General features: G+C 38.9%; 3 protein-coding genes across 9 annotated transcripts; 1 reads left to right on the top strand and 2 right to left on the bottom strand.

Annotated features, from left to right (window-relative positions):
• Positions 1 to 65410: 65410 nt before the first annotated feature.
• On the bottom strand, positions 65411 to 228784 carry LOC129178085 (protein diaphanous homolog 3-like). Of its 6 annotated transcripts, XM_054769847.1 has the most exons (30): positions 228611 to 228784; positions 228099 to 228243; positions 225314 to 225346; positions 224100 to 224282; positions 220903 to 221007; positions 219618 to 219748; positions 215625 to 215699; positions 213682 to 213751; positions 210344 to 210480; positions 210057 to 210162; positions 209100 to 209210; positions 208760 to 208878; positions 208429 to 208545; positions 205790 to 205908; positions 205596 to 205660; positions 203864 to 203968; positions 200225 to 200545; positions 197928 to 198042; positions 170391 to 170423; positions 168617 to 168712; positions 165478 to 165572; positions 164984 to 165085; positions 163138 to 163377; positions 156481 to 156610; positions 150512 to 150636; positions 147940 to 148104; positions 135394 to 135529; positions 122401 to 122496; positions 121872 to 121934; positions 65411 to 66849 (listed from the first exon to the last, which is right to left on the bottom strand). In XM_054769847.1, the coding sequence occupies exons 2-30, from the start codon at positions 228222 to 228224 to the stop codon at positions 66494 to 66496; spliced, it is 3675 nt and encodes a 1224-aa protein (XP_054625822.1). In that variant the 5' UTR covers positions 228225 to 228243; positions 228611 to 228784; the 3' UTR covers positions 65411 to 66493. The 6 variants fall into 6 exon arrangements, with proteins under 6 accessions (XP_054625822.1, XP_054625826.1, XP_054625824.1 ...); XM_054769851.1 differs by lacking the exon at positions 121872 to 121934; XM_054769849.1 differs by lacking the exon at positions 170391 to 170423.
• A 2543-nt stretch (positions 228785 to 231327) lies between these two features.
• tdrd3 (tudor domain containing 3) lies at positions 231328 to 261391 on the top strand. 2 transcript variants are annotated; one of them, XM_054771242.1, is made up of 14 exons: positions 231458 to 231522; positions 235538 to 235622; positions 236612 to 236717; positions 238135 to 238200; positions 239183 to 239340; positions 242247 to 242388; positions 242502 to 242573; positions 242901 to 243044; positions 243256 to 243396; positions 243857 to 244028; positions 245696 to 245821; positions 250606 to 251501; positions 254542 to 254667; positions 254833 to 261391. In XM_054771242.1, exons 5-14 carry the CDS (start codon positions 239216 to 239218, stop codon positions 254947 to 254949), a joined length of 2061 nt encoding a protein of 686 aa, XP_054627217.1. In that variant the 5' UTR covers positions 231458 to 231522; positions 235538 to 235622; positions 236612 to 236717; positions 238135 to 238200; positions 239183 to 239215; the 3' UTR covers positions 254950 to 261391. The 2 variants fall into 2 exon arrangements, with proteins under 2 accessions (XP_054627216.1, XP_054627217.1); XM_054771241.1 differs by lacking the exon at positions 236612 to 236717 and having other exon boundaries at positions 231328 to 231522.
• A 10476-nt stretch (positions 261392 to 271867) lies between these two features.
• On the bottom strand, positions 271868 to 279993 carry LOC129179068 (protocadherin-20). Its single transcript, XM_054771896.1, has 2 exons — positions 279845 to 279993; positions 271868 to 279696 (listed from the first exon to the last, which is right to left on the bottom strand). Exons 1-2 carry the CDS (start codon positions 279908 to 279910, stop codon positions 277078 to 277080), a joined length of 2685 nt encoding a protein of 894 aa, XP_054627871.1. The 5' UTR covers positions 279911 to 279993; the 3' UTR covers positions 271868 to 277077.
• Positions 279994 to 288358: the final 8365 nt, after the last annotated feature.

Raw genomic sequence — 288358 nt, 5'->3', positions numbered from 1 at the left:
AATTCTCTTTCATTTATTTTCCTGCTTTTCTACTTTTTCATATTCATCTTGTTCAGGTTTCCTGAATCACTGAGTTCTATGTATGTTTGCTCCGACTGTGGCTGTGTGATTGGCAACATTTACTGCCAGTTGGGGCCATCAACAACAGTACAGCGTGGCCAGGTTGAAAATGCATGACTCTGTAATTTGTCACACAGTTGTACAGTAGTCCCTCATTTATCGCGGTTAGTTGGTTCCAGACCCAACCGCGATAAGTGCATTTCTGTGAAGTTGAATTCCTGATATATAAATCAAATATTTTCGTAGTTAGAGCATGGAAAACCCGTGGACGACTTTCTACATAGTTTTTTTTTTTTTATATTAGAGCCCTCTGCTCATGAAATAACACCCACATAGTCACCTTTACACTTTTATTCCCCAATATAGTAGATATAATCTGAGAAAATAAGCCATTTAAGACATAAATAAGACTCATGCTCGTGTGTGTCTCAATAAATGCCTCCCGTGCGTGTGGACAGGATGTGATGTCGGGGATTGAGTTGGGTCTTAGCTGGAGTAAGTACGGCCACAGCAGTAGCTAGTGTTAATATGATGATGAGGATGATTATTATTGTTATTATTGTTCCTGTTGTGAAACAATTCAAACCGGCAACCAAAGCCTGTTGTTGGCAATCAAGTATGGTGCGTGTTACTAGTGACACCTAGTGGCGGTTCTTCAACGTCTTGTATTACCTTAAACTGTATTTGTATTTTAGTTCATTTAGGGCATTTTTATGCTTGAAGATGTTTAATTTAGGACAAGAATACCTATGTAAAATTTGCGTAAATATGCTGTTTTTGTAAAAAAAAAAAAAAACAATAGGCCGTATTCAACCACAAAACAGTGATCATTTATTAATTCATTCATTTTTGAAAAGCCGCAATAGAGTTAAGGAGCAATCTTCAAACCACAATGTAGCAAGGGACGACATTATGGTTACTTGTCAAGCCATTCTGAAGTTGTTTGTATTACAATCTGCACAATGAGAAGTGAGAGGGGGGAAATAATATTCTTGTGTGCTTGTGCAACAACAGCGATCAGCCTATTCTTCGTAATTGGAATTTCAACACCCTGCTACCAAATTGTGTGCCTCTAAAGGCTTTTTCTGTGAGCAGTCTTCAAGGTGCTGAATTTGAGAGCAAAATAATGTTTTAGAACTGCATGGCATCACAAAGAGATGAAAGTTACCCTTCTTAATGTAGTAAACAAAGTATCCAAAATATCCAAATGATTAGAAATACTTCTCCACATGACGCAGTAGCTAACAAGCCAGGTTTCTTGTAATCTCTGTTGGAACATCACTGTGTGTTTTGCATGTACGCTGGTACTATCACTTCCTCTTAAATTCCAAAAACAATGCATCAGGTGTGAATGTGAGTGTGAATGGTTTGTGTATATGTGTCCTGTGGTTGACTGCACAGTATTTGCACAACATTTGCACTTTCAAGTACAAACTGGACTGTTCAGGTTGCGATCGATTGAATGCCCTGACAATACAATGACATGGATGAATGAGAATATTCACAGGCATATTTCAGGTACTGTTATGAATATACGGTGTTTACACATATGAGATAATACGTACACATTCTCTACATCATGTCGGTAGTGTTTGCGGTCAACGTTGTATGCTGTTGACAAGACTTCGGCTTTGAGACACGGGTTCAAATCCAGTGTGAAGATTACTCTAGTCACCAGATCTTCAGAAGTTAACTAAATGTATTTAGAGAGAAATGTTGTACAAGAAAAGTGTATCACTCTTTACTCTTTTTCTGTTGGCGTAAACCATAACTTGTCCACCCTGTTACGCTATTTTATTGTTAAATAAGATTATTTTTTGTGCAAAGGTTAAAATGTGGTTTCTTTTTGTATTTTTTTTTATACATTAGGTTCATATAAAGACTCTAAATTGTCCATAGGTATGAATGTGAGTGTGAATGGTTGTTTGTCTATATGTGCCTTGCGATTGGCTGGCGACCAGTACCCTGGCTCTCGCCCGAAATCAGCTGGGATAGGCTCCAGCAAACCCCCGTGGCATAGAAAATGGATGGATGGATGGTTCATATACTTCCTTTAAAATTAATGATTAAAACAGCATGGACATATTTGTCAAGGAATAGTATGCTATCTGCAGAAGAAAAGGTGCTAGATGGCACAGCGTGCAGATCCTGAAAAATTGGGAAATTACCTAAATTAGGAGAAAGAATGGTTGGATTGTTGACTGCATTGTTAACTATAATGATGAACCTTACCCAGGAATCATATTGAATGTTGGAGATGACATCTAAGCAAAATGAATGCATAAGAACAAAGTCAAGTTTTACTGGCCAAGTCCAAAGGAGATAACCAGGTTGTGTGCCACACACGAGCACCACCACCTGTAAGCAAAAGATCTGTACAGTTAGACAAAAAGGTGTGGAAGTTAATAGAAAAGCAAAAGAGTTAACTATAAAAACACACTAGAACCTGTCTCAGATGTGTATGTTGGGTGTGCATTATTTTCTAGAAAAATTTAATGATAAATTAATTTCAAGGTGAGACTATGATAAAGTAAATAAATGACCTTTTCTTTTCTTTTAATGCATCAAAATGTATGGTTATACAGTGTGACCTGTATAACAGGTCGACACTGTTATACAGTGTTATACAATATGTCGACACTGTTACTGCTGTAGCCACCCAGTTACCCTTGTATTTTGTACATTAATTCCATAAAATGTAATAATATTTGTATTGTCTTTGTGGTCATTAACATGGTAAATGAATCGAACAACTGACAGCAGTTAAAAACATGGCATATGTCCACTGAATGTAATTTTTATTGCAAATGAAAAGTGTTGAATCTACATTTTGCTTTAAACATGCTTTTTTTCAAGATAATGGGTATTTGTTGATATTTTTACAAAATAGGGATATAGGTCTTCAAACATGTAAAAAGCATGATGACTATGCATTAAGAACACTTTTGAATAAAGATGAAAATGTGTCATAACAGGGTGGACATTTAGACTACGTTTCATGCCAAGAATTTGGTCATAATTATTAGAATTCAACATCCTGAGCTGGACCAATATAGTTTTCTTGTTGTAGAAAAATGTGTGCAAAGTAAAACTTTTTTAAAGTCGCAATGTAGAAATGGCACCTAATTGTAAGAATGACCCTGTTGGGAAAAATATTTTCTTGTATATAGTGCTTTTTTCACTCAGTCAGGGCAGTGAGCATAAAGGAATCACAGAAACAAGCAATAAAGTGCAAAATGACACAAGATCTCATATGCAGTCATGTGCTACTGTTAACAATTGTTGTTTTTTAGAGTGCTGAATCGAGAAATGAGTGGCACAGATGAGGGTCTCTGGCAGGGTTTGCATAGACAGCCTTTATCCTGATTTAGACCGACACTTTTGACTGTGGCATTTTTATTCTTTTAACGACTCTGGCCTGTAATTGAATCGTTTCCTCAAATGTGTCTCACAATTGGACATTTGCGAAGGAAGGGGATGGGTGAGGACGTCGAGACAAATGGGATTGATGGCAGGCTAGACTAAGGATGGCAAGATTGAAGGAAATGTAATTTATCATGGAGAACTCAACAAATAAACTATTTGCTGTGCGAGAGCAGTGAAGCAGTAAGCCGTAATCAACCCAGTCTGTGACCATTTTCATCCGATGTGGTATGACCTTAAAACATCAGTTCTTTAGAGCTGTATAGCAAAATAATGAGACATGCAATAAATTGTTTAGGAGGGTGATGGTGCGAAGTGTTAGTATTGTTAAAAGAACTGAAAGGGTAAGCACTGTACAGGGAGAAAAGCAACCAAATGTCAAACAACAAGATGCACTTTTTTTTCACTTTGGACATTTCCTCAAAGAATAACTTCTTCTCTAAGAGGGATGTTGTTTTGCCCCTGCTTGAAGCCGTTATTTGATACAATAAGAGTTTATTTTGAGGTTTTATTAGGGTCGGTCTATACAGTTGTCACTCAAAGAGCACTCCGAGAGGAATGCATAGTCAAAATGTATAACAGACAAAATTACTTTTCCTTTCAGTGTTGTTCAACATTGTTTTCAATATTTGAATGTGTATTGTAGTCATCAAAATTCTATAAATATATTCAGCATCGTGTCAGACACCAGGTTTTTAGCATAATGACATTCTTCTCCTCATATTGAGGTTCTCCATATTTTATACAGTGTTTCCAGAGTGTCAACAAATGTTTCACACTTTCACATTGGTCATTGAAAACCACTGACAATGCAATTTTTGCTCCGGCATTTATCTTAAAATAAACTTATATAATGGTAATAATGGTAATGGTAATGGTTTAATTTATCTGAACATGCATACATGCATTGGAATACATCAGATAACCCAATTCGTATACTCCTTGAAATGTGTTTTATGGAAATTATTTTTAGCCTTTTTTCAATAAAGAAATTGAGTTATGTACATGTTTGCCTTAAAGGGTTAAAAAAAAAAACAAAATAGAAAGAACATTTGTTATCGTAGCAACGAGAGTGTCATGTATGGTTCCGAGTAGCGTTTACCTGCTAGTTAGAGCCAGCCCAAGAAAGAAGAAGGTTTGCGGAACAGTGTTGGTGTTATTGAAATGTGAGGTGCATCTGTCTTTAAGGTATACAATGTATAAGGTGTCTTTGAGATATACTGTTTTTAAGACGCCATTAAAAAGCTGATTTGTGTGCATTGATTCTACAATACACAATCGTCCCTCACCACACTGTCTTTCCAATTGTGTGGTGTCACGGTTTTTCAAAAATATCTAAATGAATAAATCATGCTGTTTCATGGTTGAATTGGTTACTTTCTACTTCTATGTATCGAGGCTAATGTGACATTGTCTCAACATCTGAACATACTCAATACTATTTTTTGAGCATAGAATATTGAGGCGTGTCCTGTCATATTCGCAACATCGAATGATCATCTGTGTGTGTACACTGACGGTGCATAGATGATGATGATGATGCTACATTCTTTTACCAGTGATGTGGGTTTTTAAAAAGGCTTTTAATATTTTCAACATGCAGATACAGGTGTTGAAGGAAGGACATAAAGGAGGTTGGGGGTTATATTCCTAAAGTCGGCTTTGACTTTTGGCCCCCTGTGCGATTGTGTGCGAGTTTCGCAACTCTGCCATGGAGCCAGTGGCCGTACGCTCTAAAAAAAAAAGCCTTCAAGGTCCATAAGATACTTCCTGGTTGGGTTCATCAATGTCCAAAACTCTTTCAGGCAAATACTCTCACTTTCCCGAACTATATGAAGTATCACACCATTAATGCTTACTGTCAGATAAATAATAACTCTGTTCCCAGCTCTGAGTGCTCTCCTCCCAGCTGTGAACACTGGACATGACCGAATCATAAGATCAGCTCCAATGAAAGTCTTCTTGTCCCAACTTTTAAAAACCATTATGGGGAAAAGCCTCTTTTTCACTCCGTCACAAAAGTGTGGAATATTATTCCCTTCCACATTAGGACAATATGTTCTCACTCACAGTTCAAAAAGGTACACAGGAAGTTTCTGTTGGACAGCTTCTGCTGTGAGCACAGATAGACCTCTGCTGGAGCTCTGAAATGCTCACCTCACCAGCCATGAACCTCACCGCATGTCACTACCTTCATCAGCTTTCCTTTGTAGTGTAAAAAAAACTGCATGCCTGTCAGTCGAGGAAAGGGGTAAATCTGAAGTCATGATCTATTTCCACTGCTCCAATCATGTGTAGACATTCTCTTGTGGCTTTTATTTCATTTTCACCAAATGTTTTTCAAGGAGATCACTGTAAAGACATGGTTTTATTCACCTGATGATGCTTGTTTCCCTCTTTCCTTCCAGGTTTTAAAAAGTGTTTGACATTTCTTAACTCATTTTCATTCTGAAACTTTAAACACTGCATCGAATAGAGTTGAGGCCCTCACGTATTTGGCTTTTTAGGGGACAGGCAGTTCTAGAACCCTTCACTCACTGAAAGTCCACCAAAATCTTGCATGATGTTACGTACTTTGAAAACAAAGATCGTAGTTTTTACAAAGATTTAAATCATCACATCTTTCTCAAGAATTGTTCACTAGGTGTGGCTGAAGCATGAAGGCTGTACAAGAGGGTTGCACCTGTACTTTTTACGAATAACCATTACCCCGTGGACTTCTTCATCCACCGTCAGTGTAGCAACGGTTAGCACTTCTCTACCTTTAAATCCCGTAGCTCCTGACCTTAAGTGAACAAAAAGTTGTTGGAACAAAAAGTTGCCTGGTAAATTGTTTTGCCCTGTGGCTAATTATGACAATGACTGTTACATTATTAAGCAAAGATGCCATGATGAATGCTATTCTGTGTTATTTCCCTTAAATGAATGACTACACTTAAATGCCATTTTCACTGAAATATTTTAGTATTTTTCACCATAAAACGGAAAAAGCACACACGGAATGTCAGCAGAGCAAAGCTTCTGATGTATTTTCTCTTCAATACTGTACTGTTTATGTCATTTTGGCATGCTGTTGCTGTAATTGTAATGTTGGTCGATGTATTGTTCTTAGCTGAGTGCTTTGAACCCTATGACTTATACAGTGATGGTCACATTCGAATAGCACAACATATTGTATCCTTCAGAACACTCATTTTACGCTTCAGGTACACACCCTCATCATGGAAAACACACAAAGAAATGCATATGATGCGGCTTTCAAGTTAAAGCCGATCGATGTCACAACTTTTGCCCAAGTCTGCCAATGGATCCTGATAGCGTGGAGCAGTGTCAAAAAATCCACTATCCACTATGAAGAGGACAGCACATCTGAATCGGCTCAAGGGCTAATTTGCCTCGAGACGAAAGTGAACTGAGAGCGACAACAAAAGAGAAAGACAGATGACAACACAACAAAGTCTGTGACAAAGGAATTGTGGCTACTGTTTAACCAGCCATGTTACTCGGATTGTTGGGCACTATTTGGAAAATAGCATTTATTTAATCAAAAGTTAATCAAATCTTTCTGTGTAACATCCTTCTGTGTACTAAATATCCCATGTTACAACATGGACACGTACCTATATATGATATGTAGTATTCCGGTCACTAGGCAGCAGCAAAGACACAAAACATGGAGTCATTACCTTACATTATGTTACCTTAACACAGCAGAAGGTCATGAAGTCAACCAGCGGTACTGCAAGTGCCTCCTGTATGACATTTCATTGTCCAATTAGCAAGATGACATTACAGTACACTTACATTAAAAGACATTGCATAGGCTGGATGATAGGCGGGGCTTGCGCAGTAAGCCGGGAAGCCAAACTCACTGTGGCCTCATCTTAGGTTTCTTCCCTGTATTTGATCAGGAAATCCTCAAATGCAGCTAATTTTAATTAAGAAAATGTTAAAAACAATGGGAATCATACAGAAAATAGATTTACAATACAGTTCAATTGACAAATATTTTAGGTTATTATTTGTTTTTCATCGGAGCCTCACCCGACTCCTCAGACTGCATATCACTGATTCAAACTAAATACTAAAAACAAACTGGATCTTTTCAAATGAGGAAAAACTGATCATGCTTCTGTTTCCAGTTCACAGTTTTCTTCACCGTCCTAAGGGGAAATCTTTCCATTTTAATCCGGCTCTCAGTTCAAGTCTTCCTTGCAAACATAATTTGTTGCTTCAGTTCACTGGACCCTAAAGTTGCAATTCATCCTTGTAATTATCATTAGTCCATTTGGAAGGCCAAATTGTGAATGCAGTAGCGTGAGTGTTTCACATGTATTTTATAAGGGATGCCTTCTGCGCTGGTGCTGCTCGCTGCATGGTATGCACTGTATTTGCATGAATATGCACTGTGCCCGTGACAGGTCTGTGCACATGTGCTTACACCCAATGTGACTCAGATGGAGATGTGGTGAAAAGAGCTTACTGTATAGTATGTGGCCATTGGCAGTAGGATTCAGAATGTGCTGCAATGTCTTTGGATGTCTCAAGCACTGTGGTTTAAATTTACACAATTATCTTTGTTTAACATACCATTAAATTAAGCATTTGGTACCTCATTTACTTTAAAGGCACAACCCACCACTTGGAGTGTGCAGTCTATGACGCACTTGGGCAAATTACACCAGCAACTACAATATATAGTGGTCTGATTTCTTATTTTTTTGCATGTTTGTCACTCTTAAATGTTTCAGATCATCAAACAAATTTAAATATTTGTCAATGACAACACAACTGAACACAAAATGCATTTTTTAAATGACACTTTTTATTATTAAGGGAGAAAAACATCCAAACCTACATGGCCTTGTGTGAAAAAGTGATTGTCCCCTAAACCTTATAACTGGTTGTACCACCCTTAGCAGCAACAACTGCAATCAAGCGTTGGCGAGGAATTTTGGCTCACTCATCTTCGTAGAATTGTTGTAATTCACCAACGTTGGAGGGTTTTCCAGCATGAACTGCCTTTTTAAGGTCATGCCACAGCATCTCAATAGGATCCAGGTCAGGACTTTGACTAAACCACTCCAAAGTCTTCATTTTGTTTTTCTTCAGCCATTCAGAGGTGGGCCTGCTGGTGTGTTTTGGATCATTATCCTGCTGCAGAACCCAAGTTGGTTTCAGCTTTAGGTCACGAACAGATTGCCGGACATTCTCCTTCAAGATATTTTGGTAAACAGCAGAATTCATGGTTCCATTTATCACAGCAAGACTTCCCTTAATAATAAAACGTTTCATGTAAAAACTGCATTTTGTGTTCAGTTGTATTGTCACTGAATAACATTAAAATTTGTTTGATGAGCTGAAACATGGTGGCAAACACATTTTCACACCACTGTATAGTCAGCAAAAATAAACACAGATGTGCCTTGGTTGGCCACAATAAACGGCCACTCCAAAATGTGCAGTTTTACTGTACAATACTGGGGTTGTCCGAAAACCAGTCAGTATCTGGTGTGACCACCATTTGCCTCAAAGACCCTATACGTCCAACACAGAGCATCCCAAACATGCTCAATGGGTGACATGTTTGGTGAGTATGCTGCCCATGCAAGAACTGCGATGTTTTCAGCGTCCACGATTTGTGTACAGATCCTTGCAACATGTGGCTGTGCATTAATATGTTGTAACATGAAGTGATGGTCGTGGCTGAACGACACGACAGTTGGCCTTAGGATCTCGCCACAGTATCTCCTGCGCATTCAAAATGTCATAAAATAAAATACACCTGTGTTGCAGATCGAGTGGTGGCGGCAGGGTTATGGTATGGGCAGACGCATGTTATGGACATAAAACATAGGTGCATAAAACATAAAACTCATGTCCTTTTCTCCTCCTTTGTCAGCCATTGTGGCCATAACTTGGCTTGTTAAACAGACTTGCAACCAATCAGAGGATGCCGTTATTGTGGGCGCTGTGAGGTGAATCTGAAATCATACAGTTGCTAATAGTGTTTCTGTAAAAATAACATCCACATACAGTACTGGAAGCAGTGCATCCAAAAGACACGCTACAAGATGATGAAAGTAGACTGTTAAATTATTATATTATTATGGGACAAACACAAGAATTTAAGGTCAGTGCTGCGGATGGTGTTTAGGCCTGTAGAGAGGGCTTTGCCTGCCCTGACGGCACACCACTGTTTTAATGACTTGATCATTAAAACAGTTAATTGAGTCAACAGTTAACAGTTAATTCAGTCAAATATTTTTTGTCTTTTTTTCTGTAGTATGTAAACTCAGTGAGAAAGAATGCAATGTAAGTGGAGGTAAATTAATTCCTGTGTAAATTCAACCTCAATCTTGCAATGAAGTGAAGTGAAGCCACAGACCTTGCAATGATGCTGCACCTTGACAAAACAGAGCTTATGACTCCAAAATTACGTCTGGGAATAAAAGTGACTGCGATGATTGGGAATGAAAAAGAAATAGACAAAGAGAGAGTGGATTTACCAATTGTTAAGCTCTTAGAATGGTTAAAGTGTGTGTGTGTGTGTGTGTGTGTGTTACGGTCAGTTAATGGATGTCGTGACAGGGAACATGTCAGAATACAGTGTCTGTCAGAGACAACTAATTAGATCTCACTGTAAGGCTTTTCCCTCTTGTTCTCCTCTTGCCCTGTCATCCTCTCTTGCTCATTTCCTTCATTACCCAAAGTAATTTTATCCCAGTCTGATTTAGAGTAACACCCGTTATAAAACAGATAAGACAGCAACCTAATTATGAATATATTTGTATCCGGCTTTTAATCAGCACCTTTGTAATTACAGCAGCTAACCTGTTTTGTTGACAATTTCAAAATTCAATCAATGTAAACAAGCGCGGAGAAGGCGAAGAAGAACGAGATGTGCCTCGGTAAATAAATAAAATCGAGACACTCAAGTTTTAATTATGAAAAGGCACCAGCATGTGTCATTTAAAATGATGCAATCCAAGATTGTTGTGTTAATAAGACAGTGAAACACTCGTTGCATTTGCTCTTGGTTGTTTTGGACGGACATGCACTGCATATGAGCGTGCATGTGAAAGGGGAAGTGCGGGTTTAAGATGACCTGTATGAGCTGTCCATACACTGGTCCACTGGTCCACCACTGGACCAGTTCTGCAATAAAAGAACATCAATACACTCCTGATCAAAATCTTAAGACCAGTTGAAAAATTGCTAGAATTTGCATTTTGCACATTTGGATCTTAATGAGGTTTTAAGTAGAGCTACAATATGCAAAAGCAAGAAGGGGGAGTGAGACAAAAACATTTGGAACTTGTAATTTAAACAAAAAGCAAAACAAAACTGAAATAGGTTGTTTATCGCCTGATAAAAAATTTAAGACCACAGGCTATAAAAGCCAAAATCTGCTCAAAATTTTCATTTTCTGTCAGGCATTCACTCTGTCATTCCCTTCTGATGGCTAAAGCTAAGAAGCTTTCTCTTTTTGAACGTGGTCGGATTGTCGAGCTGCATAAGCAAGGCCTCTCACAGTGTACCATTGCTGCTGAGGTTGGGCGCAGTAAGACAGTCATTCTACATTTTCTGGAAAGGTCCTGAGCATTACGGAACAAAAAAGTCAAGTGATATAGACCCAAAAAAATCACACCTGCGCTGAGCCGGAGGATCCAATTGGCTGTCCATCAAGACACAGGGCGGTCTTTGACCCACATTAAGGCCCTTACTGGTGCCGCTTGCAGCGCAATAACCATCAGACGGCATCTGCGGGTAAAGGGTTTTAAAAAAAAAAACAAATTCAAAGTCCTCGTCTCCGTCAACGCCACAAAACTGCCCGTTTACACTTTGCCAGGGAGTATCAAACATGGGACATTGAAAGGTGGAAAACAGTTTTATTCTCTGATGAGAAAAAATGTAACCTTGACGATCCAGATGGCTTCCAACGTTACTGGCATGACAAGGAGATCCCACCTGAGATGTTTTATAGCTGGCACAGTGGAGGGGGGTCCATCATGATGCGGGGTCTTTTTCATTTAGTGGAACACTGGAGCTTCAGGTTGTGCAGGCTCGTCAAACGGCGGCTGGTTACGTGCAGATGTTGCAGCAGGCATCCCTCATGACTGAGGGCCCTCGTCTGTAGTTCACTGCAGTTCACAATGCTCGCTTGACTAAGGACTTCTTCAGGGAGAATAACGTCACTCTTTTGGACCATCCTGTATGTTCCCCTCATTTAAATCCCATAGAGAACATTTGGGGATGGATGGCAAGGAAAGTTTATAAAAATGGCCATCAGTTCCAGACAGTTGATGCCCTTGGTGAAGCCATCTTCACCACTTGGAGCAATGTTCCCACTAGCCTCCTGGAAACACTCACATCAAGCACGCCCAAACCAATTTTTGAAGTGATTAAAAAGAACAGTGGAGCTACTCATTACTGAGTCCTACTGAGAAACATTTTTTGTTCTGGTTTGGAAAGTTTTTTGTTATTTTTTGAGCGATGGTCTTAAACTTTTGATCAGCTGATAAACAATTTTAGTTTAATTGTTGTTTTCAATAAATTACTTTTTCAAAATGCTTTTTGTCTCACTCCCACTTCTTTTTTTTTTGTATATTGTAGCCCTACTTAAAACCTCATTAAGATCCAAATGTGCAAAATGCAAATTCTACCAATTTTTCAACTGGTCTTAAAATTTTGATCAGGAGTGTACATTTTTTCAGCATCTACACCATATTAGACCTGGTGCTGTTCGATTTGAGAAGTCTAAGTCCAGTGATGTTTGAAGTGGACCAGGTCTACTTTGGTTAGATGCTGAAAAAAAACACGAATGTGCCCTTATTGCATTTTCACATATACAATAAAGATGTCACAAATCAGAAACTGTTTTTATTCATTTTCAGGTTCTGTAGATTAATCTAGTACAGATTTGAGAAGTGTTGGTCCAGTGGTTTTTGAAGTGGACCAGGTTTACTATGGCCTCGATGCTGAATAACACATGAATGTGCCTCTATTGCATTTTCACTAATAGAAGAAAGGTTTCACAAATCAGAAACTATGTTTTATGAACCTTTAAAGGAAAACTGCACTTTTTTGGAATTTTTCCCATCATCCACAATCCGTGTGAACACACTTCTTGCTCTTTTCTGTGCGTTCTAAAGATATAAAAACTCATAAAAAGAGGCAGCTAAGAATGCACTGAACAGGACGCACCTTGAACAGGGCCTTTCTGAAAAAAACCCTCTAAAAAGCGCCAACAACGCCCCGTTTACATAATGTGACCTGCATATTAACCAAGCTACAGCAACAGTGTGGGACATAATCATAGATTTGTCAGAAGCAGGGTCAATATTTATTGTGATTACAAAATAAGCTGCATTTACTGCAGTAATAGACTTGTGATAAACAGTGATAGACTGAGTTTCCAGCATCCGCTGAAGCAAAATCAATAAATGATGACAGCTGCACAGCTTGAACAACATTTATGGCTTTAACTGCTCCACAGATTCTTTATTTGTTTTGTTTTGTTGATGTTGTGTATCTGCAAAACATTAGATTCACCATTCAGTCTGTTCTGGTGCACATCTTCCAGTCTTGGTGGTTTTATTATGCGTGGATATCCCCCAGTATAGCGCTGTATCAGAAATTCTGCCACTACAATGATAATGACACTCAGTTATGAATGACTGTAATTTACATCACAATTGAATGGTCTATTTTGTACTGCCGTTGTAGTTTTCAGTGGTGTACTACTGGACACCATATTTTGCTACTGTCACGTAGCTAAATTAATTAAATAAAAACCTCTCAGTATGATGCAGTGCAATTCTACACTACTGCAAACTACAACCACAATGACAAGTAATATTGGTAAAATTCCTACTTTTCCAGCAATGTCAAAAAGGGGGCATTTTAAAACAGTCTTTTGATAGAACACTTTAATTGGAATTGACTATGTTGTTACGTGCAGGTGTACCTAATATTCTGTCTATAGTTAGGTGATGAATTTTTGATGACCGAAAACCAGGACACACGGCCCGGTAAAGACATACTCAAATGATACTCAAATGAAGTTTACTTAAAGATGCCTTAGAATTTCAATTCATTTAAAGTATCTGTATAGACAGAAAATAAATATAATCATATTTAACTATAAATATTCAATATAATTCAATTAATTTAATTTGTGTTTTATATTTTTTTAAATAATATATTTTTAAAAATTAATTAATTTAATATAAATATGAATATTGAGATAATACTAATAATAAAATAAAAGCACGATCTATAACCAAAGACACAAATTCACATAAGCTTCTTAGAGGTTCCTCAACATGATAAACATATATATTTGATAAGTTTCAATGGTGCAAAAATAATTTTAAAATCTGAATGAAACAATGATAGAAATATTGTCTACAAAAATCAGCCTGTAAAAAAAAAATAGCTTACTCAACAAATAATTAAAAAATCAGAAGTAATATTGTCTAATTTAATGGCCTAATGAAAAACAATGAAAACCGGGACATTGTCATCACTTTCTAAAAAAAAAAAAAAAAAAAAAAAAAGGAACGTCCAGGTCAGGACATGTCCAGGCAAAAAAGGACATTTGGTCATCATAGGCTGTAGTAATTATTCAACATGTGTCAAAAATGTGTCAGAATGAGGTTCTAAAATGTACTGTATTCAAGTCAAATACAATTCAGGGGGGTTTAATTAGGGGATGAAATAAATAAATAAAATACTGCAGTTATGGACAGAAGAGCAATTTAGTCCAGTTGTGATGCATATTTTCTGGACTATAAGCTGCACTTTTTTTATATCGCTTGGCTGGTCCTGTGTCAAAATATATATATCATTTAACATGTGCTTCCTTGAAATTAAAGTGGGGTAAAGTTGAGGCGTGTCTGTTTTTTGGCAACACCGAGTGGTTATAATAATTCACTGAGTTGAGTTTATGACATAGCTATGCACACAAATTGAATGATACAGAGCATAGCAGACCAGACTACTTTTTTGGACGCAATACTTTCTAATATGCTTCTGCCTTGGAGACTGTGTCTTTAAGTAATGTGCAACTATAATGCTATGATACCTGTGTTGACTGAGAAATGTAGTGTTGTTTAATTAGGACACTAACTAGTTTGAAGAGTGTATGTGCTGTGTCAGCAGCCGCTGTCTAACTAAATACACATGAATGATTTTAAGTCTATTTGATTCATTTGTGAATACAAAAATGAAGTTTTGGCGTTAAAATACACTATAAAATACACAAAGTTTGAGAAGATTCTGACATTTATTTAACGTACGATTCTATTTTTTTTTAATATACTAATTTTGGCTTTAGTTTGTCTCCTTGTTTGTGTAAACATTGCCCACTCCCCATGGCTTCATCTTCTTCTCTTGTGAATTTAATGTTGTTAGGAGCGGCGATGATAGCTCGATCAAAAATAACAGTCCAGTGCAATTTCTTAATTTCTTCCACTTCTCCGAGTCCGGGTCGTGGTGGCAGCAGTCTCAATAGGGAAGTCCAGACTTCCCGGTCTCCAGACACTTCTTCCAGTCCCACCGTGAGGACACCAAGGCGTTCCCAGGCCAGCAGAAAGAGACATAACCCCTCCAGCGTGTCAGGGGAGGTGTCCGGGAAACATCCGGACTAGATGCTCAAGCCACCTTAAATGGCTCCTTTTCATGTGAAGGAGCAGCGGCTCTACTCTGATCCACTCCCAGATGACCGAGCTCCTCATCCTATCTTTTAGGGTGAGTCCAGCCACCCTACGGAGGAAACTCATTTCTGCCGTTTGTATCCACGATCTCGTTCTTTCTGTCACGATCCAAAGATCATGACCATAGGTAAGAGTGCAAACATAGGTTGATCAGTAAATTGAGAGCTTTGCCTTCTGGCTTTCAGCTCTCTCTTCACCACGACGGTCCGGTACAGCGACCACATTACTGCAGACGCTGCGCCGATCTGCCTGTCAACCTCACGCTCCTACCTTCCCTCACTCGTGAACGAGACCCCAAGATACTTGAACTCCTCTACTTGGGGCAGGACATCACTCCCAATCCAGAGGGTGAAATCCACCCTTTTCCTACTGAGAACCATGACCTCGGATTTGGAGGTGCTGAGTCTCCTCCCAGAAGCTTCACAGCCAGTTGCGAACCGCCCCAGTGAATGCTGAAGGTCACACACAGCCCGATGTGGCCATCAGGACCACATCGTCTGCGAATAGCAGAGACGAGATCCTAAGTCTCCCAAACTGGACTCCCCCGATGCTTTGGCTGCGCCTAGAAATGTTTTCCGTGAAAGTTATTAACAGAATTGGTGACACAAGGCAACCTTGGCGGACGCCAACGTTCACCAGAAACATTCACGACTTACTGCTGGCAATGCGGACCAGGCATTGCCAGCCTCATGCATGCATTCACCCAAGGTGAGCTATAAAATGGATGCAATGGACAGGCAAATAGAAGAATACCGTAGTTACTGTAGTGTGTGGACTGTCTAAGTACACTTTTAGTGTACACTTTAGATTTGTATTATTGTTATGTATTACTTTTATTACCGAATCACAGAAATCCAAGACTTCTCACATTTGAAAGTGTGTATGTGTGCATGTGTGTTTCTATTTGCATAACATACTTGACAGTACCACACAGTGAAATGAAATTGTGATTGCTTTAATTGGTCAATTTCAGACTGACAAAATCCCTGTCATGTCTTTGTGGCCTTCAAAAAATCAGACCAGTGGCAACAGCCTGAAGCATCAGAAATCACTGATCACACATTTCTCACGGGTCACCCTACTGCATCACCTCAGGCAATGTTGAAAATATCATTGGAGTGAGAAGGTCTGAAGACAAGATAGAGTGACACGCTTTGCTATTTGCTGACTGTCCTTGTGGCCTGCAGCTATAAGTTCTCATGAGAGGACAATGACATTGTGACAACCAATGAGAGTGGTACACGCTTCTGTGGGTATTTGTCTAATTGTCTGCATGGGGTGAAGTCTATTGCCCTCTGAGGTTGACTTGATGCCATTTGATCATGTATTTCATTTTTACTTGACATTATCTATCTGCTCGACTTCTTTGACTATTGCATTCTTTTCATTTGTTTTGCTCAATCACTCATTAATGACGGCTCATTAACTGAAGATGGCTCTAAACATTTGGGATCATCCACTCCTATAGGAATAACCTGGAGATTGGTGAAGCTCATTGAACCTGCTAAGTGTATGTGGTGGGTTCTAGTCAGACTCAGGCCAAGTCACGGGTGAATGCTCAAGCGGTGTTTATTGTCACAATCCAGAAGTGCAAAACATAGAAAACAGTGAAAAAAAAGAACAAAAATGTCCAAAAATATTTACAAGTCTATATATTTACAGATGAGCCAGGGAAAAAAATGGTTTAGCAAAGGAGTACTGCAATGATTAGCTACTTTAAAAAAAATGCATCAGCAGTTTCTTTAGTATTAAAAAAAAATGTTTAGCAAAATAACAGGCATAATGGGCCAAATATACAGCTAAAATAAATAATAAATCAAAGCAAACAATAAAAAAGTCCTTTTGAGGCATTTGAAAAACGTATGAACCGCATGACGTGTGAAACTTGCATATTTAAACACCCTGGAAACGTTGCTATGGTTTAGGCCGGGGAACAGAGCGGCAGCGGCAAGTGTGTGTGTGTGTGTGTATGTGTGTGAGATATAGGCAATTGAAGACAAAATACTCCCAAATGTGCACCCTTGGTGTATTTTATAAGCGGGAAAGAGGGGGAAAAGACATTGCATGTGTTTGTAGGGTAATGAATAGGGTAGCGACACGGTGGGGAAAACTTGCGAGTAAAATGAGTTTCGAGTGTGCGTGCATGTTCGTGTGCGGATAAATGTAGAGCCGGTAACTACCGTGCTCTGTCACAGTGTACGGCCGTTATCTCTGACGGGTTGCAGAAAAGCAAATTCCTGCTTAAATTGTGTTGGTAGATCAGTACAGGAAGGGTTCATGTTGGTGTTCATGTTACTGTTCATGCCTTTACAGAAAAATAAATGTTTTGCTATTAACAATTCTTGGTGTTTCCATCTGTTTCGACATCAATAATTTGAACGGGGAGGGGCACAGTGCACAATGAGCTGACATGCACAGGGAAAGACAGGATGGATTTGTTAACATTGCAAGCCAAAGGTGGCTATTTTTGTTATTTGTGAACTGCAGCATTGTCCTGTTGAAAAATCCATCAGGTCCATCAGGACCATCCAGGTTACATTTTTTCTCATCAGAGAATACAATTTTCTTCTACTCTTCAATGTCCCATGTTTGGTGCTCTCTTGCAAATTCCAAACAGGCAATTTTGTGGTGTTGAAGGAGACGTGGCCTTTGAAGAGGGTTTTCCTTCTTAAAACCCTTCTCTCGCAGATTCCGTCTGATGGTTATTGGACTGCACTCAGCACCAGCAACAATCTTCATTCAAACTGAGGATTGTCTTGACGGACAACCAATTGGATCTTCAGGGCCAGTGACATTTTATGGGGTCTACCACTTGACTTTTTTATTCTATAACCCTCAGGATCTTTGAAGACGTTTCAAATGACTATTTTACTGTGTCCAACCTCATCAGCAATGGCACGCTCCGAGAGGCCTTGCTTATGCAGCTCAACAATCCAACCGCGTTCAAAGAAAGAAAGCTTCATTGCCTTTGCCATCAAGAGATCATGGCAGTGTGAATAACTGACAGAAAATGACATTGAATCCACAATTTGGCTATATTCTGGCTTTTAAAGGCTGTGGTCTTAAAATTTTGATCAGCTGATGAACAGCCTATTTCACTTTAATTGTTGCATGCAATAAATTGCTCAATCAAAACATTTTTTATCTCATTCCCATCTCTTCTTTGTGCATTTTCCATTTGGAAACTTAACTCAATGTGATCAAAGCTTAGAAATTGCAGTTGTAAACCGCAATCCAGCACCAAGCTGCTGCATCATCTCGAGAGCAACCGTATTCTGTCAGTAGACGTGCATTTGCTGCAGAACACAACAAAATACTATGCCAACTGTCACAACAAGGACATATGCAAAACATTGTAATGTGCTGTATCTTTGCCATGGCTGGCCTATTTCTGGCACCAGCTGGCCATAATAAACAGGTGCAGAAAAGGGCTCCCTGCACTGCTGCAGGCAGTGTTTTGGTTCGGTGGGATGTTGCAGCATTGGTGAAAAACTGTCTCAGGTCTTCTTCGACACCTATTTCTAGCTGTTGATTGTTACTTGTGAATTTACTTACCGTTTGAGCTTTTATCAACTTCAATTGCAAAGTTCTGATGTTTTTTTTTGGCCTTGTTTGCCACTCTGTAGTGGTTTTGCCACTTTCCTATCGCTGATTTATTCACCTCAGCAACACACACATTTTGACATGTGCAAGATCACACAGGAAGCCAGGAAAGATAGTGATTTGCGGCAAACTCCTTTTTTTATGTTTTGGCCAAGCCTTTCCAGAAGTGTGTTTTTTGATATCTCTTTTTTATTAAATCAGTGTGCCTGGTTAACGCTAACAGGAAACACTTATGTTTTTGTGGGGGTTTTTAAATACAGTAAATCATTGTTTAACTAAGATTAAAATGAGACACAGAGGAGATACTTATCAGTTACATATGCGCACACAGTGCAAAAACTGAAATCTAAGCAAGATGAAATATGTGAAATCAAGGTTAAAAAAGTTATTTTTGACAAAAAAAAACATGTATCTTGCCAAGCAATTTACCATTTACTAATTTAAGTAATAGATACTCAAATCTGAAATATATTTCATAAACTAAGGAAAATTGACTGAGTTTGCATGTTGTTTCGTGCGTGGGGTTTCTCCAGGTACTCCTTCCTCCCACATTCCACAAACATGAAGGTGTGAGTGTGAATGGTGGTGTGTTTACATGTGTCCTGTGATTGGCTGGAGACCAAACCAGTGTGTACCCCGCCACTCGCTCGAAGTTAGCTGGAATAGGCTCCGGCTTACCCGTGATGCTAAAGAGGACAAGTGGAACAGAAAATGGATGGATGGAAAATAACCAAAATAGTCTGCCATCAGAAGAAGACAATTTGACTTTGCAAAACAAGTATAATGTTGTTCATCTGTTAGCAGATTATTATAACAATTACATTTAATTCTATATTTGTTATATCTTGTTTGCTAAGTCTTCTCAGTCAAGTATTGCAGTGCACATAATGGTTTGCTTAACAGTTTTACTATTAGATGACACAGTGCCACTTGCTGCTCTGGCATGATGTGGTGCTGAAGTGGAGACAGTTATTGTATTTATTTATATATGCAGTTATTTTGATGAGCGAAAAGGTGACAAACCACACAACTGGCGACTGCTCACAGCTTTCAAAGTGCTACCATTTGAACACAAAAAACACTTCTGGAGAGGAAGCAGTTCACTATACTGACCATGAAATGTTGTTACAGGTTCATCTCTCATCCAGCCTGAATCATTTATACCCATGAAAATACAACACAAATTACCGTATGTTTGGCCGTGTGAGATTTCCTAGAAAAACTCAATTATCTACTGGATGTGTTCTGTTGTGAGATGATGGGAGTAAATACATATTTTTTTTAGCTATAATACAGAGTACAGTACTGTGCATTTCTGAGGCACATGTTGTTTTATTATAGTAATGACTATAATAACGTATCAGTCACTTTATTAGAATACAATAACAAACACTATAAACAGGAGAAAATTAGACAATAATAAATTATTTTGTACACTACACTTATTACATAATTTCTACAATTTACTGTTGTAATATGTTAAAATGGCACAATGAATACTGTTAAAAATGTAAAAAATACAAAGGCTAGTGGTGGTCAACGACTTTTGCATAGTCCCTAACAAAACTCAACCCACTAATTCAGTCCAAAAAAAACCAAAAAACCCTGTATCATTAAAAGAATCATGCAAACAGGGGAGAACACGCTAACTAAAAAAACGTACCGTAAATTCCGGTGTATAAGCCGCACCCACAAAATTTAGAGGAAAAAACAGATTAGTTCTTATATAATCCCCACCGGTGGTGTATAAGACGCACGTGTCCACATCATAAAGTGGCATATTGTGGCGTGCAGCAGTCCATGAGGACCAATCATGACCTATGAAAAAACTCACGACGAGGTTGTCAACCCACTGGAAATTGCAGGAGGTCATTAGTCAATAGAACAGTCTGACTCACAGTGTCATCTTACAAACAACATTCAACTTACCACACGGCAATTAACACGCAAACGTTATATCTTAGAAATATTGAAACATGTAAAATGGGATATTTAGTGCACAGAAACAGTTTTTAAACTTTTCATACAACACAACACATCATCAATAGGTTAAAACTAACCTGTCTCACAGCTCACGTTCCCTATTATTGGGTGAAAAATCCAACGCTTGGTGAATCCGGGTCAGAATGGAACAGCGTCTTAATTCCGTTTAGACGTTGTCGGCGCTGTATCTGTCGGTGAGCTGTGTCCTCCTTCAAATGCCGGTAGTCCTACGCTAAGCAGCCATGTCTCCTTGTCTTGACAGCCAAATTAATTGCCATCCATCTTCTATGCCACTTATCCTCAAATCTATTGCCTTTAACATGAAAGCGGCATCAATTTCATTTCTTTGTGTATGTTATATGATGGAAGCTTGTCACTACCGGGTTGTCACGGCGAATGTGCACAACTCATCTACATTTCGGTACAGTAGGTGGCGGCATGCACCTAAACGTTGGTTGCGACCCGCCATAAACAAGAAGAAGAAGAAGAAGAAGGTCAGCGGCTATGCCGTGTACGCCTGTGGCATTACGTATTGCCTAAAGTTTACATAGGGTCACTTGTGAAATTGAGATGTATCTAGATATTTGTATCTAGAAATTGTATCTAGATATTTATTTATCGTTTTGTTCGATATTGTTTTATATGTATATTTATAGTGTCTGTTTTTCTGTTTATATACGTCAGCGCATATGACGTGTACACCTGTGGTGCTACACACATTGCGTAAATGAAATTGATATGGATAGATACATACTTTATTCATCTCCAAGAGAACAAAACGGCATTTTGTTTTGTTTTATATGCTTTGTTGTATTTGTATTTCTATTTTTGTGTAGTACACGTGAGCAGATATGACGTGTATGCCTGTGGCGCTACGTACATTACTTGCATAGTGCGTGGATCCCTACGTGGATTCTCCTGGTTCCAGGTACGTCTCCACTTTTATTTTACATTTCCTTTTTGTTTTCATTCAAAATAACAGACTTTGTAGTCTTGGCAGTATATTTATGGTGTCTAGTGAATAATTCCAAATCCAACAATGTTTTATATTTGTTTTTAGTGTAAACTGTGCTTGATGTTGCTTACTCAAGTGTGTCCAACCATAGCAAACGCGGAGAATGGTGGCTGCTCGGTGTGTGTTGGTTGTTTCCTGAACTTTTTGTTGCCCTTATGTTGGACTGTCTTAGTAATAGTGTTTTTTGAATGACATATTTAAACAATTAGTAGTAGTTCTGAGGTATAGTAGATGTCACAAGACTAGAACATGACCACACCAAGCATCATGGGAAATGTAGAGGCTTATACACCGGAATTTACGGTACACATTGTGAAGAGCACAAAAGAATTAGAAGGAAAATTAGTATGAAGGCCCTGGGTTCCGTTTTTCTGCTCCATATAGTTTTGACAGCTTTGACCTCTTCATGAGGCTCATATTGGCCACGTTGCAATCTAACCTTCATGAGATGCCACTTCTTTCTCTTATCACCATGACAGATGCTGAAAGCCTTCCGCTGTTCCTGCCATTCATCTTACAAAGTATTCTGTTCTAAACTAATTCTTCATGCTACAAGTTGAAATACTCTTTCCATGCGGCCGTGCTAACTGCACTTCTGTGTCACCATAGTCACTTCCCTTTGTAAGTGTGGATGCAATCTCAAAGTAGAGCAAGGACACACTAAAGGGATTACACTTCACAATTGTCCCCAGGAGCACATAGGGATCCCCTTGGTGTCGTTCCCAAAAAAAAACATTGCCATTGGAAAGGACAAATGATTAAGTTTATAGAGGTGCCACCAGAAATCTGCCCGATTAGATTGGAACATGGAGGAACATACTTTCAAGACTTGAATGTCATGTATTTCAGTGCAATAGCTGCACTACTAAAACTTGTACCTACATATTGAACAATTGGAATCAATACATGGCACAACAAATCACGTAGAAGCTGCACTGCAATACTGAACAATCAATGAAACCGACTGTCCTCAGTGCTTGTTATTTATGCCAAGCCTTGGTCACTGACATGATTACTTTTATTCAACACCATTGGGTTTGTGCTTCAAATGCATTCCACTCAACACTTTTGGACAAGCACCAACAGACCACTAGCTACTTTTGAAAGGTTTAGAAACTATTCCGTTATCTATTTAGTTGTACTCATATACTACCAGTGGCAGGTGGTGCATTTGGTACCTTCAGTGGGGACTTAAGCAACAAAATCCACCTCTTAATGCCATCACTATCCTGTCACTATGATACAAAGCATCAATAATATACAAAAATGCAATATGACAATGTGTGGCATTACTGAATAAGGAATGAATACCATTATTACGAAGGCAAGAAAGCAGTTAATAATTTATCTTCAAATACATCATCTCTGGTTACGAGCGGTGATGAATTTTTTTCAGTGCTCCAGGAACGCTACAGCAAAGTTCGGGCGGTGTGACCAGGGGGGAAAACAATCCAAACTTAAGAAAACTAAACAAAACAAAAATATATATAGATATATATTTAAAAAACCTACAAAAAATAGTCCGTCAGAGTGTTTCCTTTCGGTCACTGTTGCTGGTCCCAAGTCCCCAGCATCCATTACAATTACACGCACATGTGTTGCGGTTAATTATGCAAATTAGACTGTGATTTAGCAACTTTTAGGACAGCCACTTACGACAGCTACTTTCCATACTTAGGACTTGGTGGACGAGAGTTTTTAAAATATCCGTGTTCGTGTGGAAATGACCTTAGTGTGTCTGACAGCAGAAGACTCTTCAGCTTGATTTCATCGCTTGAGGCAAAAGCTGTCTGAATTTTATCAAAATGTCCCAAAATGTCCACAGATCAAGCAATCCCCAACATGTTATTCGTATATGAAGACTCTATTTTGGCAGCATTAAGACTGCAAACAGTTGGTAGCTTTAATGCAAGCGTGTCTCTGCAAGTGGATGTCTTCCTTACTGTACAAAGCCCAGTCAGCTTATTGTTACAAATAAAAGCCTTTCTCGTCTGTTGTTTGACCACTAAGGTCAAGGTTCATGGTGAAAACACTGCCCGTTGAAAAATTGTAGAGCAATGCGGCTAAGTCAGCCTTCATATCGTCATCTCTTGCTTCAATTGAATCATCAATCAAACTCAATAGAAACGCAAGCAGAATTCTCCCAGAATACTGTGCTGTCTCTTGTGATACACATATGTTGTAGCTACATTTTGGTTAGAAATAGTGGGGAAAAAACATTCTCATAATGTTTAAATACCCCACAACTGGTAGGTTAGCAGTATCAATCTTTACATCATTGAATGTGCTGACAACAAAATCACATAAATTATTATTATTATTATTATTATTGGAGGTGTCTTGCTGTCCACCTGTTGTCATTCCATTTGCACAACAGCAGGTGAAATTGATTGTCAATCTGTCAATCTGTGATGCAGTTTGATTTCACACAAGTGTGATTGACATTGTGACTGATTAAGTGTTCCCTTTATGTTTTTGAGCAGTATGTTGGTGAGAACAGGTAACACAAACCGCCCTGACAAATTTGGTGAGTGAACCACTGAAAGAAGAATAACTGGCGTCCTTGTGAGGAGTAGGCGTAACTATGTAATTCAATAATATGTCAGATTATTGAGGCATAATTGGATTGTACCTTGGCTCAGAGTGCCCCCAATGGGAACTTGGCTTGGAAGCACACTATCAATCGCAAGCTCAGCTATGTCTAATAATACCACAGCAACCTCTGCGAGTAGTTTGGCAAAATTTAAGTTCAACTTTTTTTTCAAAATGTCACTGCATAGAGAGTGATGGTTTAAATGTCATTCCTCTGACCTTTGTGGTTTCTTTGGGATTAGTTGATTTACATGTGGTGGTTTGTTTTTGAGTCAAGAGCATATGCAGTGAGGCGACACTTTTTTTAATTAAAAAAAAATAAAGATTTTTTGTTCATGACTGATATTTTAATCTAGACAAACTGCTTGACTCATAAACTGAATATACAAACCAAATCCTTTGACAACTATCACGTTTAGATTTTTTCACAAAGAAGAATCTTACACACTCCTGATCAAATTTTCAGACCAGTTGAAAAACTGCAGGAATTCAAATTGTATAAAATATAAAATACTGTAAATCTAGGGATGAGCGAGTACACCACTATCTGTATCTGTATCTGTTCACCCGTCTAAATGATCTGTATCCATATCTGTACTCTCGGTGGGTGGGGCATAAAACGGAAGTGGGCGTGGCTTAGCTAGAAATGGGTGGGGCTTAAATTGGTACATTATTTTAAGTCTGAAATTGACATGGATTGATCAGAAGTTGCTATATTTATTGTTTATTATTCAACTATATGTGTAGTGTGTATGTGTGGAAGTGATCTGAAAGACTTCATTATTTAATTATTTTTTTCGTGATCTGTGTGAAGTTGGTGATTCATGCAAACATCCAGTGATGGCACACAGGGAAATAGTCGATCTGCCTTGTTCAATGTAGTTTTCTCAAAAGCACCAACTGACTTTATATCGGCAGCCAAATCAGAAGCAAGCGGACAGGGGGAAAAAAAACACACAGGCGTAGAAAGCCAGAAAGCCAAAAATGTGAACACAAAACAGGTTTTTATAGTTTTACAATTATAGTTTTACAACAATAATAGCAGAAAGGAGATACAAATTAATGGAGTGGATATTGAAAAAGAGGAAGAATATAAATTCCTGGGGGTTATAATAGACGAAAATATGAGTTGGAAATCTCATATTAAATATATACAACAAAAGGTGGCGAGAAATATCTCTATATTGAATAAAGCAAAATATGTTCTGGATCAAAAATCACTCCACACTCTGTACTGTTCCTTAGTATTACCATATCTAACGTATTGTGTGGAGATGTGGGGTAATAATTACAAAAGCAATCTTCACTCACTCACTGTACTGCAAAAAAGATCTGTGAGGATAATTCATAATGCCAAGTATAGAGAACATACAAACCCTTTATTTTTAAAATCACAGATATTAAAATTTGCATATTTAGTAAACTTTCAAACCGCCAGAATAATGCATAAAGTTAATAATAACTCGTTACCAAAAAACCTCAAACAGTATTTCTCAATCAGAGAGGAGAAATATGATCTTAGAGGAAAATTAAACTTAAATCATTTATACGCGAGAACTACGCTGAAAACCCACAGCATTTCCGTGTGTGGAATTAAATTATGGAACAGATTGAGTAAGGAACTCAAACAATGTACAGAGATGACCACATTCAAAAAACAATACAAGCAGTTGATGTTTGCTAAATACAAGGCAGAAGAGTCTTGATCATCACAATGATCTGTCAGGCTCGTTAACGCAGAAAGTGTTGTATTAGATGTGGAATAGACGGCGGGTAGGATTAAATAAGCTTTGCTTCTTCCTACTCCTTTTGGACATGTGGAACTGTCAAAGAATGATTCATGAGATGTATTCCATTGTAACCTTCATGTTCAAATAAACTAATACCAAACCAAACCAAACCAATACAAAAAGCATATAAATACATATAAATAATGAATAGAAAAGATAAATTAACATTTAAGGTTACTTTTGCCTTCACTGAGGACGTGATTGTTGGTATGACTGTTCCCAAAGACACGTGGCAGCAAGATCAACACCGACACCACCTTCCCTTTTTGCCACAAGTTATTTCGTGAATTTAAAAGTGTTTCTCACCTCAGTAACCTAAAATGGAGCCAAAGAAAGTTGCAAATGACAGCATTTGATAAAGAAGATAAAACACTCTAACCGAAGTTCCACCGTACATTAGTTATGATGGAAATAATGCAAATACTTCTTGCAGTGAGAAAAGCAGGTTATATGTTTTTGGTAGTTCATCTTCAAATTGAAAAGAGAGCAAAGAAGAAACATTTAAATAAATTTTAATTTCAGCTTGCCATCAAGCTGCAATTCCCTGAGAAGTGTGTGTGCGTGTGTGTTTTATTTTATAAGGATTTTTTTATTTTATGAGAAAAAGAAAATATGCTAATCACAAAACAGTGTTAGTGGTGCTCAGATAAAATGGTGTTAGTTTGAGACTTGGTCCAGACAAGTAAATAACAATTAATAAAATTACTGTGAGTCAAGGTTCTGATGGTGGAGAATTGGCAATTGTGTGAATTGTGTGTGCTGCACACTACTAACTTGTTAAGGCTGCTTTGTGAAAAGTTGTGCACATTTCTAAAAATAAAACTCCCTAAGGTGTTTGTTTCTCTGTGATTGCTTTACATCACAGCACACAAGGTTCACAGGGACTTCTGGCAATATCTATCAGAGATCTGTTCAGTGTGTTTGCGGATCTTATAATGATCCTATACCACTGTGAATAAATTTGTATAATGTGGTGAGGAAATACAAAGCCGCATTATTCTTGATTTTGATCAAGCTCCACAGTTGAGAACTGCGTAAGACTGAATCATTTTATTGTTGAATAAATGACCTTTTTGAGTGACACTTATCACTGATGTGTCAAACACAAAGGCCTAACCTTTCACAAAGCTGTTATCCGCAGGGTGTGAGGATATGACAACAGGATACTGGTGATCTATGTTGTTGTTCTCTTTATTCATTCATTACCGACTGCAGTAGGTGTGATGTACACTCCAGTAACGCACATCAATCCATTCAATATCAAAACCTGTTCGTTCACTTGCACTGGCCACTTATTTTATACACACACAATTTTCCCATCTTAAAATACATGTGTGTGCGTATTGTTAGATATTATAATTATACTTTTCGGTTCAGTCTAGTAGCGTCCCATAGGCATAGGCGTCTTTCATGACAACCCCACTCGCAAAGCACAACTAGAGTTGCACAACACTCACAGATAACTGATGGAAAAATACACAATAGATACGTTGTTGTCACTCACACAAGCTTAAGTTTCACTTCCACATAAACTTTCCGTTCCTAAAGGGGCAGAGCAACTACTACTATAACTACTACAGACTATGTATGCTTTTATTCTGGGCTCTTCCACAATCTTCCTCGTTGGTGATGGGCTCCAGCACTGGAATCAAATGTATTGCTATTTTTTTTTCAATACAATTCGAAAACCTTTTAAATTGCGTTATCATCGACTACTTCTCCAATACCACTGTGGTCCAAAAAATCGGTAAGAAAGGCTAAAATGAAGAACTAGCCTTTGCAGTATGTAATTTGTCCACGATTCATGTCTTCCATACACCATGGACAGACAGTGATAAAGACACTCCAACAATGTGCTCCTGTTTGGCATTTGATTTATTTTTCTATTGGTCTCCACCTATTCTGCCTAGCAATATAAACAGCCAACATAATTATAGCAATTTTGTTGATCCCGCTGCTGGATAACTACAATTTCACAGTTGTGGAGTTTTAAAATGAAAGAAATTATTTGTGTTTTCTGTGCGAATGATAACGTTATGAGCTCCCTCTTGCTACTGGTGTCTGCTACAATAAAATCAAAAGTATTGTTGTTCAGACTTAGTGCAACAAGCTCTCACAGATAATCAGGATGGTTTGAAAGTTGTATACGCTTGCTTAAAAAGGAATTATTTGAACTCTAACAACAGCTAAACAAAAAAGTAATGAGAGAATCTCGGCTGGTAGAATGCTGGAAACATCACATGCAAATCATCTTAATACTTCAAGAGTTTTCAATCACTGCGAGTGGAAAAACCCATCTGATTTTGAATGATCTCCAAACCGAGGTTGAAGGTCAAATAGTTAGTATTCCTTTTACGTGCTCCAACATACACACATTTCAACCAATCTACTTTGAACTTTCAGTGATTATGCCTTTAAATTTGAAAGTATACCAGACCCCAGAATATCAAGGTATCAGGTCAGATGTTAGATCATATGTTCTTGTCAGTTCTCTGCAGTCAACAATTTTTTAACCAGTCTTCTTTAATATTCAGTGTTAATTTATAAGAATTTTTTTTTTTTTAGCTGATTCACACTTAAGGTAGCTGCATGGGGCAGAGGTCATATCAGTACATATTTTCCCAAATCTGAAAAAACGTCTTAGGAATTACACCGTATCATCTGCCACAATAATTTTGACTGTTTTTCTACTACACTATAATAATTGAAAACTAGTGTTTAAAATAGTTGTCCAGGGAAAATCTGCTGCTTGCTCTAAAATTGATGAGACGGGGGGAGAAGTTCTTTGACATTGATGAGAGATGCAATCAAATCAATACAACCTGAACGGATGGCTTCCAGAGAAATGACTATTCATGCTAATATGTCTGTTAATATAGAAGGCAACATAGGAGGGGAGGGGTGATCTCCAGAGGTGGAAGAAAGTCAGTGATTTGAAAGTCTCAAGTGAAGTCTCAAGTAAAGATGTGCAAGTCCAAGTCATGACAAGACAGGTGGAGTCAAGCCTGAAGTCAGAGGCTTGAAAGTTTTGAGTCCTCACAAGTCATAAACACTGTTTAGAGTTTACCAAATAAAATGATATTTTAACAATGTAACAATCTATTAAATTTGATAAATACAATCAATGCATTTTGAATTGTTTTATTTTTTTTTTAAATAAGACGAGTATGACAAGATTTAGTCACAGAAAAAGAGTGCTGACATTGCATTCAGGATTTAGTCAGTGCACAGAAATGTAATCCACACCCTCGATGTTTGTTCTTAAACCTGATTAGACATTACTAGATACATTCAATGAGGCAGAGTCTGTGGGAAAATCTGTTGTCATGCTGGAAATGACATAATAAGTATCACGTTAGTTGAACACTTTGAATGGGGTCACATTTTACTCAACACACTGAAAATGTATTTTCAAGTCATCACACTTAGGTCCTATTCAAGTCCCGAATCAATGATGTCAAAGTCCAAGCTGAACTGCAAGTTTTTGATGATATTCTCAACTCAAGTCCAAAGTCATCAAAATTGTGACTCGAAACCGGTACGAGTCCAAGTCGAGTGACTCAAGTTCTTACCTGTGGTGATCTTCTCCTGTGTGGGACAGTGGTGTTGAAGGGTAGACTCACATGCCCAGACACCCAAGGCTATTTGAATCAGGTGATCAGCATGTGGAGGACTTCTACACAAGGATTCTGTTAGAAAATAACATTATAGAACATCATATGTTAGCACACGAGGGAGACTAAAGGTATCATAAGACGGGACACATAAAGCGCATTGCATTTACTACAAGGAATCATTTTACACGTGCAAATATAGCACATTTTTCAAACAATAGTAGACCAAGAAGTGTTTAGTGGCTGCATTTGACCACCACGTGGCTCCACGTATACAACTTTCCACACAATACAAAACAGTATAATTATATGACTTACTGGCTTTACATTTGGCTTTAAAATACAAGCTTGTTGGTTTGAATGTTTTTTGCTATTACACACCAACAGGAATATTAAAATACTCAGTAAAACTTCATCATGCAATTGTGCAGTCAAAACTCAGGCCAGCATGCCAAAATATGCACACAGCCTGAAGCTTTTCCTGAGGGCTTGGCACTAGCATCAGGAAAGAGTGTCATGCAACATAATGTGCCTTTTTTGTGCTCCAGGATGGTGCACATTTTGGAACGCTTGCTGTCTCTTTTTCAGCATAGGAAAAATACGATAAAGAGTTGAAGAGTCTGAGCGACTGACAGAGTGGCAGCAGGTCACAGTAGCTCCTGAGATTTCCACCCTTTTATGGTACTCTTGGTGTGTTCTTTAAACTTTGTCTTAATTTCCCTGAACTCACTAGCCATATACCGCTCATCATGGTTTTTGGACGGTTTTGTGTGTTCAAATGACTTTTCTTCTGTTTTTCTGGCCTTTTCGTGTTTGGCTGCATTCATTTGAGCAGTCGGCCTTTTATTTATACACGTGAGCAGCTGCTTGCACTGGCCAATCAACCTGTCCTGTGTGGAGTGTGGCATGATATCCCCGTGGAACTACGGAGAAAGAGGGGCCGGGGATGCCGCGCTGGTGCAAATTTAAGCCCGCGGTCCCATTACTTCTCATGGGGAATGTGAAGTCCTTGTGTACGCTCGTTCAGACCCAGAGGGAATACGCTGTGAGCAGCTTTACGGACTCTTGGCTGCACAGACGTCCGGGACCACAGCACATCAATACCCGGCTTCAAGACCTTACGGGCGGATAGAAACACGCTTCTGAGTGGTAAGAAGAAAGGCAGCGGGTTTGCTACTTTGGTGAATGAGTGGTGGTGCAATTCCGGACATATTACTGTTACGGAGTGTGTCTGTATGGCAGACATTGAACTTTTGGCTGTGGCAATGTGCCCTTATTACCTGCCAAGGGAGTTTACTTCTGTGATCTTCATCGGCGTTTATGTCCCTCCCTCAGCGGACAAGGCTGCAGAGTGTGATACGATGCCAAACACCCACAGGCCCTCCTCATTTCTGGCGATTTTAATCATGTAACTTTGGACACTTTTAGCCACTTTTCACCAATTTGTGCTTTGCACAACCCAGGCCCATAAAACTCTGGACCTTCTATATGCTAATTCAAAGGATGTATACAGTGCCACTGCGCTGCCCCCCCGGGACGGTCAGATCACAACCTGGTGCTACTAACACCTCAGTATGTTCCTGCTGTGAGGAGACAGCCTGTCTTGCCTAGGACAGTTAGGAGGTGGAGCCAGGAGGCCAGCCAGACTCTAACAGGACTGCTTAGAGACCACCAACTGTGTCGTGTTACTGTAATGTTTGGTGAGTCATACGAGCACCAGATTTGATCGCAAAAACAACAGGCTTGCATTGTCTCAAACAGGCACAATAATCCCGCATAAAAAAATCCTGATTAAAAAAAATGGGCTATTGAGGTAATTACTTTAAAAGCAATCTTCACTCACTAAATGTACTGCAAAAAAGATCAGTGAGGATAATCCATAATGCCGTGTACAAGTCCCTTATTTTTAAAATCACAAATCACAAAATTTGCTGCTTTGGTAAATGTTCAAACCGCTAAAATAATGCATAAAGCTAACAATAACCTGCTACCCAAAAATGTCATACAATACGTTTCTACAAGAGAGGAGGAATATAATATTAGTGGAAAAATTCAACTTGAAACACTTGCAAACAACGCTAAAAACCCACAACATTTCAGTATGTGGAATTAAAGTATGGAAAGGATTGAGTAAGGAACTCAAACAATGCACCAAGATGAGCGAATTCAAGAAACAATACAAGCAGTTGATGTATGCAAAATACAAAGAAGAAGAGTATTGGACTTGTTTTGTTATGCTTGTCTCTATTTATTATTATATTTATTGTGAAAACATCTTAATAATTACATCATCATATTGTTACATTACCTTCTCATTCTTCTATGTATTAAAAAATCACATATGGAATATAAGAAGTTAATAAATGTACTGCATAAGATGTGGAACAGATGGGGGGTAGGATTAAATAAGCTTTGCTTCTTCCTACTCCTTTTGGACATGTGGAACTGTAAATTTAATTATGTGATGTATTCCATTGTAACTTGTATACATGTTCAAATAAAATTAAACCATTACCATATTGTTGCGGCCGTAACCCACACCAAGCTAAAAATCAACTCCCCCCTGCCACTCAACTCTTCTAGGGAACATATTTACAGCAACACACACACAAGCATGACTATTATTTATATCTTAAATGGCTTATTTAGTCGTATTATGTCTACAGTGTTGAATAATATGAGTGTAAAAGTGACTATAGGGGTGTTAGTTCATGTCTAGAGGGCTCTAATAATGTTAAAAAATGTATTTAGAATGTCATAAACAGGTTGTCTATGTTCTAATTATGAAAATATTCCATTTATAAATAAGAAATTCTATTATGGGGAATAAGGAGAAGTGAGCACACCACTATCTGTATCTGTATCTGTATCTGTATCTGTTCACCCATCTAAATTATCTGTATCCGTATCTGCACTCGGAGTGGGCGTATCATAAACCCAAGTGGGTGTGGCGTAATCGGAAATGGGTGAGGCTTAAATTGGTACATTATTTTAAGTCTGAAATTGACACGGATTGATCAGAAGTTCCTATATTTATATATTTATTATTCAGCTATATGTGTAGTGTGCATGTGTGGAAGTGATCTGTAAGACTTTATTATTTCATTATTTTTTAATGATCTGTGTGAAGTTGGTGATTCATGCAAACATCCAGTGATGGCAAACGGGGAAATAAACTCTCAGCCTTGTTCACTGTATTTTCTCAAAAGCACCGCATTCAGTACTACGAGCAAAATTTTTCAACTGACATTATATCACCAGCCAAATTAGAAGCAAAAAAACAAAAACACCAACTGTGACCGAAGCAACACAAGCCGTTTACAGCTCTGACTTGTCAAATGCATCGCGTACGTAACAAAAGAAGTTCGGCAAGTAACTTTAGATACAAGCTGAGCTGAGGAAAACCTAAAAAAACGGTACGGAGTGGAGGCAGTGACCAACGTGGCTTGAGCCGTTTTCAACTTTGTCTTGTCAAATGCACCGCGTACTCCTCTCTCTGGCTGTAGGGAGTCTGTATAGGGAGGGGCAGTTGCTGTGTGTGACTGGCCAATCACAGAGCGTGAAGAGTGAATACATAAGTAGTTACCCAATGAGGATTTTTCTTCATCACAATTGCGGATAATGACAAGCTGTACTCGTTTCATGCTTGTACCTTCAAAAATGCATTATCCGTAACGGATACTCGTCTAAAACTCATCCCTAGTGGGGACATTCACTTATCACGGTCAGATCTGGAACCAGTTGATTGTGATAAACAAGGGATTACTATTCTACTAAATATATAAAATTGATGCCCAACTGACCATAAGAGGGTTTTTTTTGCTTTTTTTCCCAGTCATACCAGATTTTCCAAACAGGGGAAAAGTTATAATCACCCTTGTTCTATTGCTTCTTTCAACGTTTTTTTTTTTTCTTCTCCAAGAATTTGTGACCTGGGTTTTGTGAAGGGCACAGAAAATCCACTCATCTGTTTTCTGTACCATTTATCCTGTTCAAAGTCACGGGTAAACTGGAGACTATTGCCACTGACTCATGGCGACAGTGAGTGAGAGGCGGTGTACACTGTGGTCAATCACACAGAGACGAATAAGCAGAGACCGTTCATACACACTTAAACACCTACAGATAATTAAGAGGTTTTAGTGCGTTGGTTCAGGGAAAGGGTCAAACATACAGTAATTACAGTGAGGCAGCATCCACTTATTATTTTGATTAAAAGGTTGGGCAATAACAAATGAGCGAGAGAGTTTATAATGCCCGATATTGTGCCCCCACCTTTACAAACGCTCCTAAACATGGTGTATGAGCACGGTTCTGTTACATCAATTCTATGGTTTCATACACAGACCAACCTACACACAAACGCATATAATCTTTCCCTTCCCCTTAGGATGACACTTGGAAGCTTGCAATGATGATCCTGTGCACTTCCACTCATGAAAAGGCGTCCAGTGGCTCAGCTCTGCATTTGGAATGGGAGGCAACACAGATGTTGCAGCTATTAATGATTCAGAAGCGGCTGTGTAGCATTCTGTGTTTGTGTGAATGGCTGGGTGGGCCCAAGAGACAAGTGTCCTCTTTTACCAATAGTTGTACTGTATGTCCCTATATGTGAATCTGTTATTTGTGTCGTTGTGCCACCAGTGGTGGGATGTTGTGCAGACATATACTAATAGATAAAAGAAAGGCATTAAATATTTAGCTGTAAGATTGGCAGATGGAGCTGCTGACCACTGGCTTCAATGCAAATATAGTACCAGATTGGTCCACAGGGCATTAAAAGTTTTATTAAATGATTAGAAGATAAAACAGGAAGTGAATTTCAAAAGCATCACTTAACTGTTGTAAAATGAGGAAATAATACTCACTGTGCAGCTGCTTTTGTCTTTCTTGGCCCACTCTGTATTTCACAAGGATATCACGTCAAAGCCCCCCAGCAGCATTCTCTCTTCAACTGATATCACCACTTAGGTTAGGAATTCTTGGTTCAGCATAGATTTGGGCAAGGATAAAACCCCTGGTCCAACTCAGAGCCCCCTCTCCTCGTGACCCGTGTCATTTGACAATGCTTGGCTATGCAACGACTTTTACAGCCATTGCTTGTGCCTCGTGGTAGGAGACAAAACAAAACAGAGGTCCACCCTCATGCTTATCCCGCTTATTTGGGGATTTTTTTGCTAAATTAAGATTTATGATTAATATTAGATAAAAAGTAATTGTTTTTTTGTTTTGTTTTTTTTATAAGCAACCATTTTATTACAGTATATCTTCTCAAGGGACAATACTTGACACTGGGGTATAACTTAGAGTAGTCAGTGCACAGCTTGGAAAACATTATTGATAAACTGTTCACTGAAAATGACTCAAATATGAACAAAAAATACATATTATAGAGAATAATTGCCGTTTTACCTGCAGAAAACAATGCAAAAATAATTTTATTGATGAACTTATCGTGGCATAGGCGAGGTCAAATTCAATGTGTGTTTCTCACCTTCTCTGTGAAATTGCCTTATTTTCTTTGGCCCCATGACGGGTTACATAGCAGTCACACACTATAAAAAATGCACAGAGAGTCACCAACGTGTAGCGTGCTTTGTTTGGCCACTTGATTTCGCAGAATGATACAGTTTGTTTAGTGAAATATTGTACAGTACTGCTGAGGTTCCCAAACTTTTTACAGTGGCGTACCTCTTCAAATATTTGAACTGAAGCCATGTACCCCCTTCTCCTGCACACTTAAAAAAACATACATCTTTTGATATTAATTAACTTGAAATATTGAACACAATTATTTGGTATTATATTTTAATGTAATTTTGGGTCAAAATTGCTTATTTTGCATGGTCACATTTTGGATAACGTTTCACATTAGCACTAATAAATAGATGAGTAATCATTCTACATATCTTTTATTCCAGTCTGATGTTGGAATTCATCCGTTTGAATTTGAGCGTCACTTTTTTTGTCCACTGACAATGGCTATGGTTTAAATCTACATAATAATTCATTACCAAATTGAAAGGGAAACATCACAATAAAGCAAAGTACAAAGTACAAACTTCTCTCCATAATGGCCAACTCTACTCACCCACTCCATCGGACAATAGAGGGGCAGCGGAGCTAATTTTCCAACAGACTCCTCCAGTTCCGTTCCCACAGTGAACGCTACAGGATTTCATTCATTCCACTCGCCATCCAGCTCTTCAATACCTCACCTGTCTTTAAAAGATAATTCACAACATTTTTGCGCTTTACTGTCTGTCCTTTCCTGCATAAATGTAAATTTATTTGTATTTACCATATTTTTACACTCTATTTGGAAATATGCAAATCTTGTTTATCTTATATTGTTTTTTATTTTATTCTATTTTATTCATATTGCACTACATTTTATTTAAGAGCGTTTGTCTTTTTCTTCTGCATTTGAGCTACTGTAACTAAGCAATGTCCGTTGTGAAACAGTAAAGTCTGTCTAAGTCTATCTTGAACCACTGTAGTGTGGTTTTGTCAAAATTCAAAGTTTGTTGAGATTGAGCAAATCAAAAGCCTTTTTCAAATCTAAAAACAATGCTGCAACTAATTGGCCTTTATCAACTGCTAATTTAGGTTCGATTGACAGTTCGATTGACAGTCTTAGCAGAATATTGTGGGCGGAAACCAAATTACAGGGGATGCAGTATGTGATGAAGTTTTAATGCAATGCAGTACTTAACTTTTTAACTTTAACATAAAGTGTTTTAGCTTTCCAGGACTACAAGTCACTTGTCAATAGGTAAAACAGGACTGAAGCCTTGAAGACCTGCTTGACCTACTTGGCGTAACCTGCCTGCTTCAGGTTTGGTCTCTGCGCCAGCTGTGACATGTCTATTGCTGTCATCTGGAATCATACAAGGTAAGGCAAAACAGACAGCGACGGGCTGCTCCCTACATATGCTTGTGCTCCTGCAGCTCACTTTGCGTAGGTGAGGATGGCATCTTCTAAGTGCTGCTTGTCTGTATACATCCCAGCTGCTTGGGAACATGGCGACCATATGCACAATCATGTTGACAGACAAGCAGCATTAACGGCAGGAGAGAGGCCACTCGGCTTTGCTCACATGGTCCGCTTTAGTTCCTGCAGAGTGAACAGCTTTAATTGCACTGTACGTACAGTCAACACATTCAGAAATGTGCACGAGTTAGAATGCATCCTCTCATTTCCTCCAGAGAACTGGGCTTCTTCATGAGGGATTTGTTTCTACTTGAACCCTTGAATACTTTCTTGTTCACTTGTAATCATCTTCTAGTCTTGTCAGTCAAAACCACTCAGATGTCTTTCTCTTTCTCGTGAGTGATTTTAATTCCCGACATACAAGTAATTGCCCACATGCAAGTTGGAAGCTGAAAAGAAAATCCACCAAAATATCCAAGACCCACAAATGATTTCTTTGTGTGAGTATATTTAAATCCCTCATATGTCAAAGAAACCAGAGCCTTTTGGGACTCAACACAGAAGCACAGTGCAAGATAAGAGTATTATGTTATTTCTGTCCTCTGTAAACTGCTTGTGTGCACTGAAAATATTCATCAATTGTATGTCAGGAAATGCTTTTGCTGCCCTTCAGTCTCACCCCAATCAATTGCTGTGTTTTACAGCACAACTATTGTACTTCCCTTATCTGGCATGACTTTTTCTCAAGAAAAGGAGAAGGGGCTCAGTAAATGAATCTTTTTTTTTATTTTTTTACTTTGCAGCAAGACAAAGCTTTCTTGCGTTAATTGGTGCTCCACTTACAGGGAATAAAGAAAGCGGCAGTCGCTGTGCTTCTCTTCATGCTTGTCACAGTAAAATTACTGAACTAGGATGTTTATAACTTAGTAGGAAAGCTCAATGAAGAATTCTTAAAAAGGGCATTTCAATCAAGAGAAGCAAACACATGCAGAAAGGCCAGGTAAAAGGTAAAAACAATTAGAATTTAATTCTGAATTCTGACTGAGTAAAAATCATCTTCCGAAATTAAAATCATTCTTACATTTAAAAACAGCATGGTGATTTATTCAATTACCGGAAATGAATGAGTTATATAAAATTTCACCAGTGGTGTCCTAAAAGGTAAATCAGTGTTTGTTTGTTTTTTAGCTTATTGGCTACATTAATGACTTATTGGGCAAACAAACACCGAATTATTCTTAAATAAAATTTTTCAAAATGACACCCAAGTGTTGTTGGCACATCTGCCTCACACCCAGCATGTTTTGGTCACGAATCTGGCTCGGACCTATCCTGAGTTTGTATGTTTTTTCCCTCTGCATGTGTGGGGTTTTTCTGGTTACTCTGGTTTCCTCAAAATCATGCATGCTAGATTAATTGGAGACTTTACATCACGGATGTCCAAATTTTTTTTTTTTTTTTAATCAGCCCTCGACACATTTAAAAATACAATTAACGAAGAAGACAAACAAAACCAACAAAAAAAGTGGAAAAAAAGAGTCATTTTACAAAATACACTCCTCATCAAAATTTTAAGATCAGTTGAAAAATTGCAAGAATTTACATTTTGCACTGTTGGATCTTAAAGAGGTTCAAAGTAGAACTTCAAACAGCAAAAAGAAGTCACGTGAGTGAGAAAGCATATTATTGCAATCAAGCATTAAAGTGAAATAGGCTGTTAATCAGCTGATCAAAAGTTTAAAACCACAGCTTTTAAAAGCCAAAATATTCGCAAAAATGTGGATTGTCATTTTCTGTCAGGTATTCATACTGTTCACGATCTCTTGATGGCAAAGGCAAAACAGCTTTCTCTCTTTGAACACAGTCGTATCGTTGAGCTGCGTAAGCAAGGCTTCTTGCAGCGTGCCATTGCTGCTGAGGTTGGACGCAGTAAGTCATTTGAAACGTCTTCAAAGATCTTGAAACAAGAAAGTAAAAAAATGTCACCGGTCTTGAGCCGGTGGATCCAATTGGCTATCCGTTAAGACACAGTACAATCCTCAGCCCAAATGAAGTTACCGGTACTGAGTGTAGTCGTAATAACCATCGGACACCATCTGCGAGAGAAGGGATTTAACAACAAAAAACATCTTCAAAGGCCTTGTCTTCTTCAACGCCCCAAAATTGCCCGTTTGGAATTTGCACGAGAACACCAAACATGGGACATTGAAAGGTGCAATAAAGTTTTATTCTCTGTGATAAAATGCAACCTTGACAGTCCTAATGGCGATACTGGCATGACAAGGAGATCCCACCTGAAGGCCCTCGTCTGTACTGACTGGCTTTTTCATCAGGACAATGCTGCAGTTGACAATGGCTGCTTCCACAGGAATAATCTCACTGTTTTGGATCATCCTGCATGTTCCCCTGATCTAAATCCAATTGAGAACATTTGGGGATGGATGGCAACTATAAAAATGGACATCAGTTCCAGACAGTGGATACCCTCCGTGAAGCCATCTTCACCACCTGGAGCAACCTTCCTGCTATCCTGGAAACACAGGCATCAAACGTGCCAAAACCAATTTGTAAAGGTGATTAACAAGAATGGCGCAGCTACTCATTGCTGACTCCTTTTTTTGAACATTTTATTTTTATTTTAGGGTGGGGCTTTTTTTTTTTTTAAACTATGGTCTTAAACTTTTGATCATCTGATGAACAGCCTATTTCAGTTGAACGGTTGTTTAATAATTGCATACTCCAAAACATTTTTTTGTCTCATTCCCATTTATTTATTTTTTTTGCATTTTGAAGGTCTGCTTAAAACCTCCTTAAGATTCAACATTGCAAAATGTAAGTTGTTGCAATGTTTCAACTGGTTTTTGATCAGAAGTGTATTAGAATAAAGTCACAATATTTAAGAGAAACGCGTTTGTTCTTTTTTAAATGTTGGAAAATTAAGTTGGGAAAATTTTTAATATTACGAAAACAAATATTCATGGAAACATGATGACGTCACCGGCGGTTGACTCTGTAGTTCCTCGCTAACTAACACAGTTACACCACCAAACACATTTTTATAGTGGTATATGCATAAAACACTTGTAAATGCATATACATAACAAATGAAAGGGATAAATGAACATTTTAGGTTAGTTTTAGCTTCATTGAAGACCTGAGACAAAGACACAATGTGGCAACAAGAGCAACACAGACACAATTTCTGTGTTTATGAGTTATTGAGTTACAGAGTTATTGAGTTATTTCTTGAATTCAGTAGTGTTTGTCACCTTCTTTATCAAAATCCTGGCACTTGCAACTTTCTTTGGCTCCATTTTGGGGTATTTTGCAGCCATGATGGATAAGAAAAGAGATCTGGAGGTGAGAAACATTATTGAATTCAAGAAAAACACTAAATATGGTGTCCATGTTAATTTCACTGCCACGTCATGTCTTTGGGAACATGTCTTCAGTGAATGTAATAATAAACTTAAATATTCATTTATTCCTTTCATTCATCATTTATATGCATTTTAAATTTTTTTCGGCATTTAAAACTAGAATTGTAAAACTATAAAAACGTGTTTTGTGTTATCATTTTTAGCTTTATGGAACAGATCAATTGGATTTACATTATTTTTTATGGGAAACATTTATTTGGTTAGTCTGACCTTCTGGAAAGGATTCATGACGCTAACCAAGGCACCGAGAAATGCTTTAGCAGGGATCAAAAATAAGGTTAGTGTGTAACAAATGTTGGCTTACGGCGGCTCTCTGTCGTCTGGGAGAGTTAACTTTTGAATGACATTTGTTTTTACAAGATGAGTAGATGTCAGTGAGTGTCAATTATGCGTTCAAGCTTGATTTAACTTCCCCCAAGTGGTAAAGAAATCAGTTAAGGCAAGGCAACAATTTGCATAGTTGGTTGAGCTGTGCCGAAACTAAAAAAATAAAACAGAAATCATCACACAGTCAAGATGATAAATTGCAGCATCGAAAAGCAATCAGAAAAAAGATGTGATAATGTTGTTGAGAGGATCACAATTACACATGCTGCTTTCTGACAGTGTTAATCAGAAGTGAGTTTTGTGGGGGTACATTTTTTTTTTTCACAGCTGTAATACTGAATAAAATTAGAACATGCAGGTGTACCTTGATTGGTCGGCAAGTGCTCTTTCAGAGGGGTCTTTAATAGCATGAAAGTCCAGTATTCATGTCGGGCCCTGTGGGTAGCTGTCAAAAAGGTCTGAGTGTAACTTCTGGCATTTGCAACAAAGTGCAAATCTATCACTGCTGGAGTTGTGAATGTACTTACATGCACACACCATCTTTCCACTCTCAGATAAGGCTAAAAGCATCCCTTAGCTGTGCCAGTGGTAGTGTAGTTCTTGAAATGGATGGGATGTTGGTACGATTTCAAACGAGTGGGAGACGGCCTGTTCCCAGAGCAAAGCAAGCGCTGACTCAGACACTCCAACCCTTGAGCACCATATCACACCAAGGCTTTATCTGCCAGAGGAAAAAAAATCAAGGAAACACATCAAAGTTGAGTCTCTGGAGCATTGGAGCTCACATGCTGGCAGCGGTATGGGCCCATCTATGCACACAAACACATTCATGGGAACGTTGATTGCTCATGAATACTCCATAACATGACTCATAATGAAAAATTATTAGGCCTCTCTATCACTGGCACTGTTCCAGCTGAACTTCGACTCAAACACACGTGTTGAGGCTTTGAGCATCTACAGTACAGGCTTGCCACGTGTTGTTTCATCTGACTTGACCTTCAGACCTGAGGGAGAATAAGAAGGCTTCCCCTGAATGTCAGTACCTTGCCTTCTTCTTTTAGTCATGAATGCCAGCTTTTCGAGGGGGGGCAAGCGCTCCTAACAGAAATGATTCAAAACCAAAAACATTCTAAGGGAAATGAAATGGCAAATTAAAAATGCTCAAAACACACAAAAACTCCCAAAACAGTTCCTTCCACAAGCCTGTATTTTCAGGAGAACCTTGGTTAGCATCATTAATCTGTTCCAGAAGGTCTAATGAAATCTAACACGTACACAAACTGAATCAATTCTTCCCATAGGCAATAATGTAAATCCAATGAATCCATTCCGGGCCCACCCAATAGGTTAACAAAAAAGGTATTTTCTAGACTGTAATTATAGTATTACATGCAGAAAGCAATGCAGAACTACTATAAACAACAAATGGAATGGACAAATGAACATTTAACATCACTTTTACCATTACTTAAGCAAACACAATGAGGACAAGAGAGGGGAGGGACGGAATGGAGTGTCACGGAGGTGGAGGACAACAACAACATCTCAAAGTGTTCCATGGTTTGTGAGCTTCCTTGAGTTTGTCTTTCTTCTTCAGGATGGAACTTGTTGATGCGGTCTTCCTGTATATCCTGGCGAGGACACCATCTTCAGACTTTGTGATGACTTCATAGTCAAACTGATGTCACTCGAAACTTGCTTTGGCGATATAGTGTCATGAACGGCGTGAGCCCGTGTTTGGATCCCAAGATGCAGAGAGCGAGACACAAAAGTACAAAGAAAAACTTTGTTACAACAAAAAGCACTCCACAGGGGGAAAACGGCATACAAAAGGATATAAAAGATAACAAAACTAAAATATGAAAGAAGTCAAAGATCCAACTAAGGACGCTGCAGAAAAACTAGCAGGAGATACAAAAAATACTAAGAACTAAAGGTGCTGCCGAGAACCAGGCAGGAAGCAGCGATTACAGAAAAATAACTAAAGGTGACCACTGCTGGAGAATACCAAGCAGGGAACTACGTACTTACTGTACATCTACGTGACCAGGAAGCAGGGAACAAGGAGATAAGCAAGACCGGAGTCGGTGAGCAGGTAAGCAAGGTTACAATCTGGCAACGAGGTAAGGCATGCCAGGAGTATAAGTAGTCCGGGCTGTGATTGGTAACAGGTGTGTAACTCCCGGCTCCGCCTCCGCAGCGAGAAGTGCACTGGAAGAGAGTGGCAGACAGGCGGCAGCAGAGCGGCAGTACAGAGCATGACACATAGGGGGTTATTTAGCAGTCGCAATAAAAAATAGAATACAAAATATTTTTGAAAACCCACGCATGCATGAACATGCAAACTCCACACAGCAATACCCAGGGGAGATTCAAACGCAGGTCTTCCAGATCTCCTGACTGTGTGGCCAACATGCTAACCACTCGGCCGTGTGGCCCCTCACTTTATGTGTGTTTGAGAATTTTGGATGACCTGTCAGTCAGCAGACTCTCAAAAAATTGCAATAAACACCCCCGTCATCTACAATCCACAACTACTGGTAACGTTACTGTGAGCCCAGTAACGTCCTAGAAACATCAGCGGCAGCTCTGCTGACTTGCAGTAAATGATCTCGCCAGACTAAAAATGCTTAATATGTTTTCATTTACGCTTTTACTGAGTATATTTCACACAATATGTTTGCACACCTTTCATAACTACTAGTATATTCATTGATCTCAAACATGCCTTTTATACAATAACTCCATTCTACTTAATAAACTAGAACGTCATGGCATAAGAAGGGTGACATGGAACAGTTTATCTCTAGTAATCTTGACATTGCATGCGGTGTCCCCCAGGTGTCCGTGTTGGGACCTAAGTTGTTTGTAATGTATATTAATGATATATTCAACATGTCTAAATTATTAAACTTATATTGTTTGCTGATGACACCAATATATTCTATAGTGGTGCCTATTTAAATGAACTTATCAATACTGTAAATGAAGAACTAAATATCATTAAAAAATGAACGGATATCAATAAATGATCATTAAATTTGAATAAAACGAAAGCTATGGTATTTGGGAATTATACAAGACATTCAAAGAAAAATAGATGGTGTCTAATTTGAAAAGCTTCTAGAAAATAAATTCTTAGGAGTATTAATCGATAATCTGTGATTGGCTGGCGACCAGTCCAGGGTGTAACCCACCTCTCGACCAAATTCAGCTGGGATAAGCTCCAGCATATCCGTGACCCTAGTGAGCATAAGTGGCATAGAAGATGGAAAGATGGATAATAGACAATGAACTGTCATGGAAAGGCCATATCAGACATTGATTATAATGCAGTTCACACATTATACTGCTCTTTGGTGCTCCCCTACATCTCCTATTGTGCTGAAGTGTGGGGAAGTAATTATCAATCAGGGTTCCTACAGATTTGACATTTTAAAATTCCAGACTTTTTCCAGACTCAGTAAATAGATGTGTATCAATAGAGATGCAACAGTTAATCGATGAATTGATAATTCATCAATTAACCAATTAATAGACACCAATGTTGGTATTCTATTAATTGTTTTTTTATTTAAAATCTAAATATCCTTTGATTTCAGCATCTCAAATTTGATTTAAAAAATATTTCCTGAGTTATCCATGAAAGCAGACCTATTATCTTTATGTTTTGGCAAAACAAGATATTCACACGTATCAGGTTTGACTTTGGAAAACAGTGACCATCATTTTTGCCTCTTTTCTGATATGTTGCGGACCAAAGCGCAAACTGTTTGTGTTTGGCTCATATTGATTTGGTCTGTCGAGGTCAGCTAGGTCTAGGTCTCTACCACCAAAGAGCCATTTTGCCTCCTCTTCCAGTGCAGAAAAAATAGTCTGGAGCTGCAAAACATGACACAGTTTATGAACTTTTAAAAGTTGTAATCTTTTTAAAATGTTGCCTGTTATAACAACAGAATTCAACTAACAGAAATACAGAGCGCACGCGTTGGCCAACTTTCAAATCATTTTAACACTGAACTATGTAGTTCTTTTTGAGTCATTCATATTTCTGATACATTTAAAGAAGAATGTAGCCAGGTTTAACATAAAACACCCATCAGAGTCCGCATATCTGCATATCAGTGCTGTCGGCTCAATGTCATTTATGTCACTTAAGTCGTCATAGGCAATTGAATATGCTTGCGCTGAATCAATCTAATCAATTTGCCTTGTGGTGATGTTTTTCTTTTGCGGATTTGCTGTTTCTCGAATTTTTTTAGTGGTTCATTTTTTTTTATTACAACGTATGAACGTTGTTACAGGCTGAGCCTGGACCTTTAAGAAGAATTGCATTGGGAAGTTGAGTGTCTCTCTTTCCTCTCCTGTCTGTCTGCACCACCCATTGTTTTCTGCGTCTGATTGGCTGTAGGTCATTGTCAATCAATCTCCTTTGTGCCGCCCTGCCGTGTTTCCTGTGTCATTGCTAGCTTGCTTGCTAGCTTGTAAATGAATGTTCGGTCCGAAGGCGGACTGCAACAGGAGTGACTTAATAATTTATTGTGTCCGACATGTAGGTTGGTCAGTAAAATTCAAACGTGTTTAAACAAGAGAGAAATGTGAGAAAATGTTATTGCCTATCTGAGAAAGGTGTATAAAGTTTATTGAGAGGTGTTTTAGAGCCTTAAAACATATATACTACTTGTACAAAAAATGAAGTCGCTACTTTGCGGATTTCACTTATTGCGGGCCATTTTGGGAACCTATCCCCCGCGGTAAACGAGGGAACACTGTACTGAGTGTAAGCGATCTGTAAGACTTTTATTTAATAATTTTTTTAATGATCTGTGTGAAGTTGGTGATTCATGCAAACATCCAATGATGGCAAACAGAGAAATAATCTGTCAGCCTTGATCACTGCAGTTTTCTCAAAAGCACAGCAATGAGCAAAGTTTTCCAACTGACTTTATATCACCAGCCAAATTAGAAGCAAGCAGACAAGCAGAAAAACACTGGCAGTGACCGGCGCAACACGAGCCATTTACAGCTCTGTCTTGTCCAATGCCCTGGGCATGTAACGAAACAAATTTGCCAAGTAACTTTAGATATGAGCTGAGTTGAGGAAAACTTAAAAAAAAAAAAAGAAAAAAAAAAACTTGTCCGGAGTGGAGGCAGTGACCAACGCGACACGAGCCGTTTTCAACTCTGTCTTGTTAAATGCACCGTGTATGTAATGAAAAAGGTCTACCAATTAGCTTTAAATATCATAAAAACTGAAATTGACAAAAATAGAGAACGTCAGCTGGAGTTGAGCCAAGCAAGCAGAGAGTCACTATCTGTATTGTGTCTGTGTGTGAAAGAGTGACAGCTGACAGGCATGGCTCCTCTGTATGGCTGTAACGAGTCTGCCTAGGGAGGGGCAGTCGCTGTGTGTGACTGGCCAATCACAGAGCGTGAAGAGTGAATACATAAGTAGTTACCCAATGAGGATTTTCTTTCATCACGATTACGGATAATGACGAGCTGTACTCATTTCATGCTCATACTCTGCAAAAATGCATTATCCATAACGGACACTCATCTAAAACGAGTATCAGGCTCATTGCACACTTCTACTCAAGGTGGGCTCTATAAACCACACACTGCGTGAATGTGTGCGTACGCCACTTTTTAGTCAGAATATTTTTGTCTGTACGCACATTTTGACTTTTAGTCAGAATTACATGCACATTTTTATAGATGAGACTCCAAATCTGCTGATCTGTTCCTAGATCACATACCCTTGTTGTGCGAGGGGGGCACTGAGGCATTGGGCGTGTTGATGTCTACATTTGGGTTTTGGGGTGGGTTGGGTTAGGCTTGCCTGTGGAGGAGGCGGTCTGGTTTTGCTTCACTCTGGGATTTTGCTCGGGGGCTCGATGTCCTTAGCTTTTTGTAAATAGTGATGAACACAGGAAGTGAGAAAAAGAAAAAGAAAAAAAATAGTGATTGCAGTGTTATGAAGAAGGGGTAGGATTAAATAAGCCCCGCTTTTTCCTACTCCTTTTCGGACATGTTGAACTGTGGCACTGTTGTATTCCTATGTAACTTTGTATGCATGTTCAAAATAAACAGAATCTGAACTGAACATTGCTTTGTGCACTGAGGCACAATCAAGGGCCACATACAACACAGTCTCTGCCTAAACAAGCCCATCTATCCAAAATAAGTGTCCAGTTTGTCCCAAATCTTGTTGGAAAACTGTTGGCAAGCTTGACATGCACATACATATTAATGAAGCGTTAAGACATTTATTCACCCTTATTTACATAGCAGAGCAGTGAGGCCCTAAATCAAAGGGATTTCAAAACACTTTACATGATTTTCGAATTAGATGAGACAAGCTGTTTATTTGTCTGGCTTGCTGTAGCTTTTGGCCCTAAACCTCATGCAAATCTTTATTCCTTCTTAAGGCAGACACATGAGTGTCCCCTTATACATGAAAGCAATTTGTTGAACATGTGTATTCAAAATTTAACACATACATGTGTGTGCATATGCATCAAAACCCATGAGCACATACATATACAAACATTATTAGACGTCATCATAATAATTTTGTACTTGGCTGTGCCTCACTCATATCTTTTTCGCCTGTCTGATTGTCTGTGATCTCCAGGGAGCGATGTGAACGTGGATGCTAACACAGAGGAGTCCTATTGGCACAAACATGTCAAAAAGATCTGCTTGAGTGAGCTCAGTTTTTTTTTTTTCATTCCTTCTATTTAGTATTCAAGCATATTGAGTCACACAGGATCTGCTGCGTACAAGCAGTGACATGCAGTCAGGGGAGGCAGGTCATGCAGAGCCTCTGTACTGTATTTTAAATGTATTTTCTGCATGAGACCAATCGATTTTAACATTTTCCTGAGAGAAAAAAAAAATGCTCAATTTGCTCATTTATATTGAAATTTGGCATCTTTGAGTAAACTTTGAGTATCATTTGAGTGTCTCATTGTTGTGCCGAGCGTCCTGGTTTTCCGTAATCAAAACACGGTCAACCTAAATTTGTGGCACAGTTTCTATGTATTTTTTATTTTCTCATTGTTGTCAAAGTGCAAAGTGTCAGAGTTTATTTTGGGCCGTTTAGTACAGAGGTCCCCAACCGCCCGTTGGCGGGGCTGAACCGGGCTGCAGAAAAATGCAGGGATTATGCATTTTCGGATTAAAGTGAAAAGTAACTACCGTAAATCACCGTGTATAAACCGCACTTTTTTTCCACTGGTAAGAAGCAAAAAATCGGGGTGCGGTTTATACACGATGACAGGTCTGTGACCAGACTCGATACGGGGAGAAATTGACTAGAAGCCCATTTTAGAATAGCCGTCTGTGGGTCAGACAGTTGCTTTGACTTTAGCGCCCTCTGCTGTAGAGTTGCTGAAAATGCTTGTGTATGCAATTTCTTTCTAACTTATCTGTCGGCTGTCTGTATTTTCACACAGTGAAACGATCTCTAGATACACTGAAGCTAACCTAAGCTTCCATTAAAACATTGCAGATGTTGTAAAATACGATACAACGTTGGAGTTTATTCAAATTCACACTGAAGCAATGCAGTGTTATGTGTTATGTACAATATGGATAACTGATCCGCATGCGCATGCGCAGAACACCGCTCTATCACCGCTCGCGTCACAGCTAAACCAACATTCGCTACCGTTAAATCAAGGCTAAAGCAAAGCCGGCTGCAGTGGTGCACCGCTAGGACAACGCTCGTGTTTTCTATTTTTTTTTCCCATTTTGTGTGCGGTGACGGGTGTTGTCAAAATTCGGCCCCCTCTTCCTACCATTCAAGGGACCCTGCAGCAAAGTTCGGGCGGTGGACCGGGCCAGTACCCTCTCAAAATGCCACGACGATCTGTCACCGTAGCGTTCAAACTCTCCGTCTGCCGGTATGCAGAAGAGTTTGGGAACCGGGTAGCAGGACGGCAGCACGGTGTGGACGAGTCAGTCATCCGGCGTTGGAGAGCGGACATCATCGGCAAGTTGACGGCAAACTTTTCTTACATGAATTCCATTGCAGATGAATTGATGGACGGCAGATTTCTCCTTTCTTCTTCTTTTTGAAATCGCTTAGTACCTTTACGCATGTTGATTTGAGATGAAAGAGTTGGCAAGCATTTATGAACTAAAATTTTTTTTTCCCCTGCCGTGAGCCTGAAAATGGGGGTGCAGTTAATACACGGGTGCGGTTTATACACGGTGATTTACGGTACCCAGGACTTTCTACAATGGCACTGAAGATGTTGTTGCCATTCCCCTCCCTTATGTTTAAAACACGTTGCGCCTGTCATACACACATTATCGTATCGATTCATTTTGTGGCTTTAATTTGATGTTGTTCCTTTCTTAATTTTTAATTCCATGTACTTTATCTATCCCGGTGGGGAAATTACCTTTATACTTTGTTGTACATTACATATTGCATGCATTACACCACACAAAGAACAATCCCCACACATTCAGGAAGGCTAGGATGACAAAGTGCTCAATGAGCTCAGTGCTCAATGAGCAGTTTAATGGTTTTACTCAAGGGCACCTCAACAGTGCTCAGAATGGAATCTGTCCAACAGCTAGTTCCTATGGCAACAAATTAATCCAATAAAGGAGTGCGTACTGTTACATACTAATTTGTAATATACCTGTGTGGTAAGCAGGTCAATTGCATCAAGAGACTTTGGAGGTTTATTTGAAAGAGTTTGAGAAACATTGCAGCGGAGCATAGCAGGTGGATGCACACAAACACTCACATCTGTTTGTGTGTGAAGCAAAGACATGCTTTGTTTGTTTGGATCCCACTGTGTCCACCCCACTCCAGCTCTGATGCAGCTGCCAGTTGGGCCACTCTAGACAATAAGTATCATTTCACAGTGCGAAGTACACTACAGAAACAATGGCTCAGGTTTCCAAATAATGCCAACAAAATGACGCTTTCATATACGATTTGGGAGACAAGGACACGTTGAATGTATGGCAAGATTCACTAGCTGCAGAGTGTGGATTTAATTTGCCTGTTGTACTGCAAACACTACAATGTGTGTAAGTGTGCATGGACGGCCAGATGTCCTGAGTGAAAGTGTGATGAGAAGGTTTTGCTTAGACCAAGCCTTATTTTCACTAAGCAATTTCAAAAATTGTAAAGGAAGAAGAATGTGTACCTTACCACTTTTTGGCACCCACCCAATGGGGGACCAATCTCAGCAGGGTGTTACCAAAGGAGTGGAACTAGACACTCTGTTGATTGGTCAACAGAGAATTGTTACCTGTGACTCTGAACTGAACTACCAATTTACAAAAACTTGGTGTAGAGCCTAGGTTCCACTCGAAAGCCTCATGTGAGCAGCCACAGCTGGTAGTACAGTGCAGAAGAAAGGTGACAGCATGAAGTCGTTCATTGTTCCGTGTGCATTAGATGAACAAATTTGATGACGTTGTGCATTAAAAGTGTTTGATCTTGAAGATATTGTGTGCTGGTCTTCTTACGTGCTGCTGTGACTAATTAGTGCGTTTTCTGAGCTGTATGAGTCTGTTATTTGTTTGTTGACAGGATGCACTGACTATGTTTGAAAGCCCCCAATTTTGCACGTGTAAGTAAATGTATGCTTTCACGAATAATGTGTCTTCTCCGGGCGTTGCGGCCACTTTGTTCGTCAGTCCTTGAACACACCATGTGTGACGCAGATTGAGACTTATGTGTATGACTTTCTCCGACGTGTATTTTCTATTCTTCCTTTCACCTCATCCTTGTTCACAAATGTTAATGCTGTGCTTAACTGCACAGAGGTGAGCTTTGATGATGTTAGCTCTGTGCTGATGTACATTTTTGCTTGGTGCATAATCTCATGCTATATATGCTCATATGTCCATTTGTCTCAGTAATAAGCTCGTATTGAATTTATTTCCTAATTGATTTCTGGAGGTTATGTGCCTTTGTTTTCATAATTATGTACAATGATTATATTTATGGTTAACAGTAGTTGCATTGTATTGATCCATGTTGTTGCAGACCAAAGCACAGCAAAAGAGCATAAAGATGACAATTTACCACAGCTTGTCACCACTTAAATACTCAATGCACACACACATACAACAAAATTCACTAAACAGAAGACAAAACTGCCAGGAGATATGTTACCCCTCTAAAACCTTTTTAAAAAAGTAGCCTACAGCAGCTGAAAAATAAGACACATGATTTTTAAATATAATGAATAATATGGGCCGCACGGTGGCTTAGTGGTTAGCACAGTCAGGAGATCGGGAAGATCTGGGTTCGAATCTCCGTTGGGCATCTCTGTGTGGAGTTTGCATGTTCTCCCCGTGCGTGCGTGGGTTTTCTCCGGGTACTCCGGTTTCCTCCCACATTCCAAAAACATGCATGTTAGGTTAATTGGTGACTAAATTGTCCATAGGTATGAATGTGAGAGTGAATGGTTGTTTGTCTATATGTGCCCTGTGATTGGCTGGTGACCAGTCCAGGGGGTACCCCGCCTCTTGCACATAAGTCAGCTGGGATAGACTCCAGCATAGCCCCGCAACCCTAATGAGGATAAGCGGCATAGAAAAAGGATGGATGGATGTCATGATATGTATTTAATAATCTATCAAAAGATGTTTCATTGTGTGGTTTATGTTTTTTTAAGTATATGACTTCCAGTCAGATGTCTGAAGGGGTACACAAAGGTGAAACGTTTGGGAACCACTGGTGTAGAGAGAAAATGTGTTTTGTCGTGACATCTGGGAAAGTTGGTAAGGACTTTTTAGTAGATTTAGTTTCTTTGTGCCGTGACCCAAAACTTCCATTTCAGGTCTGCCTTTCCCTTATATACACACCATTTGGACAGATTTATTGGGATACCTGATCTTGTCCCTACATCTAATCTGCAGAAGACAAACCAGACAATGTTTCCTCCTGTCCACTGTTCAGAGTTCCTATTTAAAATTTTCCCCATCTCTCAGTCGGTGTATCAGTCAGCACAGAAGTTAATGCCAGTGCTCTAATTTGAAGATATGCAGCTGTCTCCTCTTATTTGGGAGCCTGCTGGTGTGGGCTAAGGAAATCAAACAGGGCTGTTAAGTTGTTCCAGGAGCAGGCCACAATTGCTGGCAGTTTACCACAGCACTCATGCTGGCAGGAGTTGCCACAGGGTGTCTGATCCCCAGTGGTAGCACACACATGGAACCCTGCCACAGTCCTTAGCAGTGTATTACTGTTCTTTAGCACAGTCACTACGATTACGTGAACTAAAAAAAAAAAAAAAATCTGAAATAATGTATGAATTTAGATGAAACAATCTTTAGAAAACGTACGTGAGCGTAATTAGATCGTGTTTGCTCCTCACCTTCACTCTGTGGCTTATTGGGAGGAGGAAGTAGAAGAGGAAGGAGAATAAATAAAACAATAATAGGATTGCTGCAATTAGTTCCTGTCGCTTTCATAGGAGCAGATGCTTTAACATGCTGAAGAATTCAATCTTTATCCTTAATGATGGTCATGATACTCGAATGTTTAATACCAAAAGTGCTGCCAATACTGATTCGGTGTTTAATATGAATAATATGACATAATGACATGCAAAAAGTTAATTAAATCAGCGTTTTCAACTCTGTGTAGCTGTGAATGAGGCACACACTGAGGCACACACACACACCGCATCCCTGCAGCGGGATGCGACTAGACGTCATGTCATGTATTTAAAAGTGTGTTCTTTGAGAACATTCTGACATTTATTAAACAGCTTGGTTTTCATTGTACCCATATACTTAAAAATGACTTAATTTCAGCTTCTGTAGCTTTAGTTTGTTTCCTTGTTGGTAGAAACATTGTCCCCTCCCACCTGGCTTTGTCTTCTTCTCTTGTGAATTTAATGTTGTTAGGAGTGGCACCATGACACACCTAAAACAAAAAAGCTCCCTCCGATGATAGTTTGATCATAAATACTGGTAAATGGAAATATCCATTCATCCATCTTCTATGCCGCTTATCCTCGGAGTTATGCTGGAGCCTATCCCAGCTGACTTATGGGCGAGAGGCGGGGTACACCCTGGACTGGTCGCCAGCCAATTGCAGGGCGTAAATGCAACTAATATAATATATTTTTTTTCTTCTTCATGACGCATTTTTTGACTGATGCAACTTACACTCCGGAGCAACTTTGAGTGTGACGTTATCATTACAGTCTCTGTGGGATGTTGAATCTATAGCATGAAGACCAATGTTCCCTCTAAACTGCACGTGTTCGCAATTGCGCACTATTCTCGAGTTCTCTGCACACCGCAAGTCCATGCTGCGCACAAAATACAACCCAATCTGTAAATGAAATCGACATATAACAATTTATATCGTACCATTTTGCAATGCAACTCAGTGAGTGACAGGAAACAACAAGCGGTAACATAACACAGTGATGAACACTAGTGTCCAGCCAATGATAAGATCCTGTTTGCACGTACTTCCACAGCCAATCAATTCATTAACAGCGTGTTACGTAGTACATGCCGCTGTTTTGCAGGTTAGCGTGGAGCTAATGCCGCTTGCTAACCCTGTACACTAGGTCCCCAACTTACGAACACCCGACTAGCAAACACTCGCGGATACGAACACAATCCGACTGGTCTATATATTATTTTATTTTGCCTTGTAGTCGCTCAATCAGTATTTATACTGCTACTGTACATGCTTGACCAGTAGAGGGCACTGTGACACTGCTAATGCAGCCTTAAAGCTAATGGGACCAACAGAGGAAGAGTTAGATGCTGGGGAGATAAAGCTAAATGGAAAGCTAAATTGTACAACCCGGACAGAACGTGTGATTAAAGTTTATGAAGAGTTAATAGGCCTGCTTAATTCTACACCACCCATAGAACACTACCTCTTTTAGAAGAGTCTAACGACGACGACGATTTGTCCTTTTTCAATAACTCCTCCTCCAACTCCACCACGACGACGTATGCTCGACCACTCCTCTTCAAAGGTAAATAACATTTATCATTACGTATTATTATATCACTTTTATCATTGTTTTTTTCATTAATTATCCTCGTTTAATATTACTACTGCATCCAAACTCATATTTACATACATACGCATATACTGTATATGTATACACGTACATGTAGTACCTATATCATTGGTAATATTACCTTTTACCCGACTTAAGAACAATTCGACATAAGAACGGTCGTCTGGAACCAATTGTGTTCGTAAGTTGGGGACATAGTGTATTATGGCGAAACAAAAAGGTAGCGCAATTCACCAAGCCAAAGTAAAAAAAAAAAAAAAAAACGGTTCTTTTAAGGTGGACGGGCTGTCGGAGAGGCTCCGGCGTACCCCCGCAACCCTAGTGAGGATAAGGATGGCTGGATGGATGGATGGCTGAGTATGCGCAAACAGAAGAACAAGAGGTGAAATTGGGTGAGATTTTTTTTCATTTTTGAATGAGAAAGCGCTGCTTTCCAAAACATGCTGCAAAGCCAAAGTAGCAGGCAGTTTTCTGAGTGAAAAGTGTGGACTGAATGTGTGGCGTAACTGTGCATGTTTTACTGCCGTGCTTTTATTTTGATGTCCGGACGTACCGGATACAGGAAGTGTTACGCCAAATTTGTGTTGCTGAAGGGACCAAAACGTCGGTTGAGAGTTAATTTAATTTTTTTTTTAAATTTAGACAAAAGTAAACATATACAACAAACATGGCATCAATTTCCAGGACAAAATAGTGCCACAACAGGCTACTTTAAGTCAAATAAGCAAATTAAAGTATACCTATTTAACAATATAAATGGTAAACAAGAAAATCAATTGAAAATAAAATAATAAACTAGGGGTTTTCTACAAGATTCAGATCATTAATTGTAAGAGATCATGGCTTGTTTTGTCTGAGATGTGGAATAAGAAAGCTGGAATCCTCCTTGTCGTCTGTTTGAAACCACTCGTGTACCAAATAGGACAGAATGGAAGGTTTTGGACAGTGTGCACGTCTGATGCCGCTCAGAGAGGTCTTAGGAATGCTCAGGTCGTTTTTGTGTATGCTCGGATACTTGAAAAATTAGGGGGAACTTTGATGAAGACTGCATGCAGTTCTTAAGGCAAGGTACACTTGATAAAACGGCTGGTGAGTGTTGTTTTGCAGATGTCTTACAGGTTGAAGCTAAATACTGTATACAAGGCTGTATGCTTTAGGAATTTTCTTATGGACAAAATTCAGGTCTTGACTCAGGTGGGTTGTATGGCTTTGGATAGAAAACACGTCCTAAGGTTGTCTTTAACCAGATGCCTCACCAGTTTTAGGGACATATCGAATCCCACTGTGTGACGTTTAGGGTGTTTTAACTGTGCGTGAGCAGAGGCGCAATGCTCATTATGCAACCGTGCTTGCAGGGAGTGTGTACGGCGGCACTTCATCTTCATTTGTGCCACACACCGCTTTTCACCTGGCAAACTATTGTGTACATTTGCATAGTTTAAAAGAAGAAAAGCTGTTAACCGAGGTGCAACATATTTTCTCCCTTTTTAGGCTCATTAAACAGGATAAGGATTCTCCTGAGACTGAGGGTGTCCACAGTTTGTGCTTGCCCTGTCACTTTTTGCACCGCCATCGCCATGGTGATCAAAGGCAGATGTGCATGCTTGTGTTGTTGTTACAGTTGTCACTGCTACATTCCTTGGGAAATCTAATATGTACTGTAAAAACATAAGAAGAATTGTTATAGAATGAGAATCAGTTTTGGAAATAAAGAAAAACACTTGAATTTCCCTTATTGTAGCAAAATGTGACTGAAACTGAACTCTGACGATGCTGTTGTTCAAGACCATTTAGACATTACTGGAACATGTACAGCCGTGTAGCCACCACTGTGCACTTCATTTCTAAGTAGTTGCACATGTACTGTAATTGTTTACCGTGTGGGGTCCACTTTATTATGTTTTCCTCAGCTTGCCTCTATTTCGGTTTGTATCTAAAGTTACTTGGTAAACTTGTTTCGTAAAGTACGCGGTGCATTTGACAAGACAGCGCTGTGCAGGCTTGTGTTGCGTCTGTCACTTACGCAACTCAATTGGGGTAGCATGATCGCTTTTTTTCTTGAAATGTGTTTTTGTCTTATTTCATGAAGTCATCATAAAACAGGCGTGCTACCTCCAATATAAGAATTTTGTTAATTTTCAGTTGGCAGTACACAGACAGTGGTAACAGTAACCTGCATTGACTGGCCACAACATTAGGTACACCTGCACAAGAGCTGCATCAAACATTCTGCCTGTATGGCTATCATACTACATTATATACATAAGCATGGTAAAATATTACACCCTTCTCAATACGTTGCGGTATGCACGTTACAATCTTAAACTTGTTTCATAACGTACGTGGAGCATTTCACAAGACAGCTGGATACGGCTCGTGCGTCAGCCACTGCCGGGATTTATTTATTTTTTGTCTGCTACGTTAAAATTTGGCTGGTGATACAAAGTTGGAAAACTTTGCTTTGTACTGAACGCGGTGCTTTTGAGAAAACTACAGTGAACAAGGCTGACAGATTATTTCCCTGTTTGCCATCAGTGGATGTTTGCATGAACCACCAACTTCACACAGATCATTAAAAAATTATTAAATAATAAAGTTTTACAGATCACTTACACACATACACAGTCCACATATAGCTGAATAACAATAAATATAGCAACTTCTGATCAATCCAATCCATGTCAATTTCAGACTTGTACAGAATTAAGCTCCACCCATTTCTGGTTAAAGAACGCCCACTTCCGATTTATGCACATAACTTTAATAAAAAGAAACTATAAGTGTAGTTAAATCTTTTTAAAGTAGTAAAACAAATGACACGATTAGTGGTTCAGAATGTAGATTTGAAACACACAAGTATTGTTCTCTAAATTCTGTTTCTTGTTCATTGGCATTTGTTAGCCTGCACGGCCAGCAGCTCTTGAGGTGTACTGTATCCCTTCTCACCCGCTGCATGACACTGTGCAGGCCCTGAGATGCTCCTTACAGCCACAGTGCAGGGAAGGAGTGCTAACACATGTCATTCCTCCCCACAGACATAAGACTGTACCACACATACTTGTAATTATTGTTTTCTCTATATAATGTAATCTTTTTTCTGGTGTGCAAAATGTGTGCATTTTATTATTACATGTACAATAGACCAGTCCGACTTATTTGAAATCAGCGTCGCAACACAAGATAATTATCGTTTGTATGATAATTTCACCCACTGTACAATGTACGATCAATAATTCCAAGAATCCCATCATTTACGATAAGTTGACCGCTTCAGTGTTTGTTGTCAGCTAATAATTGTTTAGCTCAGCTACGTTAGCTATCATTGAATGTATAGCCTTAATAACAAAATCACTGCAAATTGGTGATCGCCTCTCGGAGACTGCTTTTGTGTGTGTGTATGTGCTACGGTAACCTACGTGAATACCAGGCAGCCGTAGTGACCAATCATCTTATTCAGGCTGAATGAAAATGTATGCCAAATATTATGCATTTTGACTCATATTTGTGAAGAATATAGACATTTTTTGTACAAGCTATTCTCGAAAACCACTATTGGTAACATATGCTAGCCAGAGGTGGTTTTCGTAGATTTTTTGGGTGAAAAAAAAGGAACCTTGAGCCAGTTGCAATTAGTCCCATGAATGGGGACAAAGTCGGAAAATATTTATGATACAGAACCATGATACATGATGATTAAGAAGATGGGTAAATATGATTGATATTCTTGTTTTCAAATGTTAGTTTATTTAATGGTAATTCTGCATTATAAGCTATACAGTGGACCATCGATTAGCGTATTTTTCAGTTTACTTAAAAGATTTAGCCTCAGTTCCGACACATTTTCAGTTGTCGGACAATATGGTGCACGGCGTTGTGTTATTAACACGCTGCGTGAGTCCAGCTGTGTTTGTAATGTATCTGTTCTTTTACAAAACGTGCCTTGTAGCGTGCTCTCAATATGGAAACCGGAACCAGAAGTCTGTGTCGCCCAGCTCTGTTGCCCATCAATGTCGTCATCACCGATTGACTTTGCAGAGCTGTTGCAAAATAATCCACAAGGGAACCACAGAAAGCATTTTGATAAAGAAGGTGAGAAACACTGCAGTCGTCTACAGGCGTTTATTTTTTTAATTTTTTATTAATTAATGACTGTTTTGTGGTTGACTATGGCCCATTATTGGTCAAAGTCAAGTAAAGTCATGTAGTATTCTGGTCACTAGGCGTCGTGACACAAAACATTGATGGCACATGACATTTCAAGTGAAATCCGCGAAGTAGACAACTTTACTGTTTGCAATTATTATGAATGTTTTAAGGCTGTAAAACCCCTCACGATACACTTTACATGTCCTCAAAATGATTTTGTGGATTTAAACTAATTTGAACGTTTTCATGACTAAAGCATTGCTACATTAAAGTACTAACTGCAACCTGCCGTGTAATGGTTATTATTAGTGGGGACGGAGCACGTGAGTCACCTCAAACACGTCCACTAATGAAAGAATGTTAAACGATGCTCTTTTGGGATGCAAATACAGTTAGTACCATGTTATGTAGTGTTTCTCGGGTCATCTACCATTGTCTATTTATCTGCTTATGGTGAAACTCATTAAACAACCACAAAGCCGGCAAGTAAAAAAAAAAACTCACAACAACAAAGAAACAAAACTTCACTAATATGTTGAGACAAGTGATGAATAAACACCTAAAGTTGGGTTTGCACAATGTCTGCTGTTTGAAGACTGAAGTGCCAAGTATATTGGGACACACAGGGCAGTTACTCAATATCGCGTGTGATTTTCATGTCATTGCCAAATGTCTGATACTTGTTTGAAGCATGGCTAGGGATTCATTTATTTTACTTTTATTTTTTGTCTTTGATACTTTTAACAATACCACATCACAAACATTACAGCGAGGCCGAGGAACAAAGAGGAAGAACTGAAGGAGGCCAAACATTTACTCTGGCGCAATACAATGCCGATCAAAGACGTGCAAGACACACACAAATACACTGTAACAGATGGAGGTAGCCCCGTCTCACTAGAGAGAAGGCACAAGGCAAACAGGAAGGCAGGAACCAGGGAGGGATAATAGCCGTGAATAATCAATTGTCAGTGGTTTTCAGCTTGATCTTTACACTACTCCGAGAACATGTCTTGTCCGAGTGACATCACTAGTTTACCGACCGTCTCGTTGTGGATATGAGCTACACGTTGAGGTTCCCCTGCTTCGGTGTTGGAAGATCAGTCAGATTCTAGCACCAAGTGATGCTCTTTGTTACGGCTCAGAAGTAAGAAAGAAAGAAAAAAAACATTTGGTTGTTAGAGACAGAACAGAGAAAGAAAGATACAAGTCATTCTCTCAGAAGTCCAATTTATTAGATGTTGGGTGCAAAAGTTTTGAAAAGAGCACAGGATTTTGGCATTGATGCACGGAGCAATTACACCAATTCGTCTTTCAAAGGAGTAAACACTGAGACATTGTCAGGAGACTACCTGCTGGGCGCTTGGATAAATGTTTTCGTGTTTTTAGGAATGTGGGAATCCTGTTTCCTTCAACTGATTTTAAAAATCCAAATAATTTGCTGTGCTTGAATATGAGCTAATGAAATGAGCAAAAAGACAACATTTGGTAGAAGTTTAAGATCTTGACAAAGAGTCAGGGGCAACAGGAGGCGCACACGTTTGTTGTTGTGATGTTCATTTGGAAGTGAAAGCATCGGATTGCACTACTGTCTTTATTTGCAAGTCACAGTGTTCGCTGTGTTGCCTAAAGCCAAGCAAGAAACATCACTGCGTGTGTGTTGTCCTGACGATAATGGCCATTTGAACCGTTCTATTGTTGAGATATGACAACCAGTTGGGGAAGCAAATGTTGATGGAAATAATTGAGGGTGCAGACTTGTCATCATGTGATCCGGAAGAAAGTCATTTGAATGATTGTCGCCTCCTGTACTGAATCTTCATGAATTTGAAGTATAGGACTATTTCTGACAGTGCCTACAGCCTTCTTAAGCAACAAAAAAACACAACACACACACACACGCACAAACACAAACAAGGCTTCTCCTGTTAAAAATATGTGAGTGAAATGGAAATAGGGATGACACATCACTGTTCAGAGTGGTGTGCAGTGCTTGTTCAAACTTTGCCACACACTAAATGATCAGACGTTTATTTCAAGACATGATTTTACAAAAGAGTTGGGTTTTGTCATTGTTGAGCAGTTACATTCATTTGCTTGACTTCTTCAGGATCTTTGTTAGCCTAATTTCTTTCAAACATACGTCAGATATTGGATATTCAGCACATTTTCACTACAGTGTTCATTTTTTATGAACTATTGTTCAATACCGTGGAACCTCGCTTGGCGCACGCCCCGGTTAGCATGTTTGCTGGTTTATGTTGAAAATTTATACCAGAATTTTACCTCTGTTTGCCTAAATTTTCCAGTTAGTGTACCATATGGGATATTATTAATACACTGCGTAAGTGCTACTGTATTCTTAATGTATTTTTATCACAAAATGTCCTTGTTGGTTGCCTGTAAGCTTGCTAATAAAAAGGAAACCGAAACCGGAAGTCAGCTCCATAGCCCTATGTCTATGATGTCATCAGTGATGGACTCTGTAGTTCTTTGCTAACTAACACAGTTGCACCACGCCAAGTCCCTTCTTTTGTAAACTTCTTCTATAAACTATAATCGCAAAACTATTAAACGTAACATTTTTGATTGGATTTATATGATTTCTTATGAAAAATTTGATCCACTTCGAGTGTATTTCTGTTTGGGTCGGGCCTTCTGGAATGGATTAATGACGCTAATCCTAATCAAGGTTCCACCATATAAATATTTGTGTATTGGCCAAATAAACATATAAACCAATATGTCCCTACCGTGATAAGTGAATTCCGACTGTGATGAGTGAATTTCTGCAAAGTAGGATTCCTTATTCCTCATATAAACAGGTTGTCTATGTTCTAATTATACAAAACCTGTTTACGACCTTCTAAATACGTTTTTTTTTAACATTATTAGAGCCCTCTATACATGAACTTACACCATTATAGCCACCTTTACATTTGTATTACCCAATATAGTAGGCATAATAAGAGTAAATAAGCCATTTAAGACATGAATAAAACCCGGGCTTGTGTGTGTTGCAGTACATGTGTTCCCTAGGGGAGCTGAGTGGCAGGCGGACAGGAAGTAATGTCAGGGATTCAGAGTTAAGTTTTAGCTTGACGTGGGTTACGGCTGCAACGATACAATCTATTTTTATTACGAATTTTTATGCCTGGTGTGAGATAATTCAAACCTGCGATAAAAGCCTGTTCTGGTAATCAAGTGTGGTGTGTGTGAACATTACAGTCACATTACTGACACCTAACAACCACTGCAGAATACGACATATCATTCACAGCAGCTTTGTATAACCTTTCTGAATACCTTAAATTCTAACGAGGTGCTTTGGTCATTCTCATTCCACCGTTTGTTTGTTTTTTGTCGTCTAACTCCTTCATTTTTCAACTGATTCAAACCAATCCAACATCAAATCGTTCAGCTCATGCGGAAATTGTTTGCTATCTGTTCAGATATTTCAAAACATTCTCAGATTTTCCAAAAATAAAAAAACTCCACAGCATCTCTTCCCATTGAAAATGTATGGACCATTTTTCAAACTTCCACCCTTGGTACATTTCTCAACCAATTCCAACCATTCCACCATGAAAGCATTCCGCTCAGTCAGGGTTTTCAAACTGACCATTTTTCAAACAGTTCAGCAAGTTCAGGATACTCAGGTTACCTATTTTTCAGATGACACATTTTTTCACAAAATTCTCTCTGTAAAAATGTATCAATTTGTTTCTGCAACCACATTTCTCAACCGATTCAAGCCATTCCAGCATCAAACACGTCAAGAACATGCAGGCTACCAATTTTTCTTTTTTTAATTACACATCACTTCTGCATTATTAGAAGATACTGTGAACCTTACTGCTAATCTACATTCTGCAGAATTTTCCTTTCTGGCATCCCCTGCATGATTTTAAATATTCAGAAAATCCTCTCGTTTTAGCAGTGAAAAGGTAGAAATGAGGGCCTCGGGGAGCTTATGAAGTGAACAGAAATATTGAGTTTTATGATAACTTTTGTTTGTGCACTGGAAAAGGGTTCTGGTAGCCTAAAGAGGAGCACACAGACCTGGACCTGAGAATTGGTCTCTAGAGTTCCAATCCAGCACTTTCGCCGACCACCTCTGTTTGACTCCTGTAAAAGGCAGTCCCAGTGTACACACGAAATCAGACAGCTATGGCTTCTGGGTTTGTGTGGACTCAAAAGTAAGAATCACACACAGGATTAGAAAAACTATGTGAACATTCGGGCAGCAGTAACCTTCCGAAGGGTTTTTAACAAGACAAATCATTCGTGTATGAATGTACTCTGTAGGACAAAGCGATGAATGTCTCTGCGTCCTTTCTGTTTTCAGCCTCCTCTGAAACAGTGACTGACACTATCTGCAGTAGATGACAAATGATTCTCCCAGAGGACTGGAAAATTCCAAGAATAAATTGTGGCGTAAAATTTCACAGTATGATGTGCAGAGGCTATTATAAATACAACTCCATGCTCACTCTTTGACTCAAGGGGAAAGAAATAGTGACAAATCTGATCTGCTTTGTACTTCGCACCTTCTGTAGAAATCCTCAGACGCTTTTTAACTTCATCTCCAATCAAAAAAGCCCAGATTGCAATCTGCTCCACAATATGTTTTGTTCCACTTTATTAGACCCATAGATAAACCTCATGGCTGGAACAGAGGCCTATGAGTAATGAAGGCTCCCTCGGTGTAACACAATCCAACTCCCGTATGCTCTCTGTCTCAATTTGCTGATTTTTTTTTTTGCAGTAAAATGGTCATCCAAACTCAAAGCAACAACCTGTACAGATGCTGTTGTAAAATTGAATAATTTGTCACATTTTGTTTTAAAATCATGAAGGCAGTATTTAAACCAGAGCCATCTGCCTGCAGGTACTGCATGTTCGTCAATCAGTATGCAATAAAGAAAAAACAGGAGTGTATTCTCACCTGACCTTATCTTTCCAATGGCTTGGTAAAGTTCAGTGCTGCAAAAAATAAAATAAAACAGATATTCATCACAACTGCGCATTACTTTTATGGATAAGCTCAAGTTCTATATGAATACATGTACCTTGCCAGCTCTTTTCGTTCACGATAGCGGTTTAAGTTAGTCGGATATTGTCTGAAGATTTTTTTTCTTTTAAATCAGTGTCTCTGAACCTCCTTACAGGGTACAAAGCCTCAAGGTTGAGTACTCAGGCCCTTTATGCATCACTCTTCTCCCCTTTTGTTGCTGTCTTTATCAAGAGGAAAAGCAAGTGTAAAATCCAACAGAAGATTCTTTTGTTGTACTTCCTTGGGTGGAAGGCGACATAACAATGTACTATATGTAGGCATGCTGATATTGGTTCACAAGAGTAAGTTTTTTTTCTGCCGATTATGATATCATCATAGCAACAAGCTTCCTATCTCAGTATGTCCGTGGTCTGGAATTATTTCTAGGTTTCGACTTCGGATGCAAAGACTGTAAAGGCCCGATCACACCGCCCGAACTTTGCTGTAGCGTCCCTGGAGCCGTGAAAAAATTCATCACCGCTCGTAGCCGCGCACAAAATGGGGAACCGCTCTCTAGTGGATGAGCAAATTTCATATAACTGAGGTCTGCACTCAACGGCTATTCCAAATGGGCTCCTGGTCCATTTTTCCCCGTATTTATAGCCAAATTCTGCCTAGTGGACCCAAGCGTCCATGAACTTGCGTCTAGCGGCGCCAAACTTTGACTGGCCGTTGTTGGAGCAGTGATGAACTTTGCCGTGGTGGAAAATTGCCCGCTCCTCACCGCTCGCAATATTTTGTGCAGCTCAAAACTTTTGGAGCGGTAGGAGGGCTCATCAGCGGTGGCCGAGGGTATACGGTGTTGCCTTAACGGGGGCCAACGTCTGTTAAAAGGCGGTGAACGATTACGAGCGGTGATTTTTTTTCACCGCTCCAGCAAAGTTCGGGCGGTGTGACCGGGGCTTAAAGTGCAGCAAGGGAGGAGTCAGGCGTCTTCCTTTGATATTACTAATCTCATATAACATCGATGGAAGACTCACACGAAGCCTGTGGTCATGTAGCAAAATAATAAGCGATGGGATTTGTGCTGAATGAGCCCAGAGTTTGATACTTTCAACTTTACTTTGTTCTTAAATTGTATAATTACCAGCATTATTTAATTAGAATCTTATTTGTCTAAGTATAAATTTCTGTTAGTCAAACCTTAATCTTAATTGTGGATAGAAGAAGAGCATGTTATTTTGCTGAGACATAATGTTTTTTCCCCCGCTATAACTTACATTGCACAGTATTAGTCTTATTTTGCATAGACAGTGTTTGTTTGTGAAATGTATCCGGTGGCATCTCAGTCAAAGGAGGATACTGTGCTGATTCATTACACGAGATGTGACCTGACAGGTCAGAGATTCAAGATAGTTTTCCCCCCAGTTTAAATCTGATGTGTTTTCGAAGTGTTCCTCTAATTTTTTTGAGCAGTGTATGTACAGACCTGATCAAAATCTTAAGACCAGTTGAAAAATTGTTGAATTTGAATTTTGCACATTTGGATTTAATTGAGGTTTTAAGTAGAGCTACAATATGAAAAAGCAAGGAGTGAGACAAAAAATTTGGAAAAAAAAAACCTGAAATAGGTTGTTTATCAGCTGATCAAAAGTCCACAGGCTATAAAAGTCAAAATCTGCTCAAAATTTTAATTTTCTGTCATTCACACTGTCATGCCCTCCTGATGGTTAAAGCTAAGAAGCTTTCTCTTTTTGAACGTGGTCGGATTGTCGAGCTGCATAAGCAAGTGTACCAGCGTACCATTGCTGCTGAGGTTCGGTGCAGTAAGACAGTCATTCTAAATTTTTTGAAAGATCCTGAGCATTATGGAATATCATACTGGCATGACAAGGAGATCCCACCTGAGATGTTTTCTACCCGGCACAGTGGAGGGGTCCATCATGATCTGGGGTGCTTTTTCATTCAGTGGAACACTGGAGCTTCAGGTGGTGCAGGGTCGTCAAACGGCGTCTGCTTACGTGCAGATGTTGCAGCGGGCATCCCTCATGACTGAGGGCCCTCATCTGTGTGGTAACAGCTGGGTTTTTCAACAGGACAACGCTGCAGTTCACAATGCTCGCTTGACCAAGGACTTCTTCAGGGAGAATAACATCACTCTTTTGGACCATCCTGCATGTTCCCCTCATTTAAATCCCTTAGAGAACATTTGGGGATGGATGGCAAGGGAAGTTTATAAAAATGGCCATCAGGTCCAGACAGTTGACGCCCTTCGTGAAGCCATCTTCACCACTTGGAGCAATGTTCCCACTAGCCTCCTGGAAACACTCGCATCAAGCATGCCTAAACCAATTTTTGAAGTGATTAACAAGAACGGTGGAGCTACTCATTACTGAGTCCTACTGAGAACATTTTTTGTTCTGGTTTGGAGAGTTTTGTTATTTTACGAGCGATGGTCTTAAACTTTTGATCAGCTGATAAACTATTTTAGTTTAATTGTTGTTTTCAATAAATGACTTTTTCAAAGTGCTTTTTGTCTCACTCCCCCTTCTTGTTTTTGCATATTGTAGCTCTACTTAAAACCTCATTAAGATCCAAATGTGCAAAATGCAAATTCTAGCAATTTTTCAACTGGTCTTAAGATTTTGCTCAGGAGTGTATTGTATTGCATGATTGTAGAGTGTTGCATAAAAAAAAGAAATGCAGACAACAATTAAAACATCTGTTATACAGCCAACTATTTTATTGCATATATAAAATAAAAGCAGCAATACAAGATCAGATGTGACGATGCAAAGCGTCAGTAGGAATATTGCACCCCAAAATAAGACTTAATAACTCAACTGTCTTTTGTTTGGATTCTTGATGATATTTTCACACAAACTGTACTGTTTTTGTATAAATACTACAGTTTAGTTCCACCAACATGTAGACGTCAAATGAACATTTAATAACGTCCCTTTAAAGTACTATCATTTAACAATAACCAGTAAAGTACAAAATACCTTATTTTGATAGAAAATACAATATGCAATATAATATAAGGAAAATATGATGCAAAGCTTGGAAAACAAAAAAGAGACAAAACCTCCAAAATGAATTCTTTAGCAATGTTAAAAGTAAACAAATGGTGTTTGATCTAATTAACACTACTAAATACAGCCTTTTCTCCTGAGAATTTAGTAGGACTTTATAGCGAAGCAGATGCTGTCATTAGAAGAAGACACAAACAACACATTTTAAGAATATATTATGACTATACTAATTAACACTGTGCTGGGGCCTTCCCCCCCCCCCATATGAACGGAGGAAGTGTAGTGACGTGTGGGTGGCTGTCGATCGATACAAGTGAAAAGCAGTGGAGTGCTTCATATTTTGTCTGATTTCCTACTAAATCCTTGTGAAAGCATGCTGACAAATACATGATGTCAAAAAGTATATGATAAATACCTTACAATACAATAAAAGCGGGACTCAGACATTTGTTTTAGAAAGTGCTTAGTAATTTTAGAGCGGTATTATACAAGATTCCATTGATTAATACGACAGCTACATTTTTTTATTTAATCCGTTTAATGACACCAATTCTTTGAGGTGAAGCGTTATTAGTTAATTGTGCCCGACTTGCCCCATTTTTCTTAAACTGGTACACTTTCAAACACAATATGCAAATGTGGTACAGCTTTAATACAAGTCTAATTCTATGTATTTATCAACGTTTGCTTCCTTAGATGATTGTAACCCATATTTTATGCTTACCTCCAAATGATTAAACAAATCTGTCAATCGCCATATACTTGATATCATTATTTACAAAGCCCTGAGTTTTGCCAACAGAGCCTCTACATCAGACTCCCCAGTGGTGCCACTGACCACAGCATCAGTGGAGCATGGCTGAGAGGCCGGAGGCTCCCCTTCAACCCTTTTGTCAATCTCTGTTGGTTTAGGGACGTCTTTCTCCAGTATCCTCTCTGTTTCTGGCCTGTTACTACGGCCTGGAGTATTCCTGTACCTGTGTGCTGACTCTGAACACACTGCAGCTTTGCCTCCAACTGGTGAAGCCGCATGGCCGTCAGACTCCTTGGTGGGCGGTGCCTTCACCCCCGTTGAACATGCATTTACATTCTGCCGAGAGCGAGACCTTTGTATAGGTGCCTTCTTGTTGTCTGTGAGGGGGGGAAAAAAGACACAAAGAAGTGAGCATGACTGTGCGACCAGGCGATGTGGAAATTTGTATGCGACAAGCTTGTTAGATGAATGGAAGCAAAGGGAGTTAATAAAATTACAAGCACAGAAAACATGAAATGAAAATTGTCAGTCTGTGGGAACCACACATGATGGAGCGACATGAATCATAGCAAAGAGAGGGGAGAGGCACTTAAGTAATGGGAAACAAAGTGAACACACACATCGATTTACCTTACACACTGTTCCTTGGGTTGAAAACACACAAACAAAACGTGGAAGCACACAATGCGTTTATAATACACACACTTGTGATAGATTTGCTGCAGCAGGCTCGTGGCTTACAGCCAACCCGTATGATGAAATGGATATGGCTGATCAACCATAACAGAAATTCAATAACATTGTATGTTGTCTTTTCTTAACCTTCAAGTCTCTTTCATTTTCCTCTTACATGGCCTCTCCTCACCAAAGCACAAGGCCCAGCTTGCCCCAACTTCACTGATTTCACTATCACCATCCATTCTCTTCATCAGGTTTTCTTCTGGAGTGGACTGCATCATCCTTCTTATTTACCACGCTCCTCCCGCTCTCTGCTACTGTCCTCTCCTCACTGCCCCCTCCCTTCTGCTTTCTGACTTACAACAGGCAGTCAGTGAAAGAAAGTGCTGGCCCAGATCAGACCTGCGTTCTGAATTATAATCCCTCTGAGTAGATCTTAGACTTCATCATCAGTATGTGCGTGCTGGCAGGAGAGGCTGAATCCATATTCATATGACCTTGATAGCGAGACAGTAAAGGTATAGTAGGAGCGCAGACACCACTGCACCACTTAGTTTCCTGAGCCTGAGATGTCTGGCAAACAGGAGTCAAACACATCGGAGCAGAACAGAACGAGCCGCTCTGTCAGCCAATCGGTAATGAGTTTGGAGCATGGCCAGTCAGTCATGACAGTGTGTTTTATGGGCACGTTGACGAATGACAAGGAACGTCCCTGAACACAAACTCTGACAAATAAATAAGGATAAAGAGAGACAAGTAGAGAGGGAGAGACAAGACAAGATAAAGCAAGCTGCAAAATTAAGCAAAGTAAGCCACGCGGTTGACTTTGGTTTTCAACCTAAAAACAGCAAGACACTGAAAATTTTAAAAAGGATCAAATTAATATACTGTGCCTCTGAAAAGTCAAGACTCATTCTCTGTCTGTTTGATCTACTCGCATAACTGCTGCCCTGCTTGCTGTGAGCAACACCTCATCAACACATACAGTATTTCTCACCTAACATACTTAGAGACAGAATTAATGTAAAAATTGGCTTTAGTGGTATCAAATTCATTTTTTTTTTTTGTGGCTGCGGACAGGAAGTGATGTCGTAGGTTCAGGATTGAGTTTCAGCTTGCCGTGGGTAATGGCAGCAACAGTAGCCTGTTTATTAAGGATTTTTTATTAGGGATTTTTGTGCCGGTTGTGAGATAATTCAAACTTGCAATAAAAGCCTGTTGCCCGATGATCAAGTTTGATGTGTGTGTCTCACCGTACATTACAGTAACATACTGACACCTACAGACCATTGCAGAATACAATGTACAATACTACATATCTTCAACGTCTTTGAATGCATCTTTTGAATGCCTTATATTTGTATTTTTAGTTAATTTAGCATTTTTAATGGTTGAAATTCTTCAAGGTTCAAAATACTGACTATCTATAACCTTGATGTACTGTGTCTGTATTAACACCTTCTTTTCATTTTCTTCTCAACTGTGAGCCTTAAAGTGGTGACAATCAAAGTGCTCTCAGGTTAACTTCCATCTCAAGCTACCTTTTGCTGACCTTGTTTAGAAGTCATTTGAAGACCAAGCTTCTCAGTGTATATATCTTTATGGATGCTGTAAAGTAAGCCTGAAAGATGTGAAGCATGAGTCATCTCCAGGCTGCTAAATCAATCCATGAGCTGACGCTACAAGTCAAGTGGAAGTTGTCGTCAGATAATTGCTTGGACCAAGATTTGAGGGTGTTTAACTGGGCACTTATTGAGGCATGCCTCTTATCAATAAAACAGTTTAATCATTTAGGGCTTCCCCTACATCTTAGTTCTACATTTGCCAAGGCACAGAAGAAGAGCAGGATATTTGGTAAGCCTCCTGATGATGCGCAATGAGGTACACGGGCTAGACTAGACCCCCTAATGACTTTCTTGAGATTTTTGGAGAATTGTATGCCTCCAACTTTGTGGGAACCGTTGCGGGAAGCAAGGCCCTTTTCAGTTTCAGCTTGACTGCACAAAGCAAGGTCTTTGTTGGCAAGCTTGAAAGAGTTTGGTGTGGAAGAACTTGGGAGTTATGACTTTCACCCAATGAAACACATTTGTGATGAACTACAACTCAGATCAGGCTATCTTGTCCAACACCAGTGACCTCTGACCTCTTATTATGTTCTGGATGAATAGACAAAGATTCCTGTAGACACAGTCCAACATCTTGTAGAAAGTCTTCCCAGAAGAGTGATTATACTTTACTTACTTGAATACATAAGGAGACAAAAAAATCTGACATGTGCCAAAAGAAGTCATTTTCACAAAAATGGTTGCAGCGGTGACCTCCATTTTGGGGTCAGTGATATCCATCTACATTCAGCATTATATGTCTGCATGTCCTGTAAATACCAGCTTTGAGCTTTAGTCATTTCCTTTGGCTTTGAGAGGTTCAGGTCAAATGCTGTAGTATCTGATAGTATCATCAGTTTTGTAAACTTTCAGTTGAATGTACCATCAAATAGGTGCTTGGTCTGTCTGTTGGCTTTTTATTTTTCTTGCATTTGGCTGACCGAGGGGTGTGCAATTGACAATTTAATTACTTTTCATACATTTTTATTTAACATAGCACAGAAAGGGTCTGACCATCACAAGAGCAGGTCAAATACTGATTGTTATGCATATTTATCCAAACACATACTATATATTAATTATCACATGGACTAGGCTATTTCATTATAATGCCTGTAAAAGCACAGGAGCATTACTTTTACGTTTTAAGTATGTATGTATTAGTTACTGTACATGTGTTTAATCCTACCTCTTCTCCATTACTATTGAAAAAAATCTTGGCTAATCTTAATATTCAAGATTTTAAAAACTGTATTTGATAACTTCTTAATTTGATAATTAATTCAACTGGCTTGTATTAGAATACAATATAGAAATGATTTTCATCAGAAACACTCTTCTTATCTTTTAACTGTAAAGCCTTGATGGTTCTTGCTTTGTTCATTTTTTTATGTGCTCCTCTCATTGCAATTACATGTATGGCTGCAACAGTATTCCAAGGGAAGTTTAAAAATTTCTGTGTTTCCTTTTTGTGATACACTTTTGAATCAAATCTCTTAAGACTGTCAGTCTTGTACTTGTACATGTATTTACTAAAAATGTGTGTAAAAAGTGTGTAGTTCAGCTGTATTGGATGTAAGGGTGTAATCATTCTTGGCCAAGGGTGTCCAAAGTTTAGCCTGGGGGCCATTTGCGACCTGTGGCTGATTTAAAAAAAAAAAAAAAATCAATTACATTTTAATATATCTATATAGACGAGGGCCTTCAGTCACGAGGGATGCCCCCTGCAACATCTCCACATAGCCAGTTGCCGTTTGACGCCCCTGCACAACCTGAAGCTCCATCTCCAATTTCAGTATACTTCCCCTCTTTTGGCACGATTAAAACAGGTGGTCCAGGGCACGGCATATATATATATATATATATATATATATATATATATATATATATATATATATATATATATATATATATATATATATATATATATATATACTGTATATGTATAGTAATATTAATATAAAAATGTTTAACATTATGACAAAAAAATGTAATGGCATAATGCTGTACAATGGCAAAAAAAATATTTTCACAATAACTTCCACAATAATTTTTGCAATAGTAGTAACAGAACAAGTAATGAAGTTGCAATTTTTGGAGAATTAAGATGGGGAAAAGTTGTGATTTAAAGAATAACCGTGTTATGCAAAAAATGGAAAAATGAGTGGTAGAAAAAAAGTAATAATGCACTTTTCCCCTAACAAAGCTGAGATGCAGGCAGTTTTTTCTTTAATACACTCCTGAACAAAATTTTAAGACCATTTGAAAAATTGCAAGGATTGCACTGTTGGATCCTAACGGGGTTCTAAGTAGAACTTAAAAATGCAAAAAGAAGAAATGGGAGCAAGACGGAAAAAAAACCCACCAACAAACTTCATCAGCTGATCAGGCGACGATAGCTCAAAAAGGAAAAACAAAACAAAACAAAAAAACTAAAATAGAAAAAGCATTTAAAAAAAATACGAGGGCCTTCAGTCACGACGGATGCCCCCTGCAACATCTCCACATAGCCAGTTGCCGTTTGACGCCCCTGCACAACCTGAAGCTCCATCTCCAATTTCAGTATACTTCCCCTCTTTTGGCACGATTAAAACAGGTGGTCCAGGGCACGGCATGATTGCATGCACATGCAAGCATATAGCATAGCTGGGTTGTAGGATGACTCTAATGTGATCACTTCTTGCAAGTTCTTAATCAGCTCTTATACTGACGCAGTATGTAGAATAGTAAATAATTACAGAAAAACGCTCCAAAAGGCTTAACAATAAGGTTTACATGCCTCATACGATACAGATGTAGAAATGTAAAAGGCACAGACATAAATATTTTTTCTTCTATCTGCAAATAGCTTCAGGGTGAAATTCACATTTTTCCCCTCATCAGATCATTTGGTCCATTTGCATTTGCCACTTCAAACACGATGCAGATGAGCCTTTCCTCTCATCACTCTCTCTCTCCTCATCTTTCCACTCTTATGAAGTTCGCAGTATTTGATCACTTAAAGAAGAGAGTTGTCAGACAAAAATATGCAGCTCTTCTAGTGAAATGACACAACTAGTTGAAGTTAGCGGGATCAAATGTACATTTACAGACACGGCATAGTACATACAAAGTACACACACCAAAGACCATGGCTGCTGTGTAGGTGGTCTTATAGTTCTAGAATTTCCGACTGTCTGTGAGGTTGCGAATGTGTACAGGCTGACTCCTGACTGGTGACTGGATGAGCAAGCAAGGAAAGCGAGGAAAGAATGGTGGAGTCGGGGAGTGGGTGTGGGTGAGAGAAGACGGCTGCATGTTGAGAAGACAGTTAAGTTTGCAGATATTATTTTGGCTTGGCTGCAGCAAACGGTAACCTTTTTGTGTCAATAAAGAGACTATTGATTGGCCACCTCTTTGTCATCTGCTTAACATCTAGGCAGACGCTACAGTATTCTAAATCTACAGAAAACATCACAATTGGGGAGATTTTTTAACTTCAGTCGGGATGTCGGCAGACAAGGGCAATTTCCACGAGTCATCCGCATAATTCAGGAGAATTGGCAGCTCTGTTGTGGATTGATGTAAAGGTAGGCATTCACATACAGAATAGCTAGGTTCAAACTGATAATTTCAAAAAGACATAAAAATTACTGTCTATTGAGTGTAGTGTGTGAAATACAGAATTATAAATTATATTTGCTAATCAGAGTCATTAAACGTATGTATGCTTTACTGGTTTCATACCCTTGTGTGCCAGAACTTCAGAGCAAATGACACAGAGGGTATTCAATGTTGTCCTTGGTCGCACATGCCAATAACTTACTGATGCAGACATACTCTACATGTGTCTCACATATAAAGCTGAGCAGAAATGGAAGAGGATGGTCTTCCTCCAAAAAACAAAATGGGTACTCTAGAGAATATGAAAGGGTTGTGCTGTATGTCCGTCAAGTCGTGTGCCCCTCAGTGAAGTCAAACCACTCTGAGCTGCAGTGAAGCATGACATTGCATTTGTACGCTTTGGTGCATTAAACAATGCCTCTAAAGTGAACCTGATTTCCCGCCACAAGTACGGCTGCCCTAGCCTGTTTTAATTTTTTTTCATAACGCATTTTCAAGAAAACAACATGGTCCACCCCTTCTAATATACTGCTAAAAAAAATTAGAGGAACACTTCGAAAACACATCAGATCTAAACTGGGGGAAAAATGATCTTGAATATCTTTCCGAATAATTGGGTGATGTATTAGTAACAAAATGATACCACATAATTTGATAGAAATGAAAATGATCACCCTATAGAGGGGGGAAATCAAAGACACCCCAAAAATGAAAGTGAAAAAATGATGCAGCAGACTGGTCCATTTTGTTAAAATGTCATTGTAGCATCTCAAAATGATTCTCAATAGTTTGTGTGGCCCCCACGTGCTTGTACGCATGCCTGACAACGTCGGGGCATGCTCCTAATGAGACTACGGATGGTGTCTGGGGGATCTCCTCCCAGATCTGGACCAGGGCATCAATGAGCTCCTGGACAGTCTGAGGAGCAACCTAGCGGCGCCGGATGGACCTAAACATAATGTCCCAGAGGTGTTCTATTGGGTTTAGGTCAGGTGAACGTGGGGGCCAGTCAATGGTATCAATTCCTTCATCCTCCAGGAACTACCTGCATACACTAGCCACATGAGGTCGGGCATTGTCGTGGACCAGGAGGAACCCAGGTCCCACTGCACCAGCGTAGGTTCTGACAATGGGTCCAAGGATTTCATCCCGGTACCTAATAGCAGTCAGGGTGCCATTATCTAACCTGTAGAGGTCTGTGCGTCCTTCCAGGGATATGCCTCCCCAGACCATCACTGACCCACCACCAAACCGGTCATGCTGAATGATGTTGCAGGCAGCATAACGTTCTCCACGGCATCTCCAGACCCTTTCACGTCTGTCGCATGTGCTCAGGTTGAACTTGCTCTCATCAGTGAAGAGCACAGGGCACCAGTGGTGTAGTTGCCAATTTTGGTGGTCTATGGCAAATGCCAATTGAGCTCTGCGGTGCTGGGCAGTGAGCACAGGGCCCACTACAGGACGTCGGGCCCTCAGGCCACCCTCATGGAGCCTGTTTCTGATTGTTTGGTCAGAAACACTGACACCAGTGGCCTGCTGGAGGTGATTTTGTAGGGCTCTGGCAGTGCTCATCCTGTTCCTCCTTGCACAAAGGAGCAGATACCAATCCTGCTGAGGGTTGAAGGACCTTCTATGGCCCTGTCCATCTCTCCTGGAGTAACTACCTGTCTCCTGAAATCTCCTCCATGCGTCCAGGTACCGCAGTGATGCCCTGGTCCAGATCTGGGAGGACATCCCACAGGACACCATCCGTAGTCTCATTAGGAGCATGCCCTGACCTTGTCAGGCATGTGTACAAGCACGTGGGGGCCACACAAACTATTGAGAATTATTTTGAGTTGCTACAATGACATTTTAGCCAAATGGACCTGTGTGCTGCATCATTTTTTCACTTTCATTTTTGATTTCCCCCCTCTATAGGGTGATCATTTTCATTTCTATCAAATTATGTGGCATCATTTTGTTACTAATACATCACCCACTTGTTATCAGGAAAGATATTCAAGATCATTTTCCCCCCAGTTTAGATCTGATGTGTTTTCGAAGTGTTCCTCTAATTTTTTTGAGCAGTGTATATATTTGTTGTCAAAAATGTTGCATTTTCAGTGGAACATGGCTACTGAGTGTGATGTGGATGGCTGTGCGTTGTGTATTACTGCCAGTGTTTGTGCCTGGATGTTGACTTATTGACATTGATTGGTTCACACATTTTCCTTTTTTGGGAGCTCATGTTGCTACCCTACACAATGTAACGTAAATATTAGGGCTGTCAAATGATTAAAAATGTAATCAGATTAATCACGGTTTTCAAATGAATTAATCATGATTAATGACCATGTCGCACTGTGTTACCTTATATTACCTTATCATTTTCTTCTGTATTTTAAACTAGCAAAGAGTACATATAATTTTTTAAAGATGTAGAAGTGTGAATTGTACTATGTGATGTATTCCAATGTAACTTGTATGCATGTTCAAAATAAAATAAAACCATTACCATTACCATTATTATGTCCGAAATATGCCCATTTTTACTGTATTTTATTGAAAGAAAGATAAATGACAGGGCAGGATTATATATATTTGTATGTATTAATAGCGCCAAATTAACTTGTGTGTTAATTAGGCAAAAAAATGTACGTAATTAATGAAATACATGTATATTAGTTACCGCTGTTAACGCGCTATTTTTGATGCCCAGTAAATATGTAACATTAATGTGTCCTAATAGTGTAATGGCTCCACTAATCAACATACAATTGCTATTGCAGTAAATGAATACATATGCAAAACAAATGTCAGAACCAGAATTAAAAAAACCAAAAAACATCAAATGCTTGACAATCATAGAGGTAACATCACAAGGAAATACTGACTCGCTGACCTTTGTGAAGGACATCTTCATTAAATAGTAGAAAAAAAAAAAAAACGTAGCTGGTAATTGCAACAATTTCCCAATGCCAAAATGTATTGTGTGTTTTCAAATATAGTAAGCAATAAAATGTTCAGTAGGTTTTCACTTGTATAGGGCGTTTCAAGTTACTCAAAGCAGTCGGACACTGTCCCGTCATTCAACTCCTGATGATGCAGCATCAGGAGCAACTGGGGCCTCGGTATCATGACAGTATAGTCACAGGTGGACTGAGGATCAAACCTTCAGGTTGGGAAATGACCACTCTACCACCTGAGCCGTAATGTTACAAATTATTTCATACAGACACACATCTGTCAGACACACCCGACAGATGGTGGTAGCAGCCATGGCTTTTACTCCTGCTTTAGTCTAATCATGTCTACACGCAGGGTAATAGACTGAGAATGTTTTCTCACAATGGGACAGAATCACTTCTAAGAGGTTCGATCTCGGCTTCCATCTCTTCCACAGACAGTTTCTTTTCACCCTTTGTAATAAACTTTGGCTGTTGCAATGATAAAATATTGTCAGTGTATTTTCTAGTCTTTTGTTTCAATTAAACATGTATTGGTTTCAGGCTATGTTACCTGCAGCTGTTTGTGTGGTTACGCAGGTATTTCACACAAACTGGGCTTTTCTTCAAAGCATATTTTCTATCAGTGTAGTACGTTTACATGTATTTGGTTGAAACCAGCTTTTTAAAATGCATGTATACACCTAAATTAGACTGTGTTCGACTAAACCAATTTCCTCTTGCTTGTGTACACTTTGATGGATCGACCATCGGTGCAGGCTTTCTACACATGCGCCAGTCTCCGTGGAGGATATGGCACCGCTGTTAACATTAAATTCACAAGAGAAGAAGCCGAAGGCAGAGGGAGGGGCACGTTTTACACCAACAAGGAGACACATTAACGATACAGAGCCTGCAATAAATCAATATTTTAAAAGTATACAGATAAAAGAACAACCTAACTGTATAAAAAAGTGACGGAATGTTTTCGAAGAACACTGTTTTAATACATGACATGACTCCTGAATGCATCCCGGTCAGTAGAAAACAGCCGTATTTTAACACCAAAACTGCATGTTGGTATTCACAATTGAATTCAAATAGACTGATAGACTGAAATTCTATCTAATGTCTGTATTTAGTTCGTCAGTGGTAATAATAATCAGAATGGTAGATAGAATGGTAGATAATGTAAAAACCATGTGAGAAAAACATTCACAACCAACATTCTTAATTTTACTTTATGTACTCAAGTAAGACAGCAATTCCAGTATAAAATAATTTAGACAAGAGATTTTTTTCCCCATTGAAAATGAATAGAGAACTCACATTTCTCAACTGATTCAGACCGCAGCCAAGACAGAATACTCAAATCATTTGGTAATTTATTTTTGTGCAAGCAGTTTTGGTTCCCTCAAATGCCACTCCTAAGCTGTATGTAGTGATAAGTCGATCGAGAATGTATCAACTCTAAGAGCCGGCTCTTTGAAATGAACGACCCTGCCTGTGTTGCTGGGAGCCGATTAGTTTTTGCTCTTCTTTTTTATTGATAAAGGCAAAAACTCCACCATTTGGTGGTTAGGATTAGGGCAAAGTCAAAATGAACTCAATCAGGACATTTAGCGTTCTTGGTACACTGTGGTATCATACTGTGTTAGCATGGTAGCAGTTAACATTGCTAGTATGCTAACATTAGCATAGTAAACTTTTTTGCTATTATAAGTATTAAAATACAAAGAAACATAGCGCTACCACGCTAGCTGTTGCATGCTAATGTTAGCATATTGATGTTAGCATAGCATCCTTTTTCGCTGTTTTTATAAGTACAGACTTACAGAAACTCTTAGTGCTATCATGCTAAGTGGTAGCATGTTAGCATTGCTCGCACCATAGTAGCATCTTCAGCCATTTTCATTGTTTTAACATTGTCAGACTGTTCAAATCCATGTGTTTCCAAGGAAACGACCACAGGAGCTCAAAGACACCTTATTCAGTCACCTCTATGAGCGCAAAGAAAACAGGAACGTGTGCAACAACCACCGCGGCACCTTTCTACTACCTTTCTGACACCACCAATCACCCTGCAACCTTTCACCACTACCAGAGATTCAATGATTTAGCCTCTAACAAATAACGTTTGGCTTTGAGGTGCCTCCATGACCATTGTTACAGGCGAATGGACTACTAACAAGGGTGATTCTAACCAAATGACTATCGTTGGCTGGCAGAAGTCTCACTCTACTCCATCTTAACGACTGTCGTTTTGCATCCCAAAAGAGTGAAACGATTCTTGGTTGTGGGCATGCTTCTACCTTAGAGCAGGGGTTCTCAAACAGGTTCAACCTAGGACCCACATTTTCCAATGGTCATTATGTTGCGATTCCGCTTTTATTTGAATCGGTGAAAATATATTTGTTGAATTATTTTTCTTCGATTAGGTCATCTGTTTAAAACATTAATACACATAATTACATCTTCAAAGTGCATTTGGAAGAATATATAAAGGCATTTTAGTAAGGAAATGACGAGGAACATAAATGCATACAAATAATGTATAAATTAAAATTAAATGTCAAAATGGCAGTAAATAAGACTAAGAAAGAAGATATTGCACTTATAACTGTGCAATGATTATAAACCAAACATGAAGATGATTCAAATATTGCTGAATTTTACCTTTAAAAAAAAACAAACAAGTCAGACATCAGTAGTATAATGCATATTTTAATGTAATGTATGACTAGCTGCCTGCGACCCCACCCAGAATGAATCCGCGACCCACTTTTAATCCACGACCCACCAGTTGAGAATCACTGCCTTAGAGGATAAATAGGGTCCGATGCCATCCCCTCAGACTAGAGCTTTCCTATCTAGTCGTTGAGCGTGAACTGATGAAGCCTTCACGGATGATGTGTGAAATGTCTTCTAAGACAATCAGTACAGCTGTACAGTACAGCTCAATTCAGTGCCCTGAGAACACAATGACCTGGGGTCTCATTTGTAAAAATGTGCGTGGAATTGTGACTAAAAGTTTCTATTTGCCAGAAACCCAAAATGTGTGTACTGACTAAAGTATCCACAGTTATAAAAAGTAGCGTATGCACACATTCACGCAATTTGTGGTTTATAGATTCCACCTTGAGCAGAAGTGTGCGTACGCCTCAAGTTACGCCCTTTTCATGCCTCCACCATAGAAGGTCAATGGAAAGTGACTCATGAATGTGGCGTCCATATTTAAAGAGCCTTGTTTGCATTGTTACTAGGCCTGTCACAATAACAAATTTTGCTGAACGATAATTGTCCCACAAATTATTGCCGATAAACGATATTATTGTCAACATTAAATTGAGACAATTTTTTTCATTAATGAAATAATAATATATGCCATAAGAATGCGAGTACACTGTATCAAAAGCAACTTTAATTTCTCAAGAGTATTTAACATTGTAATTGTAATGTCAAGAGCTTTTGAATAAAATAAATTAAACAAACAACATAATAAATTAAACAAACAAAAAAAACACCAAAAACCCCAATGAAAATAAAATAGACCCTCAGTCTTTTTGTGTCAATGCAGACTTCAGCTCATTTGCATATACACTTACCGGATTCACTTATAGCAACACTGTGTGTAATACGCTTTTTACGTTTAATAGGTGTAACGTTTTGTCGGAGTTTATACTTCGGGAATCAGCTGAAACATAAGATCTAATTGTCTTTGTCACAAACCTTTTCATGTCACAAAATAATGATGCGCAAACGGGAGAGAGAGGAGTAAAACATGCGTGCATGCACGTGTCAATATATTGAGGCCGGCAAAATTATCGTCTTCGTTTTTATTTATCGTGTGATTAAACGATTTATTGATTATTGTGACAGGCCTAATTGTTACGCTGGCCCTGTCATTCGTAACCACGGCTGGTGGGAAGGCGACGAGGACGAAGAAGCGGACTTTCACGGAAATGGAGGTGGAAATATTGGAAAACTATCATATTAGGAGGATACAGCAGTGGCATAACGTACAAAACAAACATTGAGTGACTGCACGTCCACTGTCATGGTTGTAAATGGAGCTGGGCGAACCAAGGCAAAAACAAACAAAAAAAAAGGTGTGTGGTCTGATATCAAGGCACACATTTCCATTTTTAGTGAACATGTGTCTACATTGTTTTCCTAATTGATGCCACGTTTTAGATTAATATAAGCTTAGCAAAATTAGTTTCATTCAAAGGTGGATGTAAAGAGTCAAAACAGGGATGTAGTTATGTCAAAAATTAATTGCTATAATTCCAGACAGGTATTTTCAAAATGTTTAACATTATGATGACATTAACACCATCAAAATATTACGTATATCATAGGTATTTTCTTAGGAACTAATGTTGTGTATTAGTTCAAAGCACAACAAAATAAAACCCCATCATTTGTGAAAAAGGAAACTAATCAGAGTAACTTTATGCCCATGGCCCTGACACTATCCACACAAATAAACGCTGTGGTAAGACAAATAAATGTTGCAATTGATGACATAATTGACATATTCAACAGAGAACTCTTATTTTTTGAGAAATTGTTCAAAGAAAAGGGAGAAACGGAGCACTGAGTACATATTAGCTCTGTGTCTTGTAAACTTAAACCCTACAGATTTATTTAATTGACAACTTGATGAAATAAAAAATAAAATAAAATGATGAAATGTTCAAGCGCTGTGTTTTTCATGTATCCTCTAGTCCGGATACTACACTCATGCGTAATGATGTTTATGATACTCTGGGTCTGATACCACAGCTATCAGTCTATTTGCAGTCACTATATGTTGACGAGCACATACTGTACAATATGGGATACTAGATTTGACTGATTAATGATATCCATCAGTGTCATGTAAAATAGCAATGCTATCCACAAATGATTTTAAGTCAATAACGGTGTGAAGTTTTCATGCAATGACGGATAAACATTTATTGGCTTCCATTGCGTGTTTATTCCTCACATATGACTTCACTTCACCATGTCTTCAAAAAGTGCGTATGCCAGCTGCAAAGGTGGTATACCGTGCGCACATTCTCACATCAGGTTGTTTTTATCGATGGCATACAAACGACATACACAACTTTTCGGCCCTGTTTTGTGCATACGCAATCTTTGTAGGTGAGACCCCAGGATGAATTAGAATATTCACAGGCATACTTCTTGTATGAATCAAAGATAATGTTTTGTGGAGATTGTAATGGACTTTGGGGGATTTGTCAGCACAGCAAATTGCCTTTTCTGTGTCAATTTAATGTGTCAGAAGCAGGCAGCAGTGCATGGCTGTTTGAGCTAACCATTGCTCTGCATTACAATATTTCTCATATTTCTCAATTTTTTTTTTCAATTTACTTCAGAAAAATCAAGAACGATATCTTCTACTTGGTGGTTTGTTCGGAGACAAGGTTGAAGGAAGGCTCTGAGGTTGTGAGAGAATTACCAGAGCGTTACAGTACTACCAATAAAAGAAAACAAACTGTGAGTCCCTGAAAGCAAGAAGGAAAGAGGAAACAAATGAGACGGAAGAAGGAAGAAGTGCAAAGTTGTTTGACAGAGAGAGAGTGCAAACTCTGTGTTGATGGAGACAGGCTGGTTACCAGATGGGTTTTGTCAGAAAGATAGGGGAACAGAGAATGAAATGCTGAAGAGATAAGGCCCGATGTGGCTGTCTGTAATGCGATATGGCAGATGCGATTTTATTTTTAGGACACAAGGCCCCAGAACGATAGGTTTTATAGGGCTTTGAGTGGGTTGATCTTTTTAAATATTCAACTTCAATGAAATATAGAGCATGACTCGAGGCCTTTTGGAATTCATAAGTCTGTTTGGCAGGACTGTCCTTGCATGTTGAGATCTGTCAAACACAACCACTCATCTGGCAGTAAAAACAATGGCAAAAAGAAACACTTGAGAGTGAACACATCAAGACAAAGGCTCAAAGACGTCTATATGAGGCTCACGTTTTTCACCGCTTTTCGATTGAAAAGGAGGGTATTGTGCATTTAAATTTTTAAATTTGAGGTACGGATGCTTCAACACGCCTATAATCATTTGTCTAAATTCAGTATGTTGTATGACACAGTACCTGAGAAAATAAGCACTGTACATCATATAGGCTAAATAAGAAAACAAATGTACCCACATCTTACTACACCTTGCTAAAAATACATTTTTGCATCAATGTAGTTAGTTAATGCAGCTGAATGAAACGTTTTTCATATTTATGTCCGAACATATTATGAGTGCGCCTCACTGTGCAAGGAGAACGGAGCAGAGAGGAGACAGAACATGAAGTTGTTCATTGCTCTGTGTGCATTATATGAACAAATACGTTTTCTGATTATTTTGTGAATTAAGAGTTTCATCTTCAAGATTTTATTAATATTGTTCCCATCCCCACACGGCGCAGCGTTGAAAACCTGTCACTGAGTGGGGATTCCCCTGAAAATGAGACTTTATCGTTGGTCTTACTTCGGATACTGCTTTATCATGACTGTTAAACTTTCCCCTTGGTATTAATTTAAAATGCAGACTTCAACCATAGCCATTGTGAGTGTACAAAAAAAATGGAGCTCAAAATAAACCAATTCATTCGGGAGGATGCCAACATCAGACTGGAACTAGAACTAGTATGCAATGTCAGAAGACACTGCGTGTGAATGTGCGAGAATAAACAGATGAAGGCGGGAAAAACAGAAATGAGCAGGAAAGGCGCAAGTGTTGTAGCAGAAGAGGCGAACGTGCTGAAACATAAAAAAGTGTTAAGATCAGTCTCTACTTATAAAAACGGCTAAAATGCTACAATGCTAATGTTAGCATGCTAACCTTAACATACAACACCCAGCATGGTAGCGCTAAGTGTCTGCATGTTTTAATACTTATGAAAATGTCAAAAAAGTTACTATGCTAAAATTAGCATGCTAACACCTGACATGATAGCACTCAGTGTTTATATAGGTTTCTACTCTAAAATGCTAAAATGCAACTATGTTAATATTAGCAATACTAACGTTAACATGATACACCTAGCAAGATAGCGCTAAGTGTCTGCCAATGTTGATGTTGGTCTTTCGCAGGTGAAGATGACCTTGACTTTTTCATGCTAAATAAGGAGTGGCGTGTGTGCAAAGATGGCTGATTAGGCCAATCCTTGCATGGAAGAGTCTGTTGCAGTGGGGGCAAGGGATGTGAGGGGGTAACTTACGTTGAGAGTTCAAACTGCCTGTTCTATACTGCCATCTCTGCTCTTTGCTACTGATGCGTCTCTGCTCAGCGTCGTACACACCACTATTCACAGTGGCTCGCCAGACAGAGAGCAGGTAGCGTGGAGAATATTATACTGCTTGAGGGACGCCTTCAGAGTGTCTTTGAAGCCCAGTTTTGAGCAGTTGGGCCAGGCTGGTGCAAGATTTCGGTCTTCTTGATAGAGACCGGCTTGGGAGTTGTTGCAGGCTTGGGAGAAGAAGTCCATGCTTTCCTGCATGTCAGACTGTGTGGTGGTGTTTAACGTGCAGTCGTTAGCGAAGACGAACTCTCGGGCCATGTCATAATGCACCTTTGTCTTTGCTAACAGTTTCTGCGGGTTCAGTAGTTTGCGGTTGGTACAATATCGTAAGCCGACGCTGATGTCCTTGTCATGACGTCGGTCAGCATAGCAGACAACAGATACAGGGCTAACATTTTCAACTTTCAACTTCTATGGCACTGATTGAAATCACGGAGGAAATTACTAATGCTATAGACCACAGAAAGTGTGCAGTTGCAGTATTTATGGATCTTACAAAAGCCTTCGATACAATTAATCACAATATTTTAACAACAAAATTAGAAAGTACAGAATCAGAGGATTAGTTTTGAATTGGGTTAAAAGTTACCTAGCAAACAGGAAGCAATTTGTAAAGCTAGGAGAATACACATCTGTGAGTTTGAATATCACGTGTGGAGTACCCCAGTTTGTATATCAACGACATTTGTAAAGTGACAAAGGACTTAAAGTTGGTATTATTTGCGGATGATACCACTGCCTTTTGTTCTGGAGAAAGCACGCAAGAGCTAATTAAAAAAGTCAAGGATGAAATGGTCATTTTAAAGACGTGGTTTGATAAAAACAGATTATCCTTGAACTTAAGGCAAACTAAAATAATGCTATTTGGAAATAGCAGAAAGGATACGTACGATCAAATACAAATAGATGGAGTGGATATTGAAAGAGTGAAAGAAAATACATTTCTGGGGATTATAATAGATGAAAAAATGAGTTGGAAATCTCACATCAAAAATATACAACAAAAGGTAGTGAGAAATACTTAGCTTGGTTTGGTTGAGTTTTATTTGAACATGCATGAAGGTTACAAGGAATACATCTCATGAATCATTTCACAGTTCCACATGTCCAAAAGGAGTTGGAAGAAGCAAAGTTGATTTAATCCTACCCCCCATCCATTCCACATCTTGTACAGTACATATTATTCACTTCCTGTATTCCATATAATATTTTTTATGTAATAATCAGTGTAATGATAAATAATAATAATGTACAGAGATGAGCACATTCAAAAAACAATACAAGCAGTCGATGTTTGGTAAATATAAGGCAGAAGAGTCTTGATTATTATACTTATTGTTCTGTCATGCTTGTTTTAATTTTTTATTATTATTGTATTATTACACTGATTATTATATGGAATAACATTACATGGAATGCAGGAAGTGAATAATATGTACTGCACAAGATGTGGAACGGAGGGGGTGGGAGGATTAAATAAACTTTGCTTCTTCCTACTCCTTTTGGACATGTGGAACTGTGAAATGATGATTCATGAGATGTATTCCATTGTAACCTGCATGCATGTTCAAATAAAATTAAACCAAACAAAACATTATGCTGAACAAGGTTGGAGCCAGCACGGAGCCCTGCTTTATTACATTTGTTACGGGGAACAGCTGACCATTGGAAAATGTGGGTCCCAGGTTGAGTCCGTTTGAGAACCCCTGCTCTAAGGGAGAAGCATGCCCAATCATTGAATCTCTGGTAGTGATGAAAGGATGCTGGGTGATTGCTGGTGTCAGAGACTTCCCCCTCAGTTCACAGATGGTTTGTCAACCTTGACGTAGATGGCACCCCTCAGTCCACTTTATAACCATCGGTCTTGTCTTATCTTATATAATACAGAACAGAAAGCCCTCACATTTGTCGCCTACTGACTGATTTAAAATGTGACTATTTTTTAAACGTGACAAACACATGCAGAAGCCTTTGGGCACAACCATTTACCAGTCAAAATTTGATCAAATCAAGACATATCAGAATTAAAGTGAAGACACAAGAGATGCTGCAGTAACTAAGGGCATGTTACATAAATAAATTCAAAACAAGCAACATAACTGCAGATGCAGATGCAGATGTAAAGAAAATGCACAACAACTGACACCTGAAATGTTGTTTTGTAGTTGCTCTAACACTGAGATATACACAACCGGTCAAAAGTTTTAGAACACTCCAATATCTCTGGAACCCCCGCCTCCTACATTTTTAAATATTAAAATGGTCTGTCTCTCTTCCATTGTTAATTCCCTTTTTTCTTGCCATTTTTGTAGCAACAAATTACATTCTCCAGTACAATGCTGTTCAATTGATGTTTGCGAGGGTATAGTACCTCAGTGTGTTCCAAACACTGTTTTTATGCGGACAGAGGAGGTAGTACATACTCCAGAACTTGGAACACCTGTCGGAATTTGTTGCACCAACTGCCAAGGCTTGATCAACCTCCATTTCTGCAGAACAGCTTTAAATTGTTGACCCATTTTGTGCTCCCAGAAACATGCTTTTGTGGATAATTCTGAAATATACATTATTTTTCTTTTTTGAGTAACTTTACCTTTTTTTCAACCTCTGGCACTTTACCACTTACCTTTGTACCATTTGAAGCTATTCATTCTCGACTCGAACAACTTGAATTTCAATAAATAACTGGAAAAATTGGGGTGTTCTAAAACTTTTGATCGGCAGTGTAATTTGACGCATGGGAACAACTATCTTTCCACTCTAACTCTATTATGCACCATAAGGGAAAACATTTGCTACTGTGTCTTTTGATAGACCAGTTATGCCCAGTTTGGTGTAGATCCAGAGTTCAGCAAAGTTGTCTCAGAAACACATAAGAGTTCACTGCCATATCACTGTAAGAGTCATGGCTGTGTCCCAATGAAACACTCAAGAGGACCACTGACATCTGCAAAAAGTGAGGAGATTAGAAAGCTGGAAAATAAGTCAAGTGCCAGGGTGGCATGGCTGAGTTTTGTTCCTGTCCTGGGGCTTCTCCTTACTCTCGCTCTTGTACAGGCCCAGCAATTAAAAATACATGCATCACTGGCCTGTGCAATCCTCTGAAGAACATATAATACAATATAAACACAAGAGACACACGGACATGGACATATCCACTCAGTACAATGTGTGTGAGCCTAAATGCTTATGCATTTACAACTGACAGCCAGCCAGATTTGTTCCATTCAACGACTGTTTAATCAATACGGTACACAAATAATGTGTAAAAAAAAAAAGGAGGTTGCACACATTATGGCTCTCGGGAACACATTAACCCAATCACCGCAAAGGGTATGGAGGTGTGTAAAGAGCGCTGCAGTTCCTCATGCACAAGATTTCAAGACAGCAAAACAAATATAACAAGACCAAGGACATTGATGATATTAGAGAATATATATGTTAATCAATCATACCAGTCTTACTCACAGTGTTTTTAAAGCAAGAGCTGAAAAAACCCCCATCACACAGCAATGTAAAAGGTAGATAACAACAGACAAGACACTACCAACGAATAATGCAGAATATGAGCTCTAAACATGTAACTATATAACAACTATTTACAAGAACAGTACAGCAAAGCACGCTGGGAAATAGGAAGCGCTGTTGTCAAAACCATATACCATATACCATATATAAACAGTCAAACTTGTCTATAGCGGCCACTAGAGGGAGTCTGCAAAAGTGGCCGCTATAGACAGGTTGGCGTCCAGTTTGAATATTGACCAGTAGAGGAAAAAAAAATTTAAAAGGGGGGGGGGGAATATAATAATGTTGACCAGTAGAGGGCACTGCGGACTGCGGATAAAAGTTGTACAGCACTACTAGGCTTGTTATTATCATGGTTCATGGTTTTAATAGTTCATGGTTTAATACAGCTTTGGTTCATCAGGAAGTGACGGGAAGTGACGGTGGGCATCCCAAGGAGGAGAGCTAGGCTCAGTGCTAGCTGTGAGTTTCGAGAGATTTGGGAAGTGTGTTTATGTTGGCGTAGATGTAAAGTCCTGCAGTGTTCTCCGCTGTTAATAAAGCGATTAAAGTGCATCGGCGACGTGAGTCTCTCCTTCCCCACAACAAGCGGCATTACAGTATTGACCAGTGCACATTGTCTTACACCAGGAAATAAACGGTGTCACTTGCTACAGGCATTGCCTGGACAGCTATGTAGTGCGACTTGTTTAACCTTTGCCTTGTGGGCAAGCAGGAAGGAGAGACGATGCTGAGAGATGTGTGTGTGTTCTGAGCTGCTGTCTGGTGGCCGCATTCAATAAATAAAGTTGGCAGAAGCAACAGGAGAAGTTTCCTTCTTTGCTTCGGAGCTGAATAACACTGACAAGTTAACAGACTAGTAGCGAACGGAAAAGAAGACATCTTTTTTTGTGTCGAATACAGAAGATGAGGACTTTGATGGATTTGTGGATGAGGATTGATCAAAAATAACGTCAGTACATTCTAAAATACTTCAATTAAGTACAACCGAACTCAGTTTTGCTTCCGCTGCCACATGCATGCTAGCGTATGTTTTTTTTTTTTTTTAGTGTAGCATCGCTGGGAGCACGTCCTGTTCCCAGCCTACTTTGCGGGAATGTTTTGGTGCAAATGCTCTTAAAGTTACATGTTTGACCAGGAAATAACAAGCTCAAAAGAAGATGGCTTTTTATGTGGAACAACTGACAGTTTGTGTGGATCTTGTGAATGATTGTGACTGAGCTAGGACTCAGTAATTAAAGTCTACACACGACGGCTTCATTGATTGAAAAACAAAACTTTTTCGTGCATGAAGCTTCTACTTGAGTCGGTAATTTGGCCGCTATATGCGGTCAGATATTGACCAAGGAAGACAAAATGGGTGGCCGCTGGCCGCGTTGGACAGGTCACTGCTATACACAGGGTCTATAACATGTAAATTTGCTGCGAGTCTATTATGCCACAAGTCGTGTTGCAGTGGCTGCTATAGGCAGGTGGCCGTTCTATAAAGGTGGCCGCTAAGACAGGTTTGACTGCATATTATATATATATATGTATATATATATATATATATGTATATATATATATATATATATATATATATATATATATATATATATATATATATATATATATGTATATATATATATATATATGTATATATATATATATATATATACACACACACACACTGTATATATATACACTCCTGAACTTGTAATGATTAAAAAAAAAACAACAAAAAAACTGAAATAGGTTGTTTATCCCTGATCAAAAGTTTAAGACCACATGCTATAAAAGCCAAAATATGCTCAAAATTGTCATTTTCTGTCATTCTCACTGTCATGCCCTCCTGACGGGTAAAGCTAAGAAGCTTTCTCTTTTTGAACGTGGTCGGATTGTTGAGCTGCATAAGCAAGGCCTCTCGCAGCGTACCATTGCTGCTGAGGTTGGGCGCAGTAAGACAGTCATTCTACATTTTTTGAAAGATCCTGAACATTATGGAACAAAAAAGTCAAATGGTAGAACCCCACCCCCCCAAAAAATCACACCTGCGCTGAGCCGGAGGATGCGATTGGCTGTCCATCAAGACTCAGGGCGGTCTTTGACCCAAATTAAGGTCCTTACTGGTGCCGACTGCAGCGCAATAACCATCAGACGACATCTGCGGGAAAAGGGTTTAATAAACAAAAAACAAATTCAAAGACCTCGCCTCTTTCAACGCCAAAAAACTGCATGTTTCGACTTTGCCAGGAGTATCAAACATGGGACAGTGAAAGGTGGAAAACAGTTTTATTCTCTGATGAGAAAAAATGCAACCTCGATGGTCCAGATGGCTTCCAACGTTACTGGCATGACAAGGAGATCCCACCTGAGATGTTTTCTACCCGGCACAGTGGAGGGGGGTCCATTATGATTTGGGGTGCTTTTTCCATTCAGTGGAACACTGGAGGTTCAGGTGGTGCCGGGTCATCAAACGGCAGCTGCTGATGTTGCAGATGTTGCAGCAGGCATCCCTCAAGACTGAGGGCCCTCGTCTGTGTGGTAACAGCTGGGTTTTTCAACAGGACAACGCTGCAGTTCACAATGCTCGCTTGACCAAGGACTTCTTCAGGGAGAATAACATCACTCTTTTGGACCATCCTGCATGTTCCCCTGATTTAAATCCCATAGAGAACATTTGGGGATGGATGGCAAGGGAAGTTTATAAAAATGGCCATCAGTTCCAGACAGTTGATGCCCTTGGTGAAGCCATCTTCACCACTTGGAGCAATGTTCCCACTAGCCTCCTGGAGACACTCGCATCAAGCATGCCTAAACAAATTTTTGGATGTGATTAACAAGAACGGTGGAGCTACTCATGACTGAGTCCTACTGAGAACATTTTGTTCTGGTTTGGAGGGTTTTTTGTTATTTTTTGAGCGATGGTCTTAAACTTTTGATCAGCGATAAACAGCCTATTTCAGTTTAATAGTTGTTTTCAATAAATTACTTTTTCAAAGTGCTTTTTGTCTGACTCCCCCTTCTTGCTTTTGCATATTGTAGCTGTACTTAAAACCTCATTAGGATCCAAATGTGCAAAATGCAAAGTCTAGCAATTTTTTAGCTGGTCTTCAGATTTTGACCAGGTCTGTATATACAAACATAGTGTTCTATGCATTGGACTGATAAATAGTGTCATAAGTAGTGCTTTCCCCCTAGTGAGAGAGACATCAATTGCTGGTGTGTACACTTCTGTTTGTGATGTCTGTTTGGTATGTATGATTAAATGAGAGAGTCAAATGGCAAAGGGAAATGGATGAAAGGGGGAGACAACATGCCTGAGATGCATACACAGTCTGCCAGCTTGGCTCTGAAGGACAGTGACCTTGTTTGCATGATTAGAAGAACCACTGGGGCATGATTGGCCTTGTTACATTTCTTTCCCCTGTTCCTCTTTCTTCCTGTCATGTTATATTTATCAATATTGCTTTGCTTTTCCCCTTTTATTTTTTCTAATTTGTGTTTTTTTGGACACAGTTCAGTTTATAATCAATTTACACATGGCAATTGCTCAATGGTATTTTCATTCCCATCCAGATCCCCGATAGAATAAACATTTTTGTATTGTGCCAGCAAGATTCTTCAAATATGTTAAGCAATCATTTGTGTAACCATTTAAGCATCCAGTGGATTAAATGAAATGATGGACTATACCAACATGTTTATGTCTTACAACCCCTTATAAATACAAACAATTATCAGACTGACAGAACTGTAAGAGGGGATAGACAATCTTATGGCAACTCGGCCTCTCACATTTTTTTAAAGATACAATAGAACAGGGCAAAAATAAAGGATTTGAGGGGAAAATACACTCTAATCTCTGCAGATTCCCTAGTCAAATCTCCTCGCCCTCTATTGCAGATCAGGTAAACTTAATTTAATTCTTGGCAACACTTGAGTCCAGACAACTCAAAGTTTAAACCAATATGACATTTAACACTTTTCTTTTTCTCCTAGCTCTCTTTTTGCACTGTTAGGCTTTTGAGACAATCCTTCACAAGAGTGTCTTCTAGTGGTCATTGGCTGCAGTTACTGATTGACAGGGACTCAACCCAACTGGCTGAGACAAGCAGCCACCTCACAGAGTCTGGGTTTTTCCTCAGGTTCCTTCCCTAGAAGAGGTTTTCCCTTGCCTCTGTTGCCAAGTGCTTGCTCATTTGGGTTCAGTTGGTTTTCTTTAATGTAGGAGCGCGACCTGCTCAAAATGTAAAAAGCCTTGTGATAAATTCTGTTGTGAATTGGCACTATGTAAACAAAGCTGGCTTGGCAATTTGATTCAGAACAGATAATTAGTATAATATTTCACAGTCTGCTATCATTTCAAAACATTTTTACACCAGAAACACAAAGCGTTCAAAAAGCAAATGGTACTTAGCATTTAAATAGATACCCTGATGTCATCCTCAATGCCGCTCACAGTTCCAAACGGGCATATTTGCCTTGTATATGGACATTGCTGAGATGCTGTGATTTATAAGCCAATGTCCATTCCATTTCCATTTTTGTTCAAATGCACAAACTCTACATGAGACTATAGTGATAGCAGACAAGACTTATCAAAGACATGAGGTATAAGACAATAATGATCCTATTAGACCTGTCACAATAACAAATTTTGCTGACAAAAATTGTCCTTAGCGATAATAATCGATAATCATTATTGACAACATTTTTTTAGACAATCTTTTGATTAATTATATGGCATAACAATGGGAGTACATCGTATCAAAAGCAATGAACTTTAATTTCTCAAGAGTATTTAACATTGTAATGGAATGTCAAGAGCTTTTAAATACATTCAACAAACACAACAAATTAAACAAAAAAAGACAAAAAAACTCAATGAAAATAAAATTGACTGAAAAAAAAAAAAACACTAATAAAAACCACACACACACAGGCAGTTGTGTAGTGTGTTGTTAAACTGTGGGGCCATATTTGAGCTTGAACACATATCTGTAGTTGTGGAATAAAATGCAATGTTTCTGATGTCCTTCAACACGTCTTCTTTCACTTGGTTATACAGTTAAGGAATTGCTGTTTGTGACATGTGCGCTCTTCCAGGCAATTTGTACTGTTTGTCAAACATTTCTAACATTTCCCAAAATGTTAGAAATGTCAACCGCATTGAAAGGTTGCATTTCTTTTGCAATGTAGCGAGCTACACTGTGAGCCATTTTGTTTATATTTACTTTGAAATTGGTTGTCGGGACGAAGGCTCTGCTGCACCTCCAGTGGTATTTTTTTCCTAGTTGGGAAAACTGAAAAGGATGGTTGTGTTTCAGGTGTGCATACAAGTTGGTATTCCAAGTCGTATTCCCCTTCTTCCTCATCACTACTTTTGAACAAATGGGACATATTAGTTCGTCGGTGTTCATGCGCTCACCTTGTTCATTCTGTTTAAAACCAAAATATTCCCACAAACGGGCTGTGGTATTCACCTCAGAACCCATCGCTTCTGTGCCTTCATTCAAGTTAGCGTATGGTGGCTCACAAGGCTAACTTGCTGCTAGCATCCACTCAGTAGTAGGCCCGCCTCCATAAACAGGCTGAATGAGAGGAGGGTCCACTCTCTCCGTTCATTCCAATATAGAACCAATGCACACAAACAAATGCAGAGTGAACCCTCTTGTCATCCAGCCTGTGTGGTTTAGAGAGACGTGCAAATGAAACACGCATGTATGCACATGTGAATTTATCAAGGCTGGCATAATTATTGACTTGTTTTTGTTTTTTTATCGTTTGATTAATCGATGGATCAATTATCGTGACAGGCCTAGATCCTATCAATTAATCAATTATAGTATTATTTCATTACTATTTGTATATAAAATACAGTGCAACCTTGGTTATTGTACACCCCGTTAGTGTATTTTTCGTGGTTTAAAATTGACTCGGTTTGCGTACATTTCCCAGTTAGTGTACAATATGGCGCACCACTTGACGTGTTATTAATACACTGTGTGAGTCCAATGTTAGCATAGAACCCAGAACCGGAAGTAATTGTCCCCCAGCTCCACCACCAATCTGACATCATCACTGGTTGACTCTGTAGTTCTTTGCTAACCAACATAGTTATGCCACAAGTCTCAGTTTTTTTTTTTTTTTTTGTTAATCATGGCTGCAGAATAACTCACAATGGAGCCAAAGCAAGTTGCAAGTTCCAGCACTTTGGTAAAGAAGGTGGGAAACACTATTGAATTCAAGAAAAAACTTACAGCAAAACATGAAGGTAGATATCTCCTCTTCTACTATTCCCTCCCTTATCGCTGTCTTTCCAAACAAAGGTCTTCAATCAAAGTAAAAGTGACGTTAAATGTTCATTTATCCCATATATTCCTAATTTATATGCATTTTGAATTGTTTTCGGCATGTAAAATTAGAATTGTAAAACTATAAAAAAAGTGTTTTGTGTCAACATTTGTGTTTGTCTGGAACAGATTAATTGGATTTGCATTATTTCTCATGGAAAATGTTAATTTGGTTAGAGTACGTCTCCGTTTGAGTGGGACCTTGTGAAATGCATTAATGACAGATGTTCACTGTATATATCTTTTTAATTAAAATAAAAAGGAAACCTACAGTGTTCCTCATTCCTCTTTTTTTTTCTTTCTTTCTTTTTTTTTTTTTTTAAACCCTGGCCACAGTGTTATATAAGGTCGAAACAAATTTGAAATTTCAGAACCTTTGCTTTGACGTGAGATGCCATTGAAAGAATCAGATTAAGACATTTTAAGGCCTGGGCCAAAATGCTGCTTGGCAAGTGCTTTCAACCATCATCTCTGTCAACATGGGAAAAAGATTGCAATGCATGACAACTATGTGAGACAACGTTCGTTTGAGAGAGGAGTGAGTGGGTGGTTTAGTGACAGAGATGCAATATCCGTGCCTTCATGGGAAACATGTCACGGATCAATGGTGGTGAGAAAAACAATAGTTCCCAGGCATATGTTTCTGAACCCACATTGTTCAACATTAAGAAAAGTCAGCAGAGGTAGAAAAGCTGTGGAGTCGATCCAAAAGCTAACAAGAGGTGGAGACAGTTTAGATAAACAGACGTGGAAGCATCACAGATAAGAGGCAACTGTTTTTTGTGAAATTAATTCATTGATTTTTTTTTATTTTTTTAGTTTGCCATATGCTCTCCTCCAAAACTACTGGACCAGTGAGGCCAATGCTTTTACTTTTGCTGTAAACTGAAAACACGTGGGTTTGACATCAGAACATGAATATGAAACACGAGATCAATATTTTAGCTTATATTTCTATCCCTTTTACGGTATCGTTGACCATTTTGGTCAATTCGCTAAATTTTCACTACATTTTTTGCTAAATCAAAGGCAAAGCATTACAAAAAAACCCCACTAGGGGTTAAAATGTCCCCGGACGTGTCTAAAATGTGCTGAACTTCAAAATGGCACCATGCTGACCTTTCTAACCCTTTGCTGCTGGGTGTTAATAAATTTGATGCTGAAACGTAGCAAATCTACCAAAATGGCAGCATAGACACCCATTATAATTCGTATTTTTTAATATACTGTAAACTTGATGTGTAAAAATGCATTTCCCGCGATTACCACATAAATCGTTTCAATTGAGGCTCGAATGACGTGTGCATGGCAAAAATGTGTGTTGAGAGTGTTTACACCCCTACACCATTATGGGGCACTAGATACTAACAAATGATTGTGCTCCGTTGCATTGGGCTGCAAGCCGGTTTATATTTCTGCAGGAAATATGGTCGTGATTGCTACTTGAGGCGTGTGTGTATGTGTGGGTGTTGCTGGCAAATTCCTTTAAAAAAAAAAAAAAGTGTTATCCTTTGAAAATTGTAGTCTGCGCGCATGCACGTCTCTGTTTATTTTTGAATGCGAGATCGACGGAAACGCTGGCTCAGCTTTCAACGGATGCATAAGTCACGTTGTTTGAATCTCAAACTCTAATTGATCCGTCAATAGTGTTATACTTTGAACTTGAATTTCTGATCCCCGATTGGTCAAGGACTCGGCATATAACTCTAGAGTAAGCACCCACTACAGTCCACATTGGAGCAATGGCGAGGTGGTTCAGTGAAGAGGAAGCCCGTGCGGCAATTTTGAATAGCAGCGATGATGTGATGGATAGCAGTGATGATGATGAAAGAGAATACGAATCGGAAACGCCAGAAGAGCAATCTTCCGTGGAGTCTTCTCTATATTGCCAGCCGGATGACGACCAAAAGTCTTCGGACTCAGAGGTCGACTCCGAAGAGGACGAAGATGGAGAGGATCTACAGCAATCCGACGGCGAGCAGCAGGGCAACGATGATCAGGTATGGATTTCAAAAAATAATCTGGCATCCAAGCAACGACGTGGCGGGGCATTTTGTCGCCCCTACGATCCCGGAACCTGGACCTACAATGTACGCTCTAGCCAGGGTAAGCGACATCGAGCCAGCTTTTGGATTGTTCATCAACAAAGAGATGCTTGAGAAAATTGTCCAAATGACAAACCTGCAAGGGCACAGGACCGTTACTAATTGGTGTACTCTTACCCTGCAAGAAGAGCTACGTGCATACATTGGACTTTTGATATTGGCTGGAGTGCATTGCTCGAGGCATGAGGCAACACAAAGTTTATGGAGCCGCCAAACCGGACGTGCAATGTTTGCAGATGCCATGTCCCTCCGCAGATTTTGTGACATAAACCGTATGTTGCGGTTTGATGACAAACTGAGAAGACCACAACGTCATCATGCAGACAAGCTGTCACCCATCGCGGACTTATGGAGCAGTTGGAACTTTCGTCAAAAGTGGGCATGCGCGTTGTGCTTGGACTGAGTGACTCTCTGAATGGTCACTCCATCACCACTGACAACTTTTTTACGTCAATCCCCCTGGCAAATAAACTCAAAAAAAGGAGAATTGCCCTTGTTGGGACTATCAGGAGGAACAAGCTGGAGCTTCCTGCAGAAATTACTCAAACCGCAGAAAGGGAGCACTACTCAAGCCTCTTTTGCTTCACAAGGGACCTGGCTCTTGTGTCATATATCCCCCAAAAAGGGAAAAATGTTCTTCTGCTGAGCACTGTACACAAAGAGGCAGAGGTAGAGGACATTGGGAAAAAACAAAAAAATTTGGGATTATAATAGATCCAAAGGAGCTGTGGACCGCTTGGACCAGGTAAGCACAAGTTTTGTCTTTGTCACAGTGTTTATCAAAGCTGTCATGTCATCTGATGTTTTGTGTGTGTGTTTTTGCTGGCATGTGGCTCCTATTCAACACGCCGGCGAGCACAAAGATGGCCAATGTGCCTGTTTTACCACCTTCTGGACGTCTCGGCCTACAATGCCTACGTGGTGTTTACTGGCATCAACCCGGGGTGGAAAAACAATAAACTTTACAAGAGACGGCTGTTTCTAGAGGAACTTGGCGCGGCACTCATCATGCCGGAGGTGAGTCGAAGAAGGCCAGCGAAGCCAGCAGAACCGATGTCGACTACAGAGTCAGTTGCAGCGCAGCCCACAGGTACCCGCAAAAGAAAGCAGTGTGGACTCTGCACAAGGACCCTAATTGCTTCAAACATTTGTGAGAATTGTGGTACACCCATGTGCCACAAGCGCATGAAGAAAATTTGCAAAAACTGTTAAAAAAAAAATAAAAAAGTGTTTTAAAGTGTTCATGTTTTTGTTGTTGTTTGTTTGTTCGTTCTGAAAAGTGTTTGTTGTTCTAGTTTATGTTGTTCTTATTCAGTATTGTTCAGTTTGGTGGTTACATAAAGTCTGTTAGTTATAAATTCTTCATAGTTGTTGTGACTTTTTGACCTTTTCAAAGTTATAATTACCTCGTATAATGTTTTTCACTTTCATAAATATATATATATATATATATATATATATATATATATATATATATATATATATATATATATATATATATATATATATATATATATAGTTATGGTCATAACACTATACTTTACTACTTTTATTGTACACAAAGGGCGGGGAGAAAAAAATATATATTTGTGTGTGTGTGTGTATATATATATATATATATATATATATATATATATATATATATATATATATATATATATATATATATATATATATATATATATATATATATCCAGCATAGTTGGTTTTGGTCATAGCACAATACTGCTTTTATTGTCCATAGAGGGCAAATAATGAAATAAAAAAATATGTGTATGGATAGCTCTGATGCCACTGAACATTTTGAGAAGTAAAAAAAATATTCAGAAATGACTTAGATATTACACTTCTAAAACATCTGCCATTTTGGTCAAATATCTACGTTTCAGGGTATTTGCCCCAAAAACTGCTATTGTCAAAAAATGGAAATGCAGAAGAAAATTATGTTGTTATTACTTTTTGACTTATTTAAGGCTGTAATTATGCCATATGAAATTTTTCAATTAAATTTTGTTTTACACATATATATATCTAGCATAGTTGGTTTTGGTCATAGCACAGTACTGCTTTTATTGTCCATAGAGGGCAAATAATGAAATTTAAAAAAAATAAATAAAAACAATATGTGTATGGATAGCTCTGATGCCACTGAACATTTTGAGTGGCTGGAAGTAAAAAAAAAAGATTTAGAAATGACTTAGATATTACACTTCTAAAACATCTGCCATTTTGGTAGACATTTGTATGTTTCGTCTTAATTTTTTTTTTGTAAGCACAAGGGTTTCTAGTTACAGGAGGGGAGATTACATAAAAAAAAAAAGTATAGCATGACTTTGACTTTGTAACTGTGGACCTTTCAACAAGAAATATAAATGGTATTACAATTGGACAATTTCATATCTGTTCTGTCAACATCACTTTTTTTTTTTCCATACTCAAAGTCAGAGAGGCTACCTGCCCCCTTCATTGAGTTTAATGGTTTTAGGGCTGGGCATATTTGGGTACCTCATGATACGTTACGTGACACATGACTCACGATAACAATAATATCTTATGGCGCGGTGTGTTGAAAAAGTCAATATCGGTCATGTTGTGTAACAAAAAAGTAAATTCAGCAATACCTTGGTTGCATTATTTTTAATGTGTTGAAGAGCTATTTTCTTCATAACCATATTCAATTCCACAAATTCATGTTTGTAACAAATGCTTACTATTTCAAAAATAAATATAAAAAAATAAAGGATCAGTACCGGATCGGATGCCAAAAAATGTGGATCGGGACATCCCAATTAAATATCGCGATAGATTGGTATATCACTACATTGTCACACTCCTATATGGTTTAGTAACTTTCAGTCAATACTCAACACACCAAACTTTGTCAAATCTTCTATTCCTCTCCTTTGAAGGATTTCTCGGCTGAACATGTGACAGGCAGTGTAAAACATCAATTTTAGCATACCTTTAGACATTAAGCAATTTTTATTTTGCCTTTTGTCTGCTACCAACACACACATAGTGTGTATACAAAGCAACAGAAGCAGCGATAGCCATGTGTCCACACAGCTAGTTCTGTGCCAAATGTTTAATGAACACTGGCGGCCAGGCTATCAAGAACGAACTAGCCAACACCACTGTCTGATTATCAGTTACAAACACAAATGGTGTTGCTATGATTTCCTGGCTCTACTGACGCAAGGGTATATATCGAGGGCTATTTTCTCAGCGTGGACTCACAGGGTGGGGAGATTGTGCTCTCTTTCCATCTGCTGAGAATGGCACCATTTTGGATTAAATACACATACTAGCGTAGTAGCAAAATAAATTAAAGCTGCCTTTCTAGGTAGGTATCACTTTACAAAATGCCAAGTAACAAAAGCTAAATGTATGAAACTGCGCATGCACGCACACACACCATGATAAAATGTTTGGTTTTGACTGTTTTTCATGTATTTTTTAAAGAAATGTAATTTCTTGTAAAGATTTCATTCTTAGTGTTAAAATGAAAAAAAGATAAGGAACCCAAGCAGTTCGGTAGCTGTTGCATGTACCAACAGGTAAATGATGAAATATGCTGCAAAATATATTGAATGCAGGCTTACTGGATTTTAAGGATTGTGCTCGGCTGTGACTTATTTATTTAAAACTGTTCAAACCCTCCCAGGTAGAGTGGTACAAAGATCTAGGAGAGAAATATGGATACCAAATTACAGTAAGAAGCAAAGACATAATGTTGCTAGTATCGCATACAGTTGCAGTGGGTATGGGTGTTAAAGACAAACACTTTGAGACAATGCTCTGTTAGTAACAAATCAGTTAGGTAGTCATTTTTAATACCATCACATCCCTGACCCTTAAAATTGGGTGCTCTACACATTGTGTGTATGAGCTTTCGTTGTTGTTTGCTTATTTTAAGTTATATACAGTGAATGCTAAGTCTCCTATAGTCGCTTGGTGTGTACCCTAGAAAAGCAAATAACCATCTGTACTTCCCAGCCTACAGTTATCATGTGTGGTAAAACATGGCCCCCGTGAAAACTCATTCGGGAACCTTGGTTTATAGTTCCAGCTATAATTCAAGATGTTATCCACATTTTCTGTTGACTGCCTATATAAGCTTTAATGCAAGGAACCAATACTTTGTCACATGAAATGACCACAATCGTAGATAAAATGCCAAATTAGTCATATTTTACACGTCTGCAGTCCACTTTTCCCCAAACCAAACACTTTTCCACATTTGAAATTAACTTTCAGCGAGTCATGTTTCTTTTATGTCTTAAAATTACATCATTAGCATAACTGTATATGCAAAATCTTATAATAAGAAACTTTAAATAGACAAACTGTACTAAACTGCTATTTAAAGGGTCCCTGACATGATTAAATAACTTTGCCTAAACATGTTATATACTGTTTGTAATTATGTTCGATTGTCCGATTTTTGAAAGCGAACGGTAAATTCGCAGAATTACATTTATAGTTCATGGCGGCAGCCATGACGAGCTAGCTCTCGCAGTTTTGCCTCATTTCCGGAAATGACGCCACCGGGGTACTATCACTCAGGTAAACAAACATAGCGACGTACGAGACAGAGGATGTTTACAGTGATTATAGTGAAGATTTCAGTGATGAGTCAATAGTTTGAGGAGGAAGAAACATTTGGAGATGAAATAGAGAACTTGGAGAACATGGACTTAAGCCTTAAAACAGAATGGTAAGTGTAAATTACTCTGAGGTTGCTAATCCTTCAGTTATTGTCTTAACCCTTTAAGCGGCAAAGTTGCATAATTGCGACAAGTAACATTGGTGAATTTAACAAGCCATTTCTGCAAATGCCTCATGTAGTTAATACTTTACACCAGGAGATTGCGGACATCTGTATACTATACAGTATACTCCCATCACGAACCCTGGGTCATACTGATGATTTTTCTAATTTACAGTATGCCTTTATCTCTAACCATTTTCAAGCTACAACCTTTTGAAATAGTAATGTCAAAACTGAAAAAAACTCTAGCTCCTAAAGTGTTATCGGCTTGTTAATGAGCGTAAAGGGGTTTTCATAGCCCGTTTGATTGTATATATGGATAAATGTTCGCCGCCACCCCCCACAGTGAACATATCGCTGTCAAAAGATGTTCAAATAACAACACTTATAATGCTTTGCAGCGTTGTCGCTATTCTGGTACAGTGTTTAGAAGACATTATGCAAAGAAGACAGGACTTACTCTGTTTTTCCGAAAGTTGGACGTAGTGCCATTCTTCCTTGCTTTGTGTGGAATACCATGCCTTTTCAAAATGTGTTTATACCGTACTTTCAAGCCAAATGCTTCTTGTAAAGGTGTTACTTCAAAGAAGTCATCAGTGAAATGATCACTGCAAAGAACAGAATACGAGGTGGGCATCTGTCTCTTGTTCTCTGCACTTGCTCCGTTCATTCTTAAACCTTAGTCTTTTGGAAAAGAAAACAAACTTACAGAATCACGCAACTATTTTCAACATGCAGCAGCATGAGGACTATTTTGATGAAAAATATACTGAACCAAGTCACCGATCTACCTCGACAAGTGCTTGTTTAGTCCGCTTAAGATGAGAGGTGTCATCCTGATGACATCACTTCCGGAAATGAGGCTGAGCTGCGAGCTACTTTGTCTAAATGTAATTTTTTTTTTTTAGGAATTTACCATTCGCTTTCACAAATCAAACAATGTAGAACATAATTACAAACAAGCAAAGTTGATGAATAATGTCAGGGACCCTTTAACCTAAAGGCTGACCTGGTAAAGTGGGGAATTAATACACTGTAAATGTACTGAACTGTGATATACTGCATCTGTGACTGTGAAGATATGATTTTAGATCCTTGAGTCTGAGTTTTTTTTTAAGAAGTGAGATTGCTCTTTAATGTATGACAAACGCCACAGTGTGAGATTATCAAGCGCTGCACTCCTCCTGCTGTTTTAATAAACTCTCATGAGATTCTGTCACAAAGCCCACACATTGTCACTTAAGTCATGCATATACAGTATATTTATTATGTAAAAAGCATATACAGCACTTTACCCATATTGATGGGTGACAAAAGACAGCGCAATTTAAAAGTATCTCACTCAGTTCTCTGGTCATCAAGAGCTAGAACAGAATCTGTGCGCTCCAGTATATCATAACATTGTTCTCAAGGGAGGAACACCATTCATTATTACAATACTGTATTGGGTTTAGCACCATAAGATGGTAACTTATAAACCTAAACTACTAACAGAAGAGAAACCTTAAACAAGAGTATCTGTTTCACAGTGTGGTAAGATTTGCAATATAATTTAAAATGTAGTGTAGTCATCGCTTGTTATCACAGGTAATTGGTTCCATACCCGACCCTGACAAGTGAACTTCATTGAAGTAGGATTCCTTATTTACAAATAGAATATTTTCGTCGTCAGAGCATAGAAAACATATTTAAGACTTTCTAAATATGGGGTTTCAACGCTATTAGAGACCTCTTGACATGGAATAACACCCCTATAGTCACATACAATACAATACACACACAAATATTACCCAATATAGTAGACGAAATTGAAAATAAGACATAATATAGACTCACACATGTTTGCATTGGGAGAGTTCCTTGCTGTTCTTCATTTTTCAACTTCTGGGACTTCTTGCAGTGGCCAATGTAATGTAGCATTTGCGGAGTCACACAGAGTTTGACGTTCTTTTAAAGTTGTATTACCAAACCTAAACGGCAATAGGAATGCTCAAATTAAACACAGAACACATTTTTAGCTCGCACACGTGTCTCCTCCTCCCTCTCTCCCACAACAACACTTCCTCCTTATGCACCAATATCATTAACAGTGAGGGGCGTTTACAAACATCACAATTAAGAGCATCGACATGACGAACCCGTCTGATAAACATGATTAACTATGTAAGCGCATGAACACTGACGAACCGTTATGTGGCATTTGCTGGAAAGTAGTGACAACAAAGAAGGGGATAGTGCATCTCAAACACTACCATCCTGTCCAGTTTTCCCAACTGGGGGAAAAAAAGTACCGCTCGAGGTGCAGTGGAGCCTTACCGGACAGTCAACGCTTACTGAGACATTTGGTCGGCAAAGTAAATATAAAAAACAGAAAAAAATGGTGCACTCTCATAGTGCCGTTTGCTATACCTGTATGTTAAGGAATAATAGCCAATGTTCATTATTTATTCAAGTGCAATTATATTTACAGAGACTTGATACTCCATTTTATTTATTGTATTTATTGCTGTGTGTGCTTTTTATTGGAGTGTTTTTTTAAAAATTGTTTTTGGTTATGGTTGTGATTTTTATTAAGTAAATTTTTTGCTAAGACACGCAGATTCGATTTTATTTTCATTGTGTTTTTTTGTCTTTTTTTGTTAAATTTTTTATGTTTATTTTATTTAAAAGCTGTTGACATTACAATACCATGTTAGATACTCCTGGGAAATTAAAGGTTATTGCTTTTGATAAGATGTACTCACATTATTATGCCATATAATGAATGAAAAAATAGTCTAAAAAATGCTGTCAATAATATTGATTATTGACAATAATTGGTGGGACTGAGTTTCCTCCATATGGTGGCTGGACTCACTCTAAGAGATAGTGTGAGGAGTTTGGTAATCCGGGAGAAGCTCAGAGTAGAGCCGCTGCTCCTTCACATTGAGAGGAACCAGTTGAGGTGGCTCGGCCATCTAGTCCGGATGCCTCCCTGGTGAGGTGTTCCGGGCATACCCAGCCGGGAGAAGGCCACGGGGTAGACCTAGGACACGCTGGAGGGATTATGTCTCACAGCTCGCCTGAGAATGCCTCGGTGTCCTCCAAGTGGAACTGGAAGAGGTGGCTGGACACTGGGAAGTCTGGACTTCCCTACTGAGACTGCTGCCCTGCGACCCAGACACGGATAAGCGGAAGAAAATGTATGGATGGATGGAATTTGTAGGACAATTATTGTCCAGCAAAATTTGTTTTTGTGACAGGCCTATGCATCAATAAAACGCACCTGTGCTCATAGTCCATAACATACACCTACCAATACCATATAACTCCACTGTGATCACAGGCCACTCAATCCGCAACATAGTGCCATATTTAGCCACATGTTGCTTTCATATACTGCATCTCCCACTGGATCTTTCTCCTCTGGCACTTAAATACTGTTGCTTGCTAAAATGTCCCGTGTTAAATGTCTGTCAAACACCTCTTCACTGTGATTGTGGTTGTTTTCGTCTTTTTTTGTTATTTATTTATTCGATTTGGATCTTCAAAGTTGTTCACTTAAGCCTATTAAAGTGGATGCAACTCATTTACCCTCTTTTATCAAAGTATGAATCCTTCGCAGTCACGGCAACTGGGACCTAGCAAGGATCTAATGACTTACATCTAATAGAAAGATGACAAGCATGATTCAAAAAAAACAATCGAGTTGGAGTGAACTGTCAATGTGTGAAGCGGAATTTGCACATAAAAAGAGCAGTGGTTCAACGTTAAGTGTTTCAATATTTGATTCCTATTTCACTGCCAGGAAAGGAGATCACAGACTTTTCATTATACTTGATCTATTTTGGTGCTCATCATTTTGTCTTTACAACACCCGAGACAGATAATTATCCATTAAAAATGGAAAAGGTGCTACATTTTGTCATTTCCTACCTCAAGCTGTTTTTAAATATGACACATTATAGTGACAAGCTTGAAGGCCAGTGATTACAATAATTAGTTAGAAAATAGCATCTTGCCATCAAGAATAGTTTTATGTCTCACTGGCTGGACACAGTTCATTTTCTCGTCAAACATTTTAAATGTACTGTATTAAATTTAAATACATCCGCAGTTCATTTATTCACAATGTCTCCGTATGGCTATTTTTCAGAAGCACCGATAGACGACTCTTTGCATGTTTCATGAATCACCATGGATAATTATTTTATATATTTATATATATGTCTGCCTCTCATGTACAGAGGTTTCACATAATCACTCACCATAATGATAAATCATGTCACCTCCACTGTAGCCCAAACACCTTCCATTGTCAGAGCTCCAGCTCGAAATACTGGAGAGAATGACGGATGATTTAGAGGAAGTCTGCTCCTTCTCTCTCTAAACCCTTAAGTAAGCCTGTTCATTAACACGCTCACATTTCAGACAGAGCCATGCACACTCAACATTTAACACAGTCTCTTAAGTAAGAAGAGAATTATAGAGAAAGTTGTCACCTCTAGTGTGTGTGTGTGTGTGTCATAAGGGACAAATTTTCAAACACAGTACAGCTGTCCACTGAGATCCTGGCTCTTTTTTCCTCTCTTACAAACATACTGTAATAGAGGTATGTCTATTTGTAAAATATTATTTGCCAAAAAACCTTTATTACATGTATACACTGTACATTTAAGCCTAGTGACAGTGATACTGAAAACAACAACCTTACAGACTAACATATGAAAAAGGCAGATTTTGTATGTGCAAATAAAACTAACCATTATTAAAAGCAAGTGGCTTTGCTGTGGAGGACCTCCACAGAGGCCACCATGCCATGGACAATACACTCCTGAACAAAATGTTTAGACTGGTGGAAAATCCTTATCTTGCACTTCAACCAGATTCTAAGAAGAGCATTAACATGTAAAAAGAAGTAACAGGAGCAAGAAACACAAAATAGAGAGTTGGCAACTCAATGAAAACTGCATTGTAACTGCACAATAACTCAAACAGGCTGTTCGTGGCAGGATTGTTGAACTGCAAGGCCTCTTGCAATGTGGCATGGCTGCCGTGATATAAATTTCTTAAAAGACCCTGAGGGTTATGGGACAAAAATGTCAAGCGGTCGACCCAAAATGTTTTCACCAGCACTAAGCCGGTGGATCCGACAGGCTTGTCTGGGAAAACATAGGCTGATCCCAAATTAAGGCCCCGACTGATGGTGACTGCAGCCTAACAACCATAAGATGGCATCTGCGAGAGCAGGGCTTAAAGATGGAGCTTCAGGTAGTGTGGCATCTACTGGCAGCTGGTTATGAGAAGTTCTTGTTGTCCCAGCCTTCACTGCACACGACCCTCAGTCAAGAGGGATGACAACAAACGGTAAATGCTTTGAGGTAGCAAGTACTGTCCAACTGACGGAAATCTGTCATAGTGACAGACATTTGAAGGAAAACTGCACTTTAAAAAAAAAAAAAAAAAATTGCCCATCATCCACAATCCATACGAGACAAGAACACACGTATCTCTTTTCTGTGCGTTCAAAAGATATACAAACAGCTAAAAAGATGCAGCTAAGAATGCAACGGGAAACACTTATTCCTCCTATTAAGACTTCTGAAAAAAAACTCCAAAAAGTGCCAACAATGCTCCATTTAAATATAATGTGACGTGCATATTAACCAAGCTACACTGACATTGTAATTATTATTATTAACATTGTACGCCGACAGAACTACGTTACTGGTGTATTGACACCTTGCCACACCACAGTGGCTAGCGACTAGCTTCTCCACACATTCGCCTGCAACGTGTCAGCACCGCGCTCTCAATGCCTCAGGCCACTACCAAAAGGTAACGCTACTATTGCAGGTGCAAATGTTGATCCGAAATTGAAGGAAAAAGTCAATGTCAAGCTGGCAGGAGAGTTCGGAGGGGTAGGAGCGAGCCACTTCTTAAAACTAGACTAATAATTTCACAAACTACTGACCAGTTTCCTTATTACCACAATTTTCTAAAATCATTGAAAAGCTAACAACAGTTTGGACAAATTTATAAATAAGAATTAATTGCTCGCGGACACCCAACATGGATACAGACCTAACATTTCAACTTCCATGGCACTAATCGAAATAACTGAGGAAATTACCAACGCTATAGACTGCAGAAAGTGTGTAGCGACAGTATTCATGGATTTAACAAAAGCATTTGGTACAATTAATCACAACATCCCAATTAAAAAACTAGAAATGTACGGAATCAGAGGGTAAGTTTTGAACTGGATAAAAAGCTACTTAGCAAACAGGAAGCAATATATGAAGCTACGAAAATACAGCTTAAATATATCGTGTGGCATACCCCAGAGGGCAATACTGGGACCAAAACTGTTCAACCTACATAGAAAAGACATCTGTAAAGTCACGAATGACCTGCTGTCTACCATACTGTCTGTCACATTTTGTCCTGGAGAAAGCAAAGAGTCCTGAACCACTGTGTACATACGGTGCTATGTCTAACCACTCTTGCAATTAGTACTAACGCTTCATTTCTTCGGCCTTGTGCTTGATAATATTCTCATTCATCCAGGTCATTGTATTCTCAGGGCATTCAATCGATTGCAACTGGACTGGACTGTTTATGGACTTCTTCAATTATTACGTTGTTTGTACTCACTCATCAACCAACTACGTTTCTATCAACTATTAACCTTTTCATCAGTTATAATTATATCATTATTATTTATCATGACTGTTTATAATTTATTTTCAATTATTATAAACCTTGACTCCTATTGCACCACATTGCTATACTGCCTTATCATTTTCCTATGCATTTTAAAATTGGCTAAGAGTACATTTGGAATACAGGAAGCGAACAAATGTATTGCAATTGATGTGGAACAGAGAAGGGGTAAGATTATATAAGCTTTGCTTATTCCTACTCCTTTTTGGGCATGTGGAACTGTTAATTGTTCTTTCTGATGTATTCCAGTGTAACTTGCATGCATGTTCAAAATAAATGAAACCATTACCAAATTAAACCATAACTTGTACACATACGCTGGACCGGAGTGGTTGACTTTACATGAGAGTAAAGCACAGGTTGTGCTGTTGTCTATCGACATACTGTTTTCTGCAGGCCATCCATCTCTCTTGCGCTGTCGATTTGAATGAATCACGTCACAGGTGACTTGTGCATTTTTTGTACAGCCAGCCAGTCATAACACCTGTGTCACCATTATCACCTGCACAGGATTTTTTTTCCCCTAATGAAGGTTAAAATACATGAGATTTATGGGAAACTATTGAAATGGGAGGGCGACGAGAAAGAAATATGATAGTTTCCTTAGGAAAACAGGAGACATGGCAGTTATGATGTGGTATCCTCTGTTGTGCACATGTTGGCCAAGGGCTACTTGCCTACAGCAAGATAATGACACAAAACATAAATCCAAGCCATGCCAGAACTACGTAGGAAAAAATTATAAGATTGAAAACCAGTGGTCAGCGCAGTCCCCAGACTAAAACGCCATCAAGCTGGACAGAAGAGTAAAACCAAAGCAAGTTCTTCACATTTATAGGAGCTTCTACAGCTGGAAAAACTTTCTGAAGAATATTTGATTTCCACTGTAAAAATAATACTACAAGTATAATAAAAAAAGCCAAGTGTTAATTTGGTAGATCTGTGTATATGTATGAAATGTGTTATTGCTCGGACAGAGAAAAATCTCTTAGTTTAAAAATAATTTATTTTATCAGGTATTTGCATACAAATTCTAATTTGTTAACTCTTTGGTTTCTTTGACCTCGCACAGGCAGAAAATGCAGGCACTGCATATAGGTGGCGTAGCATAATGACGCAGCCACACACGCTCCCTGACAACTCATGTCAAAAGTGCAGACTACCTGAAACTACCTACAAGTCTTTAAATGGTGACAATTGCTCAAGAAAAACTAGATTTAAATTCATTCCATTTTTTTGATGATTTGTCATTGTGTTAAGTTAATGTCATTTGTATGTGCTTTAGGCGCAGGAAGGCACCAGCTTTCAAAGCGTAAAGCATAAAGTCAAGTAAACAGGCATTAAAAGAACTAGAATGGGAATGAGACACATTATTTGTTGTGTGCATAGTGAACAGTAACTGTCTGAGCCCTCACTTGGATTTGAAGGTAAATAATTATTACCACATTTATCTTTGTTGTTTGCCAAATATGTAGATTAATACTTAAATTGTACATTTTATATTTGCCTTCTAAGTTATAAGAAGGGTTTATTACACGTTATACATGTTTACATTAAAAAATAAAACAATTCCCAACTCGGATTTGAATTTTTGGGGTAAATTTTAGGTCCGATGCTCAAAAAGGCACATCTAGAGGCCCACCCAAATGATTTAGACAAAGCTTGGTGGAATGTGATGTGGTCAGATAAGACCAAAATGGAGCTCTTTGGCATCAACTGGACTTAACTTGTTTGGAGGCAGAGAAATGCTGAACATGAGTTCAACAACACCATCCCGACTGTCAAACATGGAGGTGGAAACAATCTGCTTTGGGGCGGATTCTCTAGCAACCCTGGTGCCCAACAACAATACGTCTAACCGATGGGCTAGCCAACAAGGGTTTGTCCACCAAGTACTAAGCCACGTCTTGCATTGGGATCCAATTCAAATTAATTTTCCTATTTTCTAGTTTCCCTTATTTTTCTGGATTTTTTTTTTTTTTGTTTTACATTCTGCCTCCCTCGGTTACAATAACTCACCGCAAAAAAAAAAAAAAATAAATAAATAAATAAATAAAAATCTAGATGGATAGTTACAAAATCAGTAGGGATCAAATACTTATATTCCCCACTGTATAACCTATTGTCAGTTGCACATAAATGCTAAAATGTGCATAAATAGGCAGACATATATATATATATATATATTAAAAAAAAAAAAAAAAAAAACTGTTGTTAAGCAGCCACTTCCTTCCCTTTACTTCTTTGGCTGTATTTTGATTCCTAAAAGGGGTGGTTAACATTCAAAAGGGGCTTTCCAAAAGACAGGGCAGCGGATGCAGTAGAAAAGTGAAGACCTTAATGGGTTCAACTGAAATGAAAAGCAGTTTATAGTCTCCACAGGCTAGAGGAGAAAGAAATGTCAAGTGTGGTTTTATAGAGAAGGCAGCAGCTCAAGAAATTTACACCTAAATGAAAAACTATTTTGTACAATAGAGATTCCAAAGCTATTGAATATTTTACTGACACAGGCAATGAATCTATAGTTTGGATGCATGCAGATCAACTTGCACAAACACGGACATACTGTCACCATGGTATATACACTTTTGATCAAAATCAAAAGCAATTTATCGCAAACAACCATTAAACTGAAATAAGTTGTTCATCTGCTGATCAAGAGTTTAAGACCACAGCCTTTAAAAGCCAAAATCTCAACAGTGCAAAATGTAAATTCTTGCAATTTTTCAACTGGTTTTTAAAATTTTGAACAGGAGTGTATTTTTCATTGCGCCAAGCTTGATTCTGTCTTTGGTGTGTGCATTTTGATACTACTAGTCCACTTTAAGCAGCCACACTACATACTTGTAGCCCACATGAATCAAATATATCAACTCAGACTTTGTCATCACATTCATGTCTGACTTTCAGCAGAAATGACTGATAGCCAGGCTGAGACAAATATTACTTTTTAAAAATGTATTACTGTATATCAACACAGACTAGACTAGACTAAAAAGTTAATTTTTATTTTAATTTTATTTTCTAAATAGCATCAGATGGCAACAGAAGTAATTTAAGCAAACCTTTCATATAGAACAGGTCTATACATTGTTAATCAAACAAAGTAACCCAGTCTGATTTATCTTATGCACAAAAGCATGCATGCATCAAGCATGCCCAAACCAATTTTTGAAGTGATTAACAAGAACGGTGGAGCTACTCATTACTGAGTCCTACTGATATACAGTATATATTTTTTTTCTGGTTTGGAGAGTTTTTTGTTATTTTTTGAGCAATGGTCTTAAACTTTTGATCAGCTGATAAACAGCCTATTTCAGTTTAATTGTTGTTTTCAATAAATTACTTTTTCACAATGTTTTTGTCCCACTCCCCCTTCTTGCTTTTGCATATTGTAGCTCTACTTAAAACCTCATTAAGATCCAAATGTGCAAAATGCAAATTCTAACAATTAATTTTATTTTATTTTTTTTTTATCAGGAGTGTAGTTGTCTAATGTGAATGCCTAGGGAAAACACTAACAGTAGGGTTTAATTGAAAGTACTAATTTTAAGAAAGTGGCAGATGAAAGGAGGTGAGAATGACTCAATGTCATTGCATTCCCTCCATGTCAGGATCAAGGCATTTTAGTACATGCAAATAGATATACTCCCCTCCAAAGGTTTGGGAACACCTGTTGGTGTTCCTAAAACTGCAGGTGTTCCCAAACTTTTCTGAAGGGGAGTGTATATGTTGCTGTTTTGCTGAAAAGATATAAAAATATATAAAAGAATATATAAAAGAAATAACAACTTCTGCATGATGGCCTGACATTAAAACTATGGCACAAGTAGGGCTAGTGGCTAATGCACTTTAACACATTTTTCACATATACAGGGTGTCCCAAAATGTATACACCCTTTAGCAGCTGATAACTCTGTTTGTTTTTTCTTTGTAGATTAAATGCATTGAAATAAATGATGGCAGCTAGACAAAAAAGCCATTGAACGTGACTGCACGCAAATACCAAGGGAATTTGTGTTGTGACGTGTGCGATTCAATTGTTTCATGTTGTCACCAGTGTCTGGACCAGAATGGACGAACATTTGAGAACAGGCGTTGACAAACAATAAAATTATGTTTGCAAATTCTATTACTTTTGAAAAATTGAACAAATGATAATTACCACCTACTTTACAATTATCTAAAGTGTGTATACATTTTTTGCCACACCCTGTATTGCTGTAGACAGAATATAACATTTTATTCCATTACAAAAAAAGTGCATAAAACAATCTATCACTCAGGTATATTAAATGACGGTTGGCGTTCATACTGAAGGTAAGACAAATGTGTGTAGCCAGAAGATAAGAATGCTGTAAAATTTCATTAACACAAAGCTGTGGTGAAAATGAATTTATGATCCACTCATTATTGGAGTGCTATTTGAGATTCTATTCTAAAAGTACAGTATATACAGGTACACACCCAGGAGAAAGAAAGAAGAAAATAATCATGCATTAAGACTTGGAGGTGATAAAGTGACCACCTGTGTCGTCATTACCAAATGCATGATAAATGTCCAAACTTTTTCACATACTGGCTTTTGTTATTTTACTGGAAACAGATGGAGATTAAAAAAGAATGCAGGTGAAAAGCTAGAAAGGATTTTTGGTGGTAAACTGATGACATTAACGTGTATCAAGTTAGCTAGGAATTAACATAGTCACACACCATGATTCAAACACATAATACCGTAAATGCAATTGTATGTTAAGGTATTAGCAGTTTAATCGCATGCAAATAAACACAACTGTATATTTTATATTTGTCGGGTTTGGTGGGACTATCCTCTTCGCTCCTCTCTTGGAATGTTCCTCTGTGTTAACTGCTATTTTTATTAATAAATATGCGTATTACATTAGCTAAATGTATGATCCTTTTTAATGACAAAAAGTGCTGTGAACTGAGAAGATGTGTGTGATCTGTGACAATAACAAAGTACGATACAATCTGTTTTGCAACTAGGGATGGGAATCAAAAACCGGTTCTTGTTGAGAATGACGTCACCACACACGTTGCGTAGCTTATGTAACTTAAACAATGCGCGTGCCGACATCATTCACCAATGCAGCCAGCAGGAAACACAAGCAGCACTAACGCTCGAAAGGTTGGTCACATTTCACGTGAAAAGATGACAACAGGGCAACTTGTAATACTTGAAAAGTGGATCTGTCATCAAAGGGAAGAGATACTACCAATATGCAGAAATATTTGCAATGACTGAATGAATGCCTTTTCGATCTTTATGCAGGCATCTTCCACCCTGTCTGAGGGGGTGTTCTCCACAGTAGGCGACACCATAAGTCCAGAAAGAAGCAGATATGCTTATTTTTCTGCAAAAGAATGGCTGATTCTTCATAGTTGATGGTTTCAGAATTGCACAATGCACAATTCAATTGGACCTGACCTGATTGTATTTATCACTGGCAGGGTTCCTATAGATTTGACATTTGAAAATGCAATACTTTTTCCAGATACAGTAAAGAGATGTGTATCAATGGAGCTACAACAATTAATTGATGATTAATCATTCATCCAATTAATTCACAACTCTTTTAGTATTTTAAAATGGAAATACTGTATCCTCTAATTTCAGTCTCTCAAATATGAACATTTTTAAAATTTCCTTAGTCATCCATGAAATGATCCTATTATATTTGTATCAGACTAGGGCTGTCCTACCTAGTCATACTAGTGTTTGGCCCACCTAGCCACTGATCATGAACTGATGAAGTCTGCTGGGATAAGAGGCAAAACATCTTTGAAGACAAACTGAACAGTCCAGTTGCATTCGATTCAGTGCCCCGAGAATGCAATGACAAGGATGGCTGAAAATATGAGGATATTCACAGGCATAGTATATTTGTGTTTTAGGCAAAACAAGATATTTCATCACACATTTAGCCTTTACTTTGGAAAGCAGCGATGGACATTTTTGCCTCTTTTCTAATATGCTGCGGACCAAACCACTAACTTTTTGTGTTTGATTTATGTTAAATTGGTCCGTCTAGTGCCTAACCAATTACTCTGTTAATCAAAACAAAGCAACTTCAGATTAATCAACTAAGACAAATATTATTAGTTGCAGTCCTAGTATTTAAATTATGATTTTGTATTTAAATTATGATTTTTTTTTCATTCTTCTGAATATGTATATTGTTATGTCACCATATAAGTTCTAAGAGATTATAGCTAGGTAATGTAGCTCATTCAAAGGGTTGGAGGAGGAGCAGAGGGCTAGCTACTTGTTCAACTTGTCAATCTTTCCAAATGTTTTCCGTTATGTGTCGCCCACTGTGTGCTCTCACACACAACAACTCAGCTGCTCTAGAAAACGCCTTAGAAAAACAGATTGAGCCATTTTTTCCCCTCAGTTATTCATAATTTTATCTTTTAGAAAACAGAGCAGTGGTAACAGTCTTGGAAACATGAATATTGTTCCATCTTGGAGTTTCAATTTTACAAATCAAATTCCATACTTTCATAGGAACCCTGTGATTGCCTCATCTCATATATTCCTTTAATAAGGATAATTTGTTAATAAGGAGAAAATCTTGAACATGTTACTGGACATTTTTGCGTTATTCCCACAAAATAATTTTTCTTGTATTTTGTTAATTTCTACAGAAGAGTATTTATTTTGTTATTATAATTATTTTTTATATTTATTTTTAACAAATTATATTTTCTGGGGACCCCCTGGCATGCCATTGAGGATCCCTACGCTGTGGGTCTCATAAGACTTCAGTGATGGGTTTGGAAGATCATATTGCTTCTAAAATAAGTAAAGTTGTTGCTAATCAACCTGTTTGTTCTCATTTTTTTCCAAATGAGAATCGATAAAGAGCTGACTCATTAAGCAGAAAATGAAAATGGAATCAGAATCATAAAATTCGGATCAATTCCCATCCCTATTTGTAACCCATGAAACCATTAAGACCAGTAAAAAGGGGAAGTAACATGGGGAACTATGATGAGTGGAAAGTACACAAGAAGACCAGAAATGAGACTGCAAATAATAATAATTTAAAAACAACAACAACAACAAAATGTATAAACATAAGTGTCCATCCAGCCATCCTTTTTCTATGCCGCTTATCCACACTAGGGTTGCGGGGTATGCTGGAGCCTATCCCAGCTGACTTTGGGCTAGAGATGGGGTACACTCTGGATTGGTCGCCAGACAATCGCAGGGTACATAAAGGCAAACGACCATTCACACTCACATTCATACCTATAGACAATTTAGAGACTAAATACGTATAAATGTAACAATGGAAATGTCATTGTTTTCAAATACTTGGTGTTCCAATACATGTTGTGTTACAATACAGTGTTTTATGTAATTACAACTAGAAAAGATGAATTTAGCAATAGTTAACAGAGCAAGGCCGCCATCCAAACAACAGCAAGAGACTGCATCTCCCATGTGCGGAAAAAGAAACAGCTTCTGATTCTGCAAGAAGACCAGTACTGAGCGAGGGGTGTTGAGCAGCCAATCCTCCTTAACATCGCAAAAATACATTTTCCCCCGTTCCTACCAGTTTCTGACTCCCGGTTTAGTCACTATTAGTACCTTTGTTTTGCCTTGTATGTTGCGCTAATCAATTTTTAATCGTATCCCATTCCCGTGTGACAAAAATTTCGGTGACTCTGTCCTGGTTTCAGTGCAATCATGCTTTGGCAATCTTTGCCTACATTTTATTTATGGTAGTCAAATAAAGGTGGGTCTCAATTTAACCATAATCATTTCTTGCGAACATGTACTTTTGGTATACATTTAAAGTGCTCATGACAACAAAACACTTGAATATTGAAATATTTACCTTTTTAAAAAAAATTGTCAGTTCTTTTGCGTCTGGAGGAGACGGAGCAACTGACATCTAAGCCAGACAGGTCCTACCTGGAAGTTGTCATTCACCACAATGCATTCCCAGTTATTATGCTCCAGTTATCGGAGAATGTTTTTTTTGTTTGTTTTTTTAAAATGTATATTATACAAGCTCATTGTGTTGAAGGCTTTTGCTAGAAGACTCGAGGAGACGGACTGAGCTTGTTCACATTTCTAAAAGACACCATGCGACACGTCAGATGATCGACAAACTTCGTGGGACAAATGTTTCCATGCTGCCGTGCATAAATAAAAAGATAAAAAGTCAAAAACCCACAGGACGTTCAACCATGGAAATGCGTGCCAAGGTGGCAGAAAGTAAATTCACATTTCTCCTGCTAATATGCCAGGTAGCCAGCTTTAGTTGGCAGCAAATGTAGTGTGGATTCCTGATGCGCTAGTTAGGCGGCTAATGTGTTATCTATTATAGCTATCACTGTCAGTAAAACATATACTCCTCGCTTGTTGTGAATATGTCACTGTCATGGCTGTGCTTGTTTGCACCTGGTTGCCGTAAGTGTTCTAGATGTGAATTGCTTGCAAAACATGGATTGCAGTCACTCGTCTTTTGAGCCTATCTTGCAGTTGAGCTGTCAGTTTCAGTAGTAAATCCATATTTTTTTTTTTTTTACTAGATCTATTCTACGAATCTTAAAATAATATTATGGGGTTTCATTCCAGGGCTAACTTGTCTTTTATTTTGCAGCTGTCAGTGTCACATACTGACAGTAAAAAAACAAACATAGCATAGTTATCACAACACAATATCAGTGAATGTTATTATTGTGTTATTGTTGTGAATATGTCACTTTCTTAGCTTTGCCGTGAGTTCATGGCTGCATGTATTTGAATCTGGTTCCCGGAATGTAGTCTGGCAGTAACGTCACACCCAAGAAGGCGTCTGTTCAGAAAAGTCGTTGGGGTAGTGTGTCAAAATCAACACTTCATTTCACTCCTATTTCATAGTTCTTTATCTATGGCAGCAAAATGTAAAAAATGTTTTATTAAGTAAGTAACTTCATTTTTTTGTTTTTTTCAAACTTTGTTTTGGTGACATGAGCACTTTAAAGACTGGACTAGCTGTCAGTGTATACCATGATACTTGAACTACAGTTGTTTTCCACAAATGGACATAAGTTGACACTGCAAAGAGACAACTAACAAGAACAAAGTCAGATCTACGTTTTCTTTTCTTTCAAAAACATGACTTCAAAAACTTACCTTTTCATTGACTTAAAAAAAATAATTTGGTGGTGTGACATATGGTGCAGTTGTTAGGCCTGTGTCAATGGTCTCGAAGTGAATGTTCCTGGAGGCAAAGGCAATTATCTGTGGCCTCCACATTTTACCCCATCACCACTATTACACACATATCTATTACTGGCTCTTATTGTCTTGGCAATACACACTGAGAAGAAAAGAACTACACTTCACTACTCTCTTGTGATTCCTGTCCATATGTACCTGCACACAGCAGCCTCTCAGCACACCTAAAATGACGGCTTGCAAAAACAGAATGAAATGATCAGACATTGCCTGGAGAGATGTTTTCAGATGGACACAGTTAAAAAGCTATGGCTGCTTTATAGATTCAATAAGTCTCCTACACCCGCGTGGCTAACAACCATCGATCTATCATTTTGAAGAGCCCAATCCAATTTAAAGTGCAGAGGAGGCCCAGAGACCCAAAGCCTTATCCTAACCCAGGCGAGCCACCGCAAAGCCTTCTTACCTTCATCCCTTAAAGTCTGCAGGTCTGTCTGTGTACTTTTATGTGTACATGTGAATGTGTGCTGAAGAAGACTGCAGACCCAGCTAAACACTTTAGCTGCTGGCTCATGTTAAAGTGTGCTGGTTGTAAGGAAAGGGAGATGGTGAAAGACATCAGCAGCAGTTGAAAAAATGGAAAGCTCTTACAGCAGGAAGAAGGTGCAAAAATAATATGAATATAAAGAAGAGATTCGGTAGATGATGACTTTCTCAATTTGTGTTCAACAAAAGGTGGAGGAAGGCCACTGCCATTCATGCTCATCACGACAACATTATTTTAAAACAGCTTCCACTGAGTCAAAAACCACTAAAAAAGGAAAGCACCGTCTATCTACAACTGACATGTATCTGTAGGTGCAGTTCATTTTTCTTTAACATAATGGTACAATGCAGGTTAGGTTTTTCAAACAGTTTAATTCAACGTAGTTTACAGTATGGTACATATATTTATGTTGCAATTGCCTTTGCTGCCTCATGGGAGTGAAACAACACCCATGAAAACCATTATTAAGAGGATAAAGCGGAACCTCGGTTTTCGCGAGTAATCCGTTCTAAAGGGTTTGTCTAAAACCGAAACGTATGACAACTGAAACAATGTTCTCGTAGGAAATCATGTAAATCCAATTAGTACGTTCCAGACACCCAAAAATGTTAACACATACCTCTTAACATACAGGGTTCCTACAAACTTGACATTTCAAAAGTCCATACTTTTTGCAGACTTTCTCCAGACTAAGTAAATACAGTGTTGTAAAAAAGTGTTTGCCCCCTTCCTGATTTCTTATTTTTTTGCATGTTTGTCACACTCGATGTTTCAGATCATCTAACAAATTTAAATATTAGTCAATGACAACACAACTGAACACAAAATGCAACTTGAATATGAAACTTTTTATTATTAAGGGAGAAATACAATCCAAACCTACATGGCCCTGTGTGAAAAAGTGATTGCCCCCTAAATCTAACAACTGGTTGGGCCACCCTTAGCGGCAGCAACTGTAATCAAGCGTTTGTGATAACTTGCAATGAGTCTCTTGCAGCGTTGTGGAGGAATTTTGTCCCACTCATCTTTGCAGAATTATTGTAATTCAGCCACATTGGAGGGGTGTCGAGGATGAACCGCCTTTTTAAGGTCATGCCCCAGCATCTCAATTGTTAATAATACGACAACACTGAGTCACCAATGCGTGGGATTCTTTGTTTGGACGCTCAATTCCACGGAATTATACAGTACAGGGCAAAACGGACATTTCTGTAACATTCTTATTTGAGGTGGCCAAAGGATGAGCCTTACAGGATGCCATTATAATGTGTAAGTGGCATGGAAGTCCATCCATCCATTTTCTATACTGTACTGTACTATACTGTACTGCTTATCCTCATTAGGGTCATGGAGGTATGCTGGAGCCTATTCCAGCTGACTTCGGGCGAGAGGCGGGGTACACCCTGGACTGGTCGCCAGCCAATTGCAGAGCACATATAGGCAAACAACAATTCACGCTCACATTAATACCTATGGACAATTTAGAGTCGCCAATTAACCTAACATGCATGTTTTTGGAATGTGGGAGGAAACCGGAGTACCCGGAGAAAACCTACGCACACACAGGGAGAACATGCAAACTCCACATAAAGTTGCCCAAACGGAGATTTGAACTCAGGCCTTCCCGATCAGCATGGAAGTCAAATGAGTGATTTCGGTACTTATGCCACAGAATAAACATTATCTCTCAAGCAAACAGAGCACACTTTGGGTTTGGCTTACTCCAGAAACGTAAGTGTGGAAATATAAGACATAAATCTTGGGAGGTAGGTGGAAAGAGAATGATGAGCAGTGGGCTAAGGCAGAAGGAGTGTTGAGATTTCATACCAATAACAGGCAATTATGTTTGGGGAGGGCGACTGTCAGGTCATGCAAGTATACAAGAAGACAGCAGGGATATGGGATGGTACGGAAATGTGGAGGAGTGTTATTTAGGAGGCAGATGGTAGAGTGGGGAAAATTAAGATGAATGGGCACTGAGAGGGCTGAGCTGGTGTTTGGGCAGGGTAGACGAAAGTAATTAGCTGTGTTTGCTCTGGATGGCTGGCAGTGAATACGATGCCCGCAGTGACAGGCGGAAGTCTTCAGGTTTACTGGTCAACAGGTCAGGTTTGCAACTACCAACTGGGGTAACCCGGTCCCGCACCCTCCCCAGAGCCTTCCTTACCTGTACTATCCACAATAGACACATTTCATATTAGAAATATTAAACTCTAAACACTCTTTCAGCACTGTATTTTTTTCATCCCTTCATTTATAAATCAGGTTTGTCAAGTACAATCTTTCTCATTCTAGCATGCACACACACACACACACACATAACCTGTGCTGAGTGCTGATATTCACTTTTCAGTCTACTGTCTACCTTTGTTTCAGGCTCACCAACTAGTCCAATCTTTCTTCCTCACACCATTTCTCTTTATTTCTTATGTTACAGCCACCTCAATCTGTCTCTTTCCTCCCACTCTGTGTATCTCCCTGCCCTACATCACTTTCCAATCTAATTTCAGATAAGTCAAAGCAGAACAACAGAGCAAGGCCCTTTATCATTGCCATCAAAGATGTGGGTGGACTGAGTGTGAATAATTTTATTCATGTGTGTTGTACCCCAGCCTACTGGGGATTCAAATTATAAGTAATGAAAGGTAAAAGGGTTACAGCATAAGTGGTTCAGTAATAATAGAGAAGCATTGAGATGTTTAGATCAGATGTTTGGATGTTTCCTATGCTACACTTTTTGACAGCCAACTGAACAGCCACAGCCATAAAACAGGCCAAAAACAGAAATAAAACACAAACTCAGTAATGCACCTAATTATTTTTTTGCCATTTTAGTGAGTATAGATAAAGATAGCATGTTTGGCTTTGGTTGTTTCTCAGAACTCTCCAGTAATATATAGGTAAAGTCAAACCTGCCAACCGCATGGGGTAACACCTAAAAGCAAGATTATGCTGGCTAGTGTATATACTGTATATTCAAACATTGCTACCTAGCTGTTTTTCAAAAACTAATTAAATGATCACTGTTTCCTGGTTGACCATGGCCTATTATTAGTCACAATATATTGAAAGACAAGTCACGTCGTATTCTGGTCACTGGGCATCAGTAATGTTACATTGATGAGACATTACAGTACCTTAGACACAACAGTGTATGAAGTCAACTATGGCATGTCCGACATGGGAGAGTGGAAAAACGGCCTCCTCCCATTCCGTATGGAAGTAGAGCGTTTTTGGCTTCTCAGGCTGAATCCCAATTCCACCCCTTGGCCCCTTGGGATACCACTTGATTCTCATTACACAATCACCCTTCACCGCTTTCTGGCTGTGACGTAGGCACACGTTAAATAAAAGTCACACATTTTTACAAACTGTGACATTTATTACAAAACAACAAACAACTCTAATAAATAACATCTTACAACCAGCACTGTAACAACATTTATATAAAAAAAATATCAAACATACATGTGAAATTTAAATCTCCTCCTGCCATTGATGTTCCCTCTCAGATTCTTTTGTAAGAATGTCCAGAATGGCATTTTGTTGCATTTGACTTTTCCACACTGGGATTGCAGTTTTGAATAGTCCTGGAGTGTTGTGTGGTGTAGCAGCGGGCTGACATCAGTTGGCCCATAATCTCCTGCAGGAATGACACATATGCATGATTGATGGGCAATAATAGTAATAGTAGTAAAGTAATAGTGTGCTGAAAGCAAATATAGAGTGATGGTTTACAAAAATAGATGGGAAAACTTTAGATTACAAAAGTTAAATAAACTGGTTGATAATCTGGTGTGCTGTCCATTTATGGCCATGTTGTTTACATCTGTTATTTAGCTCACTTCCTGACCATTCATACCATATGCTGAATGCCATAAATATACCTCACCATGAGAATTGTCGGTGGACTAGTGTGGCTATAATTCACAGCAGTCATACTTCACGACGATGTGATGCGTTTCATGAGTAATTAGGTAGCTAATATAAAACGCGACTGTCCCAGCACAGTTCAGTAGTGTAGATTCCCCTCGCTAGCAAGGCTAATGTGGTTGCTACCTAATCATTGTCTAATCATTTATGAAATGTAGTTGATTGTAGTGAAGTTAGATAACAGTGTTAGCCAGCTAGTTATAACTAGCGACAACCAACAATTCAAAACATGGCCAATATTTACATGGAGTAGCAAAGGACTGAATATCTAATAAAACATGAGGGATGTTACTGTGACAATCAGGAATTATGCTTTAGTACTTACATTTACAGTATATCCTTTTGGTCTCCACTCTGCCATCCTTTCAGCTGGAGTGTGGTATCCGAGTAAAATCCTCCTACCCCTTCCTTTCAAGTCTGGTCCACAACCACACTTGGTTTCTAGGGCTGCACCCCTGAGAACTTACCCCTTACCCCTTGAAAAAGAATTGGGACAACCCTTGATTCTTGTGATTACACAAAACCTAGGGGTAAGGGCTAAGATTAAAGGTAGGGGTGGAATTGGGATTCAGCCTTACCCTGTCCTTCTTCCCCACTCGGTTTGAAACACTTTAAGTTTAGAACAAATACACTGGAGGCCAACTAGTTAGCTTATTAGCTTGTTATATGCTATGAGCGGCGGCCGTCTCTTATGTCCCTGCAGTGATCCCGCACCCTGCGCATAGGAATGTAAAGGTGACCATAGGGGCGTTATTTCATGTCTACAGGGCTCTAATAATGGTAAAAAAAACCCATACATTTAGAAGGTCAAAAACAGGTTTTCTATGCTCCAGCTACAAAAATATTCCATTTATTAATATTGAATCCTACTTTGCGGAAATTCACTTATCGCAGTCGGTTCTGGAACCAATTCACCTTGATAAGCTCGAGGGACGATTGTAGTATAAAGTAAACTGCTCAAAAAAATGAAGTGAACACTTAATCAAAGTGCAAATGGGATAGACAACAGGTGGACAGCAAGACACCCCCAAATAATAATAATAATAATAATAATAATAAATTGGATTTCCATTGATCATTTTTGTGATTTTGTTGTCAGCACATTCAACTATTTAAAGAACAAAGTATTTAATAACACATTTTAAACCCTGTTATTATGAGCAATGAGGGGTTGTGTTCAAAGCCATCACATAATTTAAGGTAAACATTTTTTTTTTTTTACAAATTGTACATCTGAATTAACCCTTTAGGCGCCAGAGTTTTTTCAAGACAATATTCAGTTTTGATAATACTATTTCAAACAGTTGAAAATGGTTCGAGATAAAGGCATACTGTAAAGAGAAAAAGTCATCAGTATGATACAAAGTGTGTGATGGGAGTAAATTCACTCATCTAACTTGCATATTATGATATCACCAGGCTCACAAATTGTCAGATCCATGTCTACACGATACCCAACAAGCTCATCAAAATGTCTCATCTACTTGTGATACTCTTTCTCGTCTCTCACGCAAACACAGCCATCATCACCATCATCTACAGCAGGATCTCAAAAACCACTGCTCCCTTCGCTATTAGAAATGTATTTCCTGTCGCACATTCCGACACAACTGTCCCTATTTCCGTGTTTTTTTTTTTTTTTACATTACCGCTACTACACTAAAAAAATGTAACGTAATTAATTATATAAATTAGTTGTCGCCGTTAACAAGTTATTTTTTTACAGCCCTAGTTATTTTAGTGTTTCCTTTTTTTGGAGCAGTATATATTTATTATTATCTACTGAGCACCAGCATACGATGTCAACCGTAACCATGTAACATCAATACACAGCGTTTAATTCAAATGCTGCAGTTATTGAAACATTAAGAGACTTTGGCAAACGATGGCAAAAGAACACGGGGCACACACACTGATTCAGAAGAATCGACTTTTTCCACACTCCAAGCACACCACTGCCTTATACTGGCCCTCCACACTTTAACAGAGGGTCACAAAAGAATACTGAAAGAGTATGTGGACATAAGCCAGGCAGACATGAAGAATTAATGGAGGATGAAAGGAGGAAATTGATGATTTATAAGAACAAGTAGACAGAGTTGATCATGCCTAATGCTTTAACTGAATGGATTTTTACTTTATGATTTACCATGATTAACAGGCCTGAGGACCTGGCGGAAGGAGCTGGGGCTGATGGTCTGTGGCTGGTTATCTGCAGAGGAGGTAGTGAGTACACGATGCCAACAAATACTAAAATAGACAAGAAAGGCCTGAACATTTATCAGTTGAGAAAAAAAAAAAGAAGTAAAAATAGCGTATTTAAAAACAACACAAACGTGCAGAAGTTAAACTGTTGTATTCAAATTGACATTTTCATTGATTTCTGATGAAAAATGTTTGCATTCTTGTTGGAAACAACCAAAAATATTTCTACATTTAATATTTAATCAGGTAATGTTTTGTTCTGCAAGTGTACAACAAAGTATTTTCACTGGGAAGTGAGAACATAATGACTGTATCTAATGAATCCCAGCATGGATTTTGTTCAGTGATTTTTTTTTTTTTTTCCCAGCAACACACAAACTAACAAAATTACTACAAAACTGATGTAAAAAAAAACGTTCCCAGTCATCATATTCAATATGTGTACAACGTTTGTAAAATAAAGGGAGGCTTACCTCTGGTTCTTGGTGCTCTCTTCCTGCGATCTCTGAATGCAGCTCCTGATTGTAGGGCTTCCAGCAAACTATCCATCACACCTGTCTCATCATTCTCTGAACAGAAGAAGAATAAGGGGGTTATTGAAGAGGTGAAGAAAATCAGATAACTTATTTTTTTCTTTCAGTTGTGAGCCTTCCCATAATGGTTGCAAACGGTTTGGACCTGACACTGACAGCACAGTATATCTAAAACATGAACTCAAGTCTTGCACAAAGCATACTATTATGAGTAATTGTAAAACAGAAACACACTAGCTATGGTTTGCTAAAGAAAAACAGTCACGGCGTAGAAGCCTCAAGGTTCAACTGCGTCTTTTCTGATATATTTTGCAGACAAAACCACTAAATGTTTGTGTTTGGTTCATATTGATTTCGTCCGTCTAGGGCAGGGATCAGCCACCCGCGGCCCCGGAGCTAACATGCGGCTCTTCAGCCTCCTTGTTGTGGCTCCCTTCATAGTGCTCAATTTTTTTTTTTAACACAGAGTGGGGAAAAATATGATTTTCTGTAAGGCCGTGAATGCATCCTGGCTGAGTTCTAGCTAGTGATTGGATGAGCGCAAGGACAAGAGAGGGAGCCTGTGACTACCTGTCGATGTTTGTTGAGACATGACAGAGACATCTTTTCCCCCCATGGTAAGCTAATCATGAATATATCCCCTCAAAAAGAAACTGCCCAGAACAAAATAGTTTTTAATAGGGGTGCTCCGATGTGATGCGACGTGATCGTCGGTGGAGCAGTGTCTAATTAGCCAAAACAGGAGACACACGCCCGGGAGTCGTTGGCTTCGTCGGGCTGAATGGCCGGACGTCAGTGGAGGAAACCTGGTTTTCCAACTGTTTGGGGTTCTGCTAGATGCTCTTGACTCACTGACTGTGACTCTTCGCCGTTCAGTTGTGGCGTTTTTCTGACAGATAGATACCACAATGAAGCGTGTTGCATCTGCTCGTGTTTATTCCACCCGTGTCATACTCCGTGAGCCGAGGATTCATTTGTTCCAGCCGCGTGGCTTTCCTTGCTTCGGCGTGTCTGGGGGTCTGGCCACGTAGGTTCTGCCTTCCTTTGTTCCGGGGGTCCGGCTGGCTTTATGCCATTTGTGTGCAGAGCAGTTCGTCGGCATTGTGGGTTTTGTCGGGGGGCCGGCTTGCGGCCGTGCAGCATTCGGAGTCGCACAGTTGGCTATTATTTACTGTATTGGCGGCGAGCAACAATTGACTAGCCATGACCACCACAGGAAGGCGGTCTACAGCCAATCAGGACCCAGAAGACTACAACACTCAACTTCCCCCCTTGCAATTCTTCCTAAAGGGCCAGGCTCGGCCTGTAACAGCGTTCTTACACTGTGAAATTGTTTTTAAAAAGCACTAAAATTGCACCAAAATAATTCCGCGAAAGAGTGAACCGCGACGGAGCGAGGGAAACCTGTATTCTATTCTACAATCGCCATTAGGTGTCATTGTAATTGTTTGGTGAGACAGGCACTAGACTCGTCATTATGTAGGTACACTTAGGGAACACATTTACAGTGACACTGCTCGAGTAGTAGTTTTATTTACGTCTTGTAAAAAATGGCTTCGTTACTCTTATTTTGTCTACTATATTGTGTAATACGAGTGTAAAGCCATTTAAAGCCGCTATTACAATACATTGATGTATTATAAGTACGCTAAAAGTATGCTGTTCAGAAAAAAATAAGGAACTGCTCATGTGTGAGTCTATGTTGTCTTATTTATGTCTAGTTTGTCTTATTTTCTGTGATTATAGTTACTATACTGGGTAATACAAAAGTAAAGGTGTAGTGTTATTTCATGTCTTGAAGGCTCTAGTAATGTGGAAAGCGGATTTAGAAGAACATAGAAGATTTATATGCCTTAGTTATGAAAATATTCAATCTATTAATATTGAATTCCACTTTGTAGAAAGTCACTTATCGCGATAGGGTCTGGAACCAATTAACCGCCATGAATGAGGGATTACTGTACTGTAAACACACACGTCTTTCCAACAAAGAATGGATGCAGGAAAAACAACCAATAGAAGAAGAACAATCAACTGAAATTTGTAGTGTGTTACATCAAGTGTAGTGCTCAACTTGACTCCAACATACAGGAATATGAAACACATTGAGTGATTCTTGCTGCAAAAAAGGAAACTCCCTTCGAATTGAGGCTCAAGATTATATGGGAGTAAAAAAACAAATCCTACACATCAATCAGAACCAGCACGGAAAGACAGAAAACTGTTTTATAAAAGGTACTCAGTCTGACACTCAAAGTCGCAATGTTAACACACATGTACATACGCACGCCCACATGCTTGAAACGTTAGAGATCAGCAAACATGTCACACAGTTACCACTGGAGAAGGTACACATGACAGCAGAATATTTGTAATGCTAGTAGTTGTAATGTTGTGATGGGTTTATTATGGATGGTGGCATTGAAAATCTGGCAAGAGAATAAAGAAGTTAGAGGACTATGACATTTAGGAGGTGTTTCCGAGCTTTGGGAGCTGCACAAATTGATTGGTCCTTTGATGTGCACAGCTTGCCCGATGCCGTATTACATGCAGTGTTGAGAATAACGAGGTTAAAAATAACGGCGTTACTAAATCTGTTATTGTTTTGCAGTAACGAGTAATCTAATTAATTACTATTTCAAATGTTACAACGCTGTTACTGTTACCCACAGTGAAAAGTAGTGTGGGTTTTTTTAGCGTTACAAAACAGTTTTTTTTTTACTTCATTCTGACTTTAAAGGAAAATTTCACTTAAAAAAAAAAAATTGCTCATCATTCACAATCCTTATGTGAGGCATGAACACATGTCTTTCTCTTTTCTGTGCTAAAGAAACTGTATAAAAACAGCTAAAAAGACTGGCCTAAGAATGCACGCAATGGAAAACACATATTCTACCTATTAAACCTTCTGCAAAAAAACTCCAAAAAGAGCCAACAACGCTGCATTTGCATTTAATGTGACGCGCATATTAACTAAGCTACAGGAACATTGTTATTTGTAATATCCTGACCTGATCTTTAGGATCGGGATCGGCTGCCGAGCCGCTGTATTTTGAAGATTGGATAATATGGGCTTCCGACACAAAATCAGGCCGATCCGGTTCACGTCTGTAACTCTGAGCCACACTCCAACATGGCAGGTGCAGTAATGCACCTCAAGGCTGATTGCCACTCGACCCCCACCACCCGCGAGAAGAAAACGCAACACCACCATGCAGACATGTCCGCGGTGTACTGTGGCGAAGTTAGTTTCACGTTGGACATCCAACATTCGGCTCTGTACCTACAGTGGTAGTTCCCCCTCAAAAGGCCCGGACTGCTGTGTCATTGTGCAAGACGCTTGCACGCAGCTATGTGGTGGCCAATGGTAGCTGTGGCCACCCCACTGGCCATCTAGACATTTCAGGAATCAACTTATTGCCACCCCGATATGAGTAACGGTCTCACCTTGGCCACCCCAATGAAAAATGTCTGGTTCCGCCACTGCTCGTACGGGAAGTGCTGCTCTAACCGCTGTTTGTTTGTACTAGGGGTTGTCAATAAATTGCTATTACGCTGAAGTGAGTTTGTTAAAAATGTCATATATTCTAAATCACACCACAAATTGATCTATGACAATGTGAAATGATTAGTCCTACCCTAAAAGTATTTTGCTCGCTCATTTTTTCCTATTTTATCCTTTATTGGATGACTCGTTTATTGGCCTAGGCATTGGAAAGCTTAGTTCGTTGACATCCGACTGATATAAGCCATTTCAGGTCGCATTTATAACAGTCAGCTTGTTAAACATTAATGTTGGACCAGACTCAAACATAAACATGAATGCAACTCACCTTCAAAGCTTCACAGTATTCTTACAGCAATTATAAGTCTGACAAACATCGTCCTGTTACACTGACAATCATCTTCTAATGTGTATAGTTTGTCCACACCAAGCCTTTTAAACCCAAAAAGACACAGTGACCCCTGCTGCGGACTTTCAGCATTTTCATCTAATGCACATTTTATATATATACTGCTCAAAAAAATTAAAGGAACACTTTGAAAACAAATCAGATCGAAACTGGGGGAAAAATGATCTTGAATATCTTTCCTGATAATAATTGGGTGATGTATTAGTAACAAAATGATGCCACATAATTTCATAGAAATGAAAATGATCACCCTATAGAGGGGGGAAATCAAAGACACCCCAAAAATGAAAGTGAAAAAATGTTGCAGCAGACTGGTCCATTTTGCTAAAATGTCACTGTAACAACTCAAAATGATTCTCAGTAGTTTGTGTGGCCCCCACGTGCTTGTACGCATGCCTGACAATGTCGGGGCATGCTCCTAATGAGACTACGGATGGTGTCCTGGGGGATCTCCTCCCAGATCTGGACCAGGGCATCAATGAGCTCCTGGACAGTCTGAGGAGCAACCTGGCGGCGCCGGTGGACCTAAACATAATGTCCCATAGGTGTTCTATTGGGTTTAGGTCAGGTGAACGTGGGGGCCAGTCAATGGTATCAATTCCTTCATCCTCCAGGAACTACCTGCATACACTAGCCACATGAGGTCGGGCATTGTCGTGGACCAGGAGGAACCCAGGTCCCACTGCACCAGCGTAGGTTCTGACAATGGGTCCAAAGATTTTATCCCGATACCTAATAGCAGTCAGGGTGCCATTATCTAACCTGTAGAGGTCTGTGCGTCCTTCCAGGGATATGCCTCCCCAGACCATCACTGACCCACCACCAAACCGGTCATGCTGAATGATGTTGCAGGCAGCATAACGTTCTCCACGGCATCTCCAGACCCTTTCTTGTCTGTCGCATGTGCTCAGGTTGAACTTGCTCTCATCAGTGAAGAGCACAGGGCACCAGTGGTGTAGTTGCCAACTTTGGTGGTCTATGGCAAATGCCAATCGAGCTCTACGGTGCTGGGCAGTGAGTACAGGGCCCACTACAGGACGTCGGGCCCTCAGGCCACCCTCATGGAGCCTGTTTCTGATTGTTTGGTCAGAAACATTCACACCAGTGGCCTGCTGGAGGTGATTTTGTAGGGCTCTGGCAGTGTTCATCTTGTTCCTCCTTGCACAAAGGAGCAGATACCGATCCTGCTGAGGGTTGAAGGACCTTCTACGGCCCTGTCCAGCTCTCCTGGAGTAACTACCTGTCTCCTGGAATCTCCTCCATGCATCCAGGTACCGCAGTGATGCCCTGGTCCAGATCTGGGAGGAGATCCCCCAGGACACTACGGACACCATCCGTAGTCTCATTAGGAGCATGCCCTGACGTTGTCAGGCATGCGTACAAGCACGTGGGGGCCACACAAACTACTGAGAATCATTTTGAGTTGCTACAATGACATTTTAGCCAAATGGACCAGTGTGCTGCATCATTTTTCACTTCCATTTTTGGGGTGTCTTTGATTTCCCCCCTCTATAGGGTGATCGTTTTCATTTCTATCAAATTATGTGGCATCATTTTGTTACTAATACATCACCCACTTATTATCAGGAAAGATATTCAAGATCATTTTTCCCCCAGTTTAGATCTGATGTGTTTTCCAAGTGTTCCTTTAATTTTTTTGAGCAGTGTATATATATATTAGGGCTGTCAAATAATTAAAATATTTACTCTGACACTTTAAACCGTGTTATTATGAGCAATGAGGGGTTGCGTTCAAAGGCATCACGTGATATACTGTAAGGTGAATTACTTGTTTTCAGTGGCTTTTCCAGCATATTTAAATGTAGCATATTGTACATTCAAATTAAGAGTTACGAAGTGAGTGATAATAATATCCACTTCAGCAATACCAGGGTACATGGTGGTGATTAAGAAAAACATATGTTTTTCTTCCTGTTTATTTATACATGCACGCACACGTTACAAAGCGGTTTTTGTGATGTTCGCAGTGTCCCTGAATGCATTAGTGTTCTTGTCGTGAGAATGAAAAGTGTCATTCCCAGGTTGAACGGACTAGAGATGTGTGTGAGTAGGAGATGCATACAGTATACATGGTGTTGGACTTAGAATCCTGTTGGTGTGTTCAGGTCAGAATGAAGTTCTAAAAGAGCGTCCGACTCTGTGTGACTGTGTAGGGATGCTTTATTGTGCTTCTGTCCGCTGTCATAACAGAGGCGTGCTTGCTCGGGTGCACATGCGTTCATTACGCAAAAAAAAAAAAAAAAAACGTAATTAATTTAATAAATTAAATGTAAACGTGTTATTTTTGATAATATATATATATATATATATATATATATATATATATATATATATATATATACATACACACACACACACACACACACACACACACACATATTTAGTAGCAGACATTCAGATTGTTGGGGAGGAAAAAAAGGAAAAAACAAGCAGCTTGTTAGCTTTCAAAAGAGACCAAAGCCATGCCTCTACTCCAAATGGTTTAAGGACATTTTAACATTTTCTTTAGTTTTTTTAAATTTATTTATTATTTTTTTTATGAATGCCTTTTAGCCAACTTAGCATTTTCTAATCGCTTTCTAATCGCCACAATAGAAACACAACCCAGACCCGGGTTCATTGTTGCAGATGTTTCATGTTTGGTCCTAAATTATATAAAATATCAATGTGAATAATTATTTCATGAGCAGGCAATAAACATACTGTATATGAAAATGTATTATTTAGGTGTTTTTAACTCCAGATCTGAACTCAGACCACAACTTAAACCAATGATGGGAAAGGATCCTTTTATTTTAAGTAAAATCTGAAACATCATCTTTTTAACAAGGGCTAGTTAAGACCCTGATCTCATTAGGATCTGCAGCTTGATCCTGCCACAGTCCAGGCCTGTGCAACAGCTACTGGCCACCTCATTAAACAGGGTGAGACACTCATAACGTGAGGTAAAAGTGGGCAAGTCAAGAAATGTGGCAAACCGGGCTGGCAAAGAAAACGTTAAGACAATGAATGAAGTACCAGAGTACAATGAACGTTGACCATTAAGACACTTTTAAGACACTTACATAGCAGATGGTGCAGTAAGGCCAGACAGTTTTCCACTTGACTAATGCAGAAAATCAGTAAACAGTTCACTGATGAAAACTTATGTTGAACTGTTACCCACTGATACCCATCCATGACTAGCTAATAAATAAATCAGCCAGCATTATAAAGAACAAGGACAAAATACATACCATACATATGAAATACCATACTGTAGGATTATTTTGGATAGTTTTTCTGCACCCAAGTCAGGTTGACTGCGATAATTTGTGATAATTGTATCAGTAAATCAAAGTGTATCTGTACATTTGGACTATTCATTATGACATACTGCACCATTCAAAACATTTATACTAATGACCAGTCCAGGGTGTACCCCGCCTCTCGTCCGAAGTCAGCTGGGATAGGCTCCAGTATACCCCCGCGACCCTAATGAGAATAAGTGGTATAGAAAATGGATGGATGGATGGATTTCCACTAATGATCAACTTTTGATGGGTTCCAGATCTGTTTGTGAAGTGAATTTCCGCAAATTATTATTATTATTTATAAATCAAATAATTTCGTAGTTAAAGCATAGAAAACCTGTTTACGACCTTCTAAAAACAGTTTTTGACATTAGAGCCATGAAATAACACCATTGTAGTCACCTTTCTACTCGTATTACGCAATATAGTAGACATAAGAGAATATAAGCCATTTAAGACATAAGACTCATGTGTGTTGCTATAAATGTGTTCCCTAAGGCCTAAGTGGCGTACATGTACCCCCAGGGGTACGCACATTGTTATGGGGGTAGGTGAATAAAAATGAAAAAGAATTACCGCCTCACATTCACAATTACGAGCGCACCTGAACACCTTATAGCACAGAACGCACATAGCAGAAAGAAGGCAGGAAACACGGCATTAAGTTCTTCATTGCTCTGTGTGAGTAAAATGAATCAGTAAGTTTGATGATTATGTTGTGTATTAAGAGTGTTTAATCTAGAAGGTTTCACTTATGTTGGTGTTCCAATCCCCTCACTGTGAAAACCTGTCATGCATGCGTGTGTGCGTCCGTGTCAGGATGAGAGAGTATCAGTTCCCCCGAAAATTAGGTTTTATCGCTGCTTGTATGTATTTTTGTACTTTGGACACTGCTTTATCGTGTTTGTTCAACTTTCCCTTTCAATTTGGTGTCAAAATAATATGCAGACTTAAATCACACCGATTGCAAGTGGACAAAACTGAAGCTCAAGTTCAACACATTCAAACGGAAGTATCTCAAAATCCGGGTGAAATAAAAGATACGTAGGACAAATACTTCGATACTTTATTCATCTCTAAGAGAAATTTACATCTTATCTATTTAACAGGTAAAACTTTTGTCAAAATTTGACCATGCAAAATAAACATTTTTGAACCAGAATTACTTACTGTAAAATGAATTAACCAATTAATAATGCTTAATATTTCAATGAAAATTAAAAATGGTTTATATTTTTTTAAGTGTGCAGGGGTAGGGGGTACATGGCTTCAAGTCAATGTCTGAAGGGGTACACGACTGTGAAAAGTTTGGGAACCACTGCCGTAAGAGAATTGAGTGGCGGGATGGACAGGAAGTGACATCAGAGGTTCATAGTTGACTTTTAGCTTGGGGTGTGTTACAGCTGCAACAGTAGCTCATGTTTTTATTAGGGATTGTTGTGCCTGTTGTGAGATAATTCAAACTTGCAATAAAAGCCTGTTGTTCTGGCGATCAAATTTGGTGCTTCTGTCTCACCAAACATTACAGTAAAATAAGTGACACCTAGTGACCAGTGTAGTGTACTACATATTATTGCGTCTGTGTCTTCTGAATGCCTTATATTTGTATTTTAGTTTATTTAGGTATTTTTATGTTTGAAAATGCTTAACTTAAACAAAAAAAGTACAATTTGCTTTTTACTAATAATAGGCCGTACTCAACCATGAAACAGCATGATTTATTAATATATTTTGTATACATCGTGATAGAATGAGGCAGCAAAATTCAAACCGCGATGTGGCGGGGGTCGATTGTTACTGGGTCCACACACACTCGTGAAGTGAAATAGAAGTCCATCCATCCATCCATCCATCCATCAATCCATTTTCTATGCCACTTATCCTCATTAGGATCACAGGGGTATGCTGGAGCCTATCCTAGTTGACTTTAGGCGAGAGGCGGGGTACACGCTCGACTGGTTGCCAGCCAATCGCAGAAGTACGAGTCCTTATTTAAATATTCAGTATTTTTGTCGTAAAAGCAAAGAAAACATGTTTAAGACCTTCTAAATATGTTTTTTACTAGAACCCTCTCGATATGAAAAAAACACCCCCACAGACACCTTTACACTCGAATTATCCAATATAATAGACATAATACGAGAAAATAAGACATAAATAAGACATAATAATATACAGTAGCCTCATACATTAGCTTTGGGAGAGGTTTTTTTTTTAACTTTCTGTTTTAGATGGCATTCATACTGTGGCTGTTGTAGGGCCCTATTATTTCCGCGTTAACGGAGTCGCAGAATTGGCCGACTGTTGAACGTGGAATCGCACAGAAATTGGCATAATAAAATGTGGGAAGAAACGTTTGTGTGGGCAGACCGTTCAATCATGGTGGAATGTCATCAGAAAAACTACTCCTCCCCCTCCTCAACTAAACATGTCAAAACGACGACCTGAAACACCAGCAAAAATTGGCAAAAAAACCTTTGGAACTCCTCCGTAACAGAGCATGAATGGAAGCTAGCGGGGTTAGCTTAGTTAAGCAGAGCATGCTAGTGCGGTTGTGTGTGTGCGATTTAGGTTGTATTAACGTGTTTACACTGTGTTGTGTTTTACACTTGTTAATGAAAACGGGCATTTAACGATGCCCGTTGACACCATACACGTTCTGAGTGAAATAAGGACGAGAAGCACATTTATTCTTGCTCCCGGCCCGTCTTAACCAGCAACAGACATTCTCAACACACATAACACACTTAAGAGCATAACGCACATAAGAGCACTTTGTGTACCCATATGTGGCGTTTGCCGCATGCTGTCTAATTGTGTAAGGAAAATAAGGGTGTCATTAAAAATATGTTACATCAATAACGTACTTAGAATTGAATTGGTGACTACGTGTTCCTTAAAGCATGTTTGTTGTTTGCTGAAATACGAGGCAAAATTGGCCAATGAGATGTATTGCATTTAATTAATGGACATTTTATTTACCATCACAACATTGCACACTCTCTGCTGGTAAAATAAGTGCAAGAGGTTAAAAAAAAAAAAAAAAAAAAAAAAAAAAAAAAAAGGAATTTAAAAAACGGCATTTGGGAAAAAAAATTAACAGTGTTCATAGGGCCCTACTATTGCCTCATCACTGTACTTTGCACAATGTACTATTAATTTTAAGTCATTTTAATATTTTTAATTAATTACTGGCACCTAGTGACCAGTGTGTTTTTTGTACTACTAATAGGCCGTATTTCAACAAAGAAACAGCTATGATTTATTCATTCATAGGTATTTGAAAAACCATGATGGAGAGAAGCCGTGAAATTCAAAGCCGTGAAATTCAAAGTGCAAAGTGGCATGGGATTACTGTACATACTTTGCATGTATTCGTTTTACTTATTATTTTTCCTGCTTTGGATGAAAAGGAAGTACAAAATTTTTATTTGGGTGTACCAATTCACAGGTTTGTTTCAGGGCATGGAAAATAATTTTTAACGAGAATATCTTGTGTCTTAAAGTTGGTTACTATCTGCACCTACATGTCACATAGAACAAAACAAACACATACACCCATTTGAAAATGATCCTATTCCTTTAGTCTTTCAGTGCAGCTTGTACCCCTGGCTGTTTCAGTATTTGAAGTCTTAATAGTTTTTAGCTTGTAGCCATATAGCAAATGTTAAATAATGCTCTGTTGTGTAATTTGTTGCTGCACAAACATCCCAGCTCCTGGCCTACCCTGGGAGTTAATGCTACAGATTTGTCAACAGTTGTAGGAAAAAAAAAAAAGGACAATCCAATCTGAATTGCAATCTTGGTCAGGTTCTATGAAAATGGGTGCAAACTGAAGCTCTCACTCTGACTGCCTGATCACATAAATACAGATGACATGCTGTATATCACTGTGTAGCTAGCTTAGTCAATGGTAGGCAAATTAGACTACTAGAATCGTTTTAAGGTATACATCAATAAGCCAATGCACATCTAGGAAAAAAAAAAAGAAATAAGCTCATAAAAATAAACCACTGAATAATTTTCCTTAATAAACCCTCAACTTTTTCTCCTGCCTTCCATTGCTGTGTCCTTCAGTCTATATATGGATATGCAGCCTTTTGGGGGCTTCTCAGGAATTGACAAACAAAAGAAAGCTCTATAGTTAATAAATATGCTCCGAGACAGACAGAGAGAAAGGCCAAGAGAGTTTGTGAAAGAGTGGGTAAATCCTAGTCTGAGTTGGTGGCAAAATGCCAAATCACTATCGAATATTAATTTAATTCTCACAATCTGTGCACACGTGTGCATGTGTATATCGTATGTCTGCAAGTGTCTGGCATATGCTACCAAAAAGATCTCTTTTGGCCATGCCACCAAAAAAAAAATGGATTGACAGATGTTTACATTTCTAAAAATTGTGATGGGTGGAGCACTAAAAAGAAACATGTACAGACCATGTACTAACCTTTGCCAATGTGTGTGTGTATATATATATATAGCAGTTATTAATAACATCTGAAACAAAGCAGTGACGCATATTCAATGTCTGTTCATTACACAATAGAATTCACAGAGCCTCAACCCATCCATCACTAGCTCATGGATGAGTTACATGTTTGACTTGAACCATGTTTCTGGTATTTCAGATAACAGCATGCCAGAAGTTGTTTACAAATTACTGTAATAAGACATAAGACGCATTCCATTCACGAGTACATGACTTAAATGATTATCTTTCATTGGGATAACTGTTAACTGTAACTTTTCTATTTAACTTCTGTGAATCTGACTTAGACGGACATCCAACAATATTGAGGAAAAGTATATTATATTTAGTCAATTGATAATGGCATATGACAGTGATTTGACACAAACCACATTTGTGGTCTTAGAAGTGTACTCTCTGCAGGCATTCTACAATGGTTGGCACATGCGAGCTATACAATAGATGTTAGTATGGAACTGGGAATGAAGAGCACTACTTCTCTGCCAGTCTTAGTTCTGGCATTGAAAATAGGTCTGGACGCTCCGTTATTGGACAAGCTCTTGGCGCCAGAAATACTCTAGGGTGGGGTGGGAGGAATCATAAACAAACAACTCAAAGTTTAAAGGAAAACTGCACTTTTTATGTGGAATTTTGCCCATCATCCACAATCCTTATGTGAGACATGAACACAAATGTCTCTCTTTTCTGTGCGTTCTAAAGACATAAAAACAGATACAAAGAGACAGCTCATTGCTGCACATAATGGGAAACACTCATTTAGCCTATAAAGCCTTCTGAAAAAAACTCAATTTACATATAACGTGACGTGCATATTAACCAAGCTACAGCGACTGCTTTTATTAACATTAACAACTAGCCAGGGTGAGACTTAATTACATACCTCAACTTTTATGTTTACATTTTGCTCCTGTAATGTTCACTTATCATCACTTCTGCTGCAAGTGATAATAGTCCAAATTCAAATCTGTGTTGGTTCGGGTCTTCTGTGTAGAGTTTGTAGCTTATGGAGGTCATCAAGCATAATATTTTTTAAAAAGAAATATCTGCAGAGCCATTAGCGCAATTACTGGTCCAAAATAAAACCTAGGAGCCACGATTCAACATTGATGTCAAAGACTGAACGACAAAAATGTGTTATTTGACCCAAATTTGATTTACCATAGGCATGTAAAGGTCTTAACAACATGCAAGAGTTGACAGGAAAAGATTGACTGACCTGCATTAAGTTCCAGCAGCCCCCTCTTCTTCTGCTGTCTTTCTTGCCTTTCACGCTCAGCCTTTTCTTTGGCTGCCTGTGCTCTTCTCTGTTTCTCCTCGGACTCCCTTTGCCTCATGTTGTCTTTGAGTGCTTGCTGTAGGATGAGAAACAAAACAAAAATACAGAGTATAGTATATACTGTACATATGAAAAAAAAGTGCAGTAGATACTGTATGTATAAAAAATAACAATTAGTACATTGGATGACATATACGAGTACCTAAAAACATTTGGAGATTGCACTTTCCAATCAGTTGCACTCAAACTGTGGAAGGCTTTACCACCTTTGCTAAATTTTGCACTCGAGTCAGTGAATAGATTTAAACGGGATATTCAGACATTGCTTTTTAACAAGGATTTTCAATCCAGTATTTCCACCCAAACAAACATATTATGATCTTATTTAGCCTTTCGTTCATGTTTTGTTTAATTGTTTTGTTGTTTATTTATTGTTGTTGGTGATTTTGTGTACAGTATGTACTTTGATGTCTTTCCTGTCAAGCTCTTTGCTGCATTTGTTTGTAAAAAGTGAGATATAAATCAGTTCTACTTACTGCATGTTAAGTGTTGATGTTAGTTTGTCATATTGTGTGTCATAATTTTTTAAAATATGAATGTTAAAGGCCACGAGCACTCTGTGATGTACTATTTAATGTCTACTCTGTTCTGTGTCCGCTGACATATTGTTTTGAATTGTTTGTTTTATTTTGATCACACAATAATAAACAATAATATTTTAATAATAATAACAATAATACTATAAAAGAGTCCCCATAGCAGTCGCTATTCAGTTACAGATTTCTTCACTCTCTATGTCAATATACACTACTCACAAAAAGGTGGGGACGTGGGGCCCCTGGGTGAGACATCAGGACGAAGCCGGAGCACACCATCACCTCAACAACCCAAACATTTGTGTCATCAGCGAAAACCATAGGCTTCAATTCAGATGCCTTACAAATATTGATGTACAGAATGAATAGTTTGAGGCCTAATACCGACCCCTGTGGGACACCATAGGTTCTTAGCCTAAATTAAGCATTTTCCATTATAAAAATGTTTTAAATGAAGTAAAATACAAATACAGTTTAAGGCAATGAACTGTAGCCTACACTGGCCACTAGGTGTCACTAGTAACACACACCAGACTTGATCTCCAACGGCAGGCTTTTATTATTTTATAATTATTTATCTCACAACAGGCACAATGACAACATAATAATAACAATAATAGTCATAATCATCATCATAATAATATCATGGGCTACTGTTGTGGGGATACTCCAGCTAAAGCTCAACTCTGAATCCCCGACATCACTTCCTGTTCACATGTCCGGAAGACATTTATTAAAACACACAAGAGCACAAGTCTTATTTATGTATTAAATGGCTTATTTTCTCTGATTATAGCTACTATATTGGGTAATATGAGTGTACAGGTGACTATAGGGGTGTTAGTTCATCTCTAGAGGGCTCTAATAATGGTAAACATCACATTTACAAAATCATATACAGGTTTTCTATACTGTAGCTACAAAAATATTCTGTTTATCAATATTGAATCCTACTTTGCAGAAATGCACTTATTGTGGTCGGGTCTGGAACCAATTAACCGTGATGAATGAGAAATTACTGTATTTGTACAAACTGTTGCCTGTTTTCAAACTTTTTGGCCAATCTAAAGTCACCCCTTTGACACCATCCGTTTCCATTTTCCTGATCAATATCTCATGGTTAATTGTGTCCAAATTTGTATTTATTTATTTTTTTTAATCAATAAATATTCCCACTGCATATTTTCTGGTATCTATGGAGGTTGTCAGCTCCTTTACTAAGTCCATTAATGCCATAGATGTTGATCTTCTTGACCTGAAACCTATCCATTAGTAATTGGGTTTTTCAATGAAGTTGTCACGCTTTGCAACAAAGAGTTATATATTTAAATGAGTATGAGACACTTTCTTCAAACCTGCTGACTAAACCCCTGACAAGGGAGTCAAAATTCCAACCATCGTCTTCAATCACCGCAAAACCACAAAAAAAGCATGTAAAAAGATAACTGTACAATGTTAAGTTCATGAAAAATAGTGACAAATAAAATCTTGCACTCACCGAAATATATGTCAGTGATAACGATTGTGGTGATTGGACACCACATGATTTTACATATCAATACATAATTAGCTTAAGGTTTTATTCACGAGGGCTAATTTTTGCCCTTAACTATAGACTAGCTTCTTGCTTTGCAACAGTGTTCAAGGTGTTTCCCATGCTAATTAACAAGCATGAAAGCAGCGGGCAGAAAATATAACTGCTTTTATTGGATTTTTAAAGTTCCTGTATTTCATCAATACAGTGGAAACTCGGTTACAGTGTTTAAAAAAAAAAAAATACGCCAAAATGTTGCTTCGGTTTTCCAGTTAGCGTACAATATGTTACAAAATGGCACAATATGTAACCAAAAGGCAACCAGGACCGGCAATCAGCTGTGTCGCCCATGAGTGGATGACTCTCAAAAATGATAACACAAAATACGTTTTTATAGTTTTAGAATGATAGTTTTAAATGCACATAAATGATGAATGAAGGTATACATGGCCATGTAAGGTTACTTTTACCTTCATTGAAGATGTGACTGCTCCCAAATACATGATGTAGCAGCGAGACACCACAGGGACGCCACATTCCTGTTTTGTCATGAGTTATTTCTTGAGATCAATAGTGTTTCTCACCTTCTTTATCAAAATGCTGGCACTTGCAAATTTATTTGACTCCATTTTGAGTTATTGAGGTGAGAAATGTTATGGAATTAAAAAAAAATAACTCATGGCAAACATGAAGATGGTGTCCGTACGGTGTCTCACTGGCACATCTTGTCTTTGGGAACAGTCACATCAAGACCATTTCTTCAATGAAGGAAAAGTAAACATAAATGTTCATGTATTCATTTCATTCATCATTTATGTGTATTTATATGTATTTTGAATTATTTTCTGCATGTAAAACTAGAAAAACGTGTTTTGTGTTAATATATTTGGCTTTCTGGAACAGATCAATTGGATTTATTGTATTTCTTATGGGAAAAATGTATTCAGTTAGTGTCTGTTTCAGTCAATTGGCCCTTCATAAATGAATTAATGACGCTAACCAAGGTTCCACACTCTTATACGTGTAGCAAAAATTGTGTTCCTATTTTGCAAACAACAAATCAATCATGACTTCCACTGCTAATACAAATACAGGATGCAATTACAGTTAATATCAGAGACACTCAATACTAAAAAAAAAACCCACTTGTGTCAAGTTTTTGTGTCCTTTTCTTCCTCTAAAATCCAAGTTTAAATCATCAAACAAGAAAAGACCAAATGTTATCCAAGATTCATTTTAGCATCACTATATCTCAGCGTAACAATTACAACCATGGAATTTGTATTCCACCTATGACTGAAAATTTCAAAATATACATAGAAGATCTTTGTAAAAATCTAGGCAGGTGAGGAGTGTCAGAACGTTTGTTTCTGTCCAGAGTTGAGATAATTTTTCTCCAAGATCTTGTATGACAGGAAATTCGGACCACTGCACAAAGTTTCCGCAGTGTGCTTTAATAATTAGGAAGCTACTCACTGCATCAGTTAGAGTTAAATAACTTGTTGCCAGGTGAAACCTAATCATCCATGCAGTAATTATCCAACTGGGAGCTCTTACCTATTTGCTTAGTTAAATCCGGGTGGTGACCTTTTTTTTTTTGCTAGACAGCATATACTGTATGTGCAGATTCACAGTGGGGGGAAAAAAGAACCCGCATCTCCTGCCAGCAGCACGGGAAAGCAATGTTTAGTCGATAACGGGTCAATACAACAAGTGGTCTTGTTTAAGAGTGCATCACACTTAACTTCACAAAGAGATTACAGCAGGAGAAGAGCAATACTTCAGAACCTCTTTGTTCAAACAAAACTTAATTCGATCACAGTCAGTATTTAAAGCCATGCTATCTTTTACAATTAGAGATGTACTGTAATTAGCAGTATAGTAAATTATACTCTGGCATAGGGCTGCCCCTGGAGTGACCACTCCAGTGTGCGGAGCCTGGGTGGGAAGATGTGGGAGACAAGTTGGTACCCATGCAACAAGTAAATTAATAGCAATAAAAAAAGTGCACAGACCAACTTCAGTATGAAAAAAAAAGTTGTTTTTTTTCTAAAGACAAAAAAAGTCAAATAAGTATTATAACGTAAGAACCTACTTTTGACAGTGATGACAATTCTACCATTACGAAAAAAAGAGACGAGTCATGCCAGACAGCAAACGAGGGAGGGGCAGAGAAAGACAGAGAGAGAGCGAGAGAGAGAGAGGAAGAGATGCCATTGCTCTCAGCTCTCCTTCATCACTCCAGGTCTGTTTTCCCCCTCTTCTCCTGGATGTCTGCCATTAGACACGCTCAATTGGATTCCTGTCAGATGTGCGGCCTCGCCCTGGGTCTCCTTCCTACGGGTGACTGAGCATGTTGCATGTGTGTGTACAAGTGTGTATATGCCTTTGTGTGCATATGTCATTTTGCTGTTTTTTTGTAGGCTAAGCTGCTTAGCTTTTTCCACACACAAACACATATGCACATTTTCAGCACACATGTGCAGTTCAAGGCTTAGTTCACTTCAGGCAGTGGTCTTGAAACAGCATTAGCATGGACCTTGGCACAACAGGGTAAATGCTGACACAGATTTGACCAAGAGGTTACCATGCTGAGATTTATTGCTTGCCTATGTTCATTGACCTCGTCTTGGCTTCCAGCAGGATGTGACGGTAGGGAGACACCATTTGAACAAATTACTAAGGGCATAAGCTGTTTACACCTTGGCCTATCAAAGTGTAATAAATTACTACTCTTGGGAGGTTTGACCACATATTACAAGTCCTGACTAATTTGATTCTTTACTGGCATGTTTTGTTATATAATAAATTATATAACAACTAAAGCTTTAGGATTTGGCCCAAGGACAAAAAAATCCAACAACATTGTAAATGTAAATAATGTATTCAAATATCTACTCGTTTATGAAATTGACTGAATTATCATTTGTTCTTTTTTAATCATTGACTTTGTTTACATGGACAACATACCTAAGGATCAACTTTATCCATTAACCTGTTTAATAAAACATGGAGCATGGCTCAAGTGTACACTCAAACCCATTTGCTTGTGTTTTTTTTTTTTTCTTCTTCTTCATTTTGCCCTTTACTCATGTTAGAAAGTTAAAGTCGGACTTTGGTGTACATAAACTATAACTAAAATGACACGTCGAAGACTGGAGACCGAACCATCTTGTGTTGGTTTAGGTACAGTGTTTAATTTCCCCCTATATCTATATAAGATATATATAATATATCTGGGGCCCAGCCTGGCACAGCCCAAAGAAGCAACATTCGTCCCCCACTTCAATGAGATCATCGCAGGGACCTTGGCGATCCAATACTCTGCTGCAAAAACTAGCTTGCGGTATGTGGAATGTCACCTCTCTGGTGCACGAGGTGGAGGAGTATGATTTCCGTGTTAACAGAATCGCGGAATAGGCTAACAAAAATGGAATATACTCTTAAAAGTGGAATCTTGCGGAAATATACATAATTTGAATGAAATGCTGTCATTGTGAGGAGAAGAAACATTTGTGTGGGGAAGTATTTCCCCTGTGGACCACTCAATCTCATCACAAACACTAACCCGACACTAAACATGTAGAAATAACGACCTGAAACACTAGTGAAAGTTGGAGGAAAAACTCTTGCAGAGCGTGAATGACAGCTATCTGGGATAGCTTAGTTTAGCAGAGCATGCTAGTGCGGCTGTGTGTGTGTGTTTACACCGTGTTGTGTTTTACCCCTTGTTAATGTAACCAAGCATTTTACGATGCCCGCTCAGGTGCAAATTCTGAGTGAAATAAGAACGAGAGGCATGCTTATTCTCCTGGCCTTCAAAATAAGACAGTTGTTTGCCACATCTTTTCTAATGGTCTAAACTAAATAAAGGTGTCAAAAAAAATATCTTATTAATAATGTAATAGGAATTACATTGGAATTGGAATTACATTGGTGAGTACATAATGCACAGGCATTACAGTTTGTTGAGGATTGCTAGCAATGTCTGCAGAAACTTACATCCCATTAGAAAATTTGGCCAAGCTACATCCCTTTCTGAAATACTGGGAAATTTGTCCAAAACAGATTTCATAGGGCCCTATTACTAGATGTAGTCGTGCCCACGTCAATGCACGGCAAGAGCTCTAGAACCAATCCTCTCGAGAAGGACTGGACTTTATTTCACTCTGGTGTTGCCAACAGTGAAATGAGACGGGATGGGGTGGCAATTCTTATTGCCCTGCGGCTCAGGGCCTGTATGTTGGAGTTTAACCCAGTGAACGAGAGGGTAGTTTCCCTTTTGGGGGGGACATGTGCTGAATGTTGTTTGCACTTATGCGCTAAACAGCAGTTGAGATTACTCGCCCTTTCTTGAGTCCCCAGAGGGAGTGCTGGAGAGTGGTCCTTCAGGGGATTCCCTTGTTCTTCTGGGAGACTTCAACACTCAGGTTGGAAGAGACAGTGAGACCTGGAGAGGCGTGATTGGGAGGAACAGCCCCCGGATCCGAACACGAGTGGTACTTTTTTTATTGAACTTCTGTGCTCATCACAGATTGTCAATAACAAACACCACGTTCAAGTATAAGAGTGTCCACATGTGCACTTGGCACCAGGCCAACCTGGGCCAAAGTGCGATGATCGATTTTGTGGTCGTGTCGTCGGACTTGTGGCCACATGTTTCGGACACTTTGGTGAAGAGAGGGGCAGAGCTGTGGTGAGAGGGGCTTACCTGGTGGTGAGTTGGCTCCAATGGTGGAATAGGGCGCCAATCAGACACAAATGTGTTGTGAGAGTTTTCTGGAAACTTCTGGCAGAGTCCCCAGTCAGAAGGAGTTTCAACTCCCACCTCTAGGAGAGTTTCGACCACTTTCCGAGGGAAGAGGCCACTGACTCAGAGTGGGCCATTTTCCGTACCTTCATTGTATAGGCAGCTGGTCGACACTCTGGCCATAAGGTGGCAGATGCCCATCGTGGCGGTAATCCCAGAACTCGTTGGTGCACATCAGTGGTGAGGGATGTTAAGCTGAAGGAGCAATCCGTAAGGGGCCTTTTTGGTCCATGGGACTCCGGAGGCCACTGATGGGTACAAGCAGGCCCAACAGTCAGGGTTGGACTCCACCAGGGCTGCCATTTGTCACCGATTCTGTTCATTACTTTACTGGACACAATTTCTAGGCGCAGCCAGGGCGTTGAGCTGTAGAATTGTCTCTCTGCTTTTTGCAAAGGATGTGGTCCTGCTGGCTTTATTGGGGCATGATCTTCAGTTCTCATTGGATAGGTTTGCAGTCGAGTGTGAAGCGGTGGGGATGAGAATCAGCACCACCAAGTCCGAGTCCATGGTTCTCACCTGGAAAAGAGTGGAGTGCCATATCTGGGTCGGGGATGAGATTCTGCCCCAAGTGGAGGAGTTTAAGTACCTCTGGGTCCTGTTCATGAGTGAGGGAAGGATGGAACGAACCTACAAGCGGCCGGAATTAGTTTCCTCTGTAGGGTGGCTAACCTCTCAACTGGGAGAAACTTAGTAGAGTAGAACCGCTGCTCCTCTGCACTGAGAGCAGTGAGATGAGGTGGCTCGGGCATCTGGTCAGGATGCTTCCTGGATGCCTCCTTGGGGAGGTGTTCAGGGCATGTCTGACCGGTAGGAGGCCTCGGGGAAGACCCAGGACACATTGAGGGACTATGTTTCTCAACTGGCCTAGGAAAACCATAGGATCCGGTGGCAGGACCTGGATGAAGTAGCCGTGGAGAGGAAAGTCTGGGCTCCTCGCTTATTTTGCTTCCTGCGCAACCCTATCTTGGATAAGCTGAAGAAGATGGATGGACGTGAGATTTGATTCGGAGAAATGCACGTAATGCTAGATGAAACATGTCGTACTGTTACGTTACTAGATCCGCTTTTACAAAGGACGCATTGTTGAAATTCTGTCATCAGATTAATTAAGTTTGGTTTCTTAAGTTTCACCCAAAGGCAAGACTTTCTAGCTCGAAAGACATTTTGTGTTTCGTTCTTAAACCAAACAGTACATGTACGGTCTGCTAGAAATGGAAATCTGATTACCACTACCACCATGCTCATGGCTGTGAATCAAACAAAATGATGTTTTCACCAGGTATCACTACTGCCAATGCTATATCCCTCATTCGTACATATGCCATACATACTGTATAATAACATACAAACTCCAGTTTGTACCAAGCACTAAGACAGTGGTTCTCAATTATTTTGTGTCATGTAAATGCCCCCCCACTCCGATATGAAATACTATTGAGAAACTCATAATATATTCAATTATCTGTACTGTACAGACTAAACTCGAAACAGAAGCACAAGCATATTCAATAGTCAAATTGCATGCTGAGTAAGACAAATTCATACATGTTGCCAGGTCTGCACTAATATTGACAATCCTCCCTGCCTCTCACGCCTCCCCGAGAGTTCATTTTCAATAATTTACGATTTAATTTTAGTGGGAATTGAATTAGCATTGCATGGTTTCATAAGAACTTTGTCCAGACAGAGAATATAGAGATGAAAGGTGCTTGAATAAACCACACATACCCTTAGGTCTTGCTCTCTTCAAGTTTGTCTTCACTAAGTTAAATGTGCACTCTTTTGGAGCTCTTTTTTTGACACCAGACCACTGACTTGGTATTTGAGGAATAAATAAATACACGGCTTATCCTTTTAAACCTTGCTGTCATATGTTAAGAGGTTTTTTTGTCATATCCCTGATATACCGCAGATTCCATCTTGTTACAATACTTCTGTCAGCATTAGCAGTTATACATGGCCAACTGACCATTCTAAAACACCGCCTCCACCATGTTTGTTTTATTTTGAATCATGTGCTGATCCTTTCCTCCTCCATAGTTTTGTCTTTCAATCATTATGTCAACATATATTAACATTCCTCAAAGTGTCTTTATTGTAGATGTTGACAATGATATGTCTCCCATCTCCAGATTATCATAAAGATTGCATGTGTGTTTTTAATCAAGAAAAGCACTATGTCATCATCCACTTAAGTTCTTAACTTAGACTGTGAGTTAATGCAAAAAGCAACTCAAGACTTTAAATAAAAGTCTTGACGAGCCTTCACTGGCCTAGTCAATCACCTGAGCTCAGCTCAATAGAACATGCTTTCCACTGAAGACAAACACGCAGCAACTGAAGGTGGTGCCATTAAAGGCTTGGTATAGGACTACCAGGGAGGAAACACAAATTGTCTTCATCCAAGTATAAAACATATTTTTATATTTACAATTGTTACATGTCCAGATACCTTTTGCCATTCTTGAAAGGTAAATGCCACATTTTTGAAAAACTTCAATGTCATTGTCCAAATACTTCTGGACATAAAAGTAATAATGGGTGTAGATGGCCATATATACATGCCTTTTCAATTTACTACCAATGAATAAAACAACAGATTCTAGGGTTGTGAACGATGAACCGATGCGACCAGATATGCGGTTTGACAAGTGAACGATTTGGCTGCACCAGTAGCAGCCTCCTGTATGGATAAGAATCAGTCATAAATCTTTAGATTAATCAATTTTGTAGCCATGCACTGGGTATTGCGAAAGAAGCCAACGGTTGACAGACTGGCAGCGCAAGAGCCTGGGCTGCTGGCGGAAGGATTGCCACGCATGCTCTATAGCTTGCTATTGCTGAAGACGACAATGTATGTAAATAGTAGCAGGAGCGTTAAATAGCGGTTGAAAGACTTTCAACACTAAAAAAGACTAAAGTTTGGAATGTCTTTGAATTTTACAATAAGGGCGCAAAACTTGACCAGTCAGACCAACAGAGGGGAGTATGGTTAAATTTTTTGCTTTGTAACTTGTTTACTTCGAAATGTTGCACCTTTGTTACCCACCTGGAGTGTTGAAAACACTATGCTCAGTCTGAAATGTTGCACGCTTACTATTGTTATGACATTTTGAGCATGGGATTGTTTACTTTTCCAAAGTAACACAGCATTTTCATTGCACCCATGTGACAAATAGTTCTATTTACATATCTGTGCCTGGAAGAGATGTGTCATTATTTAAGGGGCTTCGCACTATTTATTGGGTATTATTGATTGGACTGAAGGTTAAGACATCTGTTTTTTTATTGTTATATTTTATATAAATAGATAGATGTTTGTCATTGCACACAGTATACAACAAAACTTAGTTTGGTGGCTCCACTTCCATTTCTAGCAACATTAAGACAAAACTTAAATGTTCCAAATGTAACAGGTATAAAAACAAAGTATAGAATGTAAAATAGTAATCCTATCAAACAAAAAGATGTCCATTCAGCAAGTCTCTCTTTTTTTTTTTTTTTATTATCCATGTCTAAACAATAAATACAAAACCCAATTCCAATGAAGTTGGGACGTTGTGTGAAACGTAAACAGAAACAATACAATCATTTGCAAATCCTTTTCAACCTCAATTCAATTGAATACACAACACAGACAAGATATTTAATGTTTAAACTGAAAACTTAGTTTTTTGCAACTAATCATTAACTTTGAATTTGATGGCTACAACATGTTACAAAAAAGTTGGGACAGGGGCATGTTTACCAATGTGTTACATCACATTTCCTTTAAACAACACTCAATAAACTGAGAACACTAATTGTTGAAGCTTTGTGGAAGGTGAAATTTTGTCTCATTCTTGCTTGATTCTTCAGTTAACAGTCCAGGGTCTCCGTTGTCATATTTTACGATTCATAATGCACTACACATTTTCAGTGGGAGACAGGTCTGGACTGCAGGCGGGCCAGTCTAGTACCCGCACTCTTTTACTATGAAGCCACGCTGTTGTAACATGTGTAGATGTGTGGTTTGGCATTGTCTTGCTGAAATAAGCAGGGGCATCCATGAAAAAGACGTTGCTTGGATGGCATATGTTGCTCCGAAACGTGTATGTACCTTTTAGCTTTAATGGTGCCTTCACAGATGTGCAAGGTATCCATGCCATGAGCACTAACACACCCCCATACCAACACAGATGCTGGCTTTTGAACTTTGCGTCAATAACAGTCCAGATACTTCTTTTCCTCTTTGGCCCGGAGGACACGACGTCCACAATTTCCAAAAACAATTTGTAGACTCTTCAGACCACAGAACACTGTTCCACTTTGCATCAGTCCATCTTAAATGAGCTCGGGCCCAGAGAAGCCAGCGACCTTTCTTGGTGTTGTTGATAAATTACTTTCGCTTTGCATAGTACAGTTTTAACTTGCGCTTACATACGTAGGGACGAACTGTATTTACTGGCAGTTGTTTTCTAAAGTGTTCCTGAGCGCATGTGTTGATATTCTTTACACATTGATGTCGTTTTTTGATGGAGTGCCGCCTGAGGGATCGAAGATCACGGGTATTAATTTTTGTTTTTTGGCCTTGAAGCTTACGTGCAGTGATTTCTCCAGATTCTCTGAACCATTTGATGATATTATGGACTGTAGATGATGAAATCCCCAAAGTCCTTGCAACTGTTCGATTATTCGCTCATATAGTTGTGAACAAAGTGGTGAACCTCGCCCCATCCTTGCTTATGAATGACATATCAGGGAAGCTCTTTTTATACCCAATCATGGCACCCACCTGTTCCCAATTAGCCTGTTCACCAGTTCCAAATAGGTGTTTGATGAGCATTCCTCAACTTTCTCAGTGGTTTTTGCTACCTGTCCCAGCTTTTTTGGAACATGTTGTAGGCATCAAATTCGAAATGAGCTAATATTTGCAAAAAATAACATAACAGTTTGAACATTACATAGTTTTGCCTTTGTAGTGTATTCAATTCAATATAGGTTGAAAAATAATTTGCAAATCATTGTATTTTGTTTATATTTACAATGTACATATCGTCACAACTTCATTGGAATTGGGTTTTGTACATTTGACATGTTATTCTAGTGACTATTGTGGCCAGTGCCTTCCAGCATGCTTGGGGATATGATGTGCTCTTTAACACATTTGAAAATACTGTAAGAATGCCATTTTCATATAATTGGCATCTTTCTTTTATAATGTAAGATTAATGTCTACATCAACAAGCATTAACCATAAAATTGAATTGAATCGAAGTGTATCGTTTGTACAGTGCATCGAATCGTATCAAAATATTTAGTTTTTAAAATATATCGTTTAATCGTATCATAACCTGTGTATCTAGATTCGAATCAAATAGTCTATCACAGAGATTTACATCCCTGACACATTCTAATCGTTTATATTGTTATTAATATAGCAAATATTCTCCTTCACCCAACTTTTGAGTTTGCTATCCTTTTTAAAGTAAGATAGGACTTTGTTGTTTTTGACACACAATGCTAAAAAAAATGCATGTAACACTAAATCATAGGGTACTTACTGTGAACATGGTACGGAAGTTGCAGAGATCAGTGAAGAGCTCCTCCACAGATGTTTTCTTTGGATCAACAGCAAAATACTCCAACAGACTCAGGTAAAGGGTTTCCATGTTGCTATGTATGGTTACCAGCTTGCCATACTGCTCTCGTGCAACCTTGCTGAAGCTGTGAGGGTGTTTGTTAAGGTCAGCCAGAAATTCATCACACATTGAGTGAATATTGACACCATTACATCTGCATTCATTCCTTTAAAAAAAACAAACAAACAAAAAAAAACATACAACCCGCAAGGCTGGTTGTTATTTGTATTACTGCTACCATACCATCAGCTGCTGAATTAATGCAATTATCAGGACCATTTCAACGGTATATACTGTACTGCAGCAATAGATATCACTGTGCCAACGTCAAGTCTGTGCCTGTTGTAAGGACCTTTTTCACAGCAGTCATTTTGACATAGTGAACAAGTAAATAGTAAGACATATCAGTGAGAAGGATTACTGTTATCTTGGATCTAAAAGTCTTCACATTGTTGCAAAAAATAGATAGCTTCAGAAAGCATACTCCACGTTTATCCAAGTCATAGATGGACAATACTTACAGTTGTCACCCATTGCTTCCATTTTTAAGTTACCAATGTTGACAACTTCAGTATTATAAAATACAGATACCACATTGTTATTTACAATATAATTATGCAAGGCCATTGTACTGACCAAATGCAATGCTTTCAGTCTATCCCAAATAAAATTTCACCTCAAACTTGATTATTTAAAAATGGAAAATTGAGTGTTGTCTTTCTGAGGGGGCACATATAGTGAACTACAGCCAATACGTGTGCAAAATTAAGAGGCAGACAAATTACGAAATTACCTTCCAACATACTTATTCATTTCCAACATTCAGACTAGGTATAACAAAAATGTAACTCAAAATTGCCATTTTAAAACATTTGGCTTTCAAAAATATTAGGTGACCAATTATTGCAATGAGCCTTCCTTCAACAGTTTGTCAGTTATCAAAGCCTCCCAAACACTGATAAAGATGTGTACTTTCTTCTACCGCTATAAATCTCATATTTGAGAAGGGTGCACAAATTCCAAATTGTATTTGCCGGGTGAGAAAAGGGGCCAAGTTATTATTCAGTCATCTTTGAGGAGATAGTGGAGTACTGCAGCTTTCTTAAAGATCATGGACTTGGAGAATGCTGCAGACATCTTCTTGTACCACTACTTGATGAATAAACTCAAAACCTTCCAACAGACTCATTTTCAAAAATACAAGCTCATAAGAGTATGAGCCTAAGCCTCAACCACCATGAATGGAACGAAAAATTCAAGTGGTTGACCCAAAACTATGTCACCGGCCCTGAGCCAGAGGATCTGATGTCCCCATGTCTGTCAAGACACAATCTAGCTGGTCATTTCTAGCCGACAATTCTGTGTAATGGAACAAGGAGGTGTGTGTCTCACTCGCTTGCTTGATGGATAAAATATCCTAACGTGCTCCACTATAGCAGGTCTTAAATTTAGTTTGAAAACTGCAAAAACTCAAAATCTTAGTGAAAAATCTTAATTTAGTCTTCATAACTGCACAGTCATCAACATAATGTAACATGTCATTTAGTCTTAGTAATGTCAATCAACAAATTATTTCTCTTATTTTCCAGTAAATCTTTAGTCTTGAATGGATACATGTATGTAAAAAGCACCATTATGTTGACCCAAGCAAGCAGCTGAGCAAACAAATAGCATTTTAAACATGATAGTCCAAGACATAAATACAGATTCTTATGTAAAATGTGAATTGAAGAAATAAAATTGTTTATTATCCAAAGCATGAAACCAATTGGTTGTTCAATATTAAGTGAAACGTTTTTTTTTTTTTGTCTTGTTTATTAATTGCTTTTTAAACAAGCAAAAATATCTTTTATCTGATTACTCGATTAATTGAAGGAAATGTAGCCCTAATTTCAATGGAAACACCTTCAGTTTTAAATACAGCACACAGAGTTGCAGTATTTTGTTACTAATATCTTGAATCGCTGAAAAGAAATTCAGACCACTGTGCAAAGTTTCCCCACTGACTTTACACTTTTTAATAATGCTTTGGACAGTTCTTGTTCTAATTTTTGTATTTTCAGTATTCTCCTTTTCTCTTTCTCTTGATGCATTCCAATAATGCTACCCTTCTGAAACAAATTAACATCTTTTCCAGTAGCACAGGATACTGTATGTCTTCTGACATGGTTGTAATTAAGAAGCTATTCACTGCATCAAGTCGGCTGAAATAACTTTTTGCTAGCTGTGACATAATCACCCATGCGGTAATTATCCAATGAGAACCACTTACTAGTTTGCTTGGTTCATTTCAGGTGGCGACCATTTTTTGTCATTGCATACAGTTGTCTAACTATGGAAGTATTTCATTTTTCATTGCTTCGCAAATATTTACTTATCACTAAACCAATTAACCACAAAACATGAGGGACGACTGTAGTCCAGTTTTAGTTAGTTCAACTCAAAACAACCTAGTGAGAATGCCATGTGATGTTACATGCGTTTAAAAAGATATAGCCATTTTAGTGAAGAACATGTCACTGGGGTCATCAGGGGACGAAAAAGTCTCGAGGTCTCTCTCCAGTTGCAGCAGCTGCTTCTCCATCTGCCTGAGGCTCTTTTCCAGATTCTCTGCAGACACTAACACAACCAACATGCATTCAAGCGCACGCACATTCATAAAAGTACAAAGAGGTACATCCACATGCCAAGAGAATGGGAGGAAAAAGAAGCAGAAATAGGACAACTCAATTATTTGTACGATCAAATATATTATTATTGTGATGCTCTCAAACGATCAGAGGAAATACCACACATATAGCTCAGAAAATATGACCAAAAGAAACTCAGCTGCACGGTGTGTTTAATGTACTGTAGTTTCATGTTGTGCAAGAAGCAGCAAGCAAACAATGAAACACTGGGGGAAGAGGGGTGCGGGGCTACAATATGTGAAAGAAAATGAATCAAACAGCTTTTTATATTATTTTGATTGTTTATGGGGCAGCGTGGTGGAGAAATGGTCAGCATATCTGTCTCGGCCAGGCGACCCAGGTTCGAATCGTCATTGGAACATCTCTATTACACCTTTTCCACTGTAGCGAACTTTGGTGCTGGTGCTGGATTAAGTTCACGGCCAGGGTGGAACTGTGATGCCTGCGAACTGACTCCCACACCAGTTTCATTTTCCATTGTCCTGGGGAGCCGTGCCTTATGTCAACAGGAAATACCAGGAAATTTCAAATGCTGACCTTTTTTTTTTTAAAAAAAAAACACACAACTCACCATAGTCCCTGACACTGCAAATTGTTTACAGGTAAAAATATAACTATAAAAGGTGCAAAAATGTAGAAATTAAGGTGCAAAATGCAAAACATGTTAACATAAAGATTGCACGTTGCGGGCTTCGGGTTTATGGGGAGCTAGCAGCGAGGGAAGGATGATCCATCTCATCACTATCACTGCCACGCCTGCCTAGGTCTTTCTTCTGGTCTCTGTAGTCCTTCTTTAATTGCTGAGGTTTGTTATTTGGTTTAAAGGCGTAAAAAAAAACAACAACAAAAAAAAAAACAGCTGCAGCTATCTCATCTGTTGATGCATTCCAGTATTGGCAGGGTTCTTGTCACCATTTCAAATTTCTTCTGCACTTCTTTGAATGTCCAAATGGACAAGAGACAGCAGGTTTCCTCTGGTGTACATGTTTTTGGAGCGTTTTCCATTGTTATGGGCACCACACACGGGTGGCGACATCGCCTCTACTCCATTCATTTTCAATGGAACCTGCGCAATACGGTGATTTTCACGAGCCACCGTCCAGCCAAGCAGCACGCAAAATTTGTACTTGTGCATGTCATCGTGCTGGCTTGCGAAGCAATCCCAGAAAGTTGAAAAACGTTCAACTTTTCATCGCTGTCGCCCAGACAAGGACCAATCAGCGGGAGTTTCATTGATCGACCAATGTGCGGACAGATTGCCTGTGAGAAATTCATAGTAAAGTTGATTTAAAAAAAAAAAAAGTTCATATCATTGAAAAAATCATGTAGAAGTTCAGATATTTCAAGCAAAATGAACTCTGGTTAGTGCCCTCATTTTAAACATATAAACTTGCATGACCATACCTCTTAAAAATATCGGAATCGAGAAACGTTAGCAACCAGAATCGAAACAATGAATCAGAATTGGAACTGGAATAATTCAAATTCAAATGATTGTGCAGATTGTGCATACTGTATACAGTATGTAAGAAAGGAGCGCAAAAACACAAACTTTCTGTTAAAGTGGCCACGCCTGCCACTTTAAGCAAGACACTGACTATAACATACGGCTTAAACTACCCTGATTAGGCCATATGTGACAAAAAATATAAGCTCCTTATTTTTAAGCAGTATAAAATTCACCTTGAGTCAAGTACAAGCTTTCCGAGAAATGAAAGTAGTCAGAAGATCAGTGTAGCTAAGCTATCACTGAACATACTGTATATATTCATTATACTGTACATTATTGGTGGGAGCAACAGTCCAGTAGAGTGAGATATGTGAAGAAGAGATACTGAAGAGTAGGCTTGTCACAGTAACACATTTTGTTGGTGTTACAAATTATCGTTGATAATCGGTGTTAGACACCATTTTTGGAGACAATTTTTTCCATTGTCATGAGGTGTAATTCACATCTGAACCACTAGCTGGTGCTCAAGTATAGTGTACATTAGCCACATTAGCTTGACACAGAAGTTGCCTGTATGTATGTTGTTTAAAATTTATGCCGTATATGCCATATAACCGTATTGGATGGTTGCATTTCTGTTGCAATGTAACAAACGACGCTGTCTGTGAGCGCGCACCATTTTGCATTGTTTTGTTTATATTTGTCGATCAAACGCCTCAGTGAGCATTGACTGTGGGGACAAAAGGCTTTGCTGCTCAAGCCACGTCCATCTGTAATGGTTTTTCCCAGTTGAGAAAACTGTGCGTATCGGTCATCGCCGTTCATCGACCTTGTTCATTCTTTTTAAAACCGAAATATTCCCACACTGGGGCTGTTGGCTGTGGCATTCGCCTCAGAAACCATTGTGTCCGTGCCTTCATTCATATGAATGAAGCTACCTGCTAACCCTCTGTATCAACTCACTAGTAGCCCCGCCTCCACAAAGACGCTGAATGAGAGGAGGACTCACTCTCTCCGTTCATTTCACTATAGAACCAATGCACACAGACAGATGCAGCATGAATCCTCTTGTCACCCAGTCTGCGTGGTACACAGAGACTAGCAGATGAAACACACACATACATGCACATGTATCAAGGGCGTTGATTTATTAATTATCGTGACAGGCTTACTGAAGGGATTACATTGCAATATAACCTCAACTGCACTCGTCTACCATCCATGTTCACCCATCTACTAAATAATCTGGTCACATGAATACTAATTTTCTTATATTTCGACACATACCTTTTTATATATGCCATCGTGACTTTATGAGTAGTGGACCAAAATGGCTCTATGGTCGAGAGAGGTTTCAGACAGACATAGGGCAATTTAAAAGAAAACAAACTGCTAAATTTGTAGAGGTCAAACCCCCCCCATTGACACCTCTTTGCTACTCTGCAAACCCGCTGTGCAATAAATGAGACTGGGAAGCACACATCTATGCATACTCACAAGACACAGCAACACACAGAGCTCCACTAGAGTGTGAAGGAATTAAGACATTGAAAAACACAGATTTGCTTTCAGAGGCCAGAAAATGCTGAGACAGAAAGCATACGGGAGTGTGATTGTACTTGTTAATGCATGAAATACTAGTAACATAACTCAACATTTATGCACAAAGGGCATGGATATCAAACAATCGCATGTTACAGTGTGGAACGGTCAGTCAATATGCTTTCAACCTGAGCCTCATTTCTCACACAGCCTCTGGCAAAACTGCAGTGCATCAAGAACTGCTCATTAGAAGAGAAATATCTCATATGGGGGGGCCGCACGGTGGCCTAGTGGTTAGCATGCTGGCCACACAGTCAGGAGATCTGGAAGATATAGGTTAAAATCTCTGTTGGGCATCACTGTGTGGAGTTTGAATGTTCTCCCCGTGCGGACGTGGGTTTTCTCCGGGTAGTCCGGTTTACTCCCGCATTCCAAAAATATGCATGTTAAGTTAATTGGCGACTCTAACTTTTCCATAGGTATAAATGAATGTGAATGTGGATGATTGTCTATATGTGCCCTGCAACTGGCTGGCGACCAGACCTGGGTCAGCTGTGATAGGCTCCAGCATACCCCCGTGTCCCAAGTGAGGATAAGCGGCTTAGAAGATGGATGGATCTCATATAGACATGCACTGACTACAATTTTCTGGACGATCACTGGTCTTTAAAATGCCTGACCTGCCGATTCCTATTTTGGCTGATATCGACAGCATACACCTTCAATGCTCCAGTCTTCTTTTGTTGAAAAACATTGAACAATACTAGTGAAACAATACAAACTTGTTGTTTTAACTGCACATGAGGTCGCTGTCTCAAATATAAATGAAATGTTTAGAAAAATGCTGTCCAAACTACTAAATTATATCAGTTCCTGTAGTTTTATTTTTCACATTGAAAAAAAAAAAAAAAAAAAAAAAACACTTGCACAACAGGTTACACTGTACACCTTATCTGAGCCTCTTACCAAAACTAAAGTGCACAACACCAGAAAATGGCTGGTCGTCCAATGCCATTAACTCCATAATTTTTCTCATAGTAGTGCAAGCTTTTTTTTTTTTTTTTTATGACACTCTTATTTTGTTACCACAAGTAAACAAGATGTGGTGCTCAGAACTCTGATTTTGAAGGCCAGAAGTGTGTTGAGGTCTTTGACTATTGATAAAGGGATGAGCTGCGTAGATGAATAAACCTGATTCCTGCAGCAGAGGACCCCGTCCTTTATTTACACTGAACTTCCACAACATCAGCGGACATCCTGAAACCCTTGGTTACAGTAGCTCTTTTCATTGCTCATAAGTGCTCACAGCGGGCTGCTGCCTGACTCTTTGTTCCGATGAGCTTTAGGTTTGATTGCTAGCTGTCACATAGATACATACATACAGTATATAAATCCATACACACACACATACTGTGTGTGTGTGTGTGTCCAGGGGTCCAGGGGCTGACGCCAATCTTGCGCACCGTACTATGTTCTCTAGTTCCTTCCATTATGGAGGGCCAGTCTCCAGATGGAATTCGGGAGGTTGAACATGTTGGATGACTGGTGGTTCGTGCCTTTTCATGTCATGGTGGGCCTTTTCCAAATGTTCTTCCAGTTGTTGCTTTGGAGTTTTGAGGGTTCCGTTTTTTTCCTTAGCGAAGAGATCCTTTACAAACTTGAAAAGGGTTTTTAAAGAACAGTGTTCTGGTGTGTTCCATCCTCTTTTGCAGTTTCCTCAAGTTCTCTTCTCTTCGTAAGGTTGCCACCCGAGATTTGATGTCTCTCTGGAGCAGTCTGAGATCATCTCTGGTTGCATTAGAGGCCTTCTTCCACTGCTTTCTCAGCCGCCTTCTCTCTTTGATCAGTCTTTCGATGTCTTGCTGTCTCCTGGATTTGACTGGTGTCTGTGTTGCTTTATTGCTTTTCCCCATGTTCACTCCAAAGCATCCTTCTCCATACTGGTATATTATGTCTCCCATCTTGTCCAACCTTTTTCTCTGCTGTGCCCCCTTGTTGTTCCAGGATTTTTGTCAGATCATTGTTGATGGTTTCCCACTCACTCTTTTCAACAGCTTTGGTCCACTTCACACATGGTCTGCGCCCTTTGATCTTATCCTCCTTAAGAGATTTCTGTGGCTGGGTGGGTTGCTCCAACAGCATTCCTGTGCTTGTACTATCTTCCTCAGTGACAAGGGTGCCGATGCTCTACGAACTTTGTTTTTTGTCCCGTAGCTGTGCTTCAATTGACTGATTTGGCTGGTTGCTTTGTAGGAAGTACAGGTCAATGTGAGGCCCTTGTCTCTGTTCGCTCAAGCACCTCCCAAGCTCTTTCCTTGGTGGGTCCTCAACCCCCTGAATGATGTCATCTTATGGATTTATGGCTGATTAATAGCAATACAGGAGGTTTTTTTTACCGGCTAATCAGAGTCGTTCGTCCTCAAACTGGTCGCACCGGTTTGTCCCTGACATCCCTAATATATATACACACACACATATATATATATATATACGTGAACTTCTTGGTAACCCGAGGACCACCTGTCATGGCAATCTCATCCGCCGTTACTCATGGGTGTTTACTTCACTTCCTCCAGGTGAGAGAAGAGTAACAGTTTAAGTCTTCTTTGGCCCAATAAGAAACATGCTGTTGACATGAACCAAGTTGTGTATTGAAAGACAAAAACAGACACCTCTCAAACTTCTTTTCAGCAGCCATTTGGACATCTCATTCTAGAGTCATCACAAAATTAATTGATACAATTCATTTCAATCACATTTGCGTAATAATGTATATATTACCTTTGCTTGCTCGGTCCACGTGTTTGAGATCGTCAATAAATTTGATGACGTGTGGAAATTCCTCCTCACATATTTGTGCCAGGAAATGGAGTAATGTGGTCTTCTGGTCACCAGACTTGGTATCCTTCAGCTGTTGAAAGGACAGATCCATGTGAACCATGAAAAAAAAATAAAATAAAATAAACACAAGATTACCTTCTTCACCAGTTAAACATGAACTATTAAATATGTATAACAACTTGTTCGGAACCCACGCAACCAATGCAAAGCAATGACCAAAGTCAAGACTATAAAAACACATCTCTGGAAAACTGAACAGCGAATAAACAGGACGATAAAGAAAAACATGAAGTGGATATTCTTGTCACTCACTTCGTAACTCCGGATGTACAATTTGCTACATTTAAGTATGTTGGAAAATATACTGAAAACAAGTAAATTTACCTTAAATTATGTGATGTCTTTGAACGCAACTCCTCATTGCTCATTATAACACAGTTTAAAGTGTGATTCAAATGTTCTGCTACTATTAAAAGAGACTAGTGTTAGACAAATAGATTCTCAGGCTTGTGTGGTACCTTTTAGCTTGACTTGACAAGTTATGCTTGAAATGTATCTTTTCACAAAAGCAGTTTTTCTCCCGTTTTTTGTTGGGAACTGATATTTTCCTGAAACTTACCTATGTTCTACTGCTGATTACTAAGAACGAAAAAAAGGTAGAAACATTTTGTTTTTCTGATGAAAGACGAATCTAATCTTTATTTTGGTAGGTTCCATGTTTATACAGCAAAATCGTCTAAATGGTGTAATTTCTACTACCTTGCATTGGTCCGCACGAGAGTCTACTCTTTTGCTGTGTGTATGCTAGCAGCTCAGCCGCTCCCCCCACATCGACAAATCGACTATATGACTGATACAATTTGATCTCGTGACACCCCAATTGATAACACAAGCTAGCCATGTCCTGCGAAATTCAGTGTGACAAGCTGCAACCGGCTGCAATGTGTTGTCACTGTAGTGTAGTGTAATGAAAGAGGTGGTTGGCTAACAATTATGTCCTTCCACAGTATGAACGAGGCCGCTCCACTGAGTTACTTATTTGTTGTGGATTTTATTTCACATTGGTCAATGTATTACTTTGTTACAATTTTATTGATATTATTGGATTATTTAAATTACTATTCTATTACACATTATACAATTATTATTGTAATATGCATGTCACAAAATTCTGTAAAAATAAAAAGAAATGTTTTTTGACATAACTTGTATTTTTTTCATTTTTGAAGTACCAGGCTCGGGAACCCCTTAAGCACAGGTACCGTTTCAAAAATACCAATTTAGCACTGGCATCGGATAACATGTACAGTAAACGATACCCAACAATAGACAGGATGATGTTCTTCATCAATTTTCTTTGCTGCGGTGGACCATAGAACTAGGCTGGATAAATTAAAGGTAAACAGGAAGGCAATGTTGGCTTTTATATAAATCAACCCTTTAACATCAGTTCCTAACTTGGCACAACCACACAGGAGATTGTAATCATAAAAAATGGTCGACTGGATCATCATCACTACACGTTTTCAATAAAAACAAAAATAACTTAGTAAACTAAAAGCAAAAAAAAACTGAATCAGTTGATTGTACTACTGTTCAACAAATATATCAAATAGACATATACAAGTTATTTATCTGAACGAAATATTGAAAGCACAAGTTTAACAGGTCAGGATTTTGGCAGTGATGAATGGCTGCATTGGTTGTTCTGCTGCTAGAGATGGATGAGTCTCCTACCAGAGGATTACATTCTGCTCTCTGTCATCATCACTATCATGCACAAAAATTGACTGTTCTATCTTCATCCCGTGCAAAATGCACAGGTGTTTTTCCAGTCATTGCCACGTGAAGAAAAGGTAATTCTTCAGAATGTATGTATGCACATTTTCCCAGGTCCAATTTTTTTAGCATATGAAACTGTAGGTTTTTAACGCCAGAAGAAAGCATATAAACTGAGCCGAAATATATCCATCCATTTTCTATACAGCTTCTCCTCATTAGGGTCGCGGGGGCATGCTGGAGACTATCCCAGCTAATTTCAGACGAGACTTCGGGGTACAACCTGGACTGGTCGCCAGCCAAACAACCATTCACACTCACATTCATACCTATGGACAATTTAGAGACGCCAATTAACCTAACATGAATGTTTTTGAAATGTGGGAGGAAACCGGAGTACCCGGAGAAAACCCACGCAACATGCAAACTCCACACAGAAATGCCCAACGGAGATTCGAATTCAGGTCTTCCCGATCTCCAGATTGTGACTGTGTGGCCAACATGCTAACCACTAGACCACCGTGCAGCCAGAGCCTAAATATAACTGAATCTAAATACAACTGATGAGGCGATGACATACAATTCGCTAGCAAGCATCAGTAAGACGCAGAAAGGGGAGAGCAGGGTTCACCAGAAATATAGCTTTGAAATTGTTAGAACCAGACACAACAATAAAGTGTCACATGAATTTTGGGGGCTGATTCAAAGTATGCAATTATCGTAATTTCCGGTGTAAAAGCCGCTACATTTTTCTTAAACTTTGAACCCTGTGGCTTATACAGCGGTGCAGCTAAGATTTTTCATAACTCATGATTGGCTCCTGTCAAATAAAAAGCTACCTGATCCACACGGACTCGTGCACAAAGCAGTATGTATTTTTATGACGTGGGCATGTGCAGCTTATAGTCCAGTGCGGCTTATATATGTACAAATCTGTTTTTCTCTATAAATTCAGTGGGTGCGGCTTAAACACCGGTGCATCTTATACACCGGAAATTACGGTAAGTGGATCCACTTAATTTTTAAGAACAATAAACTTTAAAAAACTGATTGAAATGTCTAAATATTACATCCATGCAAGTTAGAATTCCTTTTGACGGAACAGAAAAAGATCATTCTTCCAACTAAATTTAGGTTGTCCGTTAATTTTTAAAGATGTAAGATAAGACAAGTTAAGATGACATGCCGTTATTAGTCCCACAAGGGGAAATTCCAGGTTTACAGCAGTGAAAGGACAAGAGCACACCAGAGCAGATAAAGTGCAAAATCAAAGTAATACAAATCAAGAAGTTATACAGTGTTCCCTCGTTGATCGCGGGGGATAGGTTCCAATAATAGCCCGCATTAAGTGAAATCCGCAAAGTAGCCAACTCAATTTATTATTATTATTTTTTACAATGATCATATATGTTTTAAGGTTGTAAAACCCCTCAACATACGCTTTATACATTTTTCTCAGACAGGCATTAACATTTTATGACATTTCTTTCTTGTTTAAACACTCTCAAAGAAGTTCAAAATTTTGTTTGAATTTTAATGATCAACCTACAGGTAGGACACGAGAGATTATTAAGTCACTCATGCGTATTTTTTCTCCTGGAGCCATTCCGCTGTACTGTAGCATTTTTGTATCCTTGTTAAAACATATTGCTGCAGTCCTTCGAACCAAAGATTCATTTACAAGCTAGCAAGCAAGCTATCGATGGAGGACAGGAGACAGCAGACACGCAGGGCAGCACAAAGGAGATTGATTAACAATAGTCTACAGCCAATCGGGATGCAGATAACAATGAGCGGTGCAGACAGATGAGCGAGGGAAGAGAGACCTTCAACTTCCCACAGCGCAATTTCTCTTCAAGGGAAAGGCTCGTCTTGTAACAGCGTTCACAAGCTGTAACATATATATATATTTTTTAAAACCCCAAAAAAAAATTCTGCAAAAGGTGAACCGCGATAGACCGTGGGAACACTGTACACTAAATACATGTTGACCAAGCAACAGGTTTATTGCATGGTTATTATTTTTGGAGCAGTTTTTGTTATAGAGTGTGTCAGCTGCAGGCTGGAAAGACCTGTTATACCTCTTCTTCACACACTTTGGATGTATCAGCCTGTCACGAATGGCGCTCCTTAGTGGAGTGAGTGTGAGTTGGAGGGGATGGGAGTCTTTGTCCATCATGCAGGACAGCTTGGCTGTCAACCTCCTTTTGCCCACCTCCTCCAAATGTTCCAGAGGACATCCCAGGACACAGCTGGCCTTCTTTATCAGTGTGTCCAGCCTCTTCCTATCAGCTGCTGTGACGCTGCTCCCCCAGCACCACGTCATAGAAGATGGCCATCACAGAGTCATAGAAGGTCTTCAGGAGTGCCCTCTGAACCCCAAAAGACCTCAGCCTTCCGAGAAGATAGAGTCTGCCTGTACCTGTCACCCAGGTACTTGTAAGATGACACCCTCTCAATGTCCCTTCCCTGGATGTTCACTGGTGAGGGGGGTTGTGGGGGCACAGACGAAAGTCCACAACCAGTTCCTTGGTTTTGCTGGCATTTATGAGGAGGTAGTTTAGCTGGCACCACTTCACAAAGTCCTGAATGAGTTGTCTGTACGACTGGTCGTCCCCATCTGTGATGAGTCCAACGATGAAAGAGTTGTCAGAGAACTTCTGTAGGTGGCAAGAGGGTGACAGGTGGTGAAAAGTCCGCAGTGTAGAGGGTGAAGAGGAACGGTTCCAGCTCTGTTCCCTGGAGGGCCCCTACAATGCAGAGAACAATCTCTGACACACAGCCCCGGCTCCTCACATACTGTGAGGTGAGGTAGTCCAAAATCCAGTATGTGAGGTGATGGTCCACTCCTGAACGTTCCAACTTGTCCCTCAGGATATCCGGTCTTATGGTGTTGAAAGCACTGCTGAAGTCCAGGAAGAGGACCCTAACAGAGCTCCCAGGTGGCTCCAGGTGGGACAGGGCTTGATGGAGGAAGATGAAGGCGTTGTCCACTCTGATGCCAGGCTGGTACGCAAACTGCAGCGGGTCCATGGATGAGCTCACCAGGGGGCGCAGGTGGGCAAGGACCAGCCGCTCCAGGGCCTTCATGAGGTGGGATGTTAGAGTCGCTGGCCTGTAGCAGCTAGGGTACTTGGGGTGTGGGGTCTACTGGGAGATCAGAGAAGGGGGGGATGCTGCGGGGCTGCTGCAGGGCTGACACAGTTGGGGGAGGGGCAGATGTCTTCTCCAACCTGCAGAAGTAGGTGTTAAGTTCATCTGCTCACTTTTGATATCCAGCTGCCTGGGAGTTTGGTTCCTGGTGACATAAGATGGTTTTCAGGCCCCTCCAAACGTCCCTGGTGTTATTCTCCTGCAGCTGTTCCTCCTTCTTCCTGTACACGTCTTCCCCCTCCCTTTTTTCCTTTTTTTTATCTCCTAAGCTCCCTCTGTTGTCATTACTTAAAAATATTGATGCCAATCGTTGCCTTAATTTCTTTCGTTGAGGCAGTGTATTATTTTTTTAGAGTGAAGGGCACCTTGAAAATTCTCACAAAGTAATCATCATCAGTTCCATTTCTTTTTTTTTTTGGAATCACTTTAATATTTTATTTGTAGCAAAATTCAGAATTTATTTGAACACTGAACTCCCAAAGCCAATCTCTATGGAATAAGCTATTGCCACTTCCATCTTTAAGCATTCAGGTAAATTTTGATTATCTGTTGTCTACAACAGGGGTTTCCATAGTATGAGGCATGCCTCCCTTGGGGGGCACCAAAGCACTTTAAGGGAAGCATAAGATGAGGTGGCACTGGCAGGTAGAATATGACAGAAAATGCCATTGAAAACTGTTGCTACGCCTAAAACTGACCAGATGGAGACTAAGGCGGAATGTTAAACTTTGAAATCCCCTGAGCTACTGCACATTATCGCTGTACCACCAGTGGGAAAATAGGGCACAGCAAAGGCATTCTTCTTAAGACTTAAACTTGCTTAGCTTAAAATAATAAAATACAGTCGTCCCTCACCACTTCGCAGTTAGAATTTTGCACATTCACCATCACGTTTTTTTAAAAAATATATACATTAATAAATCATGCCGTTTTGTGGTTGAATACAGCCTATTTTTTATTCACAACATATGCATATTTAAGCAAATGTTACATATTTTTTTGCCAAATTTAAGCATTTTCAAGCATAAAAATGAATAAATGAATGAATAAATGAAGTAATATAAAAATATAAGGCATTAAAAAGACGCATTCAATGCTGATATTGGAGTATAGAGACACACAAGCGCCAGAGTTGATCGCCGGAACAACAGGCTTTTATTGCAGGTTATTATTTCAGAAAAGGCACAATAATCCCCAATAACAGCGATAAACAAGGGATTACTGTGTCTTCCCAGGAAACAGACGTGTTTAAAATATTCAAATGTTTAGGTATAATGTTTGAATCAAATGTTTTACAAATTAAAACATTTAAAATGCTTTCAAACTATGCAGGGCAACAAATGTTTGCAATTTAAACAATACTTGCAATCAACGCAATAACACATTATGCATCTGTATGAGTTTACACATGTGCTTGGGTGTGTGTGTATTATGGTGTTTTTTTTTTGCTTGTGTGGGGTGGATTGACAGGTCGAAGAGGGCACAGTAACTGATTGGGTTGGCAATCGTTTCATATCGCATGATCAAATGTAATTTAGCCAAAATCTAAGGAAATTATTAATCAATTATTATTTAGATCCTAAAATAAAAACACAGTACTGCAATGACGTTCCATTGGGTGAATGGATGAAGGCATGAACTTTTCAAAGTAATTTCAATCCTCACCTTGCAGAGGGAGCTGAGGTCAAAGCCGAAAGACTGGGCATTTCGGGAACCCGCGTTCAGGTAATTTCCCAGCAGCAACACAAGTTCCAGCAAGTGGCCAAAGGAGTGGCTTGTTCTTACTTCATCACAAGCAGCATTTACAGCCAAGATATCTGGACGCAGGTTGTTTACTTGCTCATCAAACTGCAGCCGGAAGAGGATATGGCTGAGACGTGGACGAAGTCGCCTTACACTACTCATCTAGGAGATAACACACAGATAGCAGATGAAAATAGTTAAAAGAAAGAAAATGGGATTAGGTTAAATAAATCATATGAATCTCACTTAAATTACCATCACACAGAAACCCTTACTACCATCATGATGGAAAGTGTTGCTAGGCAGGAATAATAGATGCTGGCACTGATTTGATTTGGGAGTTAATTGTGGAGTTAGTGTCCATATAGGGCAGGAGGATGGAACATACAATAAGGTGCCTTGGATTACCACTCTCATACAATTATGGCAAATTGGAAAATATTGCGCTGGGCCCAAGGCTTGGACACAACAATGATTGTGTATGCATATAAAGTTGTCGGAAGGGGATGCAGCTTCTATTTGTGTTGACAAAACAGCTGGCTGTGCTGTTTGGTGTTTTCCATCAGGGGTTTAATTATAGCCATTGCAAAGTTATCAAATGACAATTCCAGTCAGTGTGTTTTTCCGTGTGCAACTTGTCCTTCATATGTGAAAGGAAGAAAAAAAGATGAAGTACGAAACTTAATATTGTAAACTTTGAATTCTAACACTTTGGACCATAAAGCAATGTATAAGAACAGATTTGGGAATAAATGTTATGGCATCTTGTAAAATGTGTCTGTGTGGAGTGTCAACAACAATTTAAATCCAGGATGAAAGACTAATCCAAAATGCTGCCAGTCATATGGGCCGTGACTACACGGGTGGGGGTTGTGCGCATCAGTAAACAAATATTCCAGAGCTGAACGCAAGTGTATTGCTCATCTCCCACTAGCGACGCAGTTCAGTGACTACTTATTTCATGCATTACTGATAAACACAAGTTTTTATTGTTGTGTAGCGATTCTAAAGCGTATGACGCCTAAATAGGTCTCGCTCTAATAACATGGAGATGGTGTAGAAATTAGTATTCTATGAAAATAGTATTTTTCCTTCTTTTTACAATTCTATATAAGATATTGTAATCGGGGTACAATCAGGCCTCATTTAACACGCATTACCAGTGTTAAAACAGAAAATATGAAATGTGAATAAATCAATACATTCAAATTAAAAATGTCCTTTGAACCGAACTTTTCTGAATACACACAACAAAAAAAAAATCTTGATTGTTTTGTTCTGTATTAAGATTGTCTTTAGTGTGTAGTTTAAAAGGGCACAATAGGAAGATACTTTTCATATTTTGTCAGTATCTATGTCGCTTGCCAGAGACATGAGAAGAACAAGAAGTGCTCCCCTCATGCATAATTCTAAGCAAGTCTTGTTTGAAAAGTCTTTAAGAACCCAACTCAGACATAATTAGACAGCAGTGCTGCTCTTTAATGTGCATAAATATGGCAGGAATTCTACAGGTGTCGTGTCTTTAAATTTAAGCCTTACAGAGAGTGGGAATTAGGATTAGGAATGTGCATTTGTGGATTCTAACTAAAATTATTCCAAAAGAAAGATTTAATCTGTATTTAAAACATTAGAGAAAGCAACATGTCATAAAAAACAACATTATCACACAATTTTGTCCCTACAGTGTAGGTTTGTATACTTTGGGGAATAATGGAGCTATAAAGTGCAACAGTTTTGTTTTTGTGTCTTTGTGCATACACACACTTACCACAACACCAAACTGCTCAGGTTCTGACAAATTTGCATAATCACTGTTGTACTTAGCCAAAGCATTCAGTTGCTCCTGCTCAGGTAAGTGCTTCACGAGGTTCTACAATGACAAGGGGAAAATAGAACTAGTGAACATGAGGTAAAGAGATACATCATAGTTTCAGATTGTTTCTGTATTTTGTTGTCTGTTTGGCTCAAAAACATGTTCACCCAGACAATACAAAGCACCAGCTGAAAACTGCACCTGGCTGAAACAAGCAATTTCTGGGGTTGCCAAAAATAAATGCATCTGTTTATTAGCGTTACCAGCTAATACAACAAGCACCATCACTACTGGCCAGAACACACACAAAATAATCCATGGTTAAAATCTCTAACTCCACATAAGGTATCAGGCGTGTCTCACAATTTATCCAAAGTGTGGTTACCATCTAGTTGAAAGCAGATATAATTCAATGTTAAACATAAAATATGATTCACAATTTGTCCCACCTGAATCATTGGTTCAGTGAGATGCTCGTCATCAACCTCCAATATCATCTGGCGGATTTCTTTGTAAGGCATGCGGAAAGAACCTAGGAAAATGGCTGCAGACACATAGAAATGCAAATGCATCTATAAATGCTATGAAAAGTATCGCTGATCATATTTAGTCATACAGGAATTTACATTGCACACATTTTTGCAGTTTACTTAGAATTCTATTCGCTGCCTGTCACCCAAAGTCAGCTGGGACTTCCTTCCTGGCATCCTTCTGTCTCGAGAGACAATAGTAGCTCCTCATTTGGTCAATAATCAGTCTTGTTGAGAGCAGCATCTTGTGTGGCTCAGCAGTCCAATTCTGGAGTGACAGTCCTGCCGCAGGTGTGGCACACAAAGTCGGACGGCTGGGCAGAGGCCTGGCTCTGCTGTCTCTGTTTTCTTTGTTCCCTCTTGCTTTCCAGCTGAAGGTTCCTCTTCTGCTCACCTCTCCTGATTCCCTCATGCACAGTGCGGCACCAGCAGCTGTAATCAGCTGCCACTAGTTCCCAACTGTTTGGATCAATGTCTGCCAGCTTCATGTCTCTTTTGCAGACATTGTTGATGTGTAATGCTGGGCGGCCTAATGGATGGCGTCCTGAGGCTAGCTCGCCATACACAACGTCCTTGGGGATGCGTCTGTCTTCCATGCGGTACACATGCCCAAGCCAATGCATTCGGCGCTGGCACAGCATGAGGTGCATGCTGAGGGAGACTGCTTTCTCTAGCACTGCAGTGTTGGGGACCTTATCATCCCATGTGATGCCCAGGATGTGTCGTAGGCAGCCAAGGTGGAACTCTCTTGCTCAACTTGGTCATTTCGGGGTCGAGTGACAGATTACTGGCAACGGTTGAGTCTACGTAGGTGAAGTGGTCGGTGACCTCAAGCTCCTCATGTTTTATGCTGATCGATGGTGGTGCAAGGACGTCCTGGCCCATGACTTTTGTTTTCTTGATGCTGATTGTCAGCGCAAACATGGGCAATGGGCAACCCTGTTCATCAGCCACTGAAGAACTTCTTCCATGTGCGATATCAGGGCTGCATCGCGTGCAAACATTAACTCACTGATGAGAGCTGTGCAGACCTTGGTCTTGGCATTCAGGCGGGACAGGTTGAAAAGCTTCCAGTCGCTTCGTATGCAGGTAGATACCTTCTTCAGACTCCCTGAATGCAAAATGCAGCACCATAGAGAAGATGCCGAACAATGTTGGCGTGAGGACACAACCCTGCTTTACACTGCTCGTGATTGTTAAGGGTTTAGAGAATGGGCCATCGAAGCTGACAGTGCCCCTCATACGTGGAAGGAGGCAAAGATGCTGAGCAGCAGAGGAGGGCACTCAATCTTCTTCTTCAGGTGATATAATAGGCCTTCTCTGCTCATGAGGTCAAAAGCCTTGGTGAGATCTATGAATTCAACATATAGCGGAATTTGTTGCTCACGACATTTCTGCTGGAGCGGGCGTACTGAGAATATCATGTAGGCTCCAGCTTACCTGTGACCCGAATGAGGCCAATCGATGTAGAAAATGGATGGTGGATGGATTTAAAATTCTTTTTTTTTTAATCCATCTTTGTCACAATGAAGAAATTGAATTGATTCCATATTGGAGAGCATAATGCTGGTAGATAAAAAGCAAAGATCCTGCATGTATTGATTAAATGAAATCCTCAGTTAAACCATTTTATGTCTATATTGTGTGCACAATTGTGAGGCAAATCAGTATTTTCACGATAATCTCATTTTTATGCATATTTTCCAATCCCAAGCATCACCAGGTGATGTGCATGTGTGTACTGAGGGAGGGTGTGGCCTTAGGAGATAAACACCTTTTATTAGGTGTGCACAATTATTACGCAGATTCTTTTCCTTTGGCAAAATTGGTCAGAAAAGAGATTTAACAAACTCTGAAAAGTCAAGAACTGTAAAACATCTTTCATAGGGATGCAGCACTCTTGAAATTGACGAAATTGCCAAGATATTAGGACGCAACCACAGAACCATTAAATGTTTTGTTGCAAGTGCACAAAAGGGTCACAAGAAACATGTTGAAGGGAAAAACATGCAAATGAACTGCCATGTTGAGAAAAATCGAACGTGAAGCTCCCAGGAACCCACTGTACTCCATTGCTGTCATATTCCAGAACTGTAGTCTACCTGGAGTGTCCACAAGTGCGGTAGATGGTGTTCAGTGCTCAGAGACAAGGCCAATGTAAGAAAGGCATTTCACACAGTCGTACAGGAAACGGTGTGCATCTTTCAAGAAGACCATGATTTTTATGCAGGACAATGCTGCACCTCATGCATCCAAGTACTCCACTGTGTGGCTAGCTAGTAAAGGTCTTAAAAAGGTCGGAAAAATATGACCTCCTCGCTCACCTGACCTAAACCCTATTGAGTACTTGTGAGCCCTTAAACGTAAAGATTTACAGTGAAGAAAAATGTGCACCTCTGAACAGTGTCTGACAGGCTTTGGTTGCTGCTGCACAAAAAGTTGATGGTCAAATGACCAAGAAACATGGATGGACAGACATGGATGGAAGGCTTTTTCGTGTTATTGAAAAGAAGGGTGGCTATATTGGTCACTGATTTATTTTTGGAAATGTCAGAAATATTTATTTGTAAAGTCTCTGTTGTTTATCATTCTGATTTAAAAAAAAAAATGAAAATAAAGTTGTGAGATGGGAATATTTTTTGCTTTTCTTTGAGCTGCCTAAAAATTCTGCACACTAATAGTTGCCTAACAATTGTGCACACAGATATATTCTCAACAAAAGCCAAAACCTCACTTTAACTTCCTTAATTATTCAAGTTTGAGGTTTATTAACATTTTGGATTGACCAAGAGCACTGTTATGTGCATGCAATTGACAAAAAGTGAGTAAAGTTAAAGCAAAACAGGGGGGCTCAGAGGCAGGGAGTACTTTCAGTGTTAGTGCAGACTTGCCAACATGTATGAATTCTTCACGGAAATTCACCTATCAGAGTCAAGTCTGGAACCAATTAACAAGGGGAATAAATAAGGGATTACTGTATACTGTGTAACGTAGTGTGTAAAAAAAGTTTTTGTAAAAGGAGAAGCTGCGGAGTGGGAAGACTATAATAAATACTCACATAGATTCTGCGCTATCTTCGGATCAAGCACCTTCAGCTCTTTAATCCTCTTCTTTATTGATTTCTTGTCATCTTGATCTTCCTCTTCTCTTTTGGCTAATGAAAAAAAACAATCAGTTATTAGCAATGCATAAAGTGGGAAGAACTGCACAAGTGAATGTTGATTTTGTTACTGATGTATATATTACAGACCAATTCTTATATTTTTTTATAGTGTATGTATATTATATATACAGTAATTATATATTAGGGCTGTCAAAAGTAGCACGTTAACGGCGGTAACTAATTTATTTAATTAATTACATTAATTTATTTTGCATAATTAACGCATGTGCATCATGTCAAGCCAAACCTCTGTTATGACGGCAGATGGAAGCATAGTGTAGTGGCCCCATACAGTCACACGAAGTCTGATGTTCTTTTATAACTTTATTCTGACCTGAACACATCAACAGCAGAGTAATTCCAATACCACATATGTATCGCCAACTCACAAAACACGTCTCTAGTCTCCGTAAATCACAACAGTATCTTCATCATGTGTGTGTGGTCTAAATAAACAGAAAGACAAGGAAAACCAATAAGTAGATTGCCTTATCACTCACTAACCTAACTCTTGCTGTGGAAGTACAATTTGATGCATTTAAGTTTGCTAAGAAATCTCTGAAAACTAAATGTGAATTCAATTTCAACTAACTACTTTGTGTCTTTGAACGCAACTCTTCATGGCTCATAATAATATGGTTCAAGTTTGATTCAAACATTGTGCTACTATTAAAGTGAGCAGTGTTAAGCAAATAGATTTTCAGACGTGTTATTTTTTGTGTGCTTAAATTAATTGGCTACATTTTTAGCTTATTTGAAGCTGTTAATACATACAAATGTATATATAATTGTGTAATGACATTTATCTTTTTGATCATTTATCTTTTTGTTCATAATAGACAGTAAAAATGGGCATATTTCACACATAGTTGCAAAAGGTGATTAGTCATGATTAGTTAAGTGGAAAACCGATTCATTTGATTACGGTTTTTAATCATTGGACAGCCCAAATATATATATATCTTTATTTCATGAAGAAACCATACTTTATTTTTTACTGCAATTGCATTCATATAATAAAAAAGGCTAAACATTTGTTAGTAACATGCAGAAACCAGTAAATGGGGAGAAATATTTATTGCCTCTTTTGATACCGGTATTTGCATATTTACAGAAGAAAATGATGACATGACATAAAAGAAGCGTGACGAGAATTATTGTTTTGATGTCAGTGGCCATTTTGACTGCAACAGTGTGACTGCCAGAGGAGCCTTCCAGGATTTGCAATATTTCAGGTATGTAATCTCACACACACACAAACACAAACACACACACACAAAACATGCCGAGGTTTTACATGATTCACCAGCCAACCTTGTATGTCCTCCTCTATCCGTACAGTTAACCTTATTTGCCAGACGGATTTGTAAAAAAAAAAAGTATTTTGTGAAACAAACCCTCTGACATGAATACTGCCAAGTTAGAATAGGGATGAACCTTTAGAGTATCAGTTCTTTAGACACTGTTTGCACACACTAATCTGCTTATAGGTAAATGGAGGAAGGAGAAGGAATAATGTCTATTGTTCAACATGGTACTCCTTCAGAGATCCTTTCACAAGATGTGTCCTGAGCATAAAGCACTGCTAGCGTAACTACAAGCATACACTGCTACAATACACACTATATACAGAAATACAAATACACGCTCACACATGGAGTGGACTTACGTGGCTCCTCAGTTGATGTATTCTCTTCACACTCTTTTAAATGTGTAAAGGAGGTAGATAAACAGAGAAGAAGAAATAAAAGAAACATTGTTTGACTCTTTTGGTCTTTATGTTGCAGTGTGACAGTACACAATACAATTAGTGACAATAAAATGATAAGCAGTCAGTGGACAGTTAAATTAAATAAGCAAAGGGAGAGGGCAACATAATACAAAACAGGTTTACTGTCAAAAAGCATTGCAATTCATGAAATGTACACCATTCGCTTATGAAAAGTTGTTCATGGCAACCTATACCTTCATTGAACACAAAAAATTAAGTTAAAAAACTCTTACCCTCAATAACAGATTTTAGACGCTTTAGCTGCTCGGGTGGATTTCTAACTCCAATTTCTGCAGCATAAATATGACTTTCACTGGGCTGATTACACTAATTTAATAAATTCAACACATGAAACAGTGGTCACAGCTCTCACCTGATGAACGCTAATGAGGTGGTAAGGTATTGGAGTGCTTGTGATATCAGCCGGATCGTCACGAGGTGTGCCTTAAAAACACCACTCTAAGAGTTAGGGTGTGTGTAGGGCTGGGCAATGTGGACCAAAACTCATATTTCGACATATTTAGCTTGAATATTTAGCCCAATATTTTTTAAGCAAAGTGAGTTTAGACAAAATCAATGCGTGTCAAGTTGTTTTATTAAAATAAATACCTAACATGAGGATGTTTTGGGAAATTTTAGAGCTTCATGCATTCTCTTTTTGAAATAAATACAGAAAAAGCTAAATGTAATATTTTTTATAACAAACGTTTAGCTATGCTGAAATCCTCAGCTAATAACAAAAAGGACAAAATATGAAGGAATGTCTGGTTTAAAAGGATATTTTTCAAATGTCAGCAACTCAAAAATACTTTCAATTGAACAATAGTGTTTTTTAGGTAAACATTTTTAGAAGACACAAGCATGTCCTTATTTTGTGCCAGGAACACCAACCTGTCAACTGCATTAGACTTAACAAGTGCCTGTCAGTCGTCCTTGTACATTTGTGGTAGATCTTGTCGTGCTAAATAATTGTGACTGCAAAGCTCACTGGACATCGCAAGTCCATCGTTTCCAGCAGGTTTTTAAAGCCGTTTTTTTTTCCACTGTTGCAACGGGGACCATATCTTGACAATGTGATAAAACACCACTTTATAATAGCACACACTTTGCTTTTCCTTTCATGAAGAACTCAACAGGAGCGTGGCAGACAGCGCTCAGCTTCATATATTCCTCGGGATTGGAGTTTCTGCCAAGTTTTAAGGTGGAGAAAAATATGTTTTTATGCTCTGAATTCGAAGTACCACCACATTACTGAGCTACCGCTTATTTCTTGCTGTCTCTTCGACTGGAAACACCAGGCTTCCGCTCCACCCCTCCTCCCTCGTCCTGCATGCAGGGATGAGGGAGATACGCTGCAAATCCAGTCTACAGGTATATCGATATCAACGATATGGTTGGTTTTGATATCGTAAAGTGAATATAGATATATTTAAAATATCGATATACCGCCGAGCCCTAGGGGTGTGTAATGAAAACCGTCAGTTTAATTAGTTGTAATATGATAGGGTCATTCCTACAATTCAATGCCATTACTTCCTATAGTTTGTTTAAAAAACATTCCAAATAAAATTTGAACAATCACATTTCAAATTCTAAGTCAATTTAAAGCAGAACAATATTAAAAAAGGGATGTATTAAGAATAATTGATCTTACTTTTTTTGCAAACAGGCCAAATTGGCCTGTCCTCAAACATCTTCCCTCGACTACAAAAGTTACAAATATGAAACATATTAGTCAGGAAATGGTACGCTATCTGCAGAAGAAAAGGCGCTACATGGCACATGTCATACAGACCCTGAAAAACAGGTAAAATACTGTACCTAAAAATAATATGAAATACTGTTGCAGAAGGGACAGAAAGAGGAAATATTGGACAATGCTGCATTGTTGACTATGATGATGAACCTTGGCCAGAATCATCTTGAATGTTTAAGATGATATTAGAGAAAAATGTATGCATGAAAACACATTCAAAAAGTTTTACTGGCCAAGTCCAATGGAGGACAATGGCTGGTCGAGGGATGACCAGGTTGTGTGGCTCATGAGAACACAACAACCCGTAAGCAAAAGATCAGTTAGACAAAAGTGTATGAAAATTAATAGAAAAGCAAATGGGCTAGCTATAAAAAAAACAAACAAACAACAACAACAACAAAAAACAGAAACTGTCCCATGTGTGTATGTTGGGTGCGCATTATTTGTATAGTATAATTAGATGATAAATTAGTTTTAAATTGAGATAAAGTAAACAAATGGTCTTTTCTTTTTTATTCATGCATTGAAATGTATAGTTATAAATGTAATATGTCAACACTGTGACTGCTGTGTCCACCCTGTTACTCTTGTACAGGGGTCAGGAGCAAAAATCACTAGTAGGTAAACTAAATGACATTATTTCAGCACAAGTATATTGAATTGCCTGTGTCAAGTAATGTAAACAATAGTGAGAGGACAACACTGATATGCACATATGTGAACACTGATGGGCTTTTTTTATGTTAAAGTTGTTTAAAATGTTAAAGCTGTGTAATGTGTTGTGGATGCAGACTTTTTTTTGTACTGGAAGATGAGGCAAAATGGCTCATTTGATGGTAAAGGTTGCCGATTCTTGCGCTAGTATTTTTTACATTAATTACATCAAATGTAATATTTTTATTGCATTTTGGTTATTAACATGGTGATTGAATTGAACAACTGATATCAGTTAAAAATAGGGCAAATGTCCTTTGAATTTTCTTTTTATTTCAAATGAGAAGTGTTGAATCTACATTTTACATTAAAATAAAACATGTTTTTTTGTCAAGATAATGGGTATTTCTTGATTTTTTTTTTTTCCAAGGACTTTTACAAATCAAATAGGGGCATTTTAGGTCTTCAAAAATGTAAAAAGCATGAATAAAGATGAAAATGTCCTGCAACAGTGCAGACATTTGAAGTATGTTGCATGCCAAGAATTTGGTTCTAATTATTAGAATTCAGGTATTCATGTTCTGTATGATCAGTGTCAGAGTTTGGTTCGCATTGCCAACAATAAGTTGGACCCGTTTCCAGTGAGGGTTGGACTCCACCAGGGCTGGCCACTGATTCTGTTCATTACTTTTATGGAGAGAATTTCTAGGCAGCCAGGGAAAAGACGGGTTACGGTTTGTTTTCTACAGGACTGGGTTTCTGCTTTTTGCAGATGATGTGGTCCTGCTGCCTTCATCAAGCCGTGACCTTCAACTCTCACTGGATCGGTTCGCAGCAGAGTGTGAAGCGGCTGGGATGAGAATCAGCACCTCCAAGTCCGAGTCCATGGTTCTCGCCCGGAAAAGGGTGGAGTGCGGCATCTCCGGGTCGGGGATGAGATCCTGCCCCAAGTGGAGGAGTTTAAGTGCCTCAAGGTCTCGTCACGACCGAGGGAAATATTTGCAATAACCCGGCTGCGCACGGCCATGTAAACACCAATAACCCTTTTGAATATTACCCCTGGGTTACTCCTTTTCTAAACCGAAAATCAGGTCATGTATGCGCCTATCAGGATATCCCGATCAAAAGGAACATTAATTTGTGTTCTGTGCATGTTCTATTCGAAAGGAATCTTGTGTCTTTGGCAAGAATTACTTGAACATGACCACACGCAAAACCCCACACTTTGGAGCGAGGGGGAAACAAGCCACCTTGTTGGTGTGTCGAAAGACAGGAAGATTATGTATTTTATTAACGGTAGAAAGTACCGCAATAGCAAAATCTATCAGAAGGTGAGCAAGCAGTTACGTGAAGCAGGGTTTGTACGAACGCATCTTCAAAAGTGTCCGGGGGGCTCTGGGGATATAGCATGGATGTGGATGGCACAGGTACGGCGCCATTTCCTATTTCTTCACATTCTCTCGCCTTCCATTAATGAAGAAAGGGAGATTGAATAGTGTCAAGTATTGGTGGGTCAGTACCGGCACCAAAACGCAAACAAAGCCGTTCATTATCTGCCGTGCCGGTGTTGTTGTTTTTGGAAACAGGAAGAACAAGCAGAAATGCATTGCATCATGACGACGACGTTTTCCCTACATCGAGACCTTGTTCGTGTGTTTTTTTTTTCCTCCACATCGCGCATGGGTTATTCAACGGGTTATTCCGAATTTTTCAAAAAACTGAATATTGACCTTAACCCGCATATAAACGTAGTCAGTGATGCGGACTCTGCAGCGGTCCGTTGTGGTGAAGAGGGAGCTGAGCCGACAGGCAAAGTTCTCAATTTAGCGGTAGATCTACATTCCTACCCTCACCTATGGTCGTGAGCTTTGGGTAGTGACCGAAAGGACAAGATTGCAGTTACAAGCGGCCGACATGAGTTTTCTCCGTAGGGTGGCTGGGTTCTCCCTTGGAGATAAGGTGAGAAGCACGGTTATCCGGGAGAAACTCAGAGTAGAACCGCTGCTCCTCTGCATTGAGAAGAGCCAGATGAGGTGGCTTGGGCATCTGGTAAGGATGCCTCCCGGACGCCTCCCTGAGGAGGTGTTCAGGTGCACATCGACGGGTTGGAGGCCTCGGGGAAGACCGAGGACAAGTTGGAGAGACTATGTCTCTCAACTGGCCTGGGAACACCTCGGGATCTGCCGGGAGGAGCTGCATGAAGTGGCCGGGGAGAAGGAAGTCTGGGCTTCCCTGCGTAGGCTGTGCCCCTGTGATGGGACCTCAGATAAGCCGTAGAAGAATTGTATTAGAATTCAATATGTTGAGTCCACCAAAAAATGTGTCTTGTTGTTTAATAAGTCTACATTCAATGCTGAAATGGCACCGAAATGTAGGAATGACCCACATTGAAATTTTGAGTTTTAAAATGATGTGGGTTATCTCTAGGTATTCCACAGACACATCGCTTTCTGACGAACATGTAGATGACAGGTACGTTGTCCAGGGTGCACCTTAAAGTAAAGGTACTTAATTTGTCACATTTACTGATTTAATATGGAAATGCTGTTCTAAGTTGTATATATTTTTAATTACAAATTATGTCTTTAAACTGTTCATTTTTATAAACAACTTTTTCAACTACTACCATTGCTCTTTAATTACATGGAAAAAATACTTGATTAATTTATCCATAGAATAATTGATATTAAAAAAAATATATAGGAAAATATTGTATTTTACATATCAGACACACAAAATACTGTATACTGGGCATGGGCCGGTTACCGGTTTCAAAGTATACCATGGCATAAAAAAAGTCATGGTTTCAAAAACACAAGAATTGTTTGTCAAACTGTTCCTGCAATATGAGAGAAAGTGGAGGTCCAGCGCGGCCACTATGTGGAAATACTTTATCACGTCCTGTGTTAGTCCCCGCAGTAAGAACTGGGCTTTGATGTGTTGCCAGAAGTCGGGCATAGATACCACCGCCATTAGCTGCCTCGTTAGCACTGAGCGGCGCCGGTACGGCCGCACTGTTGTCGGTCAACATATTACTCACATCGAGGGTCATCGAATGTGGAGATGTGATTCGGAGCGAGACAGGAGCCAAGGGTAAGTGCTACAAATGGTTTATTTTCCCACTGACCAACAAGCAACAACCACTTAATGTCTCAGTTGCTAGCAATCACATGACCCAGGAAACGGAAGTTTGTGGAAAAGTGTGATGACCACATTAATAACTTAACATTACTAGTGGGTTTTTTTCTTCAATTATTTATGTTGTGACCTTCTTGAGCCACTTGATTGCATTTATTTGCTTTTTTTTTTTAACAAAGAAAACATTTGTGCTGTGACTTGAGTTACAGGATTAGACACAACAGACTGCATTGAGAACTGCATTTTATTTATTTATTTAGAAATAATTCAGTTATTTTTTTGTTATTTATTTTAAAGGCATATGTTTCACTTTCAGCGTGTTCTATTATATCGTTTAAAAATGACTATTTTTTCTCTTCAATAAAGATATTAGATAAAATCACATTTTAGAGCTGGGATTATAATTCCATGAAACCTTGACCATGCCTACTGTATACACTAGGTCCCCAAATTACGAACACAATTGGTTCCAGACGACCGTTCGCAAGTCGATTTGTTCTTAAGTTGGACAAAAGGTAATATTACCAAATATATAGGTACTACATGTACGTGTATACATGTAGTATATGTCGGATGTTCGTAAATTGGGGACCTAGTGTACTTATTAATAATAATAATAATAATAATAATATTTCATTCAGTGGCATATAATACATGCACTTCTACAAGCTTATCCGGTTAAATAGTGCTTAATGTGCACTTACACGTTATGCTGTATATTAGCATATTAAAACCCCCCATGATGTTCAGAGGTCACTGATAAATCAAAGTTGTTCAACGGGAGGGTACCGACCGAGTATCAGTGGTCAGCACCACATTGTTTTCAAAACTAAGAAGGATATGATTATGTTCTAGTTCTAATGTATGATAGTTCACCACAAGAAGTGTGTAGACTACTAGGACAGAGGACATGGATCAATTTATAACGAATGTCTGCTACACTTTAAAGGCACATGACAAAGCTTTGACAACTGGCAAAACTGCATATACACACGCAACACCAACAATCTCTTCCCAGAAGACTGTATCGGTGAATTGCAATGGCAAAGCACTAAAGGGAATGGTGGATAAAATAAACTGCTGTGAAAAAGCATGACTGATGCTGTGCATGACAGGCAGGCCTCTGAGACAGGCAAGTAACAACTCAAATCTCCCCACCACCCTTCACAAAACAGAACCCACACATGAACACACACACACCCACACCCACACACAGAGCATGTGCGCGAGCACACACAAACACACAACTCTCCCATTTAGCCCACAATAAATACTCACACAATCACTTCTTATATAACCTTATCAAAGTGGATTCTAACGAGACAAAAGGGTTTTAAAGAATAACACTCATTTATGGCCATGTTGAATTATAACAAGATGAAGTACTGTACTTAGCATTAGTATCAGGCCATTATGAAGTTGGAACCACGTTTGAATCATTTTTGAATCAAGAGAATAACTGCAAAACAGTTCTCACAATTCAGTGGTGTGAGAAAACTTCAAATGTCTTTGTGTGGGTGAACATAAAATCCATGTCTGCCGTGTACATATGTAAAATTCTGACCACAACTGCAAACGTTTACAAAATGAGAACGAGAGCTACTTGTTTTTTTAACGTTTATTTTCATAGCTTATTTCAACCAAAACAAACTTAATACGTTTGTTTTTTCAGAACATTAACAAAATGTTGGTATCCACAACTGACTATGTGTACAAATAAAATCAAACAAAAAAAAGTGTTCATCTGCATCTTGTATTTCAGTATGTACACTAGGTCCCCAATTTACGACCATCCGACTTGCGAACATTCGGCGATACGACCGCAAGCTGACTGGTCTATATTTTCATGTATTTTGCCTTTTGGAACTCCATATTTATACTGCTACATGCCTGACCAGTAAAGGGCACTGTGACACTGCTAATGGGACCATGAGGTAGAGGAAGACGCTGGGGAGAGAGTGTAAAGGAGAAATGGAAAGCTAAATTGTAATTGTACGATGCAACCCGGACAGAGCGTGTGATTTAGGTTTATGAAGAGTTAATAGGCCGTCTCAATTCTACACCACCCACAGAACACTACCTCTTTTAGAAGAGTCTAACGACGACGACGATTTGTCCTTTTTTCAATAACTCCTCCTCCTCCACCACTACCACCAACGACGTACGCTCGACCACTCCTCTTCAAAGGTAAATAACATTTATCCTTACGTATTATTATATCACTTTTATTATTGTTTTTTTCCCAATAATTAACCTCGTTTAATATTACTACTACATCCAAACTCATATTTACATACATACGCATACACTGTATATGTATACATGTACATGTAGTACCGATATCATTATTAAATTACCTTTGTTGGACTTATGAACAAATTGACCCGCGAACGGTCGTCTGGAACCAATTGTGTTCGTAAGTTGGGGACCTAGTGTATTTATTTCTAGTGCAGGTTTCCCTCAACTTTGAGCAGTGGTAGAGCTACTTTGACAAAAAGAGCTATTTGTACTTTATTTACAAAGCAGATCTCCACTAAAACTCTGATGTCATTGTCTTAATGCTATTTAGTGATAATTTGCCATTCAATAGAGGCATAATGACTAGAGTGGAAGCAAATATTCTTTGAGCCTTTGGCGAACTACTGGTAGCTCCCAAGCTACTGGTTAAAGACCCATGGCTTAGCCTGTTGCTAATCAACAACTTGGACGTCTCATGCTAATGCTAATTGTGTTGTGGTTCTTTATTGTGTGTGTAGACAGTGTAACAAGGCACATTCAATGATATAAACGTGTGGATAGTGTTGAACTTACCAGAGATGTCTTAAACTGCAAATACTGCTGGTGTGTTTTGTACTGTTTTAAAAGCAATGTTTCCCCTCAGCTGTTGTTATTTGGAGCGGTGTTCTTGTTTTGTTACGACTCGTGTGCAAGTTTGTCGTGCTGGGCGTGTGTGGTATTTTCGTGAGACGCCTCTTATATACTGCATAGTCCTTATCCAGCTTTGTCTCATCCACTCATACTATAAAGCCAAAGTGAGTCCCATTTTTGATTTTGCTATGCTGCCGCATATTTCCGTTTAATTTCACCGCTCGCATCCTCCGTACACTGTTTGAGTTTTCTTCTGTGACTTCCGCGGCAGGCGTTCCAACCCAACTTTCTGCCACCATTGTGAGGAGCACCTCCTGCAGGACATGTAAAATGGTGACTCAACTTGCTCAGGAGGAATGGTGAAAAATAATATTTTAAAATAATTTTAAAAAATTGATACATGGCAGGAGTGTATCAATAATACATTGTAAGGAAAAACATTGCGATATATCAATATTCCGTCACACCCCTAGTGCATACGCACCATTTATTACTGTAGGTGCGTTGTGGCAGGACTCATTTTTGTGTTGCAATAGTTTTCATGTTTACACATAGAGCTTGCATAGTCAGACGCACTACACACGGCTGGTTCGGCTGGCTCCTCCCCCTCCAAACCCTCCTGCGAGCTTGACATTGATTTGGGATCTGATTTCAACATTTCCAATAAAGGTGACAGTTGGAATCATTACTGTAGATTAGATTCAGCTCCAGAACCCTCCCTAGCTCTCTTCAATTGCCATTGTTCCCTCACCGGTCAATCCAGGTTTAAGCTCTAAACATGCCTCACAGACTTAATAAACGTATTTCGAATTATAAAATGTATAGGTACACACCACTGATGAATGATAATGTAAGATGATAGACCATATGTAATTGGAGTCACGATCTAGCCTTTAGCCTGGTCGTCGGGCTAGCGCTAGAAATGCGCTTGTGTCCTGTGGGGCCGCCTCCATCTCCCTCTAAAGCTAGTTTGGTATGTGGCTCTGCTGCTCCGCAGGCCACGGGGTCGTCTCGACTAGCTGTCTGAGAAGGCGTATCTCCAAGCCGCATCTACATAAACACTGCTTGCCTGTTGAAATTCCAGTCACCACTTACGAGCATATATTAACTTGTGTTCAACTGGCTGCAACTTTTGAGGCGGGATTGCAACACGTTGACTGTCAATGCTACTGATGCTGTGATGCATACATAATACTGTATGTACATTTTATCCTGTATTATCATGTATTTATAAATTATTACAAACTTAGGATAAATGAGATGTGCTTTCTGCAAAATCATACGGCCTGTTTTCTGAAAAAAAAAAAAATATATATATATATATATATATATATATATATATATATATATACATACACACACACACACACACACACAGTCAAACCTGTCTTAGCAGCCACCTGTATAGAACAGCCACCTGCCTATAGCAGCCACTGAAAAATCCCCCCCAGCAAATTTACATGTTATAGACCCTGTGTATAGCAGTCACCTGTCTAACGCAGCCAGCGGCCACCCATTTTGTCTCCCTTGGTCAATATCTGACTGCATATAGCGGCCAAATTACCAACTCAAGTAGAAGCTTCATGCACGAAAAAGTTTCGTTTTTCAATCAATGAAGCCTTCGTGTGTAGACTTTAATTACTGAGTCCTAGCTCAGTCACAATCATTCACAAGATCCACACAAACTGTCAGTTGTTCCACATAAAAAAGCCGTCTTCTTTTGAACTTGCTATTTCCTGGTCAAACATGTAACTTTAAGAGCATTTGCACCAAAACATTACCGCAAAATAGACTGGGAACAGGACGTGCTCCCAGCGACGCTACAATAATTTAAAAAAACATACGCTAGCGTGCATGCGGCAGCAAAACTGAGTTCGGTTGTACTTAATTGAAGTATTTTAGAATGTGTTCACTTTATTTTTCATCATCCTCATCCACAAATCCATCAAAGTCCTCATCTTCTGTATTCGACACAAAAAAGCCGTCTTCTTTTCCGTTCGCTACTAGTCTGTTAACTTTAACTAATTTTTCACATTTGGATCTTAATGAGGTTTTAAGTAGAGCTACAATATGCAAAAACAAGAAGGGGGAGTGAGACAAAAAGCGCTTTGAAAAAGTAATTTATTGAAAACAACAATTAAACTAAAATAGGCTGTTTATCAGCAGATCAAAAGTTTACGACCATCGCTCAAAAAATAACAAAAAAAACTCTCCAAACCAGAACAAAAAATGTTCCCAGTAGGACTCAGTAATGACGAGCTCCACCGTTCTTGTTAATCACTTCAAAAATTGCTTTGGGCATGCTTGATGCGAGTGTTTCCAGGAGGCTAGTGGGAACATTGCTCCAAGTGGTGAAGATGGCTTCACGAAGGGCATCAACTGTCTGGAACTGATGGCCATTTTTATAAACTTCCCTTGCCATCCATCCTCAAATGTTCTCGATGGGATTTAAATCAGGGGAACATGCGGGATGGTCCAAAAGAGTGATGTTATTCTCCCTGAAGAAGTCCTTGGTCAAGCGAGCATTGTGAACTGCAGCGTTGTCCTGTTGAAAAACCCACACAGACGAGGGCCCTCCAGTGTTCCACTAAATGAAAAAGACCCCCCATCATGATGGACCCCCATTCACTGGGCCGGGTAGAAAACATCTCAGGTGGGATCTCCTTGTCATGCCAGTAACGTTGGAAGCCATCTGGATTGTCAAGGTTGTATTTTTTGTCATCAGAGAATAAAACATTTCTCCACCTTTCAATGTCCCATGTTTGATGCTCTCTGGCAAAGTCAAAACGGGCAGTTTTGGGGCATTGAAGGAGACGAGGTTTTTGAATTTTTTTTTGTTTTTTAAACCCTTTTCACGCAGATGCCGTCTGATGGTTATTGCGCTGCAGTCGGCACCAGTAAGGACCTTAATGTGGGTGGAAGACCGCCCTGTGTCTTGATGGACAGCCAATTGGATCCTCCGGCTCAGCGCAGGTGTGGTTTTTTTTGGGTCTATCACTTGACTTTTTTGTTCCGTAACGGTCAGGATCTTTAAAAAAAAAAAGTAGAATGACTGATTTACTGCACCCAACCTCAGCAGCAATGGCACGCTGTGAGAGGCCTTGCTTACGCAGCTCCTCAATCTGATCACGTTCAAAAAGAGAAAGCTTCTTAGCTTTAGCCATCAGGAGGGCATGACAGTGTGAATGCCTGACAGAAAATGAACATTTTGAGCAGATTTTGCTTTTAACCTGTGGTCTTAAACTTTTGATGAACTGATAAACAGCCTATTTCAGTTTAATTGTTGTTTTCAATAAATTACTTTTTCAAAGTGCTTTTTGTCTCACTCCCCCTTCTTGTTTTTGCATATTATAGCTCTACTTTAAACCCTCATTAAGATCCAAATGTGCAAAATGCAAATTCTAGCAATTTTTCAACTGGTCTTAAGATTTTGATCAGGAGTGTATGTGTGTGTGTATATATACATATATATTATTTTTATTTTTCAAAAATCTGCAAATTGGCAATAACATTTATTTTTTGTTAATATTTTTGGGTGCCTGGAACTGATTAATTGGATTTTCATTATGCCTCAGTTTTCAAATGTTTCTGACCTTCTGGAAAGGACTAATGACGACAACCGAGACGCCACTGTGTATTGCAGCGACAATGTCTGCAAAAGATCCTTCCTTATAGGGATTATGACTGTGTGCCTGTTGAATTTTCTCTGTGTACCTAATAAATTGAGGTTGTATCATTTGTAAGCACGCACACACACACACACACACACACACACACACACACCCCCCCACACACACACACACACGCGCACACACACAAACACACGCCATCGCCCAAAGCAAAATCCACCAGACATCTGATGCACAGGAGGGGAGCTTTCTGCAACAAGTGAACAAATCCACTATTCCGACACATCTGTCAAACAGTCAAACCAGTTGCTCTGTTTGACTGTTCGACTCACTATTAATCAAAGTCTTGCCCTTCCGTCACTCTGACAGTAAGCATAGGCCTATACTCACCAGTCTTTTTTATGGTATCAATGCACACTCCACCACCTTGACTAATACTGACAGAAGACCAAATGAGTGAGTAGTAGACAGAAGGGGGTGATCAGAGTAATGAAGTGAGGAACTATGCTGCTAGAGAGCTAATCAAAGAGAACTATGCAAGGCCACCTCTTCAAGTGATTCACACCAGATGACCCAGGGCCATAATTACTGTGAGACGTTCATTCGGATAGCAGCAAATTAACAGACTCATTAAGCTTCTCTCGCCTTTCTTTTCACTCCTGCACTCTACCCGGATCGCTTCTAAATCTAAACTACTCGAATCGCCTTTGCGTCAACATTAGCATCACTCTAAAACATCATACCAACCAACTGCATACATACAAATTGCCAAAAGGCTTTTCAAAGATGTCAAGATTTTTTAATTTTTTTATTTTACTAGCAGTTCTATTATTTGCTTATTCTCTGTGGAATACTGCCCTCTAAAGGTGATTAGTATACTTTACAATGTGTGCAACAACAAGTATATTGCCAAAAGTGTATGCTATGAGGCATTATTATTATCCCTATTAGACGTGAAATATGACAGGACCAATCAGATCTGAACAGGCCACTCCAACATTCATTTCTCAGGCCTTTCAGTGGATTTACGGTAAGTCCATACCATCAACTTCGAAAGCATTTGGCAATTTTACACAGTTGATCTAGTCTGCTCCTATCTGCATCTTTACTTTCACCACCCAACATACACAAATCACATGTCTGGATGAAAAATCACAACAGGCAAATGTTGCGAAAGCAAATATCTTTTTAACGAGCAAGCCCATTACTTGGGTGATATGATGACACAAAACACAAATTGAGGAAAAATGCAGATGCTGATGCCTGAGAAACTGGCTGGAAAAAAAAAAAAACTGAGAAAAACAACAATGGAGAATAGCGATGTTGAAAAAATGAGAAAATCTACCATACATGGGGGGGTGGGGGTTTGTGTCTCTTCCATTTTTCCACCATTTTAAGAGCTTTACAAAAATAAATGCATTGAAACATCAAAAGGCAAAAATATGTCATTCTTTTAAGTCGTAATATTACGAGAAACAAACAGAATAAAGTTGCAATTTCTGGAAAATTAGGTTGGTTAAAAGTTTTAATATTAACATATAATAAAGTCCAAATGTTATGAGATTAAAGACATGATCTTACAAGAAAAAATGTAAGGTAAGTTGAAATATTTGCAAATATACTGTATGTATGTGTATGTGTATATATATATATATATATATATATATATATATATATATATATATATATTTTTTTTTTTTTTAATTAAAAATGAGCAAAAAAGTGTAAAAAGGGGAAAAAGTTCACACTAATATGTCATTGGTAACACAAAGCTGAGATAGAGGCTGTTTTTTTTTTCTTTAAATAAAATAATGTCTTTGCATTTCTACATGGTTTAACATTTAATAAATGTAAAAGTGTTTTCAGTAGGTGGCCCTCGGTAGAAAAAGTTTGGAAAGCTTTGCCCTGTATTACAGCTTCATGGCCAAAAAGTGTTGACCAAATAATATTGTAGTATATTTTCCCAGAGGAAAAAAAAAGAAAGAGAATACATGAATAATTGAGATGTTACTTTTATGTAAATGTACCCATTTTAATACGGACATCCTTTACTTTCTCTCTCTCTCTCTCTCTCTCTCTCCATGTCATGGTGGTTGGAGTGTGTAGTTTAAACGAGTTACCTTTTTATTTGCTATGAGTAAATGTACCCCAAGCAACGTTAATGAGTTCCTGTCCATCAAGTGGTTAGGGGTCATGTCTAGTATGTAAAGTGATAGTTGTAGTGCGGTATGAATACCAAAAATGTGTCAATTCTCATTGTCCACACACCTCAAGTCTGTAATCAGGTCTGTAATGAAGTCCTAAAATACTGTATTTCGTATGTGGGTGTCACACTTGCCATTTATAAAAATAAAAAGGTAGTATGTATATTCCACAAAGAAAGAGTAACTTTCTATTAAATGTGTATTCAATGATATGACTTTGCCCTTCAACAACAAAAAGGGCATTAAATGATTATGTATCTGATGAGCTCTCTCATAATGACAGAAAATGTCTGCAGCCACCTCTAGTTATTATAGAGAAAATGGGAGTTCTTCAAAATATCATAGAAAAAGCATAAATAGTGTTGTGAAAGGGGTAGGAAGAGCAAGGCAGAGACAGACGATACAAGAATTACTTTAAACGAGAGAATAAATTATTTTTTTTTTAAGACTCGGTGCCTTAATATCTGAAAACTGTATTTTAAACATCATACAGTATAAAAGACCACCTACTATGTTGTGTGTTAAATCCTTTCATCCCCAACTCCCCTTTTTCCAGTTCTCTTCATCTTTTCTCCATGATGGTGTCTACCAACCCATTAGCTCCTGTCACATTTAAATACAAATAAATACCACAGAAAAACTTTTTCCCTTTAAAACATACACCCACATTGAAATAAAGTGACATATTTTTTTGCTCGACTTAAATGCTTGAATAAGATGGATTACAATAAGGGTTGTCAAAGTTGGAAATTTCCTCACTATCTTTTTTTTGACGCAAATGTGATTAATTTGCGCATGTCCTGTTTGACCCTCAACTCACACTGTAGTCTGAGGAAACGCAGCGGTGGATGTGGCGCCACAAGCGGGAACAAATATTGAGCAGAAATGGAAAGAGAAAAAGGTACTTTGAATGGTAAGTTGAGCTTCAAAACCCTGGCAGATGGCTCTCACAACAAGACCAAAGTTATTTGTATATACTGTTGCTGTAGGTTGAGTTGTCACGGAGTAAGTCGACTGCCAAAGAGAAGCAAGAAGCTACTGAAGCACTGCCAGTATTTTTTTTAATTGTCATTTATACAGTGGTACCTTGGCATACGAGTTTCCCAACTAATGTTTTTTTTTTTTTTTTTTTTTTAGATGTGAGCCATCTCTCCGCTGATTTTTTTCTTTGAACTATGGGCCAAAATTTAGGTTAAGAGCTGCTAGTTACCGGCAGCCATAGCCGATGACAGCTATTTGGGGCTTGTGTCACCATGACTGAAGACGAGAATGGATGTAAATAGCATTAACAGCGCTACCGTTAGCAGTGCGCTAGCTAGTCAACGGGAAAGATTTTCAACCAAGAGCCGTCAAACAAAGTGGGGCAAGTCAAGTATAAACAAATACTTTTTTTGGGGGGGGTCGGAAAAAAAGTGTAGTTTGGAGTCAAAGAGGGTCCGCGCCTTCAATGTTGAGACTGGAGACTTCAAACAGAAGTGTGAAAAATGTAGAACTATTTCAGGAATCCGACCGTTTTAGTGTGTGTAAACATACTGAGTGATAACATGAGTCACATTTTTATTCGCTGAAGAAAAACAAAATAGCAAAGCCTGCTTTTTTACAAAAGTGGTGGGCGTATACACAGGAGCGGGTCAGAGGTAATATCTTGTCCATGAGGAAGGAGGCTTTTGGTTCAGGATGTAATGAAAACCCGGAAAACTTCAAAAACAATTTTGAGTGCCTCTTTCCTCAAAAGTGGAGCAAAAAAGTGAGGGACATTTTTCTCACATTAGGTCGTCATATTCAATTCTAGGGACACTGATTGTTCCAACTTCATTAAAAAGTGAATTCTTCATAATAAGGGGCCTTTAAGATAAAGCAATCACGGTGACGTTCAGATTTAATTTAATAGGTCTCACAAAAATATGGCCATTTAGTTTCCATTTCGGCTTTGCAGCCTTTGAACAAAGGTTCAAAGTTGAATTTTAGACTGCATGGGTTACGGCTGCAATGGTAGCCTGTGTTATTATGATGATGATGATGATGATTATTATTATTACTATTAGGTTATTATTATTGTACCTGCTGTGAGATAATCCAAACCTGTAATAAAAGCCTGTTGTTCCAGCGATGAAATCTGGTGCTTGTCTCACCAAACATGAAAGTAACAGTGACACCTAGTGACCAGTGTAGAATACTACATTAACAATTTGAATGCTTCATATTATCACCTTGTATTTTAGTTCATTTAGACATTTTTAATGATTGAAAATGCTTAACTGAGGCAAAGAATACATAAATTATTAATTACTACAGTAAAAGACTGTATTTCAAATCGTATTCGCTCGTCACTAATGATCAAATGATAGTCACTATTCTAATAACGGATAAATTACCAAAGTTAGATTGCATCGTCTGTGCCTGTGTGCAAACACATTATGTAATCAATGTCAGGTTAAAACAAACAAAAACAAAAAAAGACTATTAAACTATGAAAAGATTATTAAAAACAACTAACCTTTAGTTTCTTTTCCAGAGAAAGCATCGAGACAGATCATGCAGCCAGGCAATAGTTTCAAGATTAGAATAGAGAAACACAGACACAGCAGAAGTGCGTTGGAGATGTTAGAGGTTAGTTATCTTAAACATATGTATAGCACAAGACAAACTGCAAAAGGTATTGCAAGGAGTGGTTGTCCAAATGTGACGGAGGCCTGCCCTGGGAAGCGCCAGGAGACTTACAGGAAAGAGAAAGCAGCTTGAGAAACAAAATGAAAAAAACATAATCTTAAAAGCTGCTCGGCCAACTTCGGTTAGGTTCGAAGAGAGGAAACAGAGTGGGTTAAGCAGAAAAGGCTCCATTTTATGTTTTTCGAGGGGAAGCTCACTGTGCCAAACTTTGAAAAACCCTGCAATAGCAATGTAACATGTGTCCCGATCTGACACGCGTATTATAATATCTTAATTAGATCCAATTTGATACAATACAACATTTGTCCATGACATAACATGTTAAAATTAATTCATCATTGACTCCTTCAACCTGTCAGAGTGCAAAGGCAAAGGTCGGGACCCCTGTGACTTATCTACAAGTGTAGGAGTATATACAGTAGTTGTGTATGTTGCTATTCCACAAACTGTACAATATAAATACAATCCAAACTCAATAGCTCAAACTGAGATATACAGTAATATCATCTCATTGCAACATACACAAACATTTTAAATGGATTTGGAAATTATACCATGCCTTTTAGGTATATCAATTTGTATGTATAAGGTTAATGTTACTGTTAAATACATGGTACTGCAAAGAGGACTGTTTGATAGAACATTTCATAGAAGATAAGAGACAATGGCTGTTGCTGAAGAGAGCTGAGTAAAACAGACAATTAGGACAGTCAGTATTCACATACCCACACCCACAGACACAGCAGATCATTATATAGAGACAAATAAAGTACCTGAAAAAGTATTGCTCAATTGTGAATGAATATTAAGATCTAAAAACAACATCTAGCAAACAAAATAGTTTAGAATGGTTATGTCGCACAACTCCTCTCCCTTTTTTAAAAAAAGCATTTCTTTTCACTTTCACTTTGTATTTGTGTTGTGTACAAAGGGCATTAAAAAGAAAACTGCACTTTTGCGGGGGCAATTTTTCCCATCATCCACAATCCTTATGTGAAACATGACCACATGTCTTTCCCTTTCCTGTGTATTCTAAAGAGAGAAAACAAGTTAGCATGTGGGAGCTAATAAAACACGCAACGGGACTCAACTATTTCGACTATAAAGCCCTTAAAAAAAACTCAAAAAACTCATAGAACGCCAACAATGGTCCACTTACAACTACTGACGTACCAAAGGTAAAGGCAAGTGGATAAATCCGAAGTTGTGTGTCGACATTGTTCCACAGATATCGGGTATCGGGCACACTTCTAACATGTTAGCGCACTTAAAGTGGCATCATCCGGTAGGGAATGTTACATCTACAACAAAGAAAACAAGCTTAGTGCGAACACCGATAACGTCAGCATATAAACAACCTCGAGCAAGCAACTCTGACCAGGCCAAAGCAGTAACACATGGTATTGGAGTATTTATAGCCACAAGAGTACGTCCATATTCAGTTGTTGAAAGCGCTGGCTTTAAGTACAGTCATGGAAAAAATGAGTAGACCACCCTTGTTTCTTCAGTTTCTTGTTCATTTTAATGCCTGATACAACTAAAGGTTTGGACAAATATAACAATGACAACAAAAATAGCTCATAAAAGTAAAATTTTTTGGCAGTACAATGCTACAGCTATTCATTTAAGAATTTAAGCAATTTTGGTTATCAAGAAAACCATGGAAGTTGGTAGATATCAGCTCTTAAATTCAACTCTTTGTTATCATCATTATATTTGTCCAAACAATTTTACTTTTAGTTGTACCAGGCATTAAAATGGATCAATAAACTGAAGAAACAAGGGTGGTCTAATCATATTTTTTCCCATGACTGTATATGATTAAAGTTTGTGAACCTCGCTACGAAATACCATCAAATCCTCACTTTAGCCAGAAAGTTATATCAGCACTTTATGAAAAATCGTCAACGAGCTATCACATGTCCGCTAATTCACTTACGACAGGTTGGACTTCACAACAGAGAGCTATTTAACTGTAACTGTCCATTACATTTTCCCACAATGTTTAAACAATTGTTGAAATACAACACTTTATTTTATTATTATTTTTCTATTTCTACCTAGAGTCTAATTTATTTGAAACATCACCCAAATGGGTCGCATTTATTTATTTAAAAAAAAGTTATGTTCTCATTTTTTTTTAAATAAAAGAATTTTCAGTCATTTTTTCTTCCTTTTTTGTGCCAAAAATTAACCAATCCGAGCACTTCAAGAAAGTGAACCCAAACCGAAATTACATTTTACTGTACCGTTGCACCCTTAGTGATTAATTATGATTAAATAAAAATTATTAATCTGATGAAGTTTTAATCATTTGACAGTTGTAGTTTAAAATAATCAATATACGGCAAATACTAAAAAAAAAAAAAAGTATTACATGTTATCATGAATGTACCTGTTAATGCATGATCACAGCATGTATATAAAACAATAAAACATTGTTAGAGGTGTTTAGAGGGCTTTATAGTCTAAATAGGTGTGTCCCTTTAAGTGCATTGTTAGCTCCCTCATGCTAACTCATTTTCTCTCTTTAGAATGCACAGAAAAGGGAAAGAAATATGTGTTCATGTTTCACAAAAGTATTATGGATGATGGGCAAAATATCAAAAAAAGTGCAGCTTGCCTCTAAAACATCAAATTATGTTTTTTTTCTATATCTTTTCATTAAAAAAAAACTGATATGCTATCATAGTACTTGGGAATATTGCTTACAATTTTGAAATTCTAGCCTCTTGCTCAAAAGTAAAACACAAAAAGCACAAAAAGTCCTAAGCAAAAGAGACTGAAATTATATTACTGTTGTAAATATATGGCTTACTTCAAGTTTTTCTCCTGACGGCAGTCATACAATTATTCACTATGTGCATCCACACATTTCAAACTTGTGTGTGAATCGTGATCTTCATTTTTATCCATGTATATTTGACAGACTTGCCAAAAATATATAAACGATAACATATAGACGACCATCCTGGTTACGCTACAGTATGCGTACGGAATCAAATAGATTGTCTAAGTCAACAACAGTCAATGTCACAAAGGAACACGGACGTGAATGAAAATTTGATGAGAAAAACTGTTTCATATGGTGTCCTTTTAAATGTTTAATGCTGATCCAGATGTTCTTCTTAAATGAGATGGCTACATGGCCATGATAATAAGACAACAAACTAACTTGCACATGCACATACAGTACACCCACTGAGACACACTAGTAGCAACTGTCTGCAACAGCTGGATGAATCAGTTACGCTGTACTTACAACCACCAGTGGGACGGCAAGAAAACAAGAAGAAAACAACTAAGATGGTCACAGACCATCTGGAGAATCTTAACTACTTCATATGTAAAATTTGTTAGCAGCATATAAAATTAAGCAGCAATTATTTGATGTGCTTTCAGCATTCCTTCCTTGTCATAACATGAGAAGGGACAAAGGTGCAATATAATTGGGATTGTGCAGCGTGCATGCAAGCAATACTGCCGTTACCATAAGTACAGAGAAGTACAGTCTTCTACTGGTGGTAAGTGGTATTTGTTTCACTTGCTCCAGAAAACATTAGCTTTACAGCAAACCTATTCAATTAGCAGCCCTTGGGCCACATGCAGCCCAGGAGCGATCCCAAAATGGCCCAGCTTGCGGGTTATCTAGAGAAGCAAAAAATAATAAATAAATAAATCGGCAAACTCGGGAGGCGAAAAAAAGGAAACAACATTGTTGTGACAATTCCTACTGTAATACAGACCATGAATGCAACACTCTAAGTAGCCTTCCAACAGCCAACCCACAAGGCATTGTTTTGCAGTGAAAGTGAGTAGTGTCATATGGGTAATAGCAGTCGCGTGGGATTAATCCAAAACCCTGGCTATCTCAACTCTAAAATGATGAAAACTGTCAGTGTAAAGCTGCACACACTGACAAATACTTTCTTTTGGGTTTTTTTGCCAAACCAATGTGATTAATTTGTAATGAGCGGATTGTGGTACCACAATGTCCAGAGACATTGAGAAACACCACACTTTCTGGTCAAACTTTCCTGAGGGATATCATGAGTGGGCAGCAAAAGTGCAAAAGAGTTTGATTGCAACAGGAGCTGTACCACAATGTTGCAGACTTGCTCAGCTCAACAGAGAGAGCAACAGCAGCTTCACTTTGTGTTTTTTGCATTTGTATGTTTAAACAACTGTCACTGTTCTTGTTCAGAACAAAAGATACCACCTCTCCCACTAATAATACAATAATGATAATAATAATGTCTACAATAATAATAAAAAAAAAAAGAGAGAACAACTCTTTACTTGTATCCCTGTGGTTGGCTTTTGCATATTGGAAGGAGTGTTGCAAGGGAGGGGCAGAGAACCTTATTGGGAGGAGAAATTCTCAATTATGAGATCAATACGCTGCTTAGTTATCACTGTCCATTTCATAGGAACAGATTGCATGTGCAAAGATACCATCTTTATCCTGGATGATGGTCCTTTGAGTGGCTTGAACCAAGCATGCAACTAATGTCTGTCGGCATTTCATCACTTTTTGAGCATTTCTGAGGTCTAATTCTACTTCACTGTTAACTTTCACAAGAGTCTGTCTCACACTTGGGTAAAAAGTCAACTAAAAAGAATAAAAGTGATGTTTGTGTAGCATCACACAGCTACATATTCTTCAACCGTGTGCACATAACTAGCTCTCTTTTTCTCTTTGTACAGTATCAATAATTTAGGGGAGCGTGTCGTAACACGAGGGCTGCTGTAAGGTGCAGTATGCCCGTGATGTCTTCTGTTGTTGTCAGTTGATTTAACTGATTTGAAAGGACGGCAAACTCAAGCGTGTTCATAGGTTCCACTCAATGAGATCAATAGGTTCAGTAGACACCTTTCGTTGCGTTTCTTGCTAGCTTCTTTATGGACTCTTTTAGGAAGTCTGTCATTACATTTTACAAAAAGACCGATTAGAAGTGCAACGATTCCTCGAAAATTCGAGCACCTCAATTACAAAAAAATAATCAAGGATTTTTTTCTGCCTAGGGCAATCGCCTATGTCACCAACGCGCATACGTCACCCCCACAAGGACGAAGACAGAAGCGAATGTTTGAAGGTGCAGGAAGATTGAAGAGGCAAGAAAGGCAACGAAAGGAGGAAAACAAAATGTAAAAAACATACAGAAAATGTGGCTAAAAAGCAAGTTCAACACCGTGACGTACATCCATTGTAACGTGGCACTTACATACCACAACAGTACGTCTTTTATGTTGCATAATCTACTCCCGAATGGAGCGGAAGATCCGCGGCAAGGTAAAATTAACGTGGCGCAAATCAGTGAGATTAAGGTTAATGCACCTTATTGACACAACGTTAGCCGTGTGGAGGACTAGCTTTCTTTTAATTAGGACTACTGTTGAATGTATGGCAGTTTATTTCGATATTTCATCTGCAAAAACAACGCTGTGAGTTAACATGGAAAATAAAAACATTTTACCTCAAAAATCAGTTGCTGCTCATTTCTAGCAAACAATACTGTGTAATGGAGCAAGGAGGTGCGTGTCTCATTCACTTAGTTGAGAATAATATGTTCCACTACAGGTGTCTTCATTTTACTATGAAGCAGGCCTGTTCAGAATTCAATTCAATTCAATTCAATTCAATGGGTGAATTTGAATTTGAATTGACTCCACCCCACAGGATGCTGAATTGAATTTGAATTACAGGGAGAGGAATTGAATTCAAAGCAATTCAGAGAAATTTATTCTCATCACATATCAGTGAGAATTAGATACTTTTAACACACATTTTTCTTCTAAATGACACTAACGGACACTAACTTTAAGCATGCTCCTTAGTGTTGGAAAGTTGAGCAATTTATGAGAAGTCAAAGTACAAACCAGCTTTGGCCTTCAATTATTTATAATTATCAATTTATTTCACTAGAGTACTCCAAATGTTTGGACAGTAATTTTAAAGACTTGGATAAAGCAATTTTCTTTCTGAATGAAGCAATCCTGTCAAGTTTTAATCAGACACCCCTACTTAATTGTGTAAAAAGTGTAAAAATAAATTAAATCTGAGGTGTCCAAACTTTTTTCAACCGAGGGCCACATACTGAAAAATCAAAGGATGCGTAGGTCCACTTTGATATTTTTATATATTTTTTTTTATTTTGAAAAAGGCTAAAAGAAATTATTATCTGTAAATTGATAAAGACAAAGCATTGTGTCGTTATTAGCTATTAGCATCAGCATTTCACATTCAACTATTTACATTAAGCCGTTTTGCTTTATTTTCCCGATTATTATTATTATTATTATTATTTTTTTTTTTTTTAATGGGCTGCAAATGGCCCACAGGCCACACTTTGAACCCTCCAGAATTAAATATTGTTAATATAAAAACCTAATAAAAAATTACAAAAGCTTCCTGTCATTTTTTTTTTTTTTTTTTTTTTAATCATACTTAATTGTCATACCGGTGCAAAAATAAGTTAACCACTGTTAAAATTCAAATGCAAAAACAATACAATGGGTAATTTTATTTTTTTAAAATACTATACTTAACTATCTACTATAATAAAGTATTGTGCATGTAATGTCCATACAACAAAAAATCCATGTTTTAAATATACACTGTAAAGCCTCATTGTTTCGTACACCTTAATTATGCATCATGGATTTCTTTGAATTTCAATTCTACTTTCTGCAATTTGAATTTGAATTGCAATTCTGCTTCCTGTTTTCAACCGCAATTAAAATTTAAATTAAAAAATTAAATTGGAATTTAGAGGTCATTCTCATATTAATTTGGAATTTTGAACAGCCCTGCTTTGATCACTGCAAAAACGAAATATCTTATAAAGAATATTTATCTTTATTTATCTTAAGAAGAAGTAAAAAATGTTTCGTTGAAGAAACGGGAAGACTGAAAAGGTGAGAGAAAAACGACAAGGTGACGACAGAGAAGGAAAACAACAGACAGAAAATGTGGAAAGTGTGGGAGCATTTCAGGCTAAACAGTAAGTTTAACACCGTGACATATATCCGATGCAACACGGTAATAGACACCCAGAATGAAGCGTAAAACCCGAGACAAGGTAAATTTAACATAGTGCAAATCAACGAGATTAAAGATAATGTACCTTACTAACGTTGTGATGAGGACCAATATGCATAATGTTAGCCGTGTGGAGGGCTAGCGTTCTCTATGACTGTCAAATGTGTGGCTATTTTACTACGATGGTAACATGACTTCATAGAGGGTTTATTTCATTGCAAAAAGACAGCGCTTTGAGTGAAGAAGATGGAAAATAAAAACATTTTAGCTCACTAATCAGTAGCTGGTCACAGGCAATACCGTGTAATGGAACAAGGAAGTGTGTGTCTCACTCACTTAGTTGATGGATAAACTTAATGTGGTCCACTACAGTACAGTAGGTGTCTTAATTTTAGTTTGAATACTGCACAAACTCAAATCTTATAAAAATATTTGTCTTATTTCTAGTCAGCCAATCTAAGTTTAGGGCTCATTCAGGTCGTTCAGGTCGCGGTGACAGCTGCTGAAGCAGGAAAGCCCAGACTTCCCTTTCCCCAGCTACTTCGTCCCGCTCTTCCTGGTAGATCCCGAGGTCTTCTACCGGTCGTACGTGCCCTGAACACCTCCCCAGGGAGGCGTCCGGGAGGCATCCTAACCAGATACCTGAGCCAGCAGATCTGGCTCCTCTCAATTCCGAGAAGCAGTGGTTCTACTCCAAGTGCTTCTCATCTTATCTCTCTGGGAGAGCCCAGCCACCCTACGGAGAAAATTCATTTCGGCCGCTTGTACCCACGATCTTGTACTTTCGGTCACAACCCAAAGCTCATGACCATAGGTGAACGTAGGAACATAGATCGACCGGTAAATTGAAAGCTTTGCCTTTTGGCTTAGCTCCCTCTTCACCACAACGTACTGATGCAGAGTCTGCATCAATGCAGATGGCACACCAATTCGCCTGTCAATCTCGCGTTCCATCCTTCACTCACTCGTGAACAAGACCCCGAGCTACTTAAACTCCTCCACTTGACGCCACCCTTTTCCGAGCGAGAACCATGGACTCAGATTTGGAGGTGCTGATTGTCATCCCAGCCGCTTCACACTAGGCTGTGGACCAATTCAGTGAGAGTTGAAGATCACAGCTCGCTGAAGCCAACAGCACTAAATCATAATGAACAGAATCGGCGACAAAGGGCAACCCTTGCGGAGTCCAACCCTCACTGGGAACGAGTCAGACTTATTGCCAGGAATGCCTACCAAGCTCTGACACCAGTAATACAGGGAGCGAACCACCTGAATTAGTTGGTCCAGTACTTCATACTCTCGGAGTACTCCCCACAGGATTCGATTCCTCAAGGAACACGGTCAAATGCCTTCTCCAAGCCCAAAAAGCACATGTGGACTGGTTAGGCAAACTCCCATGCACGCTCAAAAACCCTGCAGAGAGTGTAGAGTTGGTCCAGTTCCATGACCAGGACGAAAACCACACTGCTCCTCCTGGCTCCAGAGAGTGATCTGTGTCTGGGCGAAGGAAATCTAGGTCCAGTGTTCTTTCTCTTCATTCAGGTCTGCTGAGTTACGCTATGTCTGGTCCCTCCCCTAGGAGCTGTTATGGCCCTACCACGGGCATAAAAGCCCCCAACAACTTAGGTCCTAGGATCATCGGGACACGCAAACTCCTTCAACACGATATGGTGGTAGATCTGAGCAGAGCACAATGTGAATTTAAGAAATAAAACTGTTAATTAGCAAAAAATTAAACCAAATGACCATTGATTATTAAGTCAAATTACTTATTTTCTCTTGTGTATTTATAATTTAATTAATTTAAATAAATGAATAAATTTAAACAAGCTAAAATACGTTTTATCTGATTACTCAGTTCAACAAGGAATTTTCAGTACAATGGTCGATTACTAAAATGTTCGATAGCTGCAGCCCTACAAGGAATACACCTTTTGTTTTTTCATTACATCACATTGTGTTCATGTATTGTCATTAACTTCTGATTACTGACTGCCGGAAATTGCTGGCCTAGCCACAGTTCTTGTTTTGAAAATCTGGCCCAAATAAACATGTAATTGAATAGCCCAGTGTTTCAGTATATTTACCTGTATGCCATCTAAATATAATTCCATTATTCAAAATGTTGTCAGTTCCCAACTGTGTAGATGGGTTTGAAGGGGTTGGGGAGGGTGGCTTGAGAGAAAAGGGATACGACTGACAAGTAGATAACACCTAGATGAATAATGCAGCTGAGACCGTGATGAGGCAATAGAGAAAACACATGATGTGAATAAATCACCACTGAGGGGACTAATAACAGACACAAGAAGGGACAAGTGAGATAATCGCTTTTGCAAGAAGTCTTCCACACTTTTGCAGCCTTACTAATGCATATCTTGAAATTCAGCATTACGACCAGCAATAGTGACACAATATAAAACACATACTGTACATATAAAACTGTCGCTGCAGTTAAGATTACAAAACGTAGCTATGAATAGAGATGCTTTTTGTCATATAAATTAGAATACAACGATTTTAAAACAGGTTACATTGGTCATATTACAACAGGTCATATTGTGTCATTTCCGTTTTTCGGACTTGTGCATTCACAGTGTAGTTGATCTGTATTGATGTTCTCTATCTATACCAGGGGTGTCAAACTCAATAGCACAGGGGGCCAAAACTCAAAGGTCACGGGCGAAACGGGACAATACAACCTTCTCCTCCTCCCTCTCTGCTCATTATCGCAGTTTTTGTGAAAAAAGGTCTTCAATCAAGGTAAAATTGACATTAAATGCACAGTACGTGTATCCCTTTCATGCATCATTTGTTTTCTGCATGTAAAACTATAATTGTTCTATGTTAAAAATATAGAACATATATTACATTATACTAATTGGGTGTCCGGAAGTGATTAATTGATTAATTTGCATTATTTATTATGGGAAAAAACTGATTAGAGTACGTTTTGGTTTGAGTCTGATCTTCATGAACGGATTAATGATGCTAACAGAGTTTCCACTGTAGTACTATCTTTGTCAACATGATACACAAGTACAAATAAACCCATGTGACTTAATTAACATTGTTGAAACCTGCAAAGCAATCTTTAAAAGATGTATATCTCTCATTATCCATTCAGCTCAAGTGAATAAAAGCAGTTGGAAAAGTACATTTTACCATTATGAAATGTGCACAAAGACAATCAACACACATAAAAACGGTTCTTAGTCTAATTTTAGACAACCAAAGATATGGCCACAGTTGTGAAACAAGTGAAACATCTATAGGCAAGAAAAAAAGGTTAATAAAAATAGAAGTCTTCTGACAGACTCCTGAAAAGCAGTATTTTTAGTTTCATTGTCATATGAAGTAATGTACAACTGTATTTATTAAATGGACAAATATGTACAAATGACAAAGCATGTTACACAGACGTTAGTGGTCAGGTATAGCGCCAAATAAAAATATAGTCTCCAAATGTCTTACCTGCTCTTTGTGAACCAAAGGTGAAGGCAACTCTACTGAGCAAATCAGGCTTTGCATATTGGTCCTCATCAGCCAGCACCCAGAAACAGCCCTCTGACATTTCCTGGGGATGTATCTGGAGAGAAAACATTCTCCAATCAGCATGTTTGTTTAGACATAACTTATATAACTCCTGCATATGTTGTACTTTACAAACAAGCTAGACTATAGAGGGAAATGTCAACACATTTGCTTTGTTAAAAATATTGTTTACAGGTTAAAGCAGAAAAAACACTGAGAATAAAGTTGGACAACAGTACCGCAGCTTCCCCTAATCACTACACGGGTCTTCAGCAGCCAGAACACAGCGAAGTATACAGTGCTGTGTAGTGCAGACCATCAATAAAAACAAAGCATTATTTAATGCAAATGTTCACATTTGCATAAGTGCACAGCCTGCTTTATGCCAGAAGCTTGTTGATGGCTACAAAAAGTATCTGGTCAAGTTGAAACTTGCTAAGGGACATTTGACCAAGTATAAGAGGGGGTGTCTTTATACATTTGAACCAGTAGGTATAAATTAGAGACAATAAATAAATTCAAACTTGTGCACCCCATTCTTGTTTTTAAATAATTGAAAATGTAAGTTGTATAATGATTCCTCCCGAGAAATATATAATTGTTCCAATAAATCATTAAGGGCCCAAAATGAATCACATTTATTCCCATGACAAGTGTCTTTAAATCTCTGACTGGAAATGTATACTTGTATACGGGCATACTGTAAAAGTTATAGCAAAGGGAAAAGAAAAAGATTTCAGAACAGCTTGACTCCATGTGGGTCTTTCATACAGCTGCTGAAGAAGACAGGTACTCATGATATCCTCTTAAAAGGTTCATTAGAAATTACAAGCATATGGCTTAGTTTGTGGAACATCTGTACAAATGTACAGGTGATATTACATTATTAATCACAACACAAACTAACATCACATGTGTGAACTAATTTCGCTCTGCCTAGAACATCTGCAGTGGTGTCACTCAGTGTGATCTAACAGCAGCATCTGATCATCTGTTATTTTCAAGAATTGATGTCTTCTCGAAGAAGGGTGGTTGTTCACGTCTGAGAAAACATATGTGTTGCTCACTTGCTGCCAATAAATATCAACAAAGTTAAGAGTGGAGAAGGGGGACAACGAATAGAAGTTTGGATTCCTAAACTTTTTGTTACCCATAATTATTAACACTGGATGGACATAGGATAGAAAAGATACTGTACATTTGATAGGAATTTGAATACGTAGGATTGTAAAGCCTGTAATTGAAGTACAGTAGTACCTCATAAACGTATAACGTAAACCTCCTTTTACGTAAATTCCACTGAAGGTAAAGAATTTATGTAAAGTTTTTGCATCGTATTACGTAAGGAATTCCATATAACCTAAAGCATCAAGTCGGTGCTAGCGACAGAGAGACAAACAGAGTACACTTGGTGACGCCTTCTGACGCTTCACGCTCTCATTGGCTGATTATCGGGGCACCGCCTACGCTCTCATCTCATTGGCTGATAATCGGGGCACCACCTACGCTCTCATCTCATTGGGTGATTATCAGAGCACCACCTACGCTCTCATCTTATTGGCCGACTTATCCAGCGCGTCCATGTGTTTGTGTGAGAGACATGCTGCTCCCTTCAACTCCCTTCCTCATCGTAGTCGCCATTAAACTAGTTCGCACGCATTGAAATGTCTTCTTAATTTTTTTACTTTTCTTTGTGTTAAAATTACCGTAGTCATGAACACTAAACCAAGCGTAGGTGATAAGAAAAAAAGGGAAAAGTTGTCGATAGAAACCAAGCAGGAAATTATACTCCTGCCTCCACTTGCGTGCTCCTGATCAAGACATCTCGTGAACGGTAAGATTGTTTTTGTTTTTCAGTTTTATTCATTTACAGTAATCTTATTTGTTACCTTATTTTATATTGGAATGTTACTCTACTATGTTTATGCTAACGTTTTGTAATATTTTCCCACCATATTTGGTGGACTTTGACTACTTTGAAGGGCCAAAGGTGGTGAGTTTGGGAAGATCTTGGAACAGATTAGGCTATGTACATGTATTTTACATTTCGTATAACATAAAAAAACCTATAACATAAACGTTCTCAGAACGGATTATTTACGTTGTAGGGGCATCTACTGTACATGGCTTACTGGATGCACCCCTGTTATAGTACTGGTACATGTTTATGTCACCAAATCGATTTACTATTTTCCAAAATGCAAAAATGCATTTAAAAATAATTTGCACTTACTTACCTTGGACCAATTGAGGCGCTTCATGCAGTTTTCAGGCTTGAATTCCTTTTTAGGCCTGAGGCCATAAGGCAGGGCAAGGCAAGCAGCCAAGCCTGGACCACCTCCAAATCCTAATGGCAGTGGAGGAGGGGCACCGAATGGAGGAGGCACTCCAGGCGGAGGAGGGGGTGCTGGACAACCAGGTAATGGAGGAGGAGGGGGTGGAGGAGGAGGAGGAACTGGCAACCCAGATGCTGGGTTAGACGGTGAAGATCCAGCAGGTAATGAAGACAAGTCCTGTGCAATGTGGGCAGAAGATCCAACCACTGGTACAGCTCTAATCTGCATGGATGGATCAATGCATACATAGGTGATACAAATAACCACAGGCAGTAAAGTGTGGTATTCAGGTCATCAATTTCCTCTCTAATTAAAAAAAAATGACTGCATTAAAAATAAGGGTCTGATATTCCATTATTAGACATTCAGTCTTGTGGTTGCCACAACGCTTCTGTTCTACTTTGTCTCGTTCATATACTGTAATTTCTGGACAATAAGTCGTTACTTTTTCACATGCTTTGAAGCATGCATCTTAAATTTATGGCAAAAAGAACTACGATTCCTATGATGCTTAGCGTGCCGAAACAGATGCTAATATCACATGTTTTGAAGTCTTACGCGGCGATCCTAAATAATATATATATATCATATATTTTATATTATGCCCACTCGTTGTGTTGAAGGCTTTTGTTGAAACACTTTCTTCACATGTGTTCATGGCTGTGCTGTGTTGAAGACCTGAATTGCTTGCAGTCACTCGTCTTTCTAGCCTATCTTGCAGTCGATCTGTCAGTTTGAGTCAGTCAATACATATTAGTATACTAGCACTAGTCTACGAATCTTATACTATCTTATACTATCTTATACTACCAAAAATGTTGTTAAGATAGATAATTACAACATAATCCATCATTTTTTTCTTATATAATCATATCTATGGTGCAAGTTGACAATTTCTAAGCCTTTTCTTTCTTTCATAAATTATATAATAATAGTGTGGCCTATATACTGTATGTACAATTTTGTTTTTCTTTTTAAATTTGGTGGGTGTGGGTTATATTCAGGTCTGGAATTACAGTAGGTTGATTTTCACTGATTTCTGTCTCTCCGATAATTTGTCAAAGTCCTACAAGCAAGACTGTTTCCACAGTGTTCCCGGCAGGACTATGCGAGAAAGGTGGGTAGAGAAAAGCAGCTCATTGATGGAATGTAAACACATCTAAGCGCACACCTCAAGCCAAATATCAGAATCAGTCAGCGAAAATATATTGTGTAGCTATGATAGCCATTGAGAGGGCATGGCTTGATGCGAGGAAAAAAACGGATTGATGAACAATAATAACAGTTAACATCGAGTGCTGTTCTGGTGGAGCATGTGCAATAGATGGACATAATGTTTGTGTTTTATGCAGTTACCTGAACACAACTGCTTTAAAAATATGGCAAAATACCATATAGCTTTTTTTCCCCTTGTTTTCTTTTTTTTTTTCTTCTTTTGTTTTTTACCTCACAGCGCTATTTATGTTGCAGCAGGATTTGTCATCATTTTGGATTGAACTATAGTTCTACACGATGACAATTATAACAGTGGACAGAAGTCCAACTTTCCGACCAGATTCCTGAGAAAACCAAAAAAAAAAAAAAAAAATCACTAAATGGGAATCATCTGAATACACTAAATTGCATAGGATTACATATACAGTATGTAAAGCTTCAACATTATTGCCACTGTTCTAATTAAGAACATTTACCTTCCATTGTGCTGGTCGTGCTTTGCATAGTGTATCTCAAATAAGCTTGGTTTGAAGGTAAGTGTCCAATTAAAAGATTTGTGCTAAAATATTGTTTTGTTAATTTTCAATGGTAGTGGCGATTGCATGATCAGGAAACATAGACAAATACCATTTGAAGGGTTAAGGTTCATCAAAACAAATAATACAGCCTCCATAGAAATGGTAAAACTGAAAACCGTACCACAGCTGACATCGACCAAGTGTAGTGCAGTGGGGTGTCATTTTTAAATGATACTGCAAGGCTAAAACTTTTGAATGGTAACTATTCATCCATCTATCAATTTTTGATATAACCTGTCCTAATTAGGGTCATGGGTAACTGGAGCCTATCCCAGCTGACTTCAGGAGAGAGGTGGAGTACGTCCTGGACTGCTCACCAGTCAAAAACATGTAACAATTATTTCAGAAAAAAAAAAGCCAAAAAATAGTAACAATTACAATGCCTGCCACAAAGCTTTATAGATTGGGTGACATGGCAAAAACAGCTTATTGATTCAAGAAATTGGTCTAGTTTAAGACTGCATAGCACTTCATCCGGAGGGATTAATTTATTGACAAAAAAACAAAACAAATGTGAGTGTTTTGTGAACATGGTTAGGACTGCCTTACAGACCAAGCTTCTGGGCTCAAATCAGACTCAGACTTGTCTGTGTGGAGTGTGCAGTTTGCATGTTGTTCATGTTTTCCAATGGACACTGATTTGAGACTCTAAATTGCTCATGGGTGTGAATATAAGTGTGAATGATTGTCTCTATGTGCCCTGTGATTGACTGGCAACCAGTCCAGGTGTGCCCCGCCTCCCACCCAAAGTGAGCTGAGAGTAACGAGACTCGTGATACAAAATGAGGAGAAAGACAGTGTGCTATATGCTTAATTCGTAAAACTACCACAGGAATGTCAAATATTGTGCTATTTAAGTATTCATTCTCTGGTCCATGTTTGAAAATTGAAAAATTATCTTGCAAAGCAAATCTCCTATTCACTGAGGCTGCCGGCCAAGGGAGAGGGGGTGAAAAAAAGCCCCAGTTGAAGCTGAAGAGGGACATCAGAGTAAGTTGTTTTTTTTTAAAACAATTTATTCGTAAAGAATATTGATAAGAGAGACATGCTCAACAGAGTCTTGGCCAATGTCATCTAGCCAGAAGACTAGCCTCACTCCCCAACGACTTTGAATTGTAAGAATTAAAGTGAGAAAAAATTCCTGAGCGTGAACTGTTGGGTGTTAAAGTTCAGTGGGGATCCTAAAGGCATGAATGAATGAATAACAAAAAGGTGTTCTGCAATAAAAGTATACATATGCAGTATTTGATGCCAAACAATATCTGACCTAGCTGACACATTTGTATTGATGAGGTTACCACATTTCCTATTTAAACTGCAACACCAGCCGTGTTGCTGTTGGGAGCTCAGTTTTGCAAACAAAACCTTAAAGCATATCGTTACTGGTCTCATTTCACAACTCCTTAACTGTTAAGAGAACACATCAAGGTGTAAATGGACATGAAGATGTTTATTAGAAAGACCTTCCCTCCTCTTCTTCTGATTGGTTAGTAACAGTTGACTCATAACATTGGTTGAAAAACAGAAAACATTGACATGATAAACCAAAGGCCATGGCAGATTTCCAGCAGGAGAAGGACTACTTAAAGCCCTAATTGTATGTCACTGCCACATACAAGCTTTTTTATAAATTAAATCATCCATGTTTTACATCGGAGATAATGTAACAGTTTACAAAAATCTACATTGTAAATACTATATCTGTATTGTAAATACAAACTCACACGTCAACTATCACAAGACGTACCTGGGATTTGAAGGCCTGCAGCTCTGCTTGAAGCTCAGCTATCTTTTCTTCAGACTTAACCAGCTGAGCCTGGGCCTCTTGCCGCTTAACAAATTCTTCATCAAACTAAATGGAGAAATGCATACCCAAATTAATCAATGCAACAATATACTAATGTACACTAGATCCCCGCTACCTGTTGGGGATACGTTTCCTGGCAGATAGCGCCATCAAAAGAATTTATTTTAAAGTTACCATGAAATAGATTAATTATTTACAATTTAAAGCAGATAAAATTAATCTGTGAATAGGCGGGGATCTAATGTACATGAGTTGCCTTCTTTGTTGCTTGTTTTTCAACCATCTGTCGGGCACAGAATGATGTAGTAATCCAAAAGTAGACACGCTGAAGAGCGAGTTTAATTTAATCTCCCATCTGAAAATATACTCTGCACCAGCTAAACTTAGAAAACCCCACTAGCTTCCATTCACGCTCCGTGACAGAGGAGTTTCCAAGGTTTTTGCCGCCGTTTCGACATGTTTAATAATTTTTGTGCGGTCCCTATTATGCGCAACCAGTGGTTAGCGCGGCACTTCCCGTGCGAGCTCCCAACACTATGACACAGCAGTCCGGGCACAGTAAGAGGGAACTACCGCTGTAGCCCTGCAGCCGAATATCCAACGTGAAGCTAACTTCACTACGGTACACCACGGACATGTCTGCATGGTGGTGTTGTGTTTTCTTGTTCTTGCAGGTGGCGCGAGTCGAGTGGCTACCAGCTTTGAGGTGCATACAGCATCTACCATGTTGGAGTGTGGGTCAGAAGGTGATACGGCAACCGGATCGGCCCAATTTCGTGGCGGAAGCCAATATTATCCGATCTTCACAAATACATCGAATCGGCAGCCGATCCCGATCCTGAAGATTGGCTATATTAGTCAGGGTTTCCCTTAGGATTTTCTGAAGCTGTGGTGGTGGGCTGCACGGGACTGCCGCCGCTGTGTTGTGCCGCTGCTGCGTCTACTTTTTTTTTTTTTTTATTATGACAAATAATTTTTACGACTTATTTATTTAACATTTTTCAACAACCAGCAGAACATGAACGGAGAACATTGCAAAACTGTTAATTTAATGGCAAACTTGCCGACATGTCGAGTCTCCTTTTGTTACCTGACCTATTTAGTCCAATGGTACTGTGTGATTAGTACAAAAGTACAACATTTTGTACTATTTGACACAAACCTAAATTTAATATGATGCCTGTTTTCGAGTAATGACATGGGAAATGAATTGTTCAAAAATATATATTTTTAGTTCAAAACAACACAATTAACAAAATAAAATATGCCAATATTTTTGTTATAGAAATTTGTCCTGTATAAAGAGAGCCGCCACGATCAATTACATGTAGCGGAAATCCTGCTAGTGTTACATGGCAGGGCTTTTCAAAGTGAGTGACTTTAGCGGAGGTGCGGGAAAAAAAATGTAAAATTAAAAACCAAATATTTGAGAAAAATGAAGAAAATACTTCTTAAAAAGGTGATAAGATAACTTCAGTGAAGTAAATGGCAATATTTTGTTCCAACAGTGAAAAATATGCTAAAGAAAATTATTTAATTATTGAAATGTATTTAACAATTATTTGAAGTAATTATATTAAACAAGTTAAATGACAAGCCAGACAAAGTGAAGTAGTGAATATATAGTGCAATACAAATGTAAGGGTCATGTAAAGGTAAGGGTCAAACTTGCCTTCTCCACCAACTCTGAAGCTCTTTGTTCATACTCCTCAGATCGCACTTTATCTACACAAACCTCTGAAAACAAAAAATAAAATGATGAATTACACTTGGTGATATATCTACAATATTGTACATCCCATATTGTAATAATTATATAATGTTATAATTCATCAAATGAATATTGTATATGAGAAAGTGACATGCCTAGAAGGTGGTTAAAATCCACATCAAGTCGTTTGCGGTAACTGAAGTCCGGATCTGTTCCACTACGATGCAGAACAATTTGAGACACGCACTCGTCAATGATTTTAAAGTACTGAGGCCTGAGAGGAAGAATGAGTGAAACATGACAATGAGTGAAACTGGGAAGACAGACAGGTTAAATAGCAACTTACTGGTATACAAATAAAGGGCATTTTAACTGACAAAGTGTATTGAATGGACCGAAGGGTTCATAGTAGGGATGCTCCGTTCAGGGTTTTATGCTGCCGATTCCGATACCGATCATCCATGAGTGAGATCGGCCGATACCAATCACATGGATTAACATGTTTCAATTTATTTATGTGTGCTATTGGGCAGGGCCACAGTTAGTCAACTCCAAAGGCCTCTGGCAAATAGGTAATCATTAAAAACCTAACGTTTGGGTGGATTGTCTTTTTTACCTTTATCATTGTGAAAATTTTTTTGTATTTGACAAAAAACAGAATTTAATTTGATGCATGTTTTGGAGTAATACGAATACATTCAAGATGTCAACTATTTGCGTTTAATTTGTGACTGGCAACATTTAAATTGCACACTACTTTATTTACCAAGCAGATCTCCACTCAAACAGTGTGGCATTCGTCTTTATGCTATTTTGTGCTCATTTGTCATTATATAAAAAGGCATAAATTCTGAATGAAACTGTTATAATAAAACACTAGAGTTAAAACAAATATCCTTTGACCCTTCGCGAGCTAGACCCCTGTGATACACCATCATAAGGCTAGACACACTATGTGTTTATGTTCATTAAACAACTACACACAAACAGTGTTTTGAGGACAAGACATAATTAGCATAATGACAACAAGATAGTAAAGTTGTTCAGTGACACTTGAAAAAGTTAGTAAGTACCCCATGAAGGTAATATCCGCTTCCCCGTGGGACAAAAATGAGCTCCAAACTAACCACATTGCTTGTTTGTTTTAAAAGCAAAATGTCACTGTGGTAAAAAGTCGCATTTGGAATCCGAATACCACAATACTAGCAGTGACAGCAAGGCAAAGCATGTGAAGAAAGATGCAGGAGAAGTCAAAACACCAATAGGTTTGACAAGGGAGTGATGAAACACATTGGCATTAATTGGCGTAGCCTGTGTCAAGCTGTCAAACTGAAACCGTTGAGGTTTTAAAGACGAGTGTTGATTCTTGCGGCAATACGGGACAAAGTGCATTCCTTGTCAGCTCAATACGGGTGTTGGCATCCCTACGACACAGCGCACATGCGCATTCATGTCCTGTTTGTGTTGTCATGACATGAACTGCCATGTTGCCATCGCACGGCGATAATTTTTTGTTATCGGCTTTAAAAGGCATTTATTGTCATATACCAATCATATGGTTTTTATGGAAAACGACCAATTCTAATCGGTGGTCAATCGATCGGAGCATCCCTAGTTCATAGAATGTCATGGAAACAAATTAGGATGTTGTAACAAAAACAATGCAACATGGCAAACTGCACAAAAAAGGGAAAGCCCAGAGTGCTGGAGAGAAGGGTACCACAGTTAGTTGAACTGTCAGCTACAGAAGGTACAATGTGGTTTCTATCGTGGTCGTGGAACACTGGACCAGCTCTACACCCTTGCAAGGGTACTGGAGGGTGCATGTTTGCCCAAACAGTCCACATGTGCTTTGTTGACTTGGAAAAGGAATTCAACCGTGTCTCTTGTGGTGTCCTGTGGGAGTGCAGGGCTCGTGGCACGCAACTGCTTGCCATTCGGTCCTTGTACAACCGGAGCAGGAGCCTGGTTCACACTGCAAGCAGCCTGTTCCGGGTGCTGCCAAGGCTGCCCTTTGTCACCAATAATTTCTAGGCACAGTCACGATATTGACAGTGTCAGATTTGGGAGCCTGAGGATCCCATCTATGCTATTTGCTCATGATGTGGTCCTTACGGCCCCATCAGGCTGTGGCCATGGTTCTCAGCTGGATTGCTCCCTTCAGGTTGGGAGTGAGGTTTTTCCCCAGGTGAAGAAATTCAAGTTTCTCAGAATGTTGTTCACGAGGGAGGGATTGCTGGAGCTTGAAAACAACAAGTGAATCGGCGCAGCGTCGCTGTAATGGACCGTTGTGGTGAAGAAAGAGCTGAGCTGGAAGGCATTGCTCTCGATCTATGTTCAAACCCTCACCTACGGTCATGAGCTTTAGTGACCGCAAGAGCAAGATCACAAATACAAGCGGCCAATATGAGTGGCAGCTGCAAGAAGCAACTATAAAAGAAGCACTCTGATTCACCGAGAGCTTGTCAGTCCACTAAACGAAAAGCACAAAAGTGCAAACACAATGTGCACCTGGAGAGGAGTGACGCGTACAAGCGTAATTAAAGTTTAAAATGCATGTGGCGCACAAACATGTGTAACTCACTGCAAGTTTTGAGCCCAACATGTAACAAATCCGAATGCTATGAATGTTGAGTTTCAAATAAGCGAGGATCCACTGTACTAAAGGCAAGACACATACCATTTACAGCAACAATTCAGTTTAGTACAGAATGCATTTGATGCATTGCAGAATGCACTGACATGTTGCCACCATCATAATAAAAGTGTTTCAGAAAATCGACTTGTGACAGACCTGACAAAGTAGTCGTTGCGTATGAGTACCAAGTGCTGCAGAATAGAGAGGAAATAATTTTCAGCAGTGCTGTCCTTCACCATATTCTGTAAAATACTGAACACGTCCTCTGCATCAGTAAGGCTAGTCAAGGACTTGCAGATAGAAGGAAGAAATGCTTTGTCACAAAAACAAAAAGCAGGAACATATTTTCCCAAGAATACTCCAAGAATAAGTCCAAGAGTTAGGCACCTAATATCCATGACTACTGATGATATGGGTATTTTCCATTTTACACACAAACACAAACAGGAAACAGCCACTGAATTAGCTAAATAGAAAAAAAGGATATTCCAGCTCGCTTCTGATGTCCTCCAGTCTATGAGAGAACTCAATCATGTCTTCTTCCTTGTGCTCTTCAAATACCTTCAGCTGAATATCAAGGGCCTCATTCCTCACAGATGATAGTTGCTACACAAAATAATTTAAATTGAGAGTTGCAAATAGACGAAGCGTTAACATTAGGAAGCAACACAAGCATGAAGAAATCATCAGTACCTTTGTTTTTTGTTAGCTACTGAATTATTGATGAATTTTTAAATGAAGTTTAATTGAAATATACATATTAATGCTCATGTACACAGTATTGAGGATGAGTTCATGTGTATATGACTTGATGGAGAGATACTTACTGGTAAAATGTCTTTTAGACCACAACGTATGAATTCATTTCTGATGTGCAGTCTCAAGTCCAACTCATCAGGAGACGTCACAAGCGCATTAATGAGCTGCATGCATGCCACCTGCAATATAAATGGTAAACAGAATAACAAAAGGAGGGAGGCAGTTGTACAAAATGTAGTATTTCTACCAGAAATGATGTCCACATGCATCCTGAATTAGTTATGTCCCCAAGAAGCACAGGGACATAACCAATTCATGTCTCTTTTCTCCAGTCTCCAACTAGGGAGGGCTGATTTTAATATTGATGCACATATAAAACTAACACTCATTTGAAATTTGGAATTTGGTTAAATTCAAATCATTTTAATGCTTTTTCCACTGCCCTCTGAGACTGGTCTACGGTCTGGAAGTGTCACATCAACGAGTACAGACTATCATAGACAAATCAATTATTGATAACTAACATGAGCTACTCATGAATGAAAAATGCCCTGGAAATGCTATAGCCCTGAAAGGATACACAGGTAAATGTAATTTATAGTTGATTATATATCTGATTTTGTAGTTTTGTAGTTTATTGTTGATTTCCTTTTGATTTTGTAATCCGGACGTAGAGGCAAACTTTCAAATGATTTAGTTTACTGCTGGCCTAAACACTGTAAGAGAGGTGGACCAACCCCAAAGCTAGCTTGCTTGTCTCAGCCTAGGAAAGGGTTTGTCCGCCACTCATTACAAACCAAATGCACCAACTACCAGGTAGGCTATTCATGTATGTATACAGTTTACAATAGCCACTTTGTAGCCACCAAATTCAAAATGTTACAAAAACATAAAAGAGCAAAACAAAAGGAATCTTTCCCCACTGCCATTTTTGTCATTGGACAGTCTAAATATGTTAAAATGGTTAATTTCTTCCAGTCATTTTATCTGCACAAACATCAGCGGGACAAACTTTTTGCTCTTACTTGTAACTGAACTGAACGATCTTGTAGTCCTTGCACAATGGGGCTGAACCTGTCAATGGCTCTCCATTCTCCAGCTGTGGTGATGGCTTCAAAGACCTTCTCCAAACTAAATGATAACATGAAATGAATGTGTGAATATTGGGTTGATAAAGAACTTCATTTTTGAAAAATAGACCATAACTTACTTTGTAACTTTAACAAATTCCTTTGTTTTGTGTCACTAATAATTTAAATTATGTACTATATTTAAACTTCAGAAAAGCAGAAAGACATTTTTAAACACATACATGTTCTCTTCGCCCACAATGCAAATGGCCGACAGCAGCTTCACCACATCGGTCATCATGGCAGATTGAGTGGGATCGATTGCTCTTGCAAGTAATTTAAGACTTCTCTCCTCCCCAAGTATTCTATCCAAGCCATACTGCAAAAAAGCAAGGATAGTTGTACATTCACACCATAAAATCAAATATTATTCTAGAAATACAACTTTTATACAGATGCAATTTACATAAATTGAAAATTAAGGTTGAATTACTAAAACTTTGTGGTGGTCATCCATTTTTGTTGTTGGTTTGTGGTGATGTTACTTCAGGGCACATGGCCATACCGAATCCAGCACATGACACAGTGACTTAAAAAAGCTTGTTACGGTACTCTTATTGTCTGTATCCTGCCTTTTCAGTGTTCTGATCGACTGTTCCTGTCCGTTCTTGCTGTGTGGAGTAGTGGAGCCTATGCCAATATTTTTACTGAGCATTGGGGCAAATATTATGAAGCTCTACTAGACTTTTTGCGAGACTGGCAGCATAGTTTTCTCTGCTGGCAACATGTGGTGTTTTTTTTCCCCCCACACCAGCACTGAAATTGTCCAAAAAAACCCAAGATGGAATCTATTTTTAAACGTGGAATCTTGTGGAAATTGTCATGTGAATGAAATGCCATCATTGTGAGAAGGAACATTTGTGTGGGAAAACATTTCCCCAGAGGACCGCACATTCATGGCAGCATCTCCTCACAAACACTAACTTGCCCTCTCCGAAATTAAACATGTCAAAGCGACCACCTCAAAAACTGGTTAAATGGGCGAAAAAACTTTTGAAAATCATCTCTTCTCGTCACCGTACATGAGTGGAAGGTGGCTTGTTTAGCTTTGTTTAGCAGAGCATGCTTGTGCAGCTGTGTGTGTGTGTGTGTGTGTGTGTGTGTGTGTGTGTAGGACTCAGGCTGTATGAGTGTGTTTACACTGTGGTGTTTTATTGCTTGTTAATAAAGAATTGGAATTGCATCGGCGATTACATCTTCTTTAACCACACGGACATTACAGTTTGTTGAGGATTTTGTAGCAACATGTGCAGAAGCTGACATCCCATTAGAAAGGTTAGCAAAGCTGCATCAGTTTCTGAAATACTTGTCCAATAATGTCCTGCAACAATAAATATAAAGATTTTTACATTTCATTCTCAAAACTCACACTCTATCGTGGTAAAATAAATGTAAAAGGTAAAAAACAGAATTCTAACAACAGAATGCAAATGGAAAAAAATGAATTTGGGAAAAAATAAAGCAGATTTCATAGCAGTCTACATTAGGAGATTCAAAGAAACCTCAATGTCTATGTGAGTTTTGTAGGTTTTTTTGTCATCCAAAATTAAATGCTTTACGAAAGCAGAATGGTTGCAAATGCAGATTTTCAGTCACACCATCTTTCACATGTTGTCTCATTGTCTAATTTCTGCGTGGCTGTGTTATCGTCATGCTCACACTTTTTAAATAGAAAATGTACTTGCACCTCAATGAATGTGTAGAATCCTGAAAACAATGAATTGTAGAGGTGCATTCTTGACTCAAAAGCTAGGCCTATATAAAAGCTCCCCCTATTGGCCAAAATCCTTGAGAAGGCTGTGGCCAAACAGCTAACAGCATTTCTGGAGACACACCAGATCTTTGACACCTTTCAGTATGGGTTCAGACAATGCCACTCGACGGAAACTGCTCAATTAAAAGGTGTCTAGTGACATCAAGATATGCGCCGACTCTGGGAGAGCCACAGTCCTAGTTCTGCTGGATCTCTCCGTGGCCTTTGAAACTGTAGACCATTCTATGATGGACAGACTAAGGGATCAGGTTGGGATGTCTGGCCCTGTACTGACCTGGTTCCACTCCTATTTGACTGGAAGAAGCTTCAGGGTATCTATTAACAACATCCAGTCAGACCCGGTTGACCTAACGTGCAGTGTGATGCAAGGCTCTCTCCTGGGGCCATTCCTGCTCCTGCTATATGTTCTCCCCCTTGGACACATATTACAACAATTTAATGATGCCTCTTATCTGTTCGCCTGACGACATACTGCTCCATTAAGACCTGTGACTTCCACAGACTTGTTCCTTAACGAACGTCCTATCAAAAGGTCAAGGAGTGGCAAAACGACAACAGCGTTCAGCTGAACTCCAGTAAAACACAGACTCTTATCATTGCCTAGGACAGTGCCATCTCGGTGACCAGCTGTTAAGCAGCATCTCGGTGGCCTAAGTCACTTAGCAAAAAGTAACATAAGAAACGTAGCTGGTTATTTTTGACCAGTCCATGTCACTAGAACACCACTCCAAACTAATTGCCTAACAGCTCTAAACTCAGACCCATGGTGTCCAAGAAAGAACTGGAGATGACCATTCACGCATTTGTGTCTTCCCGGTTAGACTATTGTAATAGCCTCTTTACATGTCGGAACAAGAGGGAGCAGGCTCGACTACAATCTGTTCAGGAAGCTGCTGCAAGGCTTTTGACCCGTACCAACACTGTTGCCCTGTTCTAGCCCCACAGCTCGGCTCGTAGCTTGAGGTCCGCCAGGCAGCATCTGCTGATGGTCCCTCACACCTTTTGTAGCACGTGAGGTGACAGATCTTTTAAAGCCGTGGCACCACATCTTTGGAATGATCTCCCACTCTCCCTCCAGTCAATGGACTCAGTAGACTTAAAACCCACCTTAAAAAACAGCCTTGCTCAAAAAGGCATTTTTTTGAAACTCTTAATTGACTCAGTGCTGTGAGAAACCAACTGCACCGTATTTATCTATTGCACTTTTGTTTCTATTAATTGTATTATAGTTTTGTCTTTTTATTATTATCGTGTGCATCTTCACTACTATATTATTGTATCATGCTATGTACAGCAATTTGTGAAAATTGTTCTAGAAATACATTTTACTTACCTACTTGATTCATCTTATGAAAACACAGCTATATTACCAATACCTATAAGCCAGGGGTCACCAACGTTTTTCCTTGTGAGAGCTACTTTTACAAAATGAAAATGGCCAAGAGCTACTCATTTTTGTAACATTTATTATCAGAGCTTATTTTAAACCCAAACAAAGCGAATATGCTTGTTTTACCAGAACATTAACAAAATGCTGGTGTCCACAACTCACATTTTGTATTTCAGAATTTCTTTCTACTGTTCTTTCATTATTAACTGAAAACCTGAATGAAAAGCAGGCTTGCGTGCACCTCATGTGGTCGTGGGGGGCTACCACGTTGGTGACCCCTGCTATAAACTTTCCTTTTCTTATAGAAATACATTCAACAGACCCCCCCCCCAAAAAAAAAGTAGTTGCTGCATTACCTTATTGTTCATGAAGGCTTTTAGACATTGGATAACTTTATGTTGGTTCTTTTTGTCGATCCGCTCCTGCCTAGGGACATAAAGTAGACATTGAATGTATCCATCCATTTACTATACCACTTATCATATTCAGGGTCACAGGGATGCTGGAGCATATCGCATCTGACTTTGGATAAGAGGTACAGTGCACCCTTCATTCAATCCCAGGAGGGTGACACACAGAATATTTGATCTAAACCCTGAAATTCTACTGTTGAAATGAATAGCAAAACTAAGACTACAGTGGCCGAAAAGTATAAACACATTTACCAAAGTTAAAACAAACTTGCAAAATACAACATAATTGTACAAACTTTAAATACTCATTGAGTCTTTCTGTAGAGTTTCTATGCATTTCACATTTCTAAATCCCATACTTTTTCCAGACTCATTAAGAGTAGGGTTGTAAATCTCTTTCTGGTAGACAATTTGATTTGCATCTAGATACACGGGTTAGAAGACTATTCAAAAACGACATTTTAAAAACAGAACGATTCAATATGATTAAGTATAGTGTACAAACGATATACGATTCGATTTAATTCTACGGTTACATTTGCTGATGTAGACGTTAATCTTACATTATAAAATAAAGGAGCCATTTCTATAAATGACATTCTTACAGTATTTTCAAAAGTGTAAAAGAGCACATCTTATCCCCAAGCATTCTGTAAGGCAAGGGTCCCCAACCACCGGGCAAACTTTAAGGCGCAATGATTTAAAAAAACACTGCAACCCGGACCCGGATAAGAGGAGGAAAATGGAATGGAATGGAACTTACAAAATAATAATAATTTGTAAATAACTACACTGAATTTTATGTAAATGGTTATATAAATTTTGGAAATGTGGGCCATTACTTTATTCAAAAAATATTATATTTAGAACAAAAACCCCAGTTTTGCATGTTTATGCCTTTTATTGCAAGCGGCGACCTGTCCTACTTTGCTCAACGGTCCTTGACCGCACTGTTGAACCAACTTTCTCCCACGCCGCACAGATAGACTACTATACTGTATTTTTCCTGTTTTTCTTTCACCTCATATTTGGTCGCAAATGCTGACACTATGTGGGAATGCATGAAGATAAGATTTGATGACGTTAAGTGCTATAAAGTGCATATTCGTTTGTTGGATTTGTGCCCAACCTCTAGTTAATTCAAAACTGTGACATATAATCTTCTCTGTGAAAAACAAACTCCAGGCTCATACTGGTGGGTGGTGGGTCTTTATTTATTTTGTGCTTTTAATTTTATGTTGTTCCTGTCTTAGTTTTACACAATACATTATAAAAAAAGATAAATTACATTGCTGATATACGCACTACTAACATTTACATCCACTCTCATCTTCAGTCACGGTAAGCTACGGTGCATGTGCGACAATTCTTTCACCGGCAGCCCAGGCTCTCTCGCTGTTTAAGAGAAGCACTGTCAACCGGTTGCCAGTCTTGCTAGTCGGTTGTTCTCACACAAACATCTTAGTTGCGCTAGTAAGCACCTTACAAAAACAGAGCGATCCATTTATTTCCTTTAACTTATTCATACTTTTATGTTTTAGAAAAGAGAATAGTGTTAACGGTCTTGGAAACATGATTTTTTCTACACTGGAGTTTCCATTTTCCATACTTTTCCAGACCTAAGAATTTATAAAATCAAATTCCATACTTTTTCATACTTACCATGCTTGACTACCTGTTCCATTAGATTTACATCTGGGAATGTGTTTCTGAATTGGATAAAGTGCTTCACATTTTGTCAATTAGACTGTCATAGTTCTCAGCCACCCTATAAGACATTAACTTGCTTCTTTAGAAGTTAACAATTTTATATAGTTTTTATTGTTGCTCTTGATTGTAATAACACAATTGCATGCGTAACAGGATTAGAATGTGTAGAAACTCACTGTTTCTTGGCCAGCAACTTCTCCAAAATGTCAAGTAGCAGTCCAAGGCCCTCATGACCAAAGCTCTGCACCCAACTAAACAAACAAAACATTCATTATCAAAAAACACTCAGGATAGCCAGTTATGTAAGACAAATTGCCCTTAAACACAAATCAAAATACCAAAATTACCACATTCACAACAATCCATTAAAAAAAGTAATTACTGAGATTGGATGCATAATAGCTATAATTTATATACCATGGTTGATGAGCAACTCCCTGCTGCTAACTTTGTTTGACATTTAAAAGGGCTAGAACTAGCTAGATAGATACTTTATTAATCTCCAACAGAAATTCACATTTCCAACAGCTTGGCAAAAATGTCATAATGAACTTAATCACTTCATCATAACATGAAACAACCAAGGCAAGGCAGCAGAGATGAGAAAAGAAAAATAAGAAAATAGAAAAGTGTGCATTATTATTCTGTCATAGTACTACAGATAAATCTTATTATATTACAGAATCAAGGTTGATACCAGACCAAATGTAGGAGTTGGAAAGCCTAAGAATATACGCCGTTTTAGCTAAATTCAAAAGGAGGGCAAAAACAAGGTCAGATATTACAATGAGAGTTTAAACAAAAATCTGTATAAATGCATTAGGGAGGCACAGACACAGATAGTGGGTGAATGCACCTCTTCTTTCTCTCTTTTTCTGAAAATGAAAAACATCTCACTGAGCATTAGCATTCAGGCAGTGCACAATTATAATCAACATGCTGCATTTCTCCCACCATCAAATCGACAGACTTCCTCAAAATGACACCATAAAGTGAGGATGTTAAAAGTATTTCTCATAAGGTACCTCGTACTATGGGTTGGGAGATGATGGTAGATGAGAATGATTGAAATTGCATTGCTAAAGTTATTTAAAGTGGGTGTTACCTAGTCTTAGGTATTTATTAGGGCTGTCAATAGATTAAAATATGTAATCGTGATTAATCACATTTTGTCCGTAGTTAACTCATATTTAATCACACTTAATCGCAGATAAAAATAAGTTTTAGCTATAATAAGTAGTGACGTAAATTTCTGTGTTAAACGATTCGATACAATTCAATACAGCGTACAAGCGATACGATCCCGTTACATTTGTTGCTATAGACATAAATCTTACATTATAAAATAAAGAAGCCAATTCTATAAAAGGTGGCATTCTTACAGTATTTTCAAATACTGTATATAAAAGAACACATCAAATCTCCATGCATGCTGTAAGGCAGGGGTCCACCACAAAAGGTTCAGGCGCAATGATTAAAAAAAGAAAACAAAACAAAACAAAAAAAACACTTAAGAATAATAAGAATTTGTAAATAACTACATCAAATTTTATTTAACAGGGTATCAATTTTAGAAATATGGGCCATTATTTCATTAAAAAAATATATATATACAGTTATATACAATCCGACAGTTTTTGCATGTTTAATGCGAGCGACAACTTGTCCCACTTTGTTAGACGGTCCCTGAAGGGATCCAACTTTCTCCCAAGTTACACAGAGACGACTACAGTGTATTTTTCCCCTTACCTTTTACCTCATATTTGGCCCACGACCTCTAAGAAAAATAATCTCCAGGCTCGTATTGGTGGATGTTGGGTCTGTATTAATTTAGTAATTTTAATTTGATGTTGTTATTGTCTTAGTTTTACACAATACAGTACATAATAAATAACATAAATTAGATCACTATGACATGGTTTCCACAACATGTAATGGATCGCAGTCGCAACGGCATGGTAAAATAAAAGCCGCCACAACTTGGAAATTAGTTTTTTGTTGTTTGTTTTTTGTTTGTTTTTTTTACGTAAAAACAATGTTAAGTAATACATTGTATGAATGGACAGAGGGGTGTGAAAAAGTGATTCCTAATGTCTTATTTTTTTGCATGTTTGTCACACTTCTGTTGTTGTTGCTTAAATGATTGGTATATATGTTTCTAATAATATATGTTTCTTATTTTCTTATTCTTTCTTGTGTTTTCTTTCTTTTCTTGGGAGAATGAACAGAATAAGAATTGAATTGCATAGTATAACTGCCTATTTTACTATGCATATGACAATAAAACTCTTGATCAAACACAACAGTAACTTCTCTCTTCTCCCTGGCGTTTGAGAGGCAATGTACTCCGTGACAACTCACAGGGCCAGCAGGCCTTTGTCAGGCGGGCAGTGTGAACTGCAGTATTGTCCTATTGAAAAACCCAGTCATTCTCACACAGACGAGAGCCTTCAGTCAAGAGGGATGCCCCCTGCAACATCTCCACATAGCCAGCTGCCGTTGGACGACCCTGCACCATCTGAAGGTCCATTGTTCCACTGAAGGAAAAATAACTAATGATCACACCTTGTGGAAAGCAACTCAGGTGGGATCTCCTTGTCATACCAGTAATGTTGGAAGCCACCAGGACTGTCAAGGTTAAATTTTTTCTCATTATAGAATAAAACGTTCTTCCACCTGTCAATGTCCCATGTTTGGTGCTCTCGTGAAAATTCCTAACAGGATATTTTGTGGTGTTGAAGGAGACAAGGTCTTTGAAGACATTTTTTGTTCTTAAAACCCTTCGCCTGCAGATGCCGCCTGATGGTTATTGGACTGCACCACTAACAACCTTCATTGGGGTGAGGATCGTCCTGTATCTTAACGGACAGCCAATCAGATCCTCCGGCTCAGGGCCAGTGGCATTTTTTTGGGTCTACCACTTGGCTTTTTTCTTCCATAATCCTCCGGATCTTTTAAGAAGCTTAAAATGACTGTCTTACTGCGTCCAACCTGAGCAACAATGGTGCGCTGTAAGAGGTCTTGATCATGCAGCTCAACAATCCTACCGCATTCAAAGAGAGAAAGCTTTTTCATTTTTTTCTTGAACCTCCTTAATATCCAACAGTGCAAACGAAAATCATTTATATAGCTCAACATGTCATTACAAATGGTCAGTGTCTTTAACTTGCAATTTAACTTCCAATGGGAATATGTTTCAGCTCAACTGTAATTTATATTCTTAACCTAGAAAACGGAGCCCAAGGTATCACTCACTCAGACACGATCATATGCTTGCGCTCAACATAGTGGTTTCACAATTAATGCAACTGATCCACCCGCCAGTGACAGACTACTACATTGCACAATAGAAATAAACTGAATGCAAAATAATTAGGAAACGTTGTATTAATGCAGTGCTGTATTATGAAATGACATCACATGCAAATGTGCTAAAAAAGTGTTGAGCAGTGTGAGTGCTGGCTAAGACTGAACGAGTAATTGCATTAATGACATAATCATGATATAATATGATTTTATAATTGCAGTGTTTTCCAATACCCATTATACAGTATTAGGGGGTTTTGGACAAAAATAAAAATAAAAACTGTGAAAGAAATTTAAAAAAACAAAAAACAAAAACACTTGTAGTATATGATTCTTGTTTGTTGCGTGTGTTTCTCAACAATGTCTTATTTGAACTTTTTGATTGGGGTTTTGCAAAGTACTATCACAATTACACTGGTTATGTAATGAATTTGTGATGAAAGTTTTCAAAAATGAAAGCATCTATTCAAAGACAGGGCAATTTCAATTTCATTTGCAACTGGTCAAAATATGTTACATGTGTATTATTTGTCTACTGAAAGGCATCTTCAATTGTTTTCACTAAACAACACTGGGCCATTGTAACCATACAAATGATGATATAATAAAATAAATATATTACGGTATATGAATAGTTAGCAAAGAAACCCTTACACCAATCTTAATTATAAAATTTTGACATTTATATGTGCATCGTTTCATACTCCAGGAAAATTTAGATTTACGATGTCTTATAAGACTTCGAAAAATATTTGGATAAAGGTAAAGGGTGACAATCAAATGCAGTCAAATTGAATAAAATGTAAATTATCAATTTTTTTAGAAATTGGTAACACCATTGTAGATATTACATTGTGCTGTACCTGACAGGATTGCTGGTTAGTGAAACCCGCAATGAATCTAGACAGGCAAATAGGCGTTCTTCCATCACCCCTGACTTCAGTTCTCCCAGGAATTCCTGGGGAGATATCTGGTAGCTGCTTTTCAAGCTACCCTGGAGGAAGGAGAGGAGAAAAAATATTTTACAGTAGCCATTGGGAAAGTAAAAAGTAATATAATTAATGATGCAAAAGAGAGGTGGCTAAAAACGTGCTTAATGTGAACAGGGTTCAGCAATGCATGAGAACATGTTGAGCTTAACCAGGTTATTGATGTTGTTCATAAATATCCCTGAACATTTGCTGTGCAAAAATGTCACCGTGCCCCCCCATGCAAGAGTTCTCTCTGTAAGGGTGGATTGTAGGGCTGTCCCGATCCAATCTTCAGGATCGGATCAGCTGCCAAGCCACTGTATTTTGAAGATCGAATAATATCGGCTCCCGCCATGAGATCGGGATGATCTGGTTGCCGTATAATGTCCCCAAATCTGGGCCACACTCCAACACGGTAGGTGTGGTAATGCACCTCCCAGCTGGTTGCCACTCGACTCCCGCCACCCGCAAGAAGAAGAAAATGCAACACCACCATGCAGACATGTCCGCGGTGTATCGTGGTTAAGTTAGTTTCACGTTGGACGTTGGATATTCGGCTCCGTAGCTACAGCGGTAGTTCCTCCTCACTGTGCCAAGGCTGTGTCACGGTGCGGGGCGCTCGCATGGGAAGTCGTGGCGGAGCTACATGGTGGCCGTGGCCACCCCCGGTCATTTTTCCGCCACCCTAGTGGCCATCTAGACATTTCAGGTATAAATTTATTGCCACCTCTATGTGTGTATGTGTCTTACCTTGGCCACCCCACTGAAAAAATTCCGACTCCACCACTGATGGGAAGTGCTGCTCTAACCGCTGGTTGTTTATACTACGGACCTTCAAATTACTATTGCGTTGAGAGTTAGTTTAAAAAAAGTCATTATTCTAAATCACAACACAAATTGATCTATAACCATGTCAAATGATTAGTCCTACCCTAAAAGTATTTTGCACGCCCATTTTTTCCAATTTTGTCTTTTATTGGATGGACTTTTATTGGATCTTTTATTGTATTCGGAACCTGACTCACCAGAGGTTTGTTACAAAATCCAAACAATATTAAAAATGCATACCTAAAAGCAGCAAAACGTACAAGCAAGAAAAATGCGTACATGTTGGCAGGTCTGCATGTTCAGTAAATATGAGCAAAACCAGGCTGAGGCAATGTGTTTTACAACATACCGTTTTTGAAGCAGTACAAACATACTGCATGACCATTTCTCTCTTTGTATTCAAGTCCTTGTCTCTCAAGGGTGTCTTTTTTTCTTCATTCAAGTTCATGTCCTCCTGAAATCAAAATGGAAAAAAAAAAAACCTTAGAAATACACATCTTCAATACATTTTAGTAATACCCTTGGCAACAGAGCTTTGTAGAGAATAACAGTTGTAAGACAAAAGTAGTGAGCTCAAGTAATTTTTGTCTCACATTCCAAACAGCTAATGCATCAAAATGCAAATAGCATGTGTAAATTCAGTATGCTTACTATATAGTGATAATTGTGTGTGTCTAAGCAGATTATTAAATTAATTTGAATGTTACAGTAATTGCTCACAAAGAAAAATGCTAATCTATTTTAAATCCCTCTGCAGACTGACTGCTTTCATTTCATTATGGATGTGGCAGTGAAAGGCAATGTTAATGTAGCATAAATAGCAGAGCTGCAACAATTAATCAAAACGATAATTAATCGATTATTCAATTATAGTGATCACTCATTTATCGCGGTGAATTGGTTCCAGACCCGACCGCTATAAGTGAATTTCTGCAAAATAGGATTCAATATTAATAAAAGGAATATTTTCATAGTTACAGCGAACAAAACCTTTTTATGACTTTCTAAATGCATTTTTTACAATTATTAGAGCTCTCTAGACAAGAAATAACACTCCTATAATGACCTTTACACTCATATCACCCAATATAGTATATATAATCAGAGCAAATAAGCCATTTAAGACATAAATAAGACTCATGCTCATCTGTGTTTCAATAAATGTCTTCCGGATGTGTGGACAGGAAGTGACGTCAGGGATTCAGAGTTCAGTTTTAGCTGCAGTACGGCCGCAACAGTAACCCGTGTTTATATTATGTTGATGATGATGACTATTATTATTATTATTATTATTATTATTATTATTATTATTATTATTATTATTATTATTATTATTATTATTGGCCGCACGGTGGTCTAGTGGTTAGCACGTTGGCCAATACAGGAACAGCCTGGAGATCGGGAAGACCTGGGTTCGATTCTCCCTTGGGCATTTCTGTGTGGAGTTTGCATGTTCTCCCCGTGTGCGCGTGGGTTTTCTCCGGGCACTCCGGCTTCCTCCCACATTCCCAAAAACATGCAGGTGAGGTTAATTGGCGACTCTAAATTGTCCATAGGTATGAATGTGAGTGTGAATGGTTGTTTGTCTATATGTGCCCTGCGATTGGCTGGCGACCAGTCCAGGGTGTGCCCCGCCTGTCGCCCGAGGTCGGCTGGGATAGGCTCCAGCATGCCCCCGCGACCCTAATGAGGAAGAAGCGGTATAGAAAATGGATGGATGGATGGATGGATTATTATTATTATTATTATTATTATTATTATTATGTTATTATTGTGCCTGTTGTGAGATAAATTATTATAAAATTATGAATGCTTGTTGTGGTCTTTGATCAAGTCTGGTGCGTGTTACTAGTAACACCAAATAGCGAGTGTGCACTACAGTTCTTGTATTGCCTTAAACTGTATTTGTATTTTAGTTCATTTAGAACATTTTTATGCTTGAAAATGCTTAATTTAGGCCAAGACGACATAACATGTGCTTAAATATACATTTTTGGACTAATAATACGCTGTAGTCAACCATGAAACAGGGACAATTTATTCATTAATTAGCCTTTGAAAAACTGCGATAGAGTGAGGGATTTCAGATTTGATTAATCCATCCATTTTCCATGGGTTGGGCAATACGGACTTTAGCACGTATCACAATATGACGATATACTTCAATTCAGCGGAGTCTTGTATAAAAAGCTACAAATCTTAACCCATATCATTTAAATACACTTGTCTCAAATTGTAAATCAATTGTAAGCACTTATTAATTTATTGGTAACAAACTATGCAATACAGCAAGTGCATTTAGCGTCTACCAAAGCGTTTTTCTATTTTTGACTGGGTAAGTGCAGACGTGCTTGCTGACGGTCTCACGCTTCTTGACACACTCTTCGTACTCAACTCTGTGTTTGCGCTTGAGATGGTAGAACAAATTTGTCGTGTTCCCACCTTTTGCCATCACTTTGCATATTTTTGTGTCTTGCTACACATCTGCTCTATCGAAACCAAACCACTTCCATACTACAGAGCTACCTCCCTGTTCGTCTTTAGTCTCCGCTTCTCCTCCGCGTTCAGCCATGCTCATTTTCTCTCTTTTGTTGTCTCTGCTCTGCCTTTCTCCGCCACCGACCATTCTTAGGGCACTATGAAATCAGTTTTATTTTTTTCCAAATTCTGTTTTATTTTTTTAGAATTCCATTTTTTACATTTTACACTGATTTTTACTAGCTTAGTGTTTGTGCTTCATGTGTTAGTGAATAAAATGTCCGTTAACAATGCAAAAATCATTTGATTTACTGATGCAATACATCAATGGACAATGGACAAAGGACATCCAACAGAAATGGATGTAGCCTCTTCACGAATTGCTACAAAATCTTCAACAAACTGTAATGCCCGTACTTGTGATTCAGGAAGCTGTACACACTGATGCAATTCCAACTGCAAGATATATAAGATATATGTAAGATAAGATATATTAAGATATATTTTTATGACACTCTTATTTTGTTTACAGTTAGACGGCATTGGGCAAACGGTGCTCTTACTTTGGAGGCCGGAAGTGTGTTCTTTGTGCGTTATGGATGGATGGATGGATGGATGGATGGATGGATGGATGGATGGATGGATGGATGGATGGATGGATGGATGGATGGATGGATGGATGGATGGATGGATGGATGGATGGATGGATGGATGGATTTCTTTTGACAAAATGTGATTTTTAAATCAGGCTTTCAATATCAGTGAAATAACTACTGACTGCAATTTAAAAAAAAACTATAATAGTTATTTTATATTCTGCCTCTTTTTTTCAAAGCCTCTGTGTTGCGGCGACGTCACTGTAGAGTGCGAGAAAGACTGACTTGCTTGGGGAGAAGTTTTGGGGAACAAGTCTGATTTGTGTGTGTACATCTCATAGAAGTCGGAATTTAAGACTAGTCTTTTTCAGACTTTTCTCCAGGGTTCTATTCGGGTCAGTACGGTAGTTCTGCATCTCAACAGCTTGACAGAAACGTAACGGGTATAAGAATAACAGAATTACTTGCATACCATCATCTTCTCAAACAGTGCCAAGATTTCCTTTTCTGAAGTGATCTTTGATGAAAGTTCCACATACTCATGGGAGTTGGATGATGAAAACACAGACCAATCACTGTTACTGTGTTTAGAATGTGTTATGGGTGGCCGCTCCTTCTTACTACCCGGGATCCGGATACTTGCAAATCTGTCCAGCTACATAAAAAGGAAGACAGACAAAAAAATTAAGAATGCAAATACAGTGGAATGTTGGTTAGCGTCATGAATCCAATCCATCCTTCGGTCCATGCCAAAATGTATTGCATAATTGCATGCATGACTGAACACAGGCCCGTTTTCCGGGACGAATAAACATTTAAGGCTACTTTTACCTTCACCGAAGACGTGATTCTTGACATGACTGTTCCCAAAGACACGATGTGGCAGCAACAGTCACCACCTTTGTGTCTTGCCGTAAGTTATTTCTGGAAGTGAATAGTGTTTCTCACTTCAATAACCCGAAATGGAGCCAAAGAAAGTTGCAAGAGCCAGCGTTTTGATAAAGAAGGTGAGAAACACTATTAACTTCAACAAATAACTCATGATAAAACATAAAGGTGGTGTCTGTTGATATCGCTGCCACATTGTGTCTTTGGGAACAGTCACATCTTCAATGCAGTGTTCATTTTTCCCCTTTATTCATTTTAGAATTATTTTCTGCATGTAAAATTATAATTGTAAAGCTATAAAACGTGTTTTGTGTTAACATTTTTGAGAGTCAATCCCCGATGACATCACGGCCAGTCAACATAGCTGACTTCCGCTTCCTGTTTCCAGGTTGTGGCAAACTAATCGGATGCTAACAAGGATGTTTTGTGACAAAAATACATTAAAACACAGTTGGACTCACACAGAGTATGAACAACAACAAGATACGGTAACCAAGGTTCCACTCTACAAATCAGTGACAAGGTAAGATGTGTAGAGTGTTAGTTTATAAATATAAATAGTAATGGTAATCAACAGGATGCAGCCAACAATACATTTTTCATTACAAAAAAAAACATTTGCATCGTTGTGTGAGGAAAAGCATACATTTTGTTAGAAAGGAGAGGGGGTAAAAAGTGAAACAGGCTATATTGGCTCTGTGAATTAATGCAATGTACAGTAGAATTTTAGTCATGTTAGTTAACAGTGAGTTTGCAGCCAATACAATGTAGGAATTACTTTCATTTTTCATATCTTACCACATCATCAGTGAGATTTCTAAATGGTAGGTGCTACACGTGGGGGACAGACAAAAACAAAATGAAGTTCCATAAAACATCACTGCATCAAACACCAGTACTGGAAAAAAAAGGAGCCCATTGGATAAATCAAAACGATCAAATTAGTTTTGGCTGAAATATGGGCTCTTTACTTCATAGCTAAAATTATAGAAGTTGCTCAAAGCCAGCCAAACACATAAAGCACCCACAGCCCAACTACTATCGTAGGACACAATTTCACTGCAGAACCTTTGTATGGAAATAAAATGTAAAGAGCAACACACATGCATGAATGCAATGTAATACAAGTGAATAGGTGCTTTTCCTGCACATATCACACTGTTTGGTTTATGAAATTTCTGTATATGTCTCTCAGTGCCTCATTGGTGCAAAAGTCTGTTTTTCAGCCACATTACAGCCCATCACAGTAACATAACTGTTCATGTCAATATTTAAAAGGTAGTGCTAATTTACTTGCTTTTTTTCCAGATTTTATAAATAATGTTTCTTTTGTTGCTCACTGAAATTGGCTGCTCTTGCTTTTGCTCTTTCCTTGGATTGAATTGGCTTTTTAATCGTGACGGTAATAAACACAAACTAATTGGTGCAAGTCTTTGTGTCTTGCTATGAAAAATTCATTAATCTGTGCAGCATTCAGCTCAGAGTAAAAAAAAAAACAAAACAAAAAAACATCTGAAACAAATGAGAAAATGGGAGCAAAGCAAGACAAAACTAATTCATTCATTCATTTTGTATTGACTCCAGAAGGCAAATAAATCCTTCTTAAACAAATCTGAACATCACATTAACATATTTTGTTATACTAATTTTACTTTGTAAAAAGCATAAATGATACTGCGTGACCTTCAAAGGGAAACTGACTTCCCAGAGCTAGCATGACTTTTGTGGTACTGTACTGCCACCTACTGAAATGATGTGGAGGGGGAAAATACAACTAGTTGATGCAAGCAGCCTGATTTGAATAAATTACCCTGAACTTTCAAGTGCAGTGAAAACGCAAATCACACAGGGCCACATGAACATTTTAGTTTCAGGAACTAAATGTTCCTGAAATTTGGGTGGAAAAGGGGCAGTTTGTGTCACAGTTAGGAGACAAAACCTAAATATGCCAGTCTGATCTGTAACGTCATCTTGCATTATTTTCTGTGAAATGCATTAACATTTATAGTTTGCATGTTGTCTTAAAACACACTGATGCACGTAAAGCTCACACCGGTATCCATCCATTCATGATTAATTTACACCTGCTTTTGAAGCCTAAATTAAGTGGCCGAAATTAAGTAACTGCAACGTAATTTTAATTTGTGATAGCTTCTCAGGAAAAGGGTTGGCACTAATATTTAAATAACTTTGAAGCCTTTGCCACACTGAAGCCAAGTCACTCAATCAGCAATTCAGTAGAACCTTGGTTAGCAGCATTAATCCGTTCCAGAAGGTCTGACTCGAACCTAAACGAACGCTAACCGAATACATTTTTCCCACAGGAAATAATGTAAATCCAATTAATCCCTTCCAGACATCCAAAAATGTTTACACAAAACGTGTTTATATAGTTTTACAATTATAGTTTTACGTGCAGAACACAATTCAATATACATACAGTATAAATGATAAATGAAATGAACATCCTTTTACCTTTATTGAAGACGTGATTCTTGACGTGATTGTTCCCAAAGACACAATGTGGCAGCGAGATCAACACGGACACCGCCTTCATGTTTAGCCATGAGTTATTCCTTGAATTCAATAATGTTTCTCACCTCAATAACCCAAAATGGAGCCAAAGAAAGTTGGAAGTGCCAGAATTTTGACAAAGAAGGTGAGAAACACTGTTGAACTCAAGAAAAATACTCATGGCAAAACACAGAGGTGGTGTCCGTGTGGAGCTCTGCCTCACAGTCGTCTGTGTCAACAATCAAGTCTTCAATCAACGAAAAAGTGACGCTCAAGATTCATTTAGCCCTTTCATTCGTCATCTATATGCATTTCAAATTGTTTTCTGCATGTAAAACTATAATAGTGAAACTTTCAGAAAGTGTTTTGTGGTAACATTTGTGGATGTATGTAAGGGATTAATTGAATTGATATTATTTCTTAGGGGAAAAACTGATTCAGTTAGCATACATTGTTTGCGTTGAACCTTCTGGAATGGATTAATGACGCTAACCGAGGTTCCACTGTGCAATAAAAACCTTAGAACAAACTGGTGACCTCTCCAATTCAAAAGGTCAGGCATGAGCAGAACTGGAAGCATTCTAGGAAGTGCATGGATTACTGCAAATGCTAAACTCTGTGCTAATTTTAAGCTTTTGATTTCCTCCAAGCAAAACAATCTAAAAAGCATGCCAAGAGGGCTACGGACAAAACAACACTACAAGCAGGTGAGACCTGTATGAAATTGTATTTCCTATAGCAAAAAGGACCCTTTGCACCAAGTACCTGCACTGGGAATGAAAAGCCACCACTGGTCTTCATCACCACAAATTAATATTAATCTAATTGTGTTGTCCTCTTAATCATTACTGTAAAGAGACAAAATGATTTGCAGTCATGCTGCTGGTCAAAATATGGCTACACTGCAACAGGAATAGGACACACACATAGAACACTGCGTTCAAGCATTTATGTTGCCATGTTTGTACACCTGTCCAAATCCTAAAATTGAACTGTAATAGTGTGGGTACGAGAGCAACACAAATCGGACAATACGTAATAATTCTGTCATGTCATTTTAAAAACTTACAAATTTGGCCTTTCGTTCTCCTTCTTCGGGGCAATGCGTCCCAAGATGGGAGGAGGATGCCTTCTTCTTATGAGATTTGCCGTCTCGTCCCGAGGTGGCTTCAACCCGCTGTCTGGAAGTGTCCATGTTGTTGTCCTGTGGATAGCTACACGACGTGACAGCCACTTAGTGATGACCTCGTAGTAAATGTACAGTTAAAACACACCCTTGTCAAATTCATCAAGCGTTATTCTTTACAACGTCGCCTTTGCTTCACCCAAATACAGCGATCGAATATATACATATTACTCCGTAACAGATCGGTTCGGTAACCAGAAAGTAATATAGAAGTATAAGTAATACTATTAGTAATTAGTATTAGTATTAGTCTTATTATGTCAACTTCTCCTATACACAAAAATGTCAGTTCAACTGTCAGCTAGCAGGTCTGATAGACACTCATTCAATGGTGGCTTTACATAGCGCTAATCCAATTTGTGGACTGTCACGTAATACATTAAGTTTCCACTAACCTGGGGAAGGCGTTCGAGATGCTGTCTTCAGCGAAGGACAATTTCTGAGCAGTAATTAGGTCAAAAGTATTATTACAATTACTCTACGATCATTTGCTAAAACACGAGCGATGCAACCGAAGCAGTATTTTTTGACAGACCCGCGCAATGAGGGTATAAAATTCGACCATTTGAGTCGACCAATAGCGTGCTTTGAACAAGGGCGGTGGGACGATCAACGGAAGCCACCCCTCCTAGTTCCGGTTAAACTTGCATTTGATTGGGTGAGTAATCCTGACAATCAGCAAACATTAGACTAAACTGCTTGTTTTGGTAACTTGTATGTACCGGAGGTAATTTTAGACTAATCTACGGCATCTTCATTAAGAAGTCTAGCGTAAAAGCGGATGTGCTGATCCGCATTCACTTCCGTATTAAGCCTTGCGCGGGCTCGGCCGCCATGATGGTGAGCAGAACCCACAAACGTTGCATTGCAAACGTGTCCTCGGTACAGATACCAATTGCTCTAATAGACGGTGCAAAAAACCAGATTTGTAATTTTTCTAATTCCCCAAAAACAAAGACAGTTATGTGTCATAAAAATGTTGTAGATTTATAACACTGGTTGTCGTGAATAAACAGGACATTGGACAAGGCTTAATGTGTATATTGAGTGGGACTCCCACACAATATAGCTTTAAGTTAATTTGTTTCTCTGTGTGATTAGTTGAATTAATAAATCATCATCAATAAGATGATGATTTATATTAGCCTGTCAAATGTATTATCAATGCCATTACTGAAATAAATGTTCTATTGTGTAAATACTTCCAGTTAAATATCCATATAATATAAGTACTTTTAAATCAAATTTCTGTTGTTCCATACGGAACCTGAAAAAAATAGCCTTTTCTTTTTTTAAATCAACTTACTGGAATGGTAATAATACCCACACATGCAGGTTATGTTCTTATATTGTTATCGTTTAATTATATACAGACCTGATCAAAATATTAAGACCAGTTGAAAAATTGCTACAATTTGCATTTTGCACATTTGGATCTTTATGGGATTTTAAGTAGAGCTACAATATGCAAAAGCAAGAAGGGGGAGTGAGACAAAAAACATTTGGAACTTGTAATTTAAACCAAATTTTTAAAAAATGAAATAGGTTGTTTATCATCTGATCAAAGGTTTAAGACCACAGGCTATAAAAGTGAAAATCTGCTCAAAATTTTCATTTTCTGTCAGGCATTCACACTGTCATGCCCTCCTGATAGCTAAAGCTAAGAAGCTTTCTCTTTTTGAACGTGGTCGGATTGTCGAGCTGCATAAGCAAGGCCTCTCGCAGCGTACCATTGCTGCCAAGGTTGGGCACATTAAGACAGTCATTCTAAATGTTTTGAAAGATTCTGAGAGTTATGGAACAAAAAAGTCAAGTGATAGACCCAAAAAAATCACACCTGCACAGCCAATAGGATCCGATTGGCTGTCCATCAAGACACAGGGCGATCTTCAACCCAAATTAAGGCCCTTACTGGTGCCGACTGCAGCGCAATAACCATCAGACGGCATCTACGGGAAAAGGTTTTAAAAAGCAAAAAACGAATTCAAAGACCTTGTCTCCTTCAACGCCACAAAACTGCCATGCACTTTAGACTTCGCCAGAGAGCATCAAACATGGGACATTGAAAGGTGGGAAAAAGTTTTATTCTCTGATGAGAAAAAATCTAACCTTGACGGTCCAGATGGCTTCCAACGTTACTGGCATGACAAGGTGATCCCACCTGAGATGTTTTCTACCCGGCACAGTGGAGGGGTCCATCATGATCTGGGGTGCTTTTTCATTCAGTGGAACACTGGAGCTTCAGGTGGTGCAGGGTCGTCAAACTCTAGACTCCTTGGTCTTTATCATATTAGGTGCGTGTTTAGTAGAGGTCGAATTTACATTAAAAACTTTCGTATTCATTGTTACCTATTTAAATAACCTGTAACTATTTACAGATTATCACGATAACATATCGGCCTTTAGCACACATATTTAGGAGAAAAAATAATTATTGGACGTATTGATACTGCCTATTTTTTGTACAAAGTTTTGCAAACTGTAAAATTCCAATGTAAAAACACTTCTGTGATGGTTCACTTACAAATGATGTACTGTGTGACCTCAAGGTAATCTCGGGGTCTGTGTCAGTGAGAATATCCATGATATTTAACTCCATCTTTTTAAAGGCGACTGAATGAGTATATGCGTGTTGGTGTGTTTGTATTATTTTTTTAGTGTTAATGTTTGTTCGCTTGATTTGTTTTGAAGGCAGCCGCCTGCCAGTGGTACGACATAACCAGACTGCCATCTGGTGGTTGATATTATAATTGTACTTTATACTGTGTTTATTTTTCCATGGAATTTGTAGGGCTCAGCTACTTTCTTGTAAAAATACATTTTGATTGCAGTAGATTTCGTTTATCAAAATTGTGATTGTTTCTGTGTGGTTGTACACAAAACGACAAAACAACAACAACAGCAATTATATATATATTGATATGATATTTATATGATATATATATTATATTTAATTTTAGCACCTTCTCTTTGGGGCGATAAAGATGTTCAAATGCCATTACTAGGGCAAGTCTAGTAAAATTATAGCCTCTAAAATAATCCTAGTTCTGACGTAGGCAAACGTTTGTAAATTATAGCTGGTCACTGTTTTGGTCTCTTTCGCATGCCATACTGTTCCGCAACCGTGACGTCAGTGACGTCACAGACATACGACGTTAGCGGGTATTATCGTGTTAGCCCAATAATATGTTTGGAAGAAACTAGTACAATTTGTTGTTCTCTTCTTAAGACATATTTGTATCGGAACATTCACTTCTACTTGGACGAAAATGTCCACTTTGGTGGAGTCCCTGGCCAACGAGGGCTGGTAAGTGGCATGATTGCTAACATTGCTTCATAAATAACTATGGTGTCGAATTGTTTTTGGCGAAAACTTGAAATTTCAGAACCTATGCGTGTGGAAAAGCACAAAAGTCGTTACTTACTCTACGTAAAAATATGAATAATGGGCATGTTAAATCTTAAGACAAAGAGAGCGCCACATAGTTATAGTGAGCTACAAACACATAGCAAGACAATACTAGAAGGCTAACAAATGTACCTCCCTCAAAACTAAAGAGGTAATGTAAAGGACGCAATCGTACTCGAGGTGTGCTGTGTTCGGTTGAGTAGTAGTGTTTCAGGTTTGCTCATGGTCGTCATTTTAACCATCTGCCAAGTCCTGTATTATTTATTTTAATAACAACGATGCTAACAATCACAACCTGTCTCTACGCTTGTTTTTGTAATTATAATAGCTTACGAATAGAACATTTTGGTGTTGTTAACGGGCCTCGTTACTGTTCATTGGAATATAAACGATATACAAATAAGCAAAGCCTCATTAGGGAGTTAATTGATCATTCCTTATTAGCATTGACGAGTATTGTATTTTATTCGTGCCAAATGGGATTTGTTGTTAAAATACAGCTCAATGTGTCAAACACAATGCATATAGTTAGGTTAACCTTATGCTGTTTTTTAGAGTGTATTTCGGAGACAAACACATTGACTGTATCATTTTTATATATATACAGTTCCTGATAAAAGTCTTGTCACCTATCCAAACTGTAGGAACAAACAACCAATAACTTCACTTTCAGTTGCTCATTTGGATTCAGAAATGTCCTATATGAAAGGCAAAAGCAACTAGATTATGCTTGTTACAGCAAAATAAAGTATTGTGTCATTCACTGGGTTTTATCATTTGACTGGGACAAAAAGGTCAGATGCAAAAGTCTTGTCACGTACCAAAGTAATGTATGGCATTTTCCTTTGAAAGTGCAAACATGCTACAAAAACATCAGAACATAAATTTAGGGTGCCTTGGTAAGAAGAATGAATATTGTGGATGACTTCCATGAGCATGGGGGACTCCATCCATACGTCTCAGCAATGACTCCAATAACTAATTAATACAAATAATCTGGAATGGCAAAGAAAGCAGTCTTGCACAATTCCCAGACTTCATCAAAATGATTTCGTTTCATCTTCCAAGCCTCCTCCTCCGTCTAACCCCAAACATGCTCAATAATGTTCATGGTTGGTGTCTGGGCCGGGCAATCCTGGAGCATCTTGACCTTTTTCACTATCAGGAACTTTGATGTGGAGGCTGAAGTATGAGAGGGAGCGCCATCCTGCTGGAGAATTTGCCCTCGCTTGAGATTTGGAAGTTAATATATTTTTTGATACTTCAGCTGATGGTTGATGTTACCGTCCACTCTGCTCACCCCCATACTGGATGTAACCGCAAGTCATTATATTCCTCCACCAAACTTGACTGTTTACTGTGTGAATCTTGGGTTCATGCGGGTTCCAACAGGTCTTTTGCAGCATTTGTGGCGATTGGGATACAGCTTAATGTTGGGCTGCAACTAACGATTATTTTAATAACCGACTAATGGGTTGATTATTTTTTCAATAAATCGCTAACTAAACACATTTTTAATTTCCAACTCTTATTCACAAATAGAAATGTTGAACTGACAGAGCAAATAAGTTACAAACACCAGGTAGACGCTGTCAAAATGTTAAATAATACAAAATCTAAATGTTTGTCAAATAGCTTCAGTAAAACAAATGTACAAAAAAATACAATGACTGATTTCTTTGCCATTCCAGATGATTTTATCAATTATTTGAGTCATTGCTGAGACGTATGGATAGAGTCCTCCAAACTCATGGAAGCCATACACATTATTAATTCTTACCAGGGCATTCTGACTTTATGTTGTGATGTTTTTGCAGCATGCTTGTGTTTTCAAAGGAAAATACAATTTCTCCCGTACATTATTCTAGTATGCGACAAGACTTTTGCACTATCTGACCTTTTTGTCCCAATCAGATGGTAATAACCAATGAATGATACAAGACTTTATTTTTATTTTTTATTTTTCAGTAAGAATAATCTAGAGGCTTTGGCCTTTCATTTAAGCTATTTCTGATTTTATATGAGCATCTAAAGTGAAGTTGTTATTGAAGGTTCCTGCTACCTGAATAAGCGACAAGACTTTGTCAGGCACTGTATGTGAGCGATACAATCTGGGAGGTGTTATCACTAACTGCAAATTATTATTACTTTTTTATTTATTTTTTTTTTTTTTTTTTACCAGTGAAAGATATTTAAGATTAAGATTTTGGCAACGGTATCCACATAGTTTATTTCGAACATGCATTAAAAGCTACATCAAAGGACTTTGCATGTTTACTGTTACACAATTAAACATGCCAGAAAAGGAGCAGGAAGAAGTAGAATTCACTTAATCCTACCCCGTGTTCAGCAATTTCAAATACTGTAGTTTGTTCACCTCCTTCGTTCAGCAAGTGCCAGTGTAGCAACAAAAGAATAACTATGTGTAGTAATAAGGTTAATAGAGTTTGTAGGTAGGTTATATAATAATATACGGTATATAAAGGAGTGAGTTGACAGAACATGTTTGGTAATATGTAAGTGCAGGATATGTGATAAATACTGCCTTAATTGAATAATGCTAATGTCTTAAGTAATGTAAGTAATACAGAATTTGTAGTTTAGCGTTCTTCTTAGGGCTGGGTTGACAACAGCTTGTCACAGTCCAAGCCTATTGATGCCAGCATGTGTAATCACTCTCGTTTCAATCGCATTCGATCAACTTTTCTACCATCTTTGTTGAAACATTTTGCCTGGCTCTCATTTCTTCTTTCACTCTGGCAACAGCTAGCTGGCTAGAGTTATCCGTCTAGCCTCTGGTCCACGGACTCCAAATGTGACTGTTTATTTACCACGTTGACATTTTGTCTTTAAAACAAACAAGCAATGCGGTTCAGTCAGAGCTTGTTTTTTTTCCCACAAGGAAGCTACAAGTGGCTGTCAGGTTCATGTGGTATGTGCTAACTTACCTTTAAAAAAAATCACAACAACCTTGCTTTCTGCTCCTGCTCTGATTTTGATTATCTCACCAAGGAATATTTGCTTCAATTCTTAGTATTTTTATAACTCTTCAATTCAGACACATGCCTTTATTTAATGAAAAATGAGCACAAGATAGCATAAAGACAATGAGCACACTGTATAAGTGGAGATGTGCTTTGTAAATTAAGTACAATGTAAATATATCCAGTCAAATAAGAAACAAATAGCTGTCCTTTCTAAAGTAGCTTTAATAGTGCTGGAAGTTGGATCCGCCTGCGCTATCATAAACCTGCACACTCAGTTTATGCTCTTCTATACAATCCTTTTTAAGCAGGACAGATTTCTATAAGAAAGATATTAACATTTTTATTTTAAGGCGGGCCGATATGTGTCAAAAGAGGGCAGTATTGGAGTTAGTAGTATTTATTAGTAATACAGAAAATGTGAATGTTTACGTTGCAAGGCGATTTCGGTGTGGGCCCCTAAATTTTATGCTTGCATTCCTCTAAAATTTTAAGTTAGGTGCCACTGTGCTCCTAACTCCTAGTAAAAAAAAAAAAAAAAAAAAGTTAGTCTGGAGCCCTGTTATCCCACTGGAAATTATTAGTTAAATGCTTTCCACAACAGTAAGCTGCTTTTTATCAGGAGGATTTTTTTTGTTTTTGTAAAGAGAATACTCTTTGAAAAAGAGTATTGTACATTATTGGGTAGGAGGTTATTAGGTTAGCTTTGTTTATGATTTTAGTTGTTTGAAAATGTACCAGATCACTGAATTTTCATTATTTTAGGAATGAAGTGTTTGTTTTTTTACTTAAGTTTTACTTTCACCGTAGTGATCGATAATTGATAGATGACTGTATAATGTTATTGTAGGCTTTTTTTTGGCTAATTTGATGTTCTCTCTCTGCTTTTTAATTTTTTAATATTTGCTTTTTTTATTTTATTTATACAGGTACCTCAGTGATGAAGGCATTGCCGAGTTGAAAGGATCTGCTGAGAAAATTACACATCATGAGGTTATTCGAATTGCACTCGATGTGAGTTCAGTATTAGAAATATTTTCACCCATAAAATCAATTTAATTTGGTGAAGATGATATGCCATCCATCCATCCATTTTCTTCCGCTTTTGCGGGTCTGTCTCGCGGGGGCAGCAGTCGCAGTAGGGAAGTCCCGACTTCCCAGTCCCCGGCCGCCTCTTCCAAGGCATTCCCAGGCCAGCTGTGAGATATAATCCCTCCAGCATGTCCTAGTTATGCCCCGGGGTCTTCTCCCGGCTGGGCATGCCCGGAACACCTCACCAGGGAGGCATCCAGACTAGATGCACGAGCCACCTCAACTGGCTCCTCTCGATGTGAAGGAGCAGCGGCTCTACTCTGAGCCCCTCCCGGATGACCGAGCTCCTCATCTTTTAGGGTGAGTCTAGCCACCCTATGGAGGAAACTCATTTCAGCCGTTGTATCCACAATCTCAGTTTTTTGGTCACGATCCAAAGCTCATGACCATAGGTGAGGGTGGGAACATAGATCAACCGGTAAATTGAGAGCTTTGCCTTCCGGCTCAACTCTCTCTTCACCACGACGGTCCGGTACAGCGACCGCATTATTGCAGATGGTGCGCCGATCCGCGTGTCGACCTCACGCTCCAACCTTCTCCCACTCGTGAACAAGACCCCGAGATACTTGAACTCCTCCACCAGGACCTCATTCCCAACCCGGAGGGTGCAGTCCACCCTTTTTCAACTGAGAACCATGGCCTCAGATTTGGAGGTGCTGAGTCTCATCCCAGAAGCTTCACACTCAGCAATCTCCCCCCACAGGACACTGCGAGGGACACGGTCAAATGCCTCTCCCAAGTCCACAAAGCACATTTTGACCTTTTGGGCAAACTCCCATGTACCCTCCAGTATTCTTGCAAGGGTGTAGAGCTGGTCCAGTGTTCCGCGATCAGGACGAAACCGACATTGTACCTCCTGTGGCCGAGGTTCAACTAACGGTTGTACCCTTCTTTCTAACACCCTGGAATAGACTTTCCCAGGGAGGCTGAGGCGTGTGATCCCCCTATAGTGGGAAGACACCCTCCGGTCACCCTTCTTGAAAAGGGGGACCACCATGCCGGTCTGCCAATCCCGAGGTACTATTCCTGACTTCCACGCAATGTTGAAGAGACGTGTCATGATGATAAGCAAAAGACCTGATCACAATTGTTTTAGCGTTCTTTGTGTGTAATTTCCCTGGCCTTTTCAATGAAAGGGTTGTATTCTTCAGGCAAGGTTAAGGATAAAACCCTATACCTGGTTGTTTTGCCTTGTTAAGTCATTCCCTTTATTCTAACTGCAACATTAAACACAATAACACAAGGTATAAAGTCATAGAGGCAAAAAAATAAAAATACTTTGTGAAAAAAAATTGTGTACTGCCTCAATATTGGTTAGGATGAACATTACTTCCTGTTCCCAACAGAGCGTACTAAAATTGTAAAATTAGTCCTCGGTTCTATAACTGATGAATACAAAAGACCTTTTTATTAGAATACATGGTGTAAGTTCTTTGTCGCAATAATGTAGAGGCATGTCCTAATTTAATTTTGTAAAAGCCTGAAAGGAAAACTTCACTTTCTTTGAATTTTGCCCATCATCCACTGTGTATGTGAGACATGAACACACGTGTCTTTCTCTTTTCTGTGCATTCTAAAGATATATAAAGAGGCAGCTCAATACACGTAATTGGACACACCTATTTCGCCTAGAAAGCCCGATATTAAAACACCTCCAAAAACATCCATGTTGTAACCATGTAGCAACAGGCACATTCATGCTAACATTTAATACTTATGGTATTTTGCCGTACTTTGGTCGTTTTAAGCATTACCGGAACTTCCTTCCTGGGCACATGGATTTCACATAGCAACATAGAAACGAACGCTACACCTAGCATTAACTTTTCCAAACTCAAAAACAAAAACACAGCAGCAGTGGCCACAGCTCCAATATGTAGCATTACCTTAGTTAGTGGCCTGACGTATTGTGAGCACGGCACTGACGCACTATGAGCAAGTGTGTGGTGAAGCTAGTTGCTAGCCGGTGTGGTGTGGCGGGGTGTCACTCTGCCAGTAAAGTAGTTCCTTGGCGTAACAATGTTAATAACAATAACAATACCAATGTCGTTGTAGCTTAATATGCAGGTAACATTATGTAAATGCATCATTGTTGGTGGTTTTTGTAGGGTTTTTTTTCAGAAGGCTTTATAGGCGGAAGGGTTGCATCCCATTAAGTGCATTCTTAGCTCTGTCTTTTTAACTGTTTTTATAAGTTTAGAACGCACAGAAAAGAGACACGTGTGTTCAAGTCTCACATAAAGATTGTGGATGACGAGCAAAATTCCAAAAAAAGCGCAATTTTCCTTTAATGATGTCAGCATGAAGCAGATAAATTATCTTTTAAGTTACAGTACAATGATGGTAAAACATTCAGGAAATGCTACCTCATTTTTAATTATGGCTGGTGTCATTGTTCTCTGTTATTTTCACTTAAGCAACATTTGTTTTGCAGACTGATCTCAGACCAATTGGAAGGAAAATTCTTCCTCCCGATATTAATAGTGGACGAGTTGAGAAGGTGAGTTGCACAGCAATTCTTACAGCCACATTTCAATACTTTTTGCTGACATTTTAAAGTAAAACATTACTGACATCACAGTTTTAAAAATAACGTTCAAAATATAAACATCTCTGATGCATTTTATCCATCCATCCATTTTCTATCGCAATGCAAGTAGCCGGAGCCACTGCCAGCCGTCCTTCCGATATTTTCCGAGCCAGACACTAGAACTTTGTCATTGGATAATGCGGGAGCCCACCCATGTCATTGAGAGGTCAAGAAGTAAACGTACCTTTTTCATCAAATAGTCAAGCTAGCTAAATCTGCAGAGCCAACTCTTTTAACAAAGAAGGTAGGGAATGGAAAGAAAGATAAAGAGTATGGTGCAAAACCATGCAGCACCAGAAGTCGCATTAATGGTAAGACTTACTATATTCTAAAATTGTTGGTCTTGCTTAAAAATGCACACATTTAGTTGTATTCAATCTTTTAAAAATATGATATGGCTCTCAAAGAAGTACATTTTAAAGTTGGAGGCTTTCATGGCTCTCTTAGCCAAAAAGGTTCCCGACTCCTAGGTTATAGGTTTAAGGTTAAGGTCATTGTTGTGTACAGCCATGAGTTTAACTGAAATGCAGTTTTTCTACATGTCACCAGATGGTGCTAAAACACTTCCAAACTAAACAGGCATCCCAGTTTTTTCATAAGACGAGAATGCAAATATGGATTGAAAATGTGATTCGTTTTTCTACCACTTTTCTCTCCTCTTTTTTTGCATTAATTAATTTGCATGAATTGCATTAACACAATGTTTGTTTGTTTTGATAATGGTTTATTTATTTTGCATTTGGTGAGTAAATGGACGATGGAGTGATAAGTGAAATTTTGTTTTCACAAAGAGTGTGAATGTAGGAAAAATATTACACTTATTATTTAAAACACATTTCCGTTAATGTTTCTGAAATTGTATTGTTTCTCTCACGTCTGTCCATATGACCAGCTGGAAGGTCCATGTGTTCTCCAGCTGCAGAAGATGAGGAACATCTCAGTGCCAAAAGACAGTGAGTCCCAAGGAGGGCCACGAATGTTGCGCTTGCAAATGACAGATGGCCATACCACCTGTGCTGGATTGGAGTTTAAACAACTGACCAAAATCAGGTGCTTGAGTCACAGCTTGTTGCATTTTGAAATATGCTATATTCTATTGCACATCAGTTTGTCCAGAATAACATGTTATCTTTGTCATGAAAAAGAACAAAAGCCCATTTTATATTTGTCTGCCACACGTGCTTCATGTCAATGAGCTAGTTTATTGTATATTTATGGGAAAATGTGCTGTTCTGCTCACAGTTCTTCCTCGTCAACACTTTCACCCCGCCACATGCTTCAAACTTTTTCTTTATCTGCAGTTCCCACATGGTGGCTGCTGATCTAGCAATTTCCAGCCTTAATTGTATTTCTGGCCAAGCAACTGTGGCCTTAGTGACTGCTGTCATGGTGACGGCAATTGGTGTACAGGTGGCGTGGCCGGAGTGTGGGCCTTAACTTCCTGATGGGAAGAGACACAAGAGAAGAACAGATCCCTTCTTTATGAGTCCCAATTCTGCCACCACCAGCACTGGTTAATATTTCTTATGTAGGGTTTCCGCTACATGTAATTGATTGTGGCGGTGCGCCACTACAAAATAAAAGCCGCCACACCTTAAAAATGATTTTTTTTTTTTTTTAAACTTGCAAACAATTTTAAGTAATATATTGTATGCATGGACATATATGCTACATAGATACTTATATAGCTTATTATTCACGCACATATTGACCACAGTTAGTTTGAAAACGATTTAAAATATCATAAAAATGGTTCACTGCGCTTTACTTTGATAAGCATGCACCGGAATCGCCTGTCTGTCATCCTGGCACTTGCGCATGTGTGACCAGATACGTGACACGTATTGTGTTGACTTTCACTTTGTTTCTTATTATCAGGAGAATGAACAATAGCCCGTAAAACGTGTAGTCAATTGACAACAGCTTGTCACATGCTAAGCCTATCTATGACAGCGGGGGTGATCGCTCACATTTCAGTCTCATTCGACTTTCTGGCATTTTTGTTTACACATATTGCCTGGCTGGCAGCATCTTGCTAGCTCGGAGCTACAAGTGGCTATTACGTTCATGGGATACATTGATCATTATCACAACTTACTTTTTTCAAGTTTCACTTAACAATCTTGCTCTACTGTTATAATTATAATACTTATGGCGTGTCTTGGAAACACTAGTTGTGTGTCTTAAATTGTTCAACAGAAACACGTAGTGTGTACAGCTTTAAGATAGTGACACTATCACAGGGGTCTCCAACAGGTAGCTCGTATGCTAGCAGTATCTCACCAGCTGATCGTTTTGCAATGTTCTCCATTCATGTTCTGCTGGTTGTTGAAAAATATGAAATTAATAAGTTAAATAAATAAGTCATAAAAACTTTTTGTCATTAAACAAAAAATTGCAAACACGACAGCAGCCGCAGTCCGCCCTGCCATGCAGCCCACCACCACAGCTTAAAAAGATCCTAGGGGAAACCCTGTTATGGAAGTACAACATCTGCAGTAATGTTTGAGAGCATAAATCAGATGCAGTGAATGGTGGGTTGGATTACGGAGTGTAACTGAGCTCCCAAATATTAGTTACCAGTGAACAGTAAGTAACATTATTGGTCAGCATGTATGGAATGGAAGTATTATTTTATTGGATAGAGAATAGAGAGTGCTTCTCTTTTGCTTAGGCTTCTATCATGCAAACAGCAGCATTGCCAGTGGTTTGGAGTGAAATCCCTAATTGTTGCTTTAGCATCAAGTATCAGTAGTTGAAAATCTCTGTAAGTCCCTCCCTAATGAGTGAGGCAGAGGCCTCATCAGGCCTGATGAGATAGAGGGGATTTTAATTGACCACAAGGAAGGGTGAGCTGGGGTTATTTATAGTCTCTCCTACCCTACCGTGCGTCCACTTGCCCTGCTCCATGCCATCTACAGTATAAAGTGATATTTGAAAGGCAAGAAGGCCATTGGGCCCTGGTAAATGTTGTAGATACTGGAAAGCTTGATTGTTTGTATTATGTAGCACAGTTAAGACATTTTCCCAGGTCACAATTCATAATGCATCTAGAAGAGTGCAAAGTATTGCGGCAAGTCTCCTATCTGTCGAGGCCTACAGCAACATCAGAGAGCTGCTCTCAAATTGACTTCAGCAGTATGTTCACAAGGAAACGATGTTCTAGCTTTTTTCCTTCATTTCAATGGGAATGTCAAGTCAAACGTTTCAGAAACACGACGCTCACCCGACATGCCGACAGATACAACAACTTCCCCCAGAGTGCTTTTGACTTCAAATACTGATCATGGGAACCCTTAGATTTTGTAATAACTGGGTCGTCAGTGACAGCCATGGATCGCTTTGTTCCGCACCATAGCTGACAGTGCTTATCATTATGCTTTCGGTAAGATGGGCATTTGTTGAATAAAAACTGCAGAATTCATTGGATTTGCATAAAAATAAATGGCCTTAATGCAAAAAATATCTTACAAACACGAGTTCTTACAATCTTTCCTTGCAATACATTACATTACAATACATGCATTATGTTAGCATTTACGGCACTGTTACCTTCAGTGACAGAAGACACCATATAAAAGTAAAGTAGTTTCAAAATGCCCTAATCTGAAATATAATTTGGGGACGCATTAATAGGCTCGTATCTTTCCAACTTTTCAGACTCACGTCTATGTTTAAAATGGCATACTCTTGTTCTGCATGATGTGGACTTGCCATATCATGAGGTTGGTGTGTTTTGAAGTTATCCCTGGTTTAATTTTCATGCCACTCGTAAACCTGGTGAATGGTCTGGTACAAGAACATCACAAGATTTTCACAATATCTTGTACCTCGTCAGTCTCACGTCACAACTTTACTAAGGCCATGCATGGATGATGCCCCATGATGACTTTTTGTGGAAAACAAATCTGTGCATTGCTGTTGTATGCAAACATCTCAACGTTTTTGCTTTTCAGCCTCAATACTCCTCCTGGAACAAAAATTAAGCTTCTTGGTACAGTCATGGTAAAAAATGGTTTTTTGCTGCTTGATGACTCAAAAATCGCTGTTCTTGGTGGAGAGGTCGAACATATGGTGGAGAAATGGGAGCTTCAGCGGGTGAGAGTGGACGTTTTTTTTAATACTTTCAATAATACTCTGCCTTTTCACAACCTGTATATATCTTTGTTTCCTTAGATTGAAAGACCATTAATATTTTATTCTACCTGCAGAGTCTGGTCAAACACAGTAGAAACAACATTGGAGCAGAAGGTGGGCCACCTCCTTTTGTGCCATTTGGCCAGGTGAGATTCATCCTTGCAAGAATAATTAATACTCATTAAAAGACTACTATTTTCCATATTTAAATGAAACTATGATGTAATTTAAAAATTTCTCACTGCAGTAAAGTCACACTATATGGCTTAATATTAATGGCAAACTGGGGTATGTAAGGAACGGTTTGATTGTGGCAAAAAAAACAGAGTAAAACTTTACATACCTTGGTTCTTCATTATAATTGCTGCGCAAAGACCTAATATTATCAATATGACCAAATTGAGCAGCAGATTGTAATGTTGAGCAGTGCTTCGTAGCCATTAAAGTAATGTTGTTCTTGCATGTTTTTGCAGAAGTGTGCAAGGAAAGATGAAACAGACAGTGACGAGCTCGACAAGAGGAAAACCCTTCAGAGTGTCATCAAAATCACTGATGAGAATGACGACTTTGCAAAGCAGCGGTCAGCAGCTATTGCTGAGGTGGCCAAGACCAAAGATGTACGTAAATACTGAATTTTATGTCGGCTTTCATTAGATGGCAAATTTTTTTAAAAACAATTTGTTCTGTTAATTAAAATATATAATTGTTTTGTACTTTTAAAAGATGTTATATTTGCAACAACAGCAATCTTGAGTCTAATTGTTAAGCTAATTGTTAATCTTGCAAAGCATCCAAAGTCACGCACGTTTACATTTGTTTCCTTGCTAGGGTCCCCGTACATTTGGTGGAGGAGAAAATGCAGGAAGTAATTTATCCTCCAGTTCTTCCCGGAGCCGTGACCAGCATAGAAGGCGAGAAGACCGGGTTGAAAGATACGAAAACAGACAAGATGGCAACTATCGAGAGCTGGTAAGATGAATTGATTTTATCTGAAAATTACGTCTCTTTGACTTAGACTAATCATGTCATATTGTGGAGTGCTTTAGATGCTGTCATTTTATGGTAAATAAACTTTTAAAACATGCATTGTAACTTTGGGAGCGGGAGTGGGAGAAAGCTGTTGGGTGTGAAGTTTACACCCAAGAATGACTTCTCCCACCCGAATCTGTTGAAAGCAATTATTTTATGCTGTGCAACAGATGCTGGTGAGGACATCATCATGCATCTAATTATCAGGATGCCATGTCTCTGTGTGAATGTGTACCCTTGCAATAATTTGCTGGGTTCTGTGTGAAATGCATTGAACAATAAATGCTGGATCTCCTGTTACGGCTCTGATGCACCAGTTTTAAGGGATCTCTGTATGAATCTGAATGAATCTTCTTCAGAAAATATTGATGTTCCTTTTCTCGCTATGTGTATTGCACAGGTGGATGAGCGTGCTCTCAGAAACATCATGGAGATGGGCTTTAACAAGGAAGCAGCCCGGCAAGCCTTAATGGATAATAACAACAATCTTGAGGTTGCTCTCAACAGCCTTCTGGCAGGACTCTGTGACACCAGAGCTCAACCTGTGGCTGCAGACAAGCCTCAGCCCAGAGGTTTGTAATGGACAAACATGAGCTACATTATTCTGGATTTCAATAAATGGTCATTGGGAAGAAACATGGGTATACACAGTATCTCACAAAAGTGAGTACAGTCCATCATCCTTTAGTTCCATCTTCTCGCAGAGGTCATGGTTAACCAGTAGCACCGTTTTTTAGCTGCTAATTTGCAGTCCTGATAGCATTTGTTGTTCCATGCGGTGATGTTATCGATACATTTGCATCTTGGTGTACCTTTTTTCCTCTATTTTTCCTTTTAGGAGTTGAGTTTGAAATAGGCTGTGTCTGATTGGGTGTCCAAATAACAGTATAGTAATGTAAAGGGACTAAAGTACACCCACCTTTTGTCATATTTTCTCAAGGGACAATACTGTGGAAATAAAACTTGGTTATAACTTCAGAATGTTACAGTACATGCTGGAATTTAGCTGCGGCACAAGGGGCAGGGTGGCTTTAGTATCAGTGTTGTTCTGCTCCCGCTAATATTTGCTCAGCAGACAGATAACAGGTTCTCAATAAAGACTCCAGTTGCGTTCCATTTGAAGTACTGAAAAATTGAACTTACAGAAATAAGGGATGTCAGTTATAACTTGCATAAAATACAAATAATTTCTCTTTCGTTTCTCTTGTCATTCAATATGCACAAATTGCATGTGAACAAATTGCATTTAAACAAATGTGCTAGCTCGATGCTAATTTACATTGGAAATTCCATATACATGCTAGTGATTACCATTAGCGATTTACATGGCAATTTCGAACACCTCCAAATGTGACAACTAAGTAGACATTCAACTTAAACAGATGGTGCATAATAAGCATAGCATCCTTACAGGCAAACAAACAAGAGTCAGAGCTGGCACATTGCACATCTTAGTGGCAGTAGCTACTTCCTGACTACGGCAATGCTCCTAGGAAGCATACTGTACTTGCAAATGAGAATCACAAAATAAGCATAACATACTTACAGGCACTAAGAGTAAGAAAACAAGATACCATAAATTTCGGATTATTGAGCACACCTAAATATAAACTGCACCCACCAAAAAATCTGCAGCTATAACATGGCATATTTACACAGAAAGACACACTACAAACCTTGCAATCCTACCTACACTCTGTGTTCCCGGTATCACTCGTTAGCTCCGATGTGAGTGAGATGTGAGACACTAACCTGGGTGGATGCTAACCGATATTCAACAGCTGCCGGGGTCCAGGCAGTTCAAGCAGAAGCTGTACTAATTCTGCACATGATCAAACTGCTTAAGATTTGTTAGTTTGTAGCAGTTACAGTAACAGTTTCAAAACACTGACATGATCCTGGTTTCCCTTTTCAACTTAGCTAGCGGTAGCAGGGGTAAGTAAGAAAACAAGTTAACGGCGACAAGCACTCGTGAGTCCCGATTTGAGTAAAACAACTCACAAGTTTTGAACAACTTGTTCATGACTCGCACATCTCTATTAGTCATACCTATTCTCATTGTTTTGTATCCCTTTTGGTGTTAAAACAACTTGAAATGAAACAGCCTTCAACAAACATGTACTATGATTGATGGCTTGAATCTTGTTTTATTTAGTGATTGTATTGTAACTTCCATTGCTTAGAAATATATAAGTATGTCACTCATTAACATATGATGTTGTTTTTGGGATGCCGACAGGCAGAGGAAAGGGAAGAGGTCGATCCAGAAATGACGGCGACGAGGAGGGTGCTGGAGGAAGGCCCTCTGGACCAAGCACTCTTTTTGACTTCCTAGAATCCAAGATGGGAGTTTTTTCCATTGATGGTGGGTGAAATCGTCTCTGCCTCCCAGTCACAAATGTATGAAGATCTGCCAACATTAAGCAACAAGTTGGGGGTATTGCGTTACATTTAAAAAAACAATTGTAGTGATAAGTGTTGGTAGTACATACAGAATTTGAATATACCAGTTATATAAAAACTCTGTCTTTCACACATACCAACTTGCCGATTTTGTTCGTAGATCTGGCGATGTTCCAACCCCCATTGACAACATATTTTCTGGAGTTTTCTGGTATTTGGGGACTTAAACGTGAAAGCACGTATTGTTCTGCATTTTGTGTTCCCACTGAGCAGCAGCGGATGCTGTTGACAGGTCCGTCCCGCTCAAAGGCAGTCAAAAGCTGGCAGTGTACAGTCAGCTTCCGCGGCACACTGACAGCATGATGTGTAGCTTTACGCATCGAAAGTGCTCGCATGCGCGAGCTGCAATACCGCAGGGTTGGAGCTAGCCCTGTTTTAGACATCGAGATCTAAAACGCAAATGTTTCTTAATCTTCAATAAGCCTGGATAAAAGATTAGGGTGTGTTTATTGTATTTATATTTTATTGTTAGTGTATTGCTACTCTTTATTTGTAAAATCTCCTCCCTGAGCTACCACCTTATCGTGGTGGAGGAGTTTGCGTGTCCCGATGATCCTAGGAGCTAAGTTGTCAGGGGTTTCTATGCCCCTGGTAGGGTCACCCACGACAAACAGGTCCTAGGTGAGGGACCAGACAAAGAGTAGCTCAATAGACCTCTATGATGACAAAAAACATTGGAACACGTATTCCCTTGCCCGGACGCGGGTCACCGGGGCCCCCCTCTGGAGCCAGGCCTGGAGGAGGGGCACGATGGCGAGCGTCTGGTGGCCGGGCCTACGCCCATGGGGCCCGGCCGGGCACCGCCCGAAGAGACAACATGGGCCCCCCCTCCAATGAGCTCACCACTCATGGGAGGGGCCAAAGGGGTCGGGTGCAGAGTGAGCTGGGTGACAGCCGAAGGTGGGGACCTAATCCTCAGCTACAGAAACTAGCTCTAGGGACATGGAATGTCACCTCTCTGGTAGGGAAAGAGCCTGAGCTGGTGCATGAGGTTGAGAAGTTCCGGCTAGATATAGTCGGACTCACCTCAACGCACAGCAAGGGCTCTGGAACCAGTCCTCTTGAGAGGGGTTGGACCTTGTTCCACTCTGGCGTTGCCAGCAGTGAGAGGCGACAGGCAGGGGTGGCAATTCTTGTTGCGCCCCGGCTTGTGGCCGGCATGTTGGAGTTTAACCCGGTGAACGAGAGGGTAGTTTCCCTCCGCCTTCGAGTGGGGGGACGGGTCCTGACTGTTGTTTGTGCTTATGCGCCAAACAGCAGTTCAGAATACCCACCTTTTTTGGAGTCTCTAGAGGAAGTACTGGAGAGTGCTCCCTCAGGCGATTCCCTTGTTCTGCTGGGGGACTTCAATGCTCACATTGGCAGCGACAGTGAGACCTGGAGAGGCGTGATTGGGAGGAACGGCCCCCCTGATCTGAACCCGAGCGGTGCTTTTGTTATTGGACTTCTGTGCTCGTCACAGATTGTTGATAACAAACACAATGTTCAAGCATAAGGGTGTCCACATGTGCACTTGGCACCAGGACACCCTAGGCCGCACTTCCATGATTGACTTTGTGGTCGTATCATCGGACTTGCGGCCATATGTTTTGGACACTCGGGTGAAGAGAGGGGCGGAACTGTCAACTGATCACCACCTGGTGGTAAGTTGGCTCCGATGGTGGGGGAGGATGCCGGTCAGACCTGGCAGGCCCAAACGTATTGTGAGGGTCTGCTGGGAACGACTGGCAGAGTCCCCTGTCAGAAGGAGTTTCAACTCCCACCTCCGGGAGAGCTTCGACCATGTTCCGAGGGAGGTGGCGGACATTGAGTCTGAATGGGCCATGTTCCGTGCCTCTATTGTCGAGGCAGCTGATCGGAGCTGTGGCCGTAAGGTGGTTGGTGCCTGTCGTGGCGGTAATCCCAGAACCCGTTGGTGGACACCAGTGGTGAGGGATGCCGTCAAGATGAAGAAGGAGTCCTATCGGGCCTTTTTGGCTCATGGGACTCCGGAAGCAGCTGACAGGTATCGGCAGGCCAAGCGGTCTGCGGCTCTGGCAGTCGCTGAGGCAAAAACTCAGACATGGGAGGAGTTCGGAGAAGCCATGGAGAACGACTTCCGGACGGCTTCGAAGAGATTCTGGACCACCATTCGGCGTCTCAGGAGGGGGAAGCAGTGCACAGTCAACACCGTGTATGGTGGAGATGGTGTGCTGCTGACCTCAACTCGGGATGTTGTGGATCGGTGGAAAGAATACTTCGAAGACCTCCTCAATCCCACCGACACGTCTTCCTATGAGGAAGCAGAGCCTGGGGACTCCACGGTGGGCTCTCCTATCTCTGGGGCTGAGGTTGCCGAGGTTGTCAAAAAGATCCTCGGTGGCAGGGCCCCAGGGGTGGATGAGATCCGCCCGGAGTTCCTTAAGGCCATGGATGCTGTAGGCATGTCTTGGTTGACACGACTCAGCAGCATCGCGTGGACATCGGGGGCAGTGCCTCTGGATTGGCAGACCGGGGTGGTGGTTCCCCTTTTTAAGAAGGGGGACCGGAGGGTGTGTTCCAACTATCGTTGAATCACACTCCTCAGCCTCCCTGGTAAGGTCTATTCAGGGGTTCTGCAGAGGAGGATCCACCGGATAGTTGAATCTCGGATTCAGGAGGAGCAGTGTGGTTTTCGTCCTGGTTGTGGAACTGTGGACCAGCTCTACACTCTCAGCAGGGTCCTTGAGGGTGCATGGGAGTTTGCCCAACCAGTCTACATGTGTTTTGTGGACTTGGAGAAGGCATTCGACCGTGTTCCTCGAGGAATTTTGTGGGGAGTACTCCGGGAGTATGGGGTATCGGACCAGCTAATTCAAGCTGTTCGTTCCCTGTTTGACCGGTGTCAGGGTTTGGTTTGCATTGCCGGCAGTAAGTCGGACCCGTTTCCAGTGAAGGTTGGACTCCGCCAGGGCTGCCCTTTGTCACCAATTCTGTTCATTATTTTTATGGACAGAATTTCTAGGCGCAGCCAGGGCGTTGAGGGGTTCCGGTTTGGTGGCTGCAGGATTGAGTCTCTGCTTTTTGCAGATGATGTGGTCCTGCTGGCTTCATCAAGCCGTGAACTTCAACTTTCACTGGATCGGTTCGCAGCCGAGTGCGAAGCGGCCGGGATGAGAATCAGCACCTCCAAGTCCGAGTCCATGGTTCTCGCCCGGAAAAGGGTGGAATGCCATCTCCAGGTCGGGGATGAGATCCTGCCCCAAGTGGAGGAGTTTAGGTACCTTGGGGTCTTATTCACGAGTGAGGGAAGGATGGAACGCGAGATCGATAAGCGAATTGGTGCAGCGTCTGCAGTGATGCAGACTCTACATCGGTCTGTTGTGGTGAAGAGAGAGCTAAGCCAAAAGGCAAAGCTCTCAATTTACTGGTCGATCTACGTTCCTACCCTCACCTATGGTCATGAGCTTTGGGTAATGACCGAAAGGACAAGATCGCGGGTACAAGCGGCCGAAATGAGTTTTCTCCGTAAGGTGGCTGGGCTCTCCCTTAGAGATAGGGTGAGAAGCACTGTCATCCGGGAGAGACTCGGAGTAGAACCGCTGCTCCTCCGCATTGAGAGGAGCCAGATGAGGTGGCTTGGGCATCTGGTCAGGATGCCTCCCGGACGCCTCCCTGGGGAGGTGTTATGGGCAAGTCCGACCGGTAAAAGGCCTTGGGGAAGACCCAGGACACGTTGGAGAGACTATGTTTCCCAACTGGCCTGGGAACGCCTCGGGATCCGCCGGGAGAAGCTGGACGAAGTGGCCGGGGAGAGGAAAATCTGGGCCTCCCTGCTTAGGCTGTTGCCCCCGCGACCCGATCTCGGATAAGCGGTAGAAGATGGATGGATGGATGGATATTTGTAAAATGAAGTGGATTATCTTACAATTCTTCGGGTAAATGTAATTACAGTCAAACCTGTCTTACCGGCCCCCTGTATATAACGGCCACCTGCCGATAGCGGCCACTTTTGCCGTTTCCCTTTGGTGGCCGCTATAGACCGGTTTGACTAATTGATAAGCCTACTGTACTGCTATATTTATTGTGAAGCTCAGTTGCTATTACATATATTCACCAGAAGAGTGTGCTACTCATGAGCCACACTGAGTCATGTTAATGTGAGCCATAGAATAAACACAGCATAATCTGGTATTCGCTGTTCAACTTTGCTAATTTAAAAGAGTTCTTAATAGCCAGCATATGATGGGAGAACTTTGAGAGGTGCTGGCCGAGATAAAATATTAGTTATTTTATGCTGATGAAATGAAGGCCAATTTTAAATTAACAAAACAAGAATCAAGTTTATTTGCAGTTCGAAACGTAATTAAGATGTTTTTACTCACTTTTTTGTCTTTCCTATGATGTTGCTTTTTTTCCTGCAGCATTTTACAACATCATATGTAAATGATATGTAAATTAGACTATGACGACTTTTAGCGACTTCTAGGACAGCCAATAGCTACTTTTCTTACTGAAAAAGTATATATAAAAGTGTGTATATATATATGTGTGTGTGTGTGTGTGTGTGTGTGTGTGTGTGTGTGTGTGTGTGTGTGTGTATATATATATATACACACACACACACACACACACACATATACACATACCTATAGCCATATTCCTTTACAAAGTCATTGTGCTACATGGTTTACAAGTTTGATCTTTGCTCTCCTATATGTTTTTCAGAGCCAAAAAGGGAGACTTCCCAGCGACATGATGATAAAGCAAATTTCCATGGCTCAGACTACAACTCCAAAGATCCAGCTAACACCAGGTTCTCATCACATAATGATCATCGACAAAAAAAGAATGACAGGCCCCCCCGATTCCACAGGGACACAGACTTTCCCAGACCTGGCCAGGAGACCTTCTTGAACTATACGACCTCCCAAACTTCATCAGTCCAGCACTGGAGGGGCCAGGATAAGTCGTCACGTGGAGACAGACTGAATGACAGGAGAGAGACAGATGACGAGCATATTTTCCCTCCATCCTTCACAACCTCGTTCACTCAGTCAAAGGAACCTCAACAGGGGACAGAGTCAGTTGGATCGTTTTACGAGCGATCAAGAAATTGTGATGGGGGCAACATGGCTGCACCATCTGTCAGGAGAGGTACAAAGGACAATGCACCCTCATCTAAACTCAGCAGTCCTTCAGAAAATGACTTGAACCCTAACCCCAACCAAAACAACTTCAGAAAAAAGGGGAAGGCTGAGCGACCAAACTACTTTGACCATCAAATGGATAGTGTACTGCCAAACTCAAAGGGAGGAAGCTTAGGAACATTCTGTGAAGTGGAAATGTCACAGCATTCTCAATTCTTGACAGGCGGTCTGCCTAATTACCAAAACGGAGATACAATACCCAAAAGAACTGGGCCAATTAAGCCAACCAATAAATCTGGTCCTGCCAACAGGGAGCAACCTCCAAAGAGAAACATTCATAATAATCCAGGAGTCAAAGCAAAGTCTTGGCAAGGTAAAAGTCAAGGTCCTCGGGGGACAGAGAAAAGTAATCATGTTGATCAGGCTTGGAAACCTGGAGATCAGTGCCTTGCTTTATACTGGGAGGACAGCAAGGTATGTATTAGCTCTGTTTCATATCCTCCGAAATAAATTTAGATATTGATTGTGATGAGCACAAAATTTACTTAATTCCTTATCACTGCAGCCTAATTTCTATGCCTTCCTCCAGACACACATTTATTAAAATGCATTGGGGGACACCTTATTAGCAGAGACTGGCAATTAAGCTATGAGCTTTGCAGTGCTTATTTAGAAACTGATTTGTAAATGTACAACGGATCTGATTCAGTGACGACACAAAAAGCTGCAATCCATTCAGATGTACAGTGTAATATTGGTTAGCATCCACCCAGGTTAGCGTGTTTTTTGATTAATGTAAAAAATGTACATAATTTTGCACCAGTTTGCATACATTCTCCAGTTAGTGTACAATATGGCATGCGTCTTGTCGTGTTATTAATACACTGTAAGTCCAACTGTGTTCTTAATGTATTTTTAATGACAAAACGTCCTTGTTAGCATTCTGTTAGCTTGCCGTTACATGGAAACAGGAACCGGACGACAGCTGCGCCACCTGTGTATGATATCATCAGCGGTTGACTCTCAAAAATGTTTACGCAAAACACGTTCGCATAGTTCTACAATTGATAATGGTAATGGTTTAATTTTATTTTAACATGTATAGAAGTTACAGTGGAATACATCACATAATACAGTTCAGTTTCACTTGTCCAAAAGGAGTAGGAAGAAGCAAAGCTTATTTAATCATACCGCCCATCCGTTTCACATCTGTTGCTGTACATTTATTCACTTCCTGTACTGTATTTCAAATGTGATCTTTTTAATGCATAGAAAAGTGATTATATCATGTAACAATATGGTAATATAATTGTCAAGAGTTTTCCACTATCATAATAAATAGTAATCATATATAATAATCAATATATAATAAATAAATAATAATAAATTCAAATAAACATAAGTTCAAGCCTCTTCTTCCTTGTATTTTGCAAACATGAACTGCTTGTATTGTTTCTTAAAATCGCTCATCTTGGTGCATTGTTTGAGTTCCTTATTCAATCTGTTTCATAATTGAATTCCACATACTGAAATGCTATGGGTTCTTAGCGTTGTTTTTGCATAGTGTTTTAAGTTTAGTTTTTCCCTGAGATCATATTTCTCTCTTATAGAAAAGTATTGTATGACATTTTTAGGTCACAGGTTATTGTTTACTTTATGCATAATTTTAGCTGTTTGAAAATTTACGAAATCAGCAAATTTTAATATTTGCGATTTTAGAAATAAAGGATTTGTATGTTCTCTGTACGCGGCATTATGAATGATCCTAACTGATGTTTTTTGCAGGACATTTAGCAAGTGAAGATTACTTTTATCGTTATTACCCCATATCTCCACACAATAAGTTAGATATGGTAATACCAGAGATAAGTAAATTGTACAATTTACTACTACAACTGTAGATTTACGTCCATATTACAATTTTAAATGCATATAAATGATGGGGCTAAATTAAGGGGCTATCCACACGGAAATGTTTTCAGGTCAAAACGGCAAAGTAGTTTAGCGTTTCCGCCTTTCATCCACACAGAAACGGTGTTCTGGGTGACCTTAAACTGTATTTTTTGAAAACGGCTTCCAGAGTGCGAAAATCTGAAAACAATGGCTTGTCATTTCCATGTACACAAGCAACCCACTTCTTTTTGAAAACCGTGACTTCACCATCCTGTCGCCGTCACGTGACTAGAAGTGAGCTTTGACGACAAGCCAAGATAATATCTGAATATTTCGACTAGCATGACTCACCCCGGTCAAGATTCTCCTGATATATTGTTGTCTTATACTCCAAAATGACTTGCAGAAGTAATTCCATTTCATTCTAAGTCTAGACGAGCCTTGGAAAGTAGAAGACGGCGGACTTATGCACACATGTTCTTTCTTCTTCTGTGGTTTGGTGTGTCATGTAGTTGCAGTCTGCGTGTCTGTTCACAGCGCCACACGTTGGTGTGCCTTGTGTATTACCTCGTTTTCACCCAGGGATTAGTTCCCAGCTGGATACAAATATTTACTAATCTGGCACAGTGTTGGTGCAATTTTTTTTCCAACCCGCGTTCCCGTGAAGACAGGGCCTAACATTTAAAGTTACTTTAATCTTCATTGAAGACGTCACTGTTCCCATAGACACAATGTGGCAGCGAGAGCAACACAGACACCACCTCTTTGTTTTTTATTATTATACTTATTTTAATTCAATGATGTTTCTCACCTTCTTTATGATGCTGGCACTTGCAACTTTCTTTGGCTCCATTTTGGGTTGAGGTGAGAAAGCCTATTGAATTCAAGAAATAACCCATGGCAAAACACGAAGGTGGTGTCTGTGTTGATCTGCCACATTGTGTCTTTGGGAACAGTCATGTCAAGAATCATGTCTTCAGTGAAGGTAAATAACCATAAATGTTTATTCATCCCTGTCATTCATCATTTTATATGTAGTTTATATGTATTTATGTGCATTTTTTCCTACATATTATACACGTAAACTATAAAAACGTGTTTTGTGTTAACACTTTTGGCTTTCCAAAACGGATTAAAGTCGTCCCTCGCCACTTCGGAGCTTAAACGCGACATTAGGGGTGGTGTATTGTCTGCAGGGCTCTAATAATGGTAAAAAAAAACGTATTTAGAAAGCAATAAACAGGTTTTCCATGCTTAAAGTGTGAAAATATTCATTTTATTAACTTTAATCCTACTTCGTGGAAATTCATTTAGCTCGGTGGGGTCTGGAACCAAATAACAGCAATAAACGAGGGATGACTGTAATTAGATTTATATTATTTCTGATTAAAAAAATTTGATGGGTTAATGTCCGTTTCAGTTAAAGTCAGACATTCTGGAATGGATTTATTGGATTTACATGATTTCTTATTGGTAAAATTGATTCGGTTAGGAGTCCTTCTGCCGATCTGCAATGGATTAATGACACTAACCAAGATTCTACTGTAATGATGACTGATATTTTGAGATTGACATATTTTGCTTTATCTTAACATGTGAAAATGTTTTTTTCTTTGCAAAGTTCTACCATGCCAGAATAGATGCCGTGCATCCATCTGGTTCTACAGCTGTGGTCGTGTTTAGTGATTATGGGAACTGTGAAGAAGTCCTCCTCCATAACATCAAGCCTGTTACTGCTGACATCTTGGTAAGGAAAAAAACACTCATTCATGAATGAAGGAAGGGAGAAATTAAATTCCAAACAAAATCATGTTAGCTCCTTAGTAATGTGAAGATGGAAAAACTGATGACACAAATTACAGTTATTCTAACAGCTCTCGGTAACATCCCAACTCTGTTAAATGTACAACAGGAAGAAGATGATGGTTATTATGACAATTCATTAGAGTTTCGCCGTGGAGGAGATGGTCAGCCAAGGCGCACGAGACCTACACAACAGTATTACCAACCACCAAGAGCTCGGGATTGATGATGTCAACATTTACTGAATGGTAAATGCATATGAAATTGCAGGGTTTCCCCTCTACAGTCATATTATTCTCTCTGTAAATGTTACTGTTATAAATGTATGATCTTTGCGCAGACAATGATCTGAATGAGAGAAATAATTATTCATAGTCACATTTGTCCAGTCACTGGACATTTCTGTATCATCTGCTCTTGAATTATTGCGTACAACACTCATTAAAACACTTTTCATACAGGGTTCCTACGAAAGTATGGGAAAGTATGGAATATGATTTTCTAAATTTACAGGTCTGGAAAAGTATGGCAAATGGAAACTCAAGTATGGAAAAATATTAATGTTTCCAAGACAGTTACCACTGTTCTGTTTTGTAAAAAATAAAATTATGATTTTTTTTTTTTTTTTTTTAAAGAAAGAAACGAAATGGATCGATCTGTTTGTTGAGATGTTCGTGTGAGAGCACACAATGGGTGACGCATCCCGGAAAACATTTGGGAAGATTGACAAGTTGAATGGCCAGCCCTCTGCTCTTTGCCCTCCCACCCTTTGTATGAGCTCCATTACCTAGCAATAATCTCCTGGAAATTTTATGGTGACATAATGGCATATATATTGAGAATAATGAAAACAAACCATTAATTCCGTAATTTATTTACATGACACTTGGGCTGCAACAGCTATTATTTTCTTAGTCGGTTAATCTGAAGATTGTTATTTCGATGAATTGAGTACTCAGTAAACAGACCAAATCAACATGAATCAAACACAAAGAGTTAGCGGTTTGATCTGTAACATATCAGAAAAGAGACAAAAATGTCCATCACTGTGTTCTAAAGTTAAAGCTGATGTGTGTGAATATCTTGTTTTGCCTAAAATACAAAGGTAATAGGTCTGCTTTCATGGACGACTGACGAAATGAAAAATATTCACATTTGAGAGGCTGAAATTGGAGGATATTTACATTTTTTAATAAATAAAAAAAGATTAATCGAATACCAAAATAGTTTGTTGATTAATTGGATAATAGATTTAATCATCGATACATCGATTAATTGTTGCAGCTCTCATGATGCACATATTTTTACGGAAAAATATTTATGGAGGAAGTATGGAATCTTGAAATGTGAAATCCGTAGTAACTCTGTTTATAGCATGTTAAATAGACCCTGCTATATTGTTCATTTTCAAACATTTCAATCTTCATTGCGAGAAGACCCTATTCATCTCAATTAGATGCGAATGAAATGGAAAAAATGCATTTTTTTTTATTAGCTTCAACAGATGTTTTTCAGCTTAACTGTAAGCTTTTTTTATCAGCTCATTTTTTAATCTTGAGTGCTTCCTAAACTCTGAAATGTCCACACTTTTGTGACATACAGAACTCATCAAAGGGCTTGACAACATGCAAAAATAAGAACAAAACTGACACTTAGCACTTGATTTTGTTAAGCACATCGACTGTACATGAGAAGGTTTCTTAAATGGAAGTACTGAAATAAAGCCTCTTATTGTATGTTGCAAATGTGTTGCATTTTTAATTATCTAATGAAACAAAGCTTAAAAAAACACTAGGTCTCAGCTATACGTCCCCCTGCTCATATGTAGCAAGCTGCACCAATTCATTTGTCTTGTTCTTTGAAGCAAATCCCACAGTGTAAGACAATCTCTTCCCCTGTAATGGAGATGGTTGCACTGCAGAGATATCATTTTGCACATTACAAAAGGGAGTGTTCTCCAAGCATTGCACACATGCCACTGTCTTGGCCTCTTACGGATTTGCCCTGTGTGAGGGACAAGTTTTACACATCGAGAAATAATCTGCATCTTGGTTCCAATTACACTCGCACCTGAAGCAGAAGACAAATGGACAATGCACAGAGTTCAGTGGAAGTTGTTGCACTATTCTGTATCACAGGCCCAATGAATTTGCTTTATTTTCCAACGGAGGTGCCAAGTGAACATAGATTAATAATTAATAGCTGGTAATATGGAAACCTATCTGAGTGGAACTGAAAGTGAAGCTCTCAAAAGCATTTGGGGGGCTGATTATGGCACATTGTCCAGATATTCATCAAGTACAGATTTTCAATCAAACCAATAGTATAGATTTTTTTATGTGAAGTCAGTTGGTTTTTTTTCCCATTTTGCCACAAGGCAAGAGCAAATTAAGCAGTAGTCCTATGGTCCTATTGTGTTGGACTCTGTAACCGTGAGCATATATTTGGGTGTCCACACGTTCATACACATGCTAAATCTGTTTCACACAGCATGACGGTATTTATAACTTATAACATAGCTCTACGGCACCTGCTGGAAAGGTGCCCTTGAGCAAAGCACTCTACCCCCACTCGCATCACTGTGGCACATTTGGTACATTTATCAACCTTTGGGTTTGTGTGTGAGTTGGACATAATACACATTTTAGTATTTGTATAAAACCCAAAAGCCCCAAATAGCCAGCATGTGGTATTTATTATTGCTCAATGATGAATATGACATGAAACTAAACTAAACCCATCCAACTAAACTAAACCAGAGTAAGTGATGTGATGAAAACTGTCAGATTTCATCTTGTTTTTTTATGTTTATGTAATATTGCAATCTTCTTGTGCTTTAAGACCGATAGACCTTGTTAGATTATGTCCTCAATTGCCCAGCATTCTGCACTAAATCACAGACCCAATATTGGATTAAAATAAAAATCTTTATTTTGCAAGTGAAGTCCTGAGACACCAACTCTGAGAGATTTTGGTGCATTTTACTAATGTCGATTGTCTTTCCATTTATATTGCGTTGTTGGTGGCACTGACTTGTATATAGTTCCAGCATGGCCCATCATAACTGTTGTTACATATTAGCTGAGCTCCTTGTGAAATTTTTGGTATAGCATTCTGCAGAACCTATGAATATGAGTGCATTTCTAGGGCTGAAAAGTGGTTTTATAGTTACTTTGTCTTTTATGCTGCAACTTGAGAACTTTCACAGATCCCGAGGAATGCTTTGCTGGAGGAACAATCCTCCTTTCCCGCATTAACATCCTTTTGCTGTGCTTGCTTGTTTCCCACCTGCCTGCCTCTCATATGCCCATTCATAGCTGATGCCCATTATCTTTCGGCTTACCTGACCCTTCATTCTCCACCCCCCCACCCCTGTGTGGTACCTTTGTGGCTGTGATACCTGAACCTTGTGATCCCAATACATGTCTTTTCTTACATCATTTCTACATCAGCCTGAACAACACAAACCTTTCTTCCTCCTGTAGAAAGGAAAAAACAAAACCAGAAAGGAGCTTGCATCAAAGTGACTGGGAAGTATTTTTTGGTAGCGTGTTTAGAACTTGGTGGACCAGAAAGTGCTGCAGAATTAATATGACTTTCAAAATGCGTGACCAAGTCAAAGCTGGATGTGATTTTCAACTCCACGTATCATTTGCATGTAAGCATTCCATGCTATGTCATTTGTCACAAATCTTCATGTATAGGAAAAAGATCCCAACTATCTTCTGGTAGGTGCCCACATGCACGTAACATGCAAACAATTGACTTCATCTGAATGCTTTGCTGGCAAAATCAATTTGAATTGTAAAGTGTCCCTCATGTTGTCAGCATTGTAACAGATGCAATGTTGGTGAAAAGAAAGAACCATTTGCATACAAGCAACCTTATGGATGTGGATGCCATAGCTTTGGTTTTAGACATGCCAGATGGTTTTATAAGCAATGGGGGTAAGGAACAGTTTTGTTAAGGTGGAAATGAATGTTTTATTTTACTTTGATACGGTAAATGATTGATTTGTTCAGATTGAAGAATCACAGTCGACAAATGCAACTCTGTGCTCTCGTTCTTTCAATCAAAAATTGACTCCATCTACAACTCTCTATTCGCACTGCCCTCCTCCCATGTCTCCTCCCTCCCTTCTGTTCCCCTATCACCTCTCCTCTTTCCAAATTTGCACCCATCTCCCATCTACCTGTTTAACATCATCACCTCCATGAAATCCTCCACTGCATTGTAGACCCCATCCCATCCATCCATCCATCCACCTTCTATGCCGCTTATCCTCACTGGGGTTGCGGGTATGCTGGAGCCTATCCCAGCTGACTTTGGGCGAGAGGCGGGGTACACCTAGCCAGCCAATAGCAGGGCACATATAAACAAACATGCTCACATTCATACTATTCAATTCAGAGTTTCAAATTAACCTAACATGCATGTTTTTGGAATGTGGGAGGAAACCGGAGTACCCGGAGAAAACCCACGCATGCACAGGGAGAACATGCAAACTCCACACAGAGATGCCCAACGGAGATTCGAACCCAGATCTTCTCAATCTCCTGTGTGGCCAACATGCGAACCACTCGGTCCCCCTCCTGTCTCGTTTAACACTGCCAACCCACTATCTCCCCAATTATCACTACAATTGTAAACTCCTCTCTTAGCTCCTCCACTGTCGCTCCGTCTCTCAAACTGGCTGCCATTACTCCCATCCTCAAGAAACCTGGACTCCAATCCTGATGATCTCCACCCCACCCCTACACATCTTCCTGTATCCGCTCCTCAGATGCAAACCTCCTGACTGTCTTAGGACCAAGCGCCAAACCTGGGGGGGACAGAGCCTTCACTGTTGCCGCCCCCTCCCTTTGGAACTCACTTCCGGCACACATCCGTGACACTGCTGACCTTACCACTTTCAAGACTAACTTAAAAACACACTTGTTCCACACTGCTTTAATAGATAACTCTTTAAAACGTACATATTTGTTCGCTTTTATCATTTAAAGCGTCTGAGTTTTTGAAAAGCGCTCTATAAATAAAATTTATTATTATTATAATTATTATTATCATTATCATTATTATTATTAGGAATGCTCCGATCAGGGTTTTATGGATACCGATCATCCATGACTGAGATCGGCCGATACGATCATATGGATTAACTGTACATTTTTCAATGTATTTATGATGAGTGCTATTTTGCCAGGGCCGCCATTAGACAATTCAATTCAAGGGGCCCTGGCAAATAGGTATGTTGATTAAACAACAACACACAAATCGTGTTTGGAAGACAAAACATAAATAGTATAATGACAACAATAGACACTTGAAAAAGTTAGTACGCACCCGATGGACGTAATATCCACTTTCCCGTGGGAGAAAAACGAGCTCCAAACTAACCAAAAAAAAAACCAAATGTCACTGTGTTAAAAAGTAGGGATGAGCCTGATACTCGTCTAAAGTTACGGATAATGCATTTTTGCCAAGTACAAGCATGAAACGAGTACAGCTCGCCATTATCTGTAATCGTGATGAAGGAAAATCCCCATTGGATGTATGTATTCACTCGTCAAACTCCGTGATTGGCCAGTCACACACAGCGACCGCCCCTTCCCAGACAGACTCACTACAGCCATTCTCTATTCCACTGTATTTCGGTTTGTATGATATTTAAAGTTAGTCGGTAGACTTGTTTCGTTACGTACGCGGAGCATTTGACAAGACAGAGTTGAAAACAGCTCATGTCGTGTTGGTCACTGCCTCCACTCTGGACGTTTTTTGGTTTTTTTTAGGGTTTTCTCAGCTCAGCTGTTATGTCCGCGGTGCATTTGACAAGAAAGAGCTGTAAACGGCTCGTGTTGCGTCGGTCACTGTTGGTGTTTTTTTTTTTCTTCTATCTGCTTGCTTCTAATTTGGTTGGGGATATAAAGTCAGTTGAAAACTGCTCGTCGTGGTGCTTTTGAGAACACTACTGTGAACAAGGCTGACAGATTATTTCCCAGTTTGCCATCACTGGATTTTTTTGCATGAATCACCAACTTCACACAGATCATTAAAAAATAATTAAATAATAAGGTCTTACAGATCACCATCCATCCATCCATCCACTTTCTATGCCGCTTATTCTAATTAGGGTCGCGGGGGTATGCTGGAGCCCATCCCAGCTGACTTAGGGCGAGAGGCGGGGTACACCCTGGACTGGTCGCCAGACAATCGCAGTTTACAGATCACTTACACACATATACTGTACACATATAGCTGAATAATAAACAATAAATATAGCAACTTTTGAGCAATCCATGTCAAATTGAGGCTTAAAATAATGTACTGCAACAAGATACAATGTAATGCAGTATTATCATTGTGATCACTATCATAGTTCATCATTTCATGACTGCTATTATGTGTGACTGTTTCAATGCAATATTGTCATTGTGATCACTGTCATAGTTCATCATTTCATGACTGCTATTATGTGTGATTGTCATTGACAGCTTTGTCATTGTGGTTGTTGATGTTGTTTTGTCCTTATGTCCTTGTTCGTCTTTGTGGTTGTCACGGACATTTATTTGCTGATGTTGTCCTGCATGTTTCTGTTGTTCTATTACTATTGTTGTTGTTGCTCCTGTTGTCCTTGTCTCTTGTCTCTCTTTTTTTTTGTTGTTGTTGTCTCTCCCCCCCCCCCCGTTTCCTTTTCTCTTCTTCTCTGTAAAAAAAAAAAAAAAAAAAAAAAAAAGGTTTGGGCCTCAGTCTCCTCCTGTCGTTGAGGTTCTCTCTCGGATTGTTTTGAAAGAAAGTCCAGAATGGCATTTTGTTGCATTTTACTTTTCCATACTGGGATTGCAGCTTTTGAATGGTCCTAGAGTGCTGTGTGGTGTTGCAAAGGGTTGTGGCAAGGTGCAAGAAGAAATGACACATATGCATAAACTGCATAGGGCTTTTCCACCTTCAAGGCACTCAAAGCACTGTGGAAAAAAAATAAAATAAAATAAAATAATGTACTGATTCAAGTCCTACCCATTTCTGGTTAAACCACGCCCACTTCTGGTTGATGCCCCGCCCACTCTGAGTACAGATACGGATAGAGATAATTTATATGGATGAACAGATACAGATACAGTTACGTACTCGCTCATCCCTACAAAGCATGTTAAAAAAGATTCAAGAGAACTCGACCACAGGTTTCCTAAGGGAGTGATCAAACACTGGCGTAGCCTGTGTCAAGCTATCAAACTGAAACCATTGAAGTTTTACAGACTAGTGTTGAATTCTCGTGGCAATACGGGACAAAGTGCGTTCTTTGTCGGATCAATACGGGTGTTGTCAACCCTGCGTGACACAGCGCACATGCACATTCATGTCATGTCAGGGTTGTCATGACAAAACTTGTCATGTCGCCACTGCATGGCAATGTGTTTTTGTGATCGGCTTTGAAAGGTATTTATCAGCGTATGCCGATCACCTGTTTTTCACAGAAATCATCCGATACTAATCAGCGGGCGATCTATCGGAGCATCCCTCATTATTATTATTATTATTATCATTATTCTAAGAACCATTGTGCATTAAAATAGTAGCACTCATTGCCTGCAAGCTGAAAGCAACAGAAACATTTACGTATTTTACCCATTTTGGTACCCAGTGTCTAAACTGCTAAGATATTTTTTAATGTTTTTTGTCAAAGGAATGGAAATGAGTCCATCTTTGGGCAACACAAACTGTGTGCTCACAGTTACAAGAAGTTACAGAAGTTACAAGAGTTCAGGAAAACATTTGTAGAGCATATGTTGAGAGTTAAATTTACTGTATATGCATCATAAAAACTATTTTTTTTAGTCCATTGTTTGTAAATAAAAAAAAAACCTGCATTAAATATTTTTATCACATCATTGATACACATCGTAGCCATAAATAACACATTATGTTTTTTCCAACATTCCAAACTTAACTTAATTCCACTGACAATAACAACATTACCGTCTTACAATCTCATAATACCCATTTAATTAGCTGACTGATACACTGATGCAACAACACCAGATATGACAAAAGTTTGGCCGAGTTTAGAACTTCAGTGTTATCAGTTGAACCACAGCAGTGAGGTTCAACACTTAATGAGCAAGGTAGGTGCTGCTTGTCAAGTGGTAATTGCTGTTTTTGTTGTGCACCGGACCGTGGCCTACACGGGTCATTCCTCAAACACCCTGCCAACATTTGTTGCCAAGCATTTCTTGTGATACTCATAACACATGACAATATAATGGTCAAACAGGGCCTGTTAGTTTGACCATAGACAGCGTAGACTAAGGAAGAGTGATGAATCAGCAGCTAGGTATTGATCTCCACCTTAGCAAGATATGGCTGTGCACAGCAAAGCAAACAAAGCAAAGCACCTCTAAGTCACTTTTATGGTCCCCCTGTTGTTACACTTAATAGGTACGATGCCAGATGAACAACAACTATAGAGTCCAGGTAGTGTGATTTGTTCTTTTTTTTTTACGTTATTATCAGTGTGAGGATTGTGTGCAACTTCACTTTTTACACTTTTTAATATGTCAACCCAGGTATCACAAGTTTCTTCCCACTGAAGTTTGATTAAAAGGAAATCCACATCATATCCACATGGATATGACTCAGTCTCTTTCAAAATGGTTAAAAAAAAAACTTTGGATAATACTCCATTTGAATAAAGTATGCTATGTCTACAGTAACCCCTTGTTAATTGTGGTTAATTGGTTCCAGACCCAACCGTAAATGGATGGATGAATTGACACAAGGACAGAAGAAGACAGGAATTTCTCTGCCAACCAATCAGGGGACATCATTGTGTCCCACCCACCAAAAGCAAACCGAAGCCTACCACTGAAACCTGGCAGCCCAACAAAGGGGTTCAGAAAAGTTTGACAATTCAGATTGGATATTTTGTAAAAACTAAAAATTGTGTACTCTAAACTGCCTGCGCATTCACATGCAGTACACATAAAGCAAATGAAAACTGCAAACTCTTGAGTGTGTTCCACGAGATGATGGGGTGCAGCAGGGGTCACACAGTAGGTTCTGCAAGCTTTCATCCTGACTTCTGTGCACCATTATTAACTAAGCCTTTAAACTTTAAAGATGCCATTCTGAACATCTGGTTTGCTGGTTTGTGTATTTAGACACAGTGCTGACCTCACAGTAGGCATGAAGCATGACTGATCAGATTGCAACTGCATTTTTGCTGATCAAAGGAACCTGAGAATCTGGACACGCTGTTTCCATAGCAGTTCTGTGAGATGAAGTGTCCAAGGGAAATGTTGGTGTGTGCATTTGACTGTCAAGTAATTAGATGGGCAGGGGACGAGGGGGTGACTATCAATTCTCCAATGTATAATCTTAATAAATAACATACTTAACCTGGAAACTAACAATTAGTGAGAGCCGCGGGTGATGAATACACTGTAAATGTCTTTAAGCAACTCACTTCACAAGCTTTTGTGCTTGTGAAGTGAGTCCCTGAAAGACAAACTTAAATGAAACCGGATAGTCTGTGTTTGGCTCACATACACACTGTGAACCTTCACAGTTTCTTTTCCACATTTGTGCATGTGTTTTTGCTTGTACTTGTTGCATTTGTTGCCTTTCCTTTGTTAATTATTCACTTGTCCTTGTCTGCATTCAGCTTGCTGCTGTTAGCTCTGCCTGTCTGATCCTTGGTTGGGTCTGGCTAGTTTAATGCCTCCTGTTCACTTACTAAATCCTCCCATATATATTCAGTGCTTTGAACTTAGACTTTTCAGTTGATAATTCCTACTATGGGCTTCTTTCTCCTTGATGTCTTAGCATTTTGTCCACCACATGCATTCATCATTGAAGACCATGATATTCTCAGCCCTGAGAATCTTCTGGTTTCTTAACACTTAAAGGATGGGACAGGGACATTTTTATCTGGACAAGGTGACTCTCCTTTGAGGTTGGGAAAGTCTTAAGTCTCACAGTCAGACGATTTGGTGTTATCATTCAATTTGACCAAACTATATTCATCTCTGGCTGAAGCTTAAAAAAAACAATGTCCTGATGACATTCTTTCTATTGCCATACTGTAATTAAACATTGCAATTCACAAACACTGAGCAGGAGGTCTTAAAATGTTTTCCATTTAATGTCACATCTGCTTACAGAGCATTTCAGTGTCCAATAAAGTTAGATGTCAGTACATACTGAGACAATCATTTAAAAAAGAATACCATTTATTGGTTTACTTGTGAAAACAAATGTTTTTAGCTTTTAAAAAAATACAATAAAAAAACTTCCCCATATTCCATGTGCACACCAAATTAAGGTTCACTGTGTCATTTGTACTAATCACATTTGTTTGATGAAGCACAAAAGGATTAACCTTTGGACTCTCGCAGTCTTAGGAAAAAAATCCACAATAAACAGAGATGGTGGGTGCCATGACGCTTTCCAACGTTAGAGGTTTTGTGTCCAGTTGTATATTGATTGATACAGAAGCATTGGTAAAGAGCAAAGGTTCCCTGAATGTCAAAACAACTGACAGTAGAAGGGAAAGATAGTATGTAGATTGGATATATTTATAATATAATTCATATGTTACAGATTTGTACAGTATGGTGATATATTTCATCTATATAATGGTAAACACGATTAACTCAGTCAGTAACAAAGACATTTATACTTTTTTATAAACCTGAACGCCCGATCCCAATGATAAATAGATTTTTTAAAATGATTTTTTTGATTTTTTTTACGATTTTTTGCACAAGAGGCAAAAAGAGGTGATAGCTCAACTGTGTGAGAGCGTTTCAGTAGCATGTGTGACACAGGGTTCCAGTAGAGTGTGTGAGAGGTTGCGCATGCGCGGTTCAGCCGTGGGTTCTTTCCACTATTTCACACGGCTACAGACGACAATTTGCTACGAAACCACCCGCTTTCAGGGGAGTGTTAGTTTCAGAAACGAGAGTGGGGACAGCACATCATGTCTCTTTTGAGCAAGCGGGCTAGATAGTTTCCATTTAAAAAACTCAATAACGTCATAGCTTGTTCTAGCTTTAGAAACTTTTGAAATGGATACATCAGTCTGGACTCTCTGCCAGTACCCTGGTAAAGCAGAGAACTACAGGCTGCACCACCAGGTTCTGGGCAAAAAGTAGATGGTATAGATATGACGCACAAAAAAATTTGAAATGAAGTTATGGTATAGAAAAAATATATATTTTTTCCAACCTCATTAAAAGGAACCTGAACAATAGTCCCTCAATATGTGGTGTATATAGGACTATATTGTTTTCTATGATGAAATGTGTGCTCATGACATGCAAACAATACCAGCCACACGTTTTCAAGTCTGTTAAACAGGTCCTTTTGTATGCCACTTTTAATTTGGAGAGTGAATGTATGAACTAGTGCCATATGGCAGATGAGCACTGTCCATCAGGAAAACCCGAGACCAACCAAGCCACATTATTGACACTTATCTCTTGCCACCTGTTCAAATGTGAGCCTCTGTCCTGAAAGCTTCTGTATGTTTTTAGTGCACCGTTCTCTCCATTTCCTGTTATCCAAATGTGGCAGCTCACTGATCAGCATCGGCTGAGAGAAATGATAATATACACATTTTTTGTGTGTGTGTAGTTTCTTCACCCAAAGTGGTGCATCGTCATAGTTCCCCCTGGCAGCGGGAACAGCTTCCGATATGCATGAGTGGCTAATATTAACAAGGAGTGCTCATGTGTCACATTAAACTTGGCCGGATTCAACAACTGAGCCGCACAGTCAGACCATATTCAGGCATATTTCTTATTTTAATCCATCAGGGCCAGCTAGAAAAGGAAATCATGGCTTATTTATTTTCCTCTACGGTATGCCTTTTTCCTGTTCTTTCTTGTCAGTTTTGGTCTTGCTGACATTTACCCACGCTGCATATCATTTTTTCTTTGCCATTGTTATTGAGATAATTAACACTATGCTAATTAAAGTTGTAGAAGCATCACAGAGAAAGTCAGGTAATAGCTGTATCATGCATATCATGCACTGTCTTCTATTAAAAATGCAGAATACTTTGTGATAATTCCCAGGCAAAATATGCCGTGTCTTTTGCTGTGTCTAAAAGGCAGCCTGAACAGGTTTGTCCTGAAGTAGTCTACAGACATAAACACATATTCATTCTTACCTCTAAGCAACTCGTTAGGCTAATGACCTGACAACTAAACATAATGTGGCAGACAGGGAGGTATTGTGAGTGTGAGAAAAAATGCTTTTCATTGTCGAAACATCCAGGGGGCACCCGCTCTTCCTGATATTTTTTGAAAATCGCCGTCTTGATTTGCATTACACAGGAGACAGAGCATGAAGGTCTTCAAAGAGTTTAAGCTTGACGATTTCTATTTATCAGTGCTCATCTAAAACTTTTGACCATGCAAAATGCACATTTTTGAACCAGAATGAACAAAGTCACCGCCATCGCCCATCTATGATGTCATCAGCGGTTGACTTTAGTTCTTTGCTAACACAGTTATGCCACAAGCCTCTGCTTTTCGTGTTGATCACTGCTGTAAAATAGCTCACAATGGAGCCAAAGAAAGCTGCAAGTGCCACCAGTTTGATAAAGAAGGTGAGAAACACTATTTAATTCAGGAAATAACTGATGAAGGTGGTGTGAATCTCGCTGCCACATCACATTTTTTGTCAACAGTCAAGTCTTCAAAGTAAAAGTGATGTTAAATCAGCGGTGTCCGAAGTGTGGCCCGTGGGCCATATATGGCCCGTGGCTGTTTTTTTTATTGGCCCTCAACTCTTTCTAAAATATAATTCAACAATAAAAACTAAAAAACAACAACAACAACAACAGCAAAAATGGAAAATACAGTAATCCCTCATGGTTAATTGGTTTCAGACCCGACCGTGATGAGTGAATTTCCATGAAGTAGGATTCCTTATTTATAAATGGAATATTTTTGTAATTAGAGCATAGAAATCCTATTTATGACTTTCTAAATACAGTTTTTAACATTATTAGAGCCCCTACACATGACCTAACACCCCCAACATCACCTTAGCACTCACAATACCCATTATGGTAGACAAAATAAGAGTAAATAAGTAAGGAATTTAAGACAAATAATAACAAAATAGATAAATAATCCTTAATAATAATACTACGGACAGAAAGTGACTTCAGAGTTCAGAAGTTGGGTTAAGAGTTGAATTTCAGCTTTGCGTGGATAACAGCCGAAAAAGCGGCCTGTGTTTTTATTTTTATTATTACTATTAAGTAGGGATTATTGTGCCTGTTGCGAGATAATTGAAACCTGTAATAAAAGTCTGTTGTTACGGCGATCAAATCTGATCCTTGTGTCTCTCAACAAATATTACAGTAACATTACCGGTGACACCTAGTGACCAGAGTAGAATACTACATTTCATGAGCGTCACTGAATGCGTATTTTATATGCCTTATATGTGCATTTTAGTTCGTTTAGTCCTTTTTATGCTTGAAAATGCATATTTAGGCCAAAAAATACGTAACATTTGCTTAAATATGCATTTGTTTTGCCTAATAATAGGCAGTATTCAACCACGAAACAGCGTCAGGTATTAATTAATATATTTTTGAAAAAACATCAGAGTGAAGCCACGAAATTCAAACCCTGAAGTGACGAGGGACAACTGTAGAGCCGTAATTTTCCAAGAATAAAGACAATATATTAAGAGAGTAAAGTCATAATTTATTAAGAAAAAAATTGCATAAAGCTGAAATAAAGGAAAAAAGACATAATATGAAAAACAAACAAAACTAAGAATACTTTTTTGGAAAATTAGTTTGGGGAGAAAGTTATATTACAATAATAAAGTCACAATATTATGAGAATAGAGTCATAATATACAATAAAAACTTTACAAGAAAAAGTTAAAATATTTGTAAAAAAAAAAACAAAAAACAAAGCAGGTTGCTTTTTTCTTTAAGAATAAAAATCTGCATATCTACTGTATATGGGTTGGTTTCAAAAAAATTGTGCAAGTGGCCCCTGCATCCTTTGATTTTTCAGTATGTGGCCCTCGGTAAGCTTGGACACCCTTGCGTTATATTTTTAATGTTCCCTTTCATTGGTCATTTACATATAGTTATGTGCATTTCAATGTGTTTTCTACATGTAGAACTATAATTGTAAAATGATACAAACGTGTTTTGTGTTCACATTTTTGGCTTTCTGGAACGGATTAAGTGGATTTACATTATTTCTTATGGGAAATATCGATTTGGTTAGAGTATGTTTCGGTTAGAGTCGGACCTTCTGGAACGGATTAATGACGCTCACCAAGGTTTCACTGTACTTAGACTTCAGCGAATCAGTGGTGGCAGATAAAAAGACAAAGAAAGTATCTGCAAAGTGTCTTTGGGGTTTGCTGGCATGTAACACATAAAAATTAAAAGTAAATCAAATCAGGGTAATCTAAAGCACATGAATACAATATATTTTTCCACATGACAGCAATTGACAGATCAAAGTCAGTCATTTTCAATGTTTAATAATGCATTATATAGCATGACAATGAGTGTGTGTGTGCGTGCGTGCGTGGGCATATGAGCGATGAGAGTTGGGAGGCCATATTTGGTGTCATAATCTTGGAAATGTAGCCTTCCCTCTTCTGTGAGGCAGTGTAACCTAAACCTGAGACTTTTCATGGTGTATTTATTTGCTTTATTTCAAGGCAGCAAAATTAAATAAGCGAAATAGGATCATGCTGGGATACTGTGTAGATAGTAATTACTGTCTTTCTACACTATTAACAATTTAATGTAATATCAGAAAGGCATTGCTGGAAAGACAGGTGGGTAGATGGATACAAAAAGGGGAGGTTGTTATTCTGTATAGGCTATTTATTGAGCTGTTTATTTAGTGTGCGTGTTCACAACAAGAGATCTGAATGAAATTGATTTTTTTTTGGAACCAGCTCTACAAGTCCTGTGCGTGTGCAAATGTTTTTTGTAGTGTTTATTCAGTACAGAAATGTTTTCTAATAACTTGCATGAGCATTATACAGATCACTAATCCTTAAGGTCACAAAAAGTTCAAGAACCAATGCCAAGTCACCCCTACATTGTCTATTTTGGTGTGGTCTGAAGATGCCTGCTTGTCAGAGGGATTATGACAGGAGGAGTTGATGGGTCATGTTTGAAAGCTGCCCGGTGTCTTGTCTATTTGACACCCCGCACCCCACTTTTCCAGCTGTTTAACGCTCCAAATGACACTCTGAAAACGGCTGAAACAATGAACTCCAGAAGTGAAATGTTTATTTCATACGCAATGTCTGAGTGAATATTATTTATCCTTACATATTCTGTATAATTAAATGAAAATAAGATGTCCAGAAAATGATATTGTTTAGTAGGCAGGGAGGCCAATAAGGTGAAAAAAAGAGGATACAAATAACTTAAAAACAGCAGATTATGTGCTGGCATTGTTATTACCGGAAATTATTTTTTTGAAGTGTAAAGAAGCTCAAGTAGAAATTTGAAGAAAGTGTGTTAAATTTAGAATCCTTATTTACAAACATTACCCATTTCTTCACTTGATTGCTTAAGGAAAGTATCTCCAATGTGCTTGACTATTGGAAGGCTTATCAGACATCTGGGCTGCTTAAATCAAGATTGCAATGCATGTTCTTTTCTTCGGAGATAAACACACATGGTGGTTGTATTGTGAACCATTAACAGTGTTGCAGGGAAAAGGCCTTTTAAGCCTGCCAATAATGTTAATAATATTGCACAATGACAGTTTTATTCCCTGTTTTCCAGTTGTGCTGTTTAAGCACATGGGGCATGGCTCAAGGAAGTATCAAATATTTGTGTGGGTCCGGTCAACGAAGCAGGATTTATTTTCACTTTTGTTAGCAATACATAGCATCTTTTTCTTTTTACATTTACCCAATTGTATCAGAGAAAAACAAACTTACATTTAGGCATATTACGCAATTGGGCATCTATAAAGGTTCTGAATTTGCTGATCCAACAAGTGAGTACTATTCATGTTATAAAATGATCATTTGTGTGTCAAATGAATATCATAGCACAGCCCATTTGTGAAAAGCACAGGATGGCCAGAGGTGATTACTGAGGATTACGCTGAGCTGCTCCTGATGTGCTCTGTGTTTACATGACATGCGCTGGTGCTGAAATGCTGATTATAAGTTGTGACGCTCCGTGTGTGTCAGGACACATTCTCAGCACTGGTTTGTTTGCATGCTTCTGTTATTGTTTGAACCAAACCTGGGGAAGTAAAAAAAGACATTTGGCACTTCCTTACTTGGGTGTGTAGTGTTGACACATGTCCCAAATCCTTTCCTTTCTTATACTAATTTTCCTTGCATGTGATATAAAAACACAGATAAAAAGTGAAAGAAACAATAAGTATGAGTATGACATTTGATGGAAAGAATGCATGCATGTTTGTCTGTCTGTAACACGCCCCATCCCTGGCCTCTTTACAGGTGGTGACAGTCAAACTGGATTTTCATCTTTTTCTTCATGACCTTGGGTTGCCAACCATCCCTTGAAATATGAAATCGTCCTGTCTTTCGTAGAAAAGAGGCACACTTTGTTACCGTGACAATCAAAAACGGTTTGTAAAATGTCCATGGAATTAATGAATGATAGGATACTTTATATGAAACAGCAAACTTATTCCCAGATGCATAAAACAGCAGAATTTTTTCGGTATTTTTCTCTGTTAATTCCTGGTGATATAATGGTGTATGCCAGAGATGTCCAAAGTGCGGCCAAGGTGCCAATCATGGTCCGTGGTTATCTTTTTATTGGCCCATTATTGCACATTCTAAAAATATGATAAAAAAAAACATCAACAACAGCAAAAATGTGGAAACTCAGCAGCAGTATAGTATGAGGAAAAAGAATGTCTTTTTAGTACCATACAGTTTAAATATTAAAAACATGTTATTTTTTGAAAGTCATAATATTATGAAAAGCAAACAGAATAACATGTAAAGTTGCAATTTTTGGAAACTTAAGTCACAGAAAAAGTTATAATGTTAAAAGAATAAATTTAAAAATATTATAGGAATTAAAGTTATAATTACAAGAATTGGAAGTTTAAATAGTTTAGTATTTTTTAAGATGTAATATTATAAGGAACAAACAAAACAAAATAAAGTTGTAATTTTTTGAAAAAATTGGGGGAAAAAGTTCTAATATTATGGGAATAATGTATTAATATTACAAGGAAAATTTAATAAAGATTATTTAAGAAGAACGTTGAAATAGTGGAATAGTTTTTCAAATCAACAGCAAATATGGGAAAAAAGAGCGAAGACTTAAGTTCATACGAGTAATACACTTTTTCATTTATATCACAAAGCTGAGATGCATGTTTTTCTCGAAATTGTATTCTTTCATTTTTTAGTACGTGGCCCTTCGTGGAAGAAGTTTGGACACCCCAGTTTGCTTTTGCCTTTTGTGGCAGAGGGCGCCGGTTCAATCCGCAGGCAGGGGACTTGGTGTACAGTAAACATTGTGGCGACCCTTAATGGGAAAAACCCAAAAGACAGTTTATTTTATTCTGTTCATTTTGTTATTTTACACAAAAAAATGTATTATAGAACAATTTGTTTCACATGTATTTGTGTTGCTCCAAAACATGTATCAAAACAAGTCAGGTTTCAACAGTTTCAAGCAAATAAACAAATCTCCATGTCAAGAAGGGTACAGACAATCAGGTTGGCCAGCCCTGCCGAGCAAGTGTACCTAATTTATTTTTCAGGGAGTTGGCAACCCTATCATGACCACATTATTTCAACACCAGTAATAAAGTATCTGAAGAGGATTTTTGATGGTAATAAGAAATCTTCCCCTAAATTTTTCAAGTGTCTGAGCATAGATGCAAACGATTTGAGCATTCCTTGCACCACTGTGAGCACCATCAGACATGCAAACTGTAGTATCACACCTGACCGAAAACCTGAGAACTTACAGTAAGGTATACTTCCCTTCTGTGGTATATTCTATATGAGCGGGTTTGAAAGGGTGGCAAGGCGTATTTCACAATGTAGCTTTCTTTATCGTCAACCTCAGACAAAACAAGCCACAGAAGTATCTCATCCAATTCATGATCGATGCATGAAACGAGTACAGCTCGTCATTATCCGTACTCATGCTGGAGGAAAATCCTCATTGGGTAACTACATATGTGTTCACTCTTGATGCTCGACCGCCCATCCCTAGACAGACTTGCTGCAGGCTGCAGCCTCACTGTTTCCCACACAGACAGTGGCTTGACTCCAGCTCACGTTACTCGAATTAGTACTCAGTTTTCCTCAGCTCGCCTCTATTTCGGTTTGTATGATATTTAAAGTTAGTTGCTGAACTTGTCTCATAATGTACACGGTGCAATTGGCAACACAGAGTTGACAACGGCTCATGTAGTGTTGGTCACTGCCTCCACTCCAGACGGGTTTTTATAGGTTTTCCTCAGCTTGCCTCTATTTCGGTATTTCGGTTTGTATCTAAAGTTACTTGGTAAACTTGTTTCGTAACATATGCAGTGCATTTGACAAGACAGAGCGGTAAACGGCTCGTGTTGCGTCAGCCACTGCCTGTGTTTGTGTTTTTTTCCCCCATCTCCTTGCTTCTAATTTGGCTGGTGATATAAATTCAATTGGAAAACTTTGCTCATAGTACTGAATGTAGTGCTTTTCAGAAAACTACAGTGAACAAGGCTGACAGATTATATCCCTGTTTGCCATCACTGGATGTTTGCATAAATCACCAACTTCACACGGATCATTAAAAAATAATTAAATAAAAGTCTTACAGATCACTTACACACATAACAGTACACATATAGCTGAATGATAAACAATAAATATAGCAACTTCTGATCAATCCATGTCAATTTCAGACTTAAAATAATTTAAGATTTTAGCCCCACCCATTTCTAATTACACCACAACCACTTCCGGTGTATGCCCCGCCCACTCAGAGTACAGATACTGGTACAGATAATTTAGATGGGTGAACAGATACAGATAAAGATAGTGGTGTACTCGCTTATATCTAATGCCTTGTCGCCTGTCATTGATGGAGTTGCATTGCAAAATAGTAAACAATAAATTGTTCTGTGTTTATTTTATTTACAGTTCATGTTAGATTTTATTTTGCGTGCGGCATAGATTTGCTGTGCACTGAGAATACTGGAGGGAACATTGGTGTTAGTATACATGCGGAATTGTCAAAACGGAGGAACACTCAATTGAACTGCACATACCTAAATACGTGACTTTTTGTTCAAATACAACCGCACACAGTCTTGTTTTTCATTTGAAACTACAACTTTCACTTTTGCAACACTTGGCCAGGAGTATACTTTATAAATGTTAAAAAGAGTACTGTTCTTGTAACCCAATCCTTGGTCCGATATTAAACAATACTGTTAACAATTAGTAGCTTTTCACGATCCCAGAAATCTAAATTATCAAGGCTTTGCAGGTAATGTTTCTAATAGTAATATGTTAGTTACTGTACATACAAGTACTGTATGCTTCATTGGGAAACTTAACAGAAAAGTTAATTGTATATGAACAAAGGTATTTGGAGTACTGTACAGTATGTTGATATGCATACAAATAATAAAAATGCTTATGTATAATAAAATAAAGTTTTTTAATATTTAGCTTTTCACAAACACTTGGTAACATCTCACAGACACATTGAGAATTGCATGTTCGAGGGTGATTTGAGTTAGAAAGTACTGTATCATATAAAAACAAAAACACACTTTGAATGCATCAGTGTCACCAAATACAGTATGTCTTCTTTTTATACAATGTCAACATAAATGAAAATATAAAAAGCACGTGATTGTCAACAATGGCCCCTGGACAGAACAGCTATAACAGGTTTAACTGGAAAAAGCAACAAAAACTGAAGAACGAGGCAAACAAGTCCAAATGCTAAAGTCAGTCCTCACTGAAATGAAATGGATGGATGAGAATCACCGCAGACGCTCTCAGTCACTGATGAACTCAAGTTAACAAAAACTTTTTTTTTTTAATCTAGCATGAATTCACAAATTTGAAAAGCTCCGTTAGAAAATACATTTTTAAATTGGCTACAATCTTTGAATACATTCAAATGCAGGAATGTAAAAGGTGCCTACATGGAGGTGGGCATTATTCTGACAAATGTCATATTAATGTGGATTGTCTACAAAAGTAATAAAAAAGTGAATATTTGCTTTGCCTTGAAAATTCATCATGCAAAAGATTTTGCACAATACGTACATGTTTAAATAATTTCCAAGAGTTTCTCTTTGTAATGTTATAGGATGCCACTAATAAATTTATTTCCATTCTTTCGTCTTCATGATACATAACATATTCCTGCTGTGCGAAATTGTGCTGCCAGCATCAGTCATGTAATATGGCCATACACTCACCAGCCACTACAATACATATGTCACAAGCTAATGAGACATACCAAAAAGTCTCTTTGTAATTTGCAGAGGTTTACAAGTACACTGCCACCATATTAATTTAACTGCCCAAAGAGACAAAATATTATAACTTTTTTGTGTGATGGAGTGCACTTCTACAGCACAACAAACTGCAATAATAAATATATAACAAAATATTAAATTTAAAATGTATCTTTGCACAGTCGTCCCTTGTAACGTCACGGTTCGATTATTGCTCCCTCGCTCTATCTTGTTTTTTTCAAAAATGAATGAATTAATAAATGGTCGCTGTTTCGTGGTTAACTATGGTGTACTTTTTGTCCAAAAATAAACATTTTAAAAACAAAGGTACTATATGTCGTATTCTAGCCACTAGATGTCAGTAATGTTCCATTATTGAGACATGACATTGCAGTAGATTACTGTTACACTGGTACAGTCATGGCTTGTCCAAGTTGATAAAGTGAAAAGAAGTTCTCCTCCCATTCAGTGTGGAAGTGGTAATTTTTTGCCTTCTTTGTCCTGTTCCCACTCTGTTTTAAAACCTTTAGTTTAGCATACAGTAAATAAATTGGAGGCTAACTAGTTAACTCAGCTAGCTTGCTAATGTTTACAGCCATGGCCGTCTCATGTCCCTGCAGTGATCCCGTAGCCTGCGCATTACAGTTGAGCAATGTTGTGTAAAGAAAGAATAATAGGACTGTAAAGGTGACTTTAGGGGTGTTATTTCATGTCTACAGGGCTCTAATAATGGTAAAGATTGTATTTTGAAAGTTATAAACATGTTTTCTATGCTCTAACTACGATAATATTTCATTTATTAATATTGAATCCTACTTTGCAGAAATTCACTTATCACGGTCGGGTCTGGAACCAGTGAACAAGGGATGACTGTATAGGTATACTTTTTGTTACGGGACTTGTGTTGGATCTCATTGGATTATGCACTTAATGAAGTGGCCCGTGATTGTATATAGCTAATGTGTCCCAAGTACAGTAATCCCTCGTTTATCCTGGTTAACTGGTTCCATACTCGGCCGTGATAAGTGAATTTTCACGAAGTAGGATTTCTCATTTATGAATGGAATATTTTCATAGTTGGAGCATAGAAAACCTGTTTACGACCTTCTAAATACGGGTTTAAACATTATTAGAGTCCTCTAGACATGAAATACTGTAGCACTCCTATAATCACCATTACACTTGTATTACCCAAGATAGTAGACATAATCGCAGAAAATAAACCATTTAAGACATAAATAAGACTAATGCTCGTGTGTGTTTCTGTTAATGTGTTCTGTTATTAGGGGAGCTAAAAGTGGGAGGACAGGAAGTGATGTCTGGGGTTCTGAGTTGAGTTATAGTTTGGCATGAGTAGTAGTAGTAGTAGTAGTAGTAGTAGTACAAGAGTAGCTCATGTTAGGGATTATTGTGCCTATTATGAGATCATCCAAACCTGCTATAAAAGCCTGTTGTTCCGGCGATCAAGTCTGGTGTTTGTGTTTATCACCAAACATTATATTAGCATTACTGACACCTAGTGTAGAATACTACATACTATCACAGCGTCTTTGAATGGGTCTTTTGAATGCCTTACATTTGCATGATTTGTGTTTTAAAATGCCTAATTAGGCAAGAAAAATCTCAAATTTGCCAAATATGTATATTTTTGTATTAATACTAGGCTGTATTTAACCATGAAACTACATGATTTATTAATTAATATATTTTTGAAAAACCGTGAACAAGTTAAGCCGCAAAATTCGAAGCGCAAAGTGACGAGGGATTACTGTAATGACAAAATGCAATAAGATTAAACAAATTTACGTTAACTTCTCACCATGTGTGCTGTAAACTCCCATACAAGCAGAGGTGTGGATTACTGAACATTAAATGTTTGAGACATGTCTGAGCTTCCTATTTTTGACCAGCGTAGAGTCTTTTTTGAGTTTTAAAGGCAAGTCAACTTCTGATTTTGTCTTTTGCTTCGAAAACCTTTTTAAGCATATGCAACCTGTCAGTGTAACAAGGGACAAGAGCAGCCCGAGGCATGTCACTGCAAGGGCAATGAGGGCAGGTTTACATGGGCACATGTCATACCTCTCAGGTCCCTCTCTCAACTGACCAATGTGCCAGGGTCTCTCCTCTATTTCAATATCAGCCTCTCTGGTCAGCAAACTCTGGATGTAGCTTTCATTGCTCACTGTTTCGTTCACAAAGAAGTTCACCATAACTGTTGAGTAAAGTGGCTCTGGCTGACCATGATCACTGACCTTTACCAGAAGGCTGTAGAGACCACGGTTGCTCAGTTCCCTCTCTAAAGTGATATTTCCTGTTTCGGGGTTGATGGCAAAAGATCCAGGCTCCCCTCCCTTCCTTTTAATGATACTGTATGCAATCACAGCATTCATGCCTGTATCGTTATCCACAGCGTACACCTCTGTGATGGATGTTCCCGGCAGGGTGTTGGGTAGCACCAGCATGTAGGACTGATTGGACTGTGGGAAAAGGACAATCGGTGGGTTGTCATTGACATCCAAAAGCAGCACAGTCACCATTGTAACAGTGGAGAGTGCGGGTTCCCCACCATCTGCGGCCTCAATCCACAGCTGGTAGGTCCCCTGTTGCTCTCGGTCCAGCGAGGTCTTGGCCCTAAGTGTGCCTCGGCCTGTGTCTATCATGAATATGTCACTGCCATTGAGAATGGAAAGGGCCACCCAGCCATTTTTCCCTGCGTCAGCATCCATGACTGAGAGCACTCCGATCTCACCGTAACCAGGAAAGTTCTCCGGCACAAAGAAGGTGAAATCCTTGTTGATGAAGCGCGGGCTGTTGTCATTGCGGTCTTGTACTGTCACCACAACAGTAGCAAGTGACTCCCTCCTTGGGGTTCCCTGATCCACTGCTCTCACAATGAAGCGGTATGTTTCCTTCTCCTCACGGTCCAGTGATGTAGTCACAGTCAGGATGCCTGTCACATGATCTATGAGAAAGATCCCCGGGGCATCGCCTCCAAGAAGATAGATGACTTCACCTTGGCTTCCACTGTCTTGGTCTGTGGCATGGAGCTGGGTAAGATAGGTGTTGGGGGGATTGTTCTCATCTAAAAATACTTCCACCAAAGACTGCTGAAAGACTGGAGCGTTGTCATTCTCATCCAGAATTTGCACCTTGAGGAAAGTCTTGATGACGAGCCCCTGACCATTTTCAGCAACTACAATGAGATTGTACTCCTGTGTCATTTCATAATCCAGTGGCTCTGTGGTTTCAAGGAGGTATTCATTTTTGAGGAGCTGATAGGGCCCAATCCTAAAAGGACCAGCGCCTTCCAAATGGCACTCCACCCTTTGATTGACATGTATGTTTTTGACAGTAAAAAAAGCAATAGGAGAAAACACTGGCTCAGACTCCTTGAGTCTTACCACCCCATCTTTTTCGGATGCAATGTATCGAGGTATGACAGCAGGAGGCCCCAAATGAACCTTGGTGATGTGAACAACAACAGTGGCAACAGCGGGAATACAACCAGGACCATTGGCCAGAACAGTGAGTTTGTAAAACATGGCTGTACCTGTGTCTATTTTCTCTGCTAGTTTGATCACTCCTGTAGTTCTGTTCAAATGGAACAAGCTTCTGGTCTCCCTTGGCACACGTTCACTATAAGCATAGCTGATCTGAGCATTATCGCCAAGGTCAGGGTCAAAAGCATGCAGACGTGCCAAATGTGTGCCTTTGGAGGAGTTCCCATGCAGAGTTACATTAAGGTGAGACTCTGTGAATTGGGGACAGTTATCATTCACATCTAAGATGACAATTTTTAAAGTGGCTGCACCAAGTAGAGGAGGGGTACCCCCATCCTCTGCAATAATGTCTGTGATGTATTCAGCTTGTGTCTCTCGATCTAAAAATTCTGTCACAATAAGGAAGGGTGTCAGCTCCCCTCCTTCATTCTCCTCAACGTCGAGTGTGAACACACCAAAGTCATTCACAAGCCAATAGGTCTGCACTCCATGAAGACCCAGGTCTGGGTCACCTGCAGACTGTTCGACCGCATAACGAGAATTGATCGGTGTGTTTTCTGGAACAGATATAAGGATTTCATCCACAGGAAACTTTGGTCTGTTGTCATTCACATCCTCAATAACGACCTTAACTTTGATAAGCTGAAAATATTGCTGGGGAAGCACAAAGACATCCATTGAGAGGAAACATCCTTGTGTGTCTGAGTTATAGGGACAAAGCGTCTCCCTGTCAATCTCTGTCGCAGATGTAAAAAACTCTCCGGTAGTATTATTGAGTGTCACATACTGTTCACTGACCCTCTTTTGAGCCAGACTGAATAAATAGGGGGGGTCAACTGTAAAATCCAAATTTAAGTCCACTCCAATGGCTCCTATGAAGGTCCCTTTGGGTAATCCCTCCTTTATCCTATAGATTTGTTCTTTTGCTTGACTGAAGGTTGCAAAACAGGAACGAGGGCTGGTGTAAAGCAAGAGGATGAAAAATCCCTGTAATACAAGATAATAATAACACTATTAGTATATTGAACAGTAACATATAGGATATAAACTATATGCATATATGCAGGCCCATTGTAGATATTGTTAATATGCCCTGTTAAGAGAGCATTTTAAAGTAAATTAAGATACAACTTACCCATATTTCCCCGCTTTTGCCAAGCCTGGGGTGTTTTCTGTTGACCATGTTTATGTCCAAGTCCATCAGTTTCCACTTATAGCGGAAAGTGTCACATTTTAATTAAGCCAGGCATTTTGAGCTGTGCAGACCTCTGCTGAGTCCAAAGCCTACTTGCTGTCTGACTTGAACAAGTCATTCATCCCAGTGCTGGCTCAGGACACTCCCTCTACATGCAAATCAGTCCCACGTGGTAACCAATGAGCCTTGATGGCCACTGAAAGACCTGCAGTTCACAGCGTACTCTACACATGCTTTTAACATGCATCATCACACGCCTGCACTTTCTGTACTCACACATCAATCAGTGTAAGGTGCTGCTGCTGTGCCTTTGGCTCAGTGAATATGAATAACAAGTGAGTTTGACACAGAAGTCTGAGCAAAATGTAAAACATCCACAGTTAAGAGATTGCTTTATTCCAGTGTTACCTCAAAACCAAAAACACAGTAGATCAATTAAGATGTATAGTAATATGATTACAATAGAGAGAGGTTTTCTCACAGCCATTAATTCTATGATATTAGTGGGAAAAATGATCAGAAGGCAGATCTTGGCAACATAAGTAGTGATATGGTCTGATTCTGGATTGAGCCTTTAAATAATTCAACCCCCTAATCCCCACGTGTTCTAAATGCCAGGCCAGCTGTTTGCTGGGATTGGAAACATACTGCTCAGATAAAATGAGCGATTGAAGTCCATTGTAAAAAGGCAGGCACACACGTGTTTCATTTTCACAAGTTTCATTTCGGTTTCAAAATCCGAATGAAGATCGCCAATAAATCCCCTTTGCTTCCAACATTTTCATCTAAGTACTGAGTTAAAAACATTTTATTAAAGTACAATCATGACCTCACAGTGTGTGGCAGTTATTTTATACTTGCCTTAGGTGCCAGTGGCGTCCGAGGTAAGATTTTATATGGCAACACCCTCCATTGGCAAGTTACTTTCGCTTACAAAATAAATTTAAAGGTATTGTTTTTTTTATCTTCATTTTGTCAAATAACTTGTCACCCAATGTGCAACAAATTATAAATTAATACAAAAACATCTGAAATACAATATAAATACCACCCCCAAAAAATTGGGTATATATGGGAGTAAATAGTATGGGTATATATGGGAGTAAATAATAATACTTGTAGTAATAAATTATGAATACAACAATCAACATCAAACCATTTCAATAACCACACAATTTGCACACAATAACTCTCCATATAAGCTACAGTACATTTACACTACGCAATAACTACAGTAACTAACTATACAAATGGTATGTAAAAAAAAAAAAACTATATAGAACTGCAGTTGTCTGTCGCTACATTGCATTATGAACATCGCTCCCTCACCCTATTGCTGTTTTTCACACAGCAGTTAATTAATTAACTAATTAATTCATAATAGCAGTTTTGTGGTTGGCTAGGGCATAATATTAGACAGAATAATAAACAGTATATGTAGCAACTTCTGATCAATCTATGTCAACTTCAGACTTAAAATAATGTACCAATTTAAGCCCCACCTATTTCCGGTTAAACCGTGCCCACATCCTATTTATGCCCCGCCCACTCCGGGTACAGATACAGATACAGATAATTTAGATGGGTGAACAGATACAGATAGCGGCGTACTCGCTTATCCCTATTATGTATAAATCTGTTTTTCCTCTAAATTGAGTGCGTGTGGCTTGATTATTTAGTGAGACCACCACCAAAGCACCAGACTTGCAGGTTTAAATGATCTTACAACAGGCACAATAATAATAACATAATAATCATAATACTAACACAAGTTACTGTTGCGGCCATAGCTCACAACAAGCTAAAACTCAACTCTGATCCCGGGAGATCACTTCCTGTCCGCCATTGATTCTGTTAGCCTACAAGGTAAACTGCCTTAAATGGCTTATTTTCTCTGAGTATATCTATTATATTGGGTAATGCAAATGTAAAGGTGACTACATGGGTGTTATTTCATGTCTAGATGGCTCTAATAATGTTTAAAAAAGATAATTAGGAAATCGTAAACAGATTTTTTATGCCGTAACTATGAAAATATTGCATTTATAAAGAAGGAATTTTACTTCCTGGAAATATACTTTTTGCGGTCGGGTCTGGAACCACTTAATCGCGATCAACAAGGGATTACTGTATATGAAAAGCTATGTTCAAAAATGACTTATTTATCATTTGTAGTAATATTAAATGGGTTTGCTTTACTTTTGAATTAATGTGAGCATTTCCATTTTGAGAGTTAATAGTAATGAGTAGTTTCAATATATGGTAATTACATCAAAGGCAAATTTCTTTCAGATTTTTGGCGCCCCTCAGAGGCCACGGCGCCCTTAGCGTCTGACCATTACCAAACGAGCCAGCCGGCTCTACTTAGGCACAAGGATCTTGGACTGTTGAGTAAGGCCTGAGCAGCTATCTGTGATGCATCACAAAAATACCAATAAACTTGGTTTTCAGTGAAACTTTCTTTTTAAAATCATGAGGCAGCCATTAAGTTATGTTAAAATGTCCCATTTTACTGTTCTTTTAAGATCCTGTCCACCCTAGAACACAGCCCCCTATTTCATTCATTGGCTATTATTTATTGCCGGTAATTACCGTAGGCCTTTTGAATTACTTTAACATCCAGTTGATTTTTGTCTGTCCACCAGATGCAATAAACTGTGTCTGTTTATGACCATAAGGGCCAGACTTTGATGAAAGAGACAACTTTCTTAATCAGTTACATAATAAAAACAGCCATGGTTGGGCACTAAAAGAACTTTGTTTGTGAAAGACGGCTTTACACCGTCATTAGTTCACACCATAACTCAGTTCGGATAAATGTACTTTATATTTTCACAAGGAAAACTGTTCTTAAATACAATACTGTGAGAAAAAAATTGTCTCTACTGGGTAAAAAGAAAAAAAAGTTTCAATCTGGCTACAGGGCTTTATTACTTATTTGCGTCATTTGATTCTGTGTGAGATGAGGTTTGGTAATCTCTTCCCAGATTTCCTAACAGATGTCTTTTCAACTATGGTCTCCTCTTTTAATCAAAGTGCTGCTAAGCTATGCTCATAGCTGTGATACAGTCTCATGGCTGTTAAGTAAGATGGATATGACCACACAAAGTAGTTTACTATGGAAAAAACAGCAGCATCACGACTTAGGTTAGAAATTCATTTAGGATGAAGTCAACAAAAATCCTTCCTCTTGCGTTAGGTTTTCTGTTTGTCTTTGCAATTTAAATGGTACTTTTATGCATTTGAACCCCAAAATCCTAACTAAAGTGGAAGATTAAATGCAAATTTGTCCCGTTTTTGAGCTTCATCTGATCAGCCTCCCCTTTGCTCACAGTAATGTGCTCCTCTGTTTTTCAAAATCAGGCTTCTCAACGAAGCACTCACACACGCCGCACGCAACACAAGCACACACTCACAGCACATTATTTATTTATTTGTATTATTTACTCGTATTAATGTCTCTTCTGTTGTTGTTGCTTAATTTATTGGTATATATGTTTATGTGTTTATGTTTCTTATGTTCTTATTCTTTCTTGTGTTTTCTTTCTTTTCTTGGGAGAATGAACAGAATAAGATTTTCATTGCATAGTATAACTGCTGTTTTACCATGCACATGACAATAAAACTCTCTTGAATCTCTTGAATCTTGAAAATAGTCACAAAAAGGGTTAAAGGTTTTGTATGCAACTTGCTCCAAATTACAATTTTCAAAAATAAAAAATATAACACCACCACCAGGTAGCATATTGCCAATAGCGGTTTAAGAGAAACAGTTTGTACAAAAAAAAAGTTATATTTCGATAGCTCATGTTAGGAGCTAAACTAATGTGAATGGTAATGGTTTAATTTATTTGAACATTTTCACATGTCAAAAGGAGTAGGAAGAAGCAAAGCTTATTTAATCCTACCCCCCATCCGTTTCACATCAACTGCAGTACATTTAATCACTTCCTGTATTTCATTTGGGGTCTTTACCAGTTAATACATAGGAAAATGATAAGGTAATGTAACACTATGTATACACTATTGTATGTTCTCTACTCGCAGCATTATGGATTATCCTAACTGATCTTTTTTGCAGTAGTTTTAGCGAGTGAAGTTTACTTTTATAGTTATTACCCCATATCTCTACACAATAAGTTAGATATGGTAATACCAGAGAGTAATAAAAACTAAGCTGTCAGGACACTCCTGATCAAAATCTTAAGACCAGTTGAAAAATTGCTAGAATTTGCATTTTGCACATTTGGGTCTTAATGAGGTTTAAAGTAGAGCTACAATATGCAAAATCAAGAAGGGGGAGTGAGACAAAAAGCATTTTCAAAAAGTAATTTATTGAAAACAACAATTAAACTGAAATAGGCTGTTTTCTATTCTGATAAAAAAAAAAGACATTAAGTTTTGTTTTCCTGAAAATGTCCTTAATGGAAGTGGTCTATGTAATAACACGTTCCTTATATTCTCTGAGCCGATATTGCAAAACAGTGGAACCTCAGTTAGCCTACGCCCTGGTTAGCATGTTACTCGGTTAATGTTGAATATTTGCATCATAATTTTGCCTCAGTTTGCGCGCACTCTCCAGTTAGCTCACAAAATGTCTTGTGTCTTTTAAATACACTGCGTGAGTCCAACTTTGTTGTTAATGTAGTTTTAATCAAAAAACATCCTTGCGTTGCTCATTTATGATTTTCTCAGCAGTTGACTCTCAAAAATGTTAACACCAAACACGTTTTTATAGCTTTACAATTATAGTTTTACATGCATAAACAATTCGTCCAAATCAAACTCATCTAACATACATTGGTGGTCCCGGCAGGACCCAAAGATGGCAAAAAAACGCCACTTTTCCAACGGGTCGATTTTCGCCTATTTTTTCAGTGCCACGGCTGTCGCGAAATCGCATTTTTTCAAGTTGCTAAAACAATACTGTTCTCGGCCGCAAGGTTGGCCAACCCCCCCCCCAAACATTCAACGGGGGTCCCGGCAGGACCCAAAGATGGCAAAAAAACACCACTTTTCCAACGGGTCAATTTTCGCCCGTTTTTTTTGTGCTGCGGCTGTCGCGAAATCGCATTTTTTCAAGTTGCTAAAACGACACTTTTCTGGTCCGGGAGGTGGGCCAGACCCCCCAAACATTCATCGGGGGTCCCGGCAGGACCCAAACATTGCAAAAAACTGCACTTTTCTAAAGGGTCGATTTTCGTCCCTTTTTTCAGTTCCGCGGCTGTTGTGAAATCGCCTTGTGGGGTGGCCATATTTTGATTATCAAAAACCAGGACACTCAGCCCGGAAATTTACTACTCAATGACACTCGAAGTTTACTCATAGATGGATTATCACTTTAATACATTTAAAGGATGCCTCCTCTGTATGGATAGAAAATTTTACAAAAAAGAATACGAAAAAATTACAATAATTATACCCAAAGACACAAACTCCAAAGGAAGAATGTTTAAAAACTAGCGTGAAAATCATTCCAGAAAAAGAAGAATATCGGAATCTGAGGTCAATTGCGTGTTAAGTTTTGTATTGTAACCAATACATTTGGGAAAAGCGTACCCCTTAAAGTTGCAAGAACTTCAGAATTTATCGAGACTTTGTAAGCATCAGCGGATTAACTCTGCATTTGCCAAAAAGCCGCACACACAGCAGCCTCTCAAGGATTATGTCACGTACATCAAAGTGATGTACGTGCACGCTCAGAGTGATGCCAATTTAATGACCCAGTGAAAAACATTGAGAACCAGGACATTTTCATCACTTTCTAAAAAAAAAAAACCCACACAACGGTTAAACAGGACATGTCCTGGGGAAAACAGGATGTATGGTCACCTTTTCCCATGATTTTGCATGAACGCTTTATCTGGTAGTGTAGTGGTTCACACAGTGCAGCTGGCATGGAATCAGGTCCCAGTCAATGTGCCCTTCACAATCGCCCTGTGACCGAATGGTGATCATTCCAGGGTGAAGTCTACCTTTCGCTCTGGGACAGGCAACCTCCATGTCCTGTCAAGACCCTGAACAAGATAAGTGGCGGGAAATGGATGGATGGAGTCATCAGTACATGTCAGACTAAAATCAATGCACCATAAGACCAATTCCTTATATACTGTCTTTCTATTTGACTTTACAGTACATACCTGTATGCAAGAAATGCACTGTTACCATTGAAAAAATATTGCCAAAATCTCAGTTTAACCTTTTAGGTAGGCAAATATGATCAGACTTTGTTCAGTGCTGCATTAAGAGCTCTCCAATGTATCCACATATATTCCTGTCACAGTTAGAATCCATGTGTGCGCCCTTGTAAAGTAAAATCAAGGGGTGGAAACCATCCCTCCCTAATCTGTCATGGCAGTTAAGGATGATTTTGCTCCTTTACTGCCATCTGCTGGTTAAAATTATACAAATTCCTTCTTGTGTTGGTGTGAGTCACATTATTGCATACATTCACAAGGTCCTCCTCTCCTGTTTGGAACTAAAATGAAGCTATTGTTTCACAACACTGTGCGCTTTGTGTGAAGCATTAAAAATAGCCTTGGGTAAACCATGATATTTCTCCTCATGGTTGTCTTCCTTTTTCGGCTTCTCATCTTGTCAGATGCTGAAAATGTTTTTCTGGTACCAAGGTGCAAATCTCATCTCGAGGAGCACACAAGAGAAACAGATGGAGTCTGAACCTACGTGAAAACCAGTCGGTGTACTGCGTTTGATCGACAGACGGAATAGCAGGATAGGTTCAATGTGTAAAATCTCACAGTGGTTTGAGTGTGAATTTGTGACTCTGCAGGTGTTTGCTGGGTATGTCAGTGGGAACAGCTGCTGTGGTGGAATGGATCTCTCTCACAGCAGTAGTCAAGAAGATTACCGACCATGGCCGACCATTAATGAAGTTACTATTGATTGAGCCCACCGCAGGTACTTGTTTCTGTCTGCTAACACTTTGACTACTTCAAAGCTTCAATTTGAAGTTTTCAAGTGCATTTGTTTACTTTTAAAAATAGGGTTTGTAGCTGTGTGTCAATTACTGATGAAAAATAATTGGTTAGCAACATCCACAAGTCCGTTTAGCTTCATATGGGTCAATAAAAAAACAAATAGCTTTGTTTTTCCCTGAAGAACTCAATTGCAGTACTTCAAATTCAATGTTTTTTTTAAATACGTTTTAGCCGTGATCGAGCAGGTGATGCTGTTAAGAGAATTGTCTTGTTTGTTTGCGAATATTGCTTTGTTGCTTGTAGACTCTCAGCAGGATAGCAAAAAGCTAATTTGCACAAAACCTGGCAGAGGGAGCTCCCCAAAATGCATAAGTAGTTTACAATTGCCTGGTTTACATATTCTGACTTAAAGAAAAAAAAACATTAAGTTTTATTTTTCTGGAAATGACCTTAATGGAGATTTTCAAATTGGTCTATGTAATAACACATTCTTTATATTCTCTGAGCCATATTGAGATACAGTGGAACCTTGGTTAGCGTACGACCCGGTTAGCTGGTTTTTCAGTTAATGTTGAAAATGTATGCCATAATTTTGCCTCGTTGTGCGTACATTCTCCGTTTTGGGCACAATACGTCACACAACACACGTCTTGTTGTGTTGTTAGTACACCGCTCGAGTCCAACTTTGCTCTTAATATAGTTTTAATCACAAAACATCCTTTTCAGCATCCTATTAGCTTGCCACTACATGGAAACAGGAACCAGAAGTCAGCTAAGTCACTTGTCCATGGTGTAATCAGCGGTTGACTCTCAAAAAATGTTAACACAAAACATATATAGCTATAGTTTTACAATTCTAGTTTTACATGCATAAACAATTGCTAAATGCATATAAATGACGAATTACAGTGATAAATGAACATTTAAAGTTACTTTAACCTTCATTATTGAAGATATGATTGTTCCCAAAGACACAATGTGGCAGCAAGATCAACACGGACACCACCTTCACGTTTTGGCGAGTTATTTCTTGAATTTAATGGTGTTTCTCATTTTCTTTATAAAAAAGCTGGCACTTGCAACTACTGTATCTTTGGTTCCATTTTGGGTTGTTGAGGTGAGAAACACTATTGAATTCATGACTACTCATTATTATTCAATTCATTAATTGGATTTACATGATTTCTTCTTGGAAAATTTGATTCACTTAGCGTCCATTTCGGTTAAGTCAGACCTTCTGGAACGGATTAATGATGGTAACCAAGGTTCCACTGTATAGTGTGTGATTAATTCAATTTGTCTTCAATGTGTCTATGCCTGTAAATATTCTCGTTCATCCAGGTCATTGTATTCTCAGGTCATTCAATCGATCGTAACTGGACTGTTCACGTTGTCTTAGAAGATGTTTCGCCTCTCATCCAAGCAGGCTTCATCAGTTCATGTTGAAAGACACACACCAGTCAGACTAGATAGGACAGTTCTAGTCTCGCCTGTGGATATTATCATTCATCCAGGT

This window comes from Dunckerocampus dactyliophorus, chromosome 3 (genome assembly GCF_027744805.1).
Source record: "Dunckerocampus dactyliophorus isolate RoL2022-P2 chromosome 3, RoL_Ddac_1.1, whole genome shotgun sequence".
NCBI lineage: Eukaryota > Metazoa > Chordata > Actinopteri > Syngnathiformes > Syngnathidae > Dunckerocampus > Dunckerocampus dactyliophorus.
The sequence above is the reverse complement of the archived record's forward strand: the minus strand, read 5'-3'. Positions and strand labels throughout refer to the sequence as shown.

Bases quoted from the DNA above. Each gene is read 5' to 3' on its own strand.
- LOC129178085 (XM_054769847.1), bottom strand. From the start codon at position 228,224: ATGGACACTTCCAGACAGCGGGTTGAAGCCACCTCGGGACGAGACGGC. The intron at 210,163-210,343 runs GTATGTGTTTAA...GTTATCATTTAG, and splicing joins ATTGTGGGCGAAGAGAACAT to TTTGGAGAAGGTCTTTGAAG. The intron at 198,043-200,224 runs GTAAGTAAGTGC...TTTTCTCTCCAG, and splicing joins AGCGCCTCAATTGGTCCAAG to ATACATCCCCAGGAAATGTC.
- tdrd3 (XM_054771241.1), top strand. From the start codon at position 231,485: ATGTCCACTTTGGTGGAGTCCCTGGCCAACGAGGGCTG. The intron at 238,201-239,182 runs GTGAGTTGCACA...CCATATGACCAG, and splicing joins ATAGTGGACGAGTTGAGAAG to CTGGAAGGTCCATGTGTTCT. The intron at 251,502-254,541 runs GTATGTATTAGC...TTCTTTGCAAAG, and splicing joins TATACTGGGAGGACAGCAAG to TTCTACCATGCCAGAATAGA.
- LOC129179068 (XM_054771896.1), bottom strand. From the start codon at position 279,910: ATGGACTTGGACATAAACATGGTCAACAGAAAACACCCCAGGCTTGGC. The intron at 279,697-279,844 runs GTAAGTTGTATC...CTTGTATTACAG, and splicing joins GCAAAAGCGGGGAAATATGG to GGATTTTTCATCCTCTTGCT.